This window comes from Cupressus sempervirens, chromosome 5 (genome assembly GCF_028749045.1).
Source record: "Cupressus sempervirens isolate cs-2001-9-10 chromosome 5, ASM2874904v1, whole genome shotgun sequence".
Taxonomy (NCBI): Eukaryota; Viridiplantae; Streptophyta; class Pinopsida; order Cupressales; family Cupressaceae; genus Cupressus; species Cupressus sempervirens.
In genome coordinates, this window is record NC_143122.1 from 81,886,317 (window position 1) to 82,174,674 (window position 288,358).

General features: G+C 36.0%; 4 protein-coding genes across 5 annotated transcripts; 3 read left to right on the forward strand and 1 right to left on the reverse strand.

Annotated features, from left to right (window-relative positions):
• Positions 1 to 2,001: 2,001 nt before the first annotated feature.
• LOC149554660 (E4 SUMO-protein ligase PIAL2-like) lies at positions 2,002 to 3,468 on the reverse strand. The gene is made up of 4 exons (XM_089828947.1): positions 3,393 to 3,468; positions 2,628 to 2,843; positions 2,380 to 2,525; positions 2,002 to 2,259 (listed from the first exon to the last, which is right to left on the reverse strand). The coding sequence occupies exons 1-4, from the start codon at positions 3,466 to 3,468 to the stop codon at positions 2,002 to 2,004; spliced, it is 696 nt and encodes a 231-aa protein (XP_089685073.1).
• A 36,651-nt stretch (positions 3,469 to 40,119) lies between these two features.
• LOC149554661 (uncharacterized) lies at positions 40,120 to 224,368 on the forward strand. Its single transcript, XM_089828723.1, has 7 exons — positions 40,120 to 40,366; positions 91,613 to 91,690; positions 126,453 to 126,488; positions 126,575 to 126,939; positions 127,829 to 127,924; positions 223,615 to 223,674; positions 223,930 to 224,368. The coding sequence occupies exons 1-7, from the start codon at positions 40,252 to 40,254 to the stop codon at positions 224,173 to 224,175; spliced, it is 996 nt and encodes a 331-aa protein (XP_089684849.1). The 5' UTR covers positions 40,120 to 40,251; the 3' UTR covers positions 224,176 to 224,368.
• Positions 163,872 to 165,183, forward strand: LOC149554662 (uncharacterized). 2 transcript variants are annotated; one of them, XM_089828722.1, is made up of 2 exons: positions 163,872 to 164,330; positions 164,523 to 165,183. In XM_089828722.1, exon 2 carries the CDS (start codon positions 164,552 to 164,554, stop codon positions 165,170 to 165,172), a length of 621 nt encoding a protein of 206 aa, XP_089684848.1. In that variant the 5' UTR covers positions 163,872 to 164,330; positions 164,523 to 164,551; the 3' UTR covers positions 165,173 to 165,183. The 2 variants fall into 2 exon arrangements, with proteins under 2 accessions (XP_089684848.1, XP_089684846.1); XM_089828720.1 differs by having other exon boundaries at positions 163,873 to 164,330; positions 164,520 to 165,183.
• LOC149554663 (uncharacterized) lies at positions 165,298 to 167,685 on the forward strand. The gene is made up of 5 exons (XM_089828719.1): positions 165,298 to 165,523; positions 165,641 to 165,793; positions 165,879 to 166,279; positions 166,384 to 166,789; positions 166,925 to 167,685. The coding sequence occupies exons 1-5, from the start codon at positions 165,310 to 165,312 to the stop codon at positions 167,506 to 167,508; spliced, it is 1,758 nt and encodes a 585-aa protein (XP_089684845.1). The 5' UTR covers positions 165,298 to 165,309; the 3' UTR covers positions 167,509 to 167,685.
• Positions 224,369 to 288,358: the final 63,990 nt, after the last annotated feature.

The window sequence follows — 288,358 nt, forward strand, 5'->3', positions numbered from 1 at the left end:
GAAGAAGCAATGGAAGAAGGGAGCGGGGAACACTTGTGCTACTAACCTCCTCTATACAAATTTGGCTGTGTATAGATTTCATATCATTTATATGTTTTAGAATATATAAATATGGCAATTAAACAACTTGGTATGTGGATTTTCCTATTGTTTCATGTTAGACCTTACCAAATATTGTTTCATAGCACAACAATATCTCAAGCAATGCTATTCTTGAACATGACAAGTGGTACATTATAGAGTACCACACATTGTTGTGCCCATCACATCTTATTGAAATGATTCTCTACTGCTTAGCACCGCAAATGATGCATGCAAGGACAATTAACTAAGAAGCCTTACAGAGGCTGATGCAATTATACAGTTGTTCCATTCAAATAGAGATATACTAGATGCTCATCATCATGGAATTGTTCATTTGCTACAATGATAGGGCTTTTGTTCTCTTATTAGCAGTGAAATAATTTTTCTTCTCTTATTAGAAGCTTGTGATTGTTGTTATGGGTATGGCTGAAAAGTGTGGGTAAGCAAATCTAGGTGTTTCAGATGCTCTAACTTATACATGTCCTCTAACTCAAATATATAGTTACTACTGGGTCACAAAATGGAACACTCACAAAAAAAATTGTCTCTCTTTTCTATACTGACTATTGTTAAAAATGTGTGCCTTCAAATCTATAATTTATAATGTTCCCTTGTATTGGACATATGGCTAAGATTTTATGATCTAATAATGTCTATATGGAAAATTGAAGTGAAATAAACATTACACATAACATTTACATGATTACAACAAATTCCAATAGATCATATTGGGACTAGGAGGAAATAGGGATGTTGGATTTAGTATAATACATTTTTCGATGTATTGCATGTAGATTTCAAATGTGTAAAAGACGCTACTCTAATTATTTCTTTAAAAAAATCAATTACATAAAATTTTATTTGAAAACAATAAATTAAGAAGAAAATAGTGCCTTAATATAACAATTATCACGCTCAAATTATTTCTATTTCTAAAATTTATACTGAGTACTATTTAAAAATATAGCCTATGCAATCAAATCATCCTCTGCATGCATAGTATATACATCTTTTAACGAGCTTTCTCCAGCAGATGAAGTAATGCGGGATCCTTTTCTGAGATTGTAGAGGACAATGAAAATATAAAACAAATGTATATTCAATAAGTCGGTAGACTAATAACCGGCTACTCTCATCTAGACTGATCACTATTAAAAACACATGGAGTTTGTCAGATTTCCATTTGTTGGTAAATAGATTTGTCAATGTAAAAATGGTCCAATGGAGTGTATGTGATAAACCGTTCACAACAGTTGGATAGGCCCTTGGTATGCGGCCTTCCTCTGCGTTTAGAGAGGCAGCTCCCTCGTATGATATAATTTTGAATTTTTCAAATAAGAAATCTAAAATTTTAAAAATCAAGAGAAAGTTGTTCAAGATGAATGCACCACATGACCTCACAGCTTTCTTGAGTCAACATAGAATGATAACAAAGGTAATCAAGAACAACGCTTGAAAATGACCATTATTACCATGTTGATTCATGATTCGTAGGCATTCACACAATACCGTGAAAATGCTTACTACAAAAGAATCAGTAGTTTATACTGCAACAATCTTGATTTTAGAACAAGAAACCAAAAGCATATCTCATTTCATTTTCTTGCACCAAGAACATAATAGAGATTTTCAATTTCAAAGACAAAAGTTGTACATACTTTCCAAAATTTGTCTTCTCATCAAAATTTCAACATAGTGTTCCCTTATTCTAAAGTCCAAAAAGTCCCCCTTACAAAGCCAAAAGAGCCCTTGTATAGACACTGAGGTTAACAACTATCCCTCTGTGGTTAATAACTACCTCCCAAATACGAAATTTGGGTGAGGTTAATTAACCTCACCAAAATTAACCCAAAAATGATTAAATCCTTAACCTTTGACCAAAATGACATTTTAAATCACTAATCACAAAAAGATAATTTAAAAGCTTGAAACTTCAAAAGACTTGCGACTTTGGTGGTGTCTGCATGTTGCACCCTTTACTGGAGTCACAATGCAACGATAGGTTATGGGACAGTGAAGGATTATCCTTGCCGGTCCTTTTGAGAGTTCATCATCTGATAAAATTGTTGAAGCAGAGGGAACATAATCAAGTAGCTTTGAAGGTGGTGAAGCAGATGGACAGGCACTCATTACAGTTATGGCAATTAGATAATTACCATTGCAATCTCCAATGGCCTACAATAGATTTGTGCCGATCTTAAGCATGCTTGTTACATCTGTTGGCAATTGTGGACCTGTATCCATTGACAGGTTGCATCTTTTTTTGACACCCTTCCCATTTAGTAAGAAATTGACTTGAGGCGGAGTTACAAGACAAGCAGATGTCTCCAAATCATTAGTGCGAACTACAAACAATCGTATTTTCTCATGTGGGGCAGGTCTTTTGGCAATATGAAGGTTAGTTGCAAAAACTTCGTAGCCTTTCTTAACTTCGAGAGAAACTGTAATGCCCGCCAAGCTCAACCGTGGATAAACCGAGGAATAATACTTGAGATGATGCTCATAGCATTGTGCGTATCAGTTAAAGGCGTCTTCCCCCATACTTGTGAAGTAACTTGTTAACTCCTTAGACATTGTCAGAAGTTCATCTGTATCTGTAACACGAAACCAACCATTTCTACAAGCATTCTTGACAGATAGCATAAGTACCATTATTGCTGGCTGAAGTCGAGTGTCATCTTTCCTTTCAAAAATATGTTTCACTAATTGAGCCTTCAATTCTCCAGACAGCATGGGAACTACTACTGCCATTTGTATTCCTACAGAGAATTTAACACATTCATGCATAGAGAATGCCATTATCTCATCTGGCAATTAATTTAGCAATCATAAGCTTAATTAAATGCATCTGTTATAAAGATTGAATCACTCGGACTGGGTATCAAACAGAGAGAGTCTACAATATAAATATAAGAGTTGTGACGTCTCCATTCGATTCCAATATTTATTGCAAGTAATGTCTATTTCACAATTGACTGCTGCTCCAGTTGATAGTAAAACCGTATTATCTTCCAGTAGATCTTATACTTGACTTAAATCATATGATCCTCCATTAGATCCTAAAATTGACTTCAACTATATTATCCATTGGATCTTAAAATTGACTTGAATTAATATGATCTTCCATTATTTCCTATAAGAAAGTAAATGTGGAGCCTACGCAATCCCTACCATCAGCAAATCCATGCAGTTAAATCATGTACCATAGCTAGAACTTGATTATAGACAACTGCAGAATCGATTCCCCTCTGAATTACTTTCTCCATGCTCTCACTTCCTCACAGCATTTTGTCAAGCAGTTCACGTGCCTTGTCTGTGTTCTATCGAAGCCGCAGATCTGCAATGAGGACCTTTAATTAGATGGTTCACGTGCCTGCCGGTCATGCCTGCGGCTTTTATTGACTTGAGAATATTTAATTAAATAGTACATATGCCTTGTCTTGCGTGGGACGACTGAGCAACATGCATTTCTGAGGTATTCTATCAAATAGTTTGGCGCCTTTTGAGATCATAGTTTGTGTTCCTCTAACTCGGGCTTGGTTTCAATAACCACAATCTTCACCTTCAACCTCCTAACTTCGGAAGGACGCATGATGTTTTGTATCTTCTTTTCCATTCGTTATTGGCTCCATTTGAACAATGCCATGATTATGTATTGGAACCACAATTTCATTCTATGCTTCCAAGTGAGGGAGAATAAAATATGTCATGCAACTTGACCAAGATATTGAGGATAAGGTGGTTTATTTATACAAGCATTTGGCCTGCACTTTTACATGCCTTGTAATTGTACCATGTCATACCATGATAATTTCTTTGAGGGCTGGAAATGACCAAGTGATCAAAATTTTCAAAGCTTCCTCTCAAATATGTGTACAAACAACTCCTCCTTTCTATGCTCTGTCTACGTTTCCATTAATGATGTAGGTTGGGGAAATGAGTGAAGATCAGTGCACTTGGATTACATATTCTTGTTAGGAGATGAAATGGAGAAGTCACGTGCTTTTCCCAAGGATTAACATGCTGGAAATTCTGCTTTGCATCTGCCGCCTACAGTTATTTTAAAGTTGGAGTTTGGGTTGGGAAGTTCAGGTTAGGATTATGTTTAAAAGTTGGAGTACATAGTGAGAGAGTATTTTAGTATGTGGAGAGAGAGGGATTGTGTGGGAGAAGGCAAACCCAAATCCGTACTTCTCTCTAAAAGTTGGAGTACGTAGAGAGAGGTAGTACAGGGAGAGAGAAAATGTTGAGTGAAAGGAGGCAATCCAAACTCAAACCCCGAACTTCTCTCTAGAAGTTTGAGTACGTAGAGAGAGGTAGTACGGGGAGAGAGAAAATGTTGGAGAGAAAGAAACCCAAACTCAAACCCTGAACTTCTCTCTAGAAGTTTGAGTATGTAAAGAGATAAAATGTTGAAATAGTGGAAAATAATTATTTTCTCTCTACATCTCTCCATTAATTAACTCAATTAATTATCTCTCTCATAAAATTATCTAGGCAACACCATTACATTTCAAAATGTGTTTAACAGACAAGGATAAAGTTAGATAACAAATACAGATGTGAAGTTATGCATAAAATAAAACTATAATGATGAATACCTTTAAGCTACCATAAATTGCTATGCATAAGCAATCGTGACAAAATGGAGAGCCAACACAATGCCTGAGCTATGCAGAGCATTTCATGGGGCTCATATACCTTAGTCCTTGTCTTAGCCCTGTACCATTTTCAATGAAGTTAGGGGGTGAAAGATATATACAAATAAATCAATTCATTTAGAAACTCCAAGTTTAGAGGATTTTTCAAAGTAGAAAATTTTGATTTCCAAGAAAAGGGTTGAGAAAGGTGAGAAAATTAGAAACTTCTACTATCCTCCATTCCTTTCTTTGTTTTGGTTGTTATTTTGAAGATACACATTAAGATTGGTGACAATTTTTTGAATAATTATTATATATTTTACATATTAAAAAATTTAAATAATTTTTTAAAATTATATATATATATATATATATATATAATGTAATATAATAATATTTAGCTATAATAACAAAGAAGTTGATATAAAATTATATCTATTCAATATATTATGTATCATAGATAATCATATATAAATATCTTATATGATATTGTTGGAAATAGAAAACAAATGTGCAATACAACAACATGAGTGACACTAAGGAAGAAATTGATATAACATCATTAGAACAGAAGTTATATCATAGTCATATTTATCTTATATATTATGTATTATAAATAATTAAATATAAACACCTAATATGATATAGCTGAAAATATTTTATTTTAGTGATGGTATATAATTTTTACTAATTTAAAATAAATGGTACAATAATAGCCTTGAAATATATATCACTATTCATGTTGATAGATTTGCAATTTCTAACAATATACCCATACACAATACTCAAAATCTTATTTAAGTATGTCCCCATACACAAATAGTTGGGTATTACTCAACTCAAGAAATATAGTTATTGGAGTAGAAACTAAAACCTTACTATTTACATAATGGGCTTGGTGTAGGGACACCCACTAAAGCAAAAATAGAGGATAAGGTCACTTAGGACCTTAATAGAACCATTAATTATATTCAAAATTGTCTAATGGTTTTTGGCTAGTTGTAAAGTCAAATAAGACCAAGTTGTAATGGCATTGCCATGTTGACATTTTTATAAGTTAGCATGGCCAATTGACAAAAATAAGGAAACTAGATGCAATTTTGGTTTAGTTATGATATTTTGTGTCTATTAGTGGATCTTAGTCAAGTTGAAACTTGTTCTTTCCTATTAATCTCAAAATTTTGTCATTTAAACAGTGCTTCTTGTAAAATAGCAAAAGTTGTGTATTTGCACCTTTGCAACTTTTTATGAATTGTTGTAACATGGGAGTCAAAGAGTCAAAAAAATTTGGAAAATCAATGAAAGTGAGGGTTCAGAGATTTTTTAGGTCTTGGGGGTTGTTTGGAGTCATAAAGAGTCACTATGAGTAAGTAACAATATAAGTTGCAAGTTGAATGAAAGAAGAAGCATGGTTTTCAAGTTGGATGAAAGAAGCATGGTTTTTCATTGCAATTTCACCACTTTAGTGTGTCCCCACATGTATGTATGGATCGGTCAAAGTGTGAAATAAATTGGATTAGAAAACTGATTTTTGGTACCAACAAGCCGAGTTTTACTTCCGAATTTAGGGTTTCATGAGATTGTAGAGGACAATGAAAAATATAAAACAAATTCATAATCAATAGGTCAATAGAAAAATCACTAACTACTCTCATGCAAAGTGATCACTGTTATAATTTGTCAGATCTACATTGTAATTAAAAATGTGTTTAGCAAATAAAGTCACATAACAAATACAAATGTGAAGTTGTGCAAAAATAAAAATTTCATGAAGAATACCTTTAAACTGTCATATTGTAAGCCATCATGACAAAATGGAGAGCAAAATATTGCAAGCAATTCATGGAGTTGGCATATCTCTTACCCTAGCCTTTGTCTTTGCCTTGTGCGCAATAATTTTAAGGAAGTCAAGGGGTGAGAGATATAGACAAATTAATCAACACATTTAGAAACTCCATCTTTAAAGTTTTTTTTTTTCAAAATAGGAAACTTTAATATCGAATGAAAGCGCTGAGAAAATTAGAAATTTCCACTATCCATTTATTTTTAGTTTCTATCTTGAAGATAGACATAAAGATTGGCAATATTAATAATTTTTTTGTCAAATGATTCTTATATATTTATCATATTTTAAAAATATAAATATAATTTTTAAATGATAATGATAATTATAATTATTCACACATATAAATAATAAAATAAAAAGAAAAATGCAATAAACAACATGAGTGACATTAACAAAGTAGTTGATATAACATCATTAGAACAAAAGCTATATCATAAATATATTATTAAATATAATATTTTGTATTCCACGGTTAAATAAGTTTTGTTGTATAATTGTTTCCTCCTTATCTAGTACGAATCAACTCTTTCTACTAATATCCTAATCATCCTCATATCTGCTTGAAGTAATAATGTTGATCATAATGCTCCATCTAAAACTAAAAGTGGTCACCCGCATTGATTTCTAAGATTGGGATGGAACCCACTATCACTCTTTCTTAGTTTATTGCTAATACTTTATCCAACATCAACTCCCTTGTTTGCAAATTAGGCCACCTAGATAAGATAGTTAAATCCTTGAAGTATTTGAGACTCTTTTCAATAGTAAACCTCAATTCCTCTACATTTGGCACCATCTGGGCATTTATGTTAGGTACCATTAGTACCAAAGCACTCCCACTTTCCATGTAGTTTTTTTATAATAGCTAAACTTCTTGAATTCACATATTCTATTGGGTATAAGAGATATAAAACTACCTGAATACAAGCTTGCAAAATGAACCAACCTGACACCGTAATCTCTAAACATTTAGGAAGTAGTATAATCATTAGGCATACATTCATCTTTGGGTATATCTCATAATGGTATATATTTATTAAATTTGATAGGTTTCTATGTGATCGGTGTGTTGGTTTCCATAAGTTGTCTATAACTATCAGAGGTAATTTGAAGGTTCTAATCTTTGCCCTGAATTATTGTGTTGCTTCTATATTTTCTTGATACCAACTTGAAGGCTAAATGTTTCCTTCAGGTTGAGTATTTTCTTGATTATTAGAAATGGTGCAATGATACAATGATACAAGCTTGATATCTCCTTCGAATTCTAATTCGATATTTTGTGTTAGATAGAAATATTAATTTCTCACACCAACATTGTGCAACCCTCAAACCAAGAATTTAATATATAATCTTCCCACCACCCTTCCAAAAATGCTACTTATTCACATTTCACATGAGTCTTTTGACTATCATGTATTCTTGATGTTTCCTACTATGTGTATCCTACATATGGCAGAATATGTGTATGGTTTTGGATCATTCCAAGACCTCTATAAGTAGACTCATATGTAGTGGATGTATTCAAGGGGGGAAATAGTAATTATATAAATTTTTCTCATTAAATTTCAATTTTCTCTATCACTGCCCACCTTTCACCTAGCTTAAAGATCACAAACTAAGCTTTGACTATTTATGTGGATCTTCTATGGTCAATTTGATCTTCTATGGTAGTTTCCATTTTTCATTTTTTTGTTCCATTTTTTTATTTTTGTGAGTAGTCTCATTATCATGCGCTTAAGCCAAACCGAACTCAAATGCATCTACTTTTCCTATGATGTACTACTTGAAGAGGTGTAATCTCAATGTTTTTCCATATACAATGAATGGGTCTGCAATCGTATCCTTTTACATTTAACAACACACTTCTATCTTGTACCAAAATGTGAGCTTCTGATAATGGCGATGTGATTGAGAAAGAAATATCTAATCAAAATAGATTTCTTGAAATAGTAACTTTAGGAGCTTTCAGGAAAGTATAATTGGCAAGTAAAGCCATGTGCCCTCACTTCCACTATTATCACAGTAGCTTTCAATATGGATATATAATCCATCAGAGCTCTAGTATGATGGGTTTTTTTTTAACTTCATCTTTTATAGTTGAAAACAATATGGTATATATATGCTTGCAAATCTGGAAGCACAGGAAAAGAGCTTTAACTATTTGATACAATCCCTCATAGAGATGTCATTTCATTGAATGTAATGTGTATGTGCACAATGTGGAAGCATGGACTAATCATGTTAATAATTTAAAATTTTCTCTTGAAAAGTTGTTGATTAATCTCCCAATGATCTCGTTTATTTTAGGACACTTTGATGTTGATTAGGACTTACAATTTGACTTGTGTCTAAGTGTTATAGTTTTCTATGTTAGACTTAATATAGTCCATTTGATATATGATCTTTTGTGAAACTCATGAATACATGATTTATATGTTTGATCATATGATTTTGATGTATAGTTAATGCATATTATTTTGATGATCCTATTGTTTGAAATTAAGATAATATTAATGCTATCAATTATAATGAATTTTTAGTTAATTGGTAAATATACAATACATAAGTGATTTATTTTATTATCTTGGGATATTGTGTGAAGAACCTCCTTATAGCAATATCGTGCGAATGCTCGAAATAACAGAATACAAAATGATAGCAGAACTCAGAATGAATCTACTGATCGCAGGCCACTTCGAGGGGGTAACCTCCTTTGAGCAAGCTCAATACAATAAATTCGTCCGTCTCCATCAAGGGCCTCAACCTATTCTTATATACTGGGTACGATCTAGAAAAGTAATACTACCTATGCATGTGGGATAATAAAATATACTCACGGGACGACTTACAAAGCATATGCGTCCAACAACACTACTCTAACAAAATAAACAGAAGGAACACACAGGTTCCTAACATCCCCTCTCCCTTAGAAAAAAGCTTTGTCCTCAAAGCTTAAGGTGTGGAAATTGTTGTTGAATCTGAAGAAGGGGTTCCCAGGTAGCATCCTCTGGTTGCATGCCATGCCACTGAATCAAGACCTCAGAGATGGAGCGAGAGCAAAGCTGGCGAGTGCGCTGGTCAATGATTGCCACCGGCTCCAGGATAATGGATCCTTCCGTATCCATTTCAGGGAGAGTAGTTTGTGCTCTGACAGTGGTACCCAGAACTTTCTTTAGACAAGAAACATGAAAGACTGGATGAATGCGGGAAGAAGGAGGAAGTTCCAGTTTATAAGCAACTGAACCAATCTTCTGCAGAACCTTATAAGGCCCATAAAATTTTGGGGCCAGCTTATGACGCCCTTTCAGCTTTAGGGAGGATTGTTTGTATGGCTGTAGACGAAGAAAAACCATATCCCCAACTTGAAATGAGCGCTCAGAACGGTGTTGATCTGCTTGCTGTTTCATCCGATTACGGGCCATGTGAAGATTATCCTGTAAGGTACGAAGAATCTGATCCCTGCTGCGGAGAACTATGTCAACTGCCTGGACTGGTGAGCTGTTGGGAGTGTAGGGAAGGAGCACTGGAGGTGCCTGACCATAGACTGCTTCATATGGAGTCATTTTAGAGGCAGTGTGGTAAGAGGTATTGTACCACTATTCAGCTAAAGGGAGCCACTTGGCCCACTGATGTTGTTGTTCGGAAGTGAAGCAACGAAGATAAGTTTCCAAGCATTTATTGACAATTTCAGTTTGACCATCAGTTTGTGGGTGATAGCCCAAACTCATCTTCAATTTGGTGCCAGTTTTCTGAAACAGTTCAGTCCAAAAATGACTGGTAAAAGTTGCATCACGATCAGAGACAATGGAAGAAGGGAGTCCATGAAGACGAAATATCTGGTCCATGAAGATTTGTGCAACAGAGGAGGCAGTATAGGGGTGGCTGAGGGCACAAAAATGACTATATTTCGAGAGACGATCAACCACAACCAAGATCATTGTCTTGCCACCGGATTTAGGAAGCCCTTCAATGAAATTCATAGAAATATCAGTCCAAATCCGTGTAGGGATGGGCAATGGTTCGAGCAAGCCAGGAAGGAGGGTCGTTTCACCCTTGTGGCGTTGGCAAGTATCACATTCAGCCACCATCTGTTGAATCGTCTGTTTCATCCCTTCCCAAAAGAAGTTTCTCCTTGCTCGCTCATAAGTTTTGAGGAAGCCTGAGTGCCCTGCGGAAGGAGAAGCATGGAGTTCATAAAAAATAGCCTGATGTAGAGCTGGGTTCTGAGGAAGCACTAGCCGAACCTTGTATCGAAGAGAAGCACCATCCCAAGAGTAATGTGGTATAGCCGAAGGATTAGTGGCTAGCTGGTGAATGATTTGAGATAAAGAAGAGTCACTGTCATAGCCCTGCTGAACAGACGCTAACCAATTGGGAATGGGCATAGAAATAGCGGAAAGGGAAGCTTGATTATCAAATGTGCGAGAAAGAGCATCTGCCACAATATTCTCCTTACTAACCCGAATTTGATGATACCCAGAACGAAGATCTAACTTGGAGAAAAAATGAGCCCCATGAAGTTCATCAAGAAGTTCATCAACAACTAGAATGGGAAACTTGTCCTTTATAGTGAGATGATTAAGTGCTCGGAAATCAATGCAGAGTCGCCATGACCCATCTTTTTTGCGAACAAGCAGAACTGGAGAAGAAAAGGAACTGGTACTAGGGCGAATAATACCTTGCTTCAGTAAGTCACGGACAAGTATCTCGATTTCGGTCTTCTGATGAAATGGGTAGCGGTAGGGCCTGATGTTGGGCGGAACACTGCCAGGAAGGAGCTGAATACGGTGGTCCTCTGGACGAGAAGGAGGTAATCCCACAGGTTCAGAAAATATACCAGAATACTTGTCCAAAATGTGTTGGAGATCGGCAGGAGTGCTAGAGACTGCTGATGGCTGCATCTGAATGGAATGGAGCTGAGCGATGACACCATGTGAATTCTTCTTAAGAAGTTTTTCCATACGGTGTGAACTGATGATGCTGAGAGACCCTGGTTGTAAGCCTTTCAAAGTGTGTTGGTGCCCCTCGGCTGAAAACTGCATCCAAAGTTCAGCAAAATCCCAGAGAATGGGGCCAAGAGTGCGTAACCATTGGGCACCCAAAACCACATCACAGCCACCTAAGGGTAAGGCAAACATGTCAGAGCGCATGTTATAATCTCCAATAGAGAGACGCACATTGCGACATTTCCCTTTACAAGGTAAAGTGCCCCCATTGGCAATCATGACTTCAAAGCTAGAGCAGGGATGGATAAAGCAATAAGCCTGTTTGGCTATTCGTGGATCAATGAAGTTATGAGTGCTACCAGAATCAACGAGTATAGTAAGAGGGATCTTCTTGAAGAAACCCTGGACCCGCATGGTTTGTGGAGTAGTGACTCCTGCCAAAGCATGGACAGATATCTCTGGTGGAGCTTCTGGTGAAGGAGGTTCAGGCTGGTGAGGCTCAACCTCATCATCCACTGTTTCCTGAGCATCTACATATTCTTCCAATTCCGGTGGAGAATCCACATCCAAGAGATAGAGCTTTTGCTGAACACATCTATGGCCCCGAGACCATTTCTCATCACAATTATAACAAAGCCCTTTGTCTCGCCTGACTCGCATCTCTGTTTCAGACAAGTGCTTGATCGGAGTAGTTCTGGGAGCTGGTATCACTGGAGGGTTGTGAGAACCTGTATTTCTGAATGGAACAAAAGTAGATCTGGAGCGTTGTAGAGCACTAATCTTGTCTTCCGCTAACTTAGCCAACCCAAGGGCTTCCATCATTGTAGTAGGTCGAAACATTTTGACTTCTGAGCGAAGTGCATCCTTTAGACCATTGACAAAACAACTACGGAAGAATTCATCAGACAAGCCCTCTGTGTAATTAGCTAATTTTTCAAACTCTGTCTGGTATTCTCTTACAGTGCCTGTTTGATGCAGTTTAGTGAGTGCTCCTGTGAAATCATCAAAGGAACTAGGGCCAAAGCGCTCCAAAATGAGGGTGCACAATTCTGTCCACGTTGGGCCTACATTAGCCTTGATGTACCAACGGAACCATTGAAGAGCTTCATGTTCCAAATGAAAAGATGCAAGGGAGACTTTGTGGTTATCCAAAGTATTATGCAAGCTGAAATACTGCTCTGCCCTATAGATCCATCCAGTCGGATCAGAACCATCGAAGCGTGGAAAATCAAGCTTTGGTCCACGAAAATTGCCAGAAGAGGACCCAGTATCTCCTGAATGGTTTCGGCTCATGGCTGACTGCTGAAAGTTAAGACCCAGAATTTTGTCATCCAGATCTTGAAGTTTGGTTTTGAGGGATGCAATTTCCTCTTCCATGATTTTTGCTCCTGTATGCGTAACAACCATAAAACAAGGTTTTTTTTTTTTTTTTTTTTTTTTTTTTTTGGTTTGGAATGGGTAGAAGATGAGAAACAAAAACTTTTTTAGTTACGGCAAACTTGGATTTGGGTAAAACTCATATAGGAAATGGGTGTTCGACGGGTGGTAGGAGACTATCTGGGGACAAGGGAAAAAGAAAAATGAGGGTTTCAAGGGTAGGGAGGCGAAATGAGGCGAACAGTCCAAGAGGGATAAGGGAGCAAAATGAGGAATTGAATCTTGTGGCTCAGTTTGGTGGCGATTGGATGAGAGGTGAAAAAGATAGGGCAAACCCTAAAATTAGATAAATGAGGGATTTAGGGCTTTGATATGTAAAATTTGGGGTTGGGTCGCCAAGGAAGGAAGTATGCGAAATGATATTGCAGACGTTCTGCAGAAGTATGAGCAGAAACAGAAAGCAAACAAGGAAGCTACGACTATTTTTACTCTTTTTTTTTTTTTTTTTTTTTTTTTTTTTTTTTTTTTTGAAAAATTCACTCACAGACAGAACAACTGAAAAGAGTTATTGCAATAACAAGAGATATTAGAAGTGAGAGAAACCTGAAGGCCACGACAGAAAAAAAAATTTGATGTAATTTCCACCCAGTGAGCCCAAGAGAGTGCTCTGATACCAGATGTGAAGAACCTCCTTATAGCAATATCGTGCGAATGCTCGAAATAACAGAATACAAAATGATAGCAGAACTCAGAATGAATCTACTGATCGCAGGCCACTTCGAGGGGGTAACCTCCTTTGAGCAAGCTCAATACAATAAATTCGTCCGTCTCCATCAAGGGCCTCAACCTATTCTTATATACTGGGTACGATCTAGAAAAGTAATACTACCTATGCATGTGGGATAATAAAATATACTCACGGGACGACTTACAAAGCATATGCGTCCAACAACACTACTCTAACAAAATAAACAGAAGGAACACACAGGTTCCTAACATATTGACTCATTGTGTGTTGGAAAGTGTCTGAGTTTTGCATGTGGGAAGTGATAAGACTAGCCTAGGGTAGGGTAGATAGTGGAGAAACAATTCTAGATATCCCCTATTTCCCCAAGTTATCCCTAATCCACTAGAACAACTTTTCCCTAATCCTAACCTATCTTTTAGGCTTGCTTATGAACTTTGAACTTCATTATAGGCCTCCCTAATGAGTAGTTTTTTTCTTGCAAGGGTTGGAGGCTCTTCCTAGGGTGTTGTATACTTCTTCACAACCATTTCCCATGATCAAAACATTTGGCTTCTATATGATTCCCACAAATTTAACCAATTCCTTAATTAGGCCTAGTAGCCCTTAATTAGACCTTCCAATGGACTAATTTGGGATTTGTGCAAAACTTTCCTCAAGGAGACTCCAAAAAAACTCTAGATGTTGATACCCTTATCCAAGGCCCTCAAGTTTCTTGAGGTTGTAGGTCTCCAACTTGTATCTAATGCCCTAACCTTATTTTTAAGAGTTTGTTAGGGTTTAGTGACCTTTTAGACTAGTCAATAGAAAAACCTCTCTTACTCCTTTCCTAGGGATCGTGGAGGATTTTACCTTCATGTGTAGCAACTCCATTCCATTCTTTACCATGCTCTCACACCCATTCAAAATAAATGGAAATGCCCTTGCTAGAACGTATCTTTCCTTGGCTCAGTTTCTAGTAGAGTACACCATGGTCTCACCTAGGGCTTCCAAGGAATTGGCTTGGCCCATTGCTCATAACTCCATGTTTTTTTCCCACATAGTATATAAGATGTCTACTAGAATTTCTCAAGGTTCCATGAGGTTTCAACCACAGGAAATGCTAGTAAACATCTTTTTGCCCAAACTGCCCAATACAAGCTAACAAGCAGACTGTTTACCAAATCATTTATTGTGCACTCAAATGGATTGAACAAAACTTCTCACAAAAATAAGAAAAATAGTAAAAACAAGATATAAACTATAATGCAAATAAAATTCCTAATTCCAATCACATAGCAAACTAAAACTCAAATTCTCATTCAATCTATCAATGATTTGTTGATCTGTTGCAGGATTTTGTACAACTCCAATTTTATGAACTGCACAAACATGCTTCCCAAGGCCTTACAACTTCCCTGCGTTAGTAACCTCCCAGCAACCATTAAGCAATTTTGCAACTTTTCTTGTCAAAAATGTACTTTTTGCAAAATTGTCAATATGCAATTTTTGCAAAATTGACATTTTTTTCATTTTAGCATCTTGGACTTGGTAGGACCCTGACTTATGACTCCAATACATATATGGAAGACACTTAGGCCATATTTATACCATTCCCATGTCTACCTATCTTACCTTTCTTATTTGGCCCTCCAAATCAACTTTTTGCACTTTTTCACCTAACTGACAATAAAATGCAACATTGTACCAACTTTGCTCATCTTATGCATACATTGGTGTTTTTTGTTTCCCATGCATGACTCATGACTCTTTATTATTGTCTACTAGGTCCTATATTTCTTTTCTAGACTCATAGACCCTTATTTTTTTCTTAGAGACCTAACCTAGGTGCTCCTGCACCAAGAAGGCAAGAGTGTGGTTAAGGTAGAGGAGGCTAGCTCCTCGTTAGGGTTGGTATGAGATCATCTAGTGTAAGCACACAAACATTTAGATGTATGCATCATTTTTTTTTAAATTGTGTTTCTCTAACCATTTTTAAATTGACAATGTGATTGAGCTAGATAAAGTAGATTATGAATTTTTAAGCATTAGAAGATCTAATTATTTATTACTAGCCCAAAGACAACTTGCAAAAATCAATTGTTTTAAGTCAATTAATGTTTTTCAATGATGTATCATTGTGAAATAAATGTGGAAAAGTAGGAAAGATGAAAATTTCTATTTTTCATAATTGTATTTTTTAGGTTCTACAATATGAGTTCCCAATATTATGAAAAGCAATAAGAAAACTTGTTTGTGTGCATGGGATGGGAAGTAAAAAATAGTGTTTTAAACTAAATGATCATGAAGCTTATAAGCTATTAGTTAAATTTATGAGGGGGCAACAAAAATCTATTAGAAACAAAACATATTAAGGGAGATGTTTCTTCAAGATAACATATGCCTTTCTCCATTTGGCACAACATGCTTTCAAGCTAAAAGAAAGAAAAAACTTTCCCATGGAGAATGGCATGTGAGTTTTGACTAAAAAGTGTTGGGAAAAACTAAGGGAGGAAAAAAATTCAAAAAAGGCAAGCGAACTATTAGAAATTGGCAATATCTAGGAGCAACTGGAAGGATCAACCATTTACATCTATTGTGATATTTTCTTTTAGGTTCCATTCTGAGATTTTTGAGTATTTTATTGGTGTGTAAAGAAAATTTAAAAAATTATATGAAATATTGTGTCCATTGAATGGCTTCAAGATTTTAATGATGGGGTCATTATATGTATAGAAATGTATTTTATCAACACTATAGTACGTAAGGGTAGATTAAATTAGTTAGAACTTTATTTAGGCCAATAACAACAAAACCTTTGCATATACTAGAAGAAGTGTAAAGGCCAAGGAATTTTGCCATGTAGATTAAACTAACCATGTAGTTAGATAATGATTCTTGTCGATTGTCTATTTTGATTTTTTTGTCTTGAGCCTGTGCCTATGCTATGATAGCCTAACATTGTTGAATTGATCCAAGAGACTCTAAAACTTAAAGCATATACTTTTAATTTTGCTGATTGAATAGAGTGTGTTCTAGGAATTTCTTAGTCCAATCTATCACTTAAGAATAACACTATATATCGCATATTAATTTTGGGCAAAATAATTCAGTTGGAATGTTATTTGTTTTAAGGCTCAAGCTCCAACATTTGATACAAATTGGAAAGAAAATTTTGTTCAAGTAAACAACTATAGAGCCTTAAAATCTATGATAGCTACTATGGGGAAATATTTCCTTGTCTAAAATTTTATAGGATAATCAAAGGCGGTATGGGCTACTTTTTAGCTAATTGGAGAGGCAGCCACGTGGTGGGAGAATGTGATAGCTGGGAAGAAGATACATCATGGTGAGATATCATGGGAGGATTTCTTGTAGCTTTTCTATAAGAGGTGGTTTCTTTATTTATGTTACAATAAGAGTAGTTGAGTTCTATAAGCCAATACAAGGAGTTATGATAGTTACTCAATACCATGAGTGGTTTTGCCACTTGATCAAATATGTACCTCAAAATTAGAATGACAAGTTGTTCAAGACCCTAAAGTGTTTTATAGAATTGCCTCCTGAGCTCTATAATGAGATAGAGATGTAGAAGCCAAAAACTATGGATTATGGACTTAGGAAAACTCTTAAACAAGAACATGGGCTAAGGATGCAGCCCCAGTGAAGGTATATAACAACCAAGTTTTTAAGAGGAAATTTTAGGATAATAAACATAAGGGTGGTTGGAAGAAAATTAGGATTATGAAGTGAAAAAGCCAAGATAAATCAAGAAAGAACAACAAGAAATACCAAGGAGAAAATAGGAATAGAGGTGGAAATAACAATAGGAACAATAGTGGCCATAATAACAAAACTGGAATAGGACTTCAGGATAAACTAGTAGGTCAATATGGACGACGTGATGGATCTTTCATATGTGAGGGTGATCTTTATGCTACTAGATTCCCTCAATATGGACATAAAGCTCCACATCATATTCATGCAGTTGTAGAGCATAGACAAGCATAATTTTAGGCATCTCCTATACAACTGACCGATAAGCTTTATGCTTATGAAGTCTTTATTCTTATTGATACTGGTGCTACAAAGTCTTTTATTGATCCTAGAATATTGACTATGCTTCCAATTAGAGTGAGTTATATGGCTAACCCTTGGATAGTTGAATATACAAATCAGGCAAAGCAAAGAGTAGAGCAATATATTTCATGTAGCGAGTTGGAGCTTCCTATCTTCCACATGAAGATCAATTTGTGCGTAGGCCCACTCAGGTCATATGATGTTATTATAGGTATTAATTGGCTCACTAAATACAAGGTAATAATGAATTTCATAGATAAGTCAATAGAATGCTTGGATGGTATTGAGAATCATGTAGTAGTGAATTGGTATTTAACAATGTCTTTGGACACTTGAGCTTGAATACATTGTTTTGGAAATGATTGAACTTTGAGAATTGACATAATGGTACCTTTGTCATTGATGTCGATGAGGGAGAGATATATGTAAATGAAAACTATTGTCTTGATATATTCCTTATGGGGGAGAGTAATACATGTAAAAATATTGATTGATGGGGAGAGAATATTATTTATGGGGTAGATTAACACCTTCCTTGTATGTGAGGGCTACTGTATGGTTGTGATTTGAACATGAAAAACTATTTCCAACTTTTTTGAGACTTAGATGTATGTTTATATTGTTGGGCATCATCAATGGGGAAGTAAAGGAAGATGAGGAAGAAATATATATGGTATTCATGGAGCTTAGGTGTTTTTTTTATCTATGTTTCCATCCATGCTAAAAGGGAAGATTGTTAGCATGAATGCTAATGATATTTCTATGGGGAGTGTAATAGAAGTGTTGGAGAAATGATTCAATGGTTATATATTTCATTAATGACTAGATTTTTCATTGATGTCAACATATACCTTATTCAATGAAGATTGGTAGAATTATAGAGGAAGAATTATTTGGCATGATCAATGATCAGTGATTTGTGATGTGCACTCTTATAAATGTGTTTAGGGAGGCTTATAGATTCTATAGTTAAGTGTGCAAATAGAAATATTGAAATATGTTAGATTCATGCAATATAGAAGGTGGGAGAATCCCCAAAGGAGATGTCCTAATCGCTAGAAAATAACCACATAGTGGAATATACATGATAACACAAAGATTTAACTCCACACAATGCCAAAAAAAAATTAATAAGATTTTCATCCAACATACCCAGTTGTAAGACCTTCTAGGTTATGACCAAATACATCAATAATTAAACAATAAAAATTTAGCAAGATCTCACAAGAATAAACTACAATCTAGCCTAGATCTGCAACCTAGTAGAGAAATCCAAGAAGAATCTCAACTTGTGCTTGCAAGCCACCAAGAAACCTTCTTGTTTCCCAAGCCACACTTAGCTACTAGCTCTGCTCAAACTTTGTTCCTCTTAGCTATTTGTCTTGTACATGCTGAAATACAATGACACTAGACTCCACAAGACCCATTACTTATACTAAACCAAGCCACAAATCAGCCTATTCAAATTACATTAATTAAATACACCCACATTAATTACACCCTCAAGACACAAATTGGCTTGGCTACAAACATTAAATACATGACATAAAATTAAATACTTAGAATAGGCCCCAATTTTACAATGCATAACTAACTCATAAGACTGCATAAGAATACGTGCACTTAGACATAGGTCCACATGAAAACCAACTATCCAAATCCAAAAAAGCACACACCAACTCCCTCAAATCAAAGCTCACAAATACAATCTCCAAAGCTCTGCCAGTAAATAGGAACACATTACTAGAAACCACTAAAATGGCTCTAACTCAACGATGATGACTCCAAACATCACACACACTTCAAGAAAGGTTCCCCAATATGCCTTTAACAAATCCCCAACTTCATGAATCATAACTCCATGAACTTGAGCATGAAGCCCCTACATACAGAATTGTTGACTTCTCTAGGATGCTCTTGCATTAACCACCCTAGGTGAGAAGAAAAGATGTCCTTAATAGTTGGAAGAACATCTTTTAGGTCTCAACACATAAACCCCAAACTAGCTCTTCACATACATGTCCTCCATCATATCAACTTGTATATTCTTGTCTTTTTTATTCTTTTCTGCAACTATCATCTTCACATATGTCTTTAGTGCACAATAGGTTTTCTTTGTACACTGATCTCTAACCCTTTCAAAATCCTTCAAATCAACTGAGATACCAAAAATTAGGTTCCTATCAAGCTCTCCATTCTACAAATGAACCAGGGAATACTTCTTGCCACCCTTCTCGACAATAAATACATTCTTGACACAATCATGCACATCCTTGCAATCATACTGCCAAGGTCTACCAAGTAATATGTGACAACTACTCATGTCCACAGTATTGCACAACACTTAATCTTATACTGCCCAATTTGAGAATCAACAAGACGTTTCTCCCTCACTTCCACAGCATGCTCATATTGTAACCAACCAATCCTATAAGAATAAGGATGTCTTGCCCTATTCAAACCAAGTTTCTAAACCATCTCTTTAGCAACTAGTTTATCAGTACCACCACCATCCACAATCACATTATAGATCTTACCCCCAAACTTACAATGAGTCCTAAAAAAAGTATGCCTCTGACAGGATTCTAGTGTCCTCTAACCAACTTGTACTCATGAAGCCAACAAATTCTCTCCTTTCTCAAATCTATTGGTATGGTTTTCAACGTCATTCATCATAGAACTCTTATGTCACTAGACTTTTGTGAATATTCATAAGATATTTTTCCTTCTTCGCCACATTTGTAGCAAGCACCCTTAAATGCATCTTTTTCTATCATCTTCCTTTATTCAACAGGTTTTGGTTCATCTTCAGCAATCTATTTTTTCTTCACCAAGTGATCCCTCTTCTCCTTCCCTCGAGGATTACCTTGATGTCTCCTCTTCATCTTCTCTTGTGCTCAAACCATATTAATAAGCATCCTCAACTGAAGCAATATTCAACATACCAACCTCATCCTAAATATTGAATCTCAAACCATTAATAAATATAGCCACCTTCTCCTTGGACAATTCTCTATGCCCATACTGAATAGTCAACTTGTAAAACTCCTCTGTATAATCTTTCATAGTCACATCCTTCTGTTTTAGATTCTATAACTTCTTAAACAACTCAAGTTCATAATCCATAGGAATGAACTTAGCCTTTAGTTTAGTCACTGTCAATCTCCATCTAGTGGTCTTCATTTCACCTTCCTCTTCTCTATCTCATTGCAGTTCCTTCCACCAAAGAGAAATATGTCCCTTCAACTTAGTCTTTGCCAACCTCACTCTAAGAAAATCTCTAATATCCTCTAGCTCAAATCAGTCTTCCAATCACCTATCCAATTAATTGGGTCTTTAGGATTCAAAGTACCTGAGAAATTAAAAACTATTATTGTATTCTTCAACTTTAACTGAGATCCAAATCTAGCAAACTGACTAGCCCTATCTCCCATAGGTTTATCCACATGATTAGTTTTGTCCTCACCATTCGATATATCAGTTGCAAAGTCCTCAACAAATTCTTCATAACTATCTTTAGTATTTGCATGCCAAGGTACACGACCTATATAACTTATGATTTCAGTAATCATATCACTCTTAATCAATGTCATCTCATATTTAAATTATGCTTTAATCTTCTCTGAGATCCTCGCTTCCATAGTATCACAGAGATCTTTAATCATCCTACAGTCTAATTGTGTTAGAGGCATCTTCCAAGATTGACAAATCCAACAAATCAACATAGTCCACAAGATCAATTGTGCTCTAATACCACCTGGCATAATACAAGGAAGGAGAATCCCCAAAGGAGATGTCCTAACCCCCAGAAAATAACCACAAAGTAGAATATACATAATAACACAAAGATTTAACTCCACACAATGCCAATTCTCATTATAATAGTTTCATCCAACATACTTGGCTATAAGCCTTCAGGGTTATGTCTAAATACATCAACAATTACAATAAAAATTTAGCAAGATCTCACAAGATCCAAACCACTAGCTAGCCCAAATTTGCAACCTAGTAGAGAGATCCAAGAAGAATCTCAACTCATGCTCGCAAGCCACCAAGAAACCTTCTTATTTCCCAAGCCACACTTAACTACTGGCTCTGCTCAAAATTCACTCCTCTTAGCTACTCATCTTGTCCATGTTGAATGATAATGACTCTAGACTCCACAATACACTCTTTTTATACTAAACCAAGCCACAGGTCGGCCTAGTCAAATTACATTAATTAAATGCACCCACATTAATTACACGGTCCTCAAGCCACAAGTCGGCTTGGCTACAAACATTAAATACATGACATAAAATAAAATACTTAGGACACTCCCCAAGTTTACAATGCATAACTAAATCATAAGACCACATAAGAATACACTCACTTAGACATAGGTCCATGTGCTAACAAACTATCCAAATAAAAGAGCACACACACCAACTCCCTCAGATCAAAGCTCCCAGATAATCTCCAAAGTTCTACCAGTAAATAGGAACACATTACTATCAACCACTAAATGTCTCTAACTCCAAGACGATGACTACAAACATCATGCGCACTTAAGAAAAGGTTCCCCAATATGCCTCGAATAGATTTCCAACTATGTGAATCATAACTCCATGAACTTGAGCACGAAGCCCCAACATATAGGATTGTCGACTTCTCTAGGATGCTCCTACATCAAATACCTTTGTTATTGTTGTCAATGAGGGAGAGATATTAAATGAAAAAATATTGTCTTGATATATTCCTTATGGGGGAGAGTAATACATGTAAAAATATTGATTGATGGGGAGAGAATATTATGTATGGGGCATAATAAAAACTTCCTTGTATGTGATGGGTACTATCTAGTTGTGATTTGCACTTGAAAAACTATTTCCAACTTTTTTGAGACTTAGATGTATGTTTATATTCATGGGCAATGTGAATGGGAAAGTAAAGGAAGATGAGGAAGAAATATTTTTGGTATTCATGGAGCGTAAATGTTTTTTAACTATATTTCCATCCATGCTAAAGGGGGAGATTGTTAGCCTAAATGATAATGATATTTCTATGGGGTAGTATCATAGAAGTGTTGGAGACATGATTCAATGCTTATATGTTTCATTCATGACTATGTTTGTCATTTATGTCAACATATACCTTATTCTATGAAGATTAATAGAGTTATAGAGGAAGAATTATTTGGCATAGTCAATGATTGAGTTGTGGTTGTGCACTCTTAGAAATGTGTTTAGGGATGCTTATAGATTGTATAGTTAAGTGCACAGATAGAAATATTGAAATATGTCAAACTCATGTAATATTTTGTGAAGATTGCTTTTAGATAGAGTTTTTGGAAAATGGTTTCTAGTAAATTGATTATATCATCTAATAGAGTTGTAATATGGTTGAGAAAACTTAGAGGAAGGTTAGAGACATGTTGAAGATACCATGGTTGAAATGGAAAAATCAAATATTTAGTTTAAGCCCACTTATTGAAGTTTTTTTCAAAGTATTATTTGGTATGAGATGACTATTGTAAAGATCATTATAAAAAGAGTATAATTGTAATGCAATGTTTAATGTAATATCTTAAGGATATCCTATATTATTATTGTAAATTGGAAAATCCTCAAGGTTGAATCTATGTTTGTTTTAGGACTTGGTATAAAGGAAAGATTGTTTCCTTGATCTTAATCATCGGTGAGTTTATTTTGTTGATTATGCGCACTTGGATGCAAAATTGTGTTTGACCAGAGTAGAGATTGATGCTTTTTTATATAGGTGATTGTCCAAAGCCTAGATTCTTTATTATTTATTTATTATTATTGTTAAGATTTATTATTATCATTATGTGTTAATTTTGAGTATGTCTAAACCCAAGACCTCTTTGATGAGAGGCTCACAATTTACCATTGTGTTGTAGGCTCTTGCCTAGAGTAGAGATTGATGTTGAGGATATAATGTGAGCTTTAAAAAATTGTATAAGAAAAGGATTTATTGTTTACTCAGTTCACAGATCTTAGATATGCTTATCCAAAAGAGTGTATTATGAAGACTTCTTTTGAGGTTATTTAGATAGTGGGTATAGTTGTCCTCCTTTCAACTCCTAATAGGTTTAGCATAGCTCCTAATATGGTTAGAATCTCCTAATAGGGATTCAAATTCTCCTAACATGGACTCATATGTACCAAGATTACTTAATTGACCTCTAACAATGTTTATCCTTTTATAGGGAACTTTTATATTAGTATATCATTTTATGGGTACCATCCTCACCTGGGCATTCCCTCTGATCAAGGGTTTCCTTAGTTAACATATTTGGTGTTATTGGGCATGGTTAGATTTCTATGGTTGTCACATATTTTAATTACATGTTTTAAGATTAATAAAGTTTTTTAGAATCACATAAATGATTTAAACCCCTCACACCCCCACTCTGAGTTATCTTGGTGGACTACTAAAAAATAGTGTCATCGACACATAATGAGCTAATGCCATGGAAGGAACACTCCCTTGATAAATGAAGATGGTGAAAATGGACAACATGAAACCCTCTAGGACACTTTTACATCTAGTGTGAGTACAACAAGGCACAAAGATGTGAAAGATCCCAAAATGCAATACAGTGACACTTTATCTCAGTGCATTTGCAAAAATGCTACTAAAAGATGTCAACATAGATCACAATGGACATAAGGCTGGTACAAAAAATAGTAAAACCCAAAATGAATCTTCTAACACAATGAAAACAATCCATGGACTTGAAAGATCGAAGATATTCATCAGAGTGAATTTTTTTTTTTAATTTTAAATAGGATGCACCTAGAGAAGAATCTGGAAAAATAACCAACATTGATAGAAATAGTATAAAACAAGCTTTCTAATGATATCAAGTTTTTTTCCAAATTGGAGACTAGATGCTCAAGCTATGTCTCTCATTGTACAAAAATAAACTCCTAACTTTGATAGAAAGATGTCATAAAAAAAAACCATCAAAACTAAAGAATACTTATATCAAGATGCTACCTTGTTAAAATAAAACATCATACACTCAACATATGAGCAAAAAATTAAAGGTAGGCCCAAATAGAACCAAATGGGCACATTGATGCAATGCTAAAGTCACCACGTGACAAACCCAATTTTGATGATAAAATGATCGTTGCAGAAAAAATAACTCCATGTCAAAAAAAACTTGCTAGAGAAAACCCAGAAGTCAAAAGAACATAGAGCCACTAGAAAAGAAGTTGGAGCTGAATAAATATTTTTGGTGGCCATTAAAAAGGCATTTGAAAAAAATTCCATCATTTTTGCCTAAAAAGATACCTTCTATTTTTTCCTAACCATTTTTCTCTTCTCATGTCACTTCCCTTCAAATCAAATTTCGTATCCATCTCTTTCAAGCTCTCCTGTGTATCAAATCCTATTTTTCTTAATAGGTTTTGAGGAAATTCTATGATATCATCTCCTATCCCCGCTTGACCCCTTACCAATTTTACCCAAATCAATAGCAAGCTCTATTTTAGGGTTTAATTGAGCACACAACATAGTGAGGGATTTCTTGAGATTTAAGCCACTAGAGGAACGTGAAACCTAGGAAATAGTGTGTGAGTAGGGAGTGTAAGTTGATAGAGACACATAGGTAGTATTAGATGTCAAGAGTTGAATCAAAATAATATTGTGGGGAGGACACATGACACATTGAAAACTATACAAATGGTAAATAAGTGTAGACACCTAAATTTGATTACACCGCTTTGGTAATCTAATTTAACCATCTCTAAAGGCATCATTAATTAAATTCTTATTTAATTAATCCTTTGCCATCCCTAGCTGATTAATTTAATTAATCATCTATAGTCCTAATTGATAAATCAAATAACCTATTATTTATCAATTAAATCCTATTCTTCTATCTAATTCCAAAATCCCCATTTATTAAATAAATCTATTTGATAAATAAAATCGTCAAAGCTAATAACCCCTAACCTATCCTAAATCCCCTTTTTAGCCTAATCCACCCCATCCACCCATACTAACCAAGCTTAGCCACTAACTCACCCACCCTCATGAATGCCATCCACTTGCAAATCTCTAACATCCCTAATCTAATCCTAAACCCAAGTCTAATCCACCCCCTAATGTTGTCACATTCCCTAAGCAAGTTTAAGACTTTCCTAAGCCAAGGAAAGTCAACAATCTCAACTCCCTCCAAAATATCCCAACCACCCAACAATGAATGCTCTTACAAAAGCCATAAAGACTCTTACAAGCTCTTACAAGCCATAATGAAGGGTCTTTATGAAGATATTATCTTTTGAGCCTCCTTTGTTGACTCATCCTTCCCCTTTCCTCCATCCACTCACCCTGTGACATGTGTCACTTCCTGATTGGTGCTAACCAAGCACAATCCATGTGCTCCCCTTTGAGTGCATCCTAGCCCTCCTTAAGCTTTCATCTATCCTTGCATCTTAACCCTCCATCCCTCAAGCCCTTAGCCTATAAATTGAATCCCCTCCCAAGCCATTTCATCACAACCTTTAAGCCAAAGTTATAATGCTAGTTTGAGAACCAAAAGCCATCAACCATACCCTTATAATGCCAAATTGAGAGCTCTCAAGCTACCAATTTGCCATTTCCATCTCCATTGAAGCTATTTTGAGAAGCCTTGAGCATACATACCAATCTTTTACTTAGACTCATCCCTAAATCAAGTGACCATCCTCATTGGGAGAGCCATTCTATGGCTCATATTCTCATTTGAGGCTTTCACTTTGTCTCTCATATATGTTATGGTTTTTATGTTAGTTAATGCTTTTGTTTTTGGATAGATTAGTATTACTTGCTAACAAATTTCTCATATACAATAAGAACCCGATGAAAGATAGTATAATATTGATAAAGTATTATCATTTTCAACTAGTCCCTCGACCAAATATGGCAAGCAAAGTAGATTTCAATTATGTGAAATATACAAATTTTGTGAATAAAGACAAATGATATGGCTATAAAGGTTGGCATCCCAAGAAATCAAGGTATCTAGTGAATTCTCAAAACCCTAGATCTAAATTGTTATGTAAGCAACCGGTACATCATACTTTGCCATCGCCTTGAAGCACTAGTGAGGAAACAAATAAGTCTAGGAGACTTTTCATTAGCAACCCTCCCATCATCCGCTCACTTTCTGCAAATTTGAGGTATGTAGTGAAGACAAAAAATTATTTTTCGACTCTAATTGAGCCCAATGTTTTGGAACACGCTAATGTCCAGTAGATGAATTTCAAATGTAAGATCATCGATAAAAAATTAGGTGCCACCACTCAAGATATTCCAGAGAAATGCTTAGAGAGTTTAGGGTTTTTGCCAATGGAAAACCCAATTGGAATATCAATGCCAAGGCTAAATTGGATACAAACTAGATCATTTCACCCCATATCTCCCTAGTTCTGAATAAGATAAGCAAGCTTCTATTAAATCCTCAAACCTTTAAAAGTGATGATTTCCCTCAATTAGTCAACTCTTTTGCCTGGAAAGGCTTTCAACCTAATATCATATTTTCCATTGAAAGTCTTGACAAACAATTTTGCTTTTTTATTCATACTAAATATGCAAACCGTAATAGATTTCCCCTATATCCCTAGCAGATAGGTTTTCTAGTTGAACCCAATGTGACCTCCCTCAATATTCGTGAAGTACATTTTCATAAGCCTAATACTTCAAATATTAGACCATCATGTAACCCTTCTAAAACTTATATCCTCCCTCACTATAGGAATATTATTCCCAAGTCTCCTTCTCAGTCCCCCTTTCAATCCAATTGGCTCCTCGCCTAATGTTTAAAAAACTAAGGAACAGACCTTGATTATCAGCAATTAGGACAACAAATATCATTGGTATGATTGCCAAAATATCGGTGTATTTGCATTTTGGAATCGACCAAAACATGAAATGATCAATCTCATTAATTGGCTAAAGGAATTTTGTCAAGATCGGGTAAGTATACCTCACCATTTGGATAGATTAGTTTACATTCATTGTAGTGATGAATATGTCAAAAAATATTTCCTCTTTGTCTCTCTTTGTTATTTTAAAGGTTATGCTATTAAATTCTTGGAATGGACCCCAGATTGTAAGGAAGAACTATTAAAATTCCTCCATCCCAACCTAGGTCTCAATTCAATCTCTCCCTCTTAAACTTATGCATGTAGAGATTCTCAGGAATATAGGTTCGTCAATTGGTAATCTGATAGGAATAGATGCTTCTTATAAATACTGTAATAATATTAAATTTTTAATCAACTTCAAGACTAAAAATCCAAAACTCCAATCTATTAAGGTAATAACAAACAAATCTATCATCAGGAGAAGGTAACTATGATGGAAGCCAAGATGTGCAACCTTGAGAAGTTAATTAAGCAAATGGCTGACAATGTGTCTACCCTATTGAAGAAATTGGACATGGATAAAGGTCATGACTCTCCTTCGATGGTTGATAGCCAAGGTCCCAGCAAACACACTAGGGCCCATTCTAAAAAGATTGATGATACAACCAAGAAGGATGAGGTAAAGGCTATGGCAAAAAATGTGCATATACTAGTTGATCAGGCTCTGGACTTGATTAAGGCCATGTAGTTGGTTCTTTTATGTCTTTTGTGATGTCCTTTTGCTTTCCTAGTGTTGTTTCTTTGCTATTTTTTTTAGCAGTTCTGTCTGTGACCTCTTATGTTTCTTTTTGGAGGTTTGTCTTGCTTTTGTTCCTAAATGATCTATCTCTTCTGAGACTGTCCTTTTGTAATAAGGTTTCGGGTCCTTAAAACCTGTTTTTACTTAATCAAAACAAACAAATCTATCTATAACTTAAATTTTTATAGATTTGAAGACAAAATTTCTAAAATAATCAGATTAAATAATGAAAGAAAGATTACATTGAAAACTTGTCAACCAACTTCGAATCTTAAAGATACCTTCCCCATGATGAATATAAGGAATAAAAAAGAATTTCAAGGGAAGTGTAGTTATGTTACAGTAGGGAAAGAAGTTTCAGATTTGGAAGATGGTGAAATAAGAAAAGGAAAAATAGTAGTCATAACTCCAACTACAGAGATCAGATACAAAGATTAGAAGAAAGTTACAAAGATACTATGAGCAGTAAAAGAAAAAGAATCTCAAAGTAGAGAAAAGGGAAAGTCTTCAATATCAGACAACAGTAAAGAAATTATTGAATTGTTAGATATGAAAGAAAGTAAAGGCACTAGCTCAAAGTTGAAAATTGATCCTACCTATGAAGATCAAAGTCCTATGGATATCAACATAAGAGAAGGAGAAAAAGTAGAACTTAATATAGTTAACATTAGGATGCAAAAGATAGTAGATAGCTATAGAAGGTTAAACAAGAAACTAAGAAAGGTACAAAAAGCTAAGGCTACAAAAGAAATTAGTGGGAAATAAAAACTATCAAGAAAGGAATCTAGGTCTCAAGACAAAAATTCTTGGTTAATACTAATCATATTCTTGAAGAAATTGAAAACAAATGTCTTTTCTCTGATGCATCTCTTGAGCAGAGGAAGGCTAAATACACAAAAGGATTAATGGAGACTCTACTACAACAGAAAGAAGATTCTATGAAGGAGATCATAGACTCCAATAAAGAGACAGTCAAGATGTTCACCAAATTTTGGTAGACACCAAATACAACAAATGAATCTCATGTTTATAACCTCAGTGGGCACATTGTAAGGGAGAAGGACCAAAGTAAGATAAAGGGAATATTAACACAAGATTTTCATGACTTCTTGAACAATGATATGTCAAAGATTGATGATCTAGAAATGTTAATTTCGGATGAGGCTGAGAAAGAGAATTTGGAACTACTAACAAATTAATTGATCCAAGTTTTTAACTTTGACAATATTGATAAAAGTGGTGACTTACAAAAAGAGAAACTAATGCAGCGAGTTTTGAAACTAGACGGAGATAACTACACCTTTGAAGATTTAAGAAGAGATTTGTTAATCATTGAGGATGAAGATAAGAGAAGTAAAACTGAAGATAGAACAATTGTAGGACAAGTAGATGTTATTGATTTGGGAAAAACATGGAGTACACTAGATTTAGTAGATAATATACATATAGGTGTTCAGATAACCCTTGTAGATCAGATAATGAAAGAATTAGAAAATGAAGGAAATGATGTGAAAGAAGGTAAGCAATCTGAAAGTGTTGCAAATGCACAAGAGAACATAGAGCGATTGGGTATTTTGATGAATCAAGAAGGGATAATTACTCCCATATATGGCAGATAGAAAGCTAAGAGAGGAAGGAAGTCTCTTAAAGAACTTAGAGAAGCAAATGGGTAGGCAAAAGAACATCAAAAGATAAGTTAGTCAGTTAATCCTGGGAAGGGGAAGAAGCTTCCCAAAGAAACATGAAGATCACTACCTAGAATGCTAGGGGCTTAAATGTCCCTAGCAAGAAATACTTACTAAAACATAATTTAAAACAATTTGATTTCGAAATTATTATGTTACAAGAAACAAAACTGAATAAGGAAGAAGGAATTAAGCTAGAAAAGAAACTAAGTAGTTGGAACATTAACTTACATGAATATAGAAGAGCTTCAAGGGGATTATAAATGATTTGGAATCCTAGGAAAGTAACTTTAAATATACTAAAATCAAACAATTCATGGATGAGCAGCAGAATTAAAAGCATAAAGACTAACTTACAACTAATTATAATAAACACCTATGGCCCGATCCATAATATAGATTAAAAATTTGTATGGGAAGAAATAAGTCTATTTATTAAAAATCACAGCAATGAACTCATTCTTATAGGTGGAGATTTTAATACTATCACGAATATAGATGAAAAATTTGGAGGCATCCAACAAATTTCTCAAGCATCTTTGGAATTTAAAAAATGGATGACCTTAACAACCTATTTGATATTCATATTAATAATGGTAAGTTCACATGGAATAATAGAAGGAAAGACTTATCCTTTATTGCTGAGAAACTGGATGGTTCTTTCTCAAAGGAGAACTAAGTGGACTAGATTTAGATATTCAAGCCTCAATCCTACCTATAGCAGGATCAGACCACTATCCTGTTAGAATTGAATTTTTTGAAGTACTAGACCTATCAAAAATCCTTTTAAATGTGAAAAAATGCAGTTTTTAAAAAAAAAATTATGGAGCTCACTAGAGAATGGTGGAATCAAGGCAATTTTAAAGGTTCCAAAATGTATATGTATTTGTCTCTAAGATGAAAAAGATCAAAGAAAATGCACTTAAGTGGAATAAAGAACATTTCAACAATATATTTAAAGAAAAAATAGACATTGAAGAAAGCTTAAAAAAATTAAATACAAAATTAATTAAAGAAGGTATGAATAATGAGAACTTCTTTCTAGAAAAAGTACTACTCACTAGGCAGGCAAACATTCTAGCATAGGAAGAAGTCTTTTGGAGGCAAAAATCAAGAGAAAATGGCTAGAAGAGGGAGACCATAATACAAAAAAGTTTCATAATAGCACTCTATACAACATAGCTAAAACAAAAATTATTAAAATTAAAGACTCGTCAAGCTCTATCACTGAAAACCCTAACATTATAGCAAAGATTTTTGTAGGTTATTTCAGTAATTTAGTAAATAATTTTGATAGTTTGAATATGATAGCTCAAGCAAAAATGCTTGAAGCTATAGCAAAAGTGGTTTCTATAGAAGATAATAAAGCATTAAATTCACCCATATCTCTGGAAGAAATTAGATCTATGTTATTCATCATGAACCTTGATAGTTCTCTAGGTCTAGATGAATTCTAGGCTTTCTTCTACCAAAAATGTTGGGATATTATCAAAATTGATCTTTGGAAAGCCATTGAAGCATCAAGAAACAATAGGTTATTACTATCAAAAATCAATAATACTTTCTTACTTTAATACCCAAAAAAGATAATCCTGAAAACCAAGAGGATCTTAGACCTATAGCTCTTTGCAACACCATCTAAAAAATCATATCCAAAATTTTAGCTAATTGAATGAAATTGTTTCTTCCTAAGCTTCTATCAAAAGAATAAATAGGTTTTGTACTAGGAAGATTGATTCTAGATGGGACACTCATACAAGAAACATTACACTCAGCCAATAAGAATAAAATGACAAGCATGTTCATGAAACTAGACATTCAAAAAGCATATGATATGGTTGATTGGAGGTTTTTACGCAAAACCTTAGAAGCATTCAAATTCTCTCACCAATGGATTAATCTTATCTATCAATGCATTTCAACAACTAAAATTTTAGTTCTTATTAATGAGACCCCCAAAGGCTTCTTTGACACATCAAGAAGTATAAGACAAGGAGATTCCCTATCTCCTTTCCTATACATTATCATGGCAGAAGCCTTCTGTAGAGCAATTACCAAATCGCACACTGACAACAAAATAAGTGGAATTACTATAACCAAAAATGTCCCTAATATAACCCACCAACAATATGTAGATGATACCATTCTACTAGGAGAAAGTACAATAAATGAGGCTCTAAACCTCAAGACAATCATTCAACAATATATGGAAGCTTGAGGTCAAAGAGTGAATGCTAAAAAACTAGAATTTTTTTTCATTAACACCAAACCTGAAATAGAAAAATAGATTTGTAATATTATGAAATATAAAAGAGGTACATTCTTGTGTAAATTCTTAAGAATATAGTTAGAAAAATGCAGTAAAACTAACAAGGGTTGGCATAGTATCCTTGATAAAATGGATAAAAAGATAGGAGGCTGGAATGATAAATGACTTACAAAAGATGGTAAAGTTACTAAGATCAAAGTAGTTTTATCTACCCTCCCTACATACCCCCTTTCCTACTTACCTCTATCCAAAGTATCAATAAGAAACTTGAGGCAAAACTCAGAAGCTTCCTTTGGAATGACACTGACGAATAGAAAAAACTAGCTCTTATAAAATGGGAAAACTTATGTAAACCAAAGGAATTAAGAGGTCTGGGTATCAAAAACTTAAGTTGGCAAAATGAGGCATTAGGGGCCAAATTGACTTGGGGACTATTCATAGAAAGAAATAAAAAATAAGCAAAAAAATTGTATGACAAATACTTAAATGTAGCCGATTCTTACCCCTTGTTTAGAATGAGGGTCCTTCCTAAAGGATCTGAGAGCTAAATTTTATTATTAAAAGTAGATCCCTGATTAGTAAATATCTCACTTGGGATGTTGGTAATGGTGATGAAGCTCTCTTTTGGGAGGACTCTTGGGATGGTCATCTCCCATTAGATAAAATGGGTATCCCAACTAGTCTTAAAGACCAATTAGTCACACTCTGGGGGTGTAAGGTCAACAATTATAAAACCAAAAAATATATTAATGGTAGTATAAGTTGGGAATGGAAAACTTTGGATAATATTGATTTGGAACAAATAGTAAAAAAGGTGTATAAAAACATCATTCATAAGAGGAAAATAAAGCAATTAGTGAGAAATTACAAATTCATATGAGAAACATCAAAAGATGGTGGGTATAATGTTAAAAATGGATATAGAGTAATCACTCATTCCCAAAGATGGGAAGAAGTTAATACTCCCCTTAAACTTTGTTGGGTTTCTTCCCGCCTACCAATGACAGGCTTCTTTCTGTGGACTTCCTCTCAGAATAGGATTTTAACTACTGATAGACTCAGAAAGATGGGCATTGAGGGCCCTTCAAGATGTGTATAATGTAAGAATGATAGTGAAGATACTGATCATCTATTATATAATTGTTCATATACACACTATTGTTAGAAATGGCTTTGACATATGCTGGGTTGGACCGCACCCTTGCCAAAATCTCTGGATGATCTTCTTAGGGGTTGGCCAATTGATAGTAATAGTTGTATCTATGGTCAACTTTGGAATATATGTCCATCTATCATTGTTTGGGAAGTATGGAAAGAAAGGAATAGAAAAATATTTCACGATTAGGATATGATTATATGTGAGATTACTAATAAAATCGAGACATGTATTGTTGAAACCTTAAACTCTCACTTTAGGAAAATCTTGAAAGAGGAAGGATCATTTTCAAAATGGGATGGTCTAAAGAAAAAAAGTTGGAAAAAACTAATTAACCCTCCACTTATGTATATTAAAAAAAAAGAATAAAGAGGCAAGGAAAAAATGTAGTTGGATTCCACCCCCTAGTGATTGGACCAAATTAAAATTTTGATGGAGCCTCGAGAGGCAATCTTGGTACTGCTAGAATATGATGCATCATTAATAATGATTTTGGCAATTGGATCGCTAAAAGGGCTAAATCTATAGGATCAACCACTAATAACCTCACTGAATTAGAAGCCCTTCAAGAAGGTATCCAATTTTTTTTGGAACTAAGTATATCAAAACTTATTATTGAAGGAGATTCGTAGATTGTCCTAAAAGCCATTAGAAAAAGGGAGACACCAAATTGGGTTTTAAACTCTAAACTGGAAGAAGTTCTAAATCTCTTGGACCTCTTCAAAGATATTTAGATTTTGCATATTTTTTGGGAAGGTAATAAAGAGGCAGATCATTTAGCAAATAAGGGTTTGATGGTGAAAATATCTTAATCTATAATTATAAGTAACTTAATCGAAAATTGAATAGTTGTCTTAAAACTATATAATGTAACTCTCATTCTTATTAGGTAAATTATCCTTGATGGATAATTTATATAATAAGGATACAAACAAATATAATATTTTCATAACTTAAAAAATATATATATATATATATATATATCAACATTTATAAACTTTGGAGCATCTGCCCCTCGTAGCAAACAAAGGGGTAGATGGAGAAGAATTTTTAGGGATTAATCAAAACTTTGACAAATTTTAAAAATAATTTAAAAAGTTTTTTTAATTTAAAATAAAAATAGTTAAGACAATAGTACTTCCAAATATGAAAGGAAATTAGTTTAAGAATGAGGATTCTAATAAGTCTATTTGGGAACATATTTTTGAATCCTATAAGTTTCTTTATCCCTAGCTCCTATCTTTTTCTTGGCTGCTTTTTTGTAATTTTAATTTATTATTCCCAACTTCTGTAACCTCTTTATTATACCTCTGTATTTTCCATCATTTCTTAACAATAGGCATCATCATATATCAGCATTATTCGGTTTCCTGTAGCTAGCATCAATAGATGATGTCAAGTATTCTCGGTTCTTCCAGATCCTTCTTTTGAGATCGTTAGTATTCTATTTATATTTGTCTCGATACTTGATGCTTATTTTGCCCTGCTCTATTGAGCCTGATTTAGCTAGAGTCTTAGTATGGAAACCAATGTTAGCTTATTTCATTCCTTTAAGGTTCCTACCATGGCATTTAGAGGTAACGTGAAACCAGAAAGATGGGATCGTCTTTTAAATCTTGTGAATGACATGACTAGGATTGTTGTTAATCATGTCTTAGGGGAAGGTGTTTTCAATTATGACTTCTCTTAGAGAACTAATAGTGATATTATAGGTTCCTTTATAGGTTGTCTAGCTAGAGCCAACGTGGAGAAGTGGGCAATTATTAGACTTTTCTATAATGTATTTGATCCAACTTGGTGTGTAGGTCTTGAAGAAGTTGTTCAGGGAATAGATGAGAACTTAGGATCTCTCTCCTAGAGCTTTACATGGTGCATCCACCTGGGAGCTTCAAGTTGATCATTGTTCCTAGGCGTCCCTCTCTATTAATTCAAGAGAGTACCTTATTTTTTCAAGAATGGCAAAAAATGGAAGCTAGTATCCATTTTCTTCTTAGGTGGAGAGGGATCTTAGAAGACCATAGCAAGGCTTGGCTTAGGAACTATCTTAGCATCTTCAATTCTTATATTCAACTGGGAGTGGAGCTCAATAACTTGGAAGCTTTGGATTTTTGTATCTTGAATATGGAAAAGTCTAGCAGGGAGAAAAGTGCTTTTGAATTTCTGTGAAACTTCCAAACCAAGAACCCTAAGGATATAGTGGAAATCATCATGGTGTACTGGAAATAGGAAGGTTACAGTTTATTGGTGTCCCCTGTTTGATAGTTTTTTTTCAGTGTCAAATTTTGATCATATTGGATGCTAGTTGGAGGTTTTTTTGTTCTTGTTACTCCTTTCTTGCCTTTTGGCATATCTGTATCTTGGACAGTATTAGTTTGTCTCTTTGTTTCCTCCTGCTTCGTTATTTGGGTACTGGTTATGTTTTGGGCCCTTCCTTCCTTCTTGCTTTTGCTCTAATTCTGATAGGTTTAGCTTGCCTTGGGCAATCAATATTAATGTAACTCCTGTTCATCTTATTTCATAAAAGAATTATAGTTCATGATGAATTTATTTTTTACTTTTGCAATATCTGTATGATGATTGTAGGCTCCACATATCGGTCTTCTTATAAATGTATGAATAATGTTAGAATCTTGGTATTAACTTCAGAAATTGGTAATATCAATTGGCAAGTTTACCTTCCACGCATTGCAATTCATGTAGGAACAATCAAATTTAAATTAAGCTCAAAATGTGACAGAAACATATAAGAAAATAAATCTATCAACTATAGTAAGCAACAACAAAGTGGCAATGAAATCTTTTAATGGAAATTTTTTATCCCTCTTAATCTTGCCCAATATAGTACATTATACATTGCATGCATTATTCACTAATTTGGATACTACAAGTGCATATAAATATTAAAAAGACATAGATATTAAAAATTGATAAATCAAATGTTATTCTACCAACTCATAATAAACTACTTATAGCTAAGGAGAAAAGTGTTAAATTTGTTATAGAAAAGGTTCTATCCAATCTTGTTGGATCTCTTCATTTACTCTTGTTGGTCTAACACTACTAATACTTGTGGAAAGAAAGGTCGTCTTTGATATGCAAGTTAGTAGAAGGATTATCTTAGGAGGTATATGCAGTCGCGACTAGCATCATGAGTATGAATTTGGAAGACAAGTTGAATACTGTAAGAAAAGTTATTCCTGTCAATATTAGATTTAATAATTGGACATTGTAAGATCTCATTAATTAGGAATATACTAGGGAATGCCCCTTTTAAACTCTGTATAATATCAAACCTCGGTCCTGGGCAAGATTGGAGGTTTTCTTATTCCATTTTTTTTTACTAGTACCCGTTTGAACGAAGAATATTGTAACTATCTTTTTAACATCTAAATATAATATAAAAGCTTTTGCCGTTTATCAATAAATAAAACAAAAAAAAAAGAAAAAAGAAAAAATTGATAAATTTATTATTTATAATTTTATTTAAAAACAAAAACAACATTAAAAAAATTGACTAAAGTCTGAACTCATTAATTATTCACTCACTCGTAAGATTATCTACAAAAAATATGTTAAAATTTATTATTTTCCCATTTTATGCCTGAAAGCATTCTTAACTTCCTACTCTACATTATCAAACATTGAGTTCTCTTAAAATGTTTACTGTCGATGGCGTATTTTTAGTTCCTGCCAAGGCAGGAATACTTATGCATTCATGTCAATGCAAATATGACATTAACACAAACCAATCAAATCAAAATATTTAAAAGATTATATGAGATTTCAAATGTTTATATCTTTTGCTTATTTTTTTATTGTTTTATAAATCACATTTTTCATCCATTCTATTGGTCCATACTATTTTTGGTGGGAGAGAAAATTAATTTCCTTCAACAAAAAATACAAATATTTTTTCCTAACAACTTCCTCTTGCATTAATGAATGTATTAATTAAAACTTTATCTTTTCCACATTTGTGACAAGTTGATAAGATTTTATTTTTTCAATGATTTTATCTTCCACCTCATACAACATGTCTAATCAATATTAATTATCACAATCTATTAAATATTTTAATTTCTTATTTTAAATATATTTATTATTAGTTTTACATTGATATTTATTTTTGACTATTTGATATAACTTGTTCTTAAAACTTCATGTCATACATAAGTTTAAATTATACTCCTATATATATATATAAAATAAAAATGTCTTTTTAATATAATTTCAATATGTTATATCTTTGCATTTGAATTTCTAATTTTTTTAAAACTTTGTTTTTTTTAATAAAAGTAATTAAAATTTACTATTATTTTACTTTTATAAAAATAAATTAAAAAATATTATTTTTTAATTATATTTTACAATAGTGTTTGTAATATGTATAACTAATAAGTGTTACGATTTATAAATTATATCATTTATTATTATTAATATTTTTTATTTAAACAATTTATCATTTAGTTTAAATACATTTAAAACTTAAATATATATTTTAATATTAAATTAATAATTATATTTTATATCAAAAAAAATACTAAAGAAATAACCACAAAAAAAGAAATAATTCAATTCTAAAAAATATATAAATTATTATTAAGTTTTTTATAAACTATGTATTAAAATTAAATAGTTATATTTTATTTCTTATTTATTACATCATATTTATTCATCAACATCAAATTTATATGTATTAAATCTATTTATTATTTACAAATGTACATATTAAATTATATAGATATTATTTCATAATTAAAAATTACTTAATTTTATGAAAAAATTGGAAATACAAAACATTAAATAAATCTTCTCTAATTGTGTAAAATTAAACAATTAGTTTTACTTATAAAATATTTTTTATATTTCAATACATTTCATTTTTTCTTATAGAAATGTGAGTTTTAATATAAAAATTAAATTCTTAATTTTATTAATTAAAATATAATATATTTTAATTTTTTATTATAACTATGATTTTATTTTGACTATTTATTTTATTAAGAAAAATAATTATATTTAATTCTCTCTCTCACACACACAACTTATGTTGGTATCACTCTATCTTACTATTTTATCTCTCTTCCTTTTCCTCCTCTATATTATTTATCTTTTTTTTTTCCTCTGCATATATATTTATGTTGGTATTGTTCTATAATGCTATTTATCTCTATCTATATCTATATCTCTATCCTAGTTTTTGTCCAGTGCTAATGATTAAAAATATGAGCCATCCTATCAAATCACAAGTGCATTTATAGGATGAGAATTTAACAACAAAATATGAGCAATCCTATCAAATCACAAGTGCATTTTTAGGCAAAAATTAATACATTCACAATGTTAATTTAGATTGATATGATATGATATGATAGATTTTAATGACTATGATTTTAATTTAGATTCTCACTCATCTACACCTCTACAACCATTATGCGTTATGCAGGAACTATGATGCATCACGTCTCTTATGAATGCAAGTTAACACTAGCAAAACCAAAATTATGATCTTCTCACTAAAGAAGAATAGGGGCATACATGACAAGTTTCTGTTTGAAAATAACCCCCTTGAGATTGTGGAAGAGTACAAATACTTGGGCATCGATTTTCATAACAAACTCAACTGGGATACTTGTAGATCGAAAAGGATCCAAGGGGGCTGGAAGGCGTTATACTCTTTACAAAACAAGTGCAGGAACGCAGAATTATGAGATTGGACGACCATGAAAACTCTGTTTGGTTTGCTGGTCACTCCAGTTATTCTATACGGATGTGAAGTGTGGGGCGGTAGTATGTCCAAACAGAAATGACGGCAAGTAGAAAGAATTCAAAAACACTTTATCACATGCAATCTTAAAGTCAAGACCACAGTTCCGTATGAAATCCTTTTGGCGGAGGTGGGTTCCTTTCCATTAGAAGCCGTCGCATTGATCCGAATGCTAAGCTATTTAAAGAAAACCCAAGGTCTAGAAACACATCGTTGGCCCAAGTTGGTAATAGAGGAAAAACTTGTGAGGCGGAAAAGCGCATGGATGAAACAAAATGACAAATGGATGCAAAAATGAGACATCAACATCCAAGCTTGCCCGGATAACATTAAAGAAATAAAAAAGTTTGTCAATGAAAAATTTCGCAATATTCTGTGGACAAGACACATAGGGAGGAAAAAATCTTATTACATTAAAGAATTTAATCCCACTTCTAGTCATGATGAAAAGGCCTATATAAGGGCACCTATTAACTGGAAAGCAAAAATGTTGATGGCACAAATTAGAACTAGTTCACATCAGCGGCGATGTGAAACTGGTAGATGGCAAGTTCCAAAGGAAGAGTGGGCAGACAGAACATGTTTATTCTGCAATATGGGAACAGTGGAGACAGAGCAACACTTTGTCATGGAATGCTTGGCTTACAACGACATCAGATCTGATTATATAAAAATTCTGCAGAACAAGGACTTCAACTATTTATTTGAGGAAGATCAAGTGAAGAGAACAACGGATTTGATTATCAAAATTTAGAGAAGAAGAGACAAGTTAACCAAAACTTTGCAACTGACTAGTTTGGCTCCTGACTCGGGAGGGCGATTGCATGGGTCCCATAGACTACTTTAGTCTCGTGGACGTCATTAAAATCTATCATATCATATCATATCTTGTTACCTCCGCAAACGAAAACAAAATACAAAATAAAAAACCAGTTTCATGCCACGGATTAAGTCAGAAAACGCTGATCTAAAACCCTTGCGTTGAGATTTAGAGGTTTTAAAGGGTGAGCTGCCGACCATGAATATAAGCAGACTACGCTACATGACAGCCCGTTTTAGCGGCAGGAATGGACAAGGACAACAGTCAAAATCTTTGCAGGCACTGCGGGGATTTTCTGACATTCATCGACCAGGTTACTATTTTTTTCTTCTCTGTATCTTACAGCACAGGCGAAGTTATTGATTATACTTCTTTTGTTCTCTCATATTATAATTTTATAGGTGTATTAGAGGAGAAATTGGCTATGAGAATAGCTTTATAAGAAAGGTCCTTTTTTGAGGAATCTAGACTTTATGTTCAGGTGATGATTCGTGACTTTTGATATAGCCGTTAGAAAAAAAATGGCAGCAGAAGTGTACGTGATAGGTGCACAAATTATAAATAAGGGTGAATGGTAGAACAACAAGCAGCGCAAGAGTAAGAACAGAGCATAGAAGAAACATATAGCGACAATCCGAAAAATGCACAGAACCCACTCAAAAACTGATTATATTTTATTCTTTATTCACCAGCATTCATCTCTACAACATTCTTACATTGCATATTTACAAAGGATGTATTGGATGCATAAAATCTAAGAGTAATAAAAACAGGGCACCAAAACCAATTTGACAGTCTAAATTGGGCATTGGGTGCTAACATCTGGAAGCTTCATAAAATCAAACATTGTAATAAATGCTCCAACCACTCGCAGACAACTCTCATGTGTGCGGTTAACATGACATTTACGACAGGCCTAAAATGATGTTAACCAACAGAATGTACGAATTATGACTTCATTTGCTTCACACACATATAACATTCTCCCACTTGAAGCTAACGAAGTGGGTGCAACCAGAACTGTAGACATCAAGTCATCCCAAGCCTACTAAATCTCTACATAGCTCATACTTTGCTCTTGGCAACATTTTTGTGAGCATATCAGCAGGATCTTCATCCGTATGAATCTTTTCCAAGTGTGATTGTCCTTCCTCCAACAATTGCCTGATCCAGTGGTACCTCAGATCAATGTGCTTGGCCTGTGAATGAAATGCTAGATTTTTTGCCAAATGAATGACACTCTGACTATCACAGTATAACACATATTTGTCTTTTTCCTAACTCTCCAAGGAATCATTGTAGCCTCCATATAAATCTATTCCTCCAATTCATCATGAAGAAAGAGTCTATATACATCTTTTTGTTCACATTCCAAGTTTAGAGAAACAATAAGATCAAGAATAATTCTAATGGGTGACATTTTAACATGTGACAAAATTATCAATAACAAATTTCCAGAATCCATGATATTATATTTATGCTTTTGGATAAGATTGTGTTCATTAGGATGAGATAGCTAAGAATGTGAAGAAATCATTCTTAGCTCTCTCATCCTAATGATGGATCATTGAGTATGATCTGAAATGTTGATGCTAATCACACAAAATCTTAGCCAGAAGCATAATTATAATGAGAAAAAATTTCAGTAAAGTCTGTACCTTCTTTTTGAGCAAATTCTTTCACCACCAACCTTGCTTTGTATCTTTTTTTTTTCTCGTCACCCTCATGCTTGATCTTGTATACCCATTGGTTTTGTACAGCTCTTCTTCCTTTTGGAAGCTTTATGAACTCCCAAGTTCTATTTTTCGGCAAAGAGTCCATTTCTTCCTCCACCACTTTCTTCCATTCTTTACTATGCTCATTTTCACAAGTTTCTTGAAAATCAGTAGGTTCACCTTCACCAGTTAACAAGATATAATCTGAAGACATACTTTTGTGAAGGCTTATGACGTCTAGTAGATCTGCAAACCAATTGTTGTTTAGGTTGAATTGCTTGGAAGGGCTCTTGCAAGATTTCTTGTCGCCGTTCCTCATTCTCCTCTTGTTGTCCATCATACTCTTGGATTTGCTGCCCAATTTCTTGCATTGGTGGGATATTTTCTTGGTCTTCTTCAACCCTATCAACAACATTCTTTACCTCCGAATTCCGTGCGATCCTATTTAACATCTTTGACTCATTAAATATAACATTCCTGCATCTAACAATCTTATGTTGACTGGATCCCATAAATGATAACCAAATTCACCATTTGCACATCCCAAGAAAATGCATTTCCTGGATTTATCATCTAACGTAGTTCTACTCTCTTTGGGAATATGCACAAATGCTTCACATCCAAAGACTTTCAAGCGAGAACAATTTACCTTCTCACCAGTCTGAACTTCTTCAGGAATGCCACCATCTAAGGCTGTAGTAGGAGATTGATTAATGAGGAAGCAAGCTGTCCTTAATGGTTCTACCCAAAAATGTTTTTCCAATCTGGATTTTGACAACTTACTACTCTTCTTCTCCATGATAATGCGATTCATTCTTTCAGCAATCTTGTTTTACTGAGGAGTAAGTAGTATTGTTTTGTCATGCTTTATACAAAACCTATTACAATACTCCTTGAATTCATTAGAACAATATTCTTCACCATTGTTTGTTCTCAAACACTTAAGCAATTTATTAGTCTCTCTTTCAAAAGCAACATGAAACTTCTGAAATATCTTGAATACTTCATCTTTACTTTTCATAGGGTAAGCCCAAACCTTCCTAGATGTATCGTCTATAAATATGACGAAGTATGAGACCCCTCCTAAAGATCTAATGTTTACTGGCCCATATACATCAAAATGTATCAATTCTAATAAATTTGTTTTCCTATCATGACCACCTCTAAGAAATGAAATCCTTCGCTGCTTACCATAAATACAATGCTCACAAAGATCAGGGCTATAAGATTTCAAACTTGGCAGCAAATATTTGTCTATGAAGATTTTTAGGCCCTTCCCACAACTATGGCCCAAGTGCTTATGCCACAAAGCTGCTGAAATTTTCTCTTTTGCAGCAGCAACATCTGATTTCTCTGCTATTGCACTTAAAAGTTAATGTATACAATGTTCCTGTCTTGGATCCTCTAGCCACCAACAATGTCCCTTTACTAATTTTCGAACCACTTTTCCCAAAACTTGTGGAGTAGCCTTCATCATCCAAATGTCCCATAGAGATTAGACTCGTACACATCTGTGGAACATGCTTAACTTGTCTTAGTAAAATATTTTTGTCCATCCTTTTTCGTGATTTGGACATCTCCCACTTGAACATTATTACAAAAATGATTGTCTCCCAAATGCACTCTATTGTAATTACTAGGATTATACACAATGACATTATCCTTATTTTGGGTTACATGATGGGATGCCCTAGAATCAAGAATTCAATGAATACTATAGCTAGAGCAATATAAACATGCATCTTTCATTAAAACAATAAATAAAACCTCATAATCTGTAACTACAGCTGTGGTCTCACCTTCATTTGTGCTGTCTGATTTCTTATTTGCATTGCTTAATATTTGATCCTTTTGCTCTCGCTTTAAAATTTGACATTCCTTTTTCATGTGGCCTGGCTTTCCACAATGATAACAAGTCAGCCTGCCCCTTCTTGATTTTGGTCAGCCTCTTGACCTTGAATGCTCTTGATGGCTTCGCCCAATTTTTCTACCATGGTTAATTGTAGTTAATGTTTCTCCTCCCTGACTTTTTGTGATAGATTTTTATCGCAGCTCCTCATTCATTAAGCTGCTGCAAACATCAGCAAACTTCAAGGTTCCTGTTGCAAAAGTGCTTATGGCTATAATCAGATTCTCCCTATTGTCTGGCATAGAGAACATTAGTAGGATGACTCTAATCTCACCATTCAGAATGATTTTGATAGAGGCATGTTGGCTGGTGATTATATTGAACTCATTTAAGTGCTTTGCTACCGAAGCACCTTCCTTCATCTTGAGGTTGTATAATTTCTTTATCAATATTGGAAGTTGTGTTTTTCTCATACAAATCAGTTAACTATTTCCATGATTCTTCTGTGGTTTTCTCTCCAACAACATAAAATTACATATTTTTGGCCAGGTATTAATAGATGAACGGTTGCAATGGCCTTTCTATCTAGCTTCTTCCAATCTTTATCTGACCTTGTTGTAGGTTTCTTTGATATTCCCTCTATTGGCAAATATTGATCCTTCAGAATCAATATGTCCTCCATTTGGATTTCTATATGGCAAAGTTAGCCCCATTTAACTTCTCCATATCATTGACTGTTGCTATTTCCATGTCACTCAAATAAAAGCCTTCAGAAAACTCTTCACCAATTTTTTGGTACCTATTGCTTGAACTGCTCTCTAGCAGCAGTCCAGTCTTGCTTGCTTTGTCTCTGTAGGTTAAGTATGACTTGTTCACCTTCTGCCTTTGTAGGATATGGACACAACTAGTTCTCCTTCCGTCTCTGCAAGATACACACATGATTGTTCACCTTAAATTTTCAATCTCCTTCAATCTGACCCAACCTTCTGCTCTCATCACTTTGGCTGCAACAAATTCTCACAGTTACTAACCCTTGGCTTTCCAAGATCTTCAATCTTTTACTCTGATGCCAGTTGTTAGGGAAAATGACATCAAACATGTGTGTGATAGGTGCACAAATGATATATATAAGAGTGAATGGTAGAGCAATACACAAGGCAAGAGTTAGAACAGAGCATATAAGGAACATATAGTAACAATCTGAAAAATACACATAACCCACTCAAGAAACTAATTATATTTTATTATTCATTCACCAACATTCATCTCTACAGCATTCTTGCATTACATATTTACAAAGGATGTTTGGATGCATAAACTCCAAGAGGAATGAAAAACAGGGTGCCGAAACCAATTTGAAAGTCTAAATTGGGCACTACATCTAGAAGATTCATGAAATCAAACTTTGTAATAAATGCTTCAAGTACTTGTGGACAACTCTCATGCGGGCAATTAGCACAACGTTTACAATAGGCCTAACATGACGTTAACTTATGCAATTTACGAATTACGACTTCATTTGCTTCACACACATATGACAATAGCATAATTGTTATTTTTGAATTGAAAAAAATTGCATTGTTAGCAGACCTTCCGCTTAGGTGTTATGACTAAAGTTTGAAAGGATGTTGGGAATAACAACAAATATTTAGAAATAGCTCCGGAAGAAATCAAATATTGTCCGAAGAAGAGCTCCAAAAGAAATGCTTTTTGTGACACATTAGGGGTTCCTAACTTTCGACAAGTTCTATTGTTTGTATTTACATCGGCAAGTTTGCGTTGTGGAGGGACCTCCGGTTTAGATGCCACATTGAAGGATGACTTTTCTGTCGAGTAAACAAAATGCTGGGAGAGTACCTTTGGGAGCAATTGAAGTTATGCTAGGAGGATAACTTTGAGAGAATCCAAATTAATGTTGGAAGCTTTGCTTAAGAAGGAGAGTTTTTGAAACTGATGCTTTTTGGACCATTGATGATCCCCGAAATTAGATGGGTTAGATTATTTGAACTTAAATTGCTGATTGCACATTGCTGGCAGATCTTTAGGTTAGATTTGATGGCCGAGGTATTGTTTACCTCTCAAATACAAAAAAATGCATTAAGAGTATCTTTAGGAGAAATTAATGTTATTTTGGGAGATTAGTTTTAGGAAAAACAAAAAATATGCTGGGAGAACAGTTTTGGAATAGATCCAAATTGTGTCAGGTGAGTAGCTTTAGGAGAAAGTGAAATTATGTTAGAGAACAGTTTAAGGAGAAATTGCTTATAAAGAATTTTGGTTTGGAGTTTAGTTTTTTAGATCAAACATTGTTGGTTATCATGAAGATGAATTGTATGTAAGTTCAATGAATTATGTTATTTATGCTTAAATAGGTGAAATAGCTTTGCAAGGTGACCTTAAGCTTTGATGTCATGCCTGAGTGTTGTTATCATCTCTGTCAGTTTTACCTAGGACTTGCACCTGACAATTCATTTTTTAATTGTTAAGTTTTCCTTGTTGGTTGACAATTAGAAAGATGTTATGGCTGAGGGAAATTGCAACCAGCTGTCTCGGTGTTGCAAACAACCTCCTCAGCTGGGGTACTCCACAGTTAGTGAGTTTTGAATTGGTGTTCTATCCATCATTACTCAATATTTCCATTTTATTGGTGTTTCCTATTAGTTTGAACTTTGGAATATTCCAATGCTTTTACCATTTGAGTGCATTTCATTTGACAAAATGATTTTAGTTTTTTGGTAGAATGTTTTGCAGGTTCAAATCTTTGACAGAGATGGTTTGAATCTGCAAAAACTGTGGTTACACATATACCATCTGATTTAGCTACCAATCCTCCTTGTGTTTTCACTCTTGACGAACTTCAGTTTATCAATTTGAAGAGCTAAGTAGCTCAAGTGGAAAAACGAAAGATGTTATGGCTGAGGGAAATTGCAACCAGCTGTCTCAGTTGGTGTTGCAAACAACCTCCTCAGCTGGGGTACCCCACAGTTAGTGAGTTTTGAATTGGTGTTCTATCCATCATAACTCAATATTTCCATTTTAGTGGAGTTTCCTATTAGTTTGAACTTTGGAATATTCCAATGCTTTTACCATTTGAGTGCATTTCATTTGACAAAATGATTTTAGTTTTTGGATAGAAGGTTTTGCAGGTTCAAATCTTTGACAGAGATGGTTTTGAATCTGCAAAAACTGTGGGTACACATATACCATCTGATTTAGCTACCAATCCTCCTTGTGTTTTCACTCTTTGTGAACCTCAGTTTATCAATTTGAAGAGCTAAGTAGCTCGAGCGGAAAAACAAAGTAGTGACAGATTTTTGGTATAACTGAAGTGCAAGTTACCAGTTCATGCTACTCAAGTCCCAGGACAGGTACTATTAAGTAATCTGTAGAAGAGACCATTGTTGTTGGTGCCGACATTAAAAATATCGAGTCATAGTTTGTCAGGGTTTGATACTCATGTTTTTTGTTTCCTTATCTAGTTAGCATTATCGCTCCATCTTTTCACATCATTTTCATCTTTAATTATCAATGTTTTATTTAATTTATTCTTCCTTTCCAGCTAAGTAATGTAGTCAAAGCTTTTGAGTTTTGCAGAAAATAGTCCTGTATGCTGCACAAAACAGCATATAGTCCCTTGTATATGATTACATGGTAATTAGTTCTCTGGAACAACATTAACCGCAACTTGACTATCTTGTGTTTAACAATGCAGCAATGCCCTATGCAATTGAAATCTAGAACACTTTAACTTCTTCAGCAAGCAAGGATTATATGTGAGCCCTATGTATATTTTGGCCACAATGCAGCTACACTGGCAATGTAAAAAGTTCTATTACAAGACTCGTATAATTCCATATCAACATTTACCATTGTAAATTGTATGCCTTTCACAATTTCATGCTATGCTTAGCACTCATTTTGGCGGTTGTGCCTGGTTTTGTTTAAACAGGCTTATCTTGGGATCAGATTTGGAGTATTTCTTGCAATTTGCCAAGCCAAAATTTGGCTCCAAATTCAAATATTTAAATGTCGGCTTCGGGACCTTAATGATTGTAATTTTGTTGTATGCCTCTCCTGAGTAATTGTTTGTAAAAGGTGCAAGTCGCATATAAAGGTGACTCCCTTCCTCATTTGAAAAGCCTAATTTTCTAGCAATTCAATCTACCGATGCACTCCTAAGGATCGATCAATCAAAGTCAATTGAGCTAAGAAGTCTGAGGATACTATCAAGCACATTGTTATCTGCAAGAAGTAGCTTTGCTTATTATTGTTGTTGTTTATGTTAGAAACAGTTGGATTAATATTTGCATGACTTAATCAACACTAGGTGTGGAATTCGAGTGAGGGCTTCACATCTGAGGTATTATTGCTGTTTCAGCATCATTGTCATTTATATGACTTTGCTCGAGGGAGAGTGCGACTGTTATCATTCATCATTGCTTTTGTGGAGTCGGAAACACCAACACAGGGTTTGACTATGGCTAGCTCTTATTTAGCACAATATTTTTGTCTCTTCAATGTGTGAAGGTGCAGCAACAATGACACAGACAATCGAAGTAGATGCCGACACAATCATATTTCAAATAGCGAAGACCCTTAGACACTAGTGTTGGGTGTTAGTGTCCTCTTGGTTTTGCGCCAACTTTCGAGGACAACTGCACAGTGACCTCTTGATCCTGTATCCAGTACTGGCATCTACAAACACCTGCATTTGGAGTCCATCCCTCAGTGTCTCTGTGCTGCCAAGTCTGCTCCAGGTTTTAGTCAGAGGTCCTTCTCAGCATTCCATTTCTAGATCTGCCTCTCTGTTCTGCATTTTGGTTCTGTAGTTTCTACATTCTGGTATACGTGTTCAGTTTAGCAGTCTTTAGCCTATTTCATTGCACAAACTCAACTAAATCTTTACCATATTAACAAATAACATAATAGGTTTGGATCCAGGACATTTTAACTCTCCCTTGAGGACTGAAGCCAAACTCATTCACACCTTTTCTAATGGTTTTTGTAGAAAAAGATTTGGTTCTTGGTTGATGCACCTATTAGCCTAGGATTGTTTTTCCTACATGTTGTGACCTTTTCACACCATCATCCCATTGCAAGTGGGACCCCCTCTTTTTGCTTGGTGGTAGGAGTAGGAGCCTTAGTGAGTTTTGGTTAATCTCAATCTCTGAGTCTCTAATCTAGTGAGATGAGTGTGAACAACTTTGAAAGCGAATCATGCCCAATTAAGAGTTAAGTAATTTGAGAAAAGTGGAGTGATGAGCTAAGTTTTAGGAAAGAGTGAGCCTTAGTCAAATTTCTGATATAGGAAGTGGAGAATCTGACTTGAAGCCCAAATTCTGATTGTTAAGAGAGAATGGAAGTCTGATTGGAGAGGATTGAGGATGTCTCATGGGGATGAAGATGAGCAATGAGCAAAGCACAAGTGAAATTTGAGCACGATAACATGAAATTTAAATTTTTCTCAATAACATCTGAAACGATTGAGTTGAAACATGCATTTGCCAAGAGGAGGGGATCAAATTTCAGAATATGAATGAAAGCGAGTTGGAAACTAAATGTAAGACAAGTTATTGATTTCCCCTCCAGGCATGATTGAGGTTGTGATATTGCTATCAAGAAAGGATTCTTAGTCCTTATCTGGTGTTTCCTGGTCTTGTGTCTTGTTTTGTTTCTTTTCAGTCACCGTTTGGTGCTCCAGTGGTTGCCGACTCTTTTGTTTGTATGCTCAGTCCCATAAACCCTTGTGGTTTTTCGTTGGACATTAATATTAGTATCTTATCTTATCTTATCAACATTTAACTGTGTAGTTTTTGAGTCAAACTCATTGACCCATATTTCATGAGTAGCGATTCACACGAATCCATCTCTCATGAGAATAAATGGAACACTTAGTGCTCATTAGATCTAGGTGATGCTTACAAAGGTGAAGTATTGGGACTTTCTAGGAGGTCACCCATCCCAATATTACTTTGGCTTGAGCACGCTTAACTACGACATTTCCTCCATGGTTAAACCCACTCCGCTTGCAACCCCATTTGCAAAACCTTCACCAAGTGTTGTGCCTTATGAACCATTCATTAGAAAGCCCCTTAAGCTCATCAATTGATAAGTAGGAGATATTTTCTAGAACAAGTCAAATTGTGATATTGCTATCAGGATTTAACTGTGTAGTTTTTGAGTCAAATTCATTGACCCATATTTCATGAGTAGTGATTCACATGAATCCATCTCTCATGAGAATAAATGGAACACTTAGCACTCATTGGATCTAGGTGATGCTCATAGAGGTGAAGCATCAAGACTTCCTGTTAGTTCACCCATCCCAATTCTACTCTAGCTTGATCTTCTCTTATCTACAAAGTTTCCTCCATGTTTCAACCCACTTTGCTTGCAACCCCATTTGCAAAACCTTTACCATGTGTTGTGCTTATGAACTATTCATTAGAAAGCCCCTTAAGCTCATCAATTGATAAGTAGGAGATTTCCATAGCAAGTCAAATTGTGATATTGCTATCAGGATAGAATTGTGTAGTTTTTGAGTCAAACTCATCGACCCATATTTCATGAGTAGTGATTCACATGAATTCATCTCTCATGAGAATAAATGGAACACTTAGCACTCATTGGATCTAGGTGATGCTCACAGAGGTGAAGAACCGAGACTTCTCGATAGTTCATCCATTCTAGTACTACTCCAACTTGAGTGTGCTTAACTACGAAGTTTCCTCCATGGTTAAATCCACTCTGCTTGCAATCCCATTTGCAAAACCTTCACCAAGTGTTGTGCCTTATGAATTATTCATTAGAAAGTCCCTTAACCTCATCAATTGATAAGTAGGAGATATTTTCCTCAACAAGTCAAATTGTGATATTGCTATTAGGATTTAACTGTGTAGTTTTTTAGTCAAACTAATTGACCCATATTTCATGAGTAGTTATTTACACGAATCCATCTCTCATGAGAATAAATGGAACACATAACACTCATTGGCTCTAGGTGGTCCTCACAGAGGTGAAGCACTAGGACTTCTCGGGACTACGGAGTTTCCTCCATGGTTAAACCCACTTTGCTTGCAACCCCATTTGAAAAACCTTCACCAAGTGTTTTTTCCTTGTGAACCATTCATTAGAAAGCCCCTTAAGCTCATCAATTGATAAGTAGTAGATATTTTCCACAGCAAGTCAAATCCTGATAGCAATAAGGTAGGTAAGCTTGGAGCTTGTCCAAGGGAGGTGTGAAATCTGTACTACCCTTGGACAAGGCTGCCCAAGGATACTGCAGAATCTGTACTTGTCCAACATACCCCAAATTTCCATCTTGTTTTGATAAAAAATTGATATGAAGTTGGCCCTCTTAGTGAGTATAAGCGTTTTAAGTTTTAGTTAAGCCTTTTACACCATGTAAATCTGATCTAAATTCTTGAAGAAATCAACTTTCGATATTATCCATGCAATGAGAGTTCTTGTATGTGTTTGGTCTTCATAAACTAGTTTGCACCTAGAGTTTGAGGGTGCAGTTTATGGGTTTGTTGTGTTGGTGGCATTAGTTTGTTAATGTTGTATACCTTTGAGGTATGGTTGATTGGATGGATTTGTGTTTTTTGTGGGTGCTATTCTCAGCTCTGCGGGTTTATCAGTTTGATAGTAGTAGTTAGTGTGATTTAAATCAAGGGGAATCCATGATTAAAATCTCAATTTTGGAATCAAATTAATGATGCAAGGTGTGTTTCAATCTGAAAGTAACAAGGTAGAAGGTAAAGCTGAGTTTGTATCATAAGAAAGGGTGTGAAAAAGTTAGGAGGACAAGCTTTTATGTTGTCCAAGGGAGGAGTGGAGTCCAATCCCACTTTGGACAAGGCTGTCCAAGGGAGAGGTGGAATCCACACGTGCCTTGGACACTATCTTTCAACACCTATCAGATTTGCACCTGCTTATTTATTTCCAATTTGGCCTTAAAATGTGATTCCCCCCCCCCCCTCAAATGCGATGTTTTCTAGAAATTACATGTTGAAATGGTTCATATTGGGCTAAAATGGAAATTTTTGAACTCATTGATTCTGAGGGTAAAAATGCAAATTTTTTAAGGAGGTTCCATATCTAATTTTTGGATTTAAGCAATTGTCTCCTTTGTTTTGCAAGGTAACTCTAAAGTAGCGAGATGCTTAGAGAACAAGGAACTATGACAAGATTAAAGGAGGTAACCACAAGAGGAATATAAGAAAAAGATGACTTCCACTCCAAGAATTCAAGCAAATACAAAATGGGGAGTTCAAGTATCCACGAATGACAAGTCATTCATCAAAGGGACAAACAAGCATGATGGAGTTTGAGACTAAAGGCTAAAGGAGGATTTAAGCCCAAGACTCAAGTTAAGTTATCAAAATGAAACTTGAGGAACAAGTTGCAAAATTACGAGGACTTAGTGTACAAGAAAGGAAAATCATCATCGACTTGAATTTACTTTGGATATCCAAGCTCAAGATTCATGTACATGAAGTGATTACATTACTTTTACAAGTTCAAATCATGGCAATGAGAAGACTTCTAGATGAGAGAAGATGGAGAAAATCCATGAAGTCAAAACAATTTGGGAATATGAGCTGTCACAATCTATTCAAGGGTGGAAAATGTTGAGTATCAAGAGATATTGATGAAGTGTACTAGACAAGCATGCTGGGCTGGTGCCCATTCCTCTTCAACCAATGAAAAATTTCAATTTCGTGTGTCAACGTTTAATTAATTAGATCATTCCAAGTGTATATGTGGAATCCACATAATATCTTTGCGTAACCTATTTTCTAATTGGTCAAACAAGAACGATGCATATTTCTCATTGGCCCATAAGGTGTTGCTTGGTTGTAATTGGTCAAGCGTTTAATGCTTGTAGCTGTAGTTGGTGAAACCTTAATTAGGGATTTGTTGGATTAATCTTGGCCCTTGATCTTGAAGCAATCTTGGCCATTCATTGCATTTAAACTCCCTATAAAAGGCAAGGCCTTCTCACATCCCGATTAGTAGATCAATGATTAGTGACCTTAAATTCGGAGCTTGGTTGGGGGCTGGTCGGTGATGAAGAGAAAGGCCCAACCCCAACAATATAGTCGATAGTAAGGCCATGACTAAAATGGGTGTGAGGATATAGGGTAACGGATGGGTGGGAAGCCCTTTAAATATTAGGGGTCCTAGGGGGGAGGAAGATAAAGGCAACAAATCAGCCCAAGTATTAGATTAGTTAGAGTAGATTGAGACTAAGAGAGATTGTTGCAATAATAGTGCCAAAAGTGTTCATAATTCATTATTGGTTTTCATGGTGGATTATTTGTATTATTTTAGAGCATTAAAATTGTTTTTACAATTCTTCACGTAGATTAAGGTTTCATCAATGTTGAGCAGATGATTGGAAGATATTTTGGATTTATCTTGTGAACTTTCTTTATCCATACCCCTTGCAATTTGATTATTGTAAGTTTGTTGGCTAAAATTTTTGTATGTCACTAATCACAACATACAAAATTGTGACTTCAGATAACATTTCATGAGATTTCTCTCTCTCCTCTTGTTTTGTGTAGACTCCATTATACTCCTTTCTTCTTTGCATGCATAAAACCAACTTTTAAAATGGGGGAAAAACTTAGAAAGGGGGTGTTTTGGGAGCATTGCATATGGAGTACGAATATAAACTTTAGGGACAAAGAATGGACACATGCATTTAAGCTCAAAAAATGTGCTTATACGATGGAAAATCCCCAAAAATGGATTTTTGGAGGGCAATAGCATGTGCGGACAGCAAGCATTATGAATGGAAATATGTTTGTTTATGACGAGACTTTGTGTTTTTGTCATAAACAAACATGTATGTGCCTGCAAGGATTCACCATTGTGGATTTTTGAAATATATGACAGCGGTATGTAAGATATGAAACGAGCATATGCAAGCATGGAAATGGGGCTTTTTTTGCAAGCAAAGCATATGGTGAATGTGCTTTCTTGTGAGAGTTATTTATAAGAATAGGTTTTTTGATCCCGACTACATGTACAAGCAAGATAAAGTGCTTGCACATGCAACTTGAAGAATGTGGACATAAAATAGGAGCACATCATATATACATACATCTAAAAATTGAAATGAAGATACTTTCATAAACAAGACAATAAATATGTACAACAAGAACCTTATGAAAAATAACAAGGAATCATACCTTTTCCTCTAGAGGCAAGAGAAGAAGCCTTTTTAAACACTCCTGAAAAATCTGAAAATACAATCAAAGATATTTTTTGGATTTAGAGATATCGCAACAGGAAGTGTTAAATAGAGTTCGAATCTTGACTCAATCCTTGCAAGAGATGAGTCAAAATTCGTAGCTTGCCAAGTATAGGAAGTTAGAGCAAAAAATTGTATCATTTTAGCAACTGTTTTGACCGAGTAATGTGCAACATGCAAAGAATTTGGAAAATGGCGTCTAAAGCATATCAAGTGATTTAAAAGACTTGAATGGAAGCTAGGAAGGATAGGAAATGCTTTCAAACTTACCTTGACCCAAACACTTGATGTTTTAATGGTGCAAATCACTCAAAACTAGGGCATTTTTGAGCAAAAACGTGCCCTAGATGGGTTGAGAAAATGAAGAAAACACTCAACAAAATCCCTTTTTGAGTAGCCCAATATGTTCTTTGGGTGATTTTAGGCAAAAAAGGCGTATAGATAATAAAAAACGATCAAGTATTGCTCAAGAAATGAGCATTCGAAGGTTGGAAAACCCATCATTGATAAAAAACACCCAAGAAAGTGGGTTTTGAGAGCCAAAAACATGTGTTTTTGGTCTAGAATTTGCCACTTTTGGGTATTTGATTGGAAAGGTTCATATTATTAGGTAAAGATGCACTTTTTGGTTTGAGCATGGGCTTTTGGACCAAAAATTGCCACTTTACTCAAAGCCTTGTATTTTTCGTTAAAGACGGACATTTTAAAGCCAAATCATGTGCTTTTGGCATAAAAACCTCCACTCATATGCATTTTAACACTAGCATAACTAATGACATGCTTTTTGAATTAAAAAACATGTGTTTTGGAGTTTAAAAAGCCCACCATATGCAAAAACACATTTGTAAACCCTTCATAAAGAAGTAAAGACATGTTTTTGAGGAAAGAAAACACATGTTTTGGCAATTGCATGTATTTTTGGGTTGAAATTCCCCACATATGTACTTTCTCAAGTTAATAAACGCATTAATAAACTTTTAAAACACAATAACATGCTTTTGGATTCAAATTGCTCACCTTTAATGATTTTAATGATTAAATAACATGTTAGTGTTAAAAATCCCTCTTATATGCATTTAAGACTTGTTATCTAAGGTTTTGCAACCCTAAATTTTTCTTTCCAAGTCAACTATGTCACAATTTAAAAAAATGGTAAGCTTTTAAAGGTTATCATTTATAAATTATTTTGCATTTTATAATATTTAATTCTTTAAAAAGATTAAATATTATCATTTCTAAATGCATAATAATGGGCAAGTTGATAAATATAAAATATATTAATTCTTTAAGAATTAATATTATTGTAAAGTGCAAAATGAATATTGCACTTATCATGGGAGTAAAAGTGACGAAAGGCAATAGAAGTTCGGTAAGAAGTAAGTTGGGGCAGTTGTCCAACTTCTTGAAAAAAATTATATAATGGTAGAAAACTATTGTAAGGGGGTTCTTCTTTTCTAGTCGAGAAGTTCTATAGCTGCTACAACAAGGGAGAAGACTTTTGGCTTTAGAATAAGGGAACACTATGCTGAAATTTTGATCAAGAGATAAATTTTGGAAAGTATGTACAGTTTTTGTCTCTGAAATCGAAAATCGTAATCATGTTCTTGGTGCAAAGAAATGAAATGAGATAAGCTTTTGGTTTCTTATTCTAAAATCAACTAGTGATTCTTTCATAGTAAGCATTCTCATGGTACTGTGCGAATGTTTATGAATGATAAATTTGCATGGTAATACTGGTTGCTTTCAAGCGTAGTCCTTGATCACCTTCGTTATCATCCTTATTTACTCAAGAAAGTTGCAAGCTTGTATGGTACATTTGTCCAGAATAGCTTTCCGTCAATCTTTAAAGTTTTAGATTATTTATTCGAAAAATCCTTTAAAAATCATATCATATGAGGGAGCTGCCCCTCTAAACGCAGAGGAAGGCTGCATACTAAGGGCCTATCCAACTGTTGGAGACAACAATTTGCCACATATTCCATTGGGCCAAATTGTATATTTTTTTAGGTGACAAATCTGTTTACCAACAGATTTTTGGCGACTCCGCTGGGGAAGAAAGCAAGTTCCAGTGCTTTTCTTTTTTTTGGAAATCTGAAGGTTACCTCCCCGAGGATGGAGGTTGGCGACTCTAATTGATTGTGGTGAAAGAATTGTGGTGTTATGGCTTTGGTTGCATCCCTACCATGGGGTGCTCAGATTGGGCCGTTTTCTTTATCTCAATACTCAGCCTTACCTAAGAATTCATTAGGATATCTCCCAAATTTTTCTGGTGATGCAAATCAAGACCCTGATGATCACATTAAAGCAATTACAGTTGCCTGTGGGATTCTTGGTGTACAGGAGGAGAATGTCTTTGTTAGATTATTTGTTGCAAGCCTCATTGGAAGTGCAGCAGATTGGTTCCAGAATTTACTTGATAGTTGCATCACTTGCTGGAATGATCTTGAGGTAAAATTCCTACAAAGGTTTATGCATGTGGTTGATGTTGCTAAGATGTTATTTAATTTCTTTCAAATCAAGATCAAAGAAGCGGAAGCCATTAGAGATTTTGTTAATAGATTCAATGGAAATGTTAGTAAGATACCCCTAACTAGCCAACCAATTGAAAATAAGCAGCTGTGTGTTTTCATTGCTGCCATGCAAACAAAAATTAAATTCTTGCTTCTTCGTTTAAAAGTGCAAACATTGCAAGATGCACAAAAGGAGGCTATTATTTTAGAAGATGACATGATTTTAAGTGGAATGAAGTGTAAAAACATTATAGAGGAAGGAATTTATCTCTGTGAACAAAAGAATTATCTAAAGCAAAAGCCTAAACAAAAAAGGCTTATTCTCAAAACAATTAAATCAACACCTCCTATTTATCAGAGTCTAACAATTTTCAATGATAAAGATCTTCAAGTCCCTTTGGTGAGTGAAAGTACTTCCTGTAGTGTAGCTGGAGCCTACCATCTACATGTTGATTATGATGATGAACATGCTTCACAGTCAACTAACTCATTGATTGACCTTGATATATCTCCTATTGAACAAAGACTGGAGGTTGAAAGATCAAATGAAAATTTATTAAGAGATTTTCAAATTTCAGAATTTGATTCTTTTGTATTTGAGACTCCTGACGACTCTCCACCAAATGATGTTGTTTGGGAAGATTTGAATAGCTTTTCCTATGAGCATTTCTTGTTTGATCTCTTGGAGACTAATAAATCATTACTATAGCCTAAAGCATCAAATGACTGCCCAAAAGCAGAAAAGGAAGACGAAATGTTTGAAGAAAAAGAAATTGATGAAGTGATGCATAGACAAGAAAATGCTTTTGAAGAGGACTCAGTGAACAATCAAGAGGGAGAAAAAGATTTACATATTTTTCAGCCTCCCACAAATCTTTTTCACTATCTTCTTTTGGAGGAATCAATGCAGCAATTTGCAGAGGAAAAGTCACATGGACAACCCAAAAATAGGACTCAAGTATCGAAAAAATAGTTGATATTCCATCTATCTTTTTAAAAGATAATATTGATTCGAGAAATGTGGAAGAAAATCTTGAATCTATATTTATTTTCCTTCTTCTGCATTCATTTTCCATTCATGAGTTTAATATCACATTGGCCATGTTGCTCACCTGTATGCAATGCATTCTTCCATTCTATCAAGAGTTGGTTCGAAGAGGCTCATACTTTTCCTAGCCTGTAAGTGGTCACATCTAAGTTTTTAGGGTTTTTCCCTCTTCATTGTAAATAACCATTTCCTTTTTGCAAAGTTTGGCTTGTGTTTGTTTTTGTTTAAGTTGGTGTTTCCCTTCAATAAAGTTACATAATCTTTTAATCTTTCCCTTCCCTTGAGTCATCCATTTTCTAAAAATTCAAAAAAATGGGAGACCCTCTTCTTTGATTCAAAGGCGTCAAGTGACAGATGGAGTCTTAGATACAGGTGGAGTTTGATTTTAAGAATAGGTTTCAACATGTGCTTAAATAGAAACTCCAGAAAAATAAAATCTCAGCAGATATGACAGTTCTTCATAGAGAATGAGCTGTTTTTCAAAAACAATTTTCTAATAATGATGTGTATGGCCTCATTTTACAACAATGGGCACAAGATTGGGACCATTGTATATTTGGTAAAAGGAGTTCCTCATTGGTGGTGGTCCTCCTATATTGAAATATAGGTCAAATATTAGTAACACTTGGCAAATGTGCAGCTAGAATTCAAATTGTTTTTGTTAACCCTAATTAGGGCTGAGATGCAATGGCTGGAAGATAGGAGAGGCTGAGTGAAAATGATAATTTGCCACTAAAATCATCGGGTGTTCATCAATTTTTGTAGTATTGTAGCACAAATTGGAGGTGATGAATCATAATATACTGTAAAAAAATGCACATTGACCATTTCAAGAATGAAGAAACTGTCAGTAAACTGAAAGTGTGAAATGTTATGACAATGCACAGGTGGGTGAGACCTTTTCAGGTTGAAACTGGAAGGTGCTAGTGTATAGCAGATGTGGATTTGACGGTGATAGGTGCTAAGAAATGTTTCCCCCGCACACGGCACTGTAGTCAAACAGATATCAAAACAACTGCGCATAGAAACCAATATTTTCTTTGATATCTAGTCTTCCAGATGACCTTGTTATTGCTTGCTTAATCCAAGTTCCACGAGTCTTTTGTTCGAAATAATATGAGCATATCTGTTGTGGATGTGGAAAATCAGGAGCGTAACGAGTTAATGACATTTGAAGGATCTTCTGCTAGTGGAGATCAAAAGGAACCTTCTTTTGAAAGAATCATAAACTCTTCTGAAATATTGGTGGATGCCATGCATGATGAAGTCTGGCGGTTAAGATTTTTGATAGAGAAGCAATAGAAGATAGCTACCGAGGAGAGGATGAGAATTCGCGTTTGTAGATTGGAAGAACAGTTGAAATGAGATAGAAGTATCAAAGAAGAACATTGTGTTTTCTCCTTGCTATGATATAAAAATAAATAAATAAATTAAATTATGGTGATAAGGATGGTTTCACTGTGGTATTTTTGTATCATGATTTTTTTGTCTTCATAATTGTGATGCTACTCATGACTGCCCTCGTCTATATCCAGCCAGGGGAGGTTAGTTGAAGACTACGACAATCCCATCTTTTGGTTAGTCATCACCCACGAGCATTGAGTGATCTGATTCCCGACTCCAAGAGAGTAGACATAACCATTGACAGGAATCTCAATCGAGCCTATTTTGAATCATTGACTCAAATGTTGGAAAAGTTTATAAAGCATTTCATTTGTCAGCATCAGCATTCTCCTAACAGTTGGATTTAGAGTTATGATAATGAGAGAAAGTGGTATGCGCACGGAGAGTTTGGGATTGGTGTGCGCAATTGTAGGCTACCAAGTAATTTCTAACAGCATCCAGATGGTTAAGGCATGCAGACATCATGTAACTTCTATCGAAACAAGTCCTTATTTAAGTACAACCGTAGAGACCATGTCTCCGTTTAAGTGCAGAGAAAATTTTGTGTTAAAGGATGGTGGAAAGGGCCGAACATGCATCTCTCATTCATGTGGCTGGGAAAACACAAATGAGTAAGGTAAGTATTTTCGAGCTGGACAGAGCTGTTGAAGATATTAAGACATTGAACCAATGCCAGTTGTTTGGTTTTTGTATGAGCTCTCTCATTGTGTTAGCTCTGGAAACCTTTGTTTGGTTCGCGTCAACCTTGTACCTATTCTCAGTATGATTTTGTATGTTCTCAAAAATTCAAACTTGGAAGCCCAGATGAACACATTTTTGAAGCAAAGAAGATTATATTTGTTGGCCACTTTATAGTTGATTCAATTGCAACTATTGCTATGATTTGAGTTCTCGGAAAAAGATACAGACAATTTCTGCTAATTGCATTCCGTTTGGTTCTCCTCTGATCAAAGAGACTATTCTTACAGGATCAATTTGTCGTCGTGGAGATTGTTCACAAAATTTTTGTCATGTGGTTTCCAAACATGATATTATTCCACAAATGGTCCTCGCGGAATGTAAAGTGCCCTAGAGAAGAATATATAGCCCATATAAACCCATTGGGACTTACATGATCTACTCAATCTATGGCACATCTTTTATTGAGAACCCTTAAGCTGTCTTGAAGATGCTAGTTTTGTCCCTGCAAAATACATAAGAAAATGATATTGTAGCAGATATTAAGTTTGCAACTGCATTCATTTCAAAACACATGAGCTATGGGGATGAGTTGAAGCATATTGGTTACAGTGTAAGGAGCAACATCCATTGAATAGCAAAAGCCAGAGATATTGGTAAGAATTTTTATTGCCATATTCAATACAGGTTCAGATTTACAGTGATAAGTGACTCTACATCCAATGGATGGCACTGGACAGTAGCAGACAAAGATTCTGGAGTTCTTTGTACCCTGGCACAGAATGCAGTCCCTAGAAAGAGCCAATGTTATCTAAGGTTTTGCAACCCTAAATTTTTCTCTCCAAGTCAACTATGTCACAATTTAAAAAAATGGTAAGCTTTTAAAGGTTATCATTTATAAATTATTTTGCATTTTATAATATTTAATTCTTTAAAAAGATTAAATATTATGATTTCTAAATGCATAATAATGGGCAAGTTGATAAATATAAAATATATTAATTCTTTAAGAATTAATATTATTGTAAAGTGCAAAATGAATATTGCACTTATCATGGGAGTAAAAGTGACGGAAGGCAATAGAAGTTCGGTAAGAAGTAAGTTAGGGCAGTTGTCCAACTTCTTGGAAAAATTTATATAATGGTAGAAAACTATTGTAAGGGGGTTCTTCTTTTCTAGTCGAGAAGTTCTACAGCTGCTACAATAGGGGAGAAGACTTTTGGCTTTAGAATAAGGGAACACTATGCTGAAATTTTGATCAAGAGATAAATTTTGGAAAGTATGTACAGTTTTTGTCTCTGAAATCGAAAATCTTAGTCATGTTCTTGGTGCAAAGAAATGAAATGAGATAAGCTTTTGGTTTCTTATTCTAAAATCAACTACTGATTCTTTCATAGTAAGCATTCTCATGGTATTGTGCAAATGTTTATGAATGATAAATTTGCATGGTAATATTGGTTGCTTTCAAGCGTAGTCCTTGATCACCTTTGTTATCATCCTTATTTACTCAAGAAAGTTGCAAGCTCGTATGGTACATTTGTCCTAAATAGCTTTCCGTCAATCTTTAAAGTTTTAGATTATTTATTCGAAAAATCCTTTAAAAATCATATCATATGAGGGAGCTGCCCCTCTAAACGTAGAGGAAGGCTGCATGTTAAGGGCCTATCCAACTGTTGGAGACAACAATTTGCCACATATTCCATTGGGCCAAATTGTATATTTTTTTAGGTGACAAATCTGTTTACCAACAAGACTTAAATTTATTGGTAGTGGGGTTTTAATAATTGTTTAGCATGTTGATATATGCTTTGAGTGATAAAAGCCCTACCTTTATGCATTTTAAAAGTTTCATGTAATTAAATTTAATCAAATGACTATAGTTTTCAATAAAGTAACATGAAAATAGAGTTAAAAAGACTAATTTTCATAAAAATTTACAAACTATGGTCAAATCAACTCATAATGACTTGAAATTAAAAAATGGATGCCAAAATCTACTTTAAAAAATCAAATATAATTGATTATATGCTTTTGCCAATAAAAAGTCCACTTTTGGAGATTTTTTAATCACAATGTGCTTTTCACCTTAAAAGCCCACCTTTTCCTTAATAACTTGAGCTAGGCATCTCTATTTAAGGCCTAAGTTAGCTCAAAATGAGCGGGCTTGCAAGGGCTATTGATATAAGGCAAAAGCAAAACTAAAAACTATATACAAGAAGGAGAAAAACAAACAAAGGACGCAAAAGTATACCAAAAATCAAGTACTTGCAATCAAAGATAAACTTTTTGTTTGCAAAGATTGGGGATTAAACTTGACAGTAACTTCCAAAAGAAATGCATCAACAAAGCTATGTAGAGTACAATTCGGAGATAACAAATTGCCTTGATGACACCTTATCAATATATTAAAACGAAGAGGCTAAACCTACAAATTCATGAAAAAATTGCATAGTGTTGCCTTAATTTTGTGATGTTAAAATTAAGGACAACAAAGTTCACCTTCGTTGGTCACTTGGACTTATAATACGAGCCTAATTTTGATTGTTGCTTATTCATTGATATGCACCCCACCGATCGTTTTGGTGTTGTAAGTAATGATTTCAACATCTATCATTACATTAGGAGATTGCACTAGCGAGATAACAAAACTAAGTCTAGTAGAGTTCATAATGCATTCATCATCCCTTGCATTCTAGGAGTAGAATAGCTTTTTAATCGGAATCTCTTTGTAATTTGTTTTATTAGAAGTAATTGAAGAGTTCCAATTGCTAAATATCTTGCATTTGTAATGTTGCAGTCCCTTGAATGAACAACACAAGTCCTTTTGTGATACCCAATTACAATTGAGTCAAGTCCACAAGAAGAAGGATCCTTGGGGTTGTCTCATTTGATCACACAATTCATATATATTGTTTAGCGTATGAGCTTCCTTATTCAAGAGAGTTGGAGTTTTGGTGTTTCATTAAGAATACTAAGTATTCGATTTTGCATGTAGTAGTGGTCTCAAAACTCACATCAACATTACTTATCACAAAAAAAAATCATTACAAACAAAATTTGAAGTCCTAATTAATTAGCACTAGTTGATATTCTTGATATTGTACCAAGCTCTGACGTTATGTATGCAACTTAACTTGTTCTTAAAATAATGTGCACTAGCTAGATTATGTAAATTCTAGAGGTTAGGGAGTTAGCCTTTACAATACTCAAGAACTAGGGTTGATACCTAACTTGCCAATGGGGCAGTCATTATTGATCATGTGAAATTTTCTCCAACAATTAAAACAAAGAGAGTAACAAAAGTAAAATTGAAAAAGAGAGTTCCCATTTCCTTTGTGATATGATCATAGCTATGCTAAGCAAATGATATATTCAAATACTTTGTCCTAAGTCTAATAACTGTGATCCTACATTTTTCTTTAATCCTTAGATTGTTTCCATCTCTAGTAGTACATGTAAGAAAATTGTTTTGCAAAAGAATAACCAAAATATCCAAAGCTGATGTTGTACTAAAATTATTCTTATCTTGTGAGGAGCTATTGCTTTTTCGTTCAAAACTATTTTGGATGGAATGTACAACTAGGTTTCTGGTTTGGGTGGAGTTGAATATGGATTTGAAATTTGGGTACACAATTGACAATGCCATATGTTTTTTCGGTTTGCATATATATATATATATATATATATATTTATTAAAGAAATACTCAATATGATTTTAATTATATATAATCAAACTTTATAAAATAATAATGCTCATGATTGCCAAAAAAACAAAATACCTCATAATTTGCTCAAAAATTCTCACAAGTTCAAAACTCATTAATTTGTGAAATTTCAATGTGAAGTGAAAATTAGAATCAATAATCTTTGTATCACTCTCCATTTGGAACATTAGTTACTATTTGGATCCTTTGAACAACTATTAACCATAGTACAATATGTCTCATCTAAAAAGAATTTGACATGTTAGGAAGTAGGAGTGGTTATGTCAGCACACTTAAGTATTAGATCCCAATTCCTCGTCTCCCCTTGAGGTATTTAGATGTCCTATGCAATAAGAACACAAGACAAAGTGTATGTAGATCAAATCCTCAAACTTTTTAAGCTAGTTGGTTGTGATTGAGTGGTTGAAGTAGTATGTACTAATGTATTCAAAATTTTGCTTAGGTTTGAGAAGCTTAGAATAGATCTCCTTTTGACCATCTTAGTTTAATTCTCTCAGAAACCAAGAGGTTAGTATACCTTGAGTCATTTGACATAAGATCTTTTATGACTCTTGTCATAGCAATAAAAGTCTTTAGTTTAATTTTCTCTAGAGAGTTAGTTTTGTAGTTCCTCCTTGAGTCATTTGACCCAAGTGGTCTAGTTTTTTAGTGGTTTAGTTGTTTAGTTTTCTTTAGTTTAGGTGTCCTTTGGTAGTTTGATTAGAGGGACCCTAATTTGTGAGAAAGGCGAATTTGTGAGAAAGGCGATGTATCATACAAAATACTTTGGTGTTTTCTTGATAGATTTGTTTAGTTTATGTCATAGATATCTCTAAGGTTCCCTTGAATTGGAAGTCGTTCCTAATAAGATCATCATTTAAAAAGGATTTGCCCTAAATTCTAAATGGAGTCATACATTGTGTTTTGAGTGCCCAAGTCTTTTGATTACAACACTTTTACTTATCTCAAGGAGATGTTGGTGTCAATGAAAATCTTACGCCTACTTCAGAGCCGTTGTGATTTCTCCAAATCCATTATGAGTTTCATTGCTTGTGAGCCAAAAGAAATATGAAAAAAAAAACAGTATGAAAAGAAAGAAAAGTTTATGGTACAGAAGTGAGTTGGTTTGGGTAGTCGGTATGCTCGCCATTGATCCTGAAGTTGGCTCCCTAAGCTTGATATTTAAAGATAAGAGAGTAAAGAAAATTTAATGCATTTTGGCTTTGGGATTCCAAAAATCTCTATTGGTACTAATCAATACAAATTTGCCAAAGGTTTAGTAATGTTCAAAGTGAAACCATAGTGATAACCTTGTCGAGGCTATGGAACGCTTTACTAGTAGCGAGGCTCTATCTAGGATGCTTTGAAGTATGGATGTCGAAGAAGCTGACTACAATAGATCTTCAAAGTTTTTTGATGATCTTGTCGAATGGGGAATGAATACACATGCACACATGTAGGTAATCGAGGATGAAGGTTCTTAGAATTCATAGCTTCTTCCATTTTGAGTGCATGAACTAGTTGTTTGATAGGTGAAAGTGGGATTGTTCATAGGTTCTTCTTGAAATGTTCAGGAACATTTTTTTGGGTGGATGCTAGATATTGTGAAGTATTGACACCATTACCCAATTCCAAATGGGGATCGTAGGAGTAATGGTCTTGGTGGCTATTTTCAAGCCTCCAAGTTTGACAGGTGAGTTTGAGTAACTTTCGCTGGTTGTGTAGTCAAGTTAGTCGAGGCTTTGAGTGAGAGTTGGGCCAAGCTAGCGAAGGATATGGAGTTTAAATCAAGGGTTTGTGATGAAATGGGTTAGATTCTTTTGAAAATCTTGTTCTAGTTTAAATTACATCTTAAAAAGTCAAAAAAAGTTATGGGAGATAACATTGATGGAGGCATGCTGAATCTTGAGGTTTGGCCTGGAATTCCTTGGAAACCCCCAAAGTCTAAAATCATTATTATAACACCTATGAACCTGAAACCACTATAAAAAATCCTGACAATATTTATATAAAATAAAACTTAAAGTATAAGAAAGGAAATACTTAAATTTAATATTTTATATAATTTTTTTTGCCTCGAGAGTGCTTAATCATTTTAGCATTCTGAACTAAGTCTGGGAATTGATGGATGAAACTGAGTATGGGAAAGAGGAATTCAGCTTGATGCAATTATGAGAGCAAAAATGTGAGGCATTTGGGAGAATCAGAAGAATCATGCGCAAACAAATCAAGGAGGAGATGCAAAAAGTTGGCAAACATTTCGAATCTGGACATCAAGGCTGAATGGGAGTGAGAGCAGGTTGGATAGTGACCCTCCTCATTCCAGCGAGAACAAGAGCAGGTCGGATTCTGACCTTTTCTTGTTCCCTAATATAAATGCTGGTATAAGTCTCCACCCTCACATCAAAACAAGCATATCATTTCATCGGCTAAGGAACACTGAAAATAGACGAATTAAGAAAAAAAGTCAGTTTTCTTGAATATGGTTAGATTTTAAAACATTTAAAAGGTCGAAACCTTCATTAAGATGCAAAAATCAGACCCAAAGGATTGACCACGATCTGAATTGCAAAATTTGGAAGTGAAAATCAAGCAAAACAACAAGGGGGCATGTGATCGCTGAACATAGATTCACGAGGGGATGAGGCAAGGTTGGATTCTAACCTTCATTCTAGTGGGAACAAGAGCAGGTCAAATTCCAACCCTCTCTCATTTCCACACTTGGAGCATCAAGCCAAAATTCGACCCTTGTCTTCAACAAATTTCAGATTGCTTGAGCATTTTGATAATGAAAAAACAAGCTCTCCAAGATGAAACTGATTTCATTCCTCTCATCAAGTCTGATTTAGACTTGCAAGCATGAAATTTTGAAGGATGGGGTTGGGAATCAGCAAAGGGAAAGGAGATACAAGTTTTTTAAGAGAAGGAGAAATGAAGGTGGAAGCAAAAATCTGAAAGAAGTATGAGGGAATGAGATAAGTTTGGATTCTGACCATCTCTTCTTTCCATATTACAAATGAAAACATCAAATCTCCACCATTACTTGCAACAAAGAAAGCCCAATCCCACAAAGGTCGCCCCTTCTAATTATGATTAAATTATGCATAAATAACAAGATTTTCTTAATTTAATCATTAAAATCAGATTCATGCCCAAGTCTGCCCCTTGGAAGAAACTCAAGTGTTTGTTTAAACCAAATTGATTGGCCAAGCAAGGACAGATCGACCTTAACCCAAACAATGCAGCCTTTCAGCCCAAACACCTTTTATAGAGTGAGGCTCATCTATTTTTTAATATGATCAATCCTCTCCAAAGTGCGGATCGACCTCATCAAGGAAACAAATGATTTAGCATATTAAGGCAGTGATTTAATTGAGTAAAAGGACGACTTTGAGGAAATTTTACAAGACAAATGTCTGATTTTTCTCAAATTCAGAATTAAAACTTGCAATGGAGAAAGTGATCTGAACTTAACAAACAAGCAAAATCAGAATTACATCTTGTAAAAGAAGAGAAATCAGGGCTGGAACAACAAAATCAAACCTTAGGAAAATCTAAATCCTTGATCAAGTTGATTGATTTCAACTTACAAATCTAGATGCATTTTCATACCATTTAAATGTTAGAATATATAGTCCACTAATATAATTGGGGGAGGGGGTGAATTAGTTATCCAACTATTATCGCAATTATCAACCTTAAACAAACTTAACCATATGAGCAATATAATTAGAAACCACAAGAAGATACTCATACACAATAACACCAGATATGTTAACTAGGGAAACCTTTGATCAGAGGGGAAACCTCGATGGGGATGGTACCCACAAGATGATGTACTAATATAAATATTCCTTGTTAGAGGATGGACTCTGTTAGGAGTCTATAACAACATTTAGTCCATATCAGTCCCTGTTAGGAGACTTTGAATTCCTATTAGGAGATTCCAACCCTGTTAGGAGTTGTGGAAGACAACTGGACCCACTTCCCAAACAACTTCAAGGGTAAGACCAATGAACCCACTATCCAAATGATCTCTGTATTATTCCTTGCAGAGTAATAGAAATGAATTGTACTTTCTTCCTCTTCTTGGTCCTGTCAACTGGAATGCTGCTCCTTTTTATCTTGTAACTAGATCACAAAACTGGCATCCATTAATCCCTTGGATTGGTTACTTGCATTCAGTAAACACTTTGCTCCTTTTTGCACTTCGCACTTCATATAACTATCACAACACATTACAAACAAGGAAAACATCTTTCCTTTATACGATATCTTCAAAATAATTCCTTGAGTTGGCCTTGAGGCTTTTCCAATTAATTATAATAAGATAATTAATTAATTACAATTACAATAGCACTGTCGGCTCACAATTTATACAAAACTTCAGACGTACGATACTAGGGGCATTCGCTAACATCATCATTAGACTATCCTTTGTCATTGATTGACTGAGCATCTTCTTATTAGAAACTTCTTTCCAAGCACTTTGTCTTTGTACCGCTCTCAGTAAATTAAGTACCACTTCCATACATCTTCGACTTACGTGCTGCACATAGAACTTCGTTATTAGGACACTGTACTGAATATGTCCATGACCGCACATCACTAGACAAGCAAAACCTTGTCCGTACAACTAAGATCTCTCTTTGTTACTCTGCTAGTCTTCATAGACTTACTGCTATGTTGACATCAATGACAAACACGGTCATGAATGCAACATTTCAGTACTCTCCAATGCTTAGGATACTCCCCCAATGTAGTATCATCAGCATTCATGCTAACAATCTCTCCCTTTGGCATTGATGACAACATAGATGAAAAATATCTAAGTTCCATGAATACCAAAACAATACTCTGCTACTGCTATAGCTGTTCTCATCTTCTCAAATCCTCTTCATCAATCAAATTTGAAATCCTCTGGAACATTGCTCTGTTCTCCTTCTTCTTTAGGATCGGCAACAATTTTTCATAGTAAACAACTTGCCACACATCAAAACTTTTCATTTTATATATCTCCCCCATAGAGATATTCCTCCTTTACATGAATCTTTTTAAATCTCCCTAATAAAGTTGAGATTTCCATGCACTCTCCCATTACATACTTAGGATATGTTTTTCATGCATATTCTCCCCCATTGACATCAATGACAAAGGTCTCATTATGTCAATTTGCTGACTCAAGTGTACAAAGACATTGTTCAAGACCAAATACCAAGAGTTCTCAATAACTCAGCTCATCACAGATACTCCTCCATACAGGAAGCATCATCATTCACTCCAGTCTAACAATTGTGCTCTGTACAACTGGACTGATACACTTACTGCATCATCTACTCAGAAGTAGGCGGGGGCATAACCCCAAGCATACCTCTCAAGTACTCAAAAGTATCTTTAGGTAAAAGGACGCGTAAAGATATTTGCAATCTGATCTTCAGTACTCACATACTCTAATCTGATCTCTTTTTCTGTTACTTTCTCTCTCAACACATGATACTTAATAGATATATGCTTAGTCTTAGAATGTAATACAAAATTCTCAGACATTCTCACTGTACTTGTGTTATCATAGTAAATGATAACATGTTTTGTAAACTCAATTTTGATATCCTTCAGCATCTGTTCCATCCACATCATTGTTTTGCACAATTTGCGATCCTAGGAAAAACTTCATTTCTCCTATCATGCTCATTTCAAACTCATTCTTCATCTCTTTAGCGAACTTATCACTTGCTTCATCATTACCTCTAAATATGATGTCATCAAAAAATATTACTATTATCAGCAAACCATTCTCAATTTCTTTCAAATACAAGTTACTATCTGTCGTACCTTTAGCAAATCTAAGTTTTGCCAAATAGCTGTTCCAACCTTGTGTACTAGGTTCTAGGTGCTTGCTTCAGACCATATAGAGCTTTATTTAGTTTGCATTCCATATCTTTTTCTTCTGTTAGAGGGAAACCTTCAGACTGCTCAATATATACTTCTTCTTCAAGTTCTTCATTTAGGAAAGCTGATTTAACATCCATCTAATGTACTTTGAACACTTATCCACTGCATAAGCCAAGAACATTCTTACCGCTTCCATTTTGGCTACAGGGGCATAAGTCTCTTCATAGTCTATGCCTTCTTGCTATGAGTAACCTTTGCATACAAGTCTAGCCTTGTACCTTACACCTTCTGCTTGTTTATTCATCTTCTTTCATATACTTCCGCTAAGAGTTGTCAACTCAACTCTTCCTTCTGCTCTAGGCTCAGATCTCAATTTTCAATTTGATTCCCATTCTGCAAATCATTGTTAGTCTCAATGATAACTTTCACATATTCATAGTTAGTCTTCGGATCAACAATAGTTACCAAAGCTATCTCTTCTACTACTTCCTCTTTCTTAACCAATTTAAGCACATTATCTTTGTCATCGCATTCATTCAAGAATCTTTCCATACTTGCTTTAAATTCTTCATCTTCATCAGAAAGTGGACTCTTTCTAAATTTTCTTACTCTCTTAGGACATTTGGATGAAAAATGACCAAACTCTTCACATGTCCAACAAACAAAAATTTCCATACCTTCTGGCTCTCTTTTCATAAGCAGATCAATACCTTCTTTGATCTTCTTCTCTTCTTTGGATCTCGATCTGTCTTTACTTGTGCTTGTATTCTTTTGTATGCAACAAAAGGATTCTGGTGCTTAGTTCTGTACACAATTATGATATCCCACCAAGAAGCTCCATCTTCTGAGTGTCAAAATTTCCTCCATCATACTTAGGACTATCCTTTTTGAAATGACTCACCACTAATCTCCCAAAGTTGTTAAGCTTAATCTTTAAGGACCTGATTCTTTGATACCAATTGTTAGAATATATATTTCACCAATATAACTGAGAGGGGAGGTGAATTAGTTCCAACTATAATCACAATTATCAACCTTAAACAAACTTAATCGTATGAGCAATATAATTAGAAACCACAACAAGATACTCATACACAATAACACCAGATATGTTAACTAGGGAAACCCTTGATCAGAGGGAAAAACCTGGTGGGGATGGTATCCATAAGATGATGCACTAATATAAATATTCCTTGTTAGAGGATGGACCTTGTTAGGAGTCTATAACAAGATTCGGTACATATCAGTCCCTATTAGGAGACTTTGAATCCCTTTTAGGAGATTCCAACCCTGTTAGGAGTTGTGCCAACCTTGTTAGGAGCTATGGAAGATAGTTGGACCCACTGCCCAAACAACTTCAAGGGCAAAACCAATGAACCCATTGTCCAAATGATCTTTGTATTATTCCTTGTAGAATAATAGAAATGAATTGGACTTTCTTCCTCTTCTCTGTCTTGTCAACCGAACTTTTGCTCCTTATGATCTTGTAACCAGATCACAAAACTCGCATCCAATAATCCCTTGGATTGGTTACTCGTAATCAGTAAACACTTTTCTCTTTTTCACACTTCACACTTCATACAACTGTAACAACACATTACAAACAAGGCAAACATCTTTCCTTTATACCATATTTTCAAAATAATTCCTTAAGTCAGCCTTGAGGCTTTCCCAATTAATTATAATAAGATAATTAATTAATTACAATTACAATAGCACTGTCGGCTCACAGTCTATACAAAACTTTACACGTGCGATACTAGGGCTTGCTCTGTCATTGACTGACCACGGATCTTCTTATTACAACTCAGATGAACAATATAATACAAACATCAGAAAGTGCTTTCCAAACACTTTGTCTTTGTACTGCTCTCAGTAAATCAAGTATAACTTTCGTATGTCTTTGACTTACGTGCTGCGCATGGAACTTTGTCATCAGGACACTGTATTGAACATGTCCATGACTGTGGATCACTAGACAAGCAAAACCTTGTTTGTACAATTAAAATCTCTCTCTGCTACTCTGCTAGTCTTCACAAACTTACTGCTATGTTGACATCAATGATAAACACTGTCATAAATGCAACATGTCAATACTCAATACTCTCCAATACTTAGGATACTCCCTCAATGTAGTATCATCAACATTCATGCTAACAGTAAACTTTCAAATTTCTTTGATATCATTTGTACTCACCATTTTGTGAGCTTAAAATTATTTGATCTATAAGGGTACTATAAGGGAGGGATGGCTGAGTTGAAGATTCACTCATTGGAGCAACTTAGAAAATCAAAGCATTGGTTGTATGCAAATCCTCAATCATCATGCTGACATAAATGAATGCTACAAGATTAAGCTCAAAACATCAACCAAGAAGATAGTTCGAGGTCAAGGATCAAATTGAAGATGCAGATTCAAAGATCAAGATAAAGTGGAATTTGAAAGACAAGTTATGAAAGAAAAAGGATAAATCTCAAGAGAAAGAAATCATCACCAACATGAATTTCCTTCGAAAATTTAGTTCACTTTGAAAGATCCAAGTGTATGTTGACTTCATTGACTCAAGAACATCAAGGTTAAGAAATCGAAAGTGACATCAAGATTGCAAGTACAAACAACGATGGACGAAATTTGAGAAGATGAAGCAATTTGGGAAATCCCATTACAATTGAAACTTTGATAATGTTGAGTATTAAGAGATATTTCCTATTTCCTCATTACCAAAGAGTTGATCAAGTCTATGAGATAAGGATGTTGAGGTGGTGTCCACTCATCTTCAGCTAATTAGAGGGATCCAGTTAGACGTATTCTAGCACAACCAATCATATTAGGCCAAGTGTACATTTGGAAGGCATCTAGTGCCTCTACCTTATCTAGTTTCTCATTAGTTCTCAAAAGCATTATAATTTTCTTATTGGCCCATAGGGTGGTGCTCCCATGCAATTGGATGATAGTGGTGGTCACTCTAATTAGGGTTTGTAGGATGAGTCTTGGCTCTTCATTGTAATTGAGCAACTAGAAAAGGCCAAGACCTTCTCATTTGCAACTCAATAGATTAAAGGTAGAGTAGGAGGAGACTTGTTGAAATTATTGCCATGATAGTAACAATGTAATTGTCAATTCATTGTTGGTCTTCATGGTGGATTTAGAGTATTGCATGGTTTATTCAATTCGTCACTTAGAGTAGACTAGAAGTAGTGTTTAGTTAAATGGAAGATATTTTCGATGCATCTTTGGTGAACTCGCTTCGACTGCACCATTGGTTGCTTGCTGATTGTAAGTATGTCTTGTGTGGTGAATGACATTTCCATGAACTTAACTTTGATTATTGCTTGCACATTGATATGCATCGATGTGGTGTTAGTGGAATGGTGTTAGTTTGAACATCTTACATTTATCTTAGGAGATTGCACTAGCTTGGTTGATGTCAATGGCTAAACTAAGTCTAGTAGAGTCATAATGACATCCATAATTTCTTGCATTCTAGGAGTAGACTATATTTCTAAACCCTCGTTTTTTTTCAAGTCATTTGGTAGGAAGAAAAGTGAAATTGATAACAATTAAATGAACGACATAAGTCCCTTTGTGATACCAACATATCACATCAAAAGAATTGAGTTAAGTCCATAATAAGAAGTAACCTTGAGGTTATCTCATTTGATTACATAAGTTAGATACATTGTTTATCATATGGGCAGCCTTATTCAAGAGAGAGTTGGAGATTTGGTATTTCATCTTGGAATACTAAGTGCTCAATTCTGCATGTTGTAGTGGCATAGAGCTCACATCAATAGGTGGCATGGTTGCTAGTCATTAAAGCTCCGACACCAACATCAATTATTGGACTAAGGCTGGTTGAGGCCATTTTAATGCAAAAAAGAACTTCCACAATAAATGTAGTGTGATAATAGAAAAATGGAAGAACATTGAAGCAAGGTAAACTCTAGGAGAGCGCTCATCGAAGCTTTCACTTTTGAAGAAACATCCATCAATCTACAAGAATTACAAATGGCAGTTTGAAAGAAAAACTATTTTTGTCACTTCTACTTGTGAAATGAGCTCAAGAATGACATACTTCAGCTAAATAAGCGAATAGCACACCTTAGGGCAAAGTTATGATAGTCTGATGCTTTTTTATTTTATTTTAAGAAGATTGAAAAATGTGATTATAGTTAGTTTTAGGGTTGGAGGGCTATGGGTCTGCATGGGTATGTGTTTACCTTGGGCACTTTGGGGATGGTACCCAGGGCTGTCGTGGTGCAGAATTAGGATCAAAACTTTATTAGTTGATTCATTGGACAAAAGTGAAGTATGTTGTATTTTCAAGGACCGCTACAAATGAACTAAGCACTACCTGTTCAGTATGTGTGTTCCAAAAGAAGAGAACTCTTAATTTATGAGTATAAGCCATGAAGAGAGATGTCCCATGAATGGGACATGTCAATTCGTTAATTAGATAATTAATATAATAAAAATTTAATCATTGTTATATATATATGTATATATATATATATAAATTTCTCTCATATAACAATAAACTTATATATATATATATAAATTATATCTTATATATAATTATATATAAGTTCATCCAACAGAAGATACCAAACATCAACACTCCCTCTTAGCTAGGGAGGATAAACACATGTATTACCTCAAAGTAATATCAAGCTAGCAAGATTAAGTATATTTTGAGCAAAAGATATCCATCATTTTGATATTACATTTGATATCAAGAGTATTAGTCTCCCAGAATATCAACATATGACATTCACCAAATGCTATGAGTAATGGCCTTCCAAAACATCAAGTCGGGTGATATTGATCAAGTACTTTGTGAGTAATGGCCTTCCAGGACATCAAGACACATGATATTCACCAAGTACTCTGTGTAATGGCCTTGAATATCAATTTGTATAACACTCATTATGTACTAAGAAAAATGTTTATAAGATATGTCCACACACATTCTCAAAATGCTTACCATATAAACATCCACCATGCAAAGTATAATCTATTATAATCTGCATAGACATCATAAGATATCCATCATAGTAGAAAATTAAGTTATTGTAAGATCATCACCTTTTAATAACTTCTGCAAATACAAGTGACATCATTTGGAAGTCGTCACTTCCTCATGATATACATAGGGGGTAGGCCCATTAAAATCACAGTCGCGAGGTATATTCACAAGTCAGTCCTCTTGACTGCTACACGATCACTGGAGAATCCACCACAACATGGTTTACTCCCTCTGAATCAATATGATCAAAGATCATCGAAGGTTGACTGAATCATATCCTCTATTTGCTCCCTCTCTTTCAAGGTTGCTTGAAATGTCAGCCTCCCTCTGAATCTTAATCTCCCTCTTAACATCAATCTTCTAGGCTCCTCATCCGATGTTGCCTCTGACGAAGTGTTAAGACTCCCTTTTTTTCTTGCAAGAACATTCTCGAAGGAAAAGATCAAGGCAAATAGCTTTTATAGTACATATTGGAAATATAAATAAGAGAAAGACCTATATAATATTCAATATAAGATCTTTTCAACAAAATGTAGATAATTAGAAACTAATGTCATTCCCTCTTACTTTTAGAATGATCTCCATTATTACAATATAATAAATATCTAATTAAATATATACATTAAACATATATTGCATACTATAATCAAATTTCCAGCATATTATTTTCTAAGATGATCAATATCTCAATCTATACTCACTTATATTTATAAGAAAAAATATATATACACATCATATATATATATATATATATATATATATATATATATATAATCACTATATATATTATCCTTCTAAAATTATGTATAAACATTTACATATCTATATATTAATGAACATAAATTCATACAAAAAAGAAATAAATTCATAAAATTAGCTCTTATATCCTTCCACCTGAATTTAACCTCTCTTCCTTCCAAAAAGTTAATTGTATATATTTTCTATTGGATGGATGTCTTTTATTATAAGTCTTCTACAACTTTGGTTATATGATAGACCTTCCTATTTCAATAATCACCTCCTCTAATTCCCGGCTATGAATTCTCAATGTTACTTAGTTTTAGAAATTATTAATGGACTTATATAAAATGTTCATGTCCCTTATAATTTCTATTTGGGAGGTAATTGGTAAAATACTTGTTTGTTATTAACAAAGACCGAAAGGTCATTATATACAAAAGAATAAAACGATGTTTCCTTAGGAAACGATCGTAAAGAATAGAAACATTCTATTCTAATAGAGAAAGCTAGAAAAGCGAAAGCAAACTAGATATTTATAATAGATTACCATTAACTAATAATAGACGACTATCTATTAGCGTAACACCCTTACACACTGGTTAATCTATCTAGAACACCACGTTGTCCTCTAAATTTGACAAACTTATCAGGACCAAGAGGCTTGGTGAGAATGTTTGCAGTTTGATCTATGGTAGGAACAAATAGGCAAATCTATAGTCCTGTCTTCAACTAGATGTCGTATGTAATGATAGTGAACATCCACATGCTTGGTTTGTTCATGGAAGATTGGATTTCGTGCTAACTTGATAATGCCTTCGTTATCAACAAACAGAGTAGTCGGTCTTGCTGGTGACATCTGCATATCCCCAAGCATTTGACAAAGCCAAACATCTTCACATCTTGCCCTAACAATCTCTCTGTATTCAACCTTTGTAGAGGAGAAAGAAACTGCCTGCTACTTCTTATTGGTCCATGTGACTGCCCTGGATCCCAAACTGAACACATCTAGAAGTTGACTTTTTCTCATCAATAGAGCTTACCCAATCTGAATCTGTGAACCCACTGAATTTAGGATTAGAACTTCAAAAGTACAAAAGTCCATAATTTGAAGTGCCCTTCACATAATGAAGCACATGCTTTGCTGCCATCCAATGATCAACCTTAGGAGCTGTCATAAAGTGTGAAATATAGTTGACTGCGAAGTTGATATCAGGTCTAGTAGCAGAGAGGTAAATGAGGCTGCTTACTAGTTGGCTGTATGTAGTATCATCAACAGAAGGAGAATCAGACTTTGCAGATAACTTGAGACCTTTCTCCATAGGTGTAGATGTAGGCTTGCAATCCTGCATACGAAATTTGTCTAATGGGGCCCTGACATATTTGGATTAAGAGATGAATATGCCAGAAGACTGTTGCCAAACTTCAACACCTAGGCAATAATGCATCAGCACAAGGTTGGTCATATGAAAAGATTGACATAAACTCTGTTTGATTCCCTGAATCAAAAATACCAAACTGCCAATAATGATCAAATCATCCACATAAATAACCAGAAGGATGATGTCACTACCAGTAGTCTTGATGTACAAATTTAAGTCTAAAGAACTCTTGAAGCCTTGATCAGTGATGTACTTATCATTTTTTATGTACCATGCTCGAGGGGCATGCTTCAAGCCATAGAGGTCTTTTACCAATCTGAGAACCTGATGGTCTTTATTAGCAACCTTGAAAGTAGGAGCTTGCATCATGTAGACCTCTCCATGGAGATCACCATTAAAGAAAACACTGTTGATGTCCATTTGATGGACCTTTCAGCCAAACTATGCTGCCATCGTTAGGACTAATATGATGGTGCTCATCTTTGCAATAGGAGCAAAGGTCTCCTAATAATCAATGCCCTGACGTTGAGAAAAACCCTTCACCACTATACGAGCTTTGTACTTGTCCAAAGTACCATCTGATTTGTATTTAATTTTGTAAACCCATTTGCAGCCAATGGGTTTCTTCCCTGGTGGAAGATCAAAAAGGACCCAGGTTTTGTTCTTTAGCAGGCTTTGGTGTTCATATTGCATGGCCTGTTCCCACTCTGGAATTCTTTTAGCTTCAGAATATGTTTGAGGTTCAAACACACTGTGAATGTTGGCCATGCGAGAAAAGCTAACAGAATTTGTAGTTTTGCTCTTTTTCCGAGCAGTTTTCCCACCAGGTTCCTCATAAGAAGAATCTAGATCAAACTTAGGTGAAGCATCTACAAAGCGAGGTGATCCTGCAGGAGAAGTTGGAGGTGTCTGTATAGGAATCACTGGTATATTTGGAGCTACAGGAGCTACTGGAGCCCTCCCATCAGGTGGACCTAATGGAACCCAAACTCCCAAATCATGAGCCTTCATAGGCTGGTCTGCTGGATCAAGAATAGGAGAAGTAAGCATGAAAGGTCCTTGTTGCTCATCAAACACTACATCACGACTGTAGATGAGATGAGATGTCTCAACATCGAGTAGACGGTAGGCTTTGTGAAGACTACTGTATCCAGCAAGCATGAGTTTTTGATTTTTGGTATCCAACTTGATACGTGACGCATCAAGGATCCAAACAAAACCATGGGAGCCAAAAACCTTTAGGTGACTGATTCTGGGCTTGCAGCCTGACCAAGCCTCTTCCAAAGTTTTATCTTTGACCGCCACTGTGGGTGATGGGTTCAACAGATAAACTGTAGTGTTAACTGCTTCTACCCAAAAGTTCTTTGGAACATGTGTGTGTTTGAGCATGGATCGAGCCATCTCGGTGATTTTCTTGTTCCAATGTTCAACTACACTGTTCTGTTGTGGCGTGTGGGGTGTGGTTAACAGGCGTCTGATGCCATGTGTATCCAAGAAGTTGGATAAAACATTAGAACAAAATTCCCCCATTGTCTGATCTAAGAGTAATAATAGATTTCCCAAACTTTTTTCAACTAAAGGTGTAAAATTTTGAAATACAAGAAATGCATTTGATTTTTTTTAAGGAAATACACCCACTTTTTTCTACTAAAATCATTAACAAACAACAGAAAATACCTGGACCCAAGAACAAGAGTGGCCATAGGGCCATAGATATCGGCATGAACAAGCTGAAGTACCTGAGAAGCTCGCCATGAATCGTCACTGGTGAAAGGTGTGCGATATTGCTTCCCAGCTTGACATGCATCACAAACTCCAAGCTGTTGAGTCAAAATGTCTGGCAATAATGCACATTTAAGTGCCCATATCATTGATGCCAAAGTGTGCTGACAGAAGACCATCGAGCAGCCATAGCTAATTCCTGAGAATCACTAGAATAAGTAAATCTGAAAAGACCATGATCCTCAAGACCCATTGCAACAATAGATTGAGTCGCTCGATCAGTGATGGTGCATTGATGTGAATTGAAGGTGACATCCAAGTGTGGAGAATGTCACAACAACTGACTGACTGAGAGTAGATTTAGTTCCATCCCTGGAACATAGTACACATCAAGGAATATGAGATTCTTCACAACATACTGAATTTGAATGTTGCCTTTACCGACAACCATGTACTCTTCTCCGCTACCAAAAATAACAGAGTCTGAATAATGCTGGTAGTTAGTAAACCAGTCTTTGCGGTTAGTGAAATGACGAGAGACACCTGAATCAATGTACCAGGTAGATGACTTGACATGATCTGTAGGTCTTTTAGCCATGAAGGCATAAAAGATAGATTTTGCCCGCTCAGTGTGCTCTACATTGTTCACTTTGGTCTGCGAACTTGATTGCTTAGACTGTGCAACTAATCGTTTTCGACATTCAACCTTCATGTGTCCAAACTTGTGGTAGTAGTTGCATTCAATGTTCTTCTTTCGGGAACCATCTGATGCTGGAGCCGAAGACTTATGTTGAGATGGCTGCTAAAACTTGTCTTTATCCTTCTGAAAGGATTTCACAACAAAGCCTTGCTCTGTGGAGGTGGAACTGGAGTTGCTACCGAACTGTTGTTTCTATCGATCTTGTTGAAGCAACAGGCTATAGAGATTAGTGAACTTCAAATCAACACCAAAAGATGTGATGTTGAGAGTCTCGATAAAATGGTCATAAGACTTTGGTAAACTCCGAAGAGTGATAACCACAATATCCTCTTCCTCCATCTTGCGACCGATGGCTAGTAACTAATCACAGATTTCTTGAATCCGATTCAGGAGTGCCTGGAGCAAGGTGTGCTCATCCATGACAATAGAAAATAGAGTGTTTTTCAAAAAGAAGGCTTTGCTTTTGTTAGAAGTCTCATGAAGACCTTTGGGATGTGTCCAGATCTCGCCAGCTGTCTTGCTAGATGGAATCTGAGAAAGTTGATCATCAACCATGGATAATTTGAGAAGCATTACTGCCTCACGATTTTTAGATCCCATGTATCTTGATCAGAACCAGGAGCAGTCAGATGTTTTGTAACACCTAGAACAATTTGGTCGGTATTCTGATATTTGAAAATTACGATGATCCGTTGCTTCTAAGTACCATAATTTTGACCATTGAATTTGGAATTGTGCTCGAGCAAAATGTTTGTTAGAGATGCCATGACATGTTTTTCAATGAAAAACTGTGAAAATCTATGAAGACACGTTCTTCGAGGCAAAAAATGGAAGACAGAAAAATCTAAGAGTGACCCAGAAGAGAGCTCAAAAAGCCCAAAAGGAATATGGTGTTATTTTTTGGATTTGTTGGCTCGAAAATCGAGGCACAAAAATTGAGACACCCAAAAAAATGAATGATAACCCAGTTCAACTTTCGAAAAACCCACCAAGAATCTATGATCAAATGTTTTACAGAGCCCAAAAATTAGGGTTTCGGGCAAAATCCTATCCGACAACAAAATTAGCTCCAAAGAATGGTGGAATTGAGAAAAAACGCTGCAGAAACAGACCAAGAACCAGGTGGATTTAGGACTACAGCTACTGGGTGGAGGTCGCAGCAAGATTGAGAGGCAAAAATGAATCTTTTGTAGACGTTTGCTGCTACAAACGTGTAGGAGAAAAACACCCAATGCAAGCTGAATATTACCACAAAAATGGTGCGTGATTTTCAGTCAAAAGACTAGCCAGAGAACTTGCAAACGCGAGCATATGTGTAGCCAAAAAGATTTGACATGATATGAGGTTGTGATTTACAAATCAATTAAAAAAATGTGTTTTCCTTGGCAATAATATCCAGTTGTGATTTGCAGACGAGTTTGAAACACGTTTTTCAGGCACGAAAAAACCGGACCAAAAAAAAGTGTGTTGCTAGAAACCTAGTCTCAGAAACCCTAGCCAAAACTAGTTATGAGGAAGCATGTAAAAAACCATGAAATACTTTAGAAAAACTTTCGAAATTTTTAGAGTAGATAATTTCAAAAGAAATTAAAAAATTCAAAAAATTTAAAGTCTAGGCTCTGATACCATATTATGGAGGTAATTGGTAAAATACTTGCTTGTTATTAACAAAGACCGAAATGTCATTATATACAAAAGAATAAAACGATGTTTCTGTTATAAACAATAATCCACCAAGAAAACTTGGGGGGGGGGCGGGGGGGGTGAATCAGTTATCCAACAATTAAAACATTTATCTTCTTAAAACAAACTTAACCATTCAACCAAAGTAAACAACTATAATAAAATGCACATAGACAATTACACCATATATGTTGACTAGGGAAACCCTTGATCGGAGGGAATATCCTGGTGGAAATGATGCCCACAAGATGATGTACTAATATAAATATTCCTTGTTAGGGAATGGACCCTGTTAGGAGTTTATTACAACATTTAGTACATAGATTCCCTGTTAGGAGATTCCAACTTTGTTAGGAGTTGTAGTACAATGTATGCAAGATGAGCCCACTGCCCAAACATATAATTTCAAGTACAAGAAGAGCTCACTGCTCAAATAAGTAATTTACTATTATCTTCCTCTTTTTTTTGTTCTTTCAAGCAAACTAATCATTGTTAGACCTTGTAGACTAGGCCATGAACCTTGGATCCAAATGCCAAACCTTGGATCACTTAGCAAAACCTCGGCAATGAAGTTTCCTTCACTTCCGCACTGTTCTGCTCAACTTCGCATTCCACTCTTACTACTACTTCTCGAATAATTCAAATCCACACTTATGATAAAGGAAAATGTCCTTCCTTTATATCGTGTTCATAAAACAATTCCTTGAGTCGGTTGTTAGACCTTCTTAATTAATTATTATAGGACCACATTAAGAACACGTTACACTTAGTGATAACATTAATCTTCCGCCTTGCAACTTGAATAACTTTCCGTATACGCAATATTATGATGAGTGAGCTTAGCCATATCATCCTCAACATGTTTTTTTCATGTCCTCAACCTTGATTGTCATAATATCAAATCTACTAAGAGATATAACAAGTTTACCAGAACATGCCTCTATAAACTCTATCCCAGAACAGGCATCACCAAAACTTACATAACTTCTTCTAGATTTATCCTTTCTTCTTCCGACGTTAATTGCATATGCCAGATACTCAGAAGTATCTCCCATAACCTCAGGTATTAGAATATTTAACTAGCCGTCCGTACCGACTTAATCTTTTCGCTGTTCTTTTGTCAGATACCACAAAAAATTGCTATGTTGACATCAATGACAAACTTAGTCATGAATGTAACATATCATCATAGTAACGTATCTACAATACTCCCCCATAGGAATATCATCAACATTCATGCTTCCAACCAATCTTTTAACAATCTCCTCCTTTGGCATTGATGGCAACATAGATGAAAAACATCTAGTTCCAAGAATACCAACAAAAGACTGTTCATCTTTAAATCCTCTTCATCAATCATTCTCCCCCATTGATATACCTCAATGTGCTTTCTGCCAAATTGTCATTCCATGCTGTGCTTATGCCGAACATCTTCCTCAACATAATGTTTTTCATGCAATATTCCCCCCATTGACATCAATGTCAAAGGTTTAAGCAACCAACATCTCTGCATCAAATTCTGCAACAACTGATACTTACTAGCTCGAGTGTCAAAAGATACTGTTCAAAACAATATCAACAAGAGCCCTAGATGATTGTCCATCACAGATACTCCCCCATTTAGGAAGCATCAACATTCAGTCCAAACAAACAATGGTGCTTTGTTACCCTGGATGATGCACTCTTGCATCTTCTATTCTGATGTAGGAAGGGGCATAACCCCACGCATACCTTGCAAAAACTCAAAAGTCACTTTGGGAAGAGGCTTAGTGAATATATCCGCAATTTACTCTATAGTGCTCACATACTCCAATCCGATTTCCTTTTCTGCAATTTTTTCTCTCAACATATGATACTTAATAGAAATGTGCTTAGTTCTTGAATGCAACAGTGGATTCTTAGACATATTTACCGTGCCTGTGTTGTCACAATGTATGACAATAGGTTCACTAATTTCTATCCTTATATCTTTTAGCATCTGCTTCATCCAAATGACTTGATTGCAATTATTTACCGCTGCAACATACTCTACTTTTGCTGTACTTTGTGATGTACAATCTTGCTTCTTGCTTAACCAAGAAACCAATTTTCCTCCAAGAAAGAAAACTCTTCTATTGGTGCTCATCCTGTCATCCATACTGCCTGCCCAATCTGCATCAGTATAAGCACTTAGAGTAAAATCATTAGATCTGTCATACCAGAATCCAAACTCAAATGTTTCCTTCAGATATCTAAATATCTTTTTGATTGCTGCATAATGTGCTTCTCTGGGATTAACTTGGAATCTTGCAACAATTCTAATTGCATTTGCTATATCCGGCCTTGTGTGAGTCAGATATTGCAATCCTCCGATCATAGATTTGTACTTCTTCTGCTCAATAGTAGGTGTCTCATCCTTTGTAGATAACTTGTGTCCAGTTACCATAGGTGATCCAATGGGTTTGCATGTTTCCAAACCAAACCTCTTTAGTAAATCCTTCAAGTACTTAGTGTGAAATAAAGATTCCTTCTTTATTTTGTACAATCTGCAATCCTAGCAAATATTTCATCTCTTTTATCATACTCATTTCAAATTCTTTTTTCATCTCTTCTACAAACTTCTGACTTTCTTCATCATTTCCTCCAAATATGATATCATCACCAAATATTACTAAAATCATCAAACTATCATCAATTTCTTTCCAATACGGATTCCTATCTGCCATACCTTTGCTATATCCAAGTTTTGTCAAATGTTTGTCTAACCTTGCATACTAGGTTCTAGGTGCTTGCTTTAATCCATACAATGCTTTCCTCTGCATACTATGTCCTTGTCATCTGTCAAAGGACATCCTTCAAGCTACTCAATGTATACCTCTTCTTCAAGTTCTCCATTCATAAATGTTGACTTGACATCCATCTGATGTACTTTGAATTTCTTCTGTGCTGCATAGTCTAAGAATAATCTTACTGCTTCCATTCTGGCCACTGGAGCATAAGTCTCATCATAGTCTATTCCTTCTTCTTGTGAGTAATCTTTACATACCAATCTTGCTTTGTTTCTTACAACTTCTCCTTGCTCATTCATCTTGTTCCTAAATACCCATTTAGTTCCTATCGCATTCTTCTCTGCTTGTCTAGGGACCAATTCCCATGTGTCATTCTTTACTATCTGATCCAGTTCCACTTTCGTGGCTTGTTTCCAATAATCATCTTTACATGCTTCATCAACATTCTTAGGCTCAACTTGAGATATCAAGCATAGTTCTTCATTTACTCTGCTTCTTGTTATCACACCCTTGTCTTTGCTTCCAATGATTTGCTCGGATGGGTGATTGTTTATCATATTCTTTCTTGAAGTAGGAGTTGCTATCTCAACTCTTGGCTCTAGTGAAGGTTTCGAGCATTGTTTCTGCCTTGGCTCTCCTTCATTCTGCAAATCATTGTTAATCTCAAGAAATACCTCATCATTCCTTGGCTTAGTAACAACATTATTATTTGAATTGTAATCAACTATTCTTTCTTGCATTCTGAATTTCTCATCAATTCTCACATTTGCACTTTCCATAATAGTCTTAGTTCTCTAATTATAACATCTATAAGCCTTGTTTTTCAATGAATAACCAAGAAATATACCTTGATCACTTCTAGCATCAAACTTACCAATGTCATCATCTCTTTTGATATAACACTTACTCCCAAAATTTTTGAAATACTTAACTGTAGGTGAGTGACCAAACCATAGTTCATAAGGTGTCTTGTCTGTGTCTTTCTTGACTTGCACTCTGTTCATAGTGTAGGCTGTTGTATTCACAACTTCTCTCCAAAATGTCTTGGATACATCATTCTCTGCTAACATAGCTCTTGTAGCTTCTGTAACTAATTTGTTCCTTCTCTTTGCAACACCATTCAATTCAAGAGTTGTCGGAGCTGATAGCTGTCTTTTAATTCCATTTTCTTCACAAAACATGTTAAACTCATTTGAAGTAAATTCTCCTCTATCTGATCTTAAACATTTAATCTTCATACCATTTTATTCTCAACCCTATTCTTTAATATCGTGAACTTATCAAATGCTTCAGATTTCTCTTTAAAAAATGCAACCCACATCATTCTAGAAAAATCATCAACTAGAATCATAAAATACCTTTCACCATAGAATTCTTTAGTCTTTGTAGGACCGCTAAGATCTGTGTGTACAATCTCCAACTTTGCTGTATTGGTAAACTTCTTGTTGGGAAAAGAAGTTCTGTTATGCTTTGCCAAAACACTCCTTGGAAATTGTGTTAGTAGACTTTACAATCTTTTGCAAATCTCTAACTGCAAATATTCTACTAGTCCTCACAACACTGTCAAAGTTTATATGACAAAATCTCTTATGCCATAACCAACTGTCATCTATCTTTGCAACCAAACATGTCATTTCAGTAGGATTCAACTGAAATACATTACCTCTATATATGGTTCCTGTTCCAATTACCTTTCCATCTTTATCTTTGATCATGTATGTCTTTTTTGTGAACTGCAACTGATAACCTTTGTCTACTAATTGTCCAACATTCAAAAGACTGTGCTTTAAACGATCAACAAAGTATACATCCTCAATGTTAGTTTTACCATCTAGAGTTATAGATCCAATACCTTTAACTTGGCATGCTGCATTGTTTCCAACTCTGACAATTCCTTCATCCTAACTTTTGAAGTCAACAAATTTGTTCACGTCACTAGTCATATGATGTGAACAACCACTGTTAATTATCCAATTAGATTTCTTCTCAACCTGTGACACTAAAACTACCTTTTCTAGACTTTCTTCTTTAATTGCCACAAATCCAATTTCATCATCACTAGCACTTAATGCTTGTTCATCAGAGTCATTATCTTCATTTGCATACAAACACTCTATCTTTTCTAGGCTTATGATTTCCCTTATACTTTTTCTTTCTTTTAGGACACTTAGATGCATAATGACCATATTCATCACAAGTCCAATATTAAAAAATTTCTCTTCTTACTAGAAGGGCTACTCCTTCAATCTTTCTGTCTTCCTCAGATCTGCTGCTGCTAGCAAAATCTCCTCTAGCACTTGTGCTCCTTGATAAATTAGGTCGAATATTCAAGACACTAAAAACTATCTCTGTTCTGGTCAATTCTCCAGACTGTCTAAGTTCATTCTCAACTTCTTTTAGTCTTCCAAGCAATGTCTCCTTTGTGAAATCTTTGGTACAAGATATCAACAACTGTATCATCTAAATTTTTGACTTAAATGGTGGTGTTAGAGACTTCAATATCTTCCATATAACCTCATCATCTTCTTTGGTTCATCCTTGAGCTTTAATACTTGTGTAATTTCTGATATCTTGCCTATATATGTTCTTACAATTCATCTTCCATTAGTTTAGCATCTTGAAACGCACAAATCCAACTTTGTAGCTTTAACTTCTTATAATGTGCATCACCTTCAAAACTATTTTCCAAAGCTTTCCAAATCAAATGTGAGTAGCAAGTGATTTTACCTGATTGTATTCAATTTCAAGAAGTGCAGTCAATAGTGCTTCTCTAGCTCTCATATCACACATGAAAAGATCTCTTTTTGCCTCGGTGCAAACTTCCAAATCCTTTTCAGCAAATGATTGTCTTCTCTGATTTTGTCAAGATCCAATATCTTGGACGCATACACAACAAATGTGTCTTCATCTTTTCTTTGCAGCTGTCATAATTTGTTCCATCGAACTTCGGACTATCCTTCCTGAACATGTTCACCATGGATCTTCCAAAGTTGTTAAACTTTATTTTCAAGGACCTGATGCTTTGATACCAATTGTTAGAAACAATAGTCCACCAAGATAACTGAGAGGGGGGGTGGGTGAATCAGTTATCCAATAATTAAAACATTTATCTTCTTTAAATAAACTTAACCATTTAACCAAAGTAAACAACCATAATAAAATGCATATAGACAATTATACCAAATATGTTGACTAGGGAAACCCTTGATTAGAGAGAAAACTTCGGTGGGAATGATGCACACAAGATGATGAACTAATATAAATATTATTTGTTAGAGGATGGACCCTATTAGGAGTCTATTACAACATTTAGTACATAGAGTCCCTATTAGGAGGCTTTGAATCCTTGTTAGGAGATTCCAAACTTGTTAGGAGTTGTGCCAACCCTATTAGGAGTTGTAGTACAATGTATGCAAGATGAGCCCATTGCCCAAACATGCAATTTCAACTACAAGAAGAGCTCACTTCTCAAACAAGTAATTTACTGTTATCTTCCTCTTTTCTCTGTTCTTTCAACCGAACCAATCACTGTCAGACCTTGTAGACTAGGTCATGGACCTCGGATCCAAGTACCAAACCTTGGATCACTCAACAAAACCTTGGCAATGAAGTTTCCTTCACTTCCGCACTGTTCTGTTCAACTTTTCATTTCGCTCTTACTACTGCTTCTCAAATAATTCAAATCCACATTTATGATAAAGGAAAATGTCCGTCCTTTATACCAAGTTCATAAAACAATTCCTTGAGTTGACTGTTAGACCTTCTCAATTAATTATTATAAGACCACATTAAGAACATGTTACACTTAGCGATAACATTAATCTTCTGCCTTGCAACTTGAATAACTTTCTGTACACACAATATCATGACAAGCGAGCTTAGCTACGTCATCCTCAACATGTCTTCTTCATGTCCTCAACCTCGATCTTCATAATATCAAATTTGCTAAGAGATATAACAAGTTTACTAGAACATGCCTTTGTAAACTCTGTCATAGAATAGACATCACCAAAACTTACATAAGTTCTTATAGACTTATCCTTTCTTCTTCCAACATTAATTGTTGAATCAGTTATCCAACAATTAAAACATTTATCTTCTTAAAACAAACTTAACCATTCAACCAGAGTAAACAACCATAATAAAATGCACATAGACAATTACACCAGATATGTTGACTAGGGAAACCCTTGATCACAGGGAAAACTCCGATGGGAATGATGCCCACAAGATGATGTACTAATATAAATATTATTTGTTAGAGGATGGACCTTGTTAGGAGTCTATTACAACATTTAGTACATAGAGTCCCTATTAGGAGACTTTGAATCCCTGTTAGGAGATTCCAAACTTGTTAGGAGTTGTGCCAACCTTGTTAGGAGTTATAGTACAATGTATGCAAGATGAGCCCACTGCCCAAACATGCAATTTCAACTACAAGAAGAGCTCACTGGTCAAACAAGTAATTTACTATTATCTTCCTCTTTCCTTTGTTCTTTCAATCGAACCAATCACTATCAAACCTTGTAGACTAGGTCACGAACCTCAGATCCAAATACCAAACCTTGGATCACTCAGCAAAACTTTGGCAATGAAGTTTCCTTCACTTTCGCATTGCTCTATTCAACTTTGCATTCCGCTCTTACTGCTGCTTCTCAAATAATTCAAATCCACACTTATGATAAAGGAAAATGTCCTTTTATATCAAGTCCATAAAACAATTCCCTGAGTCGGTTGTTAGACCTTCTCAATTAATTATTATAGGACCACATTAAGAACACGTTACACTTAGCAATAACAATAATCTTCCGCCTTGCAACTTGAATAACTTTCCGTACACACAATATTATGACGAGTGAGCTTAGCCACGTCATCCTCAACATGTCTTCTTCATGTCCTCAATCTCGATCCTCATAATATTAAATCTGCTAAGAGATATAACAAGTTTACCAGAACATGCCTCTATAAACTTTGTCTCAGAACAGACATCACCAAAACTTACATAACTTCTTTTAGACTTATTCTTTCTTCCAACATTAACTGCATATACCAGATACTCAGACGTATCTCCCATAACCTCGGGTAGTTAGAATACTTAACTAGCTGTCCGTACGAACTTAAATTTTTCTGTTGTTCTTCTGTCAGATACCACAGAAAACTACTATGTTGACATCAATGACAAATTCAGTCATGAATGTAACAAATCATCATAGTAACATATCTATAGTACTCCCCCATAGGAATATCATCAGCATTCATGCTTCCAACCAATCTTCTAAGAGTTTCCTTAGGAAACGATTGTAAAGAATAGAAATATTCTATTTTAACAAAGAAAGCTAAAAATGCGAAAGCAAACTAAAGCTAACTAGGTATTTACAAAAGATTACCATTAACTAATAATAGACGACTATCTATTATCGTAACAAGTTCAACATACTGATGTCACTTGAGTCAGTTCCATTAATTTGGTGGATCTCACAAAGTCGCACCATATAATAACTGTCAATCAATTCTTCATAACAGATATCTATACATAGTTAATTTGGTAACTCATCATTTTCTGCGAACACCAAGGTAATAAATAGATTCTATTCCCTTGGTTGCCGACTGGAATTATATTCATGGCTAAATTAATTATTTAGTTTCTTCATGAATTCGATGGTCACCACTAAGTATACATGGTATATGTAGTTCTGATTGGACTGTTTCCTTTTGTTCCCTCATCTTTTTTCTGTTCTATTCTGCCATAAATATTTTCTTCTCCTTATCAGAAGGAAATAATATTATTCCCATAAACATTCTTTTACTGATATCTGAATAAGGCCATCCTAATCTCTTTGTTTGATAGAGATGGTTCAATAGTTTTTACTTCAACACTGGCTAATACTTATGCTCCTCCTTCTCTCTTCATTTTTCCTAGTACTTTTTTTTCCTTTCTTTATCTCAGGTGCATGTTTCTTTTTAGGCTTAATATCTGCACTGAATATGTCAATATGTTTCTTATTTGTTGACTGGAACATTGCTTGTCCCAAATACTCTACTGCGATTAGTGCCTGGCATCTCTTTTCAGTCTCCTGTTAAAATAGTTTCTGGTTATATAATTTTTACTAGTTGATGTTCGATCCATTTATCCTTATCGAATTAATGTACTGGATGCTTGGGTCCTGATATGGCTATTCTTTTTCTGTCCCCCGTCTTGTTCAAACTGGGCGCACCAAAATATGCTGATGTGGACTGGGTATCTCTGATTCAGATCATTTTGTTTATTTGTCCCGTTTTCTTGCTTTGAAACTAAATGTTCTTTCAGCTCCCTATTCAATCACTGATCTCTCACCAGATATGTATCGATTGCCCATACATAGGCAGGACACAGGGATCCCTCTACCTGTGGACTTCATCCACTGTCGATACCATAAAATTTTGCTAGGCATGTGGAAAGACTTCACACCATCCACTATAACACACTTTGGAATAATTATTTAAGATGTTAATAATCTCTGTGATATTCTCCTTTTCTACATTTGCAGTCCACTTGCTCTGATACCATGTTGATTTTGTACTAAGCACTGCCTGTCTGGCATGTGTGTTCCAAAAGCAGCGAACTCTTAATTTATAACGAGTACAAGCCACGAAGAGACATATCTATTCGTTAATTAAATAATTAATATAATAAAAATTTAATCATTGTTATATATATATATGTAAATCTATATATATATATATATATATATATATATATATATATATATATATATATATATATATATATATATATATATATATATATAACACAATAAACCTATATATAATAATTATATCTCATATATAATTATATATATGTTTACCCAACAGAAGATATGAAACATCAACAAAGTACCTGGTAAGTAGGTGCACAGAAACCTTTTGGTTCCAGTTCCTACAGGTAAAAAATATTGGCTGCATTTCCTCCTGCAAGATTATTTGAATTGGAATTCATGCCCACGATTAATTTTTCTGGATTATCATGGTGATATATACTTCCATAAACTCCACATGTCTCACGGTGAAGTCTTTACAGATTACCATGGCAAAACTAAATATCCTTCTATTCTTTCCTGGAAAGTTTAAAGTATGCCAACAGAAACAGGCTTCATATGTTTGTGGCAACATATGGTGCAAAAATCTAATTCTATATAATTATTAATATGAGGATGATGTTTTGAAAGTCTGCATATTTTAAGTACACACTCACCTCAAATGACATTGCTTGAAAAATACCTTGATTGTCCACTCAAGTGTCAAAATAATATTTCACGTCATCTTGTCATTCATTGTCGTTCATTACTGCGACTTGTTGGCCTATGCACATATCTTTGCATTTCACATGAGTACCTCAGCATATTGCTCCGGAGGAATATCCAGGCAGAGCAATGTTCTGGAGGCATTTCACTTTGCATACCTGCCTCAGATTGGGGGCCCAATGCCGATCTAGTCCAGGAATATTGCTCTCTAGAGGTAAATAGACTGTCAGGTGAAAGATCAATTCCCTGAGCTTACATGTTGGCTGTTAATAATTTTGTAAATAGGTCCCTATTTTAGCATAATTATTATCTCAATACATCACGATATCATCATTTATGACCATCTCAATAATACTGAAACAAATTACTTCAAAGTTCATATTATAGTGAGTATACCAATCATGGATTGGAACACATCATTAACCTGAGCAGGAGGCAAGGGTAGATATGATACACCAACTTTTCTTTCGTTAAATCTTCGGAATAGGTGTCAATACAGTAGACAAGATTACACCTTGAAGTCATTTAATAAACTGCGTCACGTTTCTCATTTCTCATCTATGTATTCCATATCTATCAGCTGAACCATAAATATCCATCTTAATTACATGGCGTATATACTGTATCCAGCCAGGAAAAGACATTTTTTAACATAAATGTGTCTCTTTATGACAACTTAATAATAAAATACTCAAGTCTTGATGGTGTGGTATCAAAAGGGTGTTTCTTCTCATCACTGCCTCCTGATATTTTTCCTACACTCTGTATGCTGTCTATCAATTCTTCAATCTGAAACATTACCCTTCCCACCATATGAAAATTCCTCTGGCTTCTTCATGATAATATGTGAATTTCAATATAATTTTTCTTTGGTTTGTACAAACCAAAATTTTCAAAGTAAACATCGATTAACAATGCATAAAAGATTGTTCCAACCTTTTACCAATTGCATAAAAAATAATTATTCTGTCTGTTCTGCTGTATTTACGGAATGCTTGATTAAATTATGCTAAATTAGTTGGTATTCTTTTCGAATTGTAATTATTCTAGCATGTTCTAGCCTAACTCCTTAGTACAAACCTTCATAGTTAGAAGCAGTTTTGTGGTTGCTTTCATTTTATTTCTTGATATTTTTGTTATTTTGAGGTTATCCCATAACTTTTGTTTTATATAATTATTGCTCTGTATGTTATAGGAGATCAAGCTGAGAATACCCACACTTCAGACCGATCAGAAATAGATTGGAAGGAATGGGTAACATCCAAAGTTTCAGGTTTGTGCTTAAAATATGACAAAGAATTCAAAAGTAGCAGTTCTGGGATAGAGTTCAATCTGTATTTCACTATTTTGATTATGAAAGGGTGCCTTCTACATTGATTTTTCTTGAAATTCAAAGTTTCAGGTTTGTTTTTAAAATATGATAAAGAAAAAAAATTGGCTGTTTCTTACATTGATTATTATGAAATACTATTTTGGAATTATTTCTCAGATTTGACTGTCATGTTCAATCAATTTGATTTTTTAAAATTGAAAGTGGGTTTAATCTCAAAATAATATAACCTTCACATTTCCTGATTTGCTACATGGTTTGAAACCATCTTATCTGTTGACCGTGGTTTTAATTTTCATGTATATGTGTTTGAAGCAAATTAACGACATAACCAAAGTCTGCATAAAAGAATCACCAGCTATATATGTTTCACAAGTACAGACCTAGAGTCTATATTATCTGAAATAACAACCTAACCAAAGTCTTCATTCCTCAGCTTCATACCTTGTTTTATGGTCTTTTTTTAATGGTAGTTGAATATATAATAAGGTAAATGGAGTTTACAAGATATAGGCAATTACATCACGGATGTTTCTAAAAGAAACAAGCATAAACTGAAGCAAGAATTAGAAACCACCTAAACTAAGATAACTAAGATGACAATTAAAAAACATGATATTATTTTAATACTGAAATAGCCCAAACTAGAAAATTGTTTCAAATCTGCTTGGAGTTTTCGATTTTTGCCATGTTTTTCTTCATTTCATTGCAAAATACCAACATGCAAAGGAAATGATCTAGATTTCCAAGGAAATAAGTCATTACATAATGATAAATTCACACTAACTTGTTAAATTTTGTGGATCTCTGATAGATACAAACAATTACAAAATTAATAACTGCAGAGAATATCCTTACTTGAATAGTGCTGAAAGTATTTCCTCCTTTATGACTTTACCAGTGATCACAGTTTGCCTTCCTTTGACTGTATACTGAAATGAATGGAGATGATATATATTTGATGTTATTATATCTGCAAAATGAAATGTTAAACAAATTTCTTTTCTCTGATCACAGGTACTGGAATGCTGTGAATTGATTGCTTTTCATTGTGATCAGAGGGCATATATATAAGAGGGCAAAGCACATGATTCCGAAGAGTCATGGGCCACGTAGAGGCATGCCTCTTCGGAGGCATGTTTCATAACAAAAACAACTTGCGTGATTAGTTATAAGCCTGACAAACACAAGTCATGTAATGAGGCACGATAATATATATCTGCCGATAACAGTAAGGAGCCCGATCACAATATATAAAAGGCTTCTGATAACAAATGAAACCTGATCACAATATATTAAATGACTGCCGATAATCAACTTCATAATACTACACGTATATAAGCATATATATGTATATGTATATTTATATATATATGTATGTATGCTTACATACATGTAGTTGATATAATCAGCAGTAATTTAATTCATTCATAAGCTTAGATCAGTATATCAAATAATCCATGTTTTGCTTCTTCTGACGCTAAAACATTAACAGAACTCACAGCAATATTATCTTGACACATGTAAGATATGATCAGTGGTAGCAGACAAGAGAAGATTGAAAGACATGCAAGAAGAGAGACCTGTGCAATGTGAAGCTGCTGCTGTGAGGTGCAGCAATACCAACATGTGAAGAAGAATCAAGCTCAACCAAGCCCAAAAATAATTGCTGCAATATGAAGAATGATTGCTGTCCAAAATATGGGAAGCTGCTACTACACAATCACCCTAGCCAGAAAATCTCCACCAAAACCTGATCAAAATTATGCAAATCTGCTCAATGATGAAACCCGAGGAGCCCGCCTCTTAAGTAGTGTCGGGCTTTGTCCAATCTATGAATATCCAAGGGTTTCCATCCTCAGATATGGCTGCTACTGTCAAACCAGCAACAATGGAGGAATTATCAAGTATTACATCAAACATCATAATATTTGGAAGTGTTGGTGTGTGTTTTATGATACAAACAACATAGAATACAATAATAGGGGTACTCTTCCCTCTCTTGAAACAAAATCTTCAATGTGCTAAAGAAATGAATTGTGATAACAAGGACAACTCCAAGTGATGGGGAGAATCCAACTACCAAGACCTAAAACCACTCTTCCTTTAGATCCACACTAGGCTCTCTCTCTCACTCTTCCTTTAGATCCACACTAGGCTCTCTCTCTCCTAGCTTCTTAGGGTCTCTTTCTTCACCCTAACCCAAGGGATAATCACTCTCCTATCCCTCTTACTCTTGGATCCTCACCAATCAACTAAAATACTCTTCTACCCTTACAAGCACACCCTTGCATTTGTAGTTATCCAATTTACTATTCCAAGAAGTCAGCACCCTTTCTGACAAATAAGCATTTTAGGTCTCCATCATTAACTCTTCCATGCCTCTTGAGGGTTTCTTGATGGCCATATCTTTCAACTCCTTAATGATCTCTTCAAAACCCACCTTTTGCCTTGTAGCCCTTTTGCCCCCAATTAGGTCTCCTAATAGGGAATTTGACTCTTCATCCCAAAAACTTCTTAACAAGCCCATAAACTAACTAGGTATCCTGATACCCTTTTGGGAAAACTCCAAGATTCACCTGGTCTAGAGCCCTCAACTCATCCATACACCCCTCTGCCAAAATGACCCTATTTTTAAGGGTTTAAGGGTTTGCTGTAGTCAATTTGGTTTCTAGTGCTTTGAACTGATCAAAAGGATTCAACGCTTGCCCACATTTAGTCCTAGGTTCCTTCACCCTATGGATTACACTAATGTGACTAATCATTAACTGATTGGCACAAACCAATCCACCTCCATTCTTTTGCTTTTGCAAACACCAATTTTCCTTGCCAAGCACATCCAGGCTCGCCTAGGGCTTGGTGGGAAAATTAGCTATCCAACTCCAACAAAGCCAAAAATGCATATGCTTACTTGATTCCAAGTGGCCATGAGATTTCAACCATTGGAAATCAAGTAAGAGCCATGTTTCTACAAGCAACTCTGTATAGTCCAGCAAACTGGCCAAAACAAACTTATTAACCCTTATCAAAATGATTCAGATTACTAAACCACTGATGGATTCAACAAGTAAACTGTCATATCCCCATTTTAAGATAGAATTTTAATAATAATTAGATAATAAAATGTTATTATAAATAATCATAATAAAGTTATATTTATAAAACTAGGAAATAATAATTGTTTAATCTATATTATTAATGAAATAATATTTAGTGTTTTTTTAAATAATTAAAAAAATAATAAAATTTCAAAAAGTAAATAAAGAAATAAAATAAAATACAAGAGATAGTATTGTAGAAAGTATGTTAACTTTCTAAATAGAATTTCATAATAAATAATAATAAACACAAATAAGTAAGTAAATAAATAATATAACATAGAATAATAGAAATTAACTAAATCTAATGAAAAGTCAAGAGAGATTTAATAAATAGACATGACTCCTTAAAATAAAGATAAGAGGAGAGTTTATTTTAGAGAGGGAAAAAAAGAAAGAGGAGAAGAGAGGAGTTCAAAAAGGAAAAATGGAAGAGGAAAGTAATATCATGAGGACAATAAGGAAGTGACTTTTTGAAAAGGATTTGTATTATGAAAGGTTGTGACTCTTGGAAAAGAAGAAGGTAAGGAAGGTATGTTTATGGACTATATTTGTTTAATTATGTTTATGTGTTTATTTTTATTAATGAATCATCCTTGTATATAATATTGTGTTAACCTATGAGGTTAATACCATGGATATTAATGAAACTTGAAGCATGGAGCATGTGAGATATTTAAGATCTCCATTGTCCGCCATGGCCAATAATCGAGATACCAGAATATTTTGATGTTGTCAAACATATGCATATGTCGTTGGCCTTGGATAGAGGATGCCCGCCCAAGAAAAATCTTAAGGGATGCACTCCTAGGATGAAGACGAGGTAGCTATGAGCTAAGAAGCCAAACTTGGAGATGTCTTTTAAGATTGGGGTTAAATTAGTGGGTAGAGTAATATAGTTAGTTTTGTTATTTTTGTGATTCTAACCATTATTTTGCAGGAATTACTTGTCTCAAACTAACCCTAATGGTCGGGACATTACAGTGGTATCAGAGCATGATCTTGCCATCTCGTAGGGTTAAAGGGGATTTAGAAAATTATATAAAAGACTGATGTAGAAATTTAATGACCTATTAGAAATGATTCAAACATATCCATGATAGCAATCTAAGAATTTGGACTAAAAAAAATATAAAATTCAACTCAACAGAAGAAGTTATATAATTGCTTAAGGACAAGCAATTTGAGGAAGGGCGGACTGTCATATCCCTATTTTAAGATAGAATTTTAATAATAATTAGATAATAAAATGTTATTAATAAATAATGATAATAAAGTTATATTTATAAAACTCGAAAATAATAATTATTTAATCTATATTATTAATGAAATAATATTTAGTATGATATTTTAAATGATTAAAAAAAAAATAATTTTTCAAAAAGTCAATAAAGAAATAAAATTAAATACAAGAGATAATATTGTAGAAAGTATGTTAACTTTCTAAGTAGACTTTCACAATAAATAATAATAAACACAAATAAGTAAGTAAATAAACAATATAACATAGAAAATGAAAAGTCAAGAGGGATTTAACAAATAGACATGACTCCTTAAAATCAAGATGGAAGGAGAGTTTATTTTAGAGAGGGAAAAAAAGGAAGAGGAGAAGAGAGGAGTTCAAAAAGGAAAAATGGAAGAGGAAAGTAATATCATGAGGAAAATAAGGATGTGACTTTTTGAAAAGGATTTGTATTATGAAAGGTTGTGACTCTTGGAAAAGAAGAAGGTAAGGAAGGTATGTTTATGGACTATATTTGTTTTAATTATGTTTATGTGTTTATTTTTATTAATGAATCATACTTGTATATAATATTGTGTTAACCTATGAGGTTAATACCATGGATACTAATGAAACTCGAAGCATGGAGCATGTGAGATAGTTAAGATCTCCATTGTTCGCCATGGCCGAGAGTCGATATTGAAGCATGGAACATGTGAGATATTTAAGATCTCCATTGTTTGCCATGGCCGATAATCGACATACCAAAATATTCTGATGTTGTCAAACATATGCATATGTCATTGGCCTTAGATAGAAGATGCTCGTCCAAGAAGAATCTTAAGGGGTGCACTCCTAGGATGACGATGAGGTAGCTATGAGCTAAAAAGCATGACTTGGAGACGTCCTTAAGATTGGGGTTAAATTAGTGGATAGAGTAATATAGTTAGTTTTGTTATTTTTGTGATTCTAACCATTATTTTGTAGGAATTACTTGTCTCAAACTAACCCTAATAGTAGGGACATTACATAAACAACATAATCTAACTATCCACACTGAGAAATTAACTAGTTCAACCCAATTAAAACTTGAAATAACAACTCTTCAACCATACTGTGGCAAAAATGCTCAGAAAATGCTCAAAATTCCTTATGCCTCCGTACAATATGAATGCCAATGCTTGTCTTGGGTGTGGCATGGCCTTATATAAGCCTCTTGCGCATGTGGTAGTTGAGAAAACTACCCAAATAACTCCCTAAGGCGAGATTGCACAAAAGTTGCAATGTTGTCATGACAACTTTTCAAAGTTGCAAAGTTGTCCTGAGCAACTTTTTGTCTTTTGCCTTCTATTCCATTCTAGGACCTCAAATGTGTCCAATTTAGTCCCTTAGGACTAATTGAGGACATTTTACATAATTCCACTCATTTTTGGTTTTGGTCAACCCCTTTGACCAATTTTGCCCTCTTGAGCCACTTTTTCTCAACTAGGTCCTAGTTGAATCGAATTATCTCTAACAACTTAACAACCCTTGATAACCCCTCCTAACCTACTTATCATTATGCCATGGACTTGCCTAAGTCTTTATCCTCTAGTGGTGTGGCCAAGACCACTTACAAGCCAAAACATACTAGGAAAAGGCCAATTTCCTAGGTGCTCTTGCACCACCAAGGTTCCAAATGCATGTGTTTTTTTTTTTTGTTCAAGAGAGACTCTCGTGGTAGGGTGATTTGCTGAAAAGCTCCAACAAGACAAACCATGGTATTCAATATTTCATTTTCAAATTTCAAATTTCCGTTTTTTAGTTTTTTGGATTTTCTTGGTTTAATACTTACTAAGATTGTGATATTGCTATTAGGATTTAACTATGTAGTTTGAGTCAAACTCATTGACCCATGTTTCATGAGTAGTGATTCACATGAATCCATCTCTCGCGAGAATAAATGGAACACTTTGCACTCATTGGATCTAAGTGATGCTCACAAAGGTGAAGCATCAGGACTTCCCGGGAGGTCACCCATCCCGACACTTACTAAGACTTCTTAAAAAAAGTGCAAAAGAGGAGGTTTTGAGAAGATAGTTCTAACTCTAGTCTAATTCTGTACTAAACTTACGAACTCGACAGATAGGATTGTAGAAGTGGAATCCGAAACCTATCTCTACTTTGCCAAATTTATCAACTCCACAAGGATTGTGCTATCTTTTGAGGTAAAAAGATTCACTATAAAAGTTAAGTATATATCAAGTGTTTAGACTAACCTTGCAAGATAATTGAAAATCAACAATTATAAAAGGTATGAACATATTCATTCCACATAAAACTTTCCCTGCAAATCCCTCATTCAATCTAATAGTTTGAAAAAATAAAATCTACTCTAAGTGAGAGACATAAACCATGGAACTTGCGAAAGATATTTAAATTTACCAATAATTGAACAATCAATTTACTTAATTAGATTTTATGCAATAATCTTTGAATCTCTCTTTAGAAATGAGAGGCCTAGGATTTATATAGGAGCTTAAAAGAAAACGAAGGGCCCAAATCAATTTATGATTGATAATCAAGATTTAAACAACTATACCCTAATTAGGGTTTATAATGGTTATCTATTGAGAACCAATAATAAATGAACAACTTAGATGGAGCTTTCCTCGAGAAGAAAGCACCCCTTATCATGATGGAGAAAAAAATCAGGTTCATTGAACTTGGGTGCCTTGTCATGAAATTATTTGATTGGTGGAGACAAGTGGTTGCCCCCTCAACATGCTTTTCTCTTTGAATGAACTTGGCTTTGAACAACTTTTCTTCAATTTTGGAAATTTGGGATTTTGGAAAAATATTCCAAATTTGCATCTTCTTTAAACCTCCTTGAATGTGGAACTTTCTCCCTTTTGAATGCTCTTCATCTTTGATCTAGGATCTTGGATTGTTTGCTATGAACTTTGAGAAATGGAAGATGCTTTTGAAATTCTTTTTGCAGGTGATGAAATCTTTAGTTGTGTTTGTTTTCCTAATCTGCAAATATCATCTTTCCCTATACCATTTGAATTCATTCCTTTGATCTCGATCTTAGAAATCTAGGGCTGTTGTAGGATTGCCTTCATCTTTGTCTACCCTTGATTGTTCACTTTGCATGGATTTACAAAATATTGAGAAAATTGTCAATAACTCATTAAAATGAGTTCAACAACTTTTCTTTTTAATATGGGAATGAACTTATGAATTTTGCAAACAACGAAGTCTTGTCCTTGGAAATGGAAGATGCTTTTGAAATTCTTTTTGCACGTGATGAAATCTTGAGTTGTGTTTGCTTTCCTAATCTGCAAATATCATCTTTCCCTATACCATTTGAATTCCTTCTTTTGATCTTGCTCTTAGAAATCTAGTGTTGTAGGATTGCGTTCATCTTTGTCTATCCTTGATTGTTCACTTTGAATGAATTTGCAAAACACTGAGAAAATTGTCAATAACTCATTAAAATGAGTTCAACAATCTTTCTTTTAATATGGGAATGACCTTATGAATTGTGCAAACGACGAGGTCCCGTCCTTGGAAATGCACTTTTAGGTCTGATTTTGAGGAAATTTCCCATACTTAAGCAATTTTTACCATTGCTTTCTTATTGATTTCACTCTCTTTTCTATACTCAAACTTAACATTTTCCCTTTGAAACTTAGCCTTTTCTTCTTTTCCACTTGGAAGTTTCTTTGGATACTTTCTAATTTCAACCTCAAATGGATTTGGACTCCACAATTTTCCAACTTTTGTCTTGCTCCAAAGAGTAAATTTGACACAGTTAAGGGAGGAGAAATCCCCAAAGGAGATGTCCAACCTTGCAGCCAGAGACAACACAACGGAAATGATAAAACAAAGCTATAAACATAAAAAAAAGTAACAACGATCTTTAGTTTACATCAAGTTGGCTTGTAAGTGCAAATTATAGATTTCAACAAACATGCCTCATTACTAAGGACATAAGCCTTATTCTTGGTCTTCACTATCAAAACTCTTGGTTATTCTTTGCTACCAAGCTCTACTACTTCCTTGCTACCTAAACAAGAACTGTTACCCTACTTATATAGAAGATTGCGAACCATAAGTCAACTTATCCATATAAAGAAACGTATTACAAGCAATATAGGTTAGGGCCCAAATCCATAACACTCTCAAATAGATACATCATGATGTACAAACACATAAGGATGTCAACGACATGTATAGAATGACACACTATTAAGCTTTACAAAGTGTGAATGTCCATCGCAAAATGAATCTTGCAAACATAGCCATTAGAATAGCAAAGCCAGATAGGACCAAACCAATCATAAAAAAACTTCATCTGGAAACATTGGATCGAGCTGTAAAACTAGACATAGGATCTCAATGATGCATAGAACACAATAAGGATCACATAAGATAACGAGTGAACTAGATTGATCGATACCTAAAAACATAGAAAACTATATAACTAAAAACAAATTACAAACAATATGAAAGGAAATATTTTTTGGGTGATTCAAGATTGTTGATGATACAAGGATGCTCCTGCATCAAACACCATAGGTTAATAGAAGATGTTCCATAAGCGAAACTTATGAACATCTGACATGATTCAAGACATAAATCTTGTGCTTTTTCTTGTCCCACGTGTCCTCACCTATAAGATACACTTTTTGAAAATGGTTGTGCCAGCTGTCCAAATTCACAAATCTAAAAGTATAACATCCACCATCAAATGTTGCTTCGCTACTGCTTCCACAACCTCTACACTGTTTATCCAACTTACACCAATTTCTTTTGCCTTTGTCGCTCCTACAGTCAACAATCAATGTCTGCTTCTTCTTCTATTGTTTGACTCCTGCTTTGTCATTTCTCAACAACTTCTTTGCCTTTGATCTAATTACAAGATCTTGTTGCTCATCTTATACCACTTTGGTAACTTGCTGCTGCAACACCATCTAATTGTTATCAACCTTCAACTCCACCAATTTAGATCCATTCACCAGATCCTTCAACAACTATACAACCTCGAAAACCTTTTTAGCCACCTGCTGCATTTTTTTCAGCTTCTGTTTTGAAGCAATCTGATCTTCTAAGGTGTAAGTCCTCATTACTCTCTGGTTCTTAGCATTCCTTCTTTCAAAGGAGTTAAAGTGAACTTCTTGCCATCCTTCATTATAGACACAACATTCCTTCGACAATCGTGAATAATTCCAACATCATACTACTAAGGCCTTCCTAACAAAATATGGCAAGCACTCATGTTAGACATCACACAGTACCTCATCCCAACATGGTCCAGTGTTCAACTTAATCCAACACTGCTCTTTTACTTCTACCACATGTTCATCTTGAAACCAACTTATCCAATATGGACAAGGGTGTTTATGTATCCTTATTCCAATCTTTTTTACCATCTCTTCTGATACAAGGCCACCAATACTAATAGGCTTTGACTCCTTCTGACGCAACATAACTCTCTTGAACACCAGAGATTCTCCTATCTTAGCTGCAACCTTTCTTTCAACAAGTTCATCTTCAACTTGCTTCTCATGTGTTGCTAGGTTTTGTTTTCCTTTTTCTTTGCTAGAACTGATCGAGCATTCGAAAGCTCTTTGTCCAACATTCCCACACTTGAAACACGTACCTTCAAACTCTTGTTTGCCATTGCTTCTTCCATGAATCCTGTGATCAAGTTCCTCTTCATTCACAAGCTTCTCTTTGCTCTTATCATTGATTGTTTTTTCCCTCAACCTAGGGGTAACTTGTCTTCTCTTCAACTTATCTTCAGCCTTTAGAGCATACTGGTAAACATCCTCAATTGCACTAATCCTCAACATACTTAACTCATCTTAAATTTTAAGTATCAAACTATTAATTTACTTAGCCGTATTTTCCAATTCATAGTCTTCTGATATGAACTTGGCCTTAGGCGTAAAACCCATAACTTTCCACCTAGTGATGTTAAATTCACCATTATCTTCTCTACCTTTTTGCAATTCTTTCCACCATAAGGCAACATGACCCTTCAACTTAGTTTGTGCTAACCTAACCTTTTGTGGGTCCTTAACATCTTCAAGCTTAAAGTAATCCTCCAACTCATCAATCCAATCTAGCGATTCCTCTGGATATAATGAACCAACAAACTAAGAAACATCTAGTCCACGACTCTTACCCATTTGTGCCATAGCTCCCAATGAACCTTTCTTCATCTGTAGGGATCTCAACTTCAATCGTCTCAAGATCTTTAGCACCTTCTTCAAATTCATCTTTAGTCATAGGGTTCCTCCTAACCCAGTCAAAGCATTTCAAATCTTAGTCCGTATCTCATTTTTGAATTCCTCCATCATTTGCTCTAGCCTTCTAGGGGTTCATTCTTTTAGACGACATCCTTGCAAACTTTAGGAATCCCCTTTTCAACTTCCTCCACTTTGACGATATGTTCACAAGGGTTAATTGCCCTAACACAATCAAGCAATTGACCAACACTTGTAATCTGCTTCAAATAGCTTGTCTACGCAGTCCTAGAACAACACTAACTTGTCATTCAATTGATCCAACACTCTTCCTCTAGTTTCCTTTTTTGCAATCCTCTGCAGTTGTAGGTCAGATCTACCTTTTCTCATCCCACAATCAGGGTCTTTAGGGTTTACAACCTTTAGAACTTGATCCTGATCAATCCTACTGCGGAAGCCGTTAACCCTTTTGTCATGCACAATCAACAAAAAATCCAATTTTGGACCACCTCATGCAAGCCTCTTTTTGATGTATGTCATATCCTCAATTCTGCCACCCACAAACAACAAATCTGCAAGTTTGCAAGCTTAGGAACTTTAATCGGCAATCCAAGAATCACAACTGCACTCTAATACCATTTGACACAGTTAAGGGAGCGAATACCCAAAGGAGATGTCAATCCTTGCAGCTGGAGACAACACAATGAAAATGGCAAAACAAAGCAATAAACAACACTGATGACAAGAAACAATGATCTTCAATTTACATAAATTTGGCCTTCAAATACAGATTACATATTTCAACAAACACGCTTCATTACTAAGGACATAAGCCTTATTCTCGATCTTCATTATAAAATCTTTTGGCTATTCTTTGCTACCAAGCTCTACTACTTCCTTGTTACCTAAGCAAAAACTACTACCTTACTTAAACACAAGATCGCCAAACACATGTTAGCTTATCCAATCAATAATCTCCAAGATAAAGAAACGTATTACAAACAACACAGGTCAAGACCCAAATCCATAAGAAAACTCCCAAATAGATACATCATGTTGTGCAAACACATAAGGAGGTCAGCTACATATATAAGAACATATAATAATGCACCATTAAGCTTCACAAATGTGAATGTCCATTGCAAGCCAAATCTCGTCAACCTGGCCATGAGAACAAGAAAGCCATATAGGACCTAACCAATCATAAAATAACTTCATCCGGAAATATCAAATCAAGCTGTAAAGCTAAACATAGGATCTCCATGATGCCTAGAATACACCTTAAGGATTGCATAAGATATCGAGCCAATTGGATTGATTGATACCTAAAATACATAAAAAGTGCCTAATTGGAACAAAATACATACAAGTTGAAAGGAAATATTTTTTGGGTGATGCAAAATTGCCAATGACCTAAGGATGCTCCTGCATTAAAATTTCATCCCTTGGTCTGCCTTCTTCACCTAGTTTGTTAGCACTTAGCCAATTTTGTATCATGAGAGGGCAGACTTTGCTAGTGTATGTGGATTTTCTCTCAACCTTCTTTGGCAAATTTCATGTGGATTGAAGAACTTCTCAACACTTCGTCAATTTGATGTCAACCTAAGAAGGGGGGACTTTACTTGGAAACAATAATTTTTAATGAGAATACTTCATTTAAATACAAGAATTTCCATGAATTCTTTAGCGAACTTCATACCTTGATGAGGATTTTGCCATGCCTTAGACAAATTTATCATCTTTTCCAGGAAGACTTTATCTTGGTTGGAGAAATTTCTTTAGTACATTTTCCATATTGAATTGACATTTATCTTTTGAGAAGATATAAAAAATGCTAAGTTAGGAGAGGATATGAAATATACAAATGCAAAGTATGGAATCTTAAATTAATGAAATTTTATTCTAATTTCACTTTGCATTCCTATGTCCAAAATTTTTCTCAACCCATTAAAATTTGAATTTTCAATCAAGAATCAGGACTAAAAGTATGAAAACGTGGAATCTACCCCAGTTCTATGAGTCTACGGACTGAGATTCTGAATTTGGAATGAAAATCTCTCTCAAATCTGCATAAAATTGTCAAAATCTGTCAATCAGATTAGAAAACCTTTTGAAAATCTCAAGAAATAATCTGAAAATAGCCTCTAGGCTTGAAAGACAACAAAACTTTGAATAGAAACTCATCAGCAAACATGATAATTCTGAGAGATGATCATAAATATCATGGAATTCAATCTGAAAATCGCCCAAAATCTCTACCTTACTTTGAAAAATGAAAAGTACTGCTATCTCTAGAGTTGCAATTTCTTTTTTGTGAATGAATATAATGCCGAGCTCTTGTATTTATAGGAAACAGTGATATTAAGAAAGGACCAACTTGCTTTATTTTGTGGTTTTTTTTTTTGATTTCTTTCCTTAATTGAAATGGGTCGATTTCTCTTAGAGAATTTTTTTTTGTTTTTTAAATTTTTCATTGAGATTTGGCTTTCTTTTTCTTTCTTCTAGAATCTCTTACATAGTGACCCTTATCTTGCTTTCTTCTAGAATTCTCTTCAAGCCGATCCTTTATGTTTTCTTCTAGAATATTCCTTAAGTTGATCCATTTGTGCTTTCTTCTATAACTTTCATGTGTGAATGAACTTCAAGGAATTTTTGTCTTTGGGCGGAATATTTGCATAAAATATATAATTTAAGTATAACAAATGAACTTCACATTATATTTTACATAAACACTATTAGGATGTTTGAGAGTGGTTTCAGATTTTTAGGAGTGATAATGGAGATTCTAGACTTTAGAAGATCCTAAATTTTTTTAGACTTAGCCAAATTTTAGTAATTAGAATGCTTCTTTTCTTGCCTTTCCAAGATAAATTTGATACTGGAACAAGGAATCTCCAATAATTTTCACAATTATGAATGCTTTTTCTTTTTTTGAAATCCGTAATTTTTCACCACTTTTCACGTTTTTCATGAAATCCTAGAGAAATTTGAAGTTCAAAACATTAACTTCACTTGGATGATTTCACAACTTTTGGCCTTCCCAAAATAGAAATGTCTAAAAATAGAAATTTAATAAAAAACAACTACTTTCTAATTTAAGAAAAAAGAAACAAAAAATCATGTCCCCAAATTAACCTCGAAATGCCAAAAAAGAAGCTTCTAGAAAACCAAAAAAGAAAAAAGCTTTTCCCAAAAACTAGTAGTTAGAATTGACCTCAAACAATGTTGATCTTCGTCCCTTGGCCTTTCTGACACCTGTTTCACATTAGAATACTCATTTGATCAAGCTTCCTCCCTTTTACTTTTTGACATCCCTTAATTTGGATTGAACTCCCAAACTTCGCACTCTCAAGAGATCGGAGATTGAAATTGAAAACCCTAAAAAGTGAATAATTGAGGGTCCCCATTTGCAATGGGGCAATGTGTGATTGTCACAACAAGAACCCAACGCCCTTAAATAGGTTTTCTAAATTGCCTTTGGACCTCAAATTACAATGTGCAATTTTTAATAAACTTTTCCCTTTTCCAAGAGGTTTGTCCCACTTCTAGAAGGCTTAATAAATTAAATAAATTCATTTTATACTTTTGCCTTCGCGATAAAATCACTTTATATTTTTATTACCTTCATAGTAAAGTCGCTTTATGACATTATTTCATAACTTAAGTCACTTTATATTTATAATTTAATTTTATAACCAAAAGTGACTTTTCCCATAGAATATTACTTTATAGGCTCAAAATAATAATATTGGTTTCTCCAATAAATAATTGACAATGCCAATCAACATGTGAATGATAATTAAGGAGAAGGATACATTACAATCCTCCCTTCCTGGGATTGTTTGCCCTCAAACAACCTACACCTACAAACCAAAACATAGGATCCCATATCATCTTCAGGAACATTGCTCCGCTAGTTTGCTGTGTTACTTTGACATTAACAATATTATATGTAAAGTTGACGTGTTGAATCCTTCTTAGATATTCTATTTGATGATGTACCAAACCTACCCTCTTAGTAGTTGCATCATTGACCCATTTCTCATGACCAACAACCCAAACTTGAATGCCAACATTACGTGACCCCATAGCATTGTCTTCTCTATAATTATGGGCTGCATTATCTTGTGGATGGAGATTTATATCACTGCTGATAGACATCTGTGTTATGTATTCGTCTTTTACAAGCACTTCTTCATTGAAAACTCCGTATTCAACACTTATACACTCCTCTATATTAGTTCGCTCCTCTATATTAGTTATTTCATATGTAATGATTTCAAACTCATGAGAATGGGAGAGCATACTATTGCTGTCCCAAATCAAATTCATGTCCTCCTCTTTGCTTTCTTTGGAATCATCAAATACCACCAAATTTTTCCTTTACTATTTTCTCCTCAAGTGAATAAAGGTGGTAGTGTTTCAAATAAATTTTCTCCAAATGGTGTGTCAAGGGTGCAAGGAATTTCTTTGTGATGCTCTTCAATTCTTCAATCAACTTGTTTAACTTTTACACATGTAAAATTGTTGTTTTGCATTATAGAAGTGGCTGTTATAGGGATTGAATTTCTTTTTGTCTTTCCTCTGTTTGGGCTGTCTAAATGAGGTCTTCAAAAAACTTATGAGAAATGTTTATACTCAAGCTATTTTATCATAAGTTAACACCAAGTGGTCTTGCAAATCTTCCATGTCCTCAAAAGTTCTTGAATGCCATGTTTTGATTTCTCTTCACGTGTATGAATTGTGTCATTATTGGAATCAACTGACACTCTAGAAGATGCATTGAGATCACCCAAAGGATCCATACCATATTCATCCATATCAATCTAACGCTTAATATCAAGAGAAGTCATGTTTATCTTTCTTATAGAATCCTCTTGTGAAACTTCTCGGGAAGATGATGAATCCTCTGAATAATTGGACTTTTAGTTCATTGGATAAAAGACTGGATCATGAACCTTGTATAGATGAACAAACTCAGTTTATATCCCGAGCTACTTGGTTTGCAAATCTATTGATTGTGAGAATTCGACGGGTAAAGAAATAGTTGTTTTTGGTGATACAAGTCATGTTACTTTAAATTTCAATCACAAGATACTTGTTCGAGAAATGAGGGTTTGTGTCAGTTGTGCAGTTACTTATTGCAAACACGATGCAAAATGGTTCAAAGAGAAAATTCAAGGCTCCTAATGCTTTCCTTTTGTCCCCATGAAACAGATTTGCATGTTTATTGAATTCTTCTTGTAGATTTTTGCATAGCTCCTTTCAGTTTTCTTTCCTCTTATGTTGCTGTTTTGAACTTATAGATGATTTTTCTTTTCTTTTTGGTATAAAAGTAGGCTGAAATGGTCTATCTGAAACTATTGCAGCGGCATTATTTGTTTTACTATGCCTTCTACTATCACTTCTTGAGGTTCTTGATCAAGATTGGTCCATTCCCATCTTTCCCACAGTTGTAATCATATGGTCATGTAAGTGTTGTAGCATTTGGTGCTGTTGTTGGGCAAAAGTAGTCAATAAATCATTAAGCTGATTCTTCATGTCCCTAGGTGGGCTTTCTGCTATCCTCTCACCCATTTCTTCAAAAGCGAAATAATCCTCAACTTCTCCAATAACACTCCAATAATATCTGTGACATATCACTCTAGGGTGCATAGAATCAATTCAAATTGACTTGCAATAACCCACTTTCACAAACTGATCAAATGTACCATGCAATCCTTTGGGTATATGCCAAATTGACATGCAAGGCAAATCCACTAACTAGGAGTGCTCAGAAATAACATGCGATGATAACCTTCTTTATAAATTGTCTCTAAACCGACATTCGACTGAAAGCATCTGACATGCATCCTCATTGGCTGGCAAGAATTGTGACTCTGATACCATTGAAGTATCCCACACTAGGATATTGTTTCAAGTCTACTTTGAGTTTTTGAGTCTTGCCATGTTTTGCTTCATTTCATTGCAAAATAGCATGTAAACAGGCAAAGGAAACGATATAGATTTCCAAGAAAATAAGCGAGTACAAAAACAAATCTATGGATAATGATACATCCACATGACTCGCAATGGTATCACCATAACATGTGAGATATGATCATTGGTAGCATACAAAAGAAGATTGAAAGACATGCAAAAAGAGACACCTATGCAATGTGAAGCTACTGCTGTAGAGATACACCAGTTACAACATGTAAAGAGGAATCAAGTTTAACCAAGTCTGCAAAGAATCGCTGCAATACGAAGAATGATTACTGTCCAAAAATGGAGAAGCTGCTACACAATCGCTCTAGCTGAAAAATCTCCTCCAAAACCTATTTAAAATGATGCAATTTTCATAATGATGAACTTTGAGTGAGCCTGCCTCTGAAGTAGCATCGGGTTTCCATCCAACCTACAAATATCCAAGGGTTTCCCTCCTCAGATATGGTTGCTACTATCAAACCAACAACAATGGAGAAATTATTGAGTATCAAATCAACATATCATAATACTTAGAGAAGGAAGGAAACCCCTTAAATGATTTTTTAAACTGCCTTTGGACCTCAAATCACAATGACTTTTAATAAACCTTTCCCTCCTCCAAGAGGTTTGTACCACTTCTAGAAGTCTTAATGAATTAAATAAATTGATATTATAACTTTCAAAGCAAACAGATTTCCACAATCCATGAATATTGAAATGATTTCTGGGGAAGATTGTGTGAGAGTTTTTTCATCAACGTTTCGGATCATACTGTATGATCCATCATCAGGATGCCACTGAGTCACTGAGAGCAAAAAATGGAGTGCAGATCTAGGAGAGGGGATAAAAAGAGGATGGAGAGGAGGGAAGGGGCACGGAGACCGAGGAGGCACGGATGACGGAGGGGGAGAGAAGTCAAAAGAAGAAAATGTAAGGAAGAAAGGATGAGAAATGAAAATGATGAGGAAACAAGAAGAATATAAAAACGAGAATAAGTGAATGAATATATGTAATCAAAAATTCCAAAACAGAAAACAAGGACAAGCAATCAATAAATTAAAGTAATAAATACCAAAAAATAATTAAAAACCTGAGCCAGTAACCACGCAAAAACCAAGAAACAAAAAATGTTATAAATATCAACGGGGATAAATGAGCAACTATACGAAAATAAAAATCTATGAGAATATATGTAAAACAATAAATAAATATGAAAGAAAGTCTAAAAGAATGAATAAATCAAGGTGAATAAATTCGTATAGATATATATACGAATATATATCTATATGAATGAAAATGTCAATAAGAATATATATATATATATATAAAAGCCAAAAATACCAGAAAATAAAATAAAGGAAATAAAAATAAAAATAAAATAAAGAAAATAAAATAAAGAAAATAAAAATAAAAATAAAGATGAGAGATTAAGAAGAAAAAAGAAAAAAGGAAAGAGAAAAGAATCCAAAAACTAAAAAATAATAAACGGGAAGGAATACACACATAAATAACTATAAAGAAAAGTGCAGATCGCAGCAAGACCGAGGGTGACGAAGAGGGAGTGAGAGGGAGAAGGGGGGGGGGAGAGAGCGCAAGAGTGGAGGAGACGAGGACAAGCATCAGAGCTAGAAAGCGAGGGGGAAGGGGGAGAGACAGAGGGGAGCAACGGAGAGCCAAGAAAGAGAAAAGAGGATGAAAAAGTGGGAGGGGAGAAACCCGAGCTAGGAGGGAAGAACGCGAGGCGAAAGAGGGGGGAGGGAAGACAACAGAGGATGCCAAGAGGTGCTTAGGTTCCAGCCGTCATCGCGGTTGAGGTTGGCCGGGTTGTTGAAGATTTCAACAGCCTCTTTGAGTTTCCTCTTGAAGAAGTTGTCTTCCTTGCACACGACAAGAGCGTTTTCTAGGGAGACATGATGCTTAGTGGTGGCGGAGTGTTCTGCCAAGGCAGATTTGGCCACTCGTTCATGCCTAATGTCAGCAGCATGTTCTTTGATCCTCGTGTGGAAATAACTTTTCCTTCATAATAAAGCCGCTTTATGTTTTAGTACCTTCTTAGTAAAGTCACTTTATGACTTTATTTCATAACTTAAGTCACTTTAATTTAAAACAATTGCCCCTCCTTGCAGCCAGAGACATTGAGAAGAGCTTCTGTAACTGAAACCACGATTTGGAGGAAAAAAAATGCCAAACCTTTTTGCAGATGAGCACTACGACCTAAAATAAACTGCAAGAAACCACAATTTTTTTACAGAAAAAAATAAAAATCCCAAGACTGGCACAACCATTCATTTTTTAAAGAAAAAAACAGAAAACAATGAAACATCAGTCATGATTTTTTCTGGAAGCAAATGAGAATACCCTCTATTTGAGAAATTTCATGATCACAAATTTTGATGAAAAATATCGCACAAAACTCAGATATAATTTTGAGGAAAAATTATAAAAACCCAAAATAATTTTGTAGAAAAAAATTAGGAAACTCTTTGAGTTGGAAAACCCTTATGTTGTGGTAGAAGAAAAAACCATTGCACAAGAAAACAAAAAAGAAAAACTTCTTGTATGTCGTAGGTCGGACACAAACAAACCAACACAAGTGAAGAAAAAATTATAGACCGAAACGTGCATAAGAAACCTTTTAATCATGTGAAGGAATCTTGATTGTACACACAAACAGATGCGGACATTGAGAAAAGATTGTGGAAATAGAAATCCATGAGCACAAACTACTAACAATTTCAAAATAAAATCTCCGACAATTCTTTTTATTGGAAAATATTCTAGGAAAGAGGAGGCTGTGAATTTGTTCGAAAACATTCACCAAATTTTACAAAACCCATTGATCCGCTTTGACACCATGTAATGGTAGTTGTATGTTTTATTATTTAATAAGGTTAACTTAGTTTACAATATACAAGCAATTACATTATGATTCTTTTAAAAGAATAAATGTGAACTGAAGTGAGAATCAGTTACCTAAACGAACCAAGATAACTAAGATGGCCATTAAAGAAATGTTACATTATTTGAATAGTCTTGATTCCTTGCCCATTTTCACAAAAGAAATTTCTGTAGTGCGCTTTCCAAGAATTCTATACCATCATCATCATTAATAAGGAAATCTTTTTAAACAGCATTATCAAGAGAATCGTAGGAGAATAAAGATGCTACACCATCAACCAAACAAATTAAAGTGTCAAGGTCTTAAGTCATCAATGTCATGTGACGTGTCACTTATTGCAGGTGCATTTTTAAAAATGAGTCAGTGACACCATACGTAGAGATTTTCATTTGTGCAAAATGAGTGGCGTGCTTAAATGCTTGAGCTTCATCTCCTATCAATTTTCATTAAGGAAGGATCAGAATCATAAGTTCTGTGACGACACAGTAAGATGTCAATGCATATCGTAGATACGGGAAGGATAGTTTTTGTTGTCTCAGTATTTGATAGAGAAAATCATGTTTCAATTAAAAAAAAAATGAACTTGTCAATGCTGCATCCTATAGATATAATATAAATAAAATCTCTTCAACATTACAAAATCAAAGAAACATGGAGAAGATACAGGTACTATTGCATCTGCTGGAGATGTACTGAATTTCCAGAAGCAAAGATCTGCATTGAATCAGTTTCTTGGAGGTTTGAGTCAAAAAAGAGATGTGTAGCAAATGATTATTCTTCAAGAATCAACATAGCTAATAAGAGTAAAAGGCAACATCCAGTTTTGGACCACAGTATAGTGATAAAGCTTATAATTCCAATCTTATAAATATGCATCTATACAGGCTATTATAGCACGGTGATGACAGTACCTTATATTTGATTGTTTCTTAATAAGAACAACAATAACCATGAACATGAGCATACATGTATATGGAGGAATTGACCAGTTGGCAATAAGGAAGGATAATATACGAAGAAAGGAACAAACAAACTTTTATCCCAGTCTGTAGAATCAGCGTTCGAGTGCATTGAGTGCAAGAAAAACATAAACAAAGCCTACTGTGTAGAAGTGGATGTCTGTAGCTGAAAAGGATCAGGAGTAATGATCAAATCCATTGAGAAAAGGAAATTATCGATGCATATTTTAATTGCAAATTGTATGTTTTATGCAAAGGGTTAGGTGCTGCTCGTATGCACCCAGCTGAGCCATAGCGAATGGAAGGAACAAATAAATCTGCCAATAGTAAAACACTCACATAATTACAATATTCCATAATCACATACAGGCGTCTAACAAAGTAAATACGTGCATCAACATTGAGGTTGGAAGCCGATCCTCTGAGGAAAGTCGAGTATCATCACCAACGGATAGAGGCTCTCAGACAGAGATGGAAACAACGGAGAAAGGGGACATATTGAATGATATTCATAAGCCGTGTAGAAAAATAAAATCCAACATGTTAAAAGGGCCTCGATAAATATGGAAGGACGTGCAAGGAGATCAGACGGAAATCACTGTTGAAGGACTGGATGTTTACGATGTGCAAAATGACCAATTCTTCATCCACGCCAATGAAAGTCCAGTGCTTGAATGTTTGAATCAAAACAACACCCAATGCCGTAAAGAATTGATGTTGATGAGGCCTGGTGATTACATTAAAGTTCTTATAATAATAAAATATTTAAAGGAGATTGGTTAACGGGAGTCATTACTTTTATTTTAAAAAGGGGTGTGATTATTTATTTTATAAGGTAAGACTTTTTATTTAAGAGGTCACGTCTCTAAAGATAAAATGATATAAATAGGAAAAGTAAAGAGGGACATTGTAAGAATTCATATTCGAACATTTTATTCAATAGAAGAGAAGTATTTTATATTTTATTGTATGGAGAGATAAGGGCCATATTATGATTTTCTAATAAAGTCTATTATTTTATTTTTAATAAAATAAAATGTCTTTTGTTTATCTTTAATGGCATGGAGATTCAAACTGTAGGCGAATCGTCCTTCATAATTATATTTTAAAATTCTGTATATGATTTTGTTATCAGATAAGTGGACATGGTCAATTAGCATTTTAAATTTGATCATCATAGGTGTTGTGAAATATTTAATTGTTTCCACAGCTGTGTCTGGTTTGTCTCAGTGGAGTTAAAATTCAATCTGGACTAATTTAAGATTGCATCATAATTGGTCTGTCACATCTAGATTATCAAAATTATTGACAGTACAAGTGCATTAAACGTTATGAAGTTGTATGTAAAAATTCTCTGAAGTTGACTCGATTGCCCGGATGAGCAAAGGCACTGGTCTTTTTGTTGAAGTCAGAAAATCAATATATTCCTCCTGCAAGCATCAATTCCATTATTTACAAAATTTATACAAAACATTCAATCATCAAGTATTTAGCATCCAGTTTCAGTTTCATTCTGATTGAGTTCAAGGACCTTGCCAGCCGAGGAACTCGTAAAGTTTAAATTCGCTATAGAAAACCCTTGAATTGGGTAGTTAGCATTCAAGGTGAAAGTTTACCCGCCTGGGTGTAACGGAGCCCGAAGTGCAGGGGAATCTAAGCGATTTCCGTTCGTTGGCCAAAATTTGATTGAGAGATCCTATCGGAGAAGTGGCAGGCTCTTGGATTTCCAGTCTGCGGTTTTGGGAACCAACAGGCATCATCAACTGTGATTGTAGTAAGATTTTGTAACGTTGCGTCCAAGTTTGCACATTCAGGGGCTTCATCTCAAATCTTGGTTGACCCTTCCTTACATCAATCCTCCTTACGTGAGAAAAGATGCAAGTTGGTATGTGTATAAACCAAGTCCTCGACTTTCTTTGAGCCCAACTTGTTGTGCTATACCAAATGGATATAGGAGTGTGCACTCTTATTCTGTTCAATAACATAAGAACTTGCAACTTGGATAGTGTTCATAAAATTGAACATATAAATGAAAAGCAACTTAAAAATGTTAAACACTAAATTGTAGAATACAATTGGTAAACAAGAAAAAAAAATTACTTGTGAGAGGATCTTGATTGCAAGAAGTTGTAGATGCTTGAATGGTTGGCCATACATGTACCACCATATGATAGCTCCCTTTTCATTTTGGTCCTTTATTGCATATGGAGTAAGTTTTGATCTCGAAGCAAATAAGCCAAATTCTAGCCTCACCTTTTTGTGCAATTTCATCATCTGGGAAGAGTCTTGCAAATGCATTGTAGCACCCATTAACAACTTCATCCACATATGGTGTAACTCTATCCAGTGTAGCAAGTATTTCCTGGCTATGGTACCTTGGAGATAAAGCATATGCTAGGATGTGCAATTGGGTAGTTATCTTCTTCCAACAATGATGAATGATTTCTTCCACCTTATTGCATTAGGCTTCACATTTGGTGAGGATCATTCTCATGTGTTTGTATGGAAAGCTTTACCTTTTCTACCATGTTGTCCATGCCATCGTACACATACCCCAAGCAAGGTGAATCTGTATTAGCAAATTGGAGCATAGTCATGCTAGGCTCAGTGAAATCCAATACACTTTGCACACTAGCCAACCAATTGTCATCCAAGGCCAAAGCCTTGACCATTTGGACTCTTTGAATTTGAAGCCTTCCATATACCCCATTGGCTAGATAACCATGTGTCTCAATGCCCTTTGCACCTTGAGGAGTCTACTAGAAAGTAAAATGTGCTGATATAACGAGGTGGAGGGTGGGGGAGGTGGGGTGAATTAGTTACGCACTTTAAACAACTTTCTACCCTACTATGGATATCATTTACAAATCTTAAACTTGCATATATTAGTAAACTGAAAAGTAAAACCATGCACAACATAAAGAAACTCATAACAACATATTTTGTTAACTAGGGAAACCCTGGCCAAGGGAACACCTTGGTGGGGATGGTACTCACAAAATGACCCACTAATCAAATGTATTTTGTGAAAGATATTGACCCTGTTAGTAGTCTATTACATCCATATAGTGTATTTGTCCTTATGGTAGGACTAGGCCTTGTCAGAAGCTTCAATCCTGTTAGGAGTTGTTATTACAATAAAGAATACAAGTTGAGCCCATTGCCCAAACATGCATATACAACTTTACAAGTTATATGAATAGATACAAAACCTTGACTGTGCTGATATCTTCAATATCGGATTTGTCTTTGTAGTTCCACACATACAAACTTCCATACAATAGTCTGCTCTGCGTTGCTCATCAAATTCACTTCTATACAGTACATACAAAGTGTGCATATAATATTCATATCATTACAATACAATTGACAACTTCTCTAATCAAAATGATGTTCCTTTATACCAAAAACTTTGAACTATTGGCCTTATTCTTTTCCACACGCTACCAAATCTCATATTAAATTCTGCCATGTAAGAGTTAACCTTTAACATGTCAGCCCAATGTTGTCCAGCAATTATTTTCACAAGTCAAAATAATTCCCTAACCAAAAACTCATTATTTTGACCGTTGTCATATTCTGTGCAGTTATACTTGTTACTGAAAAACTTATCCAAAACTTAACCAAAATTTCAGTTCCCTTGCACACATCATGTATGATGTCCATACTATTTGTTTCTAAGCCCACATAACATAATATGCCTTCTGTGAAGCTTGCCAAACAAACATGTAAGATTGTTGCTTGTTAACCAATACTATACTTTGACAAGTTTCTAAGTATTCTTCAACCAAACTTATCCGCTGATCGTGCTACCTGAAAAACTCTGTTATGTTTCCATTGCTAATAACCCTATTAATTATCCTTATCCAAATTGCCAACAGAGTCATCTCATAACAATAGTATGGGATGCAAATTGAGTCTCAACAACCTAAGCAAGCTAACAATATGTCAATAAATACTAAGCAAAGTTATATACAATTTGATAATCGAACATGAACATAAAACTTATTCAAATTAAATAAATAAATGAAAATAACCAATTACAATTCTGAATTTACCTTCAACACCTCTGACTTGGAGAATGATTTGAATATGGATTGTGACATGTGGTGGTTTGTCACAAACATTTGTATCTCCTCTCCCTCGTGGTATATTTGCTTCATCCAATCTATTTGGGTGCCAATTTGTTGTATGACCAAGTTGAGAAAGTGTACGGTGCATGGTATCCAAAACATATGGTCATATCGACTTTCAATTAAAGCACTTGCATCCCTACAATTTTTAGCATTATCTGTGACCACATGGACCACATTCTCACAGTTTACCATATCTATGGCCTCAATGAGAATTTTAGAAATAAACTATGAATACTTAACTTCTCCTTCACAATCAACAGCCCTCAAAAACATTGCCCCTTTGGGGGACATTGCAATCACATTAATCAATGGCTGATTTCTTGCCTCTTTCCATCCATCGGATACAATAGTCATACTAGAAATTTTCCAAGAAGTTTTAATTGGTTGAAAAACTTTCTCTATAGAAGTCTTTTCTTTTTGCACAAAAGTAGTATGCACATTTTCATACTCAAGACTAGTGTAATCAGCCGGTGCTTTATTGATGACTACGACCATTTCCTTCCAATATGGTTATCTTACCAAGTTGAAAGGAAGACCATTGGCAAAAGGAAACGTGCAATTGCTCGATCAGCAAGCTCTCTTGCCTCCATTTTAAATTTGGAATCCAATGGATTTCTTTTGCAGGCAGTAGCTTCTACTTCTTCCTCTTCCTCTCATGATACAGGTACTTGCAAGAATGGATGTTTGGAGGATACAACACGATCAATGGGTAATTTCATTTTGCTCTTTCTAGATGATTGATAAAGACTTCTTTTTGATTTGTTAACTAAATGATCAACATGTTCTTGTTCTTTTATAAATCTTGCTAATTGTGCATCTGTCATCCTTTTTCCATCATTGCTTCCTTTGCACAATCCTATTCCTTTATCAATAGGGCCCATAAAATGAGCTTTGACCCGAGAATATGAGCTATTGAATGGTTTACTATGACATACATTATATTTTCAAATGTATGACCCACCTCTTGAAACCTGTGTTAATCTTGTGGTATCTCTCCACAATGGAGATTCTACATCAATTTTGAAGTTATCACTTCGTTCACCTTTGTCCTGACATTGAACACTAACTATCGAGAGTGGCCATTATTGCACAATACAATCTATGAATCTAATAAGAAAAATAAATAGAAATAAACTATGAACATCAAGCATACAAGTACAAAAAAATAATAACAAAAATATTAAAAAAAGATAGGTAACTTTGTTTCTTCATTTCTTAAAAAAAAAGAAAATTGAAAAAAAAACTCCTAAAAGTTCTTCCAAAACTTGAAAAACTCATCATCATCTTATAAAAATTGTTAAAAGAACTCAAGAATGCGATCAAATGCTTACCATGCTTAGAAGTCTTTTGTAGAACTGTCTAACACCCTATGAATGGTCCTCTTCAAAATTAATGATTTTGCTTTAATAATGCCAAAATGAAAATTAAATGAGAAGAGAGCCCAACTACAAACAAAATGAGAAGATTGAACAATGAATGGCCTCTTTTAGGGCCGTTGTAGGGTTTAGGAGCAAAAAAAGTATTAAACAAATAAATAAAGCACATGCTGAAATAGAAGTTTAAGTTATTTTGGTGTGGGAATGATATCTTGGCCACAAGTGCTTCCTAGATGCGCCTAAGAAGTGCATCCCGGGCTTGTGGATGCTTGTTGGAGAAACTGCAACGCCTCCAACATGTCATGGTAAATCAATGTTGTTGTAGTTGTATTAAATAAAGGAGATGAACTCTCCTTATATAGATTTACAAAGATGATGTTTCTAAAAGAAACAACTGTGAACTAAAGACAAAAAATGAAACTACCTAATAAACTAAAGACTAACTAAGATGACCATTAAAGAAACATTATAATATTCTAATACCCTCCCTTAATGGTCATTGTCTAATTAATGTCTTTTGGTCACAAATTCTTCAAAACATTTTGTTGTTGTTGAGACTCTCCCTAGATCTGCAAAATCTTAAGGATCAAGAAGCCAAAACTCGCCCATAAACGAATAGAGAAGGGCGCCCCCTTCTTCAAAACTCTTTGCAACAAGAGACAAGAGCCTTCCATTGACTTTTCCATCGAGTTGAGTCTTCCACTAACCCTCCCAAAATCAACAAAACATTTGACTGGCAATCATCATAAAATATTCAACTTGATGTTGGATAGTAGAGCTGCTCTTTCTCATAGATAGACAAGCACTGAGAAGAACTAGCATGATTTTGAGAAAAAATTAGTAAACCCTCCAAACGTTGTAGATGAGCATGATCTCCCAAAATAGACTGCAAAAATGCGCAGTTTTTTAGGTGAAAAATTGAAAAAATTGAACACGATTTTTAAGGTGAAAAATCGATCAAAATCCAACATGATTTTTTGGGTGAAAATCGATAAAAACTAGACAATACAAAGCTTAGTTTTTTTTAAGGGAAAAATGATAAAATCCAGTTGATAATTTTTGAGGAAAAAAAATATAAACCCACAAAGGAATCCCACGTAAATTTGTGAATTACAGAATCAGAAATTTTTTGAGGGAACAAATTATGAAAACACAACAGATAATTTTTATAAGGAAATAATTAAGAAAACCCATTAGAATTTTTTTAAGGGAAAAATTTATGAAAACTCATCAAAAGCTTTTAAGGGCGGCACAACACGAGACTTTGCATGGTAAATCCCACATGCAAGTAACATGCAAGTACATGGAACCTTAAAAAATGAAACTTTTGCTGCAGCCAAGAAATTGTAGGATTGAAACCCTTAAATAGGCTTGCAATTTCTAGCAAAAATCCTCGAAGGCGAACCACAAAAGTTTCATATAGTACCTCTAGTGATTTTTTTTCTAAACATTGAAAAACAAATTTCTAGAAACAATTCCAGATCAAAAGAGGCTTGAATTTTTCTTAAAAGCTTCATCAAATTTTATGAAATCTCTATTAGAATAATCTTTATGTTTATTTTTAATGCTCACTATTGTGTCTTATTGTATCTTTGTAAATATTAGAATGTTTTTAGTATTTAGGTGTAGTCTAGAATAAAATGCTTCTATTCTATTCGACTCTCCTCTTTGTATATATAGATCATTTGATCTCTGATTAATAAGTTAAGTATTCTACCATTTACGTTTGTAACATGGTATCAAAGCTTATTTCTTAATTTTTTTGAAAATTATAATTTCTTTTTCGAAATTATTAGAGCCAATTTTCGAAATTATTCTGTGATCCTTTCTTTCTAATCTCAAAACCTTGAGATTTTCAACTAGGGTTTTTTGTCTTTTTTAAAAACTCGCAATTCGTGTATTGGATGAGTTGAAGAAGAATCATGACTTCAACACGCATTTGCGTCTGCCTGCGTCTGTACATCACAATTTTCACTAAGGAAAAGTCGGGCCCTTTTTTTTTTTTTTTGAAATTCCCGAGCGATTTTACAAAAAAAAATTAAAAAGGCTCATGGTTCGAGATTGGGCAGTTTTTTTGTTGCGGAAGCAAACTTACGTTTTTTTCCTTGCATCTGAATAGCTCAGGTTGGGCGGTTTCTGTTGTGGACGCGAGCAAAATATTAAGTCAGACTTCAAAAACCCTAACTTTTTTGGCTCGGAATTTTTTTTTGATCAGATATTCTTAGTGGTTTTTTTGAGATCTCAAATGGGTTGTCGTCAGATTTTTTTGGGTGCCTTGATTTTCGAGCAAGCAGATTTGAATTCTGACAACATATTATTTTTGAGTTTTTCGAGCTCTTTTTTGGGTACTCTGATTTGTTTGGGTCCTTCATTTTCTCATCTCGAAGTTTGTACCATTTGAAATATTCACATATTGTGGGCATCAGAAGTCAGACTCACAACAAGCCAATGCTGCCCAACACTTAGAGTAGAAAGAATCTATCTACCATGCCCTTATGGCCCGCATACCTGTAGATCATGTGAAATTTTCTGCTTGGTACATAGATGCCGATGCCTCCTGACATTTCACTCACAGGCGTGATTGGTTTGTTGAATTCACTCCCTATTCTAACTCAGTAATCTTTGGAGGCGGCGAAGAATAGAATATTGTCGGCAAGGGCAATGTTCAATTTTAGTCCAGAGGAAGAAGACTCATGTTCCTCAATGTATGTTATGTTCTTGGTATGAAACATAATCTTCTGTCTGTTAGTCAGATTATGAAGCACTCCCCTTAGTTGGATGTCGTTTTCAGTGGAAATAAGTGTTCGATTATTGATCGTGCTTCTCGCACTACATTTGCTGTCGGTCTTGAGGATCATGGTATTTATAGGCTTGTAGATTCAGGCGATTCTTTTGAGCATGCCTTCATCGCACAATCATCCGTTCTCAGCAGCCTCTGGCATCAGTGATACGGTCACCTAAACATTCAATATCTAGCACAACTAGCTTGGGATAATTTAGTCCATGGGCTACTTGATATCTAGTCCGAAAACCATTGCGTTTGCGAAGCTTGCCAAGCAGGGAAGCAACATAGGATACCATTTAAGGATGGTGAATCATGGCAGGCATCTAAAGTATTCCAGCTGGTCTACGCTGATGTATGTGGTCCTATGAATACTCTTTCTGTTACTAGTAGCAGGTACTTCTTACTCTTTGTGGATGATTTTAGTTGCAAAATGTGGGTATATTTTCTTAAGCAAAAATCAAATGCTTTTCCTGTATTTTAGCAGTTTAAAGCCCTAGTAAAAAAAGAGTTTGGTTCCTCCATTTGTACTCTTAGGACCGATAATGGGGGAGAATTCTATTCTTTTTCTTTCTTTACCTTCTGTACTACTCATGACATTAGACATCAGTTCACCACACCTCACACCCCTTAGCAAAACGGTGTTGTAGAGCATCGAAAGCATACCATCACAGAAATGGCTAGGACTATGCTAGAACATAGAAATGTTCCCAAAAAATATTGGGCAGAAGCAGTATCCACAATTGTCTACCTGCTTAACCGGTCACCCACCCTTGCAGTTAACCATAAGACTCCTAAGGAAGCCTGGTCTGGTCGCAAACCTAAGATCAACCATTTGAAAGTTTTTGGCTCTCTAGCATATGTATGGATTCCTGATGCCGAACGCACTAAGTTGGATTCCAAAAGCCAGAAACTCATGTTCATAGGATACAGTCACACACATAAGGCCTACAGACTGATTGATGTAAGCATTGATCGTTTAATCTTCAGTTGTGATGTTGTGTTTGATGAGGAACTTAGACCATTTCAGCTCTCTACCTCCCCGCCGCATTCCGAGATTTAGTCTTCAACAATCTTTGATCTGGGTCCTTCTATTTTATATGAGACATCTGATGCTACTGATACACCACCTAACCCACCTCCAGGTAATACAACTCCTGCTCCTACTCTTGCTTCTGCTCCTCATCTAGCTATTCCGACAGCATCTGATATTGGCTCCTCTACTCTTCAGCCAAAATGGTGGGCTCAAACGATTAGTGATCTTCGTCCTGATGAACTCATTGAGGGTAGAACCTCCAGAAATAAGAGCATTCAACACAACATAGTTAATGTTGCTCTTATGGCCAACATCCACAGTATCCTTGAGCCCCATACATATGCAGAGGCCAAAGGAATTCCAAAATGGGAATAGGCAATGGAGGCTAAGCTTTAGAGTCTTCAAAAGAATCACCATTAGCTGTAAATGGGTCTATAAGGTCAAGCAACATGCAAATGGTACCTTGGACAAATACAAAGCCAGACTTGTTGCTCGAGGATTCACCCAGCACGAAGGCATTGACTATGAGGAGACCTTTGCCTCGACAACCAAGAGCACTACTCACCTTGTTGCCATTTTTGCTCAGCATGGTTGGAAAGTTCATTAGATGGATGTGAAGAGTGCTTTTCTCAATGGTGAATTATAGGAAGAAGTCTACATGACGCAACCCCTAGGTTTCAAGGTTGCCGGTTCAGAACCAAAAGTATGTAGACTCTAGAAGGCCCTCTATGGTCTTAAACAGGCCTCTCGGGCTTGGTACATAAAGTTTGATCAGTACTTGGTTGCTTAGAGATTTCAGCGTATCCTATCAGATGGTAATCTGTATATTAAACACTCTGGTAATGATATTCTTTTTCTTGTTGTCTATTTGGATGATTTGATCATTATTGGGAGTTTAGAACATTTGATTTTAGAAATCAAATAGGATCTATGCAGAAATTTTGATATGACAGATCTCGGATTGCTTCATTATTGTTTAGGTATTGAGGTTTGGCAGACTGACAACAGTATTTTTTTGTCTCAGTCCAAGTATGCCAAAAATTTGCTTGATAGGTTTCGAATGTAGGATTGCAAACTTGCTTCCACTCTTATGGAGACTAGTCTGAAATTTTCTGCACAATTTGATTCTCTTCCTGTAGATGAAACACTCTTCAGGCAACTAGTAGGTAGTCTCATCTATCATACTACTATTAGACTTGATCTCAGTTTTGCAGTCAGCGACATGTCACGGTTTGTGACGAACCCCAAGACTGATCATTGGATTGTAGCGAAATGTGTGTTGCGCTATGTACATGGTACTTCAGATTATGGTTTTCTTTACACAAGGAGTACTACTTCTCAACTCAATGGATTCACTAATTCCGATTAGGTTGGCTCAGTTGATGACAGGAAATCTACTTCTGGCTATGTGTTCAGTTTTAGATTTGTTGCAGTTACCTGGACTAGTAAGAAGCAACAGGCACGGGCACTCTCCTCTATAGAAGCAAAATATAGAGGAGTTGTCAAGACAGCTTGTGAAGTAGTTTGGCTCCGTCAGAGGCTTGCAGATATGCATGTTCCTCAAGTATGTCTGACTTCTTTGTTTTCAGACAATCAGGGAGTACTCAAACTTGCCAAGAACCTAGTGTTTCATGAATGGACCAAGCACATAGAGCTTCATTGCCATTACATTCGACAGTTAGTAGAAGATAGATCTATTCAGTTACTCTATGTCCCTACCTTAGAGCAACCAATAGATATTTTCACAAAACCCCTTGGTCTTGACAAGTTTGTTAAATTCAGGGGATCTATTGGTGTAGTAAATAGATTGAGCATTAAGGGGGGGTATTAGAACAATCTTTATGTTTCTTTTTAATACTCACTATTGTATCTTATTGTATCTTTGTAAATATTAGAATGTTTCTAATATTTAGGTGTAGTCTAGAATAAAATGTTTCTATTCTATTCGACTCTTCTCTTTGTATATATAGATCATTTGATCTCTGATTAATAAGTCAAGTATTCTGCCATTTATGTTTGTAACAATCTCATCGACCAACATTGATACCATGTTATGATAAATCAATATTGTTGTAGTTGTATTAGACAAAGGAGATGAAGGCTCCTATAGATTTACAAAGATACAATTGTTAACTAAAGACGAAAATAGAAACTACCTAATAAACTAAAGACTAAGATGATCATTAAAGAAACATAATAATATTCCAATGTAACACTAGAACTAGGCTATGTCGGGACAAGTTTCTGGGATGCGGGGAATATGAGCCTCATTTTTGGGATGGTGGGGGGACGACAAGGGGATGGTGGCAAGGGAAGGATGGGGGGGGGGGGGGGGGGGGGTGGCAGGAGTGTTGTATAGTATACATATAGAACTTGAAATGCTTGTCATGAAATGATGTTTCAGTAGAACATACCAAATTAAAATACTTGAACACAACAAAATTGCAACATGAACTAAAACCATTGGACAATCAACATAGTAACATATTACTAGAGTAACGTGAATTCTTGCGATTTAGGCAATTTGGGTGATTCAGTGATTCGACTAAGGCCAAGCGATTCATGGTGAGTTAGTGAATCGGCTCACCGATTTTTGGGTTAGAAATCTCCAAAATGGCGATTCACTAAAAATCTCCCAAAATCGCCTGAAATTGGCTAAACAAATCGGCAAATATTTCATTACAGAGATTTCATTACTTGACAAATATTTCCCAAATCTAGACAATCTCATCGACAAATTTGCATCTAATACTTAGTATGGATGCATGATTGAATCTCGTCCTATATCATGTTTGAATTCATGAGAGAATTGAGTTAAAATGACAAGCATAATTTCTCATCGGATTTATGTAATATTATGAAGGTACTTGATTTAGCTAAAGAAGCTATGTCAATTCATGAAGAATATTAGAATGCAATTTCCTTTCAACATAAATCAATCCTACATTTTCTTATGGTAGGATCAATGCATATGGAGCTTCATTTTTCTCAGAAAACCCTAATTTTTAACTAAAAATCGCAACATTAGGAAGCCTAATATTAAGAGCTTGCGAATATAGGAAATCGCAAGGGTAAGATTGGAGGATGCTAGAAGTTGCGAAATGGTAAGTAAAAATGGTGAGTAATGTTTTAATATATACATTATTTTATTCTTTATCATTTTATTTATTTATTTCTTTAGGTTATTAAAAATGACGAAAAACATTCTTGTTCCTCATTTATACTTTCATATATGTTTTGAAAGGTAAAAGACATTTGATCTTTATTAAAATTTTATAAAATCGAATATATTTTCAAGGGACTAATATTAACTTGGAGATATTTATATAATCTTTCACAATGTTATGAAAATTAATAAATACTGACAACATTTATAATTCTAAATCTATATATCTATGTCATGATTCATTATGATCCTATGATTTTTATTTACTTAAGCTACAATTTACATTTTACATATGTGATTGATTTATCAATTAGGTTTCTTGTTTATGTATGTTAAGTTCTATTTGATGATGTTATAGTGTTTTTTAGTTATATTTAGTAAAGGGTGCATGAAACAAGTTTTAAATTGTTAAAATCTTTAAATTTCAAGGGTTTTTTCACTTTGCCAATTCATAGCGGCGATTTAGGTGATTCATAAGCGATTCATGATTCGAGTAAGCCTTGCCGATTTCGATTTGATTCTGATTTTTGGTTCTTTGCTATGTACAACTACATACCCAATAGTAACATTCAAAAATCAAAAGTCAAATAGATATCAAAGTCCCCATTCCAGTGGTAGCATGGTTGTGGAATGGCGGAGGTGGGAGTACTTGGGTACGTGAGTACCCGATGCGGGAATGTCTTGGGGATGGGTACTCCGAGGTTTGGGAGGGGGGGTGCTTGTCCCTGTGTAACACTGATATTCTAATACAATCAGCATCCACAGGCCCAGGATGCACTTCCTGGGAGCATCCGGGTAGAACCCAAAAGCATCCACGCACCTGGATGCATACTCTCAAGCATCCGGCGCTAGGAGCAGAGAATCGGTATCTTAGCTTCAAACGGATCTAGTAAGGGACTGTGTAGTGCTTCAATCTTTGAATTTTCATTTGTATATACTTATTCTAGTGTTGCCTAAGCTAATTTATCTCATTTTAAGCTGCAAAACACCTTTAAATTTGAAGTAAAACCTACCTTACAATCCCCAATTACAAATTGCTTTGATAAGCAGGATTTCAATGCCTCAGAACTTGTCAATCAGAGTGCATATGAAGTAAGTAATTATGATGGAAATTTGACAAGTCATAATATTACATGCATGTGTCCGTGTCTGGGTCCAAGAACCCATGAATACGGTAACTAATAACTCTGAAACTTTAAAATTCTTGATATGGCATTAGAGTAAGTTATTCTTGCCTGTTTCAAAAGAGAGCAAGGGTGCATTGGCCATGGTTTTGTACAGTGTGATATTTTGAGAAGTGCAGACAAATAATTTTTATTTAGAGTGTGGTTGGCTTGCAGGCTTGTGCAGACATTCATCAAACATCATTTTGACAGTGCCATGTTATGTTGCTGCTGTCATACTGATGTTCAGCAGAAATTTGGGTCTATCTATCTATCTATCTATATATATCCCTATTCCCTTACTGTCCCCAAAAGATGGTCCTTGGACTGTTGTAATGTGTCCTCTGCCATCCTTGAAGTGTTATGAAACACGGGCTTTCAATATAAGTGGAATTTAATTGAATAGTATAATAGCTGAAGCTTGGTATTTGATTTGGCTCTTAATTTTATTGGTTAGTTTCATTTTTTAGTGCAAATTAAAATTTGATTTGTTACAGTCAGAGTTGGATGGCTTCTGTGTTACTGCTATGATGGTTTTGTAAACTTCTTTAATCTTAAAAAGGGTTATAATACAGGGTAAAAAGTCCTGTTTCCATATATTGCGTCTCTTTGGTCTTTTGTATGGTCATTTTTTTAATATATTGTCTCTCTTTAATGTCTGTCAGGAACTGAATCTAATCCTGCTGGAGCTGCAGATAGTTGTGAGTTACCATTCAGGCCTTTCTTTTGTCACACCATAAATTATCTTGATGAATTGTTTGACCTCCAACTAAATGTTTTCTCTCAGTTGGTCCTAGGTCTTCTTCCAATGAAAGAGAGTCATCTATTGAGTCAGCTGATGATTTTGAACACCGGTTGTTTGGAGGATTCAATGACAATTATCCACAGCCAAACTCTTTTTATCGGAAATTAGATAGAATTGAAAAAGCTCGCAGAAAGGTGACCTCTAGCTTTGGTAAGGAGGATTGGAGTGGTGACTTAGGTTGGGAGGGTGATCAAATAGGCCTTGACAGTGACACACTGAATGATGGCATGGATGATAAACTGAAAAAGGCTGCTTTAGAACATGATTATGGTGCAGTGAGGCCAGATGAGGACTATTCCTTTCGGCCTGATGCTACTTTTACATCTGGAACTCAGTACAAAGTACAGGTAAGGCACACTTTTTTGATGGTAGAATACAATACATAAAGGATAAGCATCATGTTTCTACAGGCAGTAAGATTATAATTCACATATTTTCCTCATATCCTAGCTTCCATTAAGTGTATGGATTACTCAAGAGGCAGGTTGATAGTTCTATGACATTTGGCACGGCAGTCATAATGTCTAACTGTCATTCAATTATTATAATCCCTTAGTTCCCTTTTGACCTTTTAGCTTGTTCTGCTTGTCTTTAAGTGATCCATAAATGATGGATTCTGTGAAACTTTCAAGGGTCAAATCTGTTGCTGTATTCAATATCTCACATTGAACTTTTCTTAAAATTTTCTCACTGTCCCAGCGGTTTGGAATGATTCCATTTTAATCAAATGCTATACCTTGAGCAGCCTATCATCTAAGCTCAGCTAATAAGCATGCATTCTTGTTCCTATTCCTCATGACGAAGGTCGATCAATCTAATACATGCTCAGTGGTTGAGCCATCTGGCTGCTTTAGTAGATAGTAAATTTGTCCACCACTAGGTAGGGAGGTCCAGGGGCCCTATCTATAGTAGTTGGATTGGTTGGCTTTACCCCCTATCTATAGGAGTGGGTTTCAATGTTTGGAGTTTCAATAACTTCTACTTTTTAAATTTTCAATGGGCAATCTTGTCAGGTTTGAACCCACAGGATTCCCATCCTTTTATATGCCCATGGCAGGCTAAACAGGTTTTCTTTTGGTTTCCTTTTTCACTTTGGGTCATGGATTTATTTTAAACATTTCTATACGGGTTCATCTTTTTCTATAAAGTCTTTCCTAATTCATGGTATTGTAAGCTTGATTATAAGACTGGAGATTAAGATCAGTTTCTTCTTAATTAATTTAGCAAATGTTACAGGATCTTGATCTTACAAAGCCAGCTGTTCAAAAGGTCTACAGGCGATATACATTTCAGACTACAACAAAGGAGGTCTTGCGGAAAGCAGATTTTAGGGTAATATATTCCCTTGTCCTGCTTCCTCAGTTTGCAATTTGAAATTGAAATGTAAACTGTGTTTTTGTTTTTTTACATTGTAATATGGAAATTAATTGTGTTTGTAATGATGCAGTAATATTTATTCATGTCTGTTTTTTGCACTTCTATTAAATAAAAGTGAATTAATTGGACATATACATTTTAGGCACATGCCTAAAAATAATTTGTAGACCTTATTACATTGCCAAGAAGTCTATTTTCAGATCTTCAAGTGATCAGGAAAATTCTTCAAACTCCTTAAAATGAATGAGCAAAAATCAATCAAATGCAGATTTTAAACCAGAGAAATCCCTGCCAAATGTGCACATTGAAGTGACTGGCAAAAATCCATGTGCCAAATGAGCAATGGTGCCCTGCCTAGAAGGGCAATTTATCTAGTAATGTCAGTCCTTTAGCAAAATCTGCAAGTGACATACCAAAAGGTGGTGTTTAACTATCAAGAATGCATTAAATCAATACCCATAATGATATGTATCATTCTTAGTGAATAATGAACACAACTATGGTTTCCAGAATCTCTCAATGCAAGAACCCTCTCTAGGCGGATTCTTGTAAATATAAATTTCTTGCCTTATTTGTGTTTGTTTTGATGATTGAATGTGATGTATCTGCATTGTTTCATATGACAATATAATGCTGCAAATTAAAGATATCGCAATAATACTTTTTACAACTTTAACTGAAAGTGCATTAAAAATAGTAAATACATGGCTGAAAATTCCAGATTTTATACCAGTTTGATTACTGGGAATTTTCACAGTATAATGACGACCCAATTCATTAAATAACCCCTATTATCATTAACAAAATGTCATGTCCCCTTTTTAGCGACATAACTTTAACAGGGGATTTGCCTATCATCGACTCTCGTAGGCAAATGACTATGGGAAGAGGGTCATTTTTGTCTTCCGATAATTACAATTTTGCTCTTGAAGAATGATAATTTAGTAAGTGGGGCCTACTCGTTCTAATATTAAATTAAGGTTGTACTCTAACTTTATAATGTTATTTATTTAATTTTATAAAGTTTAATAGTTGAAGTACATCATAAAAGATGATTCCGGAAAACTTCTAGAAACTTCTCAGCGAAGTGAATAAATAGAGGACATAAGGCTCCCATTTGGACAAGTGATTTGGTGGATTCAATTTCTTCTTCAACTGAGGCAATTTGTAGTCATTAGTCTGCAAATTTCCATTAGGTCTCTGGGAACGAAAACTCCCTTGGATCTGCATAACTGAGGAGGTGAAATATTCCCCCGAAGGGTTGCACATTGGAGGTGGCACGACAGTCATTTCATTAGGGCTAAATTCGTGGTCAAAGGCCAATTTGAATGATACATTTTATTGCAGTCGGATGACAGTGAAGAATTTGGTTAAAGGCAACAGCCGAACTGAAGAAATATGAGTTTATAACCAGCAGCAGCGGAGGACAATTTGATACCCTACACGGTAGAGCTCACAATTAATTACACCATTGTCAAGGATAGCCGGGCTGAAGGCACATCAATTTGTGTGCGTCTAAGGTTTTACTTTTGCTCACCACAGGAGGAAATAATTAGCGGATTTGAAGAAACAGCTCGTCTATACATATTTTGTGGGACTGCACATAAGACAGGAGGAATTTTCCAAATACGACTCAGGGCACAATTCCTCCAAAAATCAGACGGAATTCAGGCTCCGAACACAGGTTACGAATTACATTAAAAATTCGCATTCGATACCTAGTGGCAGCGTTAATTGGAAGGAGGGGTTTTCATGCAATTTGCGGGTGTATGTATTGAAGGTGGATAACCTTCGCAGCAGCTCTATAAGCTAAGCCACCGGTTCCGACAGCGCTTTCACACTCCACACGGCGGCAACTATATCGCATAGGCATCAAGGGACGGGAATCGTCTTACATGCGGTGGCAAATAGGAGTTTTTGGGCAGTACGATTGCTAGCAGAATCGTTGGAATTCTCGCCGAATTGAACTGAGTCCGAGCGTTAAGGAAGGGCGATTCATTCTCAGCCGGCAGTAGAGCAGTGACCAGTTTCAGCAGAGGATCAGAGAAGGCACGCAGAGGATATCGTACAGGAGGTAGCAAGGAGATTTCCCAGGTTTCCCTTAATGTTACTCTATTAGAAAGAGCTGAGTTCCATTTCCAATATTGTGCTGTTGTAATTTTCAGACTTAGTAATTTTTTTCATTTGATTACCCATAAAACTGAATAGCTAATACTATAGCTCTTTGCAACTGAATCACTTCCTGATTTTGTCAATATTATTATTATTCATTGCGTAAGATTAGTCTTGTTCATGGCAAGTATTTGATAAGAGGCTTATACTCCAGTATTGTACTCAAGTGGCTCTTATAGTGAGGATCTTCAGTGCTTGATTGCTAACTATTTGCCGAAATGTCTAATCCCTGAAGTTTGAGAATCAATAACTTGTCGGGGTTACTTCAGTGGTATCAGAGCCGTAGTCCTGCCATCCTGTCGGGTAGAAATATTTTATGCAACCATATTCCAAGTACTATATTCGAAGGAGAACAATATTTAAGGGTAGAGATATGGGTGAAAGACAATCACAAAGTCCATCGAGATTTCCCAGAATCGATGATGATGAAACCAGAGAGTTTTGCAGAATCATGACTATGGGACAACAAGAAATAGCTCAGTCACTACAGGCTTTGACTACCATAATGGAAAGAATTGTTCAGCCCAGGATTCAGGAACAAGGAAGAGGCACATCTGATCATGATAATAGAAGTGTGGCAGGATCACAGGGTGCACCTAGGCGTAGATCGTGGACAGCAAATAGGCCTACTCGTCCCACTTTCCTAAGGGAAGAGGCTCAGGAGATGGGAGAAGATGATGTACCGGATGATTTCTAGGATGATCTTAGGGCTGCTACTGTAGAATGGCAGGCATTACCCCCGCATGTGCGTGAACTATTGAACTTTGATCGCTATTTAAACCAAAGGAGAGAACATATGAGGAGCAACCGCCAGAATAGGAAGCCTAGGGGAGGTTATGATAGTGAGTTACAGCGAGCTGTTAGTAAACTCACTTTACCATTTTTCGATGGTAGTGGTCAGATGACAGCACAAGCTTGGATTCATAAGTTGGACACCTTCCTAGCGTTAAGACCTATGTCTGAAATAGATGTCATCAGATATGCCACCTTGCATCTGGAAGGCGCAACTCATGATTGGTGGTCACATGGAATGGTTACTTTGCAGCACAATCAGGTAACATCGTACCAGGACTTTGTGGACCAATTGGTTGAACGTTTTGATAAGAAGGATCCAGAAATTTATTTTCGCGACCTTGCTCAGTTAAGACAGTTTGGCAATTTAGAGGTTTATATTAGTGAATTTCAAAAGTTGTCAGTCATGGTACCAGATGTGTCAGAAAGGAGGTTAGTTATCTTATTTACAGAAGGATTGTCTGAACCTCTCAAGGGATGGATTAAGGCATTTGACCCGCCAACACTGCAGGAAGCCATGAGGAAAGCACGGAGTATGGAGCTTACAACACCTTCTAGCAGGTTCACTTCCAGGAGTACTACCTCTTTCAGAGACAATAAGAAGTTTGATAAGAATAAAGGGAAGAGCAGTGAAACCAAAGGAAAAACTACCACACCCCTGGATGCAGAAGCATTAAACGACTTGCGCAGGAAGAAATTATGCTTCTATTGCAAAGGTCCATATAACAGAGATCATGATTGTCCTTTGAGACCTAAAGGAAAAGCCAATAGGGTTATGTGGGCATATTACGAAGGATCAGATTCCGACAGTGCAGTAAAAGAGGATGATCACAGTAGTTCAGAGTCTGAAGAAGAAACAGGAAATTCAGAGCAAAAAGAGGAACCTGAATTGCATTTACAGCAAGGGCGCTTGTCTAGCATTCAGCAGGAAGGATCTTTTAGATTACGTGGTGTTCTGGCAGGACAGAAGGTGATCACATTGGTTGATACAGGAGCTACGCATAATTTCATCGATGCATGATTGGTTGAGTGCCGTGGTATTAAGACAGAAGAATTTGAAGGTCTTCGAGTACAGGTTGCTGATGGTTACACTCTTAAGTGCAACAGGATGGTTAGAGATATGCCTTTACACTTAAATAATTATGAGTTCAAGGCAGATTACCATGTGGTCAATATGGGTGACTTGGATATTGTTTTGGGAATGACATGGTTACGTTTATTAGGTGAGGTCACTTTTCGACTCCAGGACATGGAGATCAAGTTTGAAGTGGATGGGAAACAACATGTGTTGAGAGCTATCCGGAATAGTGACATCCGAACAATTTCCCTCAGACGATTAGAAAGATTGGTCAGACATGAGGAAATTGAATGGGCAACCATGTGTACTCTCATGCCTACACAGGAGCAACAACAAAAGACAGAATATCATCCTGACATACGAACATTGAGGGAAAAATATAGTAAGGTATTTAGTGATATTCCACCTGGTACACCACCTGATAGAGGGATTGAGCACATCATCGAATTAGAAGAAGGTGCTAAACCAGTTATGATCACTCCATACAGACATCCAAAAAGGCTCAAAGATGAAATAGAAAAAACCATCAAGGAGCTTCTGGCGATGGGACACATCAGACCTAGTAAGTCTCCTTTTGCTTCCTTAGTAGTCTTGGTTAAGAAGAAAGATGGTTCGTTATGGATGTGTATAGATTACAGGATGCTGAATAAAAAAACCATTAAGAATAGATATCCTATTCCACGGATTGATGAGCTAATAGATGAACTGCATGGGGCATGTTACTTTAGTAAGATTGATTTGAGATCAGGTTACCACCAGATTAGAGTCAGAGAACAGGACATTGAGAAGACTGCATTCAGGTGTCACTGTGGGCATTTTGAGTTTGTAGTAATGCCATTTGGATTAACCAATGCACCAGCTACTTTCCAGTCCACCATGAATAAGGTTTTCCATCATCAGCTAAGGAAGTTTGTATTAGTTTTTTTTGATGATATCTTGGTATACAGCCGAACATGGCACGAGCATATGGAGCATTTAGAGACAGTACTGAAGAACTTGCAAACAGAGTCCTTGTATGCAAAAGAGTCTAAATGTGATTTAGGCATGATCGAATTATTATACTTGGGACATATTATCAGTAAAGAAGGAGTACAGATGGACCCTGATAAGATTCGCGCTATTATGGAGTGGCCTATTCCTGAGAACCTAACACAGCTGAGAGGGTTCCTTGGTTTATGTGGCTTCTACCGCAGATTTGTTTGCGGATATTCGCGACATGCGGCTCCTATGACAGATTTGCTTAAAAAGGGAGCTTTCGTTTGGACAGCAAAGGCACAGGCTTGTTTTGACAGATTTAAGGAGATCATGACTTCATGTCCGGTACTAGCATTGCCTGATTTTTCGAAGCCATTTGAACTCCAGTGTGATGCCTCAGGAGATGGTATTGGGGCTGTTTTGATGCAGGATAAACACCCAATTGCATATGAAAGCAGAAAACTCCGTGGGCCAGAGAAAACATTCAGCATTTACGACAAGGAGATGTTAGCTATCATGCATGAATTAGCTAAGTTCAGGCAGTACTTAGTAGGTGGCAAGTTTTGCATAAAAACTGACCACAAAAGTTTAAGACATTTCCTTGGGCAAAGGGATCTCAATGATAGGCAGCAAAAATGGGTCAGTAAGTTACAGGCATATGACTTTGATATATCTTATGTTAAGGGCACGCAGAATGTGGTAGCGGATGCCTTGTCACGCAGACCACATCTTAGTTCGATGATTGGGATCTCTGAGGATTGGAAGCATGTGATTATTGCAGAATATGCTAGAGACTCATGGGCATCTGGGATAGTTGACGGGACAATTGTTGATACCAGGTATACACTTGTGGATGAGTTGATTATTTACAAAAACAGGATATTTTTAGTCCCAGGATCGAAGGTGAAGCAATTTATTATGCGAGCTCTTCATGAATCACCTATAGCTGGCCACCCCGGATACTTTAAAACATATAGACAGGTGCGAGAACGGTTTACATGGAAGGGACTCAAGAAGGATGTTTTGCAGTATGTTCGTGAGTGTTCTGTTTGTCAACAGAATAAACAGGAGCACACCTTTCCAGCGGGACTTCTACAGCCACTTCCCATTCCGCATCAGAAGTGGGAATGCATATCCATGGATTTCATCACCGGGTTGCCCAAGGCTCAGGGTCGAGATTGCATTTATGTAGTGGTAGATAGACTAACGAAATATGCTCATTTCTTTCCCATCACCACTACTTATACTGCAGTACAGGTAGCAAAGGTATTCTTTAGAGAGGTTTTCAGGTTACATGGGATACCCTGCAGTGTTGTCAGTGACAGGGATAGTAGATTCTTGAGTCATTTTTGGCGAGAGGTGTTCCGATTATGTGGCACTGAGCTCACACCCAGTAACAGTTATCATCCGCAAACCGATGGACAGACAGAGATAGTAAACAAATGGGTGAAAGGCTACTTGAGGAATTACGTGGTTGATCAGTAGAAGGCTTGGGTAAGATGGATTTATTTGTGTGAGTATTGCTATAACACAACTTTCCACATGTCTATCCAGATGACACCTTTCCGAGCATTATATGGCTATGATACACCGAGTTTCATCGACTTGTTAATGGGTGATGTTCGGGTTCCACGTGCCGGGGATCTAATGCAAGAAAGTAAAGACATTATTAACTCTCTACGGGATAACATAGCTCGGGCACAGAATCAATATAAGCAATACGCAGATCAAAAAAGGACGGAGAGGAGCTTTGTGGTAGGTGATATGGTTTACTTAATGCTTCAACCATTTCGACAATCTACTCTCAAAAAGAGTGGGTCAGAAAAGCTTAAGCCCAGGTATTATGGACCTTTCAAGATTATCAGGCGAATAGGGGAATTGGCTTATGAGCTTGAGCTTCCAGCAGACAGCAAAGTATATAATGTGTTTCATGTATCATGCCTCAAAAAGGCGTTGGGACAGAATGTGATACCTTCTGCAGTATTACCTCCCTTGGATGATGAAGGGAAATTGATCCTCGTGTCGGAATTCATTCTAGAAAGCAGAGAAAAACAGCTCCGCAGAAGAGTAATCAGAGAATATTTGGTTAAATGGAAGGATCTACCAGTCGAAGATGCTACTTGGGAAAATGAGACAATTCTGCAGCATCCAGCCTTGGGATTGCTTGAGGGCAAGCAATTTCAGGAGGGGCGGACTGTCATGTCCCCTTTTTAGGGACATAACTTTAACAGGGGATTTGCCTATCATCGACTCTCGTAGGCAAATGACTATGGGAAGAGGGTCATTTTTGTCTTCCGATAATTACAATTTTGCTCTTGAAGAATGATAATTTAGTAAGTGGGGCCTACTCGTTCTAATATTAAATTAAGGTTGTACTCTAACTTTATAATGTTATTTATTTAATTTTATAAAGTTTAATAGTTGAAGTACATCATAAAAGATGATTCCGGAAAACTTCCAGAAACTTCTCAGCGAAGTGAATAAATAGAGGACATAAGGCTCCCATTTGGACAAGCGATTTGGTGGATTCAATTTCTTCTTCAACTGAGGCAATTTGTAGTCATTAGTCTGCAAATTTCCATTAGGTCTCTGGGAACGAAAACTCCCTTGGATCTGCATAACTGAGGAGGTGAAATATTCCCCCGAAGGGTTGCACATTGGAGGTGGCACGACAGTCATTTCATCAGGGCTAAATTCGTGGTCAAAGGCCAATTTGAATGATACATTTTATTGCAGTCGGATGACAGTGAAGAATTTGGTTAAAGGCAACAGCCGAACTGAAGAAATATGAGTTTATAACTAGCAGCAGCGGAGGACAATTTGATACCCTACTCGATAGAGCTCACAATTAACTACACCATTGTCAAGGATAGCCGGGCTGAAGGCACATCAATCTGTGTGCATCTAAGGTTTTACTTTTGCTCACCACAAGAGGAAATAATTAGCGGATTTGAAGAAACAGCCCATCTATACATATTTCGTGGGACTGCACATAAGACAGGAGGAATTTTCCAAATACGACTCAGGGCACAATTCCTCCAAACATCAGACGGAATTCAGGCTCCGAACACAGGTTACGAATTACATTAAAAATTTGCATTCGATACCTAGTGGCAGCGTTAATTGGAAGGAGGGGTTTTCATGCAATTTGCGGGTGTATGTATTGAAGGTGGATAACCTTCGCAGCGGCTCTATAAGCTAAGCCACCGGTTCCGACAGCGCTTTCACACTCCACACGGCGGCAACTATATCGCATAGGCATCAAGGGACGGGAATCGTCTTACATGCGGTGGCAAATAGGAGTTTTTGGGTAGTACGATTGCCAGCAGAATTGTTGGAATTCTCGCCGAATTGAACTGAGTCCGAGCGTTAAGGAAGGGCGATTCATTCTCAGCCGGCAGTAGAGCAGTGACCAGTTTCAGCAGAGGATCAGAGAAGGCACGCAGAGGATATCGTACAGGAGGTAGCAAGGAGATTTCCCAGGTTTCCCTTAATGTTACTCTATTAGAAAGAGCTGAGTTCCATTTCCAATATTGTGCTGTTGTAATTTTCAGACTCAGTAATTTTTTTCATTTGATTACCCATAAAACTGAATAGCTAATACTATAGCTCTTTGCAACTGAATCACTTCCTGATTTTGTCAATATTATTATTATTCATTGCGTAAGATTAGTCTTGTTCATGGCAAGTATTTGATAAGAGGCTTATACTCCAGTATTGTACTCAAGTGACTCTTATAGTGAGGATCTTCAGTGCTTGATTGCTAACTATTTGCCAAAATGTCTAATCCCTGAAGTTTGAGAATCAATAACCTGTCGGGGTTACTTCACAAAAATACCCAAAAAATCCGGGAGTTACAATTAATGAACTCACTAGTGATTTATGCCTTAAAACCCACTTAAAGGATGAATAATACAAGCAGATGAATTCTTCAACAAACAAATGCTTGTAATCTGATTTATAATTGCAGCAAAAATAACTTTAGAATCTGCAGCTGCTAAACATTCAAATACATGCACAAAGCCTCATCCAAAATTTTCACAACTTCTCCAATTAAGCTCAATTATGACATTGTATGTAGCCAGCCCTTTAAGCAATCTTCAGCTAATTTTACACAACCTCTGATAGATGGAATCAATAGGAGTTTTCGTTCTCAATGATCAAATATGGCTGAAATGCTAGCCGGTTCCTTCTCCGAGAAAGAACTCCAAAATATCTTAAGTCAAATATCATCAAGAATGAATCTATTTTCTTTTTGAGACCTTTTTATAACCCCAATCTCCTTAAAAACATTTCATTCCTCTTTCAAATCCACTTTTGGATTTTTTAATAAAAACTTTATATTATCTTTTCATCTTGGGCACCCTCTTTTATTCAATCAATAATGTACTGTAAGTGACATTTAATTGAGAGTCATGACCCTATCGCACATAAAGTGATTTTTAATACCTTAATATTATAATTGCACTTTGTTAATAAAGTAATCATTTTATTAATGATTATGTAACTCCATAAATAATCATTATTTCTCATGTCCATTTGAACCTGGAAGTTGACCATTGTGTCCATTGTGCATCCAATCACCTTACTAAAAATAGTTACTGTCACTCTCTATCAACCTCTAACTTACTATAATTAGTAAATCCATTAATCTGAGCCCCAAAACCATTGCCAAGATGAAATCTAGAACCTAGCTAAGCACTGTAGTGGAGTGATTCCACCAATCGCCCAACTGCTTCCAAAGACCCTCTTATTGAATTTAGAACCAGAATTGCTGATGTAGGAGCATCTTGGGTTCTTTGGCAATCTTGCATCAACAAAAAATATTCCTAGATTATTGTTCCAACATATTTCCAGCTTATTGGGCCAGTCCTTGCTGTTTGCGTTATCTCTTTCCGTGTAGTTGATTACCTCATGTGGACCTATCGTGGATCATTCCCCTGTGTTCGCAGAATTTAATTTCATCTTGTCGAAGAGATCTTTCCTTTTACTCGAGGTGTGTTCATGTCTTGATGTGTTGAGTAACATGTGTTTATTTGCTTGTGCGAGGTTTTTGTGATATCAAGGCTTTCCATGGCCTTGCGGATTTCTTCTTGGATCACGTGTGGACCTATCTTTGCTTCCACAGATGTTAGTTTTCTTAATTGTGTGGCCACTGATTTCCCCTTTGAGGCAGGGCCTATATTTTCTAATAATTGTATCTGTTAGGCTGACTTGTGGTCTTGATGGTTATATATTTGAGATCTAGGATTAGAGTAAGTAATGATCAAGTAGAAGAAGGATAACATAAGTTTGGCTTTGTAAGCTTGGGCTTCTAAGCTCATTGATTGTAATTCAGTTGTATATGGCTGCAACCGGGTAGGCCTTATGCCTAGCACATTGTAAGAAGATTGCCTCAGCATATCTATAATGGATTCAATATAAACAATTGTTTGTTCCATATTTGTGTTGGCTTTCGTGTGTAACTCTAGCAGGGTGGTTGGTGAATGTTTCCCTTGGGTCTATTTATCTATTCTCCCTTGCGTCAGGTGGTATTAGAGTAAAGGTTTTCTTCCTTGTGGAGTCTTGGGATAGTGGAGAACCTTGTTTGGATTGGTTGTAAGGTGGCATATCTGATTTTTGACCTATAACTTGCAAAAGGTTATGATTCTTGTAGGAACAATTCTCAAAATGGTTCAAGGTAGAGGAAATGCAAATAATGCTGTCATGGACATGTTGAGATAAATTGCAGCTAGACTAGAAGCTGTTGAGACAACCCTGAGAAGAGGAGTACATCTTGATGATGTTTGTGATTAACAAGTAGTAGTTGCATCTAATTTTGAACCTGAAGTAGAATAAGACGAGGAGAGATTTTTGAGAGCTTTGATTAGAGCAAATTCAAAACTTTCTTTTGATCCTTCTAGCTGTTGTGGAAAGCTTGATATAGATGCTTTGTTGGATTGGATCTTTGAGATGGAGAAGTATTTCGATTATGAAAGTACCTCTAATGATAGGAAAGTGAAGTTAGCAACTACTAAATTCAGATGACATGCTTCTCTTTGGTGGGAACACTTGCAAACTGATACACATACAAGAGGAAAGGAAAAGATCAAGACTTGGGTGAAAATGGTTGATAAGTTGAAAATGAAATTCCTTCGTGCTGATTATCAAGTTAATTTATTAGAATAATGCAAAATTTGAGACAAAAAGATATGACTGTGAAAGATTACACTGAGGAACTCTACAAGTTGGACATCAGATCTGGACATGTTGATGATGAGGTATGGCCTGAGAACTTCAATTCAGAATGAGATCAATTTTGCAAAGATGGAAAGCATGGAAGAAGCATACTTGCATGCCTTACTAGTTGAAGAAATATTGGCAAAGAAACAAGAACATAGACAAAGGACAAGAGGTGGAAGATCTTATGGAGAAAGTAGCAGATCTAACAGTACATCTCATGACAAGGCAAATCATAGTGGAAAGAGGATAATGCTAGTAGAGGAAGAGATAACTACATGAAAGGTAATTCTTCTACTTACCCTAGGAGTAATAGTATTGGCAAAAGGGAAGATAGATTTTGGTTTTAGTGAACTTGTTTTAAATGTGAAGGACATAGAACCTTTGAACATAACTTTTTAGGTAAGAAGACATGAATTAGCAGCAAAAATTCTTTGGTTCAAGAGGAAGCTATTGACCCATCTAATGAACTTGAAAATTGAGAGAACTTGATGATCAAAAGAACTTTGTGGAATGAACTGTTAGATCGAGAACCTATTTTGAGGAAAAGCCTTTTCAAAACCAGATGTAAGATCAAAGGAAAATATACCAAAGTGATCATTGATAGTCGTAGTTCGGATAATTCAGAATCTGAGGAGTTGGTATCTAAGTTGCAGTTGCAGAGATTGAAACATTGTAATCCTCATCACATTGCTTGGATCAAGGATGAGCACAAGTTATTGGTAAGTGAACAATACCTTGTGAAATTCAAGATTGGGAATTCCTATGATGAAGTCTTGTGTGATATTATGCCTTTGGATTGTTGTCACATTCTTTTGCGAAGACCTTGGTAGTATGATAGATAAGCTTTGCATGATGGTAGACTGAATCAATATACTATTTGGGCTAATGGAAAGAAACAAATATTGTTACCTTTGATAGAGAAACCCAAAGAGAATCATTGTACCACGATTAGGGTCCAATTTGTTGAAGGAAATCAGTTTGTTAAGGACATGAAGAAACAAAATATAAGTTTTGCTTTGATCCCTTGAAAGATTGAGAAACAAGATGAAGTTGAAGATGCACTTGAGGTTAGATCCTTGTTGCCAGAATTTCAAGATATTATTTCAGATAATGTACTCGATGGTTTACCTGCTTTAAGAAGTATTAGTCATTGTATGGATTTAATACTTGGAACTAGTTTGCCTAATAAAGCACCACATAGACTAACACATGCAGAGAATGAAGAATTGAATAGACAAGTGCAAGAGTTGCTCGATAAGGGTTTGATTAGAGAAAGTTTGAGTCCTTGTACAAATACCTATTGTATGTCAACCTAAAATGTCAACCTAAAAAAAATGGAGAATGAAAAATGTGCACCTGATTCTAGAGCTATAAACAAAATAATTATTAATTATATGTTTCCTTTGCCTAGAATGGATGACATTATGGATCGTTTTAGTAGAGCAATGTATTTTACCAAGATTGATTTGAAGAGTGGTTATCATTAGATTAGAATTAGAGGAGGGGATGGATCGAAGATTGGTTTAAGACTAATGAGAGTTTGTATGATTGGTTGGTTATTCCCTTTGGCTTGACTAATGCGCCTAGTACTTTCATAAGATTGATAAATGAGGTTTTGAAGAAATTCTTGGATAAGTTTGTGATTGTGTATATTGATGACATACTAATCTATAGTAAGACTAAAGATGAACAACTAATGCATATCAGACAAGTGTTGGAGAGGCTGAAGGAGGGAAAGTTGTTGATAAACTTGAATAAATGTTCTTTTATGAAGGAGATTTTGTACCTTGGTTTTGTGATCTCTAATGGACTTAAGATGGATCTTGAAAAGGTAAAAGCTACACTTAAATGGTCTACACCTAAAAGTGTTGGAGAAGTTGGACCATTTCATGGGTTGAAAAGTTTCTACGGAAAGTTTATCAGAAATTTTGGTTCACTATGTAGTGCTACGACAAAGACAATGAGAGGTGATAAAAGGGAATTCAGAGTGACACATGGTGTAATGCCCCACTAGGGAACCCAAAAGAAATTAACCGAATGTTCCACTAAGTTTGTCAAACATTTTTTTTTTGAAAGATAATAACTTAATAACAATAGATATAATATAGCGGAAGTAATAATCGCATACATAAACACAATCCATAAAACAGATTACATCTTTTAAGTGTCCCATGACTTTGAATCACATTTAAGTTTAATTAATACTAAATCCAATATATAACAAATCCACATCAAAGAATAACTACAAGTACGAATCCATTTAAATAATATACAATTACAGGATGCCACTTGGCATAAATAGAATGCATAATCATCCACTGTACAAGTCACAGGGTATGAAAAACTCAAAGAATATATGTAATGTCCCCAATTTGAAAATGTAATAATTTAATTTAATTAATTAATTAACTGGTCCCAGAATTTAAATAATACAATAAAATGACCTTTAATTAGTTACTTTAATTAATTAATATGGGTTCCAAGTTAATATCTGTATGTGTGGTTCCGATTGATTTAGTATATCTTGGACCCATTTTTGTTTTTGTTTCCATTGGTAAGTGTTGCCGTCGGCTATCTTTGTACACCCTCAGAAAGGTTTTCCTTGATGGGTATTTAAACATGGCATGTGGATAGTTGTTAGGTATGCAGTTTGGATTATATTTCTTTATACTGCGAATTCCTGCTGAGATTCTCTATTGTTCGCTATTTTGGAAGTGAAAGATCTTCCCTACTTAGCTTGTCCGGTTTCGGTGGGATTCAATCCTCACCCTATTTCATTGCATATAATACTTTGCTTGAATCTAGCAAATCAAAGCACCATCTTGTGGCAAATATTATTTGAAGATTATATATATCTTCTATCTCCATTCATGTTTTGACTTTATTTGATGAATTTGGGTCTTTAAGTTCTAGTTGCATTACTAGCCATTTTCCTACAATCCGTACACCATTTGCTTCACAACTTAATCTTCACTCCGTACCCTCCATTCTACACTGTACGGCCATACCCTCTATCGTACGACCATCAAGGTAATATCGTATGGACTTGAGGCACTGGCCACTTGAAGCATTGAGGGAGAACTACTTGAAGTACTGACCTAAAGCACTGGCCACCCGAAGCATTGAGGGAGAACTATCTGAAGCACTGACTTGAAGCGTTGGCCACCCGAAGCACCGAGGGAGAACTACCTGAAGCATTGACCTGAAGCACTGACTTGAAGCACTGACCACCAAAAGCACTGAGGGAGAACTACTTGAAGCACTGACTCAAAGCACTGGCCACCTAAAGCATTGAGGGATACTACCTGGAGCACACAACTAAACTACCTGAAGCATACTACGAGACTTCATAAGACAATTCTAGAAAGAAACATTACAATATACATCATAAAATAAATTCATCATCTCATAAGATCTCTAATAATCAAGTACAATACAACATAATATAACCATCCATCAAAAAACACAAGATCAGAAAGAAAGAATCATTTGCACAAGGACATCCAACAATGACATCTAGTTGTAGGATCTCAATGGTATAAAAAAAATGCAATACCACTCAACCTTGTGGAACCTAAATGACCCACTCCCACCGTGCTGAGGAGATAGTCTGAAGTCCCAAATGGATATCAAAACTCAAGTCTTAACCAACATCTAGGTCAAGGAAACACCTGAAAGCAATCTATCTCAAAGGGTACCAAGACACTAGTAACATCTAAACCCAGAGGCAACAAAGACATGCAAGAAATCTATTATGTAAGTGGGCAAGTGTCATTGCATGAGCCAACTCTAAGGTTACCCTGGCAGCCACTCTGGACTCCGGCCCCCTAGTGTCTCTATGTGACACCAATATCCTTTCGTACAGACAAGGCATACTAATGAAGCAAGGTCGCAACCAAACATCCTCTCTACTCCCATCCTAGCCTGTACTAGCACTTAAGGCATGGGTGAGGAAAAACAATAACTCTTATTAATTCATTTTAAGACCCATTTAATGAAATGTTATCACCTATTAAAACAACTTACAATGGGTTACCCAAGTAGCCACTTAGAGGTTCGGCCTCCATTGCAAGCGACTTCCCAATGTACACATAGATTACCTACCCTAGGCTAATAACAATACAAATCATAGAATCATAGTTTTCACCTCAGTCCTTTATAAGTGACTGGAAAGCACCTATAGATAAAACACAATATTCACCTTAGTCCTATGCAAGCAACTAGAAAGCACCACAAGACAAATCACAATAATCACCTCAGTCCTATACAAGCAACTGGAAAGCATTAGAAGATAACTGATCAAAAGTTCAAAGGTTACAATAAGAAAGTCACAATTATCACCTCAGTTCTATATAAGCAAATGAAAAGCACAAACAAACACTGATCATAACTCATCATAAAAACACGACACATCACCATGGTCAGGTATAAAAGAGCGTATACATAACATCATCACAAAAAAAAACCCCAAGCCTCCGTTAAACATTCGGATTGGTCAAAGTACTAGGTCAAACCTGAACCCAACACCAATAACCACACATAAAGGACAAAACAATGTAACTTTCATAACTCCTTAAGTTTTGAAAATACTAAAGTTCAATCTTCACTAAAGGTTTTCAAGTATTATAGGTTGAGAGGGTTTTTCGATTAGAATCCAAGGTTCACGTTTTGATTACTAAAGTATCTAGACTACTAAGGTTCTCAAATTATCAAAAGATATAATCAATTTCCCCTAATAATAGAAATTATTTTCGTATAAAATAAAATCCGTCAAGTAAAACACGATTTTATTAAAATAATCATTTATCCAATCACAATTATCGAATTACTGTACATATACATTAATTAAAAACATTAATTAAATATTATTAAAATTAATCAATAATCATTAAATCTTTAATGATAATAATTATATATATTAATAAAATAATTTATATTAAATTATTAATCTATTAATAAAATAATAATATTAATAACTAAAATATTTAATAAATATATTTACTAATTATTAACATTTAATAAATTTAAATAACATAAATTAAAAATTATTATAAGAATTAAAAAACATTAATAAAAAAAAATTTAATAAAAACCCAACTTTTATACGTTTAAGGCCCGTCAGCTAGGTTGCCTTTGGGCAGCGCTGCTGCTTGGGCAGCCTTAGCTGCCATAGTGGCTATGCCCCTTGCCGACAGCCCTGGTTGCCTTCGTAGCGGCAATCAAAGGTTTGTCGAAAGGGGGATGGGGGAAGTGATGGCCCCTGCTCTCCCTATTTAATATTTCATTTTTTTATATGTTTATTTAAAAATAAAAACATAAAACAATTGCCACCCCCCCTGTAACAAATAAAATTCCATGATTTCCAACAATTATTATGTGATAAAAATTATCACAGTAAATTATTTATTGTGGTAATTTTTATTAATATTTATTTAATAAATTTTTTTTCGTAATAGATTCGATAAAGAAAACATGATTAACCAATCGAATATTGCATTTTAAATTTCGATTTCTTTTCCAAACCTCACCAAAATTGTAATCAATCAAGGACATGAATCTCTTTAAAATTTACAAGAGAAGGGTTTCAAAATTTGCAATTCATTTATAGATGTTTCTCAAACAAAAAACGATAAATTCACAAACAAAGGTTTCAACCCAATTGAATTCTGAATTAGATCCATCAATCACGAAGAAGACAAAATGATATCATAGGGGAAACTACTGTGCAAAACTCATGAGATCCTACTTGGATCTGATGCTAAACAATGAATGCACAAAGCTCGCAAGCAATTTCCCCTTCTTTCAAAAACCTTCTTCTCGGAAATTGTCTTCTCCAAATCTTCGTATGGAGAAATGAGCTCTGATTTCCTAATAAAGAGCCTTCCCCAAATTAGGGCTTCGCTTTTGCAATCACGCGAAACCCTTTTTTCTTTATTATTACATCAAAATTAGAACTTTATCTTTTAAATTTAATTCTTTTATTTCATGAATTTCTCAATTAATTAAACATTGAATTTTCTTTATAACATTTTCATTAAATTAAATCATTAAATACTCTTTTAATTTGATTTAATTATAATTGAAAATCACAATAGACTCACAAGAGAAGCTACAAAAACCCATCATAAAGTACAGAGTGCTAGATCAAACTCAAGGGTCAAAATCACGAATTTACATCACTTGACGAATTTGGAAGGGTAAACAACTCGGATACTTGTCCTACTTTCTAGGACAATTGGCGTAAGGTTAGGATTTGGACTTAAGAATTATCTCCACTCTTTTACCATTGAGATATTGCGATAGGGTATGCTCATCTTGGCAATTCAGGAAAGTCGATACCTGGTACCTGCACTATGCATAAAATCCAAGTATGTACATACACATAATCTAAGCTAAACTTGCAATGGCGGGAAGTGGTGCATCGTGTAGATTTCGACTAGCAAGTGACTACGACTCTCCCTCAACCACATTAAAAACGCTACATATAAAGTAAAACATACAAGTACACCATACACATGCAAGTATGGGGTAAGTAACCGTAGAAACTGCATATAAATCAATCATCTAACTAACATCTTGAAATAACTAAAATCACTATATGAACATACATGTATCATTATCAAAATAATCATAAACACATGGAATAACTAAATAACTCAACACATATATTAACTGAATATGAAATACCTCTAATCAAATCCGGTAACCAAGTACCACTAATCATAAAACATAATCATAAAACTAGCCTAAAAGATTCTGGCAATCCAACATGAAAAGTCAATTAGGGGTATAGGCATTACACATGGAGCAAACAAAAGTTTTGAAACATTGAAACAAAAGCTACCAAATTACTTGTGCTTTCTTTAACTAATTTCACTAAATTTTTTCAAGTTGACTGTGATGCTAGTGGACATGCAATTGGAGTTGTTTTTAGTCAAGAAGGTAAGCCTGTAACTTTCTATAGTGAGAAATTGAATGATGCTAAGAGGAAATATTCATTCTATAATCAAGAGTCTTGTGCAATTGTTCAAGCTTCGAAGAAATGGAGACATTACTTGATGCCTAAAGAAGTTGTGTTGTACATTGATCACAAAGCTTTACAGTATCTGGGTAGTCAAAATAAGTTGAATTAGAGACATATGAAGTGGGTTGAGTATATGTAGAACTTTACTTTTGTGTTGAAACATAGGAGTGGACAATCTAATAAGGTAATAGATGCTTCGAGTAGAAGAAGAAGCTTGTTGACAGAGATGAGGGTTGAAGTTCTTGGGTTTGATGATTTGAAGAACTTATATGAAACTGTTCCTGATCTTTCAGAACCTTGGAAAACTTGTAAGAATCACATAACTTATGAGTAGAACACAAATGGGTGGATTATTTCATTCAGTAAGACATGTTGTTTAAAGGAATTCAATTGTGTATACCTAGAGGATCTATGAGAGAAAACATCATTAAAGAGAAACATAATGGTGAACTCGCAGGACATTTTGGGATTGATAAAACAATAAAGTTGATTTGTGGGAGATACTTTTGGCTATAGTTGTATAAGGATGTTTAGAAGATGGTAAAGAGTTGCAAAATTTGTCAAGTAGCTAAGGGAACTGGTCAGAATGTGGGATTGTATACACTTTTACCTGTTCCTAGTAAACCTTGGGAAGATAGCAATATGAACTTTGTTCTTAGATTACTTAAAACTCAAAGAGGTAATGATTCTATCTTTGTGGTAGTTGAAAGACTTTCAAAAATGACACATTTCATATTTTGTACGAAGAAATCAGATGCAGTAGACATAGCAGATGTATTTTTCAGGGAAATTGTGAGGTCACATGGATTACCAAAGGCTATTGTTTCAGATAGAGACACAAAGTTTATTGGTTACTTTTGGAAAACACTTTGGAAGAAGTTGAACACTAAGCTTAAGCTTAGTTCTACATTTCATCTACGAACAAATGGACATACTAAAGTTGTGAATAGCAGTTTGGGTAACTCGTTGAGATGTTTGATTGAACACAGACCTACTAATTGGGACTTAAAGCACAAGCAAAATTTGCATATAATAGTTCAGTGAACAAAAGTACTAAGAAGATTCCTTTTGAGATTGTAAATGGTATGCATCCTAGAGGGACTATAGAATTGAGCTACTTGAGTGTTGAAATTAAGAGCAGTGCTGAAGCAGAGGAATTTGTGGACTTATTGAAGAATTTGCATGAAGAAGTAAAGGGTAATATGAATAACATCAGGGATATAAGGAGAGAGCAGATAAGAAGAGGAGACATTAAACTTTTGAGGTTGGAGATGAAGTGATGGTACATTTGAAGAACAAACTTCCAATTGGGACATATAGCAAGCTAAAGATGAAAAAGTTTGGGCCTTGTAAAATCTTGAGGAAGTGTGACAGTGAAAATGCTTTTGAAGTTGAATTGCCTGAAGACATGGATATTTCACTCGTTTTCAACATTTTAGACATTTATGAATATTTTGAATGTGAAGAATAGGCAGTTGATAATCCTGATTATCCTATGAAGAAGATTGAGGGAATTGAAAGAATCTTGGATACTAGAGTAAGCAAGAGTACTAGAGAAAAAGACTCTAAGGAATATCTAGTTTTGTGGGAGAATCAACCATTTGAAGGCAGTTCTTGGATATCTCATATTGAGTTGGATCTTTATGATTCTTCTCAGAACATCAAAGCTTCCTGATATGGACATCAGTCCTTTTTCACACTAGGTGTTCCATCCAGGAGCATCTTGTGTTCTTTGGCAATCTCGCTTCAACGAAAACTATTTCCAGCTTATTGTTCTAGTTTGTTGTTCGTGAAGTTGTTCTTGTTGTTTGTGTTATCTCTTTCCGTACAGTTGGTCAACTGATGTAGACCTATCATGGATCATTCTCTTGTGTTCGCAGAATTTAATTTCATCTCATCGAAGATTTATCTTTCTCTTTGCTCGAGGCGTTTTCATTTCCTGGTGCGTCGAGTTATGTTTTGTTATTTGCTTCTGCGAGGTTTTTGTGATATCAAGGCCTTCCACGGCTTTTTGGATTTCTTCTTGGATCGCATGTGGACCTATGTCAGTTTTCTTAATTGTGTGGTCACTAATTTTCCCTTTGGGGTAGGGCCTACATTTTATAATAATTGTATCTGTCAGGCCAATTCATGGTCGTGATGTTTATATATTTGAGATCTAGGATTAGAGTAAGTATTGATCAAGTAGAAGGATAACATAAGTCTTGCTCTATAAGCTTAAGCTTCTAAGCTCTCTGATTGTAATTTAGTTGTATGTGGCTGCAACGAGATAGGCCTTATGCCTGACACATTGTAAGAAGATTGCATTAGCATATCTGCATTAAATTCAATATAATAGTTGTTTCTTCCATATTTGTGTTGGCTTCCATGTGTAACTCTAGCAGGGTGGTTGGTGAATGTTTCCCTTGGGTCCATGTATCCATCCTCCCTTACATCAATTACATAGCCAGAGAGCAATCTTAGTAAAACACAAGAATAGAAAAACACAAAATTTTTCCTAAGAATAAGAATTATCACTTAGGGAATAATGGTTACCCTAGAGGATGGAATTGGTATTAATTAGACATTCATATTGCTTACAGGATAATGTTGAGATGCTATGATTGGATGATTGCACACTCTTGGGCTTAGTGTAGGAATGGCTTCAAGTGGATCTATCATGTTTCATTCCTAAACCCAAATGTGCTCGGACAGTAGGGTAAAACCTATGGGTACATTCTAGTGAAAGATAAGGGATCTAACACTACATACATTCACGTGTATGCATATATTTACATGTATGCTCTGTGTTTGCATATATTCATGTATATGCTGTGTCTGCATATATTCATTTGTATACATTGTCTTTTTATGTGTATGCTTTGTTTTGGTTCAGGATTGATATGCTTCTATTATGTCTACTGTAGGAGTTTATATGATTATTGTAAATATGTATCTTGTTGGTTGATCTAGAATATGAGGATAACTAAGAGTTTTTTTAAGACCATAGATGTGTGTCATGCTTTTAATTCTCTTCTTAATATAAACTCTTAGTCACATTCTTGAGAATTGTTGAGGCACATCTCTTTGGATTCAAGACAAACATATCTTGGTTAAGCCATTATCAGTGTTGCACAACAAAAGCTAATTATATTCCTTGGAGGATCGAAAGATAACAAATCACATTTGGTTAGTTTAGGGACCCTCATGTTGAAAGACTCGGATAAAACTGTCATTACTTGAGGACAAATAATTTGAGGAAGGGCAGACTATCATGCCTAAGCTAAAGATCAAATAGACCGATATATTCTAAAAGATAACAATAAAATAAGCAGCGATTATTTATTTGTTTGAAAAATAAGCAGGACAACTATTCAAAAAGGGCCAGTTGAGAAGCCTTAAGGGCAATGAATTCCCTAAGGACATTCATGTAGAATTAATTAAAACTAAGTTTTAATATTAGAATGTGGGTGGACTAGATAAGCGTCTCTTTTAGAAGATTTACATATTTTATGTTTTAACTCAGGCCAACCCTTCTCAAAGTGTCACCTCTTTTGGTAAAGAGGTACATTGAGTGGTATAAAGGGGTGAGCCAAGGAAGATAGAGTAGACGAAAAATGGGAATTAAATATTTATGATACAAGAGAAAAGATGACTGGAGACAAACCCTAACAACAGCAACGTATTAAACCATAGTTCACAATATTGTTATTGACAACTTAGCACCAAGAGCAAAAAAAATATAACCAGAAATATCAGAGAGAAAACTTACAAAGAACTTAAAAATTGCTTAAATAATTAGAGATACACATTTTTTCAAAGTTCAATAAGGAGGTCAATCTAATGAGTCAGTAAATGAGTAAACAAATCAGACAAGGTGATCTAGATATAGATCATGCAAATAGGGTAACGAATTGCATCCTCAAGTGGAATGCCGATGGCTGGTAGCCATAGTCTAATAGTTTAAACTCTGAAGAAAACTAAACATAGAAATTGTCTTTGTATAACTACAAGCAAATACAAGTACAATATCAAATTAGTCTACATCTTCCTCTTCCCCTTGCTAGCACCTCTAGTAAAAACTATTGGAGTGGTAGGTGGTCTATCCCTAGAATTCCGTTATGGTTGTGGATATGCCTCCTCTTTGTGCTCAATGGGCTTTGACTTGACCTTTATCCTGGGTGTAGATGGTGCTGAAATTGGCAATGGCTTCTCATAATCTGTATCTGCCTCATTCTCCATGCCCTCATCCTGCTCCTAAATGGATTCCAACCCCACTATGAGTCCACCCTCCATAGCCTCCCTCTACAAAGTGTAGATGTCATCCTTCTACAAAGTGTAGATGTCATCCTTAATGAGTAATGGAAGCTTCTCCTGCGATGTCCAATCACTGTCAAGGATCAATGCCATCCAAATCAAATGGACTAGCTAATGCTAACTCTACTATTCTTGAGTGCAACTTAAGTTTATATCGTACAAAGACAAGGTCATTGAGGCATTTTTGTGCTATTTTGTGAACAATGGAGGCTACTCCTATGATGTCCAATTAGAACAAGGATCTATGTCATCCAAATCAAATGGACCATTTTATGCCAACTCTACCTTTCTTAGTGGAACTTAAGATTATACTGTACAAAGGCTACGTTCTTAAGGTGTTTCTGTGCTAACTTGTTCCTATTCCTCATGCTAATGGCCTTGAATAAGCTCAAATTACAATCACAACTAGATGAGCTACAATGTTGACATAAGATTCAAAGGGCAAGTTTTTGTTCTTGTTCTTCATGCGAATGGCCTTGAATAAGCTCAAATCACAATCACAACTAGATGAGCTACAATGTTGACATAAGATTCGAAGGGCAAGATTTTGTAGATTTGGGATGTTTCTACCCCAATTTTACCACCAAGCATCTGCAAGATAAATATAAAGGGATAGAAAGCAAGGTGAAAATTGTAACTTAATATTCATCTACTCAAAGACTCCAAAAATCTAAATATTGTATTTGAGATTTGAGTGTTTCTTCTCTCCTCGTCGTGTGTGTAGAGAATAGTTTGCCTCTTGGATTCTAGTACACTTCCATCTCAACCATAATGAGAATAGTTTGCAAGCATTCAATGAGGCCCTCCATGACCTCTTCACTGGGGTCCTTGTAGGATGGAGAGAAGTGAAAACGAGGGTTGAGGAAGTACCCCTCCACATGAGTAGGTTGGTGTAGCTAATTGTTCTACCTGTAAAAAATTTCCCATATGGGGTCAAATTTGAGGTCGTCCCCCCTTCTCATCAAGGAGAGAACCCAAGGGTGATTATCAATATATTTTGTTATCTTTCTTGAATCATTTATAGCTAGTCTCACCCAATCCAACTTTCCTATATCCTCCAAAAGAAGGTCAAGGACATGGACTGCACAAGGAGACCAAAAAAGTGTGTTGTACTTATTTTGGAGAATCCTACCCACTACCGCATGTACCATTCGGTTGATGGCTATGATTTGCACCATAGTATCAACTCCCACCTCCATTGCAATTTACTCTAATATTAGAGCCAAAGTTTTAGTTGTCTTTACCTTGTCCAAGACATCCAAGGATTTCATAAAGACCACTTGGTCCTTGCAAGAAACCAAAAACTGATGATGGTAAGGTTTCTTCCATCTATCCATCCATCTGAAATAATGGTGCAACCAAATTGTTTCCATTGTAATTTTTGGTCTTCTACCACATCTTTGGCTGTAGAATCATCTTTGAGAGAGCTACTAGTGTGAAGTAAAATCAAGTATACAATTTTGATTAAAAGAAAAAAAACTTACATTCAACAAAAAGAAGTAAATTGTAAAACTATAAAACATTTAAAAATTAAAATAAGTGAATTGTAGAATGGTAATTAAAACAAGTTACATAGAGAAATATAGCATAGATTCAATAGTACCATTATAACATTATTACTCATACCAGAATACCAAATGGCGAGGAAATGTTATCTATTTTATTGATTACCAAAAACATTCATACATCATTCATAATTTAAAGTTCTTATATAATGGTTGGTTAGTTGGGAAAACCAACAGACACATCCCCTCGCTTCCTAACTACCCGACCCAGCAAAGCTTAACTAATGCTAAGTACTTTATTATGTACTACATTCATCCCCCACAAAAAAGATGCCTTCCAAACAACTACCCAACAAAACAAAAAACCCAGATTTCAAGAAGAGGGTTGGTAAGACATCCCTATACTTGGGGTTGTTAGAATTTGTGAAAAACAAATTTAAACCAGAATCTAATGAAAGAGATAGATTATTGAAGAGGAAATAAAATTGTTAGAATAACAACACAAAAACAATCTCTGATGTAAATGCTCAAGGGCATAATAGTATCAATATTTCCTAATGTCTAATACATAAGAGTTAACCTGTTTATATAGGCAAAAGCCACCTACTTTGGTAAGTGGCACATGGTCAAATCTATGAGAAATGAAGTGTTTAATTCCTATGAGGAATTACATATATGTCTCATAAATATATCACAATATTGCCTGAATAATAAAACTAAACTCACATAAGTAAATCTAAGTAAACTTAAGTAAAGAGTGAAACTGAGAAAATGTCAATTTACTCTAACTCCTCTCCTTAAGTGCAACTTAGGGAGACATACTAAAAGCTCACAAAGCTACATGAAATGCAAGATGGGTCTCGGCTACTAGGCCAAGTTAGGTACCCATGTACTATATGCATAAAACATGCAATCTCTCATAAAGTGGAGAAAGAGGGAAAACCTCATGGGAAAAACCCTCCTCCAAAAAGAGAGATGAAAAATACAAGATGCATGACAAATGGAGTATTCAAGACCCCCCATTATGATATACATCATGCATATACAATAAAGTATCCCTCCATAGGAAGGAAACAATGAAGAGAGACCGAGTAGCCCCCCCTTAATGGAGAATGTACACCAATGATTGACGCTCCAGGCTTGATGCAGAAACTGCTCCATGAAAATTGAAGCACGTTCCTCCCTTTAGAAAGAAACAAGACCAAATTTGTATGAGAAGTATCTCCCCAATCGATAGGAATAAACCTCAAAATTTGTGGAATCTTTGAAAACTGTTCAATTGTCCCCACATAGATACTGAAGACAAGCCCCTCCAAGATAGGTACAATAAAACTGCAACGAAAACTTGCAATTTTTGGAAGTTGCCAAATGTAGGATTAGACAAGAGCTGCATTGGAAACCTGCAATTTCTCAAAAATCGAGCCTCTAAAATGCCAAAATACCACCACCAATAGAAAGCGCTCAGTATTCTACCTCAAATAAAAAAGAACCATTTGAAAATCGGACTAAAAACAAGCAATATATTGCTATTTGAAAATCAGCTGTCAAAATGAAAATACATTTGGTGCATGCATGACATTCAAATCCGATGACAGGTACATGAATGTCAATTTTAACTCAACGTGTCTGCGGTTTGATTTGAAGACTTATAGTCCCACATTGATAAGAAAGTGGGCTTTTGAATGCTTTAAATAGAGTAGCGCCCAAATAGAAGACAAAGGTGAGTGGGCAGTGGTCTTCCTTGGTGGCTTTTATTGTGGCAGCTAATGTCGATGGTTTGTTGACTTTGATTGTGGCCGGTTTTCACATGGGCTGCTGATCCAAATGTAGCTGGCCATTAAATTTTGAAATTTTATTATTATTATTTATTTAAAAAATAATAATAATATTGCCTTGATTTGTGTGCAAAGTAGAGGCAAGCAATTTTTTGCCATAGATAGATTTGAGCACCAAAATGGGTTGAATTTTATATGAGAATTCATCGTTCGAACCTTTTGGACACAATGGCAAGCTTCGTTGTTCTCCAAATCTGAGCTACAAAACCATGTTTTAAAATTTTCATAGCTGATCTCCTAAAGCAATGAAACGAAAGCCAATCTTGACTTTCTCGAGCCTTCTGGACACAATGGCATAATCAGAAATGCTTTTTGGATCCTCTAAGGTGCTGCAATCAATAGGTCAAGAAAACACACATATATGCAAAAGAAAGATTACTGGGTCTTCATAAATCCATTCTGATTCTCCAGATCGTATAAAAATGCAACAGAAGAGTATATGGGATTTTCCAAGACCTCTACAAAAATATGATCTATTCTTTCAAAACCTGGCTGTAATACCATATTAGAATTTGTAGAAAACAAATTTAAACCAGAATCTAATGAAAGAGATAGATTATTGAAGAGGAAATAAAATTGTTAGAATAACAACATAAAAACAATCTCTGATGTAAATGCCCAAAAAAAGAAGGTGGCACATGGTCAAATCCACCTACCAAAGTTAGGCACCTACCAAAGGTAGGTGGCATGTGAGAAATGAAGACGTGTTTAATTCCTATGAGGAATTAAATATATATCTCATAAATATCTCACAATATTGCCTAAATAATAAAGTTAAACTCACACAAGAGTGAAATTGAAGAAATGTCAATTTACTCTAACAGGTGCCCCTTGAAGTCGCCAGAGATCTCTTTTAGTTGCCTTTTGTTTGGCACGAACCCCCTGTAGAACATGCAAAGCGGCCATCTTTATTGCCTGTATTGTTGTGATTATGTCTTCCAAGGCAGCCTTCTCTATCTTCCAAGATTCTTCTAGCGCAACCTTTTCTGCCTTCCACTTGTCTATGAGAGAAGCTTTTTCGATTTCCCACTCCTTAGCCAACCACGTTGCCAAGTCTTTTCCCTTATGGAGTTCTAAGGATGTCCTTTGGAATGCAATTTCCATGTTTGCCAATGTCTGTATGAGAGGTGGTTACTCTGGAGCTAGAGGTTTGGTTACTTTGGAGCTAGAGGTTTTGTCCACTCTGCAACTATTTCCTCCTGCTTATACCCACTTTGTTAAAGCAACTGCCAGTCTGTGTGGCAGCCTTTATGCATAAATGCTAACAACGATTCAATTGCTCTAACTATAGCTCCCATATTTTGATCATTAGCTTGCTTAATCACTTCCTTGGTGAAATGTTCCATAGATTATAACTCCTTAAGAAATATTTCAGCTTGATCTTGGAAGGAAAATGTTTTCGACGGTCCTACCCTATCACTTTGTATTTCTATTGCATCCTCACTCTCTACCTCTAGAGGGGTCGATGAGGGTGGAAAAACCATCCATTCTTCCTCAAGCAAGTTATCAATCTCTTACAATATTGTGTCTTCTTCCACTGATATGTTTTTAGTGACCTGTTTGCTTGTTCCTTCTACCAGTGCTGTATTTTGAACATCCATGTCACTTGTAGGCTACACCACCAAGGTAGTAGGATGGGTTACTTCTATACCCTGCTCTGTGTGCAATCTAAATTTGTGTCCACACCTTTTCTAGCATCTGAGATCTATTACTTTAGTACGAGACTGTTGAGCGGTAGATACCAAGTTGGCCACCCTTGGTAATGAAGGTTTGGTTGCGCCACATTGAGGAACTGGTTGCCCGTTGCCCCCTTCATGCTCTATATTGGTAGTCTCTTCTTTATCCTCCCTAGTATGGTAGTCCGTACCTTCCTATGGTTTTGGCCATAGTAAAGAGAATTTCTGTACTGTCTGTCATGGGTATAGTACTGCCCATCGTACACTCAATTCCAACTTCTTTTATGGTATGGTGGACCTCTGCGTGCTATGGTACTCCTTGTAGAAGCGACCCTCGTGCTGGTGATAGGAAGGTAACCTCCTTAGGGTGTGCCTTTAGGGTGACTCAGACGAATTTCTGCCTCCTTGGAGTCGGAGGATGAAGATGTGTTTGTGCCATTCTCATCTTCCTCTAAACTGCCCTCTCCAACCCCTTCTTGACTTGAAATTTCCATAAGGCTACATATGCGGTTGACTGTAGGGCTGTCTATTTTAGCTTCTTCCATGGTTCGCCTCCGCCTATGCCAAAAGTGTCCATGTGAATCCAATATGTTATTGCAGGCTTGTAGGTTTCCACTCTAATGGCTGGAATCAAGGCCCCTCTATGCTTGGCTAGCAACTAAGTATGGACTGCTTCCAAGAAAAAGGCTATGGCATGATGTGGCATGTAGAAGCCTTATGTTTTAGCTCCATGAATTCTTGCAGCCTTTCTGAGAGGAACTGCACCCAATTGTACACTTGGATCTTATGCAGTTCATCAATCATAGGTAACATCCATAGAGCAATATCTGATGTGCGGTTGCCGGCTGTAAGTTTTCTTTTAACCAAATTGACAATGCAATGTCGTTCTTCATTGGCTATGAAATTTTTCTTTAAACCCCAACTATTCTTGAGGATACTTTTCCAGCCTTGTTTTGTGAGGTCCTTTCTACACATCAACTTCAACCACTTCTTCTTTTCCTCCATTGTCATGAGGGTTTTTGTTAACTCCTGTCCCCCTTTTGGAATTCCAAACATTTTATTTAATTCGTTAGCGGAATAGGATATTGTTAGTGTTTGCCGAGAATATTGGATTACACTGTGTGAGTTTCCTTATCATAACCAACCACCATAGTTCCTAATGTAGGTGCAAACTCTTTCAAATAAAATATAGGCATCAAAATTATTCTGTCTATTTGTTCTCTGCACAGTGCCACTAGGACCATTTCTACTACCTTTCGCTTACTCTTGCTTCCTGTCATCTTTTGCACTCCCTTTGGTGCCTGTAGAGTTGATTTTTGTGTCTTGGAGTCTATGATTTTTCCTTTACTCAAGTTTCCCATGCTTGTCTTTACTATTTTTTGATTATGTACAAGTAACCCACTGATTTTAGTCTTGTCCTTTTCCCACCAACTGTTTCTCCAAGCGTCGTGATAGAAAACGATTCCTTCGTTGCCTTCAATCAGTTCCTCATTTCTTTCGTACCACCACAAATTAGTCAGTACTCAAACTCTTTAAAAAAAAATCTAACTCCAACTGCTGCACTATACACTTAGAATGGTACGTACAACCCTCCTTTGACTCTGTATGGCTCCTTGAATCACAAGTATGTATGTTGGCTTGGTTACCCTATACGATTGTTAAAATACCAAGGTCTCTTGTCTGAGCTTCCTCTCGTACTTCCTCTCGGTTGTGTCCAACTCTTGCCTTGCATATGACCTCTTTATCACGTACGATCTCTCTACATACAACCTCCTCCTAGCATATGGCCTTCTCCTTCAGATGTATGACCTCTTCCTCCCGATGTACAACCGCCTCCCAGTCTAGATGTACGACCACCTCCTGCCGTACAACTGTGTTCTTTATGTACTGTGTAACTTCTATTTGTGTGGCTGGTTGGGTGTAGTCATTTCTTTTGATACGCTGTCCGCCTTTGTTTATGCTAGTCCCTGAAGGGTTTGCTTGCACATGGTATGACCATTCTGTGCCTCCTTTACTCTTCTTTGGTGGTTATCCTTTATATCACTTTTTATAACCTTCCTCTTGACTTCCTCCTTGTCATCTTTATATTTATGAAGTAGGCAGAAGTAGGTTCCTTGCTTTCCTTATATGGTTTTAATTTAGATCCATTAACAAGATCTTTTATCCGATTATTCTCCAGAGTTGATAATTTTATGGCCCCATTTTCTTTTACTTATAGCCTTCCTTGTACCGTGCCAGAGTACTGCTTGCTCCTCTGGTTCTACTCCTCTAAATCGGATGCCATGTCCTCACTTATCGATTGGTTCCTTAGATCTATTGTATATTTCTTGTCATTAACTTCCATGGATAGTGTATTCCTCTTCCAATTATAGGTAGCCTTTGTTGCCACTAACCATCCTCTCCCCAACAACGCATCATACCCTTTCTTCTCCAGGGTGATTACCACAAAGTCCAACATGAAGAGTTTTGTACCAATCACTACCTTTTGCCCCATCTAGGTTCCTATTGGCTTAATTTCGTGCTGGTCTGCGCCCACCAATCGAAATGTAAGTGGCCAAAGTGCAGGCTTCCCTATTGCCTTCCAAGTTTCCTCACCTCGGAGCCTCCATCAACAATAGTATTGGATAGTTTACATCCTAATATTTCCATTTCCACTACTGTGGTGTCCTCCTTATTCCTATGGTGAACAGGGTGTTTGTTTCTTTGCCTTCTTGCACTTTCTCTTCCCTCTCTTCCTTGGAGGGTACTCCTTTGATACTTGCCCCTCATCTTATTGTTACTCACAAGTGAGGTAGATTTTCTAGTAGATCTGCAATTTTCATGGGAATGGTGGTCTCCAGTACTTGTTTCATGGTGTTTGTTACCAGCTGGGTGTTTGGGGTTTTGCTGTACTTGCTTCTCTTTCCTTCATCATATTGTCTCTAATGTCTCTTGTAGCTTCTTGAAATCTTTTCTTTTCTGTAGTTGTATCTGGATATTCTAGTTCCCTAGCCTGCATTCTTGTGATGGCAAATACTTCGTTCTTAGGTTTTGCAATCTCAAGTGTGTTCACCTATTTTTGTCTAGGGCATTTGGCATCCTCATGATTATCTGGTCCGCACCATTTACGTAACATTCCTCTGTTCTGTCTTCCATTCTGACAGTCGTGTGCAAAATGTTCCTATTCGTTGCACCATCTACATTGGATCATAGGTCTTCCTTTAGAGTCATACTGGATTGCTTTCTTGGGCGTGTTGTTATTGTTATTATTTCTATGTGCTCCTAGTGAGGCTTCTATATTTGCATTTCGTGGAGGGGTGGAGGGTGGTGTGGATTGTTCTTCCCGAGTGAATAATACTTGTGCGTTCCATGCTTTTAGATTGTCCAGATAGTCTTTGATTGTGTGTCCTAACACTTGACAGATATCACAAAATGCTTAACGTGAACATGTCCCTTTTGTGTGGCCCTTCTTTTCACAATCTGTACACCCTAGTTCCCCGCCCTCTCTTTTCTCTTCCTTACTTCCTACTACCTCCTTCATTGGCCTCATCACATCCTTCCCCAATGCTTGGATGGTCTTGAATTCATCCCCACTTTCTTCTGAGCTTTCACTCTCGCTTCCTTGTCTCTTGGCCTTGGAGGTTTTGTTCTCACTTTCCATATCCATTGCACGAGTACAAGCATCCACAAAGGATGATGGTGGTACTATTTTCATTTTTTTCTTAGGGATGACATCAACCCTATAATAAACTACCTTTTTTTTAATCCATCCGTAGGCTTGTTCTCAAGCTTTCCTATCAATTCCTTTAGCCTTCTACTATACGCTCTGATAGATTCATTCTTCCCTTGCCTTGTATTATAGATCTTTGTCACTATTTCATCATCGTCTCAAAGGAGTTTGAATCCTTCTTCAAAGATTGCATAGAGATCATTCTATGTATTCTTCTTGCCTGCCAATAAAGTCTATATACCAGTCAATGGCTATACCTCTTAATGTGGCTAGAAATGCTTTTAGCCATTCATTTGCATTATTCTCTCCATTTGCTGTCCATATGGTTATGCATGTTTTACAATGATGCGCGGGGTCCTCCAAGTTTTCCCTCATGAATCTAGGGAGTTTTTGTTTGTCCATTGCCATTCTTCTACTATTTTTCCCTCCTACAAGGGCGCTCCCTCCTGACAAGATGTTCCCTCCTGCCGGAACGCTCCCTCGTGACAGGATGCTTCCTCTTGACCAGGCGCTCCCTCCTGACAGGCTAGATTCCTGGGTGCTTGTCTCAACAGTATCTCCTTCTAGGCTGGAGTTTTGTTCCTACCTATGCTCTTTGCATGTAGGGGTTTTAGGATTTTTGCACCTTGTCTTCCTTCTTGGTGTCTCAGAGATAGCCAAATTGGCTATTCCTTTGATTGTGTATTCAATCAACCCTTCTTGGATTCGAAAGTGGTCCTCTCATCCCCTTAGGTGATAGCGTCTTCCCTCTTATTGTTGGAGGCATAACGTCCTTAGGGCGACTTCTTCCTCAATTTCTTCCTCTGGCACCCACCGTGGATATTTATTTGGAATCAAGCGTTTGAATTGGTTTAGTGCCTATTTATATTTTTTGAATTATCACGCTCCTCTAGTTCCCATTCCCATGTCCTTTCAGCGAATTTTTGGAGCACTTGTTGTCTTCTTCCTTCTCTTTTTGTTTCCGCTCTTTCTTCCTCCACACATACGAAGTTTCTTGCCAATAGTTGAAGGATTTGTCCAAGTAGATTTTACACCGGTGGTGTTATCTGAAGTTCATTTTGTATTGTGCTCTTTGGGATCACTCTCTCACGAGCTTCCCTTTGCATGTACTGGTCGACAGAGACTTCCCAGGTTGTCACTAGATCACTTGTTAAGTGATCTCTGGTTATTTCCTCTTTTTCATCATCACTATTCGTTACAATATATGTGGTAGGAAGAGTCTTCCCATTGGTCCATCTGCCTTGTTGACGACCTCTAGGTTCGGACTTAGGCAACGACACCAAAATGTAGAATGGTAATCAACACAAGTTATACGGAGAAATATAGCATAGATTCAATAGTACCAATAGAACATTGATTACTTGTACCAGAATACCAAATGGCAAGGAAATGTTATCTCATTTATTGATTACTAAAAACATCCGTACATAATTCATAATTCAAAGTTCTAATATAACAGTTGGTTGGTTGGGAAAACCAACGGATGCATCCCCTTGCTTCCTAACTACTTAACCCAACAAATCTTAACTAATGCTAAGTACTTTATTACATACTACATGAACTAACCTCCCACCCAAGTCTACAGGAGTAGGCACCTTGTCGCCCTTTTCTACCACGATAATTCCCATCACAAATTTAGCTAATAGGGAATTCAACCAATGAGGAATTACCGCAACGTTGAAGGGAATGTTGTCGAAATGCCAAAAAAAAGCACATTGAATGTCAATTTGCGGATACACATCACTGTTCCACTTAGTAACCTCCAATGATGGTTGTGCTTTAGGTGTGTTTCTGTGCACCAAAAAAAACTATTTATAAAAGATGTTTCTGCCATAGATGGTGGTGGTCTAGTAGAATTAATGAAAGTGGTGGCTGAGGAGATGGTAGATTTGTGAATCCATGGCTATGAAGAAAGCCCACTATGCCCTTGAGTGCTTCTTCTTCAAGGTTGGTTGGGATACCTAGTCACAACCCACATTATTTCATTATGATCATTGTTTTATCAAATTCAAACTAATAATGGGGATTAGAAAATAATAAATGATTTTAAAAAATGAGACATAGTGAGGATACCTTGCGATTCAAAAATGGCTGCCTTCATGGTCAATTTTGCCCTTTCCATTTGCAACTTTTTCTCGTATTAGGTAGCAAGGCATACATTTCTCTCTTTATTTCTTGCAACGTGTACTTACAAGCCCTTGTATCTTGCTTTGTGATCCCTCCAAGGTGGTATTTCTAATGAGATATGTCTCTACTATTTAGTCTCTCATATTTTATGAATATCATTGAATTATATTTGGTTCCTTCAAAACAATATTTCCATGCTTTGTCTCTATTCCCTTTAGGATATGTCCCTACATATCCAGATGGACATTTGTCCCTACATATCCAGATGGACATTTGTCCCCTGGGTACTTGCAGACCGTGCAATTGACCTAGTTATAGAGGTATCACTATTTGCAATTTTATTGAAGAATCAACCTACACATACAAATTGAATGCACAAATTTAGAAATTTAATTAAAATTTTTTGAAACAAACCAAATCGGTTTAAAACTTTAAATAAGTTTAAACATAGATGAAACTTGAAAGTAAAAAAAAAAGTGTTAGGTAATGAAATTTTTAAGGAAATTTAAGGTTGCACGGGGACAGTGTTAGAAAGTAAAGTCCACCAATATAACTGAGTGGTGGAGGGTGGGGTGAATCAATTATGCAACTATTATAACAATATAAATCCTTAACCATATGAACAATATAATTAGCAACTCTAACAAGATACTCATGCACAATAAGACCAGATATGTTAACAAGGGAAACCCTTGATCAGAGGGAAAACCCTAGCGGGGATGGTACCCACAAAAAGACGTACTAATATAAATATTCCTGTGTAGAGGATGGACCCTGTTAGGAGTTGTGCCAACCTTGTTTGGAGTTGTAGAAGGCAGAGGGACCCACTATCCAAACAACATCAGGGGCAAGATCACTGAACTCATTGTCCAACTGTTCTCAGTATTATTCCTTGCAAAATAATAGAAATTAACTGTACCTGTACTTCCTCTTCCTCTATCCAGTCAACCGGACTTTTGCTCCTTCTGATCTTGATACCAGATCAGAAACTTCACATCCAATAATCACTTGGATCACTTACTCGCATTTGCCAAATATTCTGCTCTTGTTCACACAATCCACTTGCTTGATACACTTCCAAACAAGGAAAATATGCTTCCTTTATACCATGTCTTAATAACAATTCCTTGAGTCGGCTTTGAGGTTTTCCCAATTAATTTTAATAGGACCACATTAAGGTAATTAATAATATACACAACACTGTTGGCTCACAATCTTTACAATTTCTCACACGTGCGACTCCAGGACTTGCACAATCACTGATGTCATCATTAGGCTGTCTTCTGTCATTGTTTAACTTCGCATATCACGATTTTATCTCAGTAAAGGGATACAAATCAAACATCAGAAACTGGTTACCAGGGAGTTTGCCTGCATTCTACTCTCTATAAATCAAGCATATCTTCGACTCTGTATGCCTATTTAACCACGCCATCAGGACATAGTGTAGAACATGTCCTTAACCGTGCTTGACTTGACCACCAATTCCTTGTTCATATGATTTCATTCTTTGTCTGCTACTCTACCAGTGTTCACAGAAATACTGCTATGTTGACATCAATGACAAACACAATCATGAATGCAACATGTCAATCATGCTTACAATCTCCACATGCTCTGGCTATGCTTGGGATACTCCCCCAAAGGAATACCATCAGCATTTATGCTAACAGACAGGGGTACTTAGGGTACGAGTATAGGTAGTTTTCAAAATAGTGGAGTACACCAATTTTTTTACATACAATTTATTGTCTATAGAAAGTATGAAAATATGAGTCATGACCATGGTCTTTCAAAACAAGAACAATGATAAAGTTTGCAGATGAAAGTATTGTTTGCAGTTTCAGATTTGCAATATGTTTGTAATAATAATTTATGGTAAATGTTTAGATGTACAACTGAGAAGGAAGACTTTAAACATGAACAGAAGATTATAAGTCGTATATGTTAAATAATGAATGATCTCTGCAAATGTAATGGATCTCTGCAAGTGGTAATCAATATAGAATGGATATGAATTAATACAATACTGAAAACTGTTAGCTAGATCTGAATATAATTTGATCACTGATTAGAAGTCCCAATCTGAAGAGATAGAATCATTTATGGATTTCAGTAATCTCTCTCTCGTGATTAGTCATCTTATATATTGCAGTCAAGAGGTATATATTTGGCAGTTGTGACTATTTAACTATATCTCTTTGAAGAGACACGAAGGCATAAACTTAATTAGCCAACAAACCCAAAGGTTATCGGGTATGATTAGTCACCAAACAAATTATCAAGAGACCCTATGGTTATCGGTGATGATTATTATGCGAAGCCAAATTTAACATTAAAGCATCTAATCTGAATATAGAGGATCATAACTTGATCCCATATGATTGTCATTCAATTGAGCTTGATCAAGTATTTACTGCCTGATCCAAGTGATAGATATAATCTGATTGCTCATATTTTCATAATTAGTTTGATACAGAGTAACGAGAATCGCCATAAAATCGCCTGAATCGGCGATTCGGCGATTAGATTCAGCAATGGCGATTTTTTTGGAGTCGGAAATCGCCATTGCCGATTTCTTCAGGTGAATCGCCTGAATCGCCGATTCAGGCGATTCAGGCAAAAAATCGCATGAATCGCCTAGAAAAATCGGCAGGAATCGCCCGCGGCCAATAAAGTATAGAGTTGTAAAATTTTAAAAAATTGCTTGGTTTTTTTACTTTGTTTTTGACCATTTCTCTTTGTTATAACCCTAAAGGGCCTTCTATTTATTTAACATGAGTAGAAGAGAGGAAAAGTGAGAGAGAAGAAGAGAAAAGAAAAGCCATAGGTTTCTAACCGGCAAGAAGAAAGAGCACAAAAGAGATCAGCAATCCATTTGTGGAGGCCATCAATTGCATTGGGAGCATTAGGGAGCCAATCTCAACACTCCTCAACTCATTTGCAAGAGGTAAGTGCTCTTTTTTTTTTTGCATGTTAGTGTATTATGCATTTTTTGTTAAATTTTTATAGTTTTCAAGATTTTTAGTTTAGATCTTGAATGTTCTTTATTTTTACTAAGTTGCAAACTAGGGTTTGTTGTTTTGTAGCTTTTATTAGCTTCAAACTTTGATATTTTACATATAAATTTTTATTGCAGCAGCCTTTGCTTTCATTTTTTGCAAATTCGCAATGGGTAGAAAAGATGAATGTTGGAAATATAACGAAGAGTTTCCTGGAAGAACCAAATATCAAACAAAATGTATTTTTTGTAAAGAAAAAATAACTTCTGGGGGTATTTATAGATTGAAATACCACATTGCTGCTATACCTGGACACGATGTTACAATTTGCACTCACCAAACTCCTGAGGCAAAACGCACTTGCTTAATGGCATTAGAAAAAATTGAAAAAGACAAAGCCAATAGGAAAATGCAACTTGAAGGGTTAAGGGGTATTGGCTCCCATGTTCCCGCATCCGCATCTGCAGCCGCATCCACATCTGCATCTGCATCAGCTTTTGCATCTGTAGGTTGTGTTGGAGAGGGTTCTTCTAGGCCTCCTTTTTATCCTAGTTCTTCTGCTCGTGCTGGTGCTAGTCGGTCACATACTGAGACAGAGTCCCACACCAACCTATTGCAGCCTAGAGTGCGGAAAAACAGAATGGATAGTTACTTTGTGCCCCGCACTACTCCTGGTTCCCAACCCACGCTTGAGGGCATGGGTTTGAACAAGGAAATTCATGATGCTGCCAGAAAGGAGATATGCAAATTTTGGTACTTTTGCAACATTCCATTTATTGCAGCTAGGTAATTGATTCTTTTTTCGTTGTTTTCTTTAAAGTTAAAATTAAAAGTAAAAGTAAAACTTTAATTATATTTACTTGTTTTATAATTTGAGTCTTTGACATCTAAATTTTTATTTGTGACAGGGCTCCTTATTGGCAGAACATGATAGACGCGGTTGCTATTTGTGGTCCGGGGTTTAAAGCCCCAACTGAGGCTGAGTTGAGCGGATACCTCTTGGATGAGATGGTAGAGGACATGAGGGCTGAGCTCGAGGAGAACCGAAAGGAGTGGATTGCAAAGGGTTGCACCATCATGACTGATGGTTGGACAGATAGGAGGAATAGAACACTCCTCAATTTTCTTGTATCCTGTGGAGGTAATTGATCATTCTACTTTCCTACATACATAATTGTAAATTTTGATTTGTTGAATGCTAATTTGTTGATGATCCATTTAATTTTAATATTCTAATTCGTTGTTTTGTTACTTGTAGGATATACCATGTTCATCAAATCCATTGATGCTTCCGCACATGTAAAAAATGCCACATACTTATGTGAGGCTATTGAGGAAGTCATAGCAGAGGTGGGAGAACAAAATGTGATCCAGGTGGTGACGGATAATGCAGCAAGTTATGTTGCTGCAGGTAAACTTTTAACTTTTCAAGTTTTGAAAATAAATTTATTTGAATTTTGAAATTTGAATTTCTAATTGACTTAAAATTGTTGTAGGTAAACTTTTGATGGAGAGGCACCCCACCATATTTTGGTCCCCTTGTGCGGCACATTGCATTGACCTCATGTTGGAGGAAATTGGCAAACTTGAGTTTGTCAAGTCATGTGTGGAAAGGGCAAAAAACATATGCAAATTCATTTATAATCATTCATTTGTCCTTAGCACAATGAGGAAGTACACAGAAGGAAAAGAGTTAGCTCGCCCAGGTATCACGAGGTTTGCCTCGAATTTCATCACCTTGCAGTCCTTGTTGACATCAAGGGATGAATTGAGGAGCATGTTTGTTGGGCGGGAGTGGATTTCCTCTTCCTATGCTACGACCACTGTAGGGATAGATGTGGCGGATTGCATATTTGATGAGGATGGTTTTTGGAAACCCGCTAGAGAAATCCTGCAGGTAAATTTATTGCAATTTAACATTTAGTATTTTACTTTTACTTTAAGTTATATTATTTTATATTTAAGTTTTGACTCAAGTTTTTTGTTTTACTTTATATGTAGGTCACTGAGCCCCTTGTAGCTTTGCTACGAACTGCTGATGGGGAGAAGCCCTCTATGGGCTACATTTATGAGGGCATGGATAGGGCCAAGGAGGCCATCAGAGCCCAATATGCAGGAGTGCAGGAGAGGTATGGCCCTATTTGGGACATCATCGATAGGAGATGGCAGAATCAGCTCCATCGACCCATCCATGCAGCAGCTTACTTTCTGAATCCGGCATATCGTTTCCGTCCTGAGTTCAAGGCGGATGCGGAGGTTCTCACTGGCTTATACACAGTGATTCAGAGGTTGAGTAGCGATGAAGATAGCGCTGCTGCGATTGTTGAGCTAGACCAGTTCAACAATAAAGAGGGGCCACTTTTCTCTAGCAGGATGGCCATAAATGCTCAGACAACACTACAACCAGGTAAAAATTAAATAATATATTCAATGTTCATGAATCTAGATTCTAATCTTAAAGTTGATTATGTAATTTTAGAGTTAACTTGTAATTTGTAAATGAGACTAATTGTTTCTATTTTCAATTTTTCCCTTATTGCAGATAGATGGTGGCAAATGTTTGGGGCCACAACCCCAAAACTTCAAAAAATTGCCATTCGTATTCTGAGTCAGCCAAGCAGCGCTTCTGGATGTGAGCGCAGTTGGTCCATGTTCGAGCACATCCATTCGAAGAGGAGAAACAGGTTGACAGTGCAGAAGTTGAATGATATTGTCTTTGTTCATTACAACCTCCGTCTTAGGATCAGACAGATTTTGGGCACTGACTCCTCTCCGATCATTCTAGAGGAGATTGATCCAGAATCAGAGTGGCTCACAGAGGTTGTGGATCCAGTCTTCACTGAGGAAGACCGTGTGTGGGTTGACCAGGTGGATATAGAGGCTGAGGCAGCTAGAGCACGTTCTTCAGGCATTGGTAGACGCACACGTGCACGCACAGGCACAGGCCCTAGCGACGTTCATGAGCCCATCTTACATGCGGGAGATATGGCTCGGCAGTCCTCTAGGACCTACATTAGACGCCTTGCTACTAGGCAGACTGGATACTCAGAGGCTGAGGCTGAGGCTGCAGCCGAGCTTCAGGATGATGTTGAGGATGATGATGATGACTATGAGTCTGAGGCTTGAGCTGGAGCCTTGTTTTTATATTTTGTTTACAGATATTGATACTGAATCATTGATAGACATATGTTTCAAACTTTCATGGATCTTCATCTTAGATTCTTACATACATTTATGATTTGATGTCTTATGGATCATCTTACATACATTCTATGATTTAAATCATTGTGATCATTTGATTTCTATTTACTTCAGCTAGCCTACAATTTACATTTTAGATAACATAGTTACATATGTGATGGATTTTATGTTCCATGTTTATGTATGTTAAGTTTTAACTTCTATTTGATGATGTTATAGTGTGTTTAAGTTATATTCAATAAAGGGTGCATGAAATAAGTTTTAAATTGTTAAAATCTTTAAATTTAAAGGGTTTTTTCAAATTTGCCGATTCATTGCCGATTCATTGCCGATTCATTGCCGATTCACGATTCGATTCGGCCTTGCCGATTCCGATCCGATTCCGATTCTTGTTACTTTGGTTTGATAATGATAATATCAGTTCGATACAAGGATTATCTTGGCAAGATTATTTTTAATGTTTATTCATATGTGTGTGCACTGTGTATGCATTTATATCAGTTCACAATGGTGAACTTGCATATATATATGCACACACATGTGCATACAGTTGCCATGCTGGTATATCCTCAAAGTCTGACCAACGCTATCATATCTTAACAATATTACAATGAAAAATTGCAAATGATAAACTTCTGACTTGGAACAGTGATAAAGTTTGTTGTTAATCAGTATTGTATCAAATATTTTAATTTATTATGTATTGAATTAAGCTTGATAAACAAGTTGATACTAACAAAAATCAGAAATCTTAACAAGGTCCTTAGCTATGATGCACTCCACTGAGTACTTGGTACTTGGTTACGTGGGTTTGCATACCCATGCAACATAGCGAAAATATGAAATTATTGAGAGAATTAGGAATTTTTGCAAATATACTAAAAATGGTGTTAGGCCTTATTCATTATGCTCTAAAATGAGCTAGAGTACATTGGAAATGGTATTATAGAGTTTGCATAAACTTAGATGCAACTAAGACAAGACAAAATGCTTCAAAAATGTTCTTTTTAAACAAACTTACTTGTAAATCCAAATTTGGTTGAAAAAAATATTTGAACTCATTTCCAATCCACAACAAATCACTAAAACGCAGGAAAATGTTGAATTTGAACCAGAAATATAGAACTTATAAAAAAATAAACAAGGATGATTGTCGTGGGAAAAACCCTCCTCACCGATGGAAATGACCCAACCCTTCAAATTTGAGCGCTTTATTTGAATAAGAGCAATTACAAAACTCTTCAATCTTTAATGTCTAATGTCTTTTATATATCCAGATCAACAATGATAAACAATTTGATAGCTACAAATTCTCCCAGGTAAATACAATATTGCATCTATAATAATAGATTGCATAATATGATCAAATGTCTTAAAGAGATGATACATCAACACTAGTCTGCCCAATACTATCAAAGAACCTGATAGACACAAAACATAAACACTGATAGATTCTGGATAATATTATCAATGACTGATAAAGATGTGAAGGCACAATACTGCAACACCGATGATACCCAACACAATATATGTATTCAATGAGACTTGTATCATGCATATATTCCGAAGTACTAAAAATGCCTTCAGCAAGTCCTTGTCACACAACAATAAATCTCCATCATCCATAATGAATATACTAAAAAAACCTTTCAAAAAGCATAGGAAGAGAAACGATTACCCAAGGAGATAAACCGATAAGACATTATTCAGCTTTTTATTCACTGACCATAATAATTAAGGAGCCTTTAAATAGTAATGAAGTAGACGACAGATATGAGTCATAAAAAATTGGCTCCGCTAATACTTCACGTTCGCACATATGGTTGAAACACGAACATATGAGTCTAGTCACCATAAGACTGCACAAGTGGCAAGTCTGGGTCAGCATAGTGCTAAAAAAATAGTAGATAGATAATATTCTCTGAGTACTATGAGGAACACGGAGCTAGCTTTGAACAGAGAATGTAATGACCTGAACAGAAATCAGAAGGTTGAAGATGATGGAACAAAACTCGAAGAGATGAGCTAATAACTAGCTACAGCATAAGGAGAATCTATAATAGCCCTATCATTAAATAAAATAAAATAATAACTTAATTTGCGGTTTTGATTGATTTATGTATATCTCGAGCCCATCTTTACTTTTTATTAGGTGTAGGTGTTTGTCGTGTCATGTCTCAACATGTTGTTTTCTCCCTTGGGAGTTTTCCTCCAATGGGGTATATATGTGTGTCGAGTTACTTGTAGGTATGCGATTTGGATTGTTTTTATTGTATTGCGAATTCCTATTGGAGTTTAGTATTGTTCATCATTTCGAAAGTGCAAGACCTTCCCTACTTGGCTATCACAATTTGGTGGGAATCCCTCACCCTATTTCATTCTCTGTGTTACTTTACTTGGATCTGGAAAATCCAAGTATCATCATTGTTAGCAACTATATTCTCTCCTTGATAAATTATGACTCGCTCGTGTATTTGTTAGATGGTGTACTTCTGTGTGCTAGCAATTAGACGATTTCTCTGATTTGTTAATGTAGGATATAAAAAAACTCCATATTTATCTACTCCCTATGATGCAAACACCCCAAACGAACCACTTCCATTTCAGATATCGTACGCAAAGCAACTTCTTGCCAAGAACTACAAACAACTTCCTAATGGGAACTAGGCAACTTCTTGACGAGAACCAGGTAACTTCTTGATAGGAATTTGAAGCAACTTTCTAATGGGAATGAGGCAACTTCTTGATGTGAATGAGAAGCAACTTCTTGAGGCACGCCTAGCAACTTCTAGATGGGAAGTAGAAGCAACTTCCTAATGGGAACAAGGCAACTTCGAGTTGGGAACTGGAACATTACATTACAGTGGTACTAGAGCCAGTGATTCTGCTAGCACGTGGAAGTGAACGCAAGTTATACCCGTTACATTACAGTGGTACTAGAGCCAGTGATTCTGCTAGCACGTGGAAGTGAACGCAAGTTTATACCCGAAGGATAAGGCGAGATCACGCCGGTGGTAGAATGGGGGAGCCATAGGATCCTATGATAGAACTCATGAATGTTTTAAGAGAGCTCAACAGAAACCAAATGTAGATGAACATAGCTGTAGTATCCTCCCCTATTTTTCCCAAATAAAGAAACTTGCAAGCTACTTTATGATATCAATTAATTTGCTTGATAACTCAAAATAGCATTTTTGTCAAACACTTGGCACACATACTACAATATATAGGAAAATCTGAAACTTCTTATTTGCTAATTAAATATTAATTTTTGCCATGTAAATGTGCTCATACAATTGTTTAACATGCTGCGACAAATATCAGTCTTGTATTCAACAACTACAATGCAAAAGTATAAAAATTTGATAGAAGAAACTTGAAATTAGTTGCTGTAGTATTTTTGTAGATGTAGTTGGCAGCCTTCCAAACCTCCAAATCAGCAAGAATAAACAATAAACTTGTTGCAAATACTGTTCACGCACTGTAGCAAATTCACTATTCATGTGCATTGTAGCAACCACTATTCACGCGCATTGTAGCAGAACACTGTTCATCCGCACTGTAGCAAAACACTATTCATCCGTACTATAGCAAAACACTAAATGAAACCCCGTGTGTTTGGAAACACCGTTAATCCTCCTGACTGTGTCTTTCAACAATGAAGAGAATGCTAGCAAAGAGGGATTCCGTCCTGCAAGCCCGATAATTAGATATCCAGCAACATAACATTAATCTTCATCCAAGCATACTAAAAAGAAGCCCTTCCATTTCTTTTATAATGTTTTCACAAGAGCTCAATCCTTCGTTTTCTCAATGTGGGATAAAACATAACTCTCTTTACATAACTTATGTCTCCAATGTGTTATAAAATAAAGGGGACTCTTTTAATTTAAATATTTCCCACAAACTATAGTCTATGCATTAATAAAGTTAAATATTTAAATTTAACTTTATAAAATAACTTTATCAATGCATAACAAATCTTATCAATGATAAACAAGTCTTCTTGTTGATTTTAAACAATTACCATCGACATACCGCTGCCACTGGATGTCCGACCATGTCCAAGATGACTTACTATAAATAGTAAGTATGCCCAAAGTTGCCTCAAAACCCCTCAGAAAGATTTGCAATTGAAACTATCTAGGTCAAATGGCCTCTAAGTCCCTTTAATGTCCTGGTTAGCCTACGGGACTGTGGGGAAATAGGCTAACAACAACATCATGCTATGAATGCTAAAAAGGGGACATTACAATAGCCCAAAGGTTCATGTAGGAAACATTACAAAAATCGGCCGAGGGAAAGGCAGCGAGAGAACAAAATGGGCATAGTGACAAATCTGTTATGGGAAGGACAAACCCTTAACCCTCACTCTCTCGACCGTTTATACCAATCTATACTATCCTCCCCTGATTTGAACTTTGACTTGCAGAAATTTAACTTAAGGAATATTGTCAAACACTTTGTATGCAAACTCATAAAGCTGATTTCCTCAATAAATTGCTTTCCAATGAGTAGATTTACGAACAACTATGAAGTGACATTAAAATGCATAATACACATCATAACATTTTCACAAACACTTGGCACACATTCAATAGTATATGAAAAATTTGGAAAGTCTTTCAATCTGCTAATAAAGGGTGATTTTTAAATGTAGATGTGCACTTACAGCTGCCTTAAAGGCTGCAACAACTATTCAGACTTGTATTCAACAATTATTATGCAAAATATCAAAATTTGACAGAAGAAACCTGAAATTAGTTGCCGTAGTATTTTGCAGATGTAGTCGGCCAGCCCTCCAAACTTCTAATCAGCCGAAAAAACAAGCAAACTTGATACCAACACTGTTCACGCCGTACTGTAGCAAAAGACTATTCATGCCGACTGTAGCAAAATACTGTTCATGCGGCACTATAGCAATAACTAACTTCAGATCTGCACCTCAAACCCTTGTAAATTTCTTTATGCAAACGCCCCAAATGAAACCCAGTGTGTTTCCTGAAGTGAAAACACGCTTGATTCTCCTGACTGTGTCTTCCAACAACGAAGAGAATGCTAGCAAAGAGAGATTCCGTCCTCCAAGCCCGATAATCAGATATCCAGCAACATAACATTAATCTTCATCCAAGCATACAAAAAAAAGCTCTTCCATTTCTTTTATAGTGTTCTCACAAGAGCTCAATCCTTCGTTTTCTCAATGTGGGATAAAACATAACTCCCTTTATGTACCTTATGTCTCCAATGTGTTATAAAAATAAAGGGAACTCTTTTAATTTAAATATTTCCTACAAACTATAGTCTATGCATTAATAAAGTTAAATATTTAAATTTAACTTTATAAAATGGCTTTATCAATGCATAACAAATCTTATCAATGATAAATAAGTTTTTCTGTCGATTTTAAACAATTACCATCGACATACCACTGTGACTGAATGTTCGGCCATGTCCAAGATGACTTACTATAAATAGTAAGTATGCCCAAAGTTGCCCCAGAACCCCTCAGAAAGACCTGCAACTGAAACTGTCTAGGCCAAATGGCCTCTAAGCCCCTTTAATGTCCTAGTTAGCCTACGGGATTGTGTGGAAATAGGCTAACGACAACATCATGCTATGAATGCTAGAAAGGGGACATTACAGTCCGCCCTTCCCAAAATTGCTTGTCCTCAAGCAATTTCAGCTCTGGATGCTGCAATATCTGCTCATTTTCCCAAGTAGCATCCTCGACAGGTAGGTTCCTCCACTTCACTAGATACTCCTTGATAGTCCTCCTGCGAAGCACCCTCTCCCTGGAGTCAAGTATGGCCTCGGGAACCAAGATAAGCTTTCCCTCATCATCAAGAGGTGGCAATACTATTGAAGGCACCACATTGTGACCCAATGCCTTCTTAAGGCGTGACACATGGAACACATTATGCACTTTACTGCCTGCAGGCAACTCCAACTCATAAGCTACTTCGCCCACTCTCCTGATTACTTTGAACGGTCCATAGTAGCGTGGTTTCAATTTCTCTGCTCCACTCTTCTTGAGAGAGGACTGTCCATACGGCTGTAACATGAGGTACACCATATCTCCCACCTCAAAAGACCTTTCAACCCTGTGCTGATCACCATATTGCTTTTGCTGATTTTGTGCTTTTTGCAAATTTTCCTTCAAGGATCGCATAATGTCCTGGCACTCCTGCAAAGTATCCTTGGCCTTAGGCACCCTGCTGTCCCCAAATAACAAATCCAAAAAATTAGGAGCATGATACCCGTACAGTGCCATAAAAGGGGACATTTGAATAGACATATGGAAAGAGGTATTATAGCAGTACTCCCCTAGATATAGCCACTTCACCCAAGCCTTCTGCTCTCCTGCAATGTAGTTTCGAAGGTACCCATCAACCCATTTGTTCACTATCTCTGTCTGCCCATCAGTTTGGGGGTGGTAGCTGGTACTCGAAGTGAGCTCTGTTCCACATAACCTGAACAACTCCTGCCAAAAGTGGCTCATAAATCTGCTGTCTCTGTCACTGACTATGCTTCGTGGTATCCCATGTAGTCTGAATACCTCTCGAAAAAATAGTTTTGCTGTTTGTGCTGCTGAATATGTAGACGAAATTGCAAAGAAATGTGCAAATTTCGTCAATCTGTCTACCACAACAAAGATACAATCCCGACCCTGTGCCTTGGGGAGGCCTGTGATAAAATCCATGGAAATGCTATCCCACTTCTTCTCTGGTATGGGTAGGGGCTGTAGTAAACCACCCGGAAAAGAATGTTCCTGTTTGTTCTGTTGACACACAGGGCATTCCCTCACAAACTGAAGCACCTCTGATTTGAGTCCTTTCCAAGTGAAGCGCTCTCTCACCTGCCGATATGTCTTAAAGAATCTGGGATGTCCTGCCATTGGTGAATCATGAAATGCCCTCAAAATCTTCTGCTTCATAGCAGACCCGGGTACTAAATAAATCCTTTCCTTGTAGATGATCAGATCATTTACGACAGTGTATCGACTATCTTGAATAGCTCCCTCAATAATGCTAGATGCCCAACTATCCTTAGCATATTCTGCCAAGATCATCTCTCTCCAATCATCCATGACTATCCCAACAGCAAGCAAATGAGGCCTTCTAGATAAAGCATCTGCAACAATATTTTTCTTCCCTTTGACATAGGCTATGTCGAAATCATAGGCCTGTAATTTACTCACCCATTTCTGTTGCCTGTCATTAAGGTCCTTCTGTCCAAGGAAATGTTTCAAGCTATTATGATCTGTTTTTACTGTGAACCGGCTTCCCACTAAGTACTGCCTGAACTTAGCTAGCGCGTGCATGATTGCTAGCATCTCTTTGTCGTAGATGCTGTAGGTTCCCTCCACACCTCGTAATTTTCTACTCTCATATGCGATGGGATGTTTGTCTTGCATGAGAACAGCTCCTATGCCCTCTCCCGAGGCATCACATTGTAGCTCAAAGGGCCTGGTGAAATCTGGAATGGCTAAAACAGGACATGTACTCATCAGCTCCTTAAACCTGTCAAAACAATCCTGAGCCCTCTCTGACCACTTGAAATTATCTTTCCGTGTCAAATCTGTAAGTGGTGCTGCTATCTGTGAAAATCCCTTCACAAATCTGCGGTAGAACCCACAAAGCCCAAGAAATCCCTTGAGTTGTGAAGTGTTCCTCGGTGGTGGCCAATCCAGAATGGCCCTGATCTTGTCTGGGTCAACCTGAACACTTCCTGCACTAATAATATGCCCTAGATAGAGCAACTCTGTCATCCCAAACTCACATTTACTCATCTTGGCATATAATGACTCCCTCTCTAGAATACTGAGCACTGTATCAATATGCTTCAAATGTTCCTCCCAAGTACGGCTGTATATCAGTATATCATCAAAAAATATCAACACAAACTTCCTCAACTGATCTCTGAACACTCTATTCATACAGGACTGGAAAGTGGCAGGGGCATTTGTCAACCCAAAGGGCATGACTAAGAACTCAAAATGTCCATAGTGGCATCTAAAAGCTGTCTTCTCCACATCCACCTCTCTAACCCGTATCTGATGGTAGCCGGATCTCAAATCAATCTTGGAGAAGTAGCATGCACCATGCAATTCATCAATAAGCTCATCGATGCGCGGGATAGGGTATCGGTTCTTGATTGTCTTCTTGTTTAGCTCCCTATAATCAATGCACATCCTCATTGTACCATCCTTCTTCTTCACCAATACTACTGAAGAAGCGAAAGGACTTTTGCTTGGCCATATGTGCCCCATGTCAATCAACTCCTTAATTGCCTTTTCTATTTCATCCTTACATCTCTTCGGATGGCGGTAAGGTGTGATGATAACTGGCTTAGCCCCTTCCTCTAATTCAATAACATGCTCGATTCCCCTATCCGGGGGGCTCCCTGGAGGTATCTCACCAAACACCTTAGTATGTTTGCTTATTATTTTTTGTACATTAGGTGGATACTCTTGTTTATGATGCTCTGTCATCTCAGGCATTACTCTAAACTCTGCTGCCCACTGCACCTGATCATGTCTAAAGAAACTCTGCATCCGCTTGAGTGACACCACTCGAAGTCTCCCATCTGACAAACCTCTGAGCACTATCTTCTTATCATTTGCCTCAAACCTCATTTCCATTTTCTCAAGGTTAAATGTAAACTCTACCAGAGACTTCATCCAGTTCATCCCAAGCACCATATCCTGATCACCAATGTTGACCACAAAGAAATCTCCTGTCATGTCATAATCTCCCAAACGAAGCTGCAAGTTGGAGATTTTCTTGGTACATTCAATTTTGAAGCCATCGGCAACCATCACCTTAAATCCCCTATGCTCCTCTGTATGTAGCCCTCTACGTGTCACAAACTTCTCATCAATGAAGTTATGTGTCGACCCTGTATCAATGAGTGCCACAACTCTCTGTCCATCCAAGGTTCCCCTAACTCTGAAAGTGACGGCCTCCTGTATACTTGACAACTGAGCTATCGTGCTATCACCGCGTGCTTCCTCCTGTGAAGAACTATCATCATCTCCATTTGATTCGGATGACTGCTCTGAATCTCCATCTACTGACTCTTCGGCTGAAAAGTACTCCATCTGATTAGCTTTTGCTTTCGATGGACACTTATGTGACAAATCCCAAGGCTCCCTGCAATGAAAACAAAGCTTCTTCTTCCTGAGATCATTAAGTGCCTCATTGTCCAACCTCTTACTTTCCTCCTTAGCTGGCTGAACCTCTTTATGAAAAGGTTTCCTGTCCTTATCTTTCCTTGAAGGGAAACTCTTTGCCTGGAATTTATTTTTTGAAGATGAAGAGGAATCCATGTCACGAGCTTTCTTAATGGCTTCCTGCAAAGTGGGAGGGTTGAGAGCATATGAGGTAATGTGTGCATGTCCCATAGTGACCATACCATGATGCCACCACTCGTGTGCTAACCCATCCAGATGAATTGCTGCGTACTTAATAGCTTCTTCCTCGGGCATAGGGTTCAATTGAAAGTATGTGTCAAGCTTTTGAACCCAAGCTCTTGCTATAGACTTTCCTGAGCCATCATAATATGGTAACTCAAGTCTCCCTACTTTCTTTCGTAGCTCATAGCTCTGGTTCCTGTCATGTCCACGTGGCATATGTTTCATCCGCACATCCATATACTCCCTAAAGGTAATTGCAGTAGTAAAATCTGGCCCTCCGGCTTCCCAATCTCTCCTCAACTGGTTCTGTATATCAGTAATCTGGGGCTCTGGTACGAGCTGCTCTGGAGCTCTAGGAGGAAATGTAGGAATCATGGGCCTTGAACTCACTGTCCTAGCTCGCTGGGGTGCATGACCGAAATTGTTCCCAACTTGTTCATCTCCATTATGTGTCCCATCCTGATCATTTCCATTCTGATTGTTACCATTCTGATTATTTCCTCCACCCATGTTAGCATTCAACCCCATTTGACGAGCCATCATCTGCATCATAAGATCCAATCTCTAATTCTGTTCCTGTGCCCTTTGTTCTGCTACTCGCTGACCCTGTACCAAGGTCTCTAATAACTGTAAGAATCTTTCCTCTCCAGGCTCTGGACCGGCATTCCCGCCTCCACCTAATCTTGTATTCCTGTCATCTCAGTCACCCATATTGCTGTCTTGATCAAAGAATACCTCCGCTGTGTCTGTATGACTGGATTCTATACCCCCTTGTACGGATGAACTAGACTGTTTGCTTTGTAGGTCTGAACTCCTACTTTGTCTTGCTCTGGTATTGCGGAAATTATAAGGCCCCTGTCGCATGCTCAAACATAAATGCTCTGATTTTAGTCTTTTGACATTTCATCAAACACTTTCCCCTCTATCCGCCAGTTCCAAATTTCCTATAAGACCTCCACAGGATGGCAGGACTTATAGCTCTGATACCACTGTACTATCCTCCCCTGATTTGAACTTTGACTTGCAGAAATTTAACTTAAGGAATATTGTCAAACACTTTGTATGCAAACTCATAAAGCTGATTTCCTCAATAAATTGCTTTCCAATGAGTAGATTTATGAACAACTATGAAGTGACATTAAAATGCATAATACACATCATAACAAATTTCACAAACACTTGGCACACATTCAATAGTATATGAAAAATCTGGAAACTCTTTCAATCTGCTAATAAAGGGTGATTTTTAAATGTAGATGTGCACTTACAGCTGTCTTAAAGGCTGCAACAACTATTCAGACTTGTATTCAACAATTATTATGCAAAATATCAAAATTTGATAGAAGAAACCTGGAATTAGTTGCCGTAGTAATTTGCAGATGTAGTCGGCCAACCCTCCAAACTTCTAATCAGCCGGAAAAACAAGTAAACTTGATACCAACACTGTTCACGCCCGACTGTAGCAAAATTCTGTTCATGCCGACTGTAGCAAAATACTGTTCATGCGGCACTATAGCAATAACTAACTTCAGATCTGCACGTCAAACCCTTGTAAATTTCTTTATGCAAACGCCCCAAATGAAACCCAGTGTGTTTCCTGAAGTGAAAACACCCTTGATCCTTCTGACTGTGTCTTCCAACAGCGAAGAGAATGCTAGCAAAGAGGGATTCCGTCCTCCAAGCCCGATAATCAGATATCCAGCAACATAACATTAATCTTCATCCAAGCATACAAAAAAAAGCTCTTCCATTTCTTTTATAGTGTTCTCACAAGAGCTCAATCCTTCGTTTTCTCAATGTGGGATAAAACATAACTCCCTTTATGTACCTTATGTCTCCAATGTGTTATAAAAATAAAGGGAACTCTTTTAATTTAAATATTTTCCACAAACTATAGTCTATGCATTAATAAAGTTAAATATTTAAATTTAACTTTATAAAATAGCTTTATCAATGCATAACAAATCTTATCAATGATAAATAAGTTTTCCTGTTGATTTTAAACAATTACCATCGACATACCACTGTGACTGAATGTTCGGCCATGTCCAAGATGACTAACTATAAATAGTAAGTATGCCCAAAGTTGCCCCAGAACCCCTCAGAAAGACCTGCAACTGAAACTGTCTAGGCCAAATGGCCTCTAAGCCCCTTTAATGTCCTAGTTAGCCTACGGGATTGTGTGAAAATAGGCTAACGACAACATCATGCTATGAATGCTAGAAAGGGGACATTACACAATCTTTCTTCCATAGACAAAAGCACCACCCAAAGAAAGAGATCCTACTTTCCAAGAAATGCATGAACAACTTCGAGAAGATTAGAGGAACATGAATATGGAAGGTGATATATTCCACAAAGACTATGTTGATCTAAGAATGATGTTACATCCCAAATTTTGACCTAATTTAAATTATTATAGCCGTTGAGTTGAATGGATTTTTTTTTCCTTTTCATTTGAAAAGGGTAGTTAAATATAACTATTGTATTGTATGGAATTAGTTGTCATCAATTATTTTGTATAACTTTTTAATGATGATGGTCGTTATCCATTATTTGTCATATGATGATGATAGGAGTTAGCAGTTGCTTGGTTTCAGAATTATGCTTATTAACTAATTTCCTTACTAATATCTATGTTAATGGTTATTATGGATTTATCATGGAACTTGTTATTATTGTGGAAAATGATGCACAGGAGAAGCATTGCTTAATGGGATCTACAGAATGGGGTACTACCTTAGTCTAATTATCTGATTGACAGGTATGACCTCTGACTATCTTGGTAAGGACCTAGTGACTTGTATAACAGGATACAAACATTGGACATACATGAGCTATTGGATAAACATTAAAACATTAAACATTTTAACTTAATTAAAGTACATACCTTTAATGACTTATGGTTGACATTCTCATCATTTCAATATAATACATATTTATGTACGTGCACGTAGCTATAAAAATAGATGACAACCATAGTATTAATTTATACAAGATTATATCTATTAAAAAACGTATCTCTAAATGTGCGTACACTATAAGAAGATATGGAGATAAAATAATCTTCAAGGTGATACACATATTTAGATATGCATGCTTTAGTAGGTACAACCTTGGATAACTATTAAATATGGTGCCATCATAATAATATATATATGTGTGCAAATATATATATATATATATGTATGTATGTATGTATAAATTATCCTTTTGGTTACATAACCTTCAAGTTCTCTTTCATATTTATTTTTTCCTTATAAGGGGCGAGAATGTGCACTTGGCATTTTTTATCGGTGATTCAAGAAGATGATTCTTCTTCTTTTCTTATAACTGATCATAGAGTCATGACTTCTTGGAAGCCTTTATTATTTCGAATGCCTACTTTTTATATATACAAGTCGGGAGAACCAAAAAACCATATTCTACTTTTATACCTATGCTCTCCTACGTTTCTCTTATTTTTATTTGCTGCGAATGATTGAGGACAAGTCGTATTCATTGTTACTCTGAGCTCTACACTTTGGATTGCTCGTGTCAAGAAGAGTCGGCTGCATAGAGTCAAGCCAAGCCCCACATTTCCCTGACCAGGTTAAGTGGTCAGCTTTTCCAATCATAATTTGTTATATATATATATATTTGCATTCAAATTTACAGCACTAAGAAATGTGTCCATGAATTCCATACATTAATATTGAATTGCAATATCGAATAGACATTCGATGGGTCCAGTCTTCACATGTTATGTCGAGATCAAATGTATATGATATGCTCAGACGTCTCTGTTACTGATGGATGTCAGAATTAAACTATTTTCCCTGTAAGTCCATTAAGAGAAATTCTCGGGTTATAAAGACTGTGTTATGACATACTGAAGATATATAATATTCTTTACACTAGCTGAGGTTCAACAAAAAGAGTTGGATTACTCTAGGATTTGAACACCTAGGACTCACCCAGCTATATGGCCAAGTAAGAGGGTGAAGAGGTGAGAGAAAAATCTGCAAGAACATGAAACAGAATCGGATGTGATATAATAAATATATTATTTTAAAAGAACCATTTAATAGCTCGTGTGTCCATTTATATTGTTTCCTGTTGTCAAGTTGAGCGGTGGTGATCGAATATTAGAAACTCGTCCAAAAACCTTGGCCAAGGTCGTTAAAGGCGTGCTTGCCTTCTAAAGATCACATGATGTAGGTAGTGCCAATTATTCAGACATGTCTGTCCATAATTGTGCGGACATTCTAAACACCAGTATTGCTCGGATGGCTGATCTAGTAGTGCCCCAAGCCTAGCCCCGAGGTAGGGAGGGCCTTTCTTTGCAAAAGATTGTGTGGGAATGGATATGGTCTGCGGTTGGGAGGTTACGCTTAAGTCAATGCTGTTAATGTTTAGCATCAAAAGAAGCAAAACATGAATCTCTTATGTTACCACTGTTTTCTATGCACCACAGAGATATAAGCATCAAAATTATGTTACTACTATTTGCTATGCATCACAGAGATATAAGCATCAGAATTATGTTACCACTGTTTGATATGCACCATAGAGATATAAGCATACCTACATATATCCATATTGACATATGCATACATATACGTATACTTACACCTCTGTCATGCATCAAAATTATTGATAGTGAAGAGAGCATATTATTGACCAACTTATAATGGTCGGGCTTCATATTATCAGCGACTTTAATGTATTGCTTGTATCGGGTTTCATACCCTCGTGCTTTGCCTCTATCAAGTGTTGATCATTATCGGGCGGTGGCTTATGAATTTGTTTTGGCAGTTATCTTAACTAACATGCCTCCGAAGAGGCATGTCCCTGTGTGGCTCTTGGGTCACGTAGAGACATGACTCTTCAGAGTCATGTCTTTCCATTGCCTATATATACTTACTCACTGCCGCAGGGAAAAGCATCAATATAAGGCATCTGAGTACCTGCAGAGAAACATCAGTATTGTGAAATATTACTGTTATCATCTTCATCTATTTTGTTAGACAACGATCCAGTGCATTGACTACTGCTGAAGGAGGAAGACAATCAAATATTTTTCTGCAAGTCACAGTTAAAGATAAGTACTTATATTTTGCATAATTCAAATTAGAACTTATCTGCAAGCATTATTTTGTAATTGTTTATCTATTAGAGATCCACTATATTTAACAAATGCTTCTCCTACCCGAAAGCCGAGGCTTGCACAATCAATTAAAGACTTACCGGTTACTTTTTGTATGTTCTTTCTCTATCCGTGCTATGCATTTGTTCCCTCTTGTATCATAGTATAAATGGTAATAATTTACTTGTATACAAAGAATGATAGGAAACAGTTATTTCAATTAGTAGTTATTTCAGTTGAATGATATTTCAGTTAATTGTTATTTCAGTTAATATCTCATGAAATGGATTTTAAGATGTTATGTTTTGGAAGTTATTTGAAGAATTATTTTCATTTCTATTTGAAATCAGATATTAGTTCCATTCTTTTTACCTAAGAAAATTCGTTTGTTACAAATGAGATATTCAGATAGGGGGAATTGTGATTATTTTAATAATGATCTTAGTAGAAAAATTGGAAAAGTAAACTTATCACCATTCGATGAATTTAAAGCCATCACCGCACATGCATGGGTTCTGAAGGCAAACACCTATTTCCAGCTCCATGTGATGCTTGAAGAGGCTGCATCCTCCTTTAAAACCCACATGGGTACTCCAACACCTCCACAAGAAGACAAAGACAAGGAGCCAATTCAGAAAAAAAACTTTTGTTGGATGAAGACTCTCGGCAAGAGCTCTGGAGGAAAAAGCTTTTTTTCACTTGCAAGGAGCCATGGAGATCGGGTTATCGCTATCTTGGGAAGGGTAAGACTCATTACATTGAGTTGTTTCTCGATGATGAGGAAGGTCAGGTATCTAGAATAACTGGTGAAGAAACTAACCATGTAGAGAGAATAAATGCACTCGTATAATAAGGGGGTCCCATTACTACCCTCACTATAGTGGTTGTAAGTAGTATCTTCACGGCCCTTGGTACACTTCACTGAAAACAAGTCACAATCATGATTGATAGTGGTGCCACATTCAATTTTATCAATTCATTGTTGGTTGCTAGTAAGGCCTTGCATACAGTAGAGCATGGAGGATTTGAGGTTAAGGTTGCCGGAGGGACCTTGTTACCTTGCACTGACGTGATTCCATGACTCAGGATTACTATGGAAAACTATACCTTGACAAATGATTTCTTTGTCATAGATCTGGTTGACAGTAATATCCTATTGGGCATCCAATGGATGGAGATCCTTGATTAGTATACCCGAAGCATCAAGAGGATGGGTTTTTCATTCGAGAGAGATGGCAATAAGGTGTTACTAAGAGGAATGTCAAATCAAGGACCGACAAGAGTCACAATCGAGAAGATGGAGGCGATTTTAAAACAAAATATGATCCCAAAATATAACTGAGTTTGGAGAGGCAAGTAAAAATGTGACAGTCAACACGTTACCCCATTCCTTGGATGATTGGCAGGCCCATCTGTTGGTCAAGTACTGAAATGTTCATTTTTTAATATGCTTGACCTATTATCATAATAATTGCCCATTAGGATTATTTGTGTTAGGGAATCATTATATATAAATTTGGATTATGATTGATTGAAGCTATTGATCTAATTTGATTGTCTTATGCGAAAATTCCATTTGTTTTCTCTAATATTAAGGTCATTCTTAGATGGTTGATTTATTGTGTGAAAAAGACTACATGTAGCATCCCTCAATGCCCAACCCTCATATTGGGATAACCTACCATGCGCCCAAAATTTCTCTGCCTTTCCCTCCCACAAACTCCCTATCTTAGGATACTATAATATGGAGTAAAAGATGAAATTTTCATGTTTAAACAAATATGATTTCAATTTCTTTATAGTAAGAATATATGCATTCTATTGATACATACAAATCCAATTTTAAGCACATCCTTATATAATAGATTGTTTCCTACATATATATAAAAGCAAATGTATATATATTATGTATATATACATATATATAACCAATACTATGTATATAGGATCATACAAAATGCAATGTATGGTGTCACATCATATTCCTTAATAAATATCTTCACTAGTGTATTAAGCTATAGAATTTAAGTTTAATTTATAATAATGTATACCTCATAATCACTTATAATATATATACCTCATATATGAATGTTTTAAACAAGATAGATAAGAATATGCATACCCTTTGTGATAAAAAAACCATAATATATTTATCTTTATTGTCTTCCACTTGAACCCATTCTTATTCGATGTTTTTGGTGGATTCCTTTATTCTCAAATCCCCCTTTATAAGAATGTAGATTTATTATTTTATTAATCCTTTTATGATCTATTTTATATATGATATTGCTGCCCATGTAACATGTATTTTCAAAGAAATATAATCCATATTTCTCTTTATTGGAAGTGCAGATTTGTCTTCTATTATAATATCCTTCCTTTATTTACGTTCCTCCTTATTTTGGCATGATGAAAACATGCTCTTTTTTTTATTATTAAACCTTCTTATAAGTCCTTTTCATGTGCCCCCATTTTGATTTAAACACTTCTTTCCCATATAGTGTTCAGTGCATTCGTCATAATTTAATAGTGTTTTTTTTTCATTCCTTTTTCTTGTCCATGATACTTCCTCTTTATTTATTATGATTTTTCTTATGTATTCCTCTTCCTTTTCATCGCGGGGTTTGTTGGCCTGATTTTTTGCTTAGCCTAAAAATTTGCAAATACCAGTGAAAATCAGGGTTGAATTTGCCTTTTTGTGCCTAGGGTTTCAAAAAATTGTTATCCATGTTCAAAACTATAGGGCTTTCGCTTGCCTTTGTCCTACTTAGGGTTTAGGGTTTAACCTTTTGATAGGGCTACATAAAAGACATGTTCATATATTTATGTCCCTAAGTTCTTCACCCTTTATCCCTTTTATATTGTCTTGCCCCAAAGTTGCATCTTGTGACAAGCTCCTAGGCGCAACTTCACTACCTTTTAACTGTTAATTGTCTATGAAGGTGCAATTTGGTGAACCAGTTACATTTTAGATTGTCACGGCTTCGCAGCAGTCAGGGCCAAGTGCGTGGTTTGTGGTGCAACTGTGTGGTCAAGGGTGATTTGGTTGTTGTGGCTTCGTAGGTTGAATTTTGCAGTTACTTTTTATGTTGTGACTAGGCGACAAGGTTAACCTGATGGTCTAAATGCAGAGTGTTTGCAGTATCGCAGTGGGTTAACAATTACTTGAGGTAAACACTGTGAAGGGGCGATTCAGTGGATTGCATGGTTGTGGGGTTTGTATTGAGTTAAATAAGTTAAGTTGTGAAGTGGTGAGTAAGGTTAAAATGTATGCTTGTCCCATGGTCGCACTGGGTTAATGCTAACCCAGAGTTTGAGTTGCGATAGTGCGAAATGCATTAGATGACATGTTTGCAAGTGTTAAACGGTAACCATGAGTTTATGTTGTAGAGTTACGACTGGCCTCTGTGGATAAAAGGATGAAATGGCAGTTCAGTGTCAAGATGATGTGGTGTACGGGTAGCTCTTGATTGGTTATAAATTCAGATGAAGGTCACATGTTGCAGTTATTACCTGGGTTGTCGATCAAACGAGGATCAAGGGGCCATCATTATGTCGTTAATGAAAAATGCACGATGAATAGCCATAGCGACATAACAATGAGCTGACATGTGTCTTGTCACATTTGCAAGTTATATAGCGAGCGCCAACAAGGTAGAAAAGCTGACGTGGCAATGTAGGCTCATGAGCATAATAGAAAGAAATGTGCACGTGCGGATTCAGGTTAAAAAGATTCAAGTGAAATTTATAATATTGCATAATATAATACGTGGATCTCACTTGGCAGTCAACTAGGTTTGACCCTAGGGTGGTGAATGAAATATTGAAATATAATCTAGAAACAAAGCATGGCACAAGGTTTGCACCAAATAGATGAATGGGTTGGTGGCTCGAGCATAACATTCATGATCAGGACCAAATTTTCAGTTGAGTAAAGCTATGATGAAGATCAAATAAAATTAGATTCGTGGATCAACTACCAAGAGAAATAAATATTTTGAAGGCAATTGTAGATATTAAAGCTATGCTAGGGGGGGGTAGTTGAAGAATGTCATGATTAAAGGTAGTAGAGGACGAACCGATTAATGTTGAGAATTCCTGCAATAAGTGCCTGCTGCCAGCTTTGCAACTACTTCCCCGAGTTTTGTCTGAATGCAGAGAATGTTTGTAATGTAACAGTGTAAAAATATCTCTGTAGTTTTGTTTCCAGTCAGTTTTTTGACATGTGTCCTCTCATCTATAGCTTGTTGCAATCCTTCTCTATATAAGGATTTCCAGGATGAGGAGGAAGGGGTTCCAGTTTTGTTGTTGTGAGACCATAGGGTCCAATCTATACTACTAGGATTGTAAGGATGATTCCAGTTTTGCAACTTTGATACTTCTATTTTCAGTATCTCTCTGTTATGAATAGCAGTATTGTAGTTTCCTTGAAGCAAAAAGTTTATACAGTCGTTGTTGTGTCTTATCTATGTTCTGTATACACTTGATGTATTAGTTTCAATGAAATGAATAGAAAGAACAACTAATTTCTTAGTTCCATTCCGATTCTCACCTCCTCTTTCCATAATTTGCAATATTTTGTTGTTTAGAGACGAAGAACTTGAACCCTTTTGCATCCCCTTAATGTTGTATGTCTTGTATGTTTTGCTATTGGAACAAAAAGCCAAGTAAATGCTTGATATATTTGACAAGGTTGCTGGTTATTTGAGAAGGATATTTCATAAGTATGAGATCCTTATGAACACTGATGGCTATTTGTGTCATGCCCAAATTTACAAGGCAAAACACAACCAACAATTTTTTTTTTTTTTTTGAAAGGTGAACTAAAGGATAGTATGTATAGATCTGTACTTTGTTATGAATATTCTATCGAACTATGGGGTGTCTGGAATATAACAATTCATGTTTCCTTGAGAATATTAGAATGTTGCTTATTCGATCATTGAGTTGGAAACAAATAATTTTAGTTGATGTGGAAGAATTTGTTTTCATTCGAAATTCTGTACTTCAAGTTGCCATAGGAGGCCAATTAGTTTTCTAACATTCGTTGGAAATCTAGGTTATAACATAAGAGCTAGATGATATTATCATTTCAAATCGACATCCTATCCTTGAAATAAGACATTATGTACGTAAGTACAAATTCTGCATCAATGTAATTACAATGATTCAATCGTTTGTGAATGTGAAGATGTTTCATCATTGTTCTAGATGTTCTGATTTTAGGTCATCTTACCTTAAACCAGGCACCTATCTCTGATTTACCATGCTTTCCTACAACCCTCTACCTACTATCCTAGCACCCACCCTATCCCACCTAAGCTATACCAATCCCAAGGCGCTAAAAATCCTTAGATGGGCGCATCTTTCCTTGCAAAGTTTTCTGGCTTAACAAAGGTCAACTGTTTACACTTTCACATGCGCCCAATGTCTTCAAAACGGTTATGAAATGCCTAGGAGGGTGGTCCTTGACATGGGGCAGAGAAAAGACATTTCTTAAAGCGCTTAGGATGGGTGGGGTACCACTATTCCACCCCCATGGCCCCCCTCACCCCCACACACACACATGCTTGTTTTCTTGACTTTCTTTATCCTTAACAAATGGGCGCCCACACACAGGTTTTAAGTTTTTTTCTTTTTTTTCTTTTTTTGGTTTACTTTTTTTTTATATGGGGATGATTTTTAGAATACTGCTTAGGTCTAAGGGGTGGATACCTAGGCCTTTCACCATTCTTGACTTTGACATAACCTAATTTAAATTCTTTTGTTTTTGTTAATTTGTGAGTTTGTGACACAAGGGTCACGTGACTCATGAGTTTTTACTTACAAATATTTATGAGCTAAGTATTTATTATTGTTTGAGTCTTATCTCTTAGCATATGTATTGTTTTATTAATATTCTATGTACAAGATTCAAAAGTATATTCTTCTTCAATAAAATATTAGTCTGTAATAGGCATCCACTTTTTTTTTCTCGTCCTCATACAAATTGCAGAGAAGTAAAGTGTACACCTACAGCATACTTTCTCTCATAGATTTTAGACTATGTATTATGTTGAAGTTAATTTTTGTCTATTTCTACTATGATATTTAGGGAATAGGGTTGGTGATATGTGGATGTTATCTAATCTAGAGATTTATTGGTATAAGCTAACTCAAGTTTTAACACACTAATGTAGAAGATTAATTATAAATGTTTTCTACTATGACTTGGATTACATATGGAATTATTGTTATTGAAAACAAAATGGATCATTTCATAGGATCTGTTTGAAAAGCAAGAACTCTTATTTCCATTATAGCAATTACATAACAGAGAATTTTGTAATGAAATCACTCAGTTTTACATTAAATATTCATTACAAGATTTCTCACATGAGAATTCCATAGGGCTTATTGATGGAATACAAGAATCTAGGCAAGAACAATGAGCTAATCTACATAACTTCAATATGTTTCCCCACAACATTAGATATTCTATTACATGAATTGATCTTTTCCTTCTTACACAACTATGATAGTGCTACAATATTTCTCTTGCAATAAAAACAACTATATACAAAATTTCAAACTTCACTTTACATATTTACAACAATATACAATAGGGAGTAAATCCCCTTCACATTACAATGGAAACTTAACGTTACAACACATTATGAGATGTCATGGAGAAGGTTAGTCTCTCCTCAACACTTGATTCCCCAACATTGCCAAGGACAAAACCCTAATCTCTTCATAGGATCTATTTTCTCAAAACCTGCAAAACAACACAAAACTTGGAACTATGGAGGCTCACCTCCCATCCTAGGCTTCTATGAAGCCACCCATCGAGCAAGGGAAACAAAGCCCAAATGGGATACACACACAACATTTGCTAAAGCATGAAGACACACAACATAACACATAACAATCCCTTCCATGGCTTGCACATTGACTCACCATTGAAATCATGAACACATTGGGTGAAGGTGGACTCTTCAAAGAGAAGAATGCCATATCCATAACACAAAAATCAAATTGCAATTGCATTTTTTCCTCTCAAGGCTATCATAAAATCTCCTCCTTACACATACACCTATACCTCCAAAACAACAAAAGGCATATGGCTTCAATGGAGCCCATAGTCTATGAAAGAAAGAACAACTCTGATGGGGACACAACCCAAGCACAGAATGGACACAACAGAAAAGGGGAAATTATATTAACTGAGAAAATAAGCTAGTACAACAGTACAGGGAAAATAAACCTCAAAACATGCCCTAAGGGCTTACAATAGCATAAATCTGGAGATAATTTCTCCTTTCAGTACCTCCTCTCAAACTCCACTTCGAACTGCCTTTTACAATGCCAAAAATCTCCTTAAATAGACCCCGGAGGGTTAAGGACTAGGAGTACATTCTAGAAAGTGCTAGTAGGCATCCACCGACCAAATAGAAGGTTCCAAAAGTTGCGTTAGAAGTCGACGCAAATCTAGAAGAATCCAGAAACGGTAACCGAACTTCCGGGAGGCATAACTTTTGAACCGTAGCTCCGATTGACGAACCGTTTACATTTTCGGAAAGCTCTCGAAGCGCTCTATAGCCCTATGGACCAGCTTCGCTCGTCCCCCATTCTTCGGCCCTTTTTGAGGTCATGTAATGCCCCTAACTTGACTTTGAAGCATTCTTAGGAGGTCTCCAAAACTCGAAAAACTGCAATAACTTTCAAACCGTGGGGCCTTTTGACCTGATTCTTTTTCTGGAATGTTCTAAATCACAATTACATTCATTTGGCCAATTCACACCTTCTAGTTTACCAAAATGATGGCTCAATTACATGCTCCTATTTTTTTGGGACTTTCTAGCACACTGATAGTGGAACTGTGAGAGTTGGAACCTTTATTTGACCCAAATGGGTGTCCAAAAATAAAAACACATGAAACAGAAACTAAGTCTAAGTACATTTTTTTGGGTGACACAGGATTGCCCTTATACCTCTGGATGCTCCTGCATCAGACACCCAGGGTAGATTGAAAAGTGACCCTGTCACTTTATGAATGGTAGAGGAAATTCCAAATGGGAAACCTCAGCTTCTGAAATCCAAGTTGCGTCCTCGATCGGTCGTCCTTTCCATTTGACCAAATACTCTTCATACTGCCTGTTTCTGGTACTCCTACCCACACGATGATCTAGAATGTCTTCTATCTCCTCCTTCTTAGAAGCAGGAATTGGACATGGCTCTAACACCAGCTCCTCATCTGCACCATCATCATGATACTCTGTTAAATCTGCAATGTTGAAAATGGGAGAAATGTGAATACCATCTGGCAGCTCCACTTCATATGCATTTCCTGAGTCATGTTTCTTCAGAATTTTGCAAGGGCCAAATTTCTTCATTTTCAGCTTGTTGTAAGTACCAGCTGGAAATCTTTCTTTTCGTAAGTGCACCATGACTAGATCCCCTACTTGGAATTCCTTATGTCTTCTCCTTTGATCAGCCCGAGCTTTATACTCTTGATTCATCTTGGTAATGTGTGCCTGAACCTCCTCATGTAGATGCTTGATATGTTCAGCAAATTCTTCCGCTTCAGCACTTGTCCTCTCCCCTTGTTCTATCTTCCTCAATTCTGGTGCAGTCCTTGGGCTATTCCCATATACAATTTGGAATGGTGATTTTCCAGTACTCCTATTTACAGAGTTATTATAAGCAAACTCTGCTTGTGGTAGAATCAAATCCCATCCCTTGGGCTTATCCCCAACTAAACATCTCAACAAATTGCCCAGACTTCTGTTTACCACTTCTGTTTGGCCGTCAGTCTGCGGGTGATGCGTGGAACTGAATTTTAGGTCTGTTCTCAACTTCTTCCACAATGTCCTCCAGAAATACCCCACAAATTTAGTATCTCTGTCAGAAACTATACTCCTTGGAAGACCATGTAGTCTTACCACCTCTTTGAAAAAGAAGTCTGCAATATGGACAGCATCATGAGTTTTGTGGCATGGAATGAAATGTGCCATTTTGGAGAACCTATCAACCACCACGAATACTGAGTCATTACCCCTTTGTGTCCTTGGCAATCCAAGAACAAAATCCATACTTATGTCCTCCCATGGCCTTGATGGAACAGGCAATGGCTGATATAGGCCAGTATTGTGACTAAACTCCTTGGCAACTTGACAAATCTGGCAACTCTGTACAAACTTCTTTACATCCTGTGAAATTTGAGGCCAAAAATAATGTTCTCGAAGAACGGCAATGGTCTTATCTCGACCAAAATGTCCTGCCATCCCTCCACTGTGTTTCTCCTTAATCAGATTTTCCCTCATGGAACTCTTTGGAATGCACAATTGACTACCCTTGAACAACATGCCATCCTGAATCAAATAGTCTAACCACTTGGTTCTATCTACAGCAACAGGCTCTTTACAAGCTTTCCATGCTTCAACAAAATCAAGATCCTCAGGGTACAAATTCTTGAGTTCATCAAACCCAACTACTTCAACCTGCATTACTGTAAGCAACAACTGTCTCCTACTTAGTGCATCTGCAAACCTGTTAGATTTTCCACTCCTATGCTTCAACACAAATGTATAACTCTGCAAGAACTGTACCCACTTCATATGCCTCTGATTCAATTTACCTTGGCTATTTAGGTACTGTAATGCCTGATGATCAGTATACAAAACAAATTCTTTTGGCAATAAATAATGCCTCCATTTCTTTAAGGCCTGAACTATTGCATAGAACTCTTGATCATAAACAGAATACTTCTTCTTTGCATCATTCAATTTTTCACTAAAATATGCAATAGGCTTACCTTCTTGGCTTAATACAACCCCAATAGCGCTGCCACTGGCATCACAATCCACCTGGAAGACCTTTCTAAAATCTGGAAGTGCCAACACAGGTTGTTCTGTTACCTTCTTCTTCAGCAATTCAAAACTTCTCGCAGCTGCTCCAGTCCATTTGAACTCTTTTCTATCCCCTCTTATTGTATCAGTTAGGGGTGCACATGTGCCACTGAAATTCTTAATAAACTTCCTGTAAAAACTAACCAGACCATGAAATGATCTTACCTCAGTAGCAGACCTTGGAGTAGGCCATTCCAAGATGGCTTTTACTTTCTCTGGATCCATTTTGAGACCTTTAGGTGATATAACAAACCCCAAATAGACTAACTCCCTTTTTGCAAAGATACACTTTTTCAGATTAATTAATAGTTTCTCTTCCCTTAGCCTTTCAAGGACACTACAAATATGCTGTAAATGTTCTTCCAAAGTCTTGCTGAAAATTAAAATATCATCCAAATAAACAATAACAAATTTTTCCAAGAACTTCTTAAGTACCTCATTCATGAGCCGCATGAAGGTGCTTGGGGCGTTCGTCAATCCAAAGGGGCATGACTAACCACTCATAAAGACCCTACTTGGTCTTGAAGGCTATTTTCCACTCATCTCCTTCTCGAATCCGTATCTGGTGTTAACCACTCTTCAGATCTATCTTTGTGAAGTACTAAGCTCCACTCAAACAGTCCATAAGATCATCCATCCTTGGCAAAGGAAACCGGTACTTGATGGTTATCCTATTTATAGCTCGAGAATCTGTACACATCCTCCACTCTCCATCCTTCTTTGGTGCGAGTACTGCAGGTACTGCACATGGACTCAGGCTCTCTCGAATCAAGCCCTTCCTCAACAGCTCTTGAACCTGTCCATTTAGCTCCTCTGTTTCAGCAGGAGTCATCCTGTGAGCAGCCTTGTTAGGCAAACTAGCTCCTGGAATCAGATCTATCTGATGACTGATTTGCCTTATTGGTGGCAATCCATCTGGAACATTATCAGAGATAATATCTCCGAATTCCCCTAGTAAATCTGAAACTTCAGGTGGTATTTCACTACTACCTTCTTTATCTTTTCTAGGAATCAAAGCATAGCACATATGCTGATGTTTCATGCCATTTAAAAACTTCCTTTCATCAACAAGACAAATCCTAGCACTGCTATATACTTTTTCACCTTCCTTTTTCATGGGCTTCAATTTGTGGCGAACTCCATCCTTTGTCAGAGAGTATGTGTTTGCATGTCCATCATGTACTGCATGTCTATCAAACTGCCATGGTCTACCCAACAATAGATGGCAAACATCCATCGAAATAACATCACAGAGAATTTCATCATGGTAACTCCCAATTTTGAATTTCACTAAACATTGTTCACTTACTAGGACCTTATGATCATCTTTTACCCAAGCAATCCGATAGGGCTGGGGATGTTTCTCCCTCTTGAGCTTCAGCTTAGAGACCATCTCTTCTGATACCAAGTTATCAGTGCTACCACCATCAATGATCACGTCACAACATTTATCCTCACACTTGCATCTGGTACAGAACAAACTCCTCCGTTGTCCTGGTTCAATCTCACCACTTAGTAGGACTCTTTCATTTACCAAGGTCTCTCCTCTTTATGCATCCTCTGAATGTGCTGATTGTGCATCCTCATCCACATGAGCAACCCTAGCTTGGCCCTCAGCTCTCCTATCTGTCCTTCCTTGTCGTTGAGGGCATTCAAAGGCACGATGACCTTCTTCATTGCAATGGAAACAGGTACCACGAAAGCCTCCTCTTCCTTGTCCACGTACTCTACCTCTTCCTCTCTGATTTCCAAAGTCTTGATCATGGGAGCGGTTGAAACCCTCATTCCTCTGGTTCCTGCTAGTACTCACATCTTCATTTTTTTTTGGGTTTCATTGCGGCCTCCAGATGATCTACCGCTTCCCCTTCCTCCTTGACCGCGCCCTCTTTGTCTTCCTTCAAACCTTTTATTTAGCTTCTCTTCAACTCGTAGGGCAAACTGGTATGCCTCTTCAACGCTGGTCATTCTTACCAAACTTAATTCCTCCTGGATGCTAGGTCGCAACCCACTGATATAACGAGCAACCTTCTCCTTATTTGCTTCTGCATGCTCTGCTCTAATCAAGAGTCGATAAATCTCCTCTGTATATTCTTGGACTGATCTTCCTGCTTGCTTTAACCCATGCATCTTCTTAAACAAATCAAGCTCGTAGTCCATAGGAATGAACTGCTTCTTCAATTTGTCCACCATGCGATCCCACCTTGTGATCTTCTCCTTTCCTCTTCTGTTTCTTTCCAATTGAACCTCTTGCCACCAGATTTTGGCATGGCCTATCAGTTTGGCCTTTGCAAACTTAACCCTATCTGGGTCCCTGATATCCTCATACTCAAAGTATTCTTCCAATTCATTGATCCAATCGATCAACTCATCTGGTTTCAGATTTACTGAAAATACACCCACTTCAATTGTAGGTCTTTTCCCAAACTTAGTAATGGCCCTAAAAAGCCTTTCCTCTGCATGATTCAGAACTTCCTCGTCAAATTCCCCTTCTGGTCCAACTTCATCTTCTTCGTTGTCATCTTCACTTTCATCACCTACGGCCACAGTTGCTCCTCTACGGAGCTCCTCCTGCAATGCTTGTACCTGCCTTTGGAGGGCTCTAACCTCCTCAGGATTAATAGCTCTGGCCCTTCCACCACGCTCTTTTCGTGGAGGCATCTTCTTAACTCAAACTCACAACCACACAGTCTTGGTGCAAACTGCCTCACAGTCGGCGCTCTGTCTACACACTCAGGAAAACCAGCTCTAATACCACTTGATGGGGACACAACCCAAGCACAGAATGGACACAACAGAAAAGAGGAAATTATATTAACTGAGAAAATAAGCTAGTACAACAGTACAAGGAAATAAACTTCAAAACATGCCCTAAGGGCTTACAATAGCATAAATCTGGAAATAATTTCTCCTTTCAATACCTCCTCTCAAACTCCACTCCGAACTGCCTTTTACAATGCCAAAAATCTCCTTAAATAGACCCCGGAGGGTTAAGGACTAGGAGTACATTCTAGAAAGTGCTAGTAGGCATCCACTGACCAAATAGAAGGTTCCAGAAGCTACATTAGAAGTCGACTCAAATCTAGAAGAATCCAGAAACGGTAACCGAACTTCCGGGAGGGATAACTTTTGAACCGTAGCTCCGATTGACGAACCGTTTACATTTTCGGAAAGCTCTCGAAGCGCTCTATAGCCCTATGGACCAGCTTTTCTTGTCCCCCTTTTTTCGGCCCTTTTCGAGGTCATTTGATGCCCCTAACTTGACTTTGAAGCATTCTTAGGAGGTCTCCAAAACCCGAAAAACTGCAATAACTTTCAAACCATGGAGCCTTTTGACTTGATTCTTTTTCTGGAATGTTCTAAATCACAATTACATTCATTTGGCCAATTCACACCTTCTAGTTTACCAAAATGATGGCCCAATTACCTGCTCCTATTTTTTTGGGATTTTCTAGCACACTGATAGTGGAACTGTGAGAGTTGGAACCTTTATTTGACCCAAATGGGTGTCCAAAAATAAAAACACATGAAATAGAAACTAAGTCTAAGTACATTTTTTTGGGTGACACAGGATTGCCCTTATACCTCTGGATGCTCCTACATCAAACTCCTCATCATGAGGTAAATTTTTCAACTACAATGTTGAGCCCAACTAACCCCTTCACCGACGGCTTCTCTTCTCTCCCAAGGGTGAGCGAAGCCTTCACACCGATGAACAAACTCAACATTCCAATAGAACAAGGAGATTAAGGAAGAAAACTAGAAAATGCATGAAACACAATGCACAATCACAACACAAAACAAAGATTACAATAACAATACATGATCCCATAACAACACTCCATACTTGCAGATTCATTATGCAATGCTAAAACAAAATGGTCATGGTTTGAGCACCAACCTTGCTCCAAGCTAAAGGCAATGCTAGTTTGTGAAGAGCTCCCTTAGCCTCCCTCCACAACCCTAACTGTCTCTAAACTTAGAGATTGGGTGAACACCCTACTAGTTTGTCCAATTCTCTCTAAAAAGACTTTCCTACTAACTATTTTGGCAAAAACACCAAGCCACTTCCTCTTACAAACTTCTCCCCCTAAATTTGCTATTTTTGACTTAGTGGAAACATGGGAAAGAACTCATGTGACAACTCCATTTTCAAATTGGTGGAAGAATGCATGGGTAAAGGGCCCCCCTAGGCTACCTAGGCATTAGCATGGTCAAAATTAGGTCCCTAACATGTTATACTATCATATGGGTAGCTTATTTTCACACAAAAGGCACTCTGGGACCACCTAATGACCCTTCAAAACCCTAGTCAAGTCTAAATTCAAATTTTCTTTTGATAATGACCCATCCTATCCTTTGTCAAGTGGGTTTACTTAATCATTAACAAGGTAATTAGTTTTAGGGTAAAATGCTACTATGTCCAAAATCCTACATGACATGTCATTAACACACAAAATCCACATGTCAAGTGACACATAAAAACACATTTCACATCATCATGACATATCCTTAATGCATCTTTGAGATTAAAAATTTCACACACAAGCAAGCTTATATTTACGAAATAAAATACGTCACAACGAGGCTTTTGAATCTTCCAAAGGTTCGCCTTGGCTAAACTGTGTTCACATAGGTTTGGAACTTGTTTCCCCCAAAAATTTCCATGGTTCCACTTCTTGCACACTAAACTTGAGCATCAATAGTCCAAGGAGATCATATAAAATACATATCATAAATGCATATAAATTTAAATGTTACGTAATCCATATTAACATAATTCAATTGAATTCCTTTACTTAATCATTTCAGATAAACATTCAAAACGTTAAAATATCAAAATCTACACATCACATTTAATCATAAATCATCATAATCAATTTAACATTTCGCATCACATCATAATCCAATTCTATTCTACCATGTGTAAAATTGCATCCATATTTGTTCGATCATCTCATACACAATATTAGGTTCTTAGTAAATATCATAGACACAAAATACTACTATAAATGTCAAAATCAATAGGTAAAATAAGCCACTATTCATCTAAGTGTTGAATAATGTCAAAATATCCAAGTCCTGAATATCAAAATGCAAGTAAAAATATCTATGCTATGACAGGTCGGGGTGAGGTCTCACAATTTGCAAGGTAGATAGATAGATTAGATATCTGAGTATATGAGCATGTTTGGGTAGCCAAGTGCATGTTATCACTTAGTTATTGCCTAATGGATAAGGGACTGATCCGCTTGGGGAATGCCTGTTTGTGTTGTTCATACCTTAGTTTTACCGATAGTCAACATCATAAATCAAATCTTTTCCCTTTCATGTTGAAATAGTTAAAGAGAAGTTTAATCAGATTCATGTGTCCTATTATTAACTATTTCATGTCCATGAATGTTTGAATAAACATAGAAGATTCAGGGGTTTTATCTGTTTTATAGATTCAATTATATGCCTTTACACTGGTACCATATGAAGAATCTGAGGTCCACCCGCTTAGGTCTTGCAGGCTAAAGAAGAAGGATAGTAAATAGCCTAATAGTTGGCCCTGGTGTTTGAATAGGTGCATCGAACACGAGAATTAGCTGCCCCTAGGTGTATGTGTTCTTATCACTGGGTTATTAAAAAGCTGTTAATTTAGGAGCCAACAGGGTTGACTGATATTTATATGTTTTGTGTATGACTCATTAAGGGTCGTGTCCTTTTACGTGGGTCTCTTAATATATGTCAGTAACATTATTTAGAGTATGGGTACATTAATTTGACTACTTTTATTAATTATTTATTTTTGATATTTGATAGTTATTAATTTGTATTAGACTAGTTATTTGATATTATTTGGTTTACCTTATAGTTGTCATTTTAATTGATATATTGTTTTTTCTAAAAGTTAATTAGTCCTTTCATTCTGATTAGTTATTTTATTAGATGCTTATCAATTATGGTCTAATATTAAGTTTTATTATTAGAAGGGATATTACAAGCAAAGTAACGAGACTCAGACTTGGCTCGGACTTAGCAAGGGTAACTTGATTCGTGACCCGGTTCGGCAGTAACTCGGTAAAGTGAAAAAACCTCAAAATTTTGAGATTTTTTAGGATTTAATGAACATTCCATGCACCCATTATTGAATAAAGCGTAAAGACACAATAACATGATTAAATAGAAGATAATTTGATCATTATGCACATACTTAAAGTTAAAACTTAAAAGTCAAACATCGATTACATAAGTACAATACTACAAAGGTAAATTGCTAAATACTATATATCTAGTAATTAAAGTTTAAAGTTTAAACAATAGCTGAAGCCTAAAGGAAATATTATAAAAGTAAAAGTGTAAAACATAGAATCATATATAAAATGATAAATCCATGCAAACCATCAAAATGTATATGTATTATGTATTATGAAATCCAACACATCAAGATTCAATAGTCATCATCAAATTCAAATGTTCCAAATTCTAATTATATATTAAGTTAAACAAAAAGTTAAAACAAGACTATAATTCTACAGCTATGGCTCCTAGTCGGAGTCCTCATCATCATCACCATCGTCATCGTCATCGTCATCGTCATCGTCATCGTCATCCTCATCCTCAACCTTAGGCTCAATATAATCTATTAAATGCCTCTTAGTAAGGTGTCTATGGTAGGTCCTGGATGTCTCAATAGCCATAGCATCAGCCTGTGAGGTGCCTCTAGGATCAGCTGTAGTCTCTGCCTCTGGCTCTGCCAATGTCTGTGAGTTGCCACTAGGAACAACTAGAGCTCTCTGGTCCTCTGCTGCCATAGCCACAGCCTCAGCCTGTCCCTCTATATCTGCCTGGTCAAGCCACTGTAGGTCCTCATCATCAAAGACAGGATTAGAAGCCTTAGTGATCCACTCAAACTCTGGATCAACCTCCTCTAGAGCAATCAAAGAGGTGTCACTATCCAAAATCTCCCTCATCCTAATGCGCAGGTTGTAGTGCACAAAGACTAGCCTATTCATTTTCTCCATAGACAACCTGTTACACCTCTTCTAGTGGATGTGCTCGAATATGCTCCAGTTGCGCTCACATCTAGAAGCGCTACTCAGTTGGCTCAAAATGCGGATGGCAATTTGCTAAAGGTTTTTGGTTGAAGGCCCAAACATTTGCCACCATCTATTTGAATTTTGAAAAAAAGAAAACAAAAAAATATGTCTCATTTCAAAATTTGAACTTTAAGTTTAAAGCTAGAAATTTAGAAACTAGATTGTATAAGGCTTAAGCTACAATTTTTACCTGGCTGCAATTTTATACGACCTTTGCAAATTTGACTTGAAAAAATGGCCCTTGATGCATTATTATAGGCATCCATCTCAAGCAATATATCTGTGGGATTAGGGGACACCTTCGATATCACTGTGTATAGGCCACTAAGAACCTCCTCATCCGCCTTGAAATCATCACAGAAGCGGTATTCCGGATTGAGGTAATAGGCTGCTGCATGGATGGGCTTATGAAGCTGATTTTTCCATCTTCTATCAATTATCTCCCAAATAGGGCCATAGTTTTCCTCAACTCCTACATATTTGGCCTTAATAGCCTTGTTGACCCTATCCATGCCCTCATAAATTTAGCCCATAGAGGGCTTCTTGCCATTAGCAACTCGTAAGAGGGATACAAGGGGCTCAGTGATCTACAAAACAATTAAACAAAAAAACAATTTAGTGAATGATGAAACTTTGTAAAGTTGCACAATGAAAATAAAACAAAAATATGTATGAGATAAATTAATTTAGAAAATTTTAAGACTTAAGCTTTTAAAATTTAAAATTTAAATTACCTCCACAATCTTTGAACACGGCTCCCAAAGACCATCATCATCATAAATGCATTTTGTTGCATCTATCCCTGCAGGGCTGGTGGCAAAGGAGGATGAACTCCATTTTGAACCAACAAACATGCACCTCAACTCTAACCTTGAAGTCAGCAAGGATTTTAGTGTGATAAAGTTAGAGGCAAATCTTGTGATACCAGGATGAGCCAACTCCTTTCCCTTCGTGTATTGCCTCATAGTGCTGAGGACCAAGGCATGATTGTAGATGAACTTGCAAAGATTTTTGGCCTTGGTAACACATAATTTCACCCATACAAGCTTGCCAATATCCTCTAACATGAGGTCGATGCAATGGGCCACACATGGAGTCCAAAAGATTTTTGGGTGTCTCTCCATCAAAAGTTTTCTTGCAGCAATTTTAAATTAGTTAGTAAACAATGAAATTTTTTGATGTATTAAAAGACTTTTAATTTCCAAAATTTAATGAAAAACTAAAACAAATTTTTTAGGAGTAGAACTTAGAAAGTTAGAAGTTAAAATTTTACTTGCAGCAACATAATTAGCTGTATTATCAGTCACCACTTGGACAACATTCTCTTCCCCCACCTCCCTTATGACCTCCTCAATAGTCTCACATAAGAATGTTGCATTTTTCACACGTGAGGAAGCATCTATGGACCTCAAAAACATGGTGGATCCTGAAAGTGAAAATTAAACAAAATAATTATCATTCAAGAGTCAATAATCAATAAAACAAAATTTTCGTTATTCAATAATAGTATACATTAAATTTTAGACTTCAAAAAGTAGAGCATGATAAATTACCTCTACTAGAAACAAGAAAATTTAGGAGGGTTCTCTTCCTCCTATCTGTCCATCCATCCGTCATAATGATAAACCCCTTTTGGCTCCAAATCTTTTTATGGTCCTCCAACTCAAGTTTCATCTCTTCAACCATATCTAGTAAGAGGGGGCCACTCAACTCATCTTCAGTGGGGGCTTTGAACCCCGCATCACAGATGGAAACTGCATCAATCATCCCTTGCCAATAAGGAGTCCTGTTACATTTATAAAAAAAATTTAATTAGCATATTTCAAATTTTCAACATCAAGTTAAAAGTATAAAATTGAATATCAATTTTAAAACTTAAAACGTAAAACAATCAAATATCAATGAAGTTGAAGTACCTGGCTGCTATAAATGGAATGTTGCAGAAAAACCAAAACTTGCAAATTGCTCTTACTCCAGCTTCATGTATCTCCCTATTCTAGCCCATGCTCTCAAGTGAGGGTTGTGCACCAGGAGTGGTATGCGGTACAAAAAAATTGTCCAACCTACTAGATTTCTTGACTTTAGGACGAAAGGCAAAGCCAGTACTACTAGAAGGGGCAGCAATCGTAGCACCACTAGAAGTGCAAGGAATAGATGAAGAAGAAGAATGAGCAACAAAAGCACTAGGACGATAGGGGGGACAGGAAGAACCTTCTCCAACACAACCTATTGACTCAGAAACATTTGCAGATGAGCGTGGAAGGGAACTAGAACCAATCTAAGCTAACTCTTCTAATTGTTTTCTTTTTAATTCTTTTTCTTGTTCATATTTTTCCAAAGCTACATAACAAAAACGTTTAGCCTTAATTGTTGCAGCTCCACAAGGCTGAGTATCATGACCACGTATGCCAGCAATATGGTATTTTAATCTATTTATCCCCCCACTATTAATGGTTTTGCAAAATAGGCATTTTGTTTGAGTTCTCTTTCTACCCGGAAAGTCTATAGTGAACTTCCAACACTCATCCTTTTTATTGCCTCTAGAGAGCTTGGGTTTTTTACCTCTAGAAGCCATTATGAGTAAGGAAAAATGTAAAGGTTGCTGCAATAAGACATTTTAGACCAAATATTACCATTTCAGCATTGTATTTTATGAAGATCTAAAGTAAAAAAAAACTCATAAACAAACAAAAAATATTCATGCAAAAATCCCATAAGCATAGAGAAAAAAATCATCAAAATCTAAACAATCAACTCTTACCTCTTTCAAATGCTTTGGAAAGTGTTGAGAAGAGCTCCTATAAACTCCTTGATGATCTAAATGCAAGCTCCACTATCACAGATGCAAGCTTTTCTCCTCTTCCTTTCAGCTGGTTGCAAAATAAGAAAACTCTTTCTTTTCTACCTCTCTCTCTCTTTCTTCTTTTCACTATAGAGTGTTATGGGAGCCCTTTTAGGGTTATAAGAGTGAGAAAGATTAAAAAAAAATTAAAAAAAGTTGCAACAAAATTATATTTTAATGGTCGAATTTATGCCTGTCGCGGCCGGGTCAAGCTCAACCAGGTCAAGTGAGTCACTCTGTGACTCGCGAGTCGCGCCAGTCAGGCCACGTGACTCGCCGCTCACGAGTCACGGGTCATTGTGACTCAACGGGGTCAACGCGGCTCGCTGACTCAAGTGACTCGCGTGACTCGCCGCGAGTCACGTTACCATGATTACAAGTACTCCAAGAACACTTTTGAATGTCAATTGATAGATGGCTATATATAGGATGAATGATACCAAGTGACTGATGATATCATTTACTATGGCAATAAGACTTACTTGGTGCCTGATTCCACACTTAAGAAGTTGATTACAAAAGGTTTCCCAGATTTGGATTTGTAATTGCTTGAGGGCAAGCTAGTTTTGGGACGAGAGGACTCTAATATCCCCGTCATAAAATAAAGTAAAATAATAATTTTATTTGGGATCCTAATTGATATATGTATATCTCGGGCCCATCTTTAGTTTTCATTAGGTGTAGGTGTTTGTCTTGTCATGTGTTAGTACATTGTTTCTCCCTCAGGAGTTTTCCTCCGACGAGGTATATATGTCCATCGGGTTAGTTGTTGTAGGTATGCGATTGGATTATTTTAATTCTACTGCGAATTTCTAGTGGAGTTCAATATTGTTTGCCATTTGGGAAGTGCAAGACCTTCCCTACTTGGCTATCATAGTTTCGGTGGGATTCCCTCACCCTATTCCGTTCCTTGTATTACTTTAGTTGGATTTGGAAACTCTGAGTACCATCATTTTTTGCAACTATATTCTCTCTTTGATAAATCGTGAATCGATCGTGTATTTGTTGTATGGTGTACTCCTGTGTGCTGGCAATTAGATGTCTTCTTTGATTCATTAATGAAGGATATTAAAACTTCATATTGATTTGCTACCTACGATGCAAATACTCCACATGAACCACGTCCATTTCAGATACCATACGGTAGGCAACTTCCTGTCAGGAACTAGAATCAATTTCCTGATGGGAACCGTGTAATTTCCTAATTGGAACTAGACATCTTGCTGATAGGAATTGGGCACCTTCTTGACAAGAACTAGAAGCAACTTACTGACAGGAACTAGGCAACTTCCTAACATGAACTAGAAGCAATTTTCTGATGGGAACCATGCAACTTCCCAATAGGAACTATAAGCAACTTTTGAATGTAAGCCCAACAACTTCTTGAGGGGAACTAGAAGCAACTTCCAGACATACGATACACAACTCCTAGTTGGGAACTAGAACAAAACATTACAAAATCCAAAATTGCTTAACTATTATATGAGAAGAACTGTCTCGTAGCTACATCAGATTTTAACACAAACCATGTTCTTTCTCCTCCAAACCCCTTCTTTGCAAACTTGTTTGGAAATCAAAAAATTATGTGTTGACCTTTTTTTTGTGGCTGATAAGTTTCTAGCTTGTCATGATAAATTTGTAAGTTATTGATGATATTTTGACAAGTTATTTGCAATATTTTTTGAATTTTTCTACAATATTTTCTTGTGCAAAAGTTATGCAATTTCTTGCCACGTATAACTTTTCGCATTAAGTGAGCTTACTGCAAAGATATCTCTGATATTTTAATCTATGTATTAAACAACATGTTTATTTTATAAGTGATTACTAACACCAACATAGATCATCGATAAGCATTAGCAATTGCATATAGCAATCAAAATTAGATTAAAATCTTTTTATTGATCGGCAAGCAGTAACATCATTGTTATTTGTAAATGCAATAAATCTATGCATGAGTTGAAATCGAGAGCGAGAATGAAAAATTTAAGGTTTCTCCTAGAGAATGGTGTGAAGGGGGGGGTAGGAGAGGACAAAGATGCTGAGGATAATGAGGATTCTATAATGTTAGTGCTAGTGTGGTGGATTCTCCTTGCTCTTGATGGCTTTTTCTTGCCCATGGTTTGCGCTTCTTTGGATTATTTTTGCCAAGGTATTTAGTGGATTTGCCAGTGTTGGGGGCTTTGGGCAAGGATTTGTTTTGGGAGGGGGTTGTTGTTCATCACAACTCCTTTATTGTTTGTTTTCTTGTGAATGGTGTTTGTGGCAGCGATATGGTGGCATTTTGATGTTTTTTGGCACTTTTTTTAATAGGATTTTTGGGTGTGGTTCCTATGCTTTTGAGGATAGGGCTTCAATGACTATTGTTTTGAATGGAGGGCTATTTTGGCCAGTGTTTTGCATGGTAGGTGTTTTCCCTTTTTTGGAAGCATTTAGTCTTGACTGATATTTGATGGCCTCTAACCAAGCATTTGTTTGTGAAGTTGAAGAGGGTGGCATTTTTTTTATTCCTAATGATCTTGAAAGGGGTTTTAGATCTCTCCTTAGTTTTGGTTTTGTTTTGTGGAGCTGAATCCTTTAATTGGTTTTGATGATCTTTTACCTCTGTGCAAGACTAGTTGTGATGGCTTTAGCTTGGTGTTGTGTGATTGCTAGTTTACATCTTTTTTGTATTGGGTATTGTTTAACCATGTTTTACTGGGTACCTATTTGCTTGTTTTGGGGCATTTGATCCTCCTTTTCTTGGGGGTTTGTTCAAGTGTCATGTTTTGCTGGCTTTTTAACTACCTCAGAGATTGCTTTGGCTCAGTTCTTGGCTCTCTATGGTATTTTGGGTTGGTATACATTGACACTTAGTATGGCTTGAGTTGGAGGCTAATGGAGGTGGAAAACTATGTTGTGGCAAAGACCTCAAATTTCCTCATACACCTGCTTGTCCATCCTCTATTTATCCCATTGAGGTGGATGTTTCTCCTCTTGAGTTGGATAATGTGAGATTGGGAGAGGTGTATCACTTTGTAAATATGGTTATCAGAGTGTTTTTAAACCCATTGTCTAGTTTAAGGGGGCCAGGTAAAACCCTAGATAATGGTTTAAGGTTAGGGGAGCCTTTTAAAACCTTTTAGTTTGTGTTCAGAGCCTTTGACCTGTTGTTTGTTTTGCTCAAGCTACGTCTTGTTAAATTTTTATTAGCTGTTGTTATTTTACTGAAGGTGGAGTTGTTGATTTTCTATGTTCTATTTGCCGCAACTGTTTGTTTCTAGGGTCTAGATCTATAATGTCCCCACTACTATGGTTGGTTAGAGACAAGTTATACTTGCAAAATAAATTTTAGAACTTCAACAATAATAAATCTAACTATACTCATCTACCCTCTATCTTAAACCCCAATTTTAAGGATGTCTCCAAATCTGGCTTCCTAGCTCATAACTACCTCATCGTCTTCCCGAGAGTGCACCCCTTAAGATTCTTTTTTGATGGGACATCCTCTATCCAAGGCAAATCACATATGCATATGTTGACATCATCCGAATATTCTGACACGTGAAGATTATCTATTGATTCTCGGCCATGGTGGTTAGATGAAGATCTTAACGTCTCACATACCCCATGCTTCAAGTATCATTAATCTCCATAGTGCTAACCCCATGGGTTAACACAATACTATCCAATTTCTATTATTCTTCATATAAATAAAATCATTTCCTTTTATACTCATCTCTACCATAGTCTTATGTCCCAAATTTGGAATATTTAAATAATATCAATAACATAAATCTTTATGAATTAAATATCTTATAACAATATCCATACATATCTATATTCATTTATACCAATATAATAAAATATCATAAATTGCCTATAGACATAAACATATCCACATTAGCATTTAAATACTAATATATAAACATAATACATTACCTTGAATGAATACCTTTTCCCTTATTGGCTTGGTGGGTCCACTCACTCTATCACACATATTAATGTTGATGTGACCCCTTATGGCCGGAGCGTTTGGGTATTCTGCAGTTTGTACAAAGAGTGTATCGTTATGCTCTTCAACGTGTCCCTTATTTATACGCACATGGTTGCATGTATTTCTGCACTTGCCCTTGTATCGGTCAGTCTTTACTCGCTCTCTTTTTATATCCACTTGACCTTTTGTAAAACTATTTTTCGATCCCCTTCTACCCCATCCATTCACCTGCTAATATGGGTGGGATCTACCACATTGAATAGCGTACGCAACGTTTGGGAGTGGGTCCCCCTATAACTACTAGTGTAGTTGGGTTCTAAATATAATTGTTTCGTTGGGTCTACTTATGACCCTTAAATGTAACGAACATTTACAGAATTAGTGATATTGTTAGTATATGTTTTAATAATAAATTAATCATTGGTACATAGGTAATGATCAATTATCATTACTAATAATATCCCATTATTCATTTATCCAAATAACATCAATAATAATAATTATTTGAATATCATTGTTGTTACTTCGAAGATTATGTTTTTGACCTCTGATTAATATAGATTCAATCAGTGTATTTCATGACTTGTATATCTTCACCTTTGAAATTTATAACTTTTGTATAGATAGATAGGTTTCTATTTATTCCTTATAATTATTATAATTTATTGTTTAGATTTCATCTAAAGGAGGGGATATTGCAAGATCCCTCTGAAATCCGATTGTAAAGGGTTTTGGGCCCCCTTCAAAACATGTTTATCTTAGCAATTTTTGTCATTGATGTCAAATAGTAGGTGGTCAAGTTTAAATATTTGGTAAACCATTTGAGTTATTTGGGGTAGTTGACCCACTTTGGGTATTTGAACCTCGTGCTTGCTTACTTGATAGAGCTAGGTGCTAGCATGTGAAATGCTATTGTATGCTATAGTTATGTTCCTCGTTCACATTTGTGATGGCACTCTTTTGTGATTGGACTTTACAATGTATACTGAATTTGGGGGTGTTGGCACCTTGATAAAGATCATGATCGAACTAGTTTTATCTACCATCTATCTTGTTTGTTTCTCAAAGATCAACGCTGTCTTATTTGTCTTATTTTTCATCTACATGTTGTTTTGGTATCCATATAACCTCATGAGATTTGTTTGTGTCTGCCTTCTAAGGCATGGGTTTTAGTTGGTTTTTGGAATCTCTGATTACATTAACGTATCTCTGCACTACAAAAATGGTTGGCACTTTTTTTTGGAAATTGACGATAAAAGCAGCCACAAAGTTTTTAATAAAGACAAATATATTGGGATGTTTGCAATGTTTTTAAAATCCAGTAACAATTGACGTGTTTTCTGAAGTGACGACTATGATATAGGATGTCGAGTTAGACTTTTTGATAAATACATTGTGTTAGTCTGCTCTTGATAGATATATGCGCTCCTGTTAAATTGTGGGTGGCAATGTTTGTGTTAGGAAAAATGGATGGAAAATGAGTTCAGTTTCTCTATAGGAATATGACAAAGAAAATAATAATGGGTGTGACAGAGCAATATTGTCTTTTCTCACAAAAACAAAGGTCGCATGGTTGTGAAGACATGCATTTTTCTTTGAGACGCAAACATTGGAGGATATCAACTCAAAGCATGTTGTGTGATTATGTGGGTTGAAGGAGATGAGACGTAAAATTGTATGAAGTCTTTGGTTGTTGGTGTTACAAAATGCGTGTTGCGAGGCTAGCATTATAGGACAATAGTTTCAGTTTCTTGTTTTTTTCCAGAAAGCAGACCATAGACAAATGGTAACATAGTCACATTAGATGACACATGTGGAATTGTGCTGTTTCAATTATAATGTAAGGTGTGTGTTCAACAGGAAGAAAGTGGAGACAACTTTTCGCAACGGTGCTAAGTTTTTTACTTACATGGAAGATATCAAAAAGGTTAAAAAAATTGCGATGAGGTGGAACATATGTTTTCAGTGTCTTCAAATCTAAGGATGTAGTCGGGTGTTGAGTGCTAGAGGTGGTGCTTTCAATAGAGTTGGATGTAAAAAATTAGTTTCCTGAGGTACACAGTTTGCGACATTGGAATTACCAAAGTTAGAGAGAATGAGTGCATGTAGTCATGCACTTTCAGTCTTTGAACAATCTTGTTGGGGTGGATATTTTGCAATTGATAGTTTTGGGTAAAATCCAGTAGCAAAATAGGTGGACCAGCCACAACGTGTGAGACAAAGTCTTTCCTAACTTAAAGTGAAGGCTCCCCTTCTTAGCGTTACTTGGATCAACTTAAGGTAATCTAGAAGTTGAGAGATTTGAAAGGGTATGACCAATATTCTTTCCTCTTAGCTTTCAGGAAAGAATCCACTTAATCGTGGAGCGAGTAATGGGCAAGATGAAACCTTGAACTACACTTCGAGTTGTAAACGTTGATACCGATAAACTAACACTAAATCAAAAGCTAGTTGAAAGCATACCAGTTTGGCTCTAAGTCCAGTCTTAATTACGCTATTGGGGCACAAAGACTTCCATAAGTAAAGAATTCTAACTATTTTGTGAATTAAGAAAGAAATACAAGCTACAGCCAAAGCTCCTAGTCTATATATCTCCACAACTGCTCCCAGTCAAAGCTTTGGCTCTAATTGCTTCCTAACTCTTTATATTCAATTATCAAGAATGCAAAAACACATGAATCAAAGATAAGAAATGCAAAATATAGTCAAAAGTTTTAACTTGCACAACTTGCACAAGTAACAATTGCACTCAATCAAAGTTCAACTTCAATTGTTTCTTTATATTCACTTTTCTTTCAAAATAGCACTACACAATCAAAGTTATGCTTGCACAATTTCTCTAGAGCTCTCTTGCATACAATAATAGATGATTTTTACAATAAGGGGGCACTCCTTTATATAGGCAAAGGAGTTGAGAAAAATGAGGAAAAAGAAAATGAAAGAGAAGTAAAACAATCCTAAGGATTATTTTTAAATGACTTGAATTTGATGATAACATTACGCACTGTAGGAAGATCTGAAATCTCCATTGTCTTTGATATAGCTTCTATTCTCACACTATTGACATACGCTGATTTCACAACTTTGCAATTTGCTGCGAGAAAATCTTGTAAATGCTTTGCTAAGGATTTATACAAAGCAAGCTTATTCATTGTATGGGAACCAAAATCTTTAGAATTTAAATCAGCATTAACTCTGACTGTATATTCTGAAGTCATTTCTTCAATTGCAACCAAGTTATCTTGCTCACCAAGAACTTGACATTCCATTTGTTCAAAATCACACATGATCCCAGTTTCTATTGCCTAACAATCTTCTAAGGCTGCTTGCAACTTTGTTACAAATTTTCTTAGTGTTTCTTCTTTATAGCCTATGAGTCCATGACATCTATAGAACATTTCACAAGATGGAAAATCACATGTGACCATGGCATCCATATCAGATTTGGCAATCTCATCCCAATTATTCAGAATTTCTTTCATGGTATCAACTTCCTAACTCAAAGATGCAATCAAGTCATGCAACATTTCTTCAATACCTTTGATACGTTCAAGAATTCTGGCAATATTTGTGATGGCTTGAACTCCTTCAAAGACAACTTTTCCAAACCAAGTTTTTGTTGTTTCTATGATCCACTTCCGTCGAGGTGTTTGAGATGTAGTGGCTGCATGTTGTGAAAACTGTTCTTAAATAACCTCTTTTAGGCGAGCAACTTCCTGCTTAAGCTGATTCTTTTTCTCTCACAACTTGTGAATACACTTTGATACATTAGCAAGTGCATCATGAGCATGTTGTAGACAATTCAAACGTGATTGCTTACCAAGTTCGATTTTGGTAAACTTGTAGTCCGAACAATTCTTCAACCGATTTGTCTACCAATGGTTTAGTAACCTTCACAAACTTGTCTTATCAGAATCAACTACGATCCTTGAAACAATCTTATCTTTCAAAGATTTAGACTTGGTTTTCTTAATAAGAAGCTAATCTAGAGGGCAACACAACCTTCCTTCTCTTCATAGTAATTTTGTCCAACCAGGAAGGCAAACAAAAACCCTTATCCATTGATTCAGGAGCGCTAACAACCATCGATATTGATATTGATTTTGATTGTATTTCTATAGCGATTGTGCATGCTTCAGTTTGTATTGCTGTACCAAGAGATGTCTATCGAGAAGGCTCTATCATGAATGCTTCAAAACCAGTTATTGAAGTATCAAGTTGGGAAACTTGACCTTCTGTGAGTGTTGGAAAATCTTCAAATATATTCCCCAACCTCTCGCATTGCTCAGCTATGAGAATAGGAGTTGTTGAGGAGATAGGAAGCGCCCATGTATTCACCTCTGAGACAAGGATGACAGATGTAAAAATAGTGGAGAATGAATCCACGTCATCTACAACACCAAAAAAAGGTGTTTCACAAATGGATGGACCTTGCTGATTTATTGGTCAAGAGGAGATATGATCATAACCTCTCCTTCCACTTCATCCAATTCTTCTTTAGATGCAGTTTCTTCTTCCGCTTCCTCCTCATTAGATTCTTGAGCTTGCATAGGTGCTTGTAAGGGTTCTTGAGATGACTTGGATCCCTTTCCACTTGTTAACTTGAACTTGAGAGATTTCGTTGCATCAAAGGAAGATCCACCATCTTTGCTTGAGATTTCCAGTTGAAATTTTCTTCCAGGTGGTCCAAAACTTCCACAATCTAACCCAAGTTTGGGATTCACTCTCTCGAGTCCTTTGATCTTCAACCATTTGTTGGTATTTACCAGGATGGATTGAAATCTATCCAAAATTGATATACCTTCTTTTTGCTGCCATTGTATAGGAAAATGACATTGCTTATCAAAACCAGCACGATGGTATTCTAGATCAAGAATATTACCATCATCCTCAATTTGAAGAATAGATGGAATTTCAAGCATGTTAAGATAATGATTTGCTGTAGGGTGAGCCTGCAGTAATCCATTCTCATGATATCTAGCTCTGTGCGTAGATCAATCTATGTCCTCCATGCGATGAATATGGATGAATGCCCTCTTAATCATTGAGTGTATCCCTCGATAATTAAATCAAATTTAGCCTTGAACCTTTTCAATATGATAAGATGAAGTTCTGCCTCCATATTCTTTGCCTTGTAAACTGATTTGATCATATACTAACCATTACCAAGGGTTTGGCTGTAGTGATATCAAAACTTGGCCTATGCAAAGAATTCTGATAAGATTGTACTTCCATGAGCTGTTTGGCTAGTTCCATTAGTATAATCTTATCTGTAGCATATCTTGGTAAAGTATATGGTTCTCCTTTGAAATAACCAACTCTCAAATAAGTGAAAGTTGGAAATTGTAGAAAGATAGCACCAAATTGATTAACTATATTCCAAGCTTCATCTGAGACTCGCTTGATTACCAATTGTTTATCAAACATACATTGGAAATATCCAAAGAATGCATCTTGGACTCTCCTGTAATGATACTTGCTATGTGACAAGGTGATTTGATCATAATAGTCCCATATAGGACCTTGTAACCGGTCCCCTTTAGTGGAGAGACTTGAGAAAGATCCCATGGATGCAACTATGTAAATTAGGTAGGAATTCATTTAGAATGGCGCTGAGGTCCCAACATTAAGCAACTGCACACAAATAGCAAAACTAATAAGTTCTCCCCAGAAGATAGGATCTTTATTATCAAAGATCTGGAGAATGAATTGATACATCCAAGGCTCAAAGTCATTGGAATTTTTGAGACCGCATATCCTGCTGAAAAGAGTTATCAAGTCTTTGCATTCTGAATTGAAGTTTGACCTGTGAATGGTTTTAGGCCATCTTGAAAAATTGCTTCTTCTGACCTTTAACCAATATGCACTTACATAATTCTAATAGTCCACCCTTTTTGCATTCCACAACTCTATAGACGTCTTTAGACAAGTCTGTGTACTTTGCATTTTGAGGAACTTCAAAGATCTGTTCAATAACCTCTATATCAAGGCTAATGATGACCTTTCCATCTGCATTCTTTATTGTCTTGGTTTTTGGACTGAAATTTCATGCACAAATAAAAACAAATTCTGGTTCGAAGGCAGGCATAGGGAAAGTAGATACCAAATGAATATTACTCTTCTTGATGCGCCTCATTTCATGTGTTGTAGGAGATTCAACCCTTTGTAAGAAATCAGCCATGTCAACGTGCTTGATCTCTGTATCAGAAACATTATCAAGAGATGATGAAACCTAAGATTTGATCTTTCCAAGTGCAAAAGATCAAAACAAAAAAAATCTGAAACAAATCGTTTTCCAGTCAATGCGTGGATTGATAAAGATTGCAAATCAGCTAGGAGAAAGCTAAGAGAGTTTAATAAAACAAGCCTCGACTTTGAAGTGTACAAGAAGATCCTAAAGAAGAAAAAAAACGCTTTATGTTCACAAGGAGAGAAGAGCTAATCTCTCTTGGTAAAAATAACCCCAAACTTTTTTGGAGAGAATTACAAGCAAGAAACAAACAAACTGAAAATATTATTACAGAAACTCAATGGTTCGAGTATGTTAAGAAACTTTATGAAAAAGAGGTTGAGGTGGACTGGCCACCCTTGGTCAACAACAGGAAAGATCTTTTCACTATGCAAGAGGTTGAGATGAGTAATAAGAAGTTGGGTGTAAGTAAGGCAAAAGACTTGGTTGAACTTCAAGCAAAGTATCTTAAGTGGGGCATGAAAACCCTTGCACCACACGTTATGGAAATCTTCAATAATGTCAACCAACATAGATTTCCTAGAGATTGGATGATTAGCCTTGCTATACCTCTTTTCAAAAGCGGCGATGTTAATAATCCCTTCAAGTACAGAACCATAATGATCAACGCCTTGCTTGCAAAATTTTTTGCTAGCATGCTAGAAAATACAATTAGCAAATGGGCTGAAGAAAATCTTTATGAAACCATGCATTGATTGGAAAATAATTTGATTCAGATTTTCTTTGTTTTGATCTTTTGCACTTGGAAAGAGCCTTGTGAATGAGATTTGATAAAACATGGCTATTAACATCATGTTCGTGCATGCCCTCGCCCTTATATATTCTCTCAAGTGTGGTTTTGAAGATGTCCCTATTTTCTGAAGTCAAAAGATTTCTGCCATGTGAAGGAGGTTGTTGAGGACATTGGCCTTTTGCCCCAAGTTGCTCATTATCTGCCCACAACAATTTTATGTGCAGCAGTCTTTGATCTGATTTAAGTTCCCATATGTGTTCCCCAGTCATAACTTCCTCGATTCCCTCATATAAGTTGTGTAAGCATAATGCATAATCAACCACGCTTGCACCATTGTAGGTGTTGCAAGTGAAATTGCCTGATTTTGTCCATCTAGCCAAACGATTACAATAATTAAATCAAAAGTACCACATAAGGTGATTAATTCTTCCCCAAAATGATTGTAGCCTTTAGCATTGTCTGATATTCTTTCCCACAAGTGTTTACTCTTTTTTGTGAGCCAAATAGGATTAGCATTTGCTTTGTCACTTAAAATGGTAGCTTGACCATTTGCTGTTCTAGCATTGAAATCTCCAAGAAGAAGAAAATCCCTCTGTTGTGAAAATACAACATCCTACTTTAAAGTTGCAAAGGCTCTTTGTGAGCTAACCCACACTTCTTATAGATTTTGGAAACCTGTGGAACAAAGTAACATGTTGCGATCCTAAGAAGAATGTTATTCTCCATGATTTTGAACCATATGAACTGCTTGTTAGTATCTTCCTTTTCCAATTGAATGACACTACCTTCCTTTTCTTTTACAAGAACCATTATGCCTCTATGCCCCTTACCATTACTCGCTACCTCATTCCACACTACTACCTTCCAATAGCCTTCAAACAATGGAGTCTTGCATCCTTCATGTTCATGTGTCTCCACTAGACAAATAATGTCATTGCCTTCTGCAAAAAGTTTAGTTTGAGGAATTGAAGTAAATTATGGAAGATCCCGATAAGGGACAATACAAATACACTGCCAGAGGTGCTTGTGCTACAATAAGGAACTAACACATGGCGTAGTAGCACTAAAGCTTAAGATTAAAGCGACACAACCGAAAACATAAATCATAAGGCTGAAACTTGACAAATACTAGTAAGTAGAACAAACTGGTTAGTGAAATAATTATTGAACATGAGGATTGAAACATAAACTTGAGTTGTGAATCAAAAATAATCAGTAAACACGTGTAAAGTTTTCTAGAAATTTCCTAATTTTTGCCCTAAAACAATAACTCTTATTCAAATTTATAATATCATAATAACTTTATCCAAAATCAAAAATTCAGGATAATAATTGGATGATCAATTTGAAGCACAATCCTCAACATCAATTGAATTGAGAATTCTTTGGGAAATTACTCGCCTGGAACATAAGAGAGTCTTTTTACCTTCCAAAGTCTTGGAGCATAAAGGGTTTCCATCCTTCGAACTCCTTGCCCCAAAGCATGAAAGGGTTTCCATCATTCCATTTCCCGGCCTTTGAGCATGAACGATTACATCTTTTAAAATTCCAACTACATAGTAGGAAAGGATTAAATCCTTTCAACTCCTACAAAGAGACTTCCTCCAATTCCAATTGATTAGCCCATGAGTTTGCTTGATTAATTATGATTGGCATTCCTTGATGGATTGGCAACTCAATGTTTAAATAAGTTGAATAGTTTATGCTTGAATAGGTGATGTTGGAACGAGGGATGTTTGTATGTTTGATTGATTGAATGAATTGATAATTTATGATAATGATTTTCTGATTGATTGTTTGCTTGGTTTAATAACTGATGATTTCTTTTGATGGATTTATGTGCAATGATTTAATAAGTTTTTATTTGATATATTTGCAAGTGTTGATTGGTAAGTGATCCTTGAATACTTGAAATTGTTTCTCCTCTATTGATGAAAGGGTCACCACCTTTTATTAAAATTGAGTCAACACCCTCCATTGCTGCCTTTTGAGAGTGATAAATTATTTTCCAATTAACTCTCATGCAAATCCTCCTCAAATGAAATCTTCTTCCCTATATATCTTCCATTGTGGAGGAGTCACGCCTCTTCATCATGTTTTCCCTTTGCAAGAGTAACAACCTTTCACAATTATAACCCTTTGAAAGAATATGATCTTTCATAATCTCTGCTGCTTGAATTAGTCACTCATGTTCTTCTTGTTCTTTTCTATTAATCCTTTCTTGGTTCCTTCCTTCCCTGCTAGATGATATCCTCAAAAACGATCTCCCCATAGCAACACAGGGACATGTCCTCGCCATTTTTTCGGAGCTACACCCAAGTTGGGGACGCACCCAGCATGGGGGGACGACATTCCCGCATCCCCAGTGGTGCCACCAAATCACCGCTAGCAAGGGGATACTCTGTGCATCCCCGTTGGAGACTTGGGGGATGGGGATGCGTCCCTCGATCCAGCTAGGGACGGTCAGCCGTCCATCATTTTTTAACATGAAAAACTGCAAAAAAAATAATAATTTAAAAGGTTTTGTTATAATGTTTGCTACCCCTAGGGTATTTGGGGCCCATCTAGAGGTTGAAATCCCATGAAATCTCTTTGTTTGCTGATTTTTGCAACAGCAGCAAGAATAAGGTTAAAGAGCTCATAGAAGGGTGATTATTTAAGTGAAGAGAGTGTGTGTAAGACAAAGATGAGTAAGGAGCAAGAAGAAGAGGAGAACAAGATATTTCAGCTTGTTCAAGAGATTTGTGAAACAAAAGGTAGGGTTTTTCATGGTTGTTAATTTTTATTTTCTGATTTTTCTAATTAAGATCATTGTTTTTTGTTTCTAGTTTGTAGCTTTTAGTTCTTAGTTAAATTTCATTTCTAGATTTAGTAGATGTCTCTTGTTTCATTTCCAAAATTTTGTTGCTTAGCTTTTACTTTAAAAAATACTAAGTAGTGATTTTGAAGAAGGGATAGGCTGAAAGCATGTATTTATTCTATATTTTTGTTATTTTGTGAAATACAGTGTGAAAATGAGTTCCAAGGTCATGACTCAAGTGAGTCAAATCACAATGATAATAAGATGAATTTAGAGGCCCATTCTTATATCAGCCAAAAAAATTATAACCCTGAGGCTAAGCATGATGAAGAGAATGAAGAAACAGGTTTAAAATCAACAAATAATTGGCCATCCGGTCCACCGGCTACATATTACCCCTCCACTCTTTTGGAAAAGTGGGCTATGGGTAGTTATGACCCTAAATCTCCTTTCAGACAGTTTGCAACAAGGAAAACTGCACATACAACTACAGGTGGTGGTGCAAGGAAGTGAAAATGTAACATTTGTAAGATATAATGGTTTGGGAGCATTACTAGAGTGAATGCATATTTCCTCTTTTGGACAATAATAAGTATGAGTGAATGCAAGTTCTTGATGAAAACAAAAAATTTGAATTATGTTGTGAGGTTCTCACACCATCGCCTCAAAATTTTTGGGGACCCCCCTTTGCTTTTTTTTTAATCACCTTGGTAAACTTTCGGATTGTCCAACAATTTTCATTTTTTAAAGAATTTTGAGCCTTGGACACCTTTAGGTTAGTGGGAGAGACTTAGCTTATTTTTCACTTGGTTTCACTTGATTTTCCAGAGCAACCAATTTCATCCTTAGGCCGGACAAAATTCAACAGGCAACATTTGGCAGGATAAAATTGTAAATTTGTACTTAGATGTTTTCTTTTGAAAATTTGGATATAACTGTGTAAATTTGAACAATCTTTTAAAAGAGAAATTTTTGTTAGACTTGAGTTTTGGAAAATCTTAAATTTTTCTTTGGTGAAAATTTTAATTTTGTAGAAATCAGGCTAAATTGCAAAAATCGATTTTTGACGCGATGCAAATTTTTTTTTTTTTTGTCAAAAAATCCTAAATAGCATAGCAAAATCGATTTGGATAGAAATTGCAAAAAAATGTTTTAATAGATTAAAATTGCCTTGGAAACCTTTTGCCTTTGATGAAATTGGTAATTTAATATTGCAAAATGGCTTCTAGTTAGCCAAAATCCAATTTTAATGACGTATTAATTACTAAATCCTCATTAAATGGAAATATTTAAACAACCCAAGGCACCATTTCATTTCTTTTTACAATTTAGAACTAATTGGCAATTTTAAAAGGCAATTTTCATTTGGCAAAAGTTAATTCTTAGCTAAGTATTTAATTGTGGGCCATATTTTTTGAATTAATTTTTGTTTTTTCTCCCCTCCAAGACCAAGTAGGCCAACTGGGAAGACATGTGGAGTTGGGTATAAGAGGAGATCCTTCCCCCTTTCTCCCTCATTCCTCATTCATTCTTCTCCACGCTTGGGCGAGTTTTCTTGTGAAGAGCAGATGTGGTGTGAGGCGAATTTGTTTCAAGGAAGATTTTCTTCTTATTGGGCCACTTTGCAAGGGCAGTTCAGATTTCTTCATTTTTTGGGCGAATTTTCTTCTTGGAGCAGCTCTCTAGTGTTGGGCGATTTTCCTTGCAAGGCAGATTTTTTCTCCATTTTTGACGATTTTCCTTCTTGAGGGCAGATTTCTCTTCTATTGGCGATTTCTTCCTTAGGCAGATTTGGCCCTTGCTTTTGGGCGTTTTTTTTGGAGAGCAGATTTTTCATGATGTTGGCAATTTTTTGCAAATTCTGATTTTTACAAGGAGCCCCTAGGTTGGGCAATTTTATTTGGAGGTGAATTACATGATAAATTTCCGATTTGCAAGTGGATTTGAAGTTCTTGAGGTCTAATCCTAAATTCCGAAAAGTTGTTGTCCAGTTATTGGTTAAGGTGAATTTTAATCATTTAGAATTGAAAAGGATCCTTAAGCTGACATCCTTCATTCGTTCTAGTCTAAGGATTGCTTCCCTTGGTTCTACTTACCTTCTAGTCCACCACTCTACCATCCTGTAATAGGGTGACGAGATGGAGGATGTTAGTGCAAGTAAGAATCCCAAGCGGACAAACACTAAGAAAGACAAAGAGGATATGATGCCCAAAACACCTTTCTTCTCGAAAATGAAGTGAATAGCTGACACTAATATCGGTATAGTGGACATGATACGGGTGAAGGACAGACTGAAGGAAGGACAATTCCCCTTGGCAAAGAAGATACAAAAGGCAGTTGCACAACACAGCTCAAGTGTCGACACTTCTATTTCAACCATGATGAGCGACATTGAGATGGCATTTGATTTTGAAGACATCAGAGAAGAGAATACCAATGAGATAGATCTTGGATCGAGATTGGATGAGCTAGGAAAGGTTGCTATCAAAAGGAAGCATCTAAATAACCTTTCCTCCCTAAATGCTTTTATTGGATTTGCAAAAGAATATGAAAAGGACCATGAAAAGATACTACAAGCAGCAAGCAACATGGTGAAGTCAATAGAACTCAGGACGAAGCACACACCTTGTCTTTCTATGGAGGAAGTCAACGAAAGGCTAGCTAAGTTCATTGCCTTAGCTAAGAAAATGAAAAAAAAGGGAAGAGTTATATTAGAAGATCATTTGATGTAAACCCAAGTGGCAATTTTTCTCTCTTTTAGAATAGGACAAGTGTCTATTTCTGATTGGCCACCATTTTGGTGCCTTCTCATTGGTTGCCACTTTTTGCACTTTTTTCATTGGCCCATTGATGAGGTGGCATCTTCTCATTGGCCGATGGGGTGGCAACCCTAATTAGGGTTTTTAGGATCCAATTTGGATCGTTGATCTTGTTTTGATCTCCACCGTCCATTGTATTTTTGGCCCCTATATAAGGCCATTTTCTCTCATTTGTAAAGGGTTGGAGAAATTGTTGCTAAGATAATACCAAAATCGCTCTCTTTTTCATTGTTGTGACTTGCATGGTGATTAAGAACATTGGGTGTTATTGCATATTATCTACTTCCACATAGTTAGATTTCTTTTCAAGTTGTTAAAGTTGGTTGCATTTCAAGTTGTTTAAGCAAGAGTAAAGTAGATGGATAGCTGTATGGTAGCATTAGTAGATGTTTGATAGAGATCAATACTAGACCGCTAGCATCCTAGCGGCTGGTTGGGAAACCTTGTGTAGTAAACTAGTTTACTTTCCTTTGAATCTTTGCATCTATGGAGGTGGGGCCGCTGGTTAACCTTCATTAGATTCGATCCCTGTCCATTTGCTAACCTTCCATCCATAGGAGTAGGAGTAGAATAGTGAGTAGCTGAGTAGTCGAAGTTGAGAGAAGGAAGTTAGAGAAGTCAAGTATCAAAACACACCCATTCACCCTCCACCACCATCGCTTTCCATCAACATCATCTAGCATCCGCATTGAACCACCATCTCCATCATACCACCAAAGTCCAAGTCATCCTCAACAATTTGCGTAAGGCTGCCTACATGATTACCAACGAATCACATCAATAAAATTGAGCGAGTATCCACAAGAGTAAGGAACATTGGGGTTATTCTCATATCCCGTGAGCAATAACTTTTCAAGAGAGGAATTGTATGTTTGATACTTTGTATCAGATATTCAATTACTAATATGTTATGTAAGTGATACAAAACTCGCATCAACACATTACAAAATTGAGTTCACCATTCTTTGGGGTGTTCCAAATGACTTGGGTGTTGAGGTGCCTACCACCTTGACTAGTAGGCAACAAGTTCAGAGTCTTCAATAGGTTTATGAACAGGGGCAGCCACGTTTTTCTACTCCTAGTCCTAGCGGTAGACCACAACAAAGACCTACGGCTAAATCATTTGGATGGGTAGCCTCGGGTCCTTATCCGTCTAGTGCTATGCTTGAAGCACAGTCCAACAAGGGGAAAAGAAAGGTGTTATTTGAAAGTAATTCCATTGTTGATTTATTTCTTTTTTCCAATGACGCACCTTTTCATGTGACATTGTCTCCTTATTGTAAGGAGATGATGCAACTGGTGGTAAGGGGAGGAGTACCATCATTTGTGGTACCAGGTGAGCACAAATTGCGGACTACATTGTTCGATAAAGAGTATGCGAAGATTACTTTAGAGGAGAACTTGAGGTCTATTTGGGAGGAGTTTGGTTGCAACATCATAATGAATGGGTGGACAGACATTAGGAACTGTCAATTCATCAATATCATCATTACATGCATAGAGGGTTCATTTTTCTCAAGCTTGTCAATTGTTCAGGGCATCAAAAGGATGCTGATTTTCAACTTAATATACTTTGGGATGCTATTGGGGAGGTTAGGCCACAAAATGTGGTCCCAGTAGTGACAGATGCAACACTTGCGAGTAGAGTTGTAGGGAGACTTGTTGAGACAACTTACAAACATATTTGGTGGACTCCATGTTGTGTGCATGTCATGAGCAATGCACTAAAGGACATGGGGAAAATTCCCTAGATTAAGGGAGTAGTGAGCGATGCTAGAGATGTGCAAATGTTTATTAGCAATTGCCACACATCACATGCCCTTTTTAGGAGCTTTGCAAGGAAGGAGTTCCTGAAACCATTTGAGACCTGATATGCATCGTACTTCATTCTTTTCGAGAGAATGATTGAGCTGTAGGAGCCATTGCAACTCATGGGTGGAATAGGTGGGATGGGTTTAGGACAGAGCAGGGTTTGAGGGTGAAGGAGATAGTGAAGAGCGATGTATTTTGGAGTGATCATTATTCCTGTTTTCCAAGTTATCAAATATGGAGATGTGGATGCAGCTACTCTTGGAAACGAGTGTATTGATCCTATTCTTGGTCAGATGAGGGCAATTGTGCGAGAGAAGGTCTCGAGTTTAACATTTTGACACTGAGAACATTCAGTGTAGATGGGACAACCTCAATACTCCCTTACACATGGCTGCTTATGCATTAAATTCGAAGTGGTACAAATCTAGGCCTGAGAGAGTTAAACCATTGAATGAGGATGAGGTGATCTATTATCAATTTTGAATTTAGTACAATTGCACTTGAAAGTTAGAAGTTAGTACACTTGCACTTATGAATATTTAATTTATCAATTTACTGATTTTAAAATTTGAATTTTAGCTGAAGGAAGGATTCTTCAAGTGCATTGATAGGATGTATGACATTGAGACAACAAGGGAGAGTTCACATTGAGTGAACCAAATTTGCTACTCTTAGGGGCTATCCAACTAGAGCAAAGGCCAACATAAAACCAATGACACAAGAAGATCCTATTTTGTGGTGGAATTGTCATGGACCCAAATCAACAACTATCACACTAGCCATCTGTGTCTTGTCTCAGGTTTCATGTTCTTCAACTTTAGAACCTTTACTTTTCACTTTCAATTTCACTTTTACTTTTAGTCATGGATTTCAATTTCAATTTTCTGATTCTCATACTAGTAATTTGATTGTTATCTTAGGCATCTAGTTTTTCAACTTCTAAGAGGAATTGATCTACTTATAGCTATATCCACTCTCTTAAAAGGAACAAGCTTACCTCTGAGAAAGCATAAAATCTCGTGGCTCTGCATTGTGCCTTGCATATCAAAGATTGCAAGAAGAGCCCTGCAACATGATGGGATATAGAGCCAAAGGAGCCCTCATAGGTTGATGAGGATGTAGATACTTCTGATGTGGGGTTGGTTGGTATTTCTCTTGTGGCTCTTAACTTTGAAGAGGCCAAGAGTTTGGAGAATGAGTTTGTTGAGCCTGAGCCTCAAGTTTACATGGATGATTAGAGGCCTCTAGGAAGCCTCTACTGCATTTTGGTGGCCCTTGGGTCTTTAGTAACAGACATTTTGTCTTTTGAATTTGTAGTTTGTACTTGAGACTTGGATATTTGAAGTTTGAAATGTTGAACATTGTGATCATATCATGGTTGTTTCTATTTGATGTAATTAAGTTTATGATGCCATTGAATGATTGATGCAATGTAACGAGACTTGGACTCGGCTCGAACTTGACAAGGGTAACTTGACTCGTCACCTGGCTTGGACTCGCTTGTGACTCAGCAAAGTGATAAAACCCTTGAAATTTAGAGATTTTTTTGGATTTAAATTAATTCCATGCACCCATTATTGAATAAAGTTTAAAGACACAATAACATCATAAAATAGAAGGTAATTTGATCGCATAACATACGTTGATTATGTAACTACGAAGGCAAAAAAATTAAAAATCAGACGAGTCAGATGAGTCAACCGAGTCACCTAGGTGAGTCAGCTCAGTTGACCCGTCGAGCCAGGGTCATGTGTCATTTTGACCCGGGTGAGGTAACTTGACTCGCTGACTTGGACGACTTGCCCGACTCGCGGCGAGTCTCATTACTATGGATTGATGAAATAATGATACTCATTATTTTGCTAAATTGATAATATCATAATAGATATCTATGACTTTTTAAGTTTTGAATTTGAATCTTCAATCTTTGATTATTTAATTTATTTGAGAGAAGTTAGAACTTAGATCTCTTTCATTGTTATTTGTTCAATGCAATGAAAAACTAAACTAGCAATAGCGGTCTTGATTAACTTATACTTCATATTGATGTCTTATATTGTTATACATCTTTTTATAATTAGCATTTTAAGTATCATATGTATGGTATATACTATATACCCCCATCCCCCACCATCCCCAAATTGAGGCCCCTTTGTCCCCTTGTTCTGGAAACTTTGTCCCCCCATCCCCACGTTGCCTAGGCCAGTGTAACTATGGATCTCCCTTTTATATTTTATTCTTGAGGGAGTCAGAACTTTCATAATTTCTACCCTTTGAAAGAGACAACTATTCATCCTTAATTTTTCTAAACTGCAGGAATTTGATAGACCCCTCATAAACTGCAGTGCACTTTGTAAACTTCTTAATTTGGCCAGTGAGGCTGGTGTCACATGCCCTTTGATACCATGTGTGTTGCAGGAGTCAAGGTACTCTTAATGCTTCTCCTAACTTCACAATTGAAGCTTTATCAGACATGAAGAGAAAATTGGTAATGTGAATCTGCCCTTGGGAGTGTTTACAGTAGCAAGTTGTTGATTCCCTACATTGTATTAACAGAGGTATGAGATTCTATGGTTACATTGGGTAGAGCACTCTTGTAGGTCCATCCATCATTATGGCTAGGGATTGCTGTAACCATGCTTGCTTGATATGCATTAAAAAACAGTTTGAATGATTGAGTAATAAATTTGAGGTTATTGAAAGGAATAAAATGACACTATTATTTCTGTACAGGATTTTATATATTCTGTTATAAGTTAGTTGTGCACATGTAATGAATATGATGTTTTGATATAAGACCAATAAAGGCAATGAGTCAGGGAGTTTGTGAAGTATCAGTCCCGGTATCAAGTTACAACATTGAGAATCACATGTATTAACATTTTATTTTTTAATTCAGTTTTCATTATCTGTAAACATATTCATGTTCAACTCAAAAGGTAAGTAGATCTATTTATTTATCATCTTAGTCAAAATGATCTGTATTGGTATCAAGTTCCTTCTGTAAGGGCCATAAGTAGTTATTTATGACTTAAGAACTATCCAATAAAGGCAATGAGTGAGGGAGTTGGTGAAGTATCAATCCTGGTATTAAGTTACAACATTGAGAATTGCATGCATTAATATTTTCTTTTTTTATTCAGTTTTCATTATCTGTAGACATTCATGTTCAACTCAAAAGCATTTTCATTTTTAATGATTTACTAATTTCATATTCATGCATTACTGAGTTGAAAAGTAAAATTTCACATCCCAAGATTAATCGTAGTCAGTGATTGGTGCAGAATGCTAGGTTTCTTCAAAATTTTATCACAGAGGCTGGAATTCTTTGGCCACGAAAGAAGGTAAGTGAAATCTATCTCATGTTATTCATCACCAAGTACAAGTATCCAATATTGTGATTCAGGGAACTGACTGTAATTATCTCGCTTGTCGTAAACGAAACCCAGGGGATATCTCAAATAGTTAACATTATCAGATTTCCATAATCCATTTGTAAAGCAACTATTTTCTGGATTCAATTGTTTGTGTTTTTTAGCATCAATGTTTGAGGTTTCATCCCTGCATTTAATCTCATGTTAGTTTGGGGAATTTTGCAGTTTAATATTAGTGCAAAGGCTCAGAGGAAGGTTGTTCGTGAAATTAAGACGGCGCGTGCTTTTGGTCTATTGCCATTTACTTTGATGGGAAAGAAGCCATTCCAATTTGGTAAAACTATGGAAGACCAGGATGAAGATTATAAATTTGATAATTATGTTGAAAATGCTGAGGAAGTAGATGTTTCTGAAATTGAAGCTCCAGTTCTGAGCGAGGATTTGGATATCCCTGATTTGGGAAAAAGATGAACAAAAATGAGTCTTCAAATTATGCCTTTTACACGTGTTCTAGAATTGAAGGTAACATTTTGCTGTGGGATAAAGAGGAAAGCCATCTTGTAGATTGAGAAGGCGATACAGTGTTACATCAACATCAATTCAATAATTTAAATGTAGAGGCTTTTAAGGCATTTGCTAACCCTAAGTGATTTTATTTTGAATATCTCTTCAATCTTCTCAATTATGCAGTATGTCATTTTTTTTTTTTGTGAGATGTAGGCGAAATGCTTGTGATTTTATACTTAAAACTTTGTTAGTAATCTCTTTCTCTTTTCATTGTAACATTGCAAAGAGTGTATTAGGCAAAAAAAGAAAACATTTTTTATTTCCTTAATTTTTTTATTAATCGTTTTCTCTTTTCATTTTTTTAGAGAGAAGCAACAACCATTACAATTGTTCTTATAATTTTGTGGCCCTACCTCGAATGCTCCCTCATTGCGGTGTAAATTTGAATTGATGTTTCAACTTGTGACTGTTGTCTATATATATTTTTCCACACTTAATTGTTTGGTCTCATCCAAAGGGGATCTTAAACAACATATGAAGTAATTTAAGATACTAATTTTTTAATGAATAAGTACATGTTCTTTTTTTATATTATTAAATTATTTTCTTTACATCATCACAGTAGTGTATGATCAAACAAAATAACAGGCTAAGAGTCTTGATTGCATTTGAGAAGGGAACATAAAATTTGTGAGATGTCATTAATTTGAAGCTAATACAAATACAACCATTTCAAATGTATTTCAATAAGAAAAAACATGAGCATTAAAAAAAGCTAGTTCTGGTTTTTGTGATGCAAATCTCTATGATTTTAGTATTTATTTTTGTTATTAATTTCATAGAGTATCAATATGAATACAACATTTTCAAAGGTGCTTCAGTAAGAGTTTTGTATTCTTCGTAACTATTTAAAGATTTATTGATTTTGTATTATATTTAATGTTGATATAGTTACATTAGGATGAACATTTATGATTTTAAAGTAGGTTTTATATTTAAAAGTGATATTGAGGCAATAAGAGTAGAAGTGTGGGCTATACATGGGTGCATACAAATTGTGATTCTAGAAAAGTGATAAAAAAAATCGTCTTGGTTATACTTCGTATTCTACCAAGTGGGGCATTCTACCCCTTAAAAATTGTTAATGATTGGTAGTACAAACGAAGGTTGGTATTTGTGTCAATTTAGCATGATGTTATTTTGGTCAATATACAATATGCAAACTAGTATGATTTATTTGAGATTTGTGTAGCAAATGAATATTAATGCTAGTTTGGTATAAAATTTTGGAGTATTCTTAGCTTGTAGTAGTTATGGGTTGCAAACATTACACTTTTGTCATTCAATCATACATTTTAGTTTCTTATATTGCTCTTTGCAAATATTTTATTCATACAAACATCAATATAACTAGCTCCTTTCAAGCAGTTACATTAGAAATCAATTATAGAAAATCAAAGGTCACAACTTAGAAATCAACTATGAGAACTCAATCCTTCAAACTATCGAAGCCCAATTTGTTGGACAATTTTGGCTATTGAAGCTTGCTAGTTCACAAGATTTTAATATTGATTAAAAAAATTAAAAATTAACATTAAAAATATAAGATGATTCTTAATATAGGATTTATGCTACAATATGTCATGTTCTAAAATAATCTTGGTGTTAAGTTTGTGGACCTCTGATAGATAAAACTATTAAGAATAAATATGGGAACAATAGATGCTCTTAATTGTACAACAGAGTTGTCCTTCAAATAATAGTGATCTTTGAATTGCTTATGTGCAGAATCTCCTCCTTTGTATGTTGTTGATTAATATGGAATGTATACTATATAGGTTAATGATCCAGCAAATTAGATCACAGAGGAGAAGTACTGAAGTATTAATAATGTTTGTGATGCAGATCACTGGGTTTGAGATGCTGTGGATAGATGTCTTTCCCATCAATTTGTATTGCATATATATAAGTTGTGCAACAACAATGACCTGTAGAGTCATGACTCTACATGGCCTTTGGCCACGAAGGGTCATGCCTCTACGGGGCATAACTAATGATTAGTTAATCAGTAAAACAACACTGCTTAACACAAGCAGTCGACAATGTCAGTTACATTACTATAATCGGCAATATTACAAGGCAGTCTATTGATATTTAATTTATCATCAATAGTATCAATATCATGCTTATTGAAATCATTAACAACTTGTATTCATATATGCATGTGTGTGTGTGTGTGTGTGTGTGTGTGTGTGTGTGTGTGTGAGAGAGAGAGAGAGAGAGAGAGAGAGAGAGAGAGAGAGAGAGAGAGAGATGATTATCACATAAGTATGATATAGATTTGTATAAGACAGATTACTTCGACAAACACTATACATCAACACTCCCTCTTAGCAAGGGAGAAGTAATATACCTTAGATTTCAAAATAGAATATCTAATTACTTTATATGATATTAACACTCTGAAATAGTGACTTGTTAGATAATAAAAATCACCAAGCTATGAACACTATCATAACGTACATCATAATCTTGTAGCCTAGATATCGAATTGCCTCAATCTTTGCCTTTCTGAGCTATGGTTATTTTCAAAATAAGCCTCATTTTAAGCATTAAAATGGTCACTTTCCCTCAGAGTTTTTGAGAAATTTCGCCCCTCAAATCCTCCAATTAATCACCAGCTTCGTCCAGCACTTCGAATTTTTAAAATCTGGTCCCCAAGTCAAAAGTTCTCATAGGTTAATGAAAGGAACCAAAATATGTATTTTCAACTTGATCATTAACCATTAAACTCTAAAAAGGTTAAGATTAATTGTCTAAACATGTATTTCACTTCGAAAGCTTAACCATCAACCTCTCCTTCAAAAGGTTAAGATAAGTTTGCAAAATTAACCTTTTAAAAGGTTAGGGTTTGGGAGTCAGAACATGTATTTCGAGCCAAATCATTAACCATTAAACTTTTTTTTCAGAAAAGAGGTTAATGTTCGAGTCCAAAATACGTATTTCTAAGATGGTTATTAACCTTTCAAATGATAAAGTGAATGAAATGAAAGGTAGAGACAATGGGTATAATGTTGAGTCAAAGAAAAGATGTCCAAAGTTTTACAAAGTTCTCAAATCGCTGATTGCAAATATATTGAAGAGTTCCCACTCTATAATGGTGCTTTGGCAAGAGATATAAGACAAATAAATCAAGCATGATAATTATCAAAGAAAGGAACTTAACTTCCAGCTTGAAAGTAGCAAGGAGCAAAAAGTCACTTGGCAAAAAGTAGCCGATGAACTACAAGAAATGGCCAAGTTAGATACAAACACCTTGGTTCTTGAGTAAATTATTGTTGATCCAAGTGAGAATCAGACATGTATCTAGAGTAAAAGTATTAATTGGAAGATGATAAATATCAGCAAAGGGATCACTAAGTTTGAAAAACTAATAGCTTCATGGGAATAGTTGAAAGAAAAAGTTGCGAATGAACTAGTCTTTACTATCATAGGTGGGGCGGCAGTAAATGATCTTCAACACATTGATGGTGAATTTCTTCTTGATTCCTTCAGTATCCAAATTCATTCAAAAAGGGAGAATCGAGTATCAGATGCCGAAATTATGATGAAGCTCAGTTTGATCGCAGTCACTCTGGAAGATTGCAACATTTCAGCCTATCAACAAGAGTCAGAAGAGATCCAGGATAAATACTTTACAACCAAAATCAGGATGGAGAAGATGTTCGTTCCCATTTATGATTCAATGATGACCATCCTTGACACTTATAGGACTTTTCAAAATAAGTCAATCATGTCCAGATAGATAGAGTTCATAGGTAGAAGACCAATGATTGGATATGTATGCATTCTTAGTAATTCTAGCTAAAGTTGTGTTTTTGGAGTTTTCCTTGGATAGGTTAGTTTTAGTGAGATTAATTAACCCCTCCAAAATTGTGTATTTTGAAGGTAGTTATTAACCACGAAGAGGTAGTTCTTAAGCTTTGTGTCTATATAAGGAGTCACTTTTGGCTTTGCAGGGGACTTTTTGGATTTTGGAAATAGGGGGACATTCTATTAAAGTTTTGGTAGCAAGACAATTTTTGGAAAGTGTGTATAGATCTTGTTCTTGTGATCATAATTTTTTTTATGTTCTTGGTGCAAAGAAATAAAAAGGAAACACATTTTGAGTTCTCTTTCTACATATCTAAAAGTCGAAATGTTCATTCTTTCTCTGTAATGGGTATTTTCACGGTATTGTGCAAATGCTCATGAAATTATCGAATTAGCATTGTGCTAATAGTAGCCTTCAAGCGTAGATCTTGATTTTTATCAGCAGTTCATATTAATTAAAGAAAGCTGTGAAGTCATCTAGTGCATTCTTCATTGTGAGCTTTCTTATCTTTCAGCCTATCAACAAGAATCAGAAGAGATCCAAGATAAATACTTTACAACCAAACTCAGGATGGAGAACGTGTTCATTCCCAATTATGATTCAATGATGACCATCCTCGATGCTTATAGGGCTTTCTAAAATAAGTCAATCATGTCTAGATAGATAGAGTTTATAGCTAGAAGACCAGTGATTGGATATGTATGCATTCTTAGTAATTCTAGCTAAAGTTGTGTTTTTGGAGTTTTCCTTGTATAGGTTAATTTTAGTGAGGTTAATTAACCCCTCCAAAATTACGTATTTTGGAGGTAGTTATTAACCATGAAGAGGTAGTTCTTTACCTCTGTGTCTATATAAGGAGTCACTTTTGGCTTTGTAGGGTACTTTTTGGATTTGGAAATAGGGGGAAATTCTGTTAAAGTTTTGGTAGCAAGACAATTTTTGGAAAGTGTGTACATATCTTGTTCTTGTGATTAGAAATTTCTTTTATCTTCTTGGTGCAAAGAAATAAAAAGGAAACACATTTTGAGTTCTATTTTTACATATTTGAAAGTCGAAATGTTGATTCTTTCTTTGTAATGGGTATTTTCACGGTATTGTGCAAATGTTCATGTAATTACTGTATCGACATTGTGCTAATAGTAGCCTTCAAGCATAGATCTTGATTGTTGTTATCAATGGTTTATGCTAATTCAAGAAAGCTGTGAAGTCATATGTGCATTCATCATCATGAGCTTTCTTATCTTTTAAAGTTTGATTTCATTTTTTATTTAAAAACTTCAAAATATATCATACGAGGGAGTTGCTGCTCTAAATGCAGAGGAAGGCCACATACCAAAGGCCTATCCAACTGTTGTGAATGATTTGCCATATACACTCTGTTCGGCCATTTTTACAGTGACAAATCTGTTTACCAACAAATGTCTAATTGCCCAATACAATATCTAGAGTAACCATAATAAATATGTTATCTATGATCTCTAATTACCCAAAGCAATATCTAGAGATGTCCATAGTAATAACATAAAAATTTGTTACTCATGATCTCTAATTGGTTGAAGCAATATCTAGAGATGTCCATGATAACAAATGAGTTCGTTATCTATGATCTCTAATTGCTCAAAGCAATATCTAGAGATGTCCATGATAACAGGCCTATCATTTGCAAGATTGTCACCTTGCAAATAAGTACCTTCTGAATAAATATGTTCATGAAAGATTGTCACCTTTCATTACATATCTAATGCAACTAAATAATAATAGAAGCATAAACTCACATGAAATGATTTTTTTAAATTCAATATTCAATACAAATTAATCATACCAAGTTTTTCTTTGAAGTATTTCAACTTCACTTTAGCAAGGGGCTTGGTAAGATATCAATTTTTTGCTCATTAGTATAGATGTACTCTTATCGAATGATTCCTCGATTCACCATATCTTGAATGTAGTGATAAGGAATTTCAATATGTTTGGAGTTGATGCAGGAGCATCCAGAGGTATAAGGGCAATCCTGTGTCACCCAAAAAAATGTACTTAGACTTAGTTTCTGTTTCATGTCTTTTCATTTTTGGATACCCATTTGGGTCAAATAAAGGTTCCAACTCTCATAGTTCAACTATCAGTGTGCTAGAAAATCTCGAAAAAATAGGAGCATGCAATTTGGCCATCATTTTGGTGACCTAGAAGGTGTGAATTGGCCAGATGAATGTAATTGTGATTTAGAGCATTCCAAAAAAAGAATCAAGTCAAAAGGCCCCATGGTTTGAAAGTTATTGCCATTTTTTGGGTTTTGAAGACCTCTTAAGAATGCTTCAAAGTCAGGTTAGGGGCATTAAATGACTTCGAAAAGGGCCAAAAAATGGGGGACAAGCAAAGCTTGTCCATAGGGCTATAGAGCGCTTCAAGAGCTTTCCGAAAATGTAAATGGTTCGTCAATCGAAGCTACGGTTCAAAAGTTATGCCTCTCGAAATTTCGGTTACCATTTCTGGATTCTTCTAGATTTGCACCGACTTCTAACGCAGCTTCTGGAACCTTCTATTTGGTCGGTGGATGCCTACTAGCACTTTCTAGAATGTACTCCTAGTCCTTAACCCTCTGGGGTCTATTTAAGGAGATTTCTAGCATTGTAAAAGGCAGTTCAGAGTGGAGTTTGAGAGGAGGTATTGACAGGAGAAATTATCTCCAGCTTTATGCTATTGTAAGCCCTTAGGGCATGTTTTGAAGTTTATTTTCTCTGTACTGTTTGTACTAGCTTATTTTTCTCAGTGAATATAATTTTCCCTTTTCTATTGTGTCCATTCTGTTCTTGGGTTGTGTCCCCATCAGGAGTGATTGTGGAAAATCGGATTGGTTGAAAGCTTGATGCAACTTTGATTATCACAATGAATCACAGTGGGCTTCAAAGGTCTTTTGAACACATTTGCTAACAACTTTCATAGCCATACTGCTTCTCTAGCACCCAAAGAAGATGCAATGTATTCTGCTTCAGTGGAACTTAATGCAACTGAAGTCTGTTTTCTACTAGACCAAGAAACCATACCATATCCTAGACTGAAGTGATATCCAGAAGTACTCTTGCATTTAGTAGGATTGCCTGCCCAATCAGAATCAAAATATCCATGAAGTTCAATCTTAACTTTATCATATTTGATTCCCATTCCAATAGTACCCATTAGATATCTCAAATTATATTTAGTTGCATGTGGATGTATCTTGTTTGGTGCACACATAAACTGGCTCAAGGTGTTAGTAGCACAACATATGTCAAGATGAGTATTCATCAAATACATTAAAGATCCAATAATCTGCCTGTAGTAAGTAGAATCTATAGTTTTTGATTTGATCATATCATCCTTCAACTTGTGTAGCTTTACTTTCATAGGAGTAGCCACTGGTTTACATTCCATCATTCCAAATTTTGTTAAAATGTCGACTGCATATTTTCCTTGATTTAGAAGAATGTAGTTATCTTGTTGCCAGACTTCTAATCCAAGAAAGTAGTGAAGTAGACCTAAGTCTTTCATTTCAAACTCTACTGTGAGTTCTTGCTTGCGTTTCCTTATGAGATGTTCGTCACCTATTATCAACAAGTCATCAACATATAACACAAGAATAATCATATCATCACCATCCATCTTGAAGTATAAGTTAGGATCAAATTCCTTTTTAGAATATCTTAACTTCATTAGATAGTTGTCCATCCCTTCATACCATGCTTTTTGGAGCTTGTTTAAGACCATAAAAAGCTTTCTTTAATTTACAAATGTGAGTTATGTTGTCATCAGTGCTGAATCCTTCTAGTTGCTCGATGTAAACTTCTTCTTCAATTTCACCATTTAGGAATGTTGTTTTGACATCCATTTGATGAACCTTCCATCCTTTGGATACTGCAATAGCTAAGATGGTTTTGATGGAAGTATGTCTAGCAACTGGTGCAAATGTTTCTTCATCATCAATGCATTCTCTTTGTGAGAAACCTCATGCTACAAACCTAGCATTGTACTTTTCAATGCTTCCATCAGATGCATGCTTAATTTTAAATAACCATTTGGAAGAAACAACTAATTTGTTTTTAGGTCTTGGTACAACATCCCATACATCATTTTTTAGTATAGAGTTATATTCTTCAATCATTGCTTCTTTCCAAGACTGATTTGAAAGTGTTTCTTTAACATTAGAAGGTTCAGTTAATAATGCAACATAACATGATTAATTTCTTGTTCTTTTTCTTTCTCAAATCACTTCATTGGGTTCAACCTAATTTTCTTCTATTGTTTTCCTAGCCCAAAGAGACCTCTTTTTATTGTTGATATTTTTAGAATCTTCATGATTAGAAATAGTGGAAGATGGTTCAATATGATTCTCCCTCTCAATTTCTGCTTGTTGATTTTCATCTACTTTGAGAATAGATTTAGTAATGGATTCATCACTATTTCTAGAAATATTAAAGGAAATATCTTCTTCAAATTTCACATCTATGCTAATCTCAATTTTTCTTTGACCTAGAATGAAGACCCTGTATCCTTTTGTAGTTTAACTATATCCAATAAGTATCCCCTTCTTTCTAAAAGGTTCTAATTTTGTTCTTTTCTCTTTAAGAATGTGGATATAAACTAGACATCCAAATATTCTTAGATGACTTAGATCAGGTTTAATACCCATGAATACTTCTTTTGGAGTGGTGTTCTCTAATACTAAGTGTGGACATCTGTTTTGAATGTAGACTATAGTGTTAGATGCTTTAGCCCAAAAAGAAGTATGAAGGTTTTGATCGTGCATCATTGCTCTAGAAAATTCAACAATTGATCTATTTTTACTTTTAGTAACTCCTTTCTGTTCAGGATTATAAGGTACATAAAACTCCTTGTTAATCCCAACAACAATGTAGAAATTCTTAAAAATATCAGAGATGTATTCACCTCCATTTTCTGACTTTAGATTTTTTATTTTTTGTCCTGATTGATTTCCAACTAAGGCTTTGAACTCTTTGAATTTTGATAAAACTTCAGCTAATTTTTGTTTGTTTTAGAAAATAGATCCAAGTTCTTCTATAGTAATCATCAATAAAAATTACATAGAAGAAGCACCCATTGAGAGAAGGTACAAACATAGAACCACAAAGATCAGTGTGGATCAATTCAAGAATGGATTTAGATTTCTAAACACTTTTAGAAAATGTTTGTTTAATATTTTTGCCTAAAACACATCCTTTGCAAATACTTAGATGATCAGTTTTTAGACTAGGTAAACCTTTTACAACTTTTCCTATGGATGATAATGCACAATAGTGAAGGTGACCTAGCCTCCTATGCCAAATTTTGGTGGAATTTTAAGTTTCATGAGTGATGGCTAGGTTTTGATTATTACAAAGTTTATAAATACTTCCATCTCTAAATCTGATAGAAATGGGTTTCTTGATATTAGAGTTCTTGGGTCAAGATAGAACTTTGTCCTCTTGAAATGTGATTCTGAATCCTTGATTAACAAGACTAGAAATAAAAACTAGGTTTCTCTTTATTCTTGGTATATATAAAACATTTTTGAGTTGTAGTGTAATTCCCAAATTTAGGTAAATTGAATAAGAGCCAATTCGTTTAATAGGCTGAGTAGAGTTATCTCCAATGGTAACTTCCTCTGAGGCTTGTTCAGAGAAAATTTGAAAATTGTCTTTAAAATCGGTGATGTGCTGCGATGCTCCACTGTCTATGATCCATGTGTTGTGGTTTGAGTTTAATTCACTTGAAAGGGCTAAGTAAAAAACATAGTTTTCTCTATCTTCTTTCTCTCCACCCTCTCCTTTGATTTTAGCTAAGGTTGCTTGAATTTTCTTCTTTTTAGGGTAGGAGTTATGTGAGTGACCAATTTTATCACATTTACAACATCTAACTTTGGACCAATCATATTGCTTATATGATTTGATAGATTCCCTTTTGTTGTATTTGAATTTTCTTTTCTTATTTGATTTCACATAAGTGCTTGAATTTTTCCCTCTTGTTTTAAGCTTAGTCCTCTTGAGACTAATCTAGATTCTTCTTGTATACATTCATTCTTTAAAAAATTGAATTTAAGGAGTTCAGGTCGAGAGCTTAAATCTTGAATAAATATTTCACATGATAGAGGAAGACCTCTTAGAGCTATCATGCTGAGTTCTTTGTCATCAACTCGATTTTGCATTGTTGCAAGTTGATCTTTTAGTTCAAAAATCGTTAGAAAATATGAAGTAATAGATTCTCCATTTTTCATCTTTATATAAAGTAGATCTTGTTTTAGGGTTAATAATCTACTAGTATTGTTGATTTCAAATGTATCTTGAATAGTGGAGAACATCTCAAATGCAGTCTTGAGACTAGATATGGATGGAAGAATATGATCTTTTACAGAATCTATTATGATTTTCATTTCTTTATTATTATGTCTTTTCCATGTTACTTTCTCTAGTTCATTTTCAGGCATGGATATGCTTGTCTCAATATATTTCTCTAATTTCATTTCCCTTAATATTATCATTACTCTAATTTTCCATGACGAGAAATTATATGCACCCTCAAGCCTATCTTCTAGTCTCACATGATTCACCATTTTGATAATATAATTTAACTTTAAAAAAATTTGATATTTTATATTTTAATTTAAAGTAATAGCTTTTCTTATCAGACTAGATCTGATACCATGTTAACTCTATGAACCTCTGATAGATAAAACTATTAACAATAAATATGGGAACAATAGATGCTGTTACTTGTGCCACAATAGTGCAGTCACTCTTCAAATAATGGTGATCTTTGATATGCTTATGTATAGAATCTCCTTCTCTATATGCTGCTTATTAATATGGAATGTATATTGTATAGGTTAGTAATCCTACAAATTAGATCACATAGGAGAAGTACTAAAAGTATTGATAATGTTTGTGATGCAGATTGTTGGGTCTGAGATGCTGTGGATAGATGTCTTTCCCATCGATCTGCATTGCATATATATAAGTTGTGCAATGGTTATGACCCATAGAGTCATGACTCTATGTGGCCTTTGGCCATGAAGGGTCATGCCTCTACAGGGCATAACTAATGATTAGTTAATTAGTAAAACAACACTGCTTAACACAAGTAGTCGACAATACCATTTACATTACTGTCATTAGCAATATTACAAGGCAGTTTGTTGATATCTAATTTTTTGTTAATAATATCAATCTCATGTTTATTGAACTCATTAAAAACTCATACTCATATGTATGTATGTGTGTGTGTGTGTGTGTGTGTGTGTGTGTGTGTGTGTGTGTGTGTGAGAGAGAGAGAGAGAGAGAGAGAGAGAGAGAGAGAGAGAGAGAGAGAGAGAGAGAGAGAGAGAGAACAATAGTAATGATTATCAACTAAGTATGACACAAATTTGTATAAGACAGATTACTTCGACATATGCTATACATCAACACTTAATATGATCTATTTGTATTTGTAAACATGTAACTATGTTTAATTTGTTGAGAATGCTTCTTTTGCTGAATTGTTAACGAGTTTTCAATTATTGATATTGTTGTTCCTTGATTTTAGTTTAAAATCATTAAGTATAATTGATAACAAATTCAATCTTTTATAGGTCTCACAATGGATCCAACAACAACATTGATCTCACCTTGTGGGTATTCAAACATCATCATCATCATTGATACCATTTTGGGCACCTCTCTTACCATGACTTTGGTTGCTAACTTCGTTTGTGCAAGGTTTTTGTTTGTTTAGTTGGGGCATTCACTTGTATAGTTGGGGTTGGATGTTTGCGATCCCTTGGTTGTGAGTGGGTCTTATTTTGTTGGTTTTTATTTGTGTCGTGCCTTTGGCCTTGTTGGATTGGTGTAGGTGTTCTCTAAGAGGTCCATCATTGTTGGTAGTGTTAGATGCTTTGCTTGTCTTGTCAGTGTAGTTGGTTCACCCTCTAATGGAAAGCCCCACACTTTTCCTTGAGTCAAAACCTCCCTTGTTGTAGTGTGTGACCAAGGTGATGTGGATAATGCGGATTTCTATCAGTGCATTATTTTGGGTGTTGTAGATAATGAGGATGTCTATCAATGCATTGTTTTTATTTGTAGTTTTTTTGGTCTTTGCTCTTCCTTCCAGATATTCATGAGTTTATTTTTGAACTCTTTGTTGCACCCTTCATGTTTGGTACAATCTACCTTTGCTTCTCTTAACTTTAGAGATCTAGTATTGAACAAGTTTTGGGCTTGGAGCTTACATTCCCTCTGAATTAAACCTTATATAAGTTATTTTAAAGCCTTTAATAATACACCCAATACACATCCATTGCTGGCTCAACTCCTTAATGTTACCCTAGAATTTTGGGAGATATCTTGTTTTTTAGGCCATTACCAACTCAATTGGCCACTTGCTACAAGCTAATGATTCTACTTCATTCATGGAACAATCTACTTTTTCTCATAGTTTGGTTGATGTTGACACCTCCAAACCCTTCCTTGGGGATGTGGTTTTGATGGTAGGGGATAGGCCATGGATTCAATTGTTGGATTATGAGAGTCTACCTTTTCAATGTTAAGTTGTGCCCTATGGGTCATGTGGCCACATATTGTGCTCTCACATCATTGCTACTTCATGGAAGGATGTTAATGGTGACCACTCGACTATCCAAGCTTGTAAATATTCTTTAGATGACTCCTAAAATGATGACGACTCCTTGTAGGATAATATTGAAACTATCGATGCTTATGCGGTCTCCTCTTGTCTTGTGGATCCTACTCACTTACTTAGCTTCAACCTTCTAATGGAGCCTTAATTTTAGTCTCTATTTTTATTATGAAGAGTCAAAAAAGATGGGAAGAATCCTTATATAGAAGAAAATAAATTTAGGGAAAAGCACAATCACACTCAAAATTGAACCTATTATTCAATAATCGAAGATTTTGTACAAAGATCTTAAAGCTTGAGTGGATTATCAAAACAATTTAGATATTACTAACTACTTGAGAGTTCAAGCATAGTCTGCTTAAATCATAAAATACAATCAAGACTCTAAGTATCTCATAGATACTAAATAAAAGATAGAGATAATTAGAATGCCCAGTATCTAAATAGATAAATAATTTTAATGAAGCAAAAGTACAGTGATTAGATTCAAATGTGATGATTACAATTGCAATATAGTCATCTCTTGAGTATCACTGATGAAAAATACAACTCACAATCAAAACAATGCAGTGACCTTTTCAATGCTGAAGTTGCACTTTAGTTTTTCCAATGCCCAAAATCATTTCTATAAATTCAATAATTAGTGAACTAGATATAGATTTGGTTTGAGAGGAGGATGTATGAAGGTGATACAAAATTAACCAACAACATGTCTCTCATAAATGATAAGGAATATGTCCTTAAAACAATACATTCAATTTGTATAATGAAAGTCAATGATTGAATTAAGAGGCAACAAATTATAATGCTAAAGTGTTTATAACATGTATAGGTGCAATTAAATATTATATAGAAGTCAAGGACTATATCACTCAATTCAAAATTTTTTTCATTCCCTTTACAATGTAACATCTCTAGAAACTGCAATATAAGGAACTCATAATCAAGTGAAGATGGAAGAGATGTCAATGGTTGGTGAGAATATTAAAGAAATAACACAAATAAATATGAATGGAGATATGATCAAAGACATGTAGGAAGATAAGATATTTTTGAAGAGTTTATGTGCATGAAACATGGTAGACATAAATGGTAAGAGTGGATCTCTCAAAAATGTCGAGGCCAATCTACACCTTGCAACAAAATAAATATATTCATCACAAGACTAGATACAAAGAGAATATTGTGCGATTAAGGAGTTTTACAACAATTATCGCAGATAATAAAGATAACAAAGATTAATTACTTTTTGAATCCTGCTAGCGATGATGGAGTTTCATGGAAATATACAAAGGTTAGTGGATTCATATGCAACATCACCATTGTCACCATCGTCAAGTACTTTGAATTTTTGGAGATTCATATTCATATATCAATGCGACATAAGTAAGAACACGAAGATTGATATAATAATTGTGTATTTCTTTAAGGATTTCTAAGGATTATTAGTCGGATAATTATTGATGTTATAAGGTTGAAAATTAATCAAACAAATGTGATTAAATAAAACCATATGTAAATGAAAGGATATAACTATTCATTTTGAAAAGTTGTATCTACTTAGAATTGAGATATAAATAGAAGATGGAATGTAAAGGATAAGACATGAAAAAATTTGAACTATTATATGATCAAGAAGAAGTATTTTATATCTACTTGTATGGAGGGATAAGTGCTATAATATGATTTTATAATATAAATTCCTTTATTTTATTTTAACAATAAAATAAAAAGTCCTTTGTTTATTTTAAAATGACATGGAGATTTCAACTGCAGATGAATCATCCTTTGTAATTATGTTTTGGAATTCTATATACAATTTAAATATCAGATAAGTGGACATGGTCATTTAACATTTTAAATTCGATCATCATAGATATAGTGAAATATATAATTATTTTCATATCTGTGTCCAATTCGTCTCCCTACTAGAGGAGTTAAAATTCAATTTGGACTAATTTAAGATTGCATAATAATTGATATGTTGCATCTTGATTATTTAATTGTTGGTAGTATAATTGCATAGAACATTATAAAGTTGTACTTTGAAAATTCATTGAAGTTGAATCTATTGCCTGGATGAGCAGAGCCATTGGTCTTTTTATTATTGAAGTCAAAAAATCTATAACTTCCTTCCTACAAGCATCAAATTAAGTATTATTCAATTGTACAAAACATTAATTCAATTATTTCAAGTACTCAGCATTCAGTTTTAGTTTGATCGAGTTCAAGGACCTTACTAGTTGGAGAACTCCAAAAGCTTAAATTCACTTTAGAAAAGCTCCAAAACCAAGTAATCTAGTTCAAGGAGGAGGTCTACCCACCTAGGTGTAGTAGGGCTTGAAGTGCAGGGGAATCAAGAAGTATTCCAATTCATTGGCCATAACTGATTGAGAAGTCCTATCGGAGAAGTGGCAGTCTCTTGGATTTCCAATCTACAGTTTTGGGAACCAAGAGATTGGCGACTCTATTGGGGAACTATCCATTAGATATTTTGGAAGTTTACCTACTTTGATTTACAAAAAATCTTAAGAAATTTTACTTGTCCCATTCGAGTCTACCAACAAGTTGGCAATTCTACTAGGGAGAGTTGCTCACAACAAGTGTTGTGCAGTTACCCATAGTTTTAGATTCTGTAAGACCATAATCAAAAGGTAGTCCTATAAGTTTGATTGGAAGTGCAATTCTGCTAGCAGTAAGAACCCAAAAGATCAATAGATCAATACATTCCTCAAAAGAGTTGGCAACTCTATTCAATAGAATTTAAGTTGGTAACTCTATTGAGGGAGAAGACTCAAAGGAAGTGATTTGATCGTGTACTATTGAGAATATGTAATATGATTAGGAAGCGGATCTATGTTACACCATGGAAGAAGTATACATACACCCCCCTACATGCATTTCACAATGTGGGAAGATATGAAGGCAAGACATCATCACACTTATTTATAAGGATGGTGGATATTTTTTGGGAAGTGCCTTTAGACATCATGCCTTCACACAAGGAATTGATAAGAAAGTTTTGTGGGTTGGGAATCTCGCCAAAAGATCCTGATTTGATGCTTCTCTTCCAAATATTGGATGAAGGTTTGAGTTATATATCTACTTTGGATCCATATTTGAATTTAGAAAAGCAAGAAGATGAATCTGCAACACAATTCTTTATGAGAATGTTTAATGCTTACCAAGAAATGCCTTCAAAATATAGACCTCCATCATTTGATCTTCTCTACAGGATGTAGGAATTAGGCCTCTTATATGATCATCAGTTTCTTAACTTTCTCAAACTTATGGATAATGAACTAGTTGTAGAGGAAAATGAATGCGAGACTAAAGTAACATATGAGTCAAGTGAAGTTGTAGATTTAAATGGAGATGGAAATTTTGAACATTTTGAAGGAGAATTAGCCCATGATGATACTTATATGCCTAATAATGATAGTAAATGTGAAAGTGTGGAAGATGATTCCTTGAGCATGGAAGAAATTTCAGCCTTCTTAGATCTGGAATATCAAAAAAATATTGAAAGAAATGGTCCAAAAAATTTCTTGAATCACCATGCTAAGCAAGGTGATGGATCAGTACATTGTCAAGAGATATTGGATGAAGGAGATAATAATTTCTAGGATGTATTTAACGAAGATGATATATAATTGCATACAACATATGAACATGAAGAATTCTTAGGATATATTGTTGATGAAGATATCCATCTTATTGGTCAAGAAGATGATGATTCCTAGAAGGATGAATTTAGTACACTATTTGATGAAACATTTTCTGATTTGGATGTAAGCTCTCATGATAGTATGCCTCATTTTTCTATATTCTTGAACCCATTATTTGAAGAAGAAGTGATAGTTCAAATACATTTGAATTCACTATATTCTCAAATCCATTGTTTGAAGAGGATTTTCTTTGCAATCAAGTCAATCATCATCATGATGAAGGTAGCAGGTTTGATTTTGAAATTGATGAAACTCATGAAATGTATTTAGAAGGTGAAACATTTTTTGGTCCATCCTATGAGTAGGAGGTACATCAAACATGTGAAGATAAGGTGGAATCAACCATGCATAATGGAGAGGATGTGTTGAAGAATAGTTCAAAAATTTTTCTAAGTGTCACATCTAATGGAATTCTTGATGAGATAAAGGTAGCATTTCCTAAATATGAACCATCTTCAAAACTTTGTTGTGAAGAGAAACAATATCTGGAGTGTAGAGATGGCACAAATTATGTGCATGAAAACACTCAAGAAAAAGAGCTTCATCTAGCCACTTGTAGGGTTGATCAAATGCAATAGAATCTTCCATTCAACAAAGAATGTAGTGTACCTATTGATTTCTCAAAGGCTGAACATAAGAAAGATACCATAGACTTCATTTATGAAGTGGAAGCAATTAGTATTATTAATGAGTATGGTTCACCTAATGTGAGTTTGAAGTGTGGGCAGTAGACTGAAACAATGAAGGGAAAACATATCATGATTAGAAGAAAGGAGATGTTACATGATCAAAATCAAGTGAGGAAAGAATTGATGTTCACTTTTGGGGGGTTGGGGTCCACCCAATTTTCACTATGCATCACATATGGATGCTCGATCTTATTTTCTAGAGATAGCTAGAATCTCATTATGCCTGCAAGGGGCATATGTCCCCAACAAGAGCCACTGATGGAGCCTTAATTTTAGTCTCCATTTTTATTATGAAGAATGAGAAAAGATGAGAAGACTCCTTATATAGAAGAAAAGAAATTGAGGGAAAAAAAAATCACACTTGAAATTGATCCTATTATTCAATAATCAAAGATTCTATACAAAGATCTTAAAGCTTGAGTGGATTATCAAATAAATTTAGATATTACTAACTCCTTGAGAGTTCAAGCATAGTCTACTTAATTCATACAATACAATCAAGACTCTAAGTATCTCATAGATACTAAATAAAAGATAGAGAAAATTATAATTCCCAATATCTAAATAGATATATAATTTTATTGAAGCATAAGTACAATGATAAGATTTAGATGTGATGATTATAGTTGCAGTATAGTCACCTCTTGAGTATTAATGATGAAAAATACAACTAATAGTCAGAAGAATGCAGTGACCTTTTCAATGCTAAAGTTGCACTTTAGTTTTTACAATGCCCAAAATCATTTCTATAAATTCAATTGTCAGTGAACTAGATATAGAACCAATTTGAGAGGAAGACACATGAAGGTGATACAAAATAAACCAACAACATGTCTCTCATAAATAATAAGGAACACATCCTTAAAGAAATACATTCAATCTATATAATGAAAGTCAGTGATTGAATTAAGAACCATTTATATCATACCAAAGAGGTAGTGAATTATAATGTTAAAGTGTTTATAGCATGTATAGGTGTGATTAAATATTCTATAGAAGTCAAGGACTATAACATTTAGTTTGAAATATTTTTCATTCCTTTTGCAATGTAACATCTCTAGAAACTGTAATATAAGGAACTCATAATCGAGTGAAGATGGAAGAGATGTCAATAGTTGGTGAGAATATTAAAGAAATAAGACAAATACATATGAATGGAGATATGATCGAAGATCTATAGGCAACTAAGATATTTTTGAAGAGTTTATGTGCATGAAACATGGTGGATGTCAATAGTCAGAGTGGTTCTCTAAAAAATGCTAAGGCTAGTCTACACCTTGCGAAAAAATAAATATGTTTGTCATGAGACCGGATACAAAGAGAATATGGTGTGATTAAGGAGTTTTATGATACTTATCGTAGATAATAAATGTTAGAATTTTAGGCGACTTTACAACAACCCCAGGATCAAATGAAAGACCAAGCTAACTTCCACAAGAGAATGGCAAGACAATTGCATGAAGATGCAAGAATGCTATTATTGATAATGGACTTGATTGACATCCAATGGATTGATTTGAAATGTACATAATACGCCTCCTTATATAGGAGAGGCGATAAGAGACAATGATAAGGAGAAGATAAGTTATCACCCAGACAATGTGGAATCACATGTCCACCAAAGGTGGATCATCCTCCATTATGCAATAAAGTATGTGCAATGATGAGGATGATAATATGATAAGTGCACTAAAGGTGGAATGAGATAACAACTATGACCACCTAGAGTGGAATTCTTTTACACCATGTGTTTAATTGAGGTACAAACTCTTAAGTGTCTCAATCACAAACTACTATGCAATGCATTATACTAAGTAAGCTTAGGTAAGTATAACTAGTGAATATTTAATTACACCAACACCACTACTTAAGTGTAACTTAGGGGAATGAACTTAAACTCACAATGCAAGATGGGTCCAGGCTACTAGGCCATTTTAGTTACCCATGTACAATATGCGATGCAATATATGAAATATAATCCAACGTAGGTGAAGAGTACCTGAAAGCAAAATATAATCCAATGGGTATAAGAAACTGTTGGAAATAATCAAGACTAGCTAGGTTACTGGGAGGGGAGGGGTGAATTAGTAATTTTAAAAAATTTAAATTAATTCAGCACTTAATCAACACAATCCATTCATCATTAATTCATCTAATCTATTGCATGCATGAGAAATTGAAAGATAAACATTCATGACACATGAACATAGAATTTTGGTGACCCAAAAACCTTCCAAATAGAAAGTAAAACTAGGGTGGGGATGATACCCACAAAACTTCACTACTTCAGTATAAAGTTGGCCTGTTAAGGATTACATTGACTACTTTTGATGATCTACCCTTTCAAGAGCAATTTGGACTGCTAGATCCACCTTGTTAGAGGTTTTACAAACATACAATGAAGTATGCACTCTGTTAAGAGATTTAAAGAAAGATTGTTAGGTCTACCCTGCTAAAGGATTTAGAAATTGATTCACTAGTTAGGATGAAATAGTAGATCTAACTTACAACTTGATTGCTGATTAGATCCTTGAAGTACAGATCACCTATTGTGATTGATATAACTTTACTGCTCCTTGTAGACCTTGTTGAATACTCTGCTCTATTGCTGATTCGCATTCACTCTTTTGAAAACATTACATATCCATGATACATTGGTATGATACAATACATTACATATATACCATTCCAATATTTACAATTACAAGGTCGGCTAAAACACAAGTAAACAAAATATTAATGAGTTAGCCAAATAGTAGAAACTCGGGTTTTGTAAGCTAACTTGGTGAACTTCTGATACTCAACATCCACTAAATTACTTGACATCATCATGCACTCGATAGAAGTAGAGGCTCAGTCCATACTAATGACACAACATAGCTTCAAACTTGGTGACCATTGGAGACTCAATAGATATAGTGTCACTCGGTAGATACTGAATACTTTGTTTACCTTGTTGGCACTCGGTAAACACTACTCATCCCATCACTCGGTAGGCATTGGCTTCTCATCATAGAAATCGATGACTCAGTAGACACTGTGAAGCTCGGTGACCACTATCTGCTCAGTGATAACTACTAGACTGCATATTGTCTATTTTCACTCGGTAGCTTCTAGAATGCTTGGTATGAATTGTTGAACCTAGCTATCATTGGATTGCTTGAAAAGCACTGGGGATTGAATGATGACCTCGGTAACCATACATAATTGAATAAGTGTTGTCACTAATGAAAAATATAACATAATGCCAAAAATCTCCCCCTTTGGCATTAGTGACAAAAGCACTTATACGCCAAGACTTATGTACACTGACATACTGATTTTTGATTTTTCAAAATTTATCTTTGTAAAGTTGTTGTATATAAATTTGTACATATCTCCCCCATACATAAGACATGATATATACATATTCTTTCACCCTTTATGTACATATTTAAATATATTTTCTCCCCCTTTGTCTCTATATATCTCTTACTCCCTCTTTTTGACAATAATGCCAAAGAGTTATGCAATATATTCAAATAGAGACACCAAAATGTGAGAGAAACTCAGAATGTGAGAATAAGAGATAATGTCTTATCCTAGTTGTCTTGCAAAATTTTGCAAGTGGAGAGTACCACTTGAACTTTTGCTTAAAGTTCAATCATATCATCTGCAATAGAAAAATTGTTATCCTAGACCAATGTCTTTGAATATGCAATATGTTTTTGCATTGTGTCCATGATTGGAAGGATCATGTTTTGGATATGTATGAATGTGGAATTGATCCTTGCTTCTTCTCTCAGCAATTCTTCCTACATATATAACAAAAATCTCACCTTAATGTGATGTGTTGATCTTTAGCTAGGGTCAAGCTACAACCTTTGAGCACTAACCTTCATATCTACATTAATCTTATTTAGTTTCTCTTTTATATCCTTAGTGAACTAAGTAACATCACATATCTTGGAAAAAAGTGATGTTACATTGGTAAAAGAATGTTCAAGATTACTCAAAATTGAGGATAGTTCAACCTGGTTTATGGAAATGTGCTGAGCAATGTGCTCAAACACTTTATTATCAAACTTTTTCTCTGCCTTTTCAATTAACTTCTCTTGACCAGATGTATCCTCATTGAACTTATTGACTACTTCTTCAAAATTTAGAAAAATGTGTTGAGATGAATCCACATCAACACCTATAGCCTATGTTATTATATTCTTTGCATTCTCAATTATTCTAAACTCTCTATCTCTTTCAGCTCTGAGTTGTTTCTACCTTGCCTTCTATTCCAAAAGATGGCTAACCAGTCTCATTTCTTCAATTGTAGCAGTATCAAGATCGAACTTAGGAATTACAATTTCTTTGTCCAGATCAATATCTTCATCGATTTCCTTACTAATAAGAAAAAGTTTTAGGGGTATCCTTGGTTCTACTTCTGACATTATTTCCTTGGACTTAGAAATAGAAACAATTGTAGAGATAGCTAGACTTGCAGTGAAAACTTGAATAGGACCAACTGGAGGAAAACTAAGAGGAGTGCTAACTGAATCCAAAACTAATGCGCTACCCAAAATTGAAGTGATAATAGGTGGAACGCTGACTAGAGAACATATAATAGGAGTTCTAGTAGAAATATTTACAAGTGATGTACTTATAGGCGTATGCAAAATTGAAGTTGACAAAATTGTAGAATTGGATGTCGAACACATTGTTGATGTTGTTGACTCAGGAGCTGATGAAGAGGAGGGAAGTAGCTCAGTAGATGAAGTGGTAGAAGCTTCCATTATTGATACCTAGAGCTGAGAGGGAGAAAATAGTGACTGAACAGATGATGTGTTTATTGTAGTTGTGATCACATTTGTTGAAGCTATCTCCAACCCAAATGATGTAGCAGTCTTTGGTGGAGAGTGAGGAAGGGAGGCTATAACTTGTACAACTATTCTCACTAGATCATTCTCTTCATATCCTTCCTTATCTTCCTCTTTAGCTTCTTCATCTTTCTCTTCTTCACCATCCTTCATCAACTCTTCACATTCCTCAACATTAATGGTAACACAAGGTGTGTTATCTTCTTCATCATTGTCACTGTCATCATCATCATCCTTGATCTCTATTGGATCTTCATTGGGTTTGTGCAAATGATAGATGTTTTTCCACATGTTTGTAGCATCCCTAATCACATGCTCAATGTATTTGATCAAAATTAAACATATATGAAATCTTATCATCATTTTACCTTGATTTTCTTTCATTGCTACCTTAACTTTTGCATTTGTGAGACTCAGTAGCAACTATTTCAGTGATTTCTCATATATGTCTTTTGTTGTTTGTACAGCTAATTCCCACCTTGGATTCAATCTTGCCAACAATTAATTTGAAATTTGAGGGGCAATTTGATTAGGGGAATATTTCCATTTTCCCATTTTATTGAGTACTAGCTCCTCAATCTGCATCTTCTCAGCATCTGACCTAGTTTCAAATTTCAATGCGTTGAAATTTGTGATGCTTACACCTTCTCCCATTTTTTTAAACCTTTCTTGGAAGGTGAGTGGGGGCTTGCTAAACACAACTTCACTACCACCTTTCTTCTTTGATCTCCTTGTAAATATAGTTGTGGAAGCTTTGGGTGGCTTGGTAATAACTACCTCACCCTTCTGTTTCACAGGCTCTGTCTCCTTTTCAGATTCTTGCTCCTCTTCTTCTAATTCTTCAATGTCTTCTCCTTTACCCTTGGTAAGCATAAGAGGAGCACTTGCAGTTTTCAACTTCCCTACCTTCCTCTTACCTTTGATTATTGCCTAAGGTAGGCTTGATTTCAAGCTCTATTCTACCCTTTTCTTCATCATATGTTCCAAAGATAGGTAACTTTGGATCTACTAGCTCATTCACCAGGGCTTCAATAATGTCTTTAGTTTCATCAATGTTAACCTCATATGGAAGAGGTTTCACCCATGCAACTCTAGGTCTGACTGCCTAGATATACACTTTATCATAATCAACCATGAAACATACATCATCTTTGTAATCCTCAACTAGCTTAAGAGGAATTCTGAACCTATTATTCATCTTCTTCTTGAAAGCTTCAAAATAATTATCCATAATACTTTCAAAAATTTCACCCATTTATGCAATAAATTCATTAATCTAATACAAAATGGGAGTATCTTTCCTCCATACAATTGAACCTTTTGATGGGAAAAACTTTTGAACATAAAAGAAAAGACAAGTTAACAAAGAACCAGATTTACAGGGGTTGTTCTTTCATGTCCCAATGCTGTCCATGTTCTTGTTTACCTATTTCAACAATAAATCTGAAAGGTCAAATTCCAGATTCTTCTTCACAACCTTGTATGCCAAATCCATGACCTCACATGATACACTATTTAATCAACTTGAGCTATATATCTTGTGTTCAATGATGTGAATACCAAACCTTAATTCTACGTCAAATACATTACTAATCTTTAAACCTTTGCCATCCCACTCAGCTAGGGTTTTCTTTTGAAGCTCTTCCCGACCTAGGGTTTTAGTTATTTTGGCCTTGTTCAGCATAGGGAGACCCGTGATCTTATGAATCATTTTCTTTGTAATCAACACAGGCTGCTTTAACCATAACTGACCAATATACACACAAATCAGAATATACCTAATCCACTTAATTTGGAAACTCCTTGGCAGATGCGGGATATGGGTTAATCCTTTAACCTCTAAATGCTCATGCTTAGGTTGTAAATATCCATTAACACAAATTTATCCTAGGGTATTATCCATCTCTAGGGTTCCAATTTCTTGCACATAACATTTAAAATAAGTACGAATATCATTAATAAGGAGTACCTTTGGAGAAATTTTTGATTAAGTTCCAACTTGAAATTTGGTGCTTTCCATTCCATGCCTTTCACCAATATTTTGGAACCTCTTTTTTCCTTGCTACTACTAGTGCTTTCGGATGCCATGGTTGCTCGGTAAATGAGATTTTTTTTTTGAATAAATCTTTGCTGCGAATTTGCTCGAGATTGCTTGGATGCACCCAGAAATCGCTCTACTCTAGGTATTTTGAAGTCACAGTGAGAAATGAAATTGAATTCTACCCTTTTGATGAAAATTTTCCATTAATGCTTGGTGTTATAATGACATAGTGCACGATAGACTGTCACCCACTCACTATGCTCGGTAGAAGCTTGTGACTCGACAATTGAACAAAACTTTTGTTCCTCCTGACCTAGCTCGGTAGAGTCTATGTCCAACCTTACTTGGTATGACTTGATCTCTTGTGATCCCTCTATATCTGAAATACTGATTTGAATCTTTTTCTTCCTTTCATTGTAACTGCTTGAGATTTGACTTGAAGATATAGTTCCAATTCTTCCTTTAAGAGTCTAATTAGAAATGGTGGAGTCACCCACTTCTTGAGTGACATGACCATCATTTGAACTAGTTTTCTTGGTAAATTTGGGAATCCATTGTTGTCTCATCTACTTCTTGATATTATCAACTTTAGCTTTCTTTTCATCTTCAACCTTTCCTATTTTCATGCAATTCTTAGCTATATGACCAAGTTTAATGCATGTATAACATCTTATTGTTGTATCCTTCTTTCTCAAGTGATGCCTTGCAAAATTTATGCCAATGTGTCCATATTCTTCATAGTAATGACATCTACACCATGTATTGTAGTCCTAATCGAATATTGCCTTGACAAGTTGTTCAGCTAGATTGAATGGTTTAAATCTACATTCAGATGCCTTGTGACCCTGTTTCTTGAAATTTATGACATTTACCTTCAAATTTTGGTTTCTCCTTGCATTCATTAGCTTTATGACCATTCTGATTTCAATTGTAGCATTTTCCATTAAATTTTGTCTTTCCATTGCTCGAACATTTGTTTGATGTATGACCTAACTTACCACAGTGATTGCAAGTAGGTCTTTGATTCCTTTGGGCACCTTGTTTGGAAGATTCACCTTCTTTGTATCTAAGTCCCACTTTACCTTTTCCCCTATAGAGATTCTACTCACTTTGCTAATTCAATTGATCCATGCCTACTTGGGATTTCATTATTCTTTCATTGAGTTGCTTCTCAGAATTCAAATCAACTTTCAATATTTCATTGATTTGTCTTTTAGTGATTAAATCATTCCTTAAACTTTCATTTTCAGATCTCAAACTTATGATTTCCTCATTTTCATTAGAGAGCTGATTGATAAGACTTTCTTGATGAAGGAATTGACTTTGAGTTTCATTATTTCTTGTCTCCAAGTCTTCATTTTCCTTATTCCTTTGTTCCAAGATTTTACACAATGTCATTGACTAAATTTCCTGTTCTCTTTCAATTTTCTTACCTCTTCTTGTAGAGAGCCATTCTTTTCTAGGAGTTCTTTGATTGCCTCATTTGCTTCATCTGAAATAATTGAGGGGAAAAAATAGTCAATCTTTTCTTAAACATACTAGTGGTCATTCGTATGTTTTGCAAGTTCCTTCCTTCTTTTCAGGGAATGTAAGAGATTCTCTTTTGCTTCCTTGAGTTGACCTATGACCATCTCTAGATCTAGCTTTTCATTGTCAATGGCTTTGTCAAGTCTGAATATCTCCATTGTCCTTGATCTTTGCTCAAGCTATCAAACTTTATCCTGAGAATCACAAAGCTCTGATACCAATTGTTGTAAATAATCAAGACTAGCTAGGTTACTGTGAGGGGAGGGGTGAATTAGTAACCTTAAAAACTTTAAATTAATTCAACACTTAATCAGTATAATCGATTCACCATTAATTTATCTAATCTATTGCATGCATGAGAAACTAAAAGATAAACATTCATGACACATGAACATAGAACTTTGGTGACCCAGAAACTTTCCAAATAGAAAGTAAAACTAGGGTGGGGATGATACCCACAAAACTTCACTACTGCAGTATAAAGTTGGCCTATTAAGGCTTACATTGACCACTTTTGATGATCTTACCTATTAAGATCAATTTGGACTGCTAGATCCACCTTGTTAGAGGTTTTACAAACATATAATGAAGTATGCACTCTATTAAGAGATTTAAAGAAAGACTGTTAAGTCTACCCCGCTAAAGGATTTAGAAACTGATTCACCATTTAGAATGAAATAGTAGATCTGACTTACAACTTGATTGCTGATTAGATCCTTGAAGTACATATCACTTATTGTGATTGATATGACTTTACCGCTCCTTGTAGACCTTGCTAAATACTCTGCTCTGCTGTTGATTCATAATCACTCTTCTCAAAATATTACATATATACCATTCTAATATTTACAATTACAAGGTCGGCTAAAACACAAGTAAAAAAAAAATTATTGAGTTGGCCAAATAGTAGAAACTCAAGTTTTGTAAGTTGACTTGGTGAACTTTTGATACTCAATGTCCACTGCATTACTCGACATCATCATGCACTTGATACAAGTAGAGGCTTGGTCCATACTAATCACACAACATAGCTTCGAACTTGGTGATCATTGGAGACTCAGCAGATATACTGTCACTCGGTAGATACTAAATACTTTTTTTACCTTGTTAGCACTTGGTAAACACTACTCATCCCATCACTCAGTAGACACTGGATTCTCATCATAGAAAATGATGGCTTAATAGACACTATGAAGCTTAGTGACCACTATCTACTTGGTGATAACTATTGGGTTGCACACTATCTATTTTTGCTCTGTAGCTTTTAGAATTCTCAATATGAATTGTGGAACCTAGTTATCACTAGATTGCTTGGCAAACACTGGGGATTGAATGATGACCTTAGTAATCATATAGAATTAAATAAGTGTTGTCACTAATGAAAAATATAACATAATGCCAATAAAAAAATGTCTCTCCTTAGGAAGAGATAAATACATCAAATGATGAAGAAACCACTCCATGTAAAAAGTGAGGAAGGAGGAAGAAGTTCTCCATGTATGCATCTCTGAAGACTGAATAGGTGTCTCCAAGCTCAAAGATTCTATCACACTATCAGGCTAACCTATGAGATGTGAAAAATCAAGAGAACATGAAGGGTTGGGAAATCCAATCTCCAAAGAAGGTGAAGAAGTATCTCGAAGAGAAACCTCCTTAGATGTATTAACCAAATCTACATTATGAGACTCATCTGAAAGAGCATCCAGGAATTCATCCCACACTACAAGATCTAAAGCATAAAGATCATCTTGTTGAATAGTAGAACTTATATCTGAAGAAGTAGGAGGTGGAGGAGTAGGAAGTTCAACACTTGTCTCAAGAAAAAAATGATTCAAGTGTCCAATGTTCTCCTCACATAAATTATTCACCCTTGATAAAGGGTTACTTATATCATGAATATTATCATCATTATCAACAAAATGTACAAAAGAATACAAGCATGATGTATGATCAACAACTCCCATAGCTATTCCATCTCTAGTCTCCATGTCCCTAATATAGATGTAATTAGGAGTGAATTTAACAATTTTACCTTGTGCCCCATGAGTAATTTGGTAAATGGAAAGAATATTAGTGGTCAAAGATGGTGCATAAAGAAAATCATTAAATGTACCTTGTCCCATAGGAATAGAACCTTTCCCACAAGCCTTCATGTATGTATTACTACCCATCAATATAGGTGGAGAATTACAAAGCTTAATAGAAGAAAACATATCCATAGAAGATTCCATATGATGTAATGCACCTGAATCAATAAGCCATTTACCTTGCTTAGGATGTGTGGAAGCAATGAGTGCTTGTCCTTTGCTTCTAGATGATGATGTAGATGTAGCATCTGCTTGATGTTGAGAAGAAGGAGAAGACACTGATGAGGGCAACTGGATATTGTTTTTTTGAAGAATATGAGTAAGCTCATCAATCTTCTTATGGAAACATTTGTGCTCATCATGTCCTAACTTTTTGCAATAAACACATTTATCTCTCTTTCTTCTAGATGTTTCCTCTCTTGAAGAGGACTTGAATTCAATATTATGTTGTGAAGGAGATTCATCACCTTTTTCATATTGCTTAGGATCTTTGTGTTATTTATTTCCCTTTCCTTTGGGAGCCTTTGGAGAGTAGTCATTTGCAATCAATGCTTGATGGTTTAAAGGCTTCAATTGAACCGTGTGTGCTAACTTTTCCTATTCTCTTGTGAGTTTAGTTTCAAATTCATTAAGAGAAGACATTTTATATGTACTACCAAGAGCATCCATAGTAACATATAATGTGGAAACAAAGATTGAATATTTAGGGCCTAGTTTGGAAAGAATAGATAATATCAATTGCTCGTCATCTTTAGTAATATAATAATTAGAAAGATCCAATCTAATGGAATTGAACTTAGAGAAGAAGTCTTGAATATTGTCAAAATTGCATGGAATTAGACCTATAAGCTCGTTCTCCAATTTGAATTTTCTTATTCTATCAGGTTTACCAAAGATTCCTTCCAATCTAGTCCAAGCATCATGAGGATGTGTATAGGATGCAATATGATATAACAACATTGGAGATGGTAGATCTAAGAGAGCCAAGTGCTTTATCCCTTCTATCAAACCATTTCCTTCTTTTTGCAACACTTGTAGTTGGTTCTAGATCCTATCCAAGAATCATCCTAAGCAATCCAATAGTCATCAACTAATTATAAATTGCTTGTCTCCATTCATGATAGTTATATGGAGTGAGTAATGGAACTTTTTGAAATCCATAATGAATCAAAGAATGACTGAAATCAACTAATAAATCCTTCATATTATTGATGCAATTATGAAAATTGCAATCCAAGTATTGACCAAGGGCAAATATAGCCAAAAAAGACCTATTTCTTAAAGTGATATGCAAAGTGATATGCCCACTCCAAATCAAAAAAATCTAATTACAAATCTATAAAGTAGAGGAAAATTTAGGCAATTTCAAAAAAATTGCATTTGAAAATGTTACCGAATGTGCCCAAATAGAGCCTTGAATGTTGCAGAAAATGAGATTTGCAATTTTTAGAAAAATTTAGAGATAGAGATCCAAAGTCACCTACACCACTGTGTATATTGTGAAATTATACCCCAAAACAAAAAATTGCTCTAAAAGAGAAGTTTATATGAGGGAGATATTGCTATATGAAAATTGCCTTTGAAATTATTTTTTTTGAATTATTGTTGCCACACCTTCAAAAATCAAATGGCTGTAGATTTGGCCTCAGATGCCTAATTTGGATGAAACAAAATTTGATTTAGAGGTTTTTGCACCTCCTCTAAATGATTCCAAACTTTGATTTGCACCAATAAGTTCCACTTTTCACCTGTAATAGAAGGTCACAAAATAGGACTCTCAAATTCTCCTCCAAGTTGTGATGTCCAAATTGCCAAATGTTGCACCAACACCAAGTCAAGCCAAGATTTCACTGCTTGAGAAGAAGTCTTCACACGATGAGATCTCTAACACCATGTTAGAGTTTTAGGTGACTCTACAACACCCATAGAATCAAATGAAAGACCAAGCTAACTTCCACAAGAGAATGACAAGACAATTGCATGAAGATGCAAGAATGGTATTATTGATAATAGAATTGATTGATATCCAATGGATTGATTTGAAATGTACATAATAGGCCTCTTTAATAGGAGAGGCGATAAGAGAAAATGATAAGGAGAAGATAAGCAATCACCCGCACAAGGTGGAATCACATGTCCACCAAAGCTGGATCATCCTCCATTATGCAATGAAGTATGTGCAATGATGAGGATGATAATGTGATAAGTGAACTAAAGGTGGAATGAGATAACAACTATGACCACCTAGAGTGGAATTCTCCTACACCATGTGTTTAATTGAGGTGCAAACTCCTAATTATCTCAATCACAAACTACTATGCAATGCATTATCCTAAGTAAGCTTAAGTAAGTATAATTAGTGAATATTTAATTAAAACAACAATAAAGATAAAAAAGATTAATTATTTTTTGAAGCTTTCCAATGATGATGGAGTTTTATGGAAATATATGAAGGTTAGTGGACTCATATGTAGTATCACCATAATCACCATTGTCAAGTACTGTAAATTTTGCAGATTCAATAATATTATTTGTATGCAGAGGAAAAGTATTAGTACTAACACCACATAAGTAAGAAAGCCATGATTGATATAATAACTATGTATTTCTTTAAGATTTTCTAAGGATTATTAGTCAGATAATTATTGATGTTACTATAAGGTTGAAAATTAATTGAACAAATGTGATTAAATAAAAGCATATGTAAATGAAAGGATATAAATTTTCATTTTGAAAAGTTGTATCGACTTAGAATTGAGATATAAATAGAAGATGGAATGTAGAGGATAAGACATGACAAGATTCAAACTATCATATATTCAAGAAGTATTTTATATCTACTTGTATGGAGGGATAAGTGCTATAATATGATTTTATAAATAAATTCGTCTATTTAATTTTAATAATACAATAAAAAGTCCTTTGTGTATTTTTAAATGGCATGGAGATTTAAACTACAAATGAATCATCCTTTGTAATTATGTTTTGGAATTCTATATACAATTTAAATGTCAAATAAATGGAAATGGTCATTTAGCATTTTAAATTCGATCATCATAGATATAGTGAAATATATAATTATTTCCATATCTATGTCTATTTTGTCTCCCTACTAGAGGAGTTAATATTCAATCTGGACTAATTTAAGATTTCATAATATTTGATTTGTCGTATCTTGATTATTTAATTGTTGGCAATATAAGTGCATAGACCATTATAAAGTTGTATGGAAAAATTCATTGAAGTTTAAATATATAGTGAATTTAGCATTTTAAATATATATGGTCATTTAGCATTTTAAATTCAATCATCATAGATACAGTGAAATATATAATTGTTTTCGTATCTATGTCTATTTTGTCTCCGTACTATAGGAGTTAATATTCAATTTGGACTAATTTAAGATTGCATAATATTTGATCAGTCACATCTTGATTATTTAATTGTTGGTAGTATAAGTGCATAGAACATTATAAAGTTTTATGTAAAAATTCATTGAAGTTGACTCTATTGCCCGATGTGCAAAGGCATTGGTCTTTTTATTATTGAAGTCAAAAAATTTGTAACTTCCTTCCTACAAGCATCAAATTAAGTATTATTCAATTATACAAAAAATTCAAATATTTCAAGCACTCAGCATCCAATTTTAGTTTCATCGAGTTCAATGACCTTGCCAACCAGAGAACTCCTGAAGATTAAATTTTCTTTAGAAAAGCTTTGAACCAAGTAATCTAATTTGAGGAGAAGGTCTACCCACTTAAGTGTAGTAGAGCCTGAAGTGCAAAGGAATCGAGAAGTATTCCCATCTCTGGGCCAAAATTGATTGAGAAGTCCTATCAGAGAAGTGACAGACTCTTGGATTTCCAATTTGTGATTTTGGGAACCAACACCTTCAAAAGAAGATGTCTAGTCTTATTAGGATTCCACCCTTTGTGTCAACAAACCTTGTAAAGAGATTTTTTGTCATCTTTACTTTCAATGATGTTCTAGAGGATTGTATTACTTGGAATGTTGTTCATGCTTGAAGGATAGATCATTCTTCCTCCTCTTCCTAAACTCTTCCTTGAGTTGTTTGGAGCTTTTGGTTGTTTAGGGCCAACACATTTGTTATGTTTATGTTCCCTTTTTAGTGATATTTATGGTGCACCCACTTAATCATTCAAAATTGAGTTAATATTATTTGGATGTCAACCTTAGTTTTTTTATATTTCTAGAAATTTCATTCTTAAATTTATTTAATTTAATTATTAAAAAAATTCATTATTTTTGTGGAGACTGATTAGTCTCCAAATGTGAGATTCTTGGTATGTGGGGATTGATAATGTTTTTTTAGCTTATATTATGGTGACTTTCTTAGCCATGTTTCCCTTCCAAGTTAATAATGGACATAAACACACTTGCATGACTCATCCTCTAGGCATGAGCCTAAGGGTAAGCCCATGGTAGAGATCTGAAGTTGCCAAGGGAAATGTTCATGAAGTAAAAATTTCTCTTTATTTAATAGAAGAGTTGGTTATCATTTTAGTGTGTAAAATTGACCTCTATGATGTACCAATTAGCTTTAATAAATAAGTGGCCATGGAATGTGAACAATCCTTAGATTTTAATTATCTCTTTGGTGGATAATAAAAGAAAAATGTTTGGAGAATTTGGTTGTTTTGGGCTAACACATTTGTTTTGCTGATATGTTTTGTTCTAGTGATATTTATGTTGTACTTGCTTAATCATTGAAAAACAAATTCAATATTATTTTGATGTAAATATTTATTTTTAAATTTTTTTGGACATTACATTTTTAAAATTTATTTCAATTTAATTATAAATAAAATTTATTGAGTGTGGAGTTTGATTAGTCTCCAAATGGGAGATTCTTGGTATGTGGGGACTGATCATGTTTTTTAGCTTAATTTTGGCAAGTTTGTTAGACATGTTTCCCTTCCAAGTTAATTATGAATATAGCTAAAATTACATGACTCATCCTCTTGGTATGCATCTAAGGGTAAGCCCATGGTAGAGATTCAAGGTTGCCATGGAAAATGTTCATGAAGCAAAAATCTCTCTTTAATTAATTGAGGAGTTGGTTCTTATTTGAGTAATCAGCCAAACAACAAGTTTTTTGACCTCTTTAACCTCTAACTAATAATTAACTTAAATGCATCAAATAAAAGCATCCATCACATGAAATCATTCACACATTGATTTATATATGTATGTATGTATTTATATTTTGGTTACATTGAAGAATACCTAGATTAACAAGGGAGAGGACATCACAAGTTACCTCAACAGACTTAGACTTTCCAAGGATGAGTTAGAAACTATTGGAGATAGCACCGATGATGATGAGCTAGTACAAATAGCCTTAAATGTGTTTACTAAGTATTGGGATGTCTTTCTTCAAGCATTTTGTGGGCAAGACACCTTACTGAGCTGAGATCGACTATGGGATGATAAATGGGTTTACTAAGTAGTAAGATGTCTTTCTTTAAGTTGTTTGTGGGTGAGACACTTTATTGAGCTGAGATTGACTATGTGATAATTTCACTCTAAAGGAGTTTAGAGAAAGTCTTGTCAATGGGGCCAACAAGAGTGATATAAATTAGGTGGAACAAGAAAATGTTGCCCTAGTGAGAAAAGGGAAAGCAAAGAAGGGGTCTAACAAATGATCAAATTCAAAAAGTGAGAAGAAGAAAGACTTATCTAAGATCAAGTGCTTTTGTTTTCACAAGTATGATCACTATGTATGTGATTTCCTAGAATGAAAGAAGAATGAAAACAAGGGAAAGAAGCAATTGACATCTTTAACAAGTGCAGAAGAGCTCTCTAGGAGAATTGAAGATGATTTTGCACTCATAGCTTATATGGTTAACTCAAACTCACAGTGTGTTTGGTATATAAATAGTGAGGTGTCATTTCATCTAACATGAGTTAGAGAGTACTCCTCCAGTTAGAAGGAGGACACTAATATCCAAATTTCTATGCAAAACTTGTCCAAACTTAATCCAGTTAGGAAAGGGACTATTTAGTTTCTGAGAGAGAATGGAAAAATAATTCCACTTCATGATATGTTGCATGTTCCAAGCTTAGGTACAAGATTTTTGTATCTATCCTTTAGGATAAAGGGTATTATGTACTCTTTAGAGGAGCACATGCATTGATCAAGCATAAGGTTTGGAAATCACCCATAGCTATTGGAGTTAGGAGTGGTCACCTTTACAGGTTGTAGTTTGATACTCCTAAGGCACTCATGAGCAACAACCATCCTAAAGATCTTGGAGAGCTATGGTATAGGAGGGTGTGCCATATTATCATAGGGCACTTAAGTTTCTTCATAAGATAGTGAAAATTATTCCAAAAGTTAGGTTGAATCATTATGATGTATGCAAGGGATGTGTGTTGGGGAAGTTTGTGAAAGCATCTTTTCCTAGGAATGACACATGATTTGAGGGTGTTCTTGATCTAGTACATGAAGATGTATGTAGACCAATGTCAATGAAGTCTCTCAAAGGATATGAGTACTATGTTACTTTTATTAATGATTTCTCCAGGAAGACTTGTATATACTTATTAAAGATCAAATATGAGGTTTTCAGTTACTTTTAAGAGTTCAAGGTTCTTGTGGAGAACTCAAAAAGAAGGAAAATAAAGGTTCTTTAGTTAGATAATTGAGATGAGTAAAAATGAAATGGCTTCTAAAAGTTTTATACCACGGAAGGAATCAAGAGAGGGTGGATTGTTCCTTACAATCCACAACAAAATGGAGTTGCTAAGAGGAAGAATTGTTCAACACTAGATGCTACAACAACTATGCTACATGATTGGGACATGCCCCATTACTTATGGGTAGAGGTATGTAGTACCACAATTTATTTCAAAATAGGGTTCCACACAAGGTACTAGCAAAGATGACACATGAGAAAGCTTTCATAGGTAAGAAGCCATATGTTAGTCATTTTAGGATCTTTGTAAGTTTGGCATATTGTCATATTCCAAGCAATACACATACCAAGTTAACCCAAACTATAGAGCAGGGGTACTTTGTTTGGTATAGTGAAACCTCAAAGGCACATAGGATTTTTATTTTGAGGACTAGAAGAATTATAGTAAGATGCGATGTTAAGTTCTTGGAGGATAATGCATTCAGAATGTCTAGAGATTTTCTAATAGAGGATTAGAGTGAGCAACCAAAAAATATCTAAGGTCAAGTCAAGGGAATCAAAGCTCAAGTATAATTACTAGTACAAGCATAGGCTTAGATGGTGAAGATTCACAAAATATAGAGCAAATAGCATAACATGAAATAATAAAGAATATTTCATCCTCTAAATGTTGTAGTAGGGACCGCGAGGTTCAAGAGATGGAAAGGAATACTCAGGAGTTTGTAGGAGCTCCTAGAAGGAGTGCTATCAGGAAGCTACAACATCAAGTATGCTGAGATGCTATAGTTGAGGATTATATCTCAATAGTGCAGAATGATGTGTGGGAGGTAGTTCCTAGATTAACAAATAGGGCAATAGTTGGATCATGCTGGATATATAAGATAAAGCATAGTGAAATTGGTAGCATCAAGAAATACAAGAAAATTTTGGTGGCAAAGGGGCTCTCTAAAAAGTAAGGAATAGACTTTGAGATGGTATTTGCTCCAATGACCATGTATACTTCTATACAAGCTGTGATCTCATTTGTAGTACAGATCAGATGATAGATCCATCAAATGGATGTCAAGACAACACTCCTTAATGGTTAATTGAATGAAAAGGTATACATAACATACCATCTTAAAATTGACACACTTGCCTTTCAAGACCTTTTAGCTCCCTTTTCATAATTCCCTCTAGGGACCTTGAATATGCCTATGCTCAATCTTCTTTTTTTCCTATCTTCTTCCTCTTTCCACCCTTATCTTTCTAGCACCTACCCATTCTTCCTATGGCACCTGTGACTTGACCTCTAGGACAAGGTTGACCTAGGTCTCCTAGGTCAACCTAGTCCTGGACCAAGTCGACCCAAGTCAACCTAGTTCTTGAGAGTTCTAGAGCTTGGGAGTTGAAAGGCCTTGAGGGTTTAGTTAGTTAAATACCATTATCCAATCAACCTATATTATTTTCCCACCCAAAAACTCATATATAAGGAGACTTGGAGGCTTTATTTTGATATCTCATCTCAATCATTGTCCATGCACTCAAGCTCTTTCTCTCAAGTGAAGATTTCTACCTTTTTCATTTAAGGAGTTCAAGTCTTCAAGAATTTCAAGCATTCTAGCAAGGAGATTCTTATCTAGTGTTGAAGGATCCTTTATGGGCATTTCCTCTTCAAGATCTAGTTTATTATTGGCCATAAAGGGAGGACATCTACATTGAAGCATTCATTATCTTCTTCATTGACAAACTTTTATATTTGTGGCACCATGAAAAGATTATGGTAGATCTATTGCAAAGAGTGGAGATAGCCTAAATTCCTAATTCAATATCTACAATACATTTGCATACATATAAGAAAGGTTAATCCTAACATTTATCTTGTCTTTCAACCATTTACATTTATGTTTCTCAATTATGGTTAATTCCTTAACCTAGGGCTTAACCAAGGCAAGTCCTCACCAAACCCAAACCCCTAAACCTCTCTTTTTTGTATTGATTTTTATGTTGAGAGAAAAAAGGATTATAGATATAGAACCTACTATTCATAAACTTTCAAGAGTCATCAGTTGTAGATTGTTAGACTATGCCAACTTGGTTGTAAGGTGTCTTCCCAACTCAACCTAGTCCTTTAGTCTCAAATTCTAGGGAGATTTCTAGGCTTTTTTTTTTTCTTTCATAGTGTTGGTAAAAAAATTTTTCTTCAAATGAAAATCTCAAAGTAACTCTTATTCGCCCAAATGTGAAGACACAAAAGTCACTAGCAATTGGGTCACTTTTCCATTAGATTGTGCAAATGCCCTCTGAATTGTATAGGGTACAACTTCCTGATTAGATATTCAAGGAATAAGATTAACAAATTATTTTAACCTAAAAGTGAAGGCTACCCTCACTATTCTTGGATAGGGATCAAATAACTATAACAAAATTGAAATGAGACAACTTGCATTTATGACAATAGAAACACATAGTCCCTCCACCCACATATGCATTCAAAATGTCAAGAAAAGATTAAACACAAGAAAACCTTTGCAATAGATGAATTCAATAATAGAACATAACTCCACTACTTAGTCTTAAATTCATACACAAACCAAGAAGGAGAGCATTTTCAAAGCATATAATCTTTGAAATCATCAAATTTTTACTCTAAAAAATTATCCAAGTTTTGAAAATTACCGACAATCCAAATCTTGCAAAAAACTAAAAAAAGAAATTTAAACTAATGTCCATAGTTTGATATCAATCAAAAACCAACAACCCTATATAATCTATGTTTCCCCTAACATGCAAAACTTAAGTCTATCAAAAATAATGGGACCCCTTATTTGTTGAAAGTATGTTCATAAGTAGCCAAGTTGCTATGTCTTTTCAATTTGCATAACTAATTCTTGGAATCACGTGACTCTTATTTGACTACACCTTTTTCTCTTCTTATGTTCTCTCATTTATGTTTTGATAACCTTATAAAACATTGATGCAAAATCTTTGTAAGCATACATTAACATATTGAATGAGACTTGGACAAGTGGCACATGTTGGTGATGGAGTGTTGTCGGCATTTTATAACTATCACTGATAGTTTCAATAGTACACTCTGTAAGGAAACTTAGGTGTGGAAATAGCTTCCTACACTAATCCCTTAAGGAAAGTATTGTGCAAATTCCTATTAAATCGTTACAATTTCAAATTTGATATTATATAAACAATAATATTGTGGTCAACCATAAATACAAAAAATAGATAGAGAAAGAAAATACATAAACACAAAGATATGCCAGTGGGGAAAAACCTTTCGTTAAAACAACACCACCCCTCCAAAACTTGCACAATGTATTATCTTCAACACAAATGTTACAATACACTTGTAGTACAAGTTCTTTCATAGATGGAAGACTATTTTAGTAGCAACCAACAATACACTTTTCTCCTTTCCTATCTACAATCCTAAAAACACTTATATCATGCACTTTTCATTTTTAGGGAAACTTCCAAAGAATAACCATATTAGGGTTTTACCATTCTTTAGAAAAGTAGGAACCCAATTTATTTTTTCAGGGCAATGCCTTAAACCACATGCACTAGATGTAGACTCAAGTGTACAATACTCGATGATCAATTGCCACATGTCTTAACGTCTTTACCCATCATTAAATCTTCCAAAGATATCTCTTATGTGTCATACAAATCCATCATAACTGTTTCAGTCATTATCTCCTTACACAAAATTCAAGATGCCAACAGATGCAAGTGGAGTGACACATCAACATGCCAACTAGACATGTATACTTACACTTAATTATGTTATCTACAAAAAAATAAATTTAGAAAGAAAATAATAAGAATAGGAATTATCCAAGGTTGAGACACCTTATTCCTAACACACTCCAATGCTCATAACTTTTGATCCCCAATAAATCTAACAAAACTGTTTGTTGAGGGTTTAGAAGATTAGGACTTATAAAACATATTAAAAAATTAGTTCAATCCAATAGTTTTATTAAAAGTTATGATCCCTAATTTTATGACCCATTTTAAAGTTTTTGTAAAAAATTTTGCTATTGCTAAAACTGAATCTTTGAACCTACAAACCTTGAACTGCTAAACCTCTGCACTGAACCTGCTTGTATTTGAATTCTTTAAACTTGTGAACCTATTTGAAACACATTGAGCCTCTCAAACATCTTGGAACCAATTTGAACCAAGTTCAAAGGAGTTCAATAATTTCCTTTGAATTTATTAAAATAGAACGAAGATATTATTAATGTTGGATAGGTGATGCAGGAGCATCCAGAGGTATAAGGGCAATCTTGTGTCACCCAAAAAATGTACTTAGACTTAGTTTCTATTTCATTTGTTTTAATTTCTAGATACCCATTTGGGTCAAATAAAGGTTCCAACTCTCATAGTTCCACTATCAGTGTTGTAGGATAGAGTATTTGAACACCTTGGGATACGTGTAAATGTAAAAAAAAGGAGTATGTAATTGAGCCATCATTTTGGTGAACTAAGAGGTGTAAATTTTCCAAATGAATGTAATTGTAATTTAGAGCATTCTAAAAAAAGAATCAGGTCAAAAGGCCCCACGGTTTGAAAGTTATCACAATTTTTCGAGTTTTGGAGACCTCCTAAGATTGCTTCAAAGTCAGATTAGGGGCATTAAATGACCTCAAAAAGGGCCAAAAAATGGGGGACGAGAAAAGCTGGTCCATAGGGCTATCGAGAGCTTCGAGAGCTTTTCAAAAATGTAAACGGTTTGTCAATCGAAGCTACAGTTCAAAAGTTATGCCTCCCGAAAGTTTGGTTACCCTTTTTGGATTCTTCTAGATTTGCACCAACTTCTAACGCGGCTTTTTGAGCCTTCTACTTGGTCAGTGGATGCCTACTAGAACTTTCTAGAATGTATCTAGTCCTTAACCCTCTGGGGTCTATTTAAGGACATTTCTGGCATTGTAAAAGGCAGTTCAGAGTGGAAATTGAGAGGAGGTAATGAAAGGAGAAATTATCTCTAGATTTATGTTATTGTAAGCCCTTAGGGCATGTTTTGAAGTCTATTTTCTCTGTACTGAATGTACTAGCTTATTTTCACAGTTAATCCAATTTCTCTTTTCCTGTTGTGTCCATTCTGTGCATGGGTTGTGTGACCATCAAGTGGTATCAGAGCTAGTTTTCCTAAGTGTGTAGACAGAGCGCCGACTGTGAGGCAGTTTGCACCAGGATTGTGTGGTTGTGGGATTGAGTTAAGAAGATGCCTCCATGAAGACAGCGTGGTGGAAGGGCCAGAGCTATTAATCCTAAGGAGGTTAGAGCCCTCCAAAGATAGGTACAAGCATTGCAGGAGGAGCTCCGTAGAGGAACAAATGTTGCCGCAAGTGACGACAGTGAGGATGACAATGAAGAAGAAGAAATTGGACCAGAAGGGGAATTTGATAGGGAAGTTTTGAATCAGGCAGAGGAAAGGCTTTTTAGGGCCATTACTAAATTTGGGAAAAGACCTACAATTGATGTGGGTGTATTTTCAAGAAATCTAAAACTAGATGAGTTGATCGACTTGATCAATGAACTAGAAGAATAATTTGAGTATGAGGATATTAGGGACCTAGATAGAGTTAAGTTTGCAAAGGCCAAACTAAAAGGCCATGCCAAAACCTTGTGGCAAGAGGTTCAATTGGAAAGAAATAGAAGAGGAAAGGAGAAGATCACAAGGTGGGATCGCATGGTGGACAAATTGAAGAAGCAGTTCATTCCTGTGGACTATGAGCTTGATTTGTTTAAGAAGATGCATGGCCTAAAGCAAGCAAGAAGATCAGTCCAAGAATATAAAGAGGACTTTTATCGAGTTTTGATTAGAGTAGGGCATGAAAAAGCAAATTAGGAGAAGGTTTCTCGTTATATCAGTGGGTTGTGACCTAGCATTTAGGAGGAATTAAGTCTGGTAAGAATGACTAGCGTTGAAGAAGCATACCAGTTTGCCCTACACATTGAAGAGAAGTTGATTAAGAGGTTTGAAGGGAGACAAAGAGGGTGTGGTCAAGGAGGAAGGGGAAGCGGTAGGTCATCTAGAGGATGAAATGAAACCCAAAAGAAAAATGAAGATGTGGGTACTAGCAGGAACCAGAGGAATGAGGGTTTCAACCGCTCCCATGATCAAGACTTTGGAAATCAGAGAGGAAGAGGTAGAGGACATGGAAAAGGAAGGAGAGGCTTCCGTGGTACCTATTTCCATTGCAATGAAGAAGGTCATCGTGCCTTTGAATGCCCTCAATGACAAGGAAGGATAGATAGGAGAGCTGAGGGCCAAGCTAGGGTTGCTCATATGGATGAGGATGCACAATCATCAAATTCGAAGGATGCAGAAAGAGGAGAGACTTTGGTGAATGAAAGGGTCCTACCAAGTGGTGAGATTGAACCAGGACAAAGGAGGAGTTTGTTCCATACTAGATGCAAGTGTGAGGATAAATGTTGTGACATGATAATTGATGGTGGTAGTACTGATAACTTGGTATCAAAAGAGATGATCTCTAATATAAAGCTCAAGAGGGAGAGACATCCCTAGCCCTATCAAATCGCTTGGGTAAAAGATGATCATAAGGTCCTGGTAAGTGAACAATGTCTCATCAAATTCAAAATTGGGAGTTACCATGATGAAGTTTTCTATGATGTTATTCCAATGGATGTTTTCCATCTATTATTGGGTAGACCATGGTAGTTTGATAGACATGCAGTACATGATGGTCATGTGAACACATACTCTCTAACAAAGGATCGAGTTTGCCACAAACTGAAGCCCATGAAAAGGGAAGGTGAAAAGGTATGTAGCAGTGCTAGGATTTGTCTTGTTGAAGGAAGAAAGTTTTTAGATGGAATGAAACATCAGCGTATGTGTTATGCTTTGATTCCTAGGAAAGAAAAAGAGGGTAGTAGTGAAATACCACTTGAAGTCTCAGATTTACTAGGTGAGTTTGGAGATATTATTTCTGATAATGTTCTAGAAGGATTGCCACCAGTAAGGAAAATCAATCATCAGATAGATCTAATTCCAGGAGCTAGTTTTCCTAACAAGGCTGCTCATAGGATGACTCCTACTGAAACAGAGGAGCTAAATAGACAGGTTCAGGGGCTATTGAGGAAGGGCTTGATTCGAGAGAGCCTGAGTCCATGTGTAGTACCTGCAGTATTGGCACCAAAGAAGGATGGAGAGTGGAGGATGTGTAAAGACTCTCGAGCTATAAATAGGATAATCATTAAATATCAGTTTCTTTTGCCAAGAATGGATGATCTTATGGACTGCTTGAGTGGAGCTCAATACTTAACAAAGATTGATCTCAAGAGTGGTTATCACCAGATACGGATTCGAGAAGGAAATGAGTGAAAAATGGCCTTCAAGACCAAGGAGGGTCTTTATGAGTGGTTAGTCATGCCCTTTGGATTGACAAACGCCCCAAGCACCTTCATGCGGCTTATGAATGAGGTACTTAAGAAGTTCTTGGGAAAATTTCTTATTGTCTATTTGGATGATATTTTAATTTTCAGCAAGACTTTGGAAGAACATTTATTGCATATTCATAGTGTCCTTGAAATGTTAAGGGAAGAGAAACTGTTAATTAATTTGAAGAAGTGTATCTTTCCAAAAAGGGAGTTAGTCTATTTGAGGTTTTTTATATCACCTGAAGGTCTCAAAATGGATCCGAAGAAAGTAAAAGCCATCTTGGAATGGCCTACTCCAAGGTCTGCTACTAAGGTAAGATCATTTCATGGTCTGGTTAGTTTTTACAGGAAGTTTATTAAGAATTTTAGTGGCATATGTGCACCCCTAACTGACACAATAAGAGGGGATAGAGAAGAGTTCAAATAGACTACAACAGCTGCGAGAAGTTTTGAATTGCTGAAGAAGAAGATGACAAAATAACTTGTGTTGGCACTTCCAGATTTTAGAAATGTGTTCCAAATGGATTGTGATGCTAGTGGCAGTGCTATTGGGGCTGTATTCAGCTAAGAAGGTAAGCCTATTGCATATTTTAGTAAAAAATTGAATGATGCAAAGAAGAAGTATTCTATTTATGATCAAGAGTTCTATGCAATAGTTAAGGCCTTAAAGAAATGGAGGCATTATTTGTTGCCAAAGGAATTTGTTTTGTATATTGATCATAGGGATTACAATACCTAAATAGCCAAGGTAAATTGAATCAGAGGCAAATGAAGTGGGTAGAGTTCTTGCAGAGCTATACATTTGTATTGAAACATAGAAGTGGAAAATTTGACAGGGTTGCAGATGCACTAAGTAGGAGACAGTTGTTGCTTACAGTAATGCATGTTGAAGTAGTTAGGTTTGATGAACTCAAGAATCTGTACCCTAAAGATCTTGATTTTTCTAAAGCGTGAATGTAAAGAGCCTATTGTTGTAGATAGAACTAGGTGGTTAGACTATCTGATTCAGGATGGTATGTTATTCAAGGGAAACCAATTGTGCATTCCAAGGAGTTCCATGAGGGAAAATCTGATTAAAGAGAAACACAATTGAGGGATGGCAGGACATTTTGGTCGAGATAAGACCATTACCATCTTTAGAGAACATTATTTTTTGGCCTCAAATTTTACAAGATGTGAAGAAGTTTGTATAGAGTTGCTAGGTTTGTCAAGTTGCCAAAGGATTTAGCCACAATACTGGACTATATCAGCCATTGCCCATTCCATCAAAGCCATGGGAGGACATAAGTAAGGATTTTGTTCTTAGATGGCCGAGGACACCAAGGGGTAATGACTCAGTATTTCTGGTGGTTAATTGGTTCTCCAAAATGGCACATTTCATTCCATGCAAAAAAACTCATGATGCTATCCATATTGCAGACTTTTTTTTCAGAGAGGTGGTAAGACTAAATGGTCTTCCAAGGAGTATAGTTTCTGATAGAGATACTAAATTTGTGGGGTATTTCTAGAGAACATTGTGGAAAAATTTGAGAACAGACTTGAAATTCAGTTCCACATATCACCCACAGACTGACAGCCAAACAGAAGTGCTTTTTAGAAGTCTGGGAAATTTGCTGAGATGTTTAGTTGGGGATAAGCCCAAGGTGTGGGATTTGATTCTACCACAAGCTAAGTTTTCTTACAATAAATCTATAAATAGGAGTACTGGTAGATCACCATTCCACATTGTATATGGAAGTAGCCCAAGGACTGCGCTAGAATTGAGGAAGATAGAGCAAGGGGAAAGGACAAGTGCTAAAGCTGAAGAATTTGCTGAACATATCAAGCATCTACATGAGGAGGTTCAACCACACATTACCAAGATGAATCAAGAGTATAAAGCTAGGGCTGATCAAAGGAGAAGACATAAGGAATTCCAAGTAGGGGATCTAGTCATGGTACACTTACGAAAAGAAATATTTCTAGCCGGTACTTATTACAAGCTGAAAATGAAGAAATTTGGCCCCTGCAAAATTCTGAAGAAACATGACTCAGGAAATGCATATGAGGTGGAGCTACCAGATGGTGTTCATATTTCTCCTATTTTCAACATTGTAGACTTAACAGAGTATCATGATGATGGTGCAGATGAGGAACTGATGTTAGAGCCATGTCCAATTCCTGCTTCTAAGAAGGAGGAGATAGAAGACATTCTAGATCATCGTGTGGGTAGGAGCACCAAAAATAGGTAGTATGAAGAGTATTTGGTCAAGTGGAAAGGATGACCGATAGAAGACTCAACTTGGATTTTAGCAGCTAACGTTTCCCATTTGGGATTTCCTCTACCATTCATAAATTGACAGGGTCACTTTTTAATCTACCCTGGGTGTCTGATTCAGGAGCATCCAGAGGTATAAGGGAAATCCTGTGTCACCCAAAAAATGTACTTAGACTTAGTTTTTGTTTCATGTGTTTTCATTTCTAGATACCTATTTGGGTCAAATAAAGGTTCCAACTCTCACAGTTCCACTATCAGTGTTCTAGGATAGAGTATTTGAACACCTCGGGATATGTGTAAATGTCAAAAAAATAGGAGTATGTAATTGAGCCATCATTTTGGTGAACTAAGAGGTGTAAATTGGCCAGATGAATGTAATTGTAATTTAGAGCATTTTAGAAAAAGAATCAGGTCAAAAGGCCCCACAGTTTTGAAAGTTATTGTAGTTTTTTGAGTTTTGGAGACCTCCTAAGAATGCTTCAAAGTCAGGTTAGGAGCATTAAATGACCTCAAAAAGGGCCAAAAAATGGGGGAGGAGCAAAGCTAGTCCATAAGGCTATAGAGCGCTTTGAGAACTTTTTGAAAATGTAAACGGTTCATCAATCGGAGCTACGATTCAAAAGTTATGCCTCTCAGAAGTTCGGTTACCATTTTTAGATTCTTTTACATTTGTACCAACTTCTAACGTGGCTTCTAGAGCCTTCTACTTGGTCGGTAGATGCCTACTAGCACTTTCTAGAATGTATTCTTAGTCCTTAACCCTCCAAGGTCTATTTAAGAACATTTCTGGCATTGTAAAAGGCAGTTTGGAGTGGAAATTGAGAGGAGGTACTGAAAGGAGAAATTATCTCTAGATTTATGTTATTGTAAGCCATTAGGGCATGTTTTGAAGTCTATTTTCTCTATACTGAATGTACTAGCTTATTTTCACAGTTAATACAATTTCCCTTTTCCTATTGTGTCCATTCTATGTGTGGGTTGTGTGACCATCAAGTGGTATCAGAGTTGGTTTTCCTAAGTGTGTAGACAGAGCGCCGACTGTGAGGCAGTTTACACCAGGACTGTGTGGTTGTGGGATTGAGTTAAGAAGATGCCTCCATGAAGAGAGTGTAGTGGAAGGGTCAGAGCTGTTAATCCTCAGGAGGTTAGAGCCCTGCAAAGGCAGGTACAAGCATTGCAGGAGGAGCTCCGTAGAGGAACAAAAGTTGGTGTAGGTGATGACAGTGAGGATGACAATGAAGAAGAAGAAATTGGACCAGAAGGGGAATTTGACGGGGAAGTTTTGAATTAGGTAGAGGAAAGGATTTTTAGGGCCATTACTAAATTTGGGAAAAGACCTACAATTGATGTGGGTGTATTTTCAAAAAATCTGAAAGCAGATGAGTTGATCGACTGGATCAATGAACTGGAAGAATACTTTGAGTATAAGGATATCAGGGACCTAGATAGAGTTAAGTTTGCAAAGGCCAAACTGAAAGGCCATGCCAAAATCTAGTGGCAAGAGGTTCAATTGGAAAGAAATAGAAGAGGAAAGGAGAAAATCACAAGGTGGGATCGCATGGTGGACAAATTGAAGAATCAGTTCATTCCAATGGACTACGAGCTTGATTTGTTTAAGAAGATGCATGGGCTAAACCAAGCAGAAAGATCAATCCAAGAATATACAGAGGAGTTTTATTGACTTTTGATTAGAGCAGGGCATGCAAAAGCAAATAAAGAGAAGGTTGCTCGTCATATCAGTGGGTTGCGACCTAGCATCCAGGAAGAATTAAGTCTAGTAAGAATGACCAACATTGAAGAAGCATGCCAATTTGCCCTATGCGTTGAAGAGAAGTTGAATTAGAGGTTTGAAGGGAGAAAAAGAGGGCATGGTTAAGGAGGAAGGGGAAGCAGTAGGTCATCTGGTGGACGAAATGAAACCCAAAAGAAAAATGAAGATGTGGTTACTAGCAGGAACCAGAGGAATGAGGGTTTCAACTGCTCCCATGATCAAGACTTTGGATATCAGAGAGGAAGAGGTAGAAGACATGGACAAGGAAGGAGAGGCTTCTGTGGTACCTTTTTCCATTGCAATGAAGAAGGTCATCGTGCCTTTGAATGCCCTCAATGACAAGGAAGGACAAATAGGAGAGCTGAGGGCCAAGCTAGGGTTGCTCATGTGGATGAGAATGCACAATCATCACATTCAGAGGATGCAGAAAGAGGAGAGACTTTGGTGAATGAAAGGGTCCTACTAAGTGGTGAGATCAAACTAGGACAAAGGAGGAGTTTGTTCCATACCAGATGCAAGTGTGAGGATAAATGTTATGACATGATTATTGATGGTGGTAGCACTGATAACTTGGTATCAGAAGAGATGGTCTCTAAGCTAAAGCTCAAGAGGAGAGACATCCCTAGCCCTATCGGATTGCTTGGGTAAAAGATGATCATGAGGTCCTGGTAAGTGAACAATGTATTGTGAAATTCAAAATTGGGAGTTACCAGGATGAAGTTCTCTATGATGTTATTCCAATGGATGTTTGCCATCTATTGTTGGATAGACCATTGCAGTTTGATAGACATGTAGTACATGATGGTCATGCGAACACATACTCTCTAACAAAGGATGGAGTTTACCACAAACTGAAGACCATGAAAAGGGAAGGTGAAAAAGTATGTAGCAGTGCTAGGATTTGTCTTGTTGATGGAAAAAAGTTTTTAGATGGAATGAAACATTAGTGTATGTGTTATGCTTTGATTCCTAGGAAATAAAAAGAGGGTAGTAGTGAACTACCACTTGAAGTCTCGGATTTACTAGGTGAGTTTGGAGATATTATCTCTGATAATGTTCCAAAAGCATTGCCACCAGTAAGGCAAATCAGTCATCAGATAGATCTAATTCCAGGAGCTAGTTTTCCTAACAAGGCTGCTCACAGGATGACTCCTACTGAAATAGAGGAGCTAAATAGATAGGTTCAGGGGCTATTGAGGAAGGGCTTGATTCGGGAGAGCCTGAGTCCATGTGTAGTACCTACATTATTGGAACCAAAGAAGGATGGAGATTGGATGATGTGTACAAACTATCGAGCTATAAATAGGGTAACCATCAAATATCAGTTTCCTTTGCCAAGAATGGATGATCTTATGGACTGCTTGAGTGGAGCTCAGTACTTCACAAAGATAGATCTCAAGAGTGGTTATCACCATATACGGATTCTAGAAGGAGATGAGTGGAAAATAGCCTTCAAGACCAAGGAGGGTCTTTATGAGTGGTTAGTCATGCCATTTGGATTGACAAATGTCCCAAGCACCTTCATGTGGCTTATGAATGAGGTACTTAAGAAGTTCTTGGGAAAATTTGTTATTGTCTTTTTGGATGATATTTTAATTTTCAGCAAGACTTTGGAAGAACATTTATTGCATATTCATAGTGTCCTTGAAAGGTTAAGGGAAGAGAAACTGTTAATTAATTTGAAGAAGTGTATCTTTGCAAAAAGGGAGTTAGTCTATTTGGGGTTTGTTATATCACCTGAAGGTCTCAAAATGGATCAAGAGAAGGTAAAATCCATCTTGAAATGGCCTACTCCAAGGTCTACTACTGAGGTAAGATCATTTCATGGTTTGGTTAATTTTTACAAGAAGTTTATTAAGAATTTTAGTGGCATATGTTCACCCTTAACTGACACAATAAGAGGGGATAAAAAAGAGTTCAAATGGGCTGGAGTAGCTACGAGAAGTTTTGAATTGCTGAAGAAGAAGGTGACAGAACAACTTGTGTTGGCACTTCCAAATTTTAAAAAAGGTGTTCCAGGTGGATTGTGATGCTAGTGGCAGTGCTATTGGGGCTATATTAAGCCAAGAAGGTAAGCCTATTGCATATTTTAGTGAAAAATTGAATGATGCAAAGAAGAAGTATTATGTTTATGATCAAGAGTTCTATGCAATATTTCAGGCCTTAAAGAAATGGAGGCATTATTTGTTGCCAAAGGAATTTTTTTTGTATACTAATCATCAGGAATTATAGTACCTAAATAGCCAAGGTAAATTGAATCAGAGGCATATGAAGTGGGTAGATTTTGTGTAGAGCTATACATTTGTGTTGAAACATAGAAGTGGAAAATCTAACAGGGTTGCAGATGCACTAAGCAGGAGATAGTTGTTGCTTACAGTAATGCAGGTTGAAGTAGTTGGGTTTGATTAACTCAAGAATCTGTACCTTGAAGATCTTGATTTTTCTGAAGCGTGGAAAGCTTGTAAAGAGCCTATTGTTGTAGATAGAACTAGGTGGTTAGACTATCTGATTCAGGATGGTATGTTATTCAAGGGCAGCCAATTGTGTATTCTGAAGAGTTCCATGAGGGAAAATCTGATTAAAGAGAAACATAGTGGAGGGATGGCAGGATATTTTGGTCAAGATAAGAACATTTCCATTCTTAGAGAACATTATTTTTTGGCCTCAAATTTCACAAGATGTGAAGAAGTTTGTACAGAGTTGCCAAAGGATTTAGCCACAATACTGGACTATATCAGCCATTGTCCATTCCATCAAAGCCATGGGAGGACATACGTATGGATTTTGTTCTTGGATTGCCGAGGACACCAAGGGGTAATGACTCAGTATTTGTGGTGGTTGATAGGTTCTCTAGAATGGCACATTTCATTCCATGCCACAAAACTCATGATGATGTCCATATTGCAAACTTGTTTTTCAGAGAGGTGGTAAGACTACATGGTCTTCCAAGGAGTATAGTTTCTGACAGAGATACTAAATTTGTGGGGTATTTCTGGAGGACATTGTGGAAAAAGTTGAGAACAGACTTGAAATTTAGTTCCACACATCACCCACAGACTGATGGCCATACAAAAGTGGTAAACAGAAGTCTGGGCAATTTGCTGAGATGTTTAGTTGGGGATAAGCCCAAGGGGTGGGATTTACTTCTACCACAAGTCGAGTTAGCTTACAATAAATCTATCAATAGGAGTACTGGTAGATCACCATTCCACATTGTATATGGAAGTAGCCCAAGGACTGCGCCAGAATTGAGGAAGATAGAGCAAGGGGAAAGGACAAGTGTTGAAGCTAAAGAATTTGTTGAACATATCAAGTGTCTACATGAGGAGGTTCAAGCACACATTACCAAGATGAATCAAGAGTATAAAGCTAGGGCTGATCAAAGGAGAAGACATAAAGAATTCCAAGTAGGGGATCTAGTCATGGTACACTTATGAAAAGAAATATTTCCAGCCAGTACTTATAACAAGCTGAAAATGAAGAAATTTGGCCCCTACAAAATTTTGAAGAAACATGACTCAGGAAATGCATATGAGGTGGAGCTACCAGATGGTGTTCATATTTCTCCTATTTTCAACATTGCAGACTTAACAGAGTATCATGATGATGGTGCAAATGAGGAATTGATGTTAGAGCCATGTCTAATTCTTGCTTCTAAGAAGGAGGAGATAGAAGACATTCTAGATCATCGTTAGGGTAGGAGCACCAGAAAAAGGCAGTATGAAGAGTATTTGGTCAAGTGGAAAGGACGGCCAATAGAGGACTCAACCTAGATTTCAGCAACTGAGGTTTCCCATTTGGGATTTCCTCTACCATTCATAAAGTGACAAGGTCACTTTTCAATCTACCCTGGGTGTCTGATTCAAGAGCATCCACAGGTATAAGGGCAATCCTGTGTCACCCAAAAAATGTACTTAGACTTAGTTTCTATTTCATGTGTTTTCATTTCTGGATACCCATTTTGGTCAAATAAAGGTTCCAACTCTCACAGTTCCACTATCTGTGTTCTAGGATAGAGTATTTGAACACCTTGGGATATGTGTAAATGCCAAAAAAATAAGATTATGTAATTGAGCCATCATTTTTGTGAACTAAGAGGTGTGAATTGGCTAGATGAATGTAATTGTAATTTAGAGCATTTTAGAAAAAGAATCAGGTCAAAAGGCCCCACAGTTTTAAAGTTATCACAATTTTTTATGTATTGGAGACCTCCTAAGAATGCTTCAAAGTCAGGTTAGGAGCATTAAATGACCTCAAAAAGGGTCAAAAAATAGGGGATGAGCAAAGTTGGTCCATAGTGCTATAGGTGCTTTGAGAGCTTTCTAAAAATGTAAACGGTTCATCAATCGGAGCTACGGTTCAAAAGTTATGCCTTCCGGAAGTTCAATTACCATTTTTGGATTCTTCTAGATTTGCACTAACTTCTAACATGGCTTCTGGAGCCTTCTACTTGGTCAGTGGATGCCTACTAGCACTTTCTAGAATGTATTCCTAGTCCTTAACCCTCTGGGGTCTATTTAAGGACATTTTTGGCTTTGTAAAAGGCAGTTCGGAGTTGAAATTGAGAGGAGGTACTGAAAGGAGAAATTATCTCCAGATTTATGTTATTGTAAGCCCTTAGGGCATGTTTTGAAGTCTATTTTCTCTGTACTAAATGTACTAGCTTATTTTCACAGTTAATACAATTTCCCTTTTCCTGTTGTGTCCATTCTGTGCATGGATTATGTGACCATCAAGTGGTATCAAAGCTGGTTTTCTTGAGTATGCAGACAGAGCGCCGACTATGAGGCAGTTTGCACCAGGACTTTGTGGTTGTGGGATTGAGTTAAGAAGATGCCTCCATGAAGAGAGCATGGTGGAAGGGCCAGAGCTATTAATCCTGAGGAGGTTAGACCCCTCCAAAGGCAAGTACAAGCATTGCAGGAGGAGCTCCGTAGAGGAACAAATGTTGCCATAGGTGATGACAGTGAGGATGACAATGGAGAAGAAGAAATTGGACCAGAAGGGGAATTTGACGAGGAAGTTTTGAATCACGCAGAGGAAAATCTTTTTAGGGCCATTACTAAATTTGGGAAAAGACCTACAATTGATGTGGGTGTATTTTCAAGAAATTTGAAACCAGATGAGTTGATCGACTTGATCAATAAACTTGAAGAATACTTTGCATATGCGGATATCAGGGACCCAAATAGGGTTAAGTTTGCAAAGGCCAAACTGAAAGGCCATGCCAAAATTTGGTGGTAAGAGGTTCAATTGGAAAGAAACAAAAGAGGAAAGGAGAAGATCACAAGGTGGGATCGCATGGTGGACAAATTGAAGAAGCAGTTCATTCCTGTGGACTATGAACTTGATTTGTTTAAGAAGATGCATGGGCTAAAGCAAGAAGGAAGATCAGTCCAAGAATATACAGAGGAGTTTTATCAACTTTTGATTAGAGCAAGGCATGCAGAAGCAAATAAGGAGAAGGTTGCTCATTATATCAGTGGGTTGCAACCTAGCATCAAGGAGGAATTAAGTCTGGTAAGAATGACCAGCGTTGAAGAAGCATACCAATTTGGTGAACTAAGAGGTGTAAACTGGCCAAATGAATGTAATTGTAATTTAGAGCATTACAGAAAAAGAATCAGGTCAAAAGGCCCCACGGTTTCAAAGTTATCGCAGTTTTTCGAGTTTTGGAGACCTCCTAAGAATGCTTCAAAGTCAGGTTAGGGGCATTAAATAACCTCAAAAAGGGCCAAAAAATGGGATGCGAGGGAAGCTGGTCCATAGGGGTATAGAGTGCTTCGAGAGCTTTCCAGAAATGTAAACGGTTCGTCAATCGGAGCTACGGTTCAAAAGTTATGCCTCCCAAAAGTTTGGTTACCATTTTTGGATTCTTCTAGATTTGCACCAACTTCTAACGTGGCTTCTGGAGCCTTCTACTTGGTCAATTGATGCCTATTAGCACTTTCTAGAATGTATTCCTTGTCGTTAACCCTTCGGGGTCTATTTAAGGACATTTCTGGCATTGTAAAAGGTAGTTCGGAGTGGAAATTGAGAGGAGGTAAGGCTCCTCCTTGTGACAACTTAGCTTTGATACCAATTGTTGGAATTAACAAATAGGAAGATTTACTTTTGAGAGAGGGGGGGTGAATCAGAAGTAACTCACTTTAACCCTTTTAATTTTTTTTAACTAAAACCATTCACATGCATCCAATCTATCTAATGAACTTGAAAGTAAAGACATGCATGAAAATAGACAACACACAAATTTGGTAACCCAAAAACCCTCCGAAATGAGAAGGTAAAACTAGGGTGGGGATGACACCCCCAAAATATCACTGCAACAATGTGTAATTGTTCAAGGTTATAATGTTTGACCACTTCCAATGGTCTGCCCTGTGAAAGGCCTGTCCTGTTAAAGACTTTTACACTCTATCAAAAGTGACCTGGTTAAAGGATTTCACTACTCTGCTAAAAGTGGACCTAGTTAAAGAACTTTTGTACATTCACTTGGAATGCCACCCTGTTAAAGGATTTACAAATGGTTGCTAGGCCAACCTAAGTCCATAGGATTTCTATATCTAATACAATTGCTAGAGAGTATTAGAAAATCTTTGAACTAATAGCTTTGCAATCTTCAATTGTTGATTCCAAATCCTTGTTTTGCTTTGTCACTTTGATCCTTATCATGAGAAGATTTTCTAGAGCTTGATTGTGTCACAATTTTTTAAGCATCAACATTTCGGATCACACATAGTGATCCATCATTAGGATGAGGAGTGCAAGAGAATAGAGAAAAAATATAAAGTAGCAGATTGGAGGGAGTAAAGAGATATAAAGGAGGAAGAGAGGGAGAAGGGGGGGTAGCTAAGGTAGCACGCAGATTGAGAGGGGGAACACAAGGTAAGGAAGAAGAAGAAGAACCTAGATTCAAAAAATAAAGGGAATTCAAAAAATGAAAAAACTAAATAGAGGGCATTTGGTGTATAGGAAAGAAGTTCGAGATGCAAAAAAGAATAAAAAATAAAATAAATAAATAAAATAAAAAATTGAATAATATTAAAAACTAAATAAATAATATACTAATTTTTAATATTATTAAAAAACAAAATATTGCAATAAAAAAGAACTAAAATTAAAAACTAATAAATAAAGAATTATGAAAATTATATATATATATATATATATATATATATATATATAAGAGGTAAAGAAATAAAGATAAGAAGAAAAAAAAAGTAAAGTAAAAAGATCTAAATAAATGAAAAATGAAAAATGAAAAAGAAAGAAAAAAGAAAAGAAACGAAATAAATAAATAAAAGAAAATAAAGGAATGACAAAAAAAATTTAATCAGCATAAAGAAAAAAATTAAAAACTAAATAAATAAGAAATTAAAAAGATGAAATAATATAAAAATTAATGAATTAGCTTTTTATATTATTAAAAATAAAATATTGCATTATAAAGAACTAATATTAAAAAACTAATAAATAAAGAAATAAAAAGAAATAAAATAAAAAACCAAGTATATATATATATATATATATATATATATATATATATATATGAGGAAAATAATTAAAGAGAAAAATAAATAAATAATTTTTTTAAAAAAAATAGTAAAGTAAAAAAATTCAAAACAACATAAAGAGAAAAAATTGAAAACTAAAAAAATATTGAAAATTTATTTTGGCGAAACCAAGAAGTAAAATAATAACACTACCCACAATAATAATAATAATGAGAAAGAACTTGAACACGAGAACCTAAAAAAGGAAGAAAAGCCAAACCCAACAACCAAAGAGAAAATTAAAGCTCGGGGGAAGAGAGAGAAACTGAGACAAGGGAGCCCAAAGAGGGAGAGCAAGACACCAAAGAAGAATAAAAAAGAATAGGATGAAGTAGGGTACAACTGACAACCAACAACCATCACCAAGGGGACAAAGAGGGAAAGAACAATAGAGGAAGCGAGAAGAGCGCAGGACTAGGATCGATGGCACTTGGCTAACATAGGAAACTAGGGGGGGTTTAAGGTCCATCCCGTATACACTAATCTAATATGCTAGAAATACTAATTCAATGGAAGCATTTACACATTAAACTAACATAACATATAAGAGAGACAAAGAGAAGACACACTCAAATGATAATGTGAGCCATGGATAGGCTCTCTCAATGATGTTTGTTCTCTTATTTTTGGGATGTGTCTATTTATGGATTGGGGATGTATGCTCAAGTGCTCAAAATGGCTTCAATGGAGATGGGTAATGGCAAATTGGTAGCCTTGTGAGCTCTCAATTTGGCATTATAAGGGTATGGGTATGGCTTTTGACTCTCAAAAGGACATGATAACTTTACTCAAATGGTTGTGATGAAATGGATTGGGAGGGGATTCAATTTATAGGCTAAGGGCTTGAGGGATGGAGGGCTAAGATGCAAGGAGAGATGAAGGCTTAAGGAGGGCTAGGATGCACTCAAAGGAGAGCACATGGATTCTGCTTGTTTAGCACCAATGGGAAGGTGACACTTGTCACAAGGAGGATGAGTGTGAGAGGGTAGGGTAAAGGGTTGGTTAAAGGCATGATGAGTGGGGTTGAGTATGTAAGAGAGATGTAAGAGGAATGAGTGTGGAAGAGCGGAGAGTGTGAAAGATGGATGTAAGAGTCATGAGTGGGCTTGTAAGAGTCTTTTATGGTTTGTAAGAGCACTCATGACTTGGTGGTTGGGATTTTTGAGGAGAGACTTTGGTTTGGTTTAGGAAAGTCTTAAACTTGCTTAGGGAATGTGACAACATTAGGAGGTGGATTAAGCTTGGGTTTAGGATTAGATTAGAGATGTTAGAGATGTGCAAGTGGATGGCATTAATGAGGGTGGGTGAGTTAGTGGCTAAGCTTGGTTAGTATGGGTGGATGGGGTGGATTAGGCTAAATGGAGGATTAGGGATAAGTTAGGGGTTTTTAGATTTGAGGATTTTATTTATCAAATCGATTTATTTAATAAATGGGGATTTTTGGAATTAGATGGAAGAATAGGATTTAATTGATAAATAATAGGTTATTTGATTTATCAATTAGGACTATAGATGATTAATTAAATTAATCAGCTAGGGATGGCAAAGGATTAATTAAATAAGAATTTAATTAATGATGCCTTTAGAGATGGCTAAATTAGATTACCAAAGTGGTGTAATCAAATTTAGGTGTGTACATTTTGCCCCTCTTTGACATAGTGTTGAGACAATACTATTTCAAAGAAGTTCGAGTGAATACGACATGAGGAAGATGTTTTAGCAACAATGTTGCCCCAGTCTCGGATAAGAAGAGGAGAGACTAGACTCAGATGATGCCCCCTCAAGAAGGTGGCAAAGAGATAAAAGAGGCTTGATGACTTCTTGAAAAGTACAAGAAATTGAGACGAGTAGAGACACAGATTGGCAAAGAGGAGGGGTTGAATTAGCTCAAACTCTCACTATGGGAGAATGATAAAGGGAAACCAGAGGCACAATAGTAAAGCAAGCTTAAGAATTTCCAGGATTGGGGGAGGAGGATGGAGGAGCGGAGCGCTATAAAAGGAATCCAGGATAGGGAGATGGATGAGGGGATTATAAAGCTGATGCAATAGGATTTCAAAGAGTCATATTAGTGGAAGATGTGTTTCGGAGATCCCTAGGACTAGGATTGTGGATCTTGAAAGATGAGGCTTCGTGGATTGATTTGATTGGTGGATCCCTAAGACTAGGATTGTGGATCCCTAAAGCTAAGCATGAGGAGTGATTTCAAAGAGATATTGATGCATAAGCTAGGGTAGGAGCGAAAGATGCAGGATATGGATGGGAGATAATGGAAATCCATTGAAGCTTTTTTAGCAGGGGGATACTTCAAGGAGAAGTACCACCATGTAGTTGAGCACTAGATTTGCTATAGGGCTGTTAATTAATTGCCAAGGTTACCAAGAACATCAAGGCCTTTTCACCAACCATCTAGAGGACTAACGAACTGACTCAAAACAAACATGCAAGGATTGCCCCAGTATCACATATGAATCCCAAAGGAAGCAACGTGGAAATGACATTGGGTAACCCACAAGCAGAAAAGAAAATAAGCAAAAGACATGATCAAGACCTAATTCTTAGATTGCCCCATTCGTAGTATACCATGATATGGAAGATCATGGCAACCTTGAGGAGGGAACAAAAAGATTGCTTGGAAAAGATATTTCAAGACCCAAAAGGGAAGATTCCAAATCAAAAGAAATTGAAAATCCAAAAGAGAACCATTTGCCAACGAGATGGGTAGGACAAGGTACTAACAGACCAAGATCAAACATGAGGAAAGCTATATCCTGCAAGGACCTATCAGAGAGTACCTAAGCTGGTGGATTTGGATGAGTGATGCGTCTGGCAAGTTGAACTAAGAAAGATAACACTTTGGTGATAGGAAATCTAGCTAAAGGATGCATTGGAATAGCTAACCAAGGTGTACGATGTGTGCAAGATGTTGACCAAGGATGAACTGACACGAAAGTCGGATAGATACAATGGTACTAAGCTAAAGAGGATGTACAAGCTGATGGACCAACATGTTACAAATGTACAAGGTCATTCATGTTTGAGTTTTGTGAGATGGAAATGTTTGTGAAGGGTGGGATGTCTATAATAGTTGATAGGTGGATAGGTAGATGGTTTGCGAAAAGCTTAAGTGAAAATGAGGTTCTTTGTGTGCATGTGATAGGATACAAGCTAGGATACAAGATTATTTACAAGCTAGAATATGGTACAAGCTTTGGACAAGATTCAGATATACAAGGTATGGTACAAGATTTACAAGGTATAATAAAAGCTTTGGTACAAGAGTTACAAGCTGTACAGGAGGTATTTACAGGCTTCATCAAATTTTGGATATTTGGTTGGAACACCAGGGGAACAAGCAGGTGTGTTATGGGATGGTGAATGGATGGATGAGGGATAGGATAATGAAAGATAATGGATTAGTCTTAGTACAAAAGGTGCCTAAATTACCAGGTTTTCAGCAAAGTACCTATCCAAGGTGCTTGAATTGCTAAGTTTTCACCATTGGACGCTTATTTCTCTTTACTATATTTTTTTTGTATTTTTCAAAAGCTGGGTATACCAAGGATCTTCAAGCATAGAACTTCTTGAGATGAATGATGTTAGTAGGATCATTCAAGAGTTCCCTTTCTGGTGTAGATAGCTGATAGGCTTCAGAGCCAAAAGATGCAGTGACAACATAAGGACCGAGCCATGTAGGTTCAAACTTGCCTTTCTTTTCTTGATCTACTTGGACTTTCATGTTTTCTTTGAGGACCATGTCGCCTAGCTGAAAGTGTCGTGGGAGCACCTTCTTGCTGAAATTCCTTTTGAGACGAGTTTGATAGATTGTGAGATGATCATAAGCTTGTTGTCGCTTCTCATCTAAGAGATCTAGCTGGGTGAGCCGAGCTACTTTGTATTCTTCATCTGATATTTTCCCTCGCAAAGATATGCACAATGAGGGAAGTTCAACCTCTATGGGTAGTACCACTTCGGCACCATAGACTAAGGAGTATGGAGTTGTTCCTATGGATGTACGAAAGGAGGTTCGATAGGCCCATAGAGCCAGATTTATTTGTAGGTGCCAATCACGACCAGAATCATTGACAACTTTCTTTAGGATTTTGAGGAGGGTTTTGTTAGTTGCCTCTGCCTGGCCGTTACCTTGTGGGAAATATGGGCTAGAAAAGTAGTGATGGATGTGGAGGGAAGTGCATAATTATTCCATGTTGAGATTTTCAAAGTTACCTCCATGGTCAGTGAAGATGGTGGATGGGATGTCAAAGTGGCAAACAATGTGGTACAAGATGAACTTGGCGACCTGAACTCCGATAGCTGAGACTAGGGGGACTGCTTCCACCCACTTAGTGAAATAGTCTATAGTTGTTATTATCCATTTATGTCCATCAGATGAGAGAGGGGTGATAGTTCCAACTAGATCAAGGCCCCAACAAGAAAAAGGCCAAGGTGGTGCAATAGGCTGTAGATCTTGTGCTGGAACATGCATAAGATTTGCATACCGCTGACATGGGAGACACTTTCTGAAAAAGTCACAGGAGTCTTCTTCAATGGTAGGCCAATAGTAGCCTGCTCTAAGGATCTATCGTGCTAGGACAATACCACTCATGTGGGCACCGCAAAGTTTGGAGTGTACTTCTTTTAACGCCATCGCGGCCTCATTTTCATCTAAACATCAAGAGAGTATCGTGATAACCCCAACGATATAGGGTATTGGCTATGATAACATAGCAGGATGATTTTTGCATGAGGTTTTGGCATTGGGTACATGTGAGGTGAGGGGATATGATACCATCGTTAAGGTAAGCGTGAATTTCATGGTACCAAGGGGATTGGGGACCAACCAAGATACAAACATGGTTTGAATCCTCATTCGCATAGGCGGGTGTGAGGAGCTGCTCGACTAAAAACTCATATTGTGTAGCTGCTTGGGGAATTTTCAAGAGTGAGCCAATAGTAGCCATAGCGTCTATTTCTTTATTCTGCATTCGAGGCACTTGTGTAAACTGAAGCTTTGTAAAATGTTGGGTTAGCTTATCAACTAGCTCTTTGTAGGGTAATAGCTTTTCATCTTTGGTTTGATATTCATTTAAGATTTGTTTGATGATGAGCTAGGAATCACCAAAGATTTTTAACTCAGTGATGTTCCATTCTATAGCTATCTTTAATCCTACTACAAGAGCTTCATATTCTACTATATTGTTGGTGCTAGGGAATTGTAGCTTGAAGGCTTTTGGAATGTAATCTCCTTGAGGTGTAACCAAAAATATTCCTGCCCCTGATCCATGAGATGTGTGTGAGCCATCAAAATAAAGTTTCCATGGGGGCTATTCTTCAATTAGAAAAATATGCTCATCTGAAAATTTTGTGATCAAAGGATATGCATCTATTAGAGGTGCATCAGCTAGGTGATTTGCTATAGCTTGCCCTTTGATTTCCTTTCTGTCCACATACTAGATGTCAAATTCGCTAAGGAGCATAACCCATTTGGCTAGCCGACCTATGAGTGTTGTTCTAGAGAGCATATACTTGAGAGGATCAATTTTGGATACTAGTTAGATGGTATGACTTAGCATGTAGTGGCGAAGCTTTTGAGTTGAGAAAACAACTGCCAAACAAGCTTTTTCCATAGGAGTGTAATTGAGTTCATAACCATTGGGGTTCTGCTGATATAGTAGATGGCTCTTTCCCTTCTATAATCATCGTGATGTGCTAGAAGTGCCCCTAAAGTAGTAGGTGTTGCTGATATGTATAAGATCAAGGGACGACCAAGAACTGGTGGGACCAATATAGGGGGATTGGTGAGATACTGCTTGAGCTAATTGAAGCTACACTGACATAAAGGATCCCACTTGAAGTTCTCATCCTTCTTTAGTAAATGTGAAAATGGTGTACACTTATCTGCAAGCTGGGAGATGAAGCGTCGGATGGATTGAAGCTTTCCCTAAAGAGAGCAAAGCTGTCGTAGTGTCTGGGGAGGAGGCATGTCTAAGATAGCCTTGACCTTCTTGGGGTTGATCTCTATACCTCATTTAGAAACTATGAAGCCTAGAAGCTTGCTAGATGTGACCCCAAAGACACACTTCTTGGGATTTAGCATGAGATGATATTGGGCTAACCTATCGAAGACTTTCTCCAGGTCAGCGAGATGATCCATGAAGGTGTGAGATTTGACTAGGATATCGTCCACATTATCTTCCAAAATGCTATGGATAAGATCATGGAAAATGGTTGTCATAGCTCTTTGATAGGTAGCCCCAACATTCTTTAGGCCAAAAGGAATCATGGTGTAGCAAAAGGTTCCCCAAGGGGTAGTGAATGTTGTCTTATGCTAATCCTCTTCTGCATTCTTGATCTAATTATACTCAAAAAATCCATCCATAAGGGACAAAATTTCATGTCCAGCTGTAAGATCTACAATCATATCTATGTTGGGCAAGGGAAAATCATCCTTTGGACAAGCTTTGTTAAGATCTCTGAAATCAGTGCAGATTCTGATGTCACCGGAAGGCTTAGTGATAGGGACCATGTTGGAGATCCACTCTGAGTAGTCGATACGTCGGATAACCTTAGCAGCTAACATTCTTTCTAATTCAGCTTTGACCAGTAATGCCACTTTGGGGTGCATTTTTCTAAGCTTTTGTCTGAAGGGCTCGATCTTTGGATTGACTGCAAGATGATGAACTACAAGCTTTGGATCAAGTCCTGGCATGTCCTAATATGACCATGCAAATTGGCCAATATTCTCTATTAAGACCTCAAAGAGGAGGTCAGCTTGGTCTTGTGATAGGGATGCAGCAATGTGAACAAGTCTAGGGATCTCTAAAGAACCGATGTTGACTTCTCGAGTATCTTAAATTAGAATAGAAGACACCTCTGGTCGATTATCTTGTGGAGGTAATGTTAAATCCTCATGTTCTGCTTGTGACTCTGGATTTTCTTATTGAGGGGCTTTCTTTGCTGCTTTAGCTAGTCTTGGATTCACCTTAGTTCCAGTTTTGGGTGCATTGGAACTAGGTTGGGGATTTTCTCCAAAATACTCCTTGGGATCTAGCTTATAGATATAGGAAAAATCTGGCTTTGTCTGCTTATGAGGTGTTTCAGCTCCCATGAATCTTAGAAGTGCTTCCTTTGATGCGATCTCATCAATATGTATGATGCTTGGTTGGCCCCAATCTATGAGTTGTGGATGAGCGAGTGGTAGGTCAATGAGATGGATGGATAGTTCTCGGAGAATAGAGTCTCCTAGGAAGATTTGGTCTGGGATATCGTCGTAGGCTCTCTTTTCAACTTCCTCAGGAATTTCTTCATTTTTGACAAGCTCACGGTGGATGTTCAAAAAAGCATGACCATTCTCGTTGCTGCCCCTAGTTGTGGGTATGCCAAAGCCAAGACCTGACTTTGATTCTCACTTGTGTGTGTCGATGGGGCACTGCATGCCTCTTTCTTCTGGTCCTAGTCCACCTCCTTGATAATTCCATTTTTCAGTGATGAACTTATGTTTTTGGGGATACTTCTGGCTGAAGTGGTCAAGGCATACTTGATTTCTTGTAGGTGCATCCTTATGTAACCAATTGTTGATATCTGAAGTGAGCTCTTCATGAAGAGGGGTTTTTTGAGGATACAAAGGTGGTTGGGACAAACTATTTGTATCGAGGAGGTGGAATCTCCTTAGCTTTGTGATATGTTGATCGTCCATGGGCATGTGGATCAAGTGGGAGTGCCCCGACAGCAAATGCATCTGATAGACTATACTGTCCACAGCCTTTGTTATTAATCTTCACGGTAGATAGGGTGGAGGCGAGGATGGTTTTTGGGTCATTACAAGTGTGGGATGAGCTGGAAATGGCTGTACCAATATCAATTCCAGGGAAATGATTTGTATATGAGGCTTCAACCGCATTGCAGTAAGCAAAGGGTTCTAGATCGGCATGGATGGTCACCTCAATGCCCTGATGCAAAAATTTGATGCACTTATGGTACGTGGATGGAACGGCTTGCATGGAATGAATCCATGGGCGGCCGAGGAGGATGTTAAATGGTAGGTTTAGATCAATAAAATTTCAAACCATCTCTTGGATGACCGGCCCAACCTTGATTGGCAGCAAAATAGTTCCTTCTGTGGTTCTTTCCAAGTTTTCATAAGCTTTGATCGTGATAACCTCACTGATCATATCTGCCTCAGTATACCCAGCTTATTTTATGAAATTTAGGGTGCAAATATTCAAGGCTGATCCATTATCTATCATTGACTCTTTTTATGGAAAAATTGGATACCATGATGGCTATGCGAAGCGGAAGGGTGTGATTTGGCTCAACCACGGGTATGTCGGTGGGTTTGAATGATAGGGTGCATGAGGAGGATAGGTGTCCAACGAGATTACAAAAATTAGTAGCGTTGATATCTGAAGGAACACGAGATTCTATGAGAGCACTATCAAGGATGTTTTTGTACACAAGACTAGTACGGAGAAGGTCTAAAATGGAGATTTGGTCTGGCATGTTCCCAAGGTGTTCCAAGATATTGTACCGACTTTTTGATGGAGCTAATGGTGCTGATGAAATTGGTGGGCCTGCAATGTTAAATCGCACTCTTCGAGTGGTGACTGCACACTCATTGTCTGGTCCTCGGATATTGATAACATTGACAGAAGGCTCTTTCTCGGATATACAACCTTTAAGGCTACCATAGTCTATATAGGATGAAGTATGGTCATTGTTCTTCCCATGCTGTTGGTTTGGCTAGCGGTTGTTGGTGTTGTTGTTATTTTGGATAGGTGCTTTTCTAGGATTTTGGTTATTGTGAGGAGGAAACACATTTTGATAGATCTGCAAGCCTACATTTGGAGAGGTTTGTTCTCCAACTGTGATTTCTTTTTTATCAATGATGTCCTGCACATAATCTTTTAGTTTCATGCATCTGAGGGTGGTGTGACCTTTTACCCTATGAAATTTGCAGTACTCATTGTCTTTGTACCATATAGCTTTGGATTGGCTTGGGTCAATTTTTTGGGTAGGAGGAAATTGGATGAGGTTTTCCTTGACTAATTTCTCAAAAATGACATCCAATGGCTCACCAAGGGGTGTATAGTTTCTAGGTGCAGGTTGGAATCTAGGCTTTTGCCCTGCAGCTACATTGATGGCATTAGCTTGATTGCTAGATCCTTGGAAGTTGGGTCTTGGATTGTGGTTTTGATAGCTTTGGTTACTCTACTATTAATAGTTGATAGCTTGTTGATTGTTTGTTTTATATGGTGGGTTAGACTAATTTTGGGAAGGACCAACAATATTCACATGTCTGGTGTCAGTGATGCCATCTGTTGCAACGTGCTTGTTTTTGTTCCAATACCTAGACTTGTCATTGGAATGTGATTGATTTTGGTTGGTTTCCTTGTAAATCTTGACCACACCATCTTTAATGAGTCCTTGCTCAAGGATCATTCCTTTCTCTTTGATATCTTTATAGGTCTACAAACAGTTCATGGTCATGTGGTGAGCCAAGTTGGGATGGGCATTATCAATAAACATTTTCACCACATGGCACTCTGGCAAGGTGCCTGATATGCGGGTGGTAAGGGTTTTCCATCTTTGCAGGTATTCAGCAAGGCTTTCTCCACCTTTTTGCTTAGTGTGGACAAGGTCAACTATTGATAACTCTATTTCAACAAGATGGACATATTGGGCTACAAATGCCTTAGACAATTCAGCGAAGTTTTTAATTGTGCCATATGGGATTCTATAAAACCATTCAAGAGTTGGCCCGACCAAGCTTTTGGGAAAGAGCTGTAAGAGGAAGATGTCACTGTATGCCACTTCTTGGCAGTGCATGTAAATTTTTATTATATGGGTGACTGGGTCTCCTTTTCCTCTAAATTTGTCAAATTTAGGTACCTCAAAATGCTTGGGGTGGAGTCATAGTAATGGCTCTATCAAATGGATAAGGACACACAGTCTCAAACTTGAATGTCTTCGGATCATTCCCTTCTTGGATGGCGTTTAGAGCTATCTTCATTTGCTCCCATTCTGAATTGATAGGTGATGGCTGGGGTGCCCCCAATGTAGGAGTGCCTTGAGGTAGGTATGCGCTAAATGAGGCCACTGAATATGGATGGCTGTGAGGGATTTGTTGATAGGGATTGTACATTGTTTGGGCAGCTGCATGGTGGATGACAGGTTGCTAAGGTGGAGGTGGCGCATATTGTTGCATGTGTTGAGAGGCTTGCTGTTATTATGGGATTTGAGGTTGGGATTGAGGAACATAAGCTGGCTATGGGATAAATGGATTGCTTTGTGGAGGTAAGATATAAGATGGTTGTGAAGCTTGGGGAAAGGATTGAGGGGCTTGTGGGGTTTGACCAATATATGTGGGTTGCACTCCCATTTGGGATGGTATCTGCAAATAATTGGTGGTTGGCTGGGGTGGTGGATTACCTTCTAGAAGTGGCATTGAAAAGTATTTGGTAATAGGAGGTAATGGATTAGTTGGTGGTGGAGGTGGAAAGAATTGAAAGCTTGGGAATGGAACTGATGGGGTTTGATAGCTTGGTGGCTGGATTTGAAAGCTTGGTAGAGTGGTGGTAGGAGCTTGGGCCACTTGAGAGCTTAGCAGAACATTGGTGGTAGCTTGAGGGGTTTGATATCTTTGTGGAGTGAGGGAAGTAGCTTGTGGATTTGTGGCTCATGGCACTGAGCTCCAAGGACCTAATGGAAATGATGGGATTGTGCTTTGGGTTGTGGTGAACAAGCTGGGGTGATGAAAGGCTGATTACTTGGCCCCATGGGTGGCATCCCTGTTGTATATTGCTGAGGTTGGCCAAAGATGCTAGCACTGATTTGGGAGATGGGTGGATTTGGAAGGCTAGGTTGGGGAGCAACAATAGTAATAGTGAAGAGAGTGAACGGTGAGGTGTTTTGGGTAAAGGGAGTTTGGAGTGGAGAGGTATGAACCCAGGATAGTGTGGTAGTGGCTGGATTGGCTTGCGGAATGGCGATTTCAACTTGGGTGGAGGATGGTATGTTTGGGTCTGTTGGATCAAAAGGATTGGCTTGAGGCTCTTCTTTTGGCAC

Coding starts and splice junctions, on each gene's coding strand:
- LOC149554662 (XM_089828722.1), top strand. CDS start 164,552: ATGGGTAGAAAAGATGAATGTTGGAAATATAACGAAGAGTTTCCTGGA.
- LOC149554660 (XM_089828947.1), bottom strand. CDS start 3,468: ATGACCGGCAGGCACGTGAACCATCTAATTAAAGGTCCTCATTGCAGA. Junction 2,844..3,392: donor TTCGATAGAACACAGACAAG/GCACGTGAACTG, acceptor AATTCTCTGTAG/GAATACAAATGGCAGTAGTA. Junction 2,526..2,627: donor GTTAACAAGTTACTTCACAA/GTATGGGGGAAG, acceptor CGGGCATTACAG/TTTCTCTCGAAGTTAAGAAA.
- LOC149554663 (XM_089828719.1), top strand. CDS start 165,310: ATGATAGACGCGGTTGCTATTTGTGGTCCGGGGTTTAAAGCCCCAACT. Junction 166,280..166,383: donor CCGCTAGAGAAATCCTGCAG/GTAAATTTATTG, acceptor CTTTATATGTAG/GTCACTGAGCCCCTTGTAGC. Junction 166,790..166,924: donor TCAGACAACACTACAACCAG/GTAAAAATTAAA, acceptor CCCTTATTGCAG/ATAGATGGTGGCAAATGTTT.
- LOC149554661 (XM_089828723.1), top strand. CDS start 40,252: ATGAATATAAGCAGACTACGCTACATGACAGCCCGTTTTAGCGGCAGG. Junction 40,367..91,612: donor TTCTGACATTCATCGACCAG/GTTACTATTTTT, acceptor TGTATGTTATAG/GAGATCAAGCTGAGAATACC. Junction 127,925..223,614: donor TGCGGAAAGCAGATTTTAGG/GTAATATATTCC, acceptor TGATTGGTGCAG/AATGCTAGGTTTCTTCAAAA.